Source organism: Liolophura sinensis, chromosome 10 (genome assembly GCF_032854445.1).
Source record: "Liolophura sinensis isolate JHLJ2023 chromosome 10, CUHK_Ljap_v2, whole genome shotgun sequence".
NCBI lineage: Eukaryota > Metazoa > Mollusca > Polyplacophora > Chitonida > Chitonidae > Liolophura > Liolophura sinensis.
Window position 1 is genome coordinate 9178452 of NC_088304.1, and position 288358 is coordinate 9466809.

The following is a 288358-nucleotide window of genomic DNA, read 5'->3' on the forward strand; positions in this document are numbered from 1 at the left end:
TGCGCAATCCAACATCTCCAGACAAGTTATTCCACACTCTTATATCTGATAACGGTCCAGAGTTTGTGAACATTACCGACTTGGAATATATGTATAGATCCTTGGGCTTTGGCATCACACTAAACAGAGGCCTCCATGGTCGATGTGGTTAGCGTGCCAACGTGGCGCAATGAACCAGGAGCCCCTCGCCAATGCAGTCGCTGTGAGTTCAAGTTCAGCTGCCATGCGCTTCCACTTACCTGTGAATGGGTCTGGCACACGCTTCACTATCTGTCGTAGATTCTGTGCGGGATTTTTGTCAGCGGATGGTCGTGGATTTGCGCGCTGCTCTGCCTGGTTTCCTCCCACCATAATGCTTTCCGCCGTCGTAGTGAAAGTGAAATATTCTATGGCGTAAAACACCAATTAAATAAATAAAATCGTAAAACTGACTATTAATTGCACAAGCGGTTGCGAGGTCAGCTTTGATTTCCTGGAAATTTCCTCTTCCGAAATTTGGTCGAGAGACAGAAGGTTGACAAATGCCAAGAATTTCCAGTAAAAGTGTTTTTTCGCTGTATACAGTTGGCCGAATAGCAAGTAACCCCGAACAGCAGTGGTAAACAGGTAGACAGTATACACGGCGTAGGCTGTCTACACCAAGCAAATACACCACAAGGCGATGGTTCGGCCCACACCTATCCGACACGAAACACAGACACCAACCACAGACACCAACCACAGACACCAACACGATACCGACAGGGCTGCCATGCTTATTTGATTGGTGTTTTACGCCGTACTCAAGAATATTTCACTTATACGACGGCGGGGGCTGCCATGCTATAAAACGGCTTACCGCAGCCTTCTGTGAACTACACGACGTAACTACTCAGCGCACGCACCTATGAAATAGCCCTGTAATTTAACGCACTACTATTTACAACATAGTTGTAATATTGAGAAAATGAATCACACTGAATATATATACCATTGCCATTTATCCCAGCGAATGTATTGCTTAATTTAAAGTAAACAAAAAATAATTATACAATACTCTCACATCGAGTAAAGCGCAATGTCACTCCCGACACTTAACGCGACATGAATTCAACCCGGCATAGAACCACATTCAAGCGATGAAGCAGCTAGTGTAATAATAATAATAATACCAATTGAGCTGACCAGCCACACACAGCCAACTGCAGCCACACACAGCCACGCACGGCCAAACCCAGTCATGTACAGCCACGCACAGCCACGCACAAATATTACCATATGATCAGCCACACACAGCCACGCGCAGCCACACACAGCCACGCACAGCCAAACACAGTCATGTACAGCCACGCACAGCCACGCACAAATATTACCATATGATCAGCCACACACAGCCACGCGCAGTCAAACACAGTCATGTACAGCCACGCACAGCCACGCACAAATATTACCATATGATCAGCCACACACAGCCACGCGCAGCCAAACACAGTCATGTACAGCCACGCACAGCTACGCACAAATATTACCATACGAACAAACAGTAGCTTCGTTTACGGTACCCGACCTGATGCATTGACAAGAATCCATGCATACAATGTACTTTAAGTCTCACAGTTGACTGCTATAAAATAGTAATTTATTTTATCATACTTACAACATAACTTAGCTCACCACATTACACATTCTCTACAACCCTATTTAATGTGTGTGGTTACAAAATAAACTGGTTATAGGCCTACGTGTACCAGCATTTACATTTGTAAGGGTCTAGTTAACTTTTCTCTGAACCAAACAAATACGTTCACATATTCACATAAAATATGACACTTAATGGCATATTTAATAATAAGATCTAACATACTTCATCACAGAAGTAAACATTACACATGTACACAGAAAATGTGTACAATGATCCTTATCAGGCACAAACTATAGAAATCTCTCATTGCAAGACCTCAGGGTAGCGATGGTATGTAGGCTATTGCAGTGGGCTAATTGACGAATGACGAATGTATCTTATAATTAACAAAATATTAGTACTAGTGTAAATAAACTTCTTGACTGGCGCATGACAATAATAACACAGCTGTGTGATTTACTCTGTCGTTAGATTTGGCCTCGGCGTTGTTCAAGATTTGTGTACAAATTTTGCTAGTGGTGGCAGTGATGTGCATGTGCTGTAAGGAGTGGGCCTATGCTCTCTACTGCAGGGGCCTAGGAAGCAAAGTCGCCAAGGCCCCGGATGCTCTTGGACCCAATATAGCCGAACGCGCGTCTGGACGTGTTTTAAGAGATAAAATAAATCCATCCTCAAGGTTGAGATGAAGATGTCCTATGCTGCACATTTTGGCAGAAATTTACTTTTCGGATCGCTCTCATACTTTACATATAGGCCCTATATACTTACTTCCCGTTGAAAAAAATACCGATGCGCGCTATGTGAGTTGTGAAATATTTACTCTAACAGCGCATGCTAATAAACTGAGCAATGTTTATCATGTATTTACCAGAGTAATCAGGCATGTAGGCAGCGAGATGGAAGCGGGGTGGGGTCGTACATAGGCAAGCGGAACGATTATGCCACTCTAGGCGATCGAGGGTCCAGACATCCGGAGACATGTTATAAAATGCCTTTTTGATCAATTAACGTAAATACAAACAGGTGGAGCCTTTAACTTGAAAATATTGAAAATTTGTGTGCTAACATGGAGATCACCAGAACAGGGAGCTAGAAGCATCCACAAAATAGCAAAAGGAAGCATTATCATAAAAAAGTAGTTAAACTGGATATTTATATTCTTACGTTTTTTTCTGATAGAAAACATGTAGGCATGGCTTCATAAAACATTAGCATCGTTCTTAAGTATTATAGCCTTGCTCAAAATGTGCCATAAAATAGGAGAAATACCGCAGTGAGTTTTGCTGGATGCTGGAGGGTAAGAGGCCTTCCTGAGGAATTAATAGACGTGAGTTTTCACCCTCTTTGAATGCTGAGTAACGTTGCCCAAGTTTGCAAATTATAAAATTTAGATACCATGAGAACATGAACGCTGTTCCCGGAAGTTAAAACATCTGACTAATAAAATTACAGTGGGTTAATCTCCTCGAACAAATTAAAAGAAATGTTTTAATGTGATTGTATGTTAAATGTGATGACAAGACAGCATTTTGAGTAGTTCTAAACCAGTGGCTTGAGCCTATTACTTCCCATACAGGCAACCTTTTTTTTTTCAAACATATACGGTAACTTCTACATGCGTTTGTCAGTGGTACATGTTCGTGTATGCATGTAGACATGAAGCATGGTTTGGGTCTACATGATGAATTTAACAAACAAGAAAGTAGGGATTTTCTGCAGAACACGGTGTATTACATTTAAAAGCGGAATTATTTTCCTTTCGGAGACAAGCATTGTGGTCATAGACCAATTTTATTGCCATATCTACAGTAGGAAATAACAGAGTCATGATTGGCAACAGATACGAACAAACATTTTGGAAAGTCTACTGGCGAATTCAAATGGTAATCTAACGGTCATATCCCCGGAGTTTTAAAGCTATACAAACTATGAGATAAAACTTTCTATTATGATTTAAATACTTGCATCTTCACTTGTTTTCGTTGAAAGCCTGCTCGTTATTTTGAAGGGTTAGCATTTTACATACATCCCACGTGGGTTTCGTGAGATTGCTTTTACGTCTAATCGGTGCATATTGTATCGATTTATTTACAAATCGGGGTGCAATCTTCTCTTCCTATTGTTGGATTTTTGCGAGGTAAGCTACATTCTTTTCAAAAAGTCTAACCATGTACTGGTGTATGATGAATAGTATAGGAATTTAGTAAAATGAAAATTGCATGCTGTTGTTGTTGTAATGTGACTGACCGATGTTGTGTCACTATCTAACTGTCGATATGTCTGGCGTAGAAATATGTTGTTGATTTCAGTAATTTGGCGTTTTCTTGATAAATAATTCTGGTGGTTTAAAAGTCTGTCTAATGAGTTTATTATCTCATGTGTTTGATGTAACTGAAAAACGTGATAGGGACAAGTACAGTTTAGCTGCCCCGGCTTGGAAAATTTTGCACTTCTGGTGAGTCATTTCAAAGGATATATGAGAAAGTTCTATGAAAGGAAGAGTAAAGTTTTATGAAAAAAGATGTGCCAAAATTTTTTTTTTTTTTCATTTATTAGATCCTTCTGTTTTATTCATATTTTCCGTCAATGGTGGGGAAATAAAGACGTCGTTGATAAACCTACACACATTATATACTACTGTGCATGTTAAGAAATAAATACCAAGCCTTTTATGTATCATTCAGAAATGCTCTCCGTGTTCTCCATTAAAGTACCACTTCTTTGGTATGTGTGAAAACTAGGTTGCTACCTTTGGTTGTCGCTGAAACCATTCTGAAGGTGGGTGACAAAACCCACTCAAATGCTGGTGAAAATATGCTTTGAAGGAAATTTTCCACAAACCTAAAAGTATGTGACATACAAGAATCAGATTCAGAATACTATGCAGTGCACTCATCTAATGTGTATGTTTTTCTGTTTTTTTTTTTGTTTTTTTTTCTAGATCGAAACTTGAAAGATGTCACGGTTTTTCAAGGGATCCGATTCTGAATCGGAAAGCTCTGAGAGCGAACCAGAGAATATTGTACAGCAACGTCCAACAGCTGTTAGCAAGTGAGTTGCTGTTGTTCATCATAGCATAGAAATGAATCGTAGTAAGAAATCGCTATGATATCACATTACCACCAGAAGGTTATTTTCACATGATTGTGTATAAAACTGTAATTGTTTATACTTTTCTTAGGCTTTGATCTTTTTAGATAGCATTTATTGAAGACAGTAACATTTTTGTAACATCAGATAATGTGGAGAACACATTATAATTTCAATGAAAAACAGCACTTAATTTAATTTCCTTAATCATTCCAATCTTGGAGACCCTTTCCACATTTAATTTTACATAAAGTATGTTGTTTGGTTTTTGACCTTTTGAAAAAAATGTTTTCTTGCATATTTTTCTGCCACATCTAAAAACTGTAAAAATTACCTTTATAGAGACTTTGAACAACGTGTGCTTTTGGAAACATTTTATCTGTAGGATATTTAACTTTTATGCACAAACAGTATGCACTTAAGTCCTGGAATGCTTCATTCTTAATGCTGTTTGTCTTGGACCTGTTTGTTTCAGAGCCTTTCAGTTTAGCGATGATGAAGAGGAAACAAAGAGGATCGTTAGAAGTGCCAAGGACAAAAGGTGGGTGGATTATATTTCAGGCTGTGGGGTGCTTGTGTGTAGAACTGTCAAGATTATGAAATTTGACCGAAACAAGGAAACAAAACCATGTGACAAGAGAAGGTTTGAATCCTGTGTGGCAAAAGAATGGTTGAAACCTGTGTGGCAAGAGAAAGTTTGAAACCTGTGTGGCAAAAGAATGTTTGAAACCTGTGTGTCAAAAGAAACTTGCAAACCACTGTAGCAAAAGAAAGTTTGAAACCTGTGTGGCAAAAGAAACGTGCAGACCACTATGGCAAAAGAAAGTTTGAAACCTGTGTGGCAAAAGAAACTTGCAAACTACTGTGGCAAAAGAAAGTTTGAAACCTGTGTGGCAAAAGAAAGTTGCAAACCACTGTGGCAAAAGAAAGTTTGAAACCTGTGTGAGGCATCATGTTGGATCTCCATGGTGCAGTGCTGTGGCTTCTCGGGTACCTCTCCATATTCTTCCACACAGGTCAAAGCTCTCTTTGACCAAATAGTTAGCATGTTAAGACTCAGCAAGCTCATCATTGCTTCCACTCCAGTTGTTTGCGAGAAGGTCGGTGAGCAACCTGCGAATGGTTGCGCGTTCCCCCTGTTTTCGCTGCCCCATTTCCTCTGAACGCAATGCTAGCTGCCATTACAGGTGAAATATTCTTTAGTATGGTGTAGAACACTATTTAGATACAATAAATAAATCATTCAGGCCAGCCATAAAATTTTGTTGGGAATAGCCCTGATCCTGTCAGAATAAAGAAAGCCGATTTCTGGCTAATGAAAATGATAGGTAGTTTAAAGAAATTAATATTAAGGGGAAAATTACCTCCAGAAACAACGTTGGAGTAAGACCCTTTTTGGGAGGGTTGGGTGGGTATCACCAAGAAAATATACAAGTTTTAATGACGGCCGTATAAACCTGAGCACCATTATAAAACATTCTTGAGCACCAGTACCATACTGCTTTTAAGCACTAATTAATCATTGGGTGAATACTTGGGCTTTGTCTTGACTTTACCAGATAGCAGCTTTTGAAAAACAATTTCAAAGTAAGTGTTTCTGGGTTAATTAATCAGGACTCTTCCTACCCTCCCGTGTTCTGACAAGATAGGGTCTAGTATTGGGTACGTTTATTACTCAGCTTGTCGCTGTTTCATTGGATAAGATATTCTCTAGACAGAGTCGCTGAATTTAGAAGTTGGAAGAGCACAATCACTTGAGAATTGTTCTGTCAGAAGCATTACTGTGCTATGATACCATGTGCTGCTAATAAGTCTGGCTTACGCAATGAGGGAATCCCTTCTAAGTTTGACACGTGAAGGATGTGTAGGCCTGTGTGAACACGACGAGCAGGACAACCATAACAACCTCACGAAATGTAATTCATACATTCAGACCTAAGTCCTCAGGTTTGCTTCTTCAGATAGGAAATAACTTCAAAAATGAGAGATTTCCAGTATCCCGTTGGCCAATACAGCCATGTTATCCATACCTTCATGCACTTCAAACAATCTGCGTGTTTGGTTAAATGGAAATTCAATTCTACGTACGTACTTCGTTTTTGCATGACAGACTTGTGTTCGATTTAAGGAAAAGTGCTTGGTCACAAGTGTATTATAACAACGATACTGATACATATTTATCTTGTGATCTAACTTATCTAACCATCCCGGTGATGTATGGCCATGACTGTGACGGATTCCCCAAAGCATTGATCCATAAATGGCTGACCTATTTGTGGAAAAGAGGCTGTGATTTAAAAAGAGATTTGCCAATAAGAAAGCTAGCTTTGTAGCAGGGGCAGTGATGTGTACTTGACCCTACATGTCAATCGGGTCAAGCGTCTGGACTGTTGCCTGGTCATAACTGGATTCCCCCGGTCTCTGCTCGGTTTTCTCCCACCAAAATGCTGACCGCCGCTGTCCTGAGCACGCATAAAACACAAGTCAAATAAATAATAAATCATAACTGGAATATTGCATTCTAATTATCTCCACAAATTTGGGGTCTTTTGTTTATTTTTACTCTCTTTTTTGCAAGAAAGTGTTAGATTGAGAGGGCTGATATGCTATCACATAGTATTACATGTTTCCTGAAAACATCAAAGGCAATACCTGGTGTTTTTTAGTAAGTATGGATGATGATGCCTTATTGTGTTTGCTGATGTTGGGTTGTGGCTTCAATTATCAGGTATGAAGAGCTGAGAGAGACCATCAAACTTCTTAAGAATCACAAAAAGATCAAAGACATGTCTAAGGTGTTAACAGGTAAGTTAATGTGGATGTCATGCTCAACATACTTACCAAGTAGCCCATATATGAAGGAAAAAGAAAGGTAAAGAAAAATAAGAGGAGCTGGTTGCACTCTAGTGGTTATTGTCACTTGCCTTTCAGTGGTGTAAAAATGTATATTTCAAATTTTTAACATAAATATGGTGAAAATATCAAATTAAGGAGCATATTTGCTAATATGGTGTTCAATTTTTTTTTTTTTTTAATTTTTTTCTTCAGGACTTAGGTGTATTTGAAAATATTTTTGTATGGTGGATATGTATGACCAATAAAAACATTATTATGCAAAGATGACATATTCCAAAAGATGACCCCAATTACCCACCATACAAATTTTTTTGGGAAATATCTTCTTCTTGTTAATTTAAAGACAAATTCACAAACTATTGAAGAAGCTCATATTTACTACTAACTTTTCACACTCTGAGCTTACATAATTTTCATGTTTTGTCTAGCATTAATCATTGCTTACATGTATGTGTCGTGTAACTGCATTCATTCGTTCAATCATTCTTATGTGTTAAATAAATTCTGTTGAGCAATAGACTTTGATGTATCACATGTACAATGTCTTACAGATTTTGAACAGCTTGGGAAGGCTTATGAGAAGGCACGTAAAGTTTGTGGAGAAGGAAGGCGTCCCAAGGTTTTACATCAGATGTTTGGTAGAACTTGATGACTTTGTCAGTGAGGTAAGATTTTTACCTGTTCAGTTAAACCCACTTGTTATTTGTAAGCAGAACAGCCGAAGGCCATTTGTTACTTGTAAGCAGAACAGCTGCAGACCATTTGTTACTTGTAAGCAGAAGAGCTGCAGACCATTTGTTACTTGTAAGCAGAACAGCTGCAGGCCATCTGTTACTTGTAAGCAGAACAGCTGCAAGCCATCTGTTACTTGTAAGCAGAACAGCTGCAGACCATTTGTTACTTGTAAGCAGAACAACTGCAGGCCATTTGTTACTTGTAAGCGGAACAGCTGAAGGCCATTTGTTACTTGTAAGCAGAACAGTCGCAGGCCATTTGTTACTTGTAAGCAGAACAGCCACAGGCCATCTGTTACTTGTAAACGGAACAGCCGCAGACTATTTGTTACTTGTAAGCAGAACAGCCACAGGCCATTTGTTACTTTTAAGCGGAACAGCCGCAGGCCATTTGTGACTTGTAAGCAGAACAGTCGCAGGCCATCTGTTACTTGTAAGCAGAACAGCCACAGGCCATCTGTTACTTGTAAGCTGAACAGCCACAGGCCATCTGTTACTTGTAAGCGGAACAGCTGCAGACCATTTCTTACTTGTAAGCGGAACAGCTGCAGACCATTTGTTACTTGTAAGCGGAACAGCCGCAGGCCATTTGTTACTTGTAAGCTGAACAGCTGCAGGCCATCTGTTGCTTGTAAGCATTACAGCTGCAGACCATTTAATCTCTCTGGGTTCGACTGCAGCTTTATGTAGCTGTTTGTCATGTACAGCTGCCTGGCCAGGTGAAGATTAAATTGTCTTCATATGAGTTCTTAAAAAATATATGATAAAGAATCATTAGAAAATATGTCATACAAAAATACATTGAGACGCAAATCTAATCCAAGATCTTTATTTCGTCATTTTGTTATGAGAATATAGTTAGATGCCCATAGATTCGTTTTGCAGGAATCCACCCGAATCTGGTTAAAATCTGTTGCCCAAAGAACTGTTGTTCCAAGTGAAGGATTCAGTGCTTGTAAAAGTAAACAGATGTTGTGACTTTTATGTTCATAATTTTACATGGTGTGAAATTCCTACATCCACTTGTTATGTCTCCATGATATGGCTGAAATATGCTGTAAAGCATGGTTCATTCACACCCACTTGTCTGAAGGGGGTACAGTAGTTGAGGTGACATTTGACATTTATTCATTTTCCAAAAAAAAATTCTGACTACTTTTTGTGAATCTGCTTTAAATTCCCAAAGTTATTGTTATAGAAGAGTCATGATGTCATTGGATTCTCCGTTAAAGGAATAGCCCTGAGTGTAAAAATCTACATGAAGATGCTATGATACATCACTAATTTCAAGTTACAAACCTCCCAGTCTTTAAATTCTTCTGTCCATCAATTGTTTTCAGTGTTGGGAGGATCGTGAAGGACGTAAAAATATGAGCAAGAGCAACGCTAAAGGGCTGACAACTCTGCGACAGAAACTGCGAAAGTATGTCCGCGACTTTGAGACGGAAATGACCGAATATAAAGAGGTAGGAGGAGATTTTGAATCTAACCATTAGAATCTCATTCTTTCAGCAGCATTTGTAAAAAACTGACGGATTTTAGTCATTATCTACATATCTTAACAGACCACTTTTTTCTGCAGAAGCAGACACTGTTTATGCTGGCCCCAGTAGTGGATTGGCGCCTGATTACTGTTGGTTTTTATTGTAGAATCCTGATGAAGGCGATGAAGAGGCTGAAGATGAGGAAGGTGATGAAGGTATTCATCAGTTTAGCATTTACACCAATCATTTTGTAACTGTACTTTCATTGCCTAGTTTTCTATCTGACTTGTGTGGCTTCCTCTCCGGCCGTAAGTGGGAAGGTCTGTCAGCAACCTGTGGATGGTCGCATACGAAAGATCAACTTTCAGTACTATTTTTGCACAGTTTTAATTTTATTTTGGAAACAAAACTACATTGGTAGGATTGACCAGTTTCACAACTTCACAAAAGTACAGTTGTATCAGTCAACACAGAATAATGCCTTTAGAATCTGCCTTGAACACCTTGCAAATATGTGAAAAGATTGAAGAATCACAGTATTCTTCTGTGTTTTCTCTCTTCAAGGGGCCTTGGGGGCAATAAGTGTCTCCTAATAATACAATGAGCTTTATCTACGTATCACATGTTGAACATGTTTTTCTCCACCCTACCACCATCCGCTAAAGAAAAAATCTTCACAGTGACTTTGATCACCAATCAAATATATCAGATGTCTTCCAGCAAATGTTTTCATATGTGAGGGCCCATAGTTTGACAGTGTCGGCATTGTAGGCCAGTAGGATGGGGTAGTCAGATCCATTATTCATATCTACATTCATCATGCTCTTCCATAGAGAGAGAGAGAGAGGAGTGAGAGTGAGAGTGAGAGTGAGAGTGAGAGTGAGAGTGTGAGAGTGTGAGTGAGTGAGTGAGTGAGTGTACTTGGTGAGGTATAGTGTCTTGGTGAGCTATAGTGTCTTGGTGAGCTTTTCATCCGACCGTATGAAACAATCTTTAAGTAGGGTGTAAAATCAGTTTCAAATTACAGGGCCACAATGGCCATGTGGTGAGAGCATCTACCTTGTAAGCAGGAGACCCAGGTTCAGTGCCTACTCTGGTCATGTAAGAGGTTTTAGAATCACCAGTTTTTGGTACATGTGCCCAGTCTGTTCTCGCTCAGTACCATGGACAGGCTTGGTAAGAACCAGGACCCAGTTTCGTGAAACACAGAAACACACATTCGATCACCGAATAACGTCAAACTAAAACAGATGCATAAATCTCGCTGACAGTTGATCTTTCATTTGTATAAAGGTTATCAAATTAGGGTCAGTGAAATATTCTTGAGTATAGCGTAAACACCAGTCAAATAAATACATGAACTAAGTTTTTCTAGTAGACTAGTATATTGTCCTGCCTTAATTTCAGAACTTCAAAACACCTTTCTAAGATGAAAATAGAACTCTCAGTATAAGGCAAAATGTTTGCATTGTACGTCTAGTCATGGGCGAAAGTTTAAGTCATGTACCCGTGTGGCATGTGTCATATTTTCTTCAGCATCCAGATCTTGGTCTTCCTCAAGTCCAGTCATGTCAGAAAATCTAAACCCTGTCCTCACCCTGTTTTTCAGATGTGTCTGAGTCTGATGATGAGGAGGATGATGAGGAGAAAGACTTCCTGAAGAAAGATGACCAGTTAAGAAGTAAATTTCTCAAGGATGATGTAAGTCCTCTCGGCATGCCAAAATTGTAAGGGCTCATTTTTTGGTCGGGAGTCAAAAAATATTCAAAAATATTCCTGTAAATCATTTACAGGCGACTTTCTGGATTTCTGTAAAGAAACAGAACAAAGAAGAAATATTATTTAAAGTAAGTAATATTTCTACATGTCTGAAGAATCAAGTTTTTATCTTTGACACAATTTGCATTTTTGGGATCTCCTATTCGACTTGAGAAAAGGGATTGAAGAGCTACTTTTGTAAAATACAGGAATCTGTGATTGAAATTCACATGGATTCATGTGAGATGAACTAAGTAGTTTTTATAATTGGTACTGTAATTACGTTGCAATCCATCCACCATTTTCAGTTTACTGCAGTTTTAATCTGAAAACTTAACTTGACCGTAAAACAAGTTTGAATCTGTCTTGAATTTTAGAGAGATTGGAAAAAGTAAATCCATACATGTATGTATATACCAGGAAAATGTTTTATTTTAAGTTTATTCTGAACTACCTCAGACTGCCAATAATGAACTAACTCTTTCTGAATAAGCCAGGAGGAGTAAAGCCTTGAATTCTCCCCTGATGTGTTGTACTCTTGACAAATAAAATGTTTTTTTCTTTCGAAACAGGACATGTCATCTGATGATGATGATGATGGAATGGCATCATGGACAAGTGGTGATGAAGATGACAGTTCATCTTCAGATGACGAGGCTTACGACCCATCTAATCTGGCAGCCATGTTCTTGAAGAAGTAAGTAGTTATATTATTTGTGGATTCTTAAGCAGGTGACGACATTTTCTGCGAGCGGCCAATTGTCTTGTCCAACATTTGTTGAAAACCACTTTTCTTCTTTCATTATGCTCTACATATCTACATCACATGCTAAAAGTAGGTGGCACTCCAGTTTCAACCATGAAACAGACTGTCATTGTATAAGTGACAAAAATTAGATTAATAATCAAATAGATAAATAAAATCTTGTCATGTTTTCATTGGAATCGGTTCAAAACATGAATAATGCAGGAGTGATAATATATCCATTGTTAAGAATCGGAATTAGAACTGAATGGAAGAAATGATGTTGCTCACAGCTCATCTTATGTTGAGCTTCTTCCCGGGCCAACCTTTGTTAAAGAAATCCCATGGCCATACATGTACATAGAGATCCAAAGATCACATGTGTACTCTGTGGGCGAGGGGTTTTGCACGCCAGTACGACGCAATGACCCGAAAGCCTCCCACCAGTAGTGTTGCTGAGAGTTGAAGTCCAGCTCTTGCTGGCTTCTGCTCCTGCCGTACTTTGGAAAGTCTGCCAGTAATCTGCAGATGGTCCTCCAACCATAATGCTGGTAATTGTGTAAGTGAAGTATCCTCGAGTACGGCGTAAAACTCCAATGAAACAAATATATATAAAATGTATTTACCCAAAAAACATTCACACTTATAAAGGTTAATGTCTTGGAGGCAAATAAAAGTCATAAAGTATTTCTTTTGGTGACGAAACATATAATTTTCCACTAGGACTTCATCTTCAAAACAAACTCAAAACACCTTCTAAGATCAGATAGAACTCTCAGAATCTTGAAAATTAAGTAAAGGTAGTCATGAACGAAATTTTAGTTCATGTTCCAAAATATTAAATGTGATATCAACAATGTAGGTCAAAATAATCTCATAAAGTACATATATGTAATATTATGTAAGAAATCATATATTTATGAATGTTTTTTTTATCTTGCGGGTGTATTTAAATATCTTTCGGTGTATCTTTCGGTGTGTGTCTTTCTTTATTCCGAAAGGCGACATCCCGAGCAATTTTGCACATGAAACAATAATTTGTTTTAATGCTATCTATGACATAGTTAGATTACTACTGGTTGCCGTAGTGAATTGTTGTAGTGCTATTTTTATCTCTCATTTTCTAAGAAGTCTCTACCTTTTCGTTGATATGCTTTTGCAAAAAAGCAGATGTATCATATAGCATAGCTTTCATTATCATTGTGGGCAGGGGATGACCCTAGAAAAATAGCCAGCTATCTGACAGAGAATTAAATGATGCACATGTAAAATAGGAGCATAGGAGTAGGTAGTGTAATTCTTCAACCTAATCACATGTTTGCAAGGTGTTATTTCAGGCATATTCTTATGGCAGTGTTCTGTGTAAACTGATCGAATTGTACTTTTTGTTAAGCCTTGAAACTTACCAATCCAACCAATGTAGTTTTATCACCAAAAACATTTGAAAAATGTGCATAAATTGCACTGCAAATTGCTCTGTCATATGCGAAAAGGTTGAGGAATTAGGGTAGATATATGCTCCATTTTACAGAAATGGCAGGCTGCAGGTAGCTGGTAACCATTTTTTATTTAATGAACCCTCTGTAAAAGTGAGCTTTTTTTTGTTCCTTTTTTACTATTTTCTACAATTATTCACAACAGAACTGATGCTGGGAAAGGTGATGACAAGAAGAAAGAGAAGCGTAAGAAGGAGTCATCCCGTAAGAGACGTGACGAGGATTCAGAAGACGATGGTGAAGGAGCATGGGAAAAGGTCAAAGGTGGAGTCCCTCAGGTGAGGTCACAAAGTCAAAGATGGAGTACAACAGGTGAGGTCACAAAGTCAAAGGGTGAGTCCCACAGGTGAGGTCACAAAGTCAAAGGGTGAGTCCCACAGGTGAGGTCACAAAGTCAAAGAGTGAGTCCCAAAGGTGAGGTCACAAAGTCAAAGGTGGAGTACAACAGGTCTTGTCCAAAAATCAAAGGGTGAGTCCCACAGGTGAGGTCACAAAGTCAAAGGTGGAGTCCCACAGGTTAGGTCACAAAGTCAAGGTGGTGTACCACAGGTGAGGCCACAAAGTCAAAGGTGGAGTCCCACAGGTGAGGTCACAAAGTCAAAGGTGGAGTACAACAGGTGAGGTCACAAAGTCAAAGGGTGAGTCCCACAGGTGAGGTCACAAAGTCAAAGGGTGAGTCCCACAGGTGAGGTCACAAAGTCAAAGAGTGAGTCCCACAGGTTAGGTCACAAAGTCAAAGGTGGAGTCCCACAGGTGAGGTCACCAAGCCATCAAAGGTGGAGTCCCACAGGTGAGGTCACCAAGTCAAAGGGTGAGTCCCACAGGTGAGGTCACCAAGTCAAAGGTGGAGTCCCACAGGTGAGGTCACCAAGTCAAAGGTGGAGTCCCACAGGTGAGGTCACAAAGTCAGCAGTGTTCCTGTACACGGTCCTGATATAGGAACAGAAATCTGAAGTTTTCCAGCACAACGGGTTTGAATTTCATGATACCAAAATTTGTGAACCTCTCAAAATGAGTTCAAATTTGCCTTAAATAGGACTTTCGACTTAGGCTTTGTATCTTCTTGTTCCATAACTGGCTCAAAAGGTTCAAGGACAAGATGCTCAAGTTAAAACGGTAGAATGTCAAACATTTATACTTACTTAGGTGCTTTGTTATAGATAAAAAGTGTTGAAAGTAAATTTCCGCTTACGCGTCTTAACCTGGAACCTCCTGTCTAGCATCTCTACCTTTTAGCTCCATATGTACATACATACACAAAATTTGGGAGGGGGGGGGGGCTGCGTCTCAGTTCGATAGCGTGACCCAGGAGTCACCAATACGGTTGCTGTGAGTTCAAGTCCAGCTCATGCTGGCTTCCTCTCCAGCCGTATGCGGGAAGGCCTTCTAGCAACCTGCGGATGGTCATGGGTTTTCCCCGGACTCTGCCAGGTTTCCTCCCACCATAATGTTGGCTGCCGTCGTATAAGTGAAATATTCTTGAATGCGGCGTAAAACACCAATCAAATAAATAAACAAAATTTTTAAAAAATTACAAAGAAAAGGACAACAGCCTCATAGAGCAATAAAAAATAGATCTAAATATTGCAGGAGATTACATTTCTAGCTCCGAAGCTGGAAGCATTAATTGTAGAGTGCAGCTTGTCAAGTCTGAATTGGTGAAATCACAGTAATTAGAAAATGGTAACACCAAAGAGCTAACATAGTTATTTCGTTGCCAACAGGAAAAGCCCAAAATGTTTGGCAAAGATGTGGAAATTAACCATGAAGCTGTTGACAAAAAACTCCACGAGATTGTGTCTGCTCGAGGGAAGAAGGGGACGGATCGCATTGATCAGATCGACTTGCTGAAGGAGTTGAGAACGGTAGCTGAGGCCAACAATCTCGGACCTGCCATTAGCGTCAAGATTGTCTTCAACACTCTGGCAGCCATCTTTGATTACAATCCTAACATTGCCACTTGTATGAAACCAGAAATGTGGGAAAGGTAGGCTTTCATTTTTTAGCACTATTCGGGCATAATCTACCTCTGCCCCAGGGGCTGATATTTGGTAAAGTTCTTTCCTCAATTTGCAGCCACAAGTCTCCCAATTGGAGACAGATTTTCCAAAATATGCACTTTTCAGATCTCCACACCTCTCTTTTATTGTTTGAACAGTGGATTTAAATGTATAATATGAGATAGCTTTTGCGTGTTTGCTTAACTTAAATATGCATTCACGACTTTTTATTCAAGGTACATGTATGCAACGGAGGTTAAGCACCAGTTAACTGTGCACAGTGCACAGTACTGAAAAATCACAGCTCACTGTACACTTTTATTCCCAAAATATATGAGGGCTTTCATCAAAATGTCCCCAGTGGGCCTTTCCCAAAATGAGCGGATTATACCCTGTCTAAATCAGTTTTGACTGGGGGTGTTGTAACCATGTGCTTAAGGGCGTAAGTAATTTCTGTCCTCAAATATCTTGAGAACTTATGGTGTAGATTTTGATGAACTTGTTTATATCTAGTCCAGTGGGATGTTTATGAGAATTGTTGAACAATATTTGATCGATCTTTGTCCTATACACATGTACTTATGGCCAGAATTGATATTTGTCTTGATAACATATATGCATGCTTCCAAGACTAGTGAGCCAAATTCATTTTTGTTTTGATGTTGAATGTGTTTTTAGCGAAGTTACATGTAGGTTGAAAATATGAAACTTCCCACCTGGATTTTCCAGGGACAGCATCTTATGTGATATTAATTGGCACAGTATTGTAGATTGGTTGTACTAAATTTTTTGCACATGTATATGTTGTTACGGTATTGAAAACGGCAACAGAAAACAGACTCAGTGACCCAATATTACAATGTAAACAATGCTTTATATATAAAATGAGACGTACAGTTTTACAGACAGTTCAACAACAACAACAACAACATACACATCAGTATTACCGGTCTTTACAAGTTTCCAGTTCACCTTTGCATCCCAAGGAATGTATTCCAGGAAATCCAACATAAAGACCATGGGATAAACACACAATTCACACAAGTCACAAATTGTCCTAGACAGGTACTTCGCCAGGTTAGCGAACACGAACACAGTACACAGGTTACACAGAACTGGAACAGTCAAGCCTTTGAATGACGTCACACCCGCAGAGCACAACACAGGGTAAATACAGGCATGGAGGTATAATCCACTTCAGATCAGTCACAGCTCCCGCAGAAGCTCACAAACGAGCCGTTCAGAGACGTAGAGTAATGTCACCTTGTGGCAGAACGAACGTCCTTTGCAAAACTGAAAAACTTCAGTTTAGAGTCCTTGACGACCTTGTCGGTCAGGTGAGGTCAGCGTGTTAAACAAATTACACAGTCCACACTGTATAATCATAATAAAGATCCGAACACCAATAAACGTGACTTCCGCAGAAATTCACATAAACCAGACATCAGTACTACTGTGGTACACAAACGGTGCCGGCATAAAAAACTGTCCTCCCAAATGAAACTGGCATCACCAGCTCATATAAATATAATGGACTCGATACGAGAGCGTCTCACACTCTCCTGGCTCCCAGTGGATGCAGCAAAAATACCTCCCCTCTGCACAGAAAACACGGCTTATATACGTGCCAGGTGGATTCAACTATTCTTAGACACAGAATTAACAGCCAATGAACATCCAGTTAAATAAACAGAGCATTGAACAAGGTGCTTTCGGCCAGGTCCGCACTGTACATATATAACAGGGCCTGTTATGCTTATAACATATAACACAAAGGTCCGCAGACTAACAGTACATGAAGACGTTAAATAGTCATACATAACACCCCCACCCTTCAGGGAAAGAAAGTTTTGCATAAAACTTTCTTTAACATATTCATAATCACGAATAATAATAACGTTTACCACAGTCTATAAAAACAAAGCTGCAGAAAACCAACTAGACACGTGACAAACAATCAGCAATCACATTATCTTTCCCTTTTATGTGTCTAATCTCTAGATTAAATTCTTGCAAAAGCAAACTCCACCGTAACAATCTTCGGTTTTTACCTTTTAGTTTGTGCAAAAAGGTTAAGGGATTGTGATCTGTATACACAACAATGGGGTAACTTGACGAAGTCACATAAACTTCAAAATGCTGTAATGCTAGAATCAAGGACAGACACTCCTTTTCTATTGTCGAATAATTTCTCTGGCACTTGTCAAATTTGCGAGAGAAAAAACATACAGGGTGATCAACGTGATCTGTTTCATTTTCTTGTAACAAAACTGCCCCAGCAGATATATCACTAGCATCAACAGCTAGCTTAAATGGTAAACTAAAATCAGGTGCTACAAGTATGGGGCCGCTGCTTAGCATGGCCTTTAATCTATCAAAAGATCTCTGACACTCAATGGACCACAAGAATTTAGCACCTTTCTTTAACAGCTGAGTTAATGGCTCACTAACAAATGAAAAGTTCCTACAGAACTTACGATAATAACCTGCCATGCCCAAAAAACGCTTTAACTCTCTCTTACAACTTGGCACTGGAAAACAAGAGATAGCAACTCCACTAGGATGTACAACATTGAGATCAGTGCTATCTCTGTCTACATATGGCTTTAACATGTTAATGTGACAAAGTTGTCTAGATTTGCGCCGATCAGGAGTGAAAATAATATAATTAAGATCACTTAGCCTCTTGTCTACTACATAAGGTCCAAAATAACGAGCCTCAAGTGGCTTACCACTAACTGGAAGTAAGGCCAATACTTTCTGACCAACTTCAAATCTGCGTCTTACTGTCTCTTTGTCATACTTAGTTTTCATACTCTTCTGAGAAGCTGTAAGATTCTCTCTGGCTAACTCACATACTCTGTTGAGCTTAGTACGAAATCTTGACACATACTATAATAGGTTAACATTGTCACTACCACCAGACACAAACTTTTCCTTGAACAACTGTAGTGGACCACGCACAGTATAGCCAAACACTAGCTCAAATGGACTAAATCTAAGTGACTCTTGTACAGACTCTCTTACAGCAAACATTAACAAAGGTACACCCTCGTCCCAATCTTTCCCTGTCTCAAAGCAGTAAGTTCTTATCATACTTTTCAGTGTCTGATGGAATCTCTCTAGTGCTCCTTGACTTTGTGGGTGATAAGCTGAGGACTTATACTGGCTAATACCTAGCTCATGCATAACTTGTTGGAACACACCAGACATGAAATTTGAACCCTGGTCTGACTGTACTGACTTAGGCAGACCAAACATGGTGAAGAACTTAACTAAAGCCTTAATTACAGTCTTGGCAGTAATATTCCTTAGTGGAATTGCCTCAGGGAAACGAGTTGAAGTACACATTATGGTTAACATATACTGATTTCCAGACTTTGTCTTAGGTAGCGGACCAACACAATCTATTAAGATTCTACTGAATGGCTCACCAATTGCAGGAATAGGCCTCAAGGCTGCCTTGGGGATTGTCTGGTTAGGTTTCCCCACTAACTGACATGCATGACAAGACCCTGCAAAATTCAGTAACATCTTTCCTTATTCCTGGCCAATAAAAATGACCTGAGAATCTTATGATAGGTCTTATTAACACCTAAATGACCTGCTAACGGCGTTTCATGCGCTATTGGTCAGTATGTCTTTACGATAAGACTTGGGCACAACTACCTGATGCTTAATTGCCCATTCATCCTCCAACAAAACATCGGGAGGCCTCCACTGCCGCATCAATATGCCAGACTTGACATAGTAGTAGCATGGGTCAGGTAAAGATTCACCATCTTTAGCTGCATCATTAAACAAGCAAGAAATACTTGGATCACTGTGTTGTTCAGCAATCAACTCAGTCCTACAAAATGGCTGGTCACCACTAACAAAATTAGTATCTACTTCATGCTGGCTGTCTAATTTGGAAGAATCTCCATCCAACATGTTGTTGAGAAAAGTCTCACTCAAATCAACAGTACTACCCTGGTCTGTACTGACTTTTCTAGACATAGCTCTTGTAACAACACAGGACGGATATAAACCGCTATCTCGCTTTCAACTGGCTCTGTGACTGAATTCAGAGAAGGCTTATCAACCATTAAGGGATCAACAGTAACTTTATCATGTGCCAAGTCATTTCCCAACAACAAATGAATACCCTCAAAAGGTAATGAAGGCTTAATGCCTACCCTGACAGGTCCAGATATCAAATCTGATGACAAATAAATATCATGAAGGGGAACACTGACAAAGTCACTAGACTCTACACCTCTAATAAGGGCACGAACCCCAGAGTATGACTCTTCAGAAAAGGGCAGAGTATTCATCAACAACAGAGACTGAGATGCCCCAGTATCCCTTAATATCTTTATAGGGGTAGCACAAGACATGTCGCTTCTAAGCGACACTGAACCAGAATTGATAAACGGAGCGAAGCTATCCATAGAGCATTTGGGAATCTTATCCAATCCCGTATCAGCTAACTCAGATCTGCTTTTAACTGCTGATGTAACTTCCGGCAATGTTTTGTGCATTGCAACACAAAGACCTGTGGGCTTAGACTCATTCTGAGCTTCCCGTATCCTTTTCAACTTGTAACATTCACTCATCACGTGACCTACCCGCTTGCAAAAATTACAAGTGACCCTATTTCGAGGACTACCATTCCAATCTGAACTACGTGAACCATGAGCTGTAGAACCATTGGAGCCTGGTGTAGAACTCTTCTGTGTAGAGCTACCTCTACCTGTTGCATGTGACTGGGTATTTCTACGTGTAAACGAATTAAATGGCTTACCCGTGTATGTAGCCTTATGTGTCAAAGAATAATTATCAGCTAAACTGGCTGCCTCTTCAAGTGTACTCGCCTTCTGCTCATCAACGAACACCTTTACATCACTATGAATACAACGCTTGAACTCTTCTACCAGCACAAGCTGACGCAAACTTTCAAAATCCTTGCCTATTTTCTTGGCTATACACCAGCAATCAAACAACTGCTCCTTAGCTCGACCAAACTCAACGTATGTCTGATCTCTACCTTTTTCACAGTTACGAAATTTCTGGCAGTAAGCTTCAGGCACCAGTTCATAACCCTTCAAAATTACCTCTTTCACATAGTCATAATTGGAAGCATTCTCTACACTTAACTGAGTGTAAATTTCACTGGCCTTTCCAATTAGCACACTCTGTAATAACATAGTCCAGAACTCCTTAGGCCACTTCAAGCTATTTGCAATTTTCTCAAAATGCAGAAAATATTTATCCACCTCTTTTTCCTGAAAGGATGGAACTAACCGAATGTATTTGGTCACATCAACTCCTGAATCCTGTCTACCGGAAGGACCCGGTTTCTCATCTCTCTCTAACTCTAACTTTTTCATTTGGAATTCCAATTCTCTTTCCCTCTCTCTTTCTTGCATTTCTCTCTCCTCTCTCTGCACTTCCCTCTCTCTTTCCTCTCTCTGCACTTCCCTCTCTCTTTCCTCTCTCTGCACTTCCCTCTCCCTTTCTTTTTCCTCTCTCTGCATTTTCAACTTTTCTAACTCTATCTCATGTTCCCTCTCTTTTTCTTGCCTCCCTCTCTCATGTTCCCTCTCTTTCTCTTGCCTCTCTCTCTCATGTTCCCTCTCTTTCTCTCTTTCCTCTTTCTCCAATCTCAACTTTAACTCAAACTGCTTAAACTTAAGCTCGGCATCAGACTGACCCTCGAACTCATAATCAGATAATGCAGAACTATCAAACTTCCCTATCTCCACTAAATGTTTCAACAAAGTATGCTGCATATCTCTTTTCCTCCATGAAGACTTTATGGACAAACCCAAAAATGTCCCTAACTTAACCAAGTCTTCCTTCTTTAAACTCTCAAAAACATCCTGATCGGGCGCATTAACAAACTGTTTAGGATCAAAATCTCCCATTGTAAATATTTAGCCACTGAATCATTCACCGTTAAAATTAAGCAATCGCTTCTCACATGTGTTTAACTTCAAGTATCCGGTGCAAAACAAAAGGGAAACAATCAGTTCCCGGACAAGCCCCCAATTTCTGTTACGGTATTGAAAACGGCAACAGAAAACAGACTCAGTGACCCAATATTACAATGTAAACAATGCTTTATATATAAAATGAGACGTACAGTTTTACAGACAGTTCAACAACAACAACAACAACATACACATCAGTATTACCGGTCTTTACAAGTTTCCAGTTCACCTTTGCATCCCAAGGAATGTATTCCAGGAAATCCAACATAAAGACCATGGGATAAACACACAATTCACACAAGTCACAAATTGTCCTAGACAGGTACTTCGCCAGGTTAGCGAACACGAACACAGTACACAGGTTACACAGAACTGGAACAGTCAAGCCTTTGAATGACGTCACACCCGCAGAGCACAACACAGGGTAAATACAGGCATGGAGGTATAATCCACTTCAGATCAGTCACAGCTCCCGCAGAAGCTCACAAACGAGCCGTTCAGAGACGTAGAGTAATGTCACCTTGTGGCAGAACGAACGTCCTTTGCAAAACTGAAAAACTTCAGTTTAGAGTCCTTGACGACTTTGTCGGTCAGGTGAGGTCAGCGTGTTAAACAAATTACACAGTCCACACTGTATAATCATAATAAAGATCCGAACACCAATAAACGTGACTTCCGCAGAAATTCACATAAACCAGACATCAGTACTACTGTGGTACACAAACGGTGTCGGCATAAAAAACTGTCCTCCCAAATGAAACTGGCATCACCAGCTCATATAAATATAATGGACTCGATACGAGAGCGTCTCACACTCTCCTGGCTCCCAGTGGATGCAGCAAAAATACCTCCCCTCTGCACAGAAAACACGGCTTATATACGTGCCAGGTGGATTCAACTATTCTTAGACACAGAATTAACAGCCAATGAACATCCAGTTAAATAAACAGAGCATTGAACAAGGTGCTTTCGGCCAGGTCCGCACTGTACATATATAACAGGGCCTGTTATGCTTATAACATATAACACAAAGGTCCGCAGACTAACAGTACATGAAGACGTTAAATAGTCATACATAACAATGTCAGTTGATAGAATTTTATGAATGTTGAGCGTGAGAATGCATTTTTTGTGTTTTGTGCGGATATATTGTATATTTAGGTAAAGAAATTGACGTTTGTGATTATTCCACTTTCACAAGATCTTCGTAAATTCAGTTTTTGAAATCTACACTGTTATGTGCTACAGACTTGTTTATAACAAAAGTTATGAGAAAATGATCATGAAGTTTTGTGAAAGTTCAGCCATGGTACGATATGTAATTTGTGATGAGATTGTTTGTGTACAGTATCACCAACTCACGAAAGCAAATCAGATGTGTGTAGACCCAATGGCGCTACCACACTATAGGAAATCTATAGCCAGCTCTTCATATCTTAGTATAAAAGTTTTGATCGTTTGTGTTCCAGCTGTTTAGATTACACAGATCAGCTGATGACAATGCTGAGAGAGAATCCAGACATTGTGACTGGCACCAACATCGTGGATGAGAGCGAAAGTCTTGTGGTGAGTAAAATCTCCACTCCTCGAGGATTACTTGTACAGGCATGAGAATTGTCCGTCTTCTTGTTTTTAATTTTTTTGGCTGAAAAGATCATCACTGAGATTCATGCAAATCCAAGACGAAAATTTGGGGAGGGAGGGGTTTGCTCAGTTTGGCAAGAATGGCCATCAAGTAATAATTGATATGACATACGTGTATTTACTCGTGTTTTACTCATTTTAATCGGCCTCCTTCACTTTAATCGGTCTCCGTGTCGAAAATCCTGTAGAGCCATAAACAAATAATGTTGTTGCCGCTATCGGCAGCTCCTTGTTCTCCTAATGACAGATGCAAGACTGCGCGATGCACAAGTGTGTACTCTTGTGATCCACATAGTAAAGGATGCAGGCCACTCCAAGATAGGACTTAAAATGCATCATTGGCAAACACCAATGTTTCAACCTTCATCCCGATTATGTGCAGTCTTCATCCAGATTATGTGCGGGCCAACAGCTGTGTGTTGAGAGGTTATGCAGTACAGCTCAGGCTAAAAGTCAGTTGTTTACCGCTCGTATCGCGCTACCAGATCCTGATTAACGCTCTACTGATGCATGGCAAACCCTCTACTGAGCTTTGTCAGAGACCTGCTGAGGTGCGCAGGATAATCGTCAGAAGGTGTCAATATAGAGCTGTACTGTATACGTGTACATTTATCCTAATAGGGAATTAAATCCTTTCTCGGAGTGGTCTGCATACTTTACCTTGTAAAGTTAATCAGTGGATCTAATGAATTCTTGTGACCCACGTGTACATGCCTATGTAAACAAAAGCATTTCATTTTTCGGCAGTTGTAAAATGACTCACGGGAGTTTCCGGTTACCATGTTTCCGGTGATAATTAAATGTAATTCTGTACTGAACAGGTGGTTGATGTTTTTGGATTTTGTTTTTGTGAAAAGTATTGTTTCTCTAACTAAGACGTGCTGGTGGTGTGGAATTACACCATTTTACTATTTTACCACAACACAATGTTCCCTTGGTGGAGGGAAGTTTTACACAGTTGTCCCCCTTTAGTGGGTTAACTTTTATTGATATGCTAGATATCGATATTTGGAAAACAGTATCATACATGTAATGATGAGACTGATCTAGGGGGTGCCATTTTTACATTGTTTTGGTATAATTTTAAACCAGTTTGAAATATTTCTAGCATCACAAACAGCTCACATTTTCTCACATTCTTCTTCAGTAAAACAGACGCCCTCTAACACCCACCCCACCCCTACCAACCCCACGAGACCCTCTCTCACGCACACACAAACCTAACTAGCTCAGGTCAGGAGCAAGCACCAACCTTATTCAGACCTTTTTTTCTTGGCAGTCATTACCATGATTGCTTGGTTCTGTTAGAACATGTAGAACTCTGAAACACCGAGAGTGAGTGTACTCTCTCAAGACTGAAGTCGACTATTATAGCCAAAGGAAAAAGCAATTGTGCTTCAGTCTTTCAATCTTTATAGCTACAACAATGCTATAATGTTAAAGTATCTCACTTTTCCATTTGCCAGAATTAGAAACGATAAAGAAATTCCCTACCAACATTTTCATATGCCCTCGCCATTAGGGAGAGCGTATTACATGTATGTTATAGTGATTTTGTCTGTATGATTTATTTATTTATTTTATTAGTGTTTTACTCTGTACTCAAGTGTATTTCACTTATACCATGGCGGCCAGCATTATGGTGGGAGGAAACCGGTCAGGGCCCGGAGAAACCCACAACCATTCGCAGGTTGCTGTTGTCCGTATTTGTGCCCGGGCTATATCTCAAGTCGTTTTCCATGGAGAGTTCTACTTTTTGGTGGATACATAGACACACAGATGATAATGTGTCGCGACTCGCATTTTCTCAGGAACAGCGAATATGTGCAGCTAAGTCATGAACGATATTTTAGGTCATTTTTAGTGTACGCCCAAAAAATAGATTTTTCTGGATGTCCTGGGCCCACTTTAGTAAAGCGACATTTTTTTATCATGCGATATTTTTTACATTACTATTACCATAATATTGTCTTATTTGTGCAATTATTATACGTGTACATCTTTATGAAACTGGGCCCTGATCTATATAAGTTTACAATATCGGTATTTCAGGAGAGTCCATACCGTGTGCGAGGATGTATCCTCACTGTGATTGAGAGGATGGATGAAGAGTTCATAAAGATGTTACAGGCCTGTGATGCCCACAGCACAGAGTATGTCGAGAGGTAAGACATTCTACACAAAGATGTTACAGGCATGTGATGCCCACAGCACATAGTATGTGGAGAGGTAAGGCATTCTACACAAAGATGTTACAGGCCTGTGATGCCCACAGCACAGAGTATGTGGAGAGGTAAGGCATTCTACACAAAGATGTTACAGGCCTGTGATGCCCACAGGACGGAGTATGTAGAGAGATAAGGCACATGTAGCATTCTACACGAAGATGTTACAGGCCTGTGATGCCCACAGCACAGAGTATGTGGAGAGGTAAGGCATTCTACACAAAGATGTTGCAGGCCTGTGATGCCCACAGCACAGAGTATGTGGAGAGGTAAGGCATTCTACACAAAGATGTTACAGGTCTGTGATGCCCACAGGACGGAGTATGTGGAGAGATAAGGCACAAGTAGCATTCTACACGAAGATGTTACAGGCCTGTGATGCCCACAGCACAGAGTATGTCGAGAGGTAAGGTATCATACACAGAGATGTTGCAGGCCTGTAATGTGCCCACAGCACGGAGTATTTCTTTTATTTATTTATTTGATTGGTGTTTTAAGAATATTTCACTTATACGACGGTGGCCAGTATTGTGGTGAGAGGAAACCGGGCAGAGCCCGGGGGAAACCCACAATCATCCGCAGGTTGCTGGCAGACCTTCCCACGTATGACTGGGGAGGAAGCCAGCATGAGCTGGACTTGAACTCACAGCGACTGCATTGGTGAGAGATTCCTGGGTCATTACGCTGCACTAGAACGCTAACCAACTGAGCCACGGAGGCCCCCTGAGTATGTGGACAAGTAAGGCATTCTACACAAAGATGTTGCAGGAATGTGATGCCCTCAGTACGGAGTATGTCGAGAAGTAAGGCATTCTACACAAAGATGTTGCAGGCATGTGATGCCCACAGCACGGAGTATGTGGAGAGATAAGGCACAGGTAGCATTCTACACAAAGATGCTGTAGGCCTGTGATGCCCACAGTACAGAGTATGTGGAGAGATAAGGCACAAGTAACATCCTACACAAAGATGTTGCAGGCCTGTGATGCCTGCAGAGCCTGCGGAAAACCCACACCATTTGCAGGTTGCTCGCAGACCTTCCCACTTTTTTGGAAATGACATAAAAACAAGCTTTTTCTTAAAATGCAAGTCAGTCAGTCAGTGTTTATTTCCACAGACTTAAGGATGAACAGAAGGTGTGCACACTGATTAAAACCCTACAGACATACCTGGAGAATCGAACCACTGTCACCACAGAGGAACTATGTCGAGTTTACCTGCGAAGACTTGAGCACACCTACTACAAGGTTAGTGAACAACCCTCTGGTATGATTTATTCAAGTCGGCTTTATGCTGGGAAAGTCTGCCAGCAGCTTGTTGATGGCCATGGGCTACCCCAAGGCTGGTTGCTGCCCACCATAATGTTGGGCGTCGTTACAAAAGTCAAATATTCTTAATTACAGCATAAAACACCAATCAAACAAATAAATTCAGCTACCATTTTCATATCTTTTTACCAGATCTTTTTGTGATCATGGGAGTATGCTTTGGTCATGTACTTTCAGACTGAATTTCTGAAGTTTTCTTGAAATGCAATTATGTTCCAAATCCAAATTTTAGTGACCCTTCAGTACAGTGTGGTGTTTTATTTCGATTTTAATTATCGATAGTGACTGTTTCATATAAAAAACGTTCATTAATTTAAAGGCAAAGAACACACTAGCATGAAGTACATCAGATGAAAGACCATTCAATATGGTCCCGGAAAATAGTTTGATTTATATTTTTAGATCTTAGTAAATTGTATTTAAAACTTTGGATTCTACTATGGCCTTTTCTGACCATGTTGGGACCAGTTCAGGTTTTTGCCACTTGACACACGTAGATTGCAATATTTCATCATTCAAAGCGTATCTTCATGTAGAGCTATGAATGCATTCAACAAATGGATCTTGATACGAACTGTTTCAATCCAAAAATATTGCTGTGACGTGACTGATACCATCACTGGGTCCCAACAGGCCACCATAAAATCCTATGTTTTAAGTGCATTTTAGTCAGGTAGAAAAATTCTACAGAAAGTATTTTCCTGTACACTTTTTAATGTTCTTTCATCTGATAAATACTTCATTCTAGTGTTTTCTTTGGAAATTTTAAACTGTAAGTCAGGAAATCACTCAGAAAAAAAAAACAAATAGCTTCATCTTATTCAAAATACTTTTTTTCACTTTTAACTTGATACATGAGAAAAACAATTACTCCATTAAACCATTCTCAGATGAAGAAACTTTCTTTCACTTTCAGTTTGATCACGAGGCCTTCCAGCTGTCTCAAACTGGACAAAAAGTGAGTTTTGAGGGAGATTTTTTTTTCTTTTTTTGTGTTACCCTAATTCCTCAGTCTTTTCGCATTTGCAAGATCAGCTTTCAGTGCAATTTATGCGCTTTTTATTTGATTTTGGAGACAAAACTACACTGTTTGGATTGGCCAGTTTTTCACAAAAAAGTATAATTTTGTCAATCTACATAGAGTAATGCCTTTAGAATATGCTTGAATAAACACCTTGCAAGTTAAGCATGGGAAAAGATTGAAGAATTACAGTAATTTTCTGTGTTCACTCTACAAGGGGCTTTGGGGCAATAAATGTCTCTTAAAAATACAATGAGCTTTATCTGTATGTCACATGTTGAAAATTTTTTTTTCTCCACTCTACCATCATCCACTAAAGAAAAATTCTTCAGTATGATTTGAATCACTAATCAAATAAATCAAATGTCTTCCAAGTCAATATTTTCATATGTGAGGGCCCATAATTTGACCGTGTCTGTATTGTAGACCAATAAGGTGGGGTAGTAGTCATAACCCTTGTTTTTGATTTGGGGGGGGGGTGAATACGCTTGCCTGGTTACAAAATTTTGTGACAAATTTCAATGTCACTAAATTGTTTGGTGTATAAGCCAAAAAACATCATGAATGCCTGTTGTGAGATTTAATTGCCAAACGAAGATGAGCAGAGGTAAAAAAACATCATGTAAAGGAATAAAAACAATCTTTCATTCAGTGATTAAATGTTTGTTTTGAATCGATTATCTGTAATCCCCATTTTTATACTAAATCTGAAGACTTGCTAGTTTTTTCCAGACATTTGTGGAATACTTTTTGAAGATACTACACGTTTGCCTTGCATAACTCAAATTGATACCTTGCGGTAAATATCAGAATCATACCTGTTCTATTTATAGGGTTAAAATGATTCTGAACTGATTATACATTTTATGACATTTATTACTGGTTTGGAAGTGTAACATTTTATGACATTTATTACTGGTTTGGAAGTGTAACATTTTATGACATTTATTACTGGTTTGGAAGTGTAACATTTTATGACATTTATTACTGGTTTGGAAGTGTAACATTTACACTCACGAGGCTGATGTTTTATGAAATGTGATTATTTTGGGCTATTCTAAAATAATAGCAAAATTGTGTTTGGATTTGACCTGATTAATTTTATGCGAAACATATGGAAAAAAAGTGAAAAATGCACACAATACGTCCATATGCACATCCATTCACTGAATCAAAGACCCATGTATAAACCAGGTTTCTGACCCTGGAGAAAGCTTATGTTTGATTTTGATTTTGTCTTAATCTCCATCGTAGCCCACTGGAGAAACCTCGCTGGACCTCGTGGACAAGTTGTGCAAGTACATCTACGCTAAAGACGGGACGGATCGGCTGAGAACGCGCGCGATCTTGTGTCACATCTACCATCATGCTCTGCATGACCGCTGGTTCCAGGCCAGGGACCTCATGCTCATGTCACACCTTCAGGACAATATACAGCACTCCGACATCCCGCTCCAGGTAATGGTGCTTTAGGTTTATTGATTTATTCAGATATTTGTTTGATTGGGGTTTTACACCATAAAGGAATATTTCACTTGTACGGTAGCGGACAGCATTATAGCGAGAAGAAACCGGACAGACCCCAGGCGAAACCCAGGGCCATTCGCAGGCTGTTAGCAGATCATTACGCGTACAACCAAAGAGGATACCAGCAGGAGCTGGAATGGTGGACGGGAAATGGGATAACAAAGTTGATGGATTGATTGATGTTGCTCAAGAATTCTTCACTTACGACAATGATCATGGGTATGAGTTTAGGGAAACAGATTGCCCGGAAGAAACCTCTGGATTTTAGGCCGCAGTGGAAACTGCAAGAGCGCGATTTGAACACGCGACCTTATTGACGAAGGGCCTGGTAGTTGCAGAGACCCAGCTCGTGATTTACATGAAGAAGAGGGACCCCTAACTAAGTTGACCAAGGAGACTATTTCCTGTGTAAAGGTGGAGAAAATATAAAAATGACATAAAGTTCAGATGAAAGAATTCGAAAAGTTATTCCTAAATGTGGTGTTCAATATTTTCTCCAAGTTTTCCTTAAGGAGAAAAAGACACTTGAAAATAATGTTTGTATGGTGGGTATTTGGGACCACCTTTTGATATTTATAGTCTTTGTTTAATAATGTCATAAATGAGGATGTAACACAAGTTTTTGCGCTAGAATTTGTTCTTTTCAGCTAACAAACAAATTAAACCTCAATTTGGATCATATTTATATTTTTAATATATTCATAAATATTATCACAGTTTAGGTTAAGTGGATATGTTTCGATATAAACAACAAATTTACATTCAAATAAATTTATTAGACAAGTATCACATCCTTATTTAGAACATTATTGTGCAACAACGATAAATAACAAAAGTTGGCCACAAACACCCATCATACAAAAATATTTTCAAATACCCTTTTCTCTTGAAAAAAAAAAAAATCCAAAAAAATATTAAAAATCATATTTGCAAATAAGGTTTGATGCTCTTTCATCTGATTTTGGCATCATTTTTATTTTTTTTTCTCCTTTATATAAGTCGATGCTAAGCTGTGTAAAACCAGACCATTCTCTGCAGTTATGGTGAAGTTGTTGTCAACTTCATCTTCGCTTTACAAGCTCTATTACACAAACTAAACAAAAAGAGTACACCGTTTGGATCAACGTCTTTGAGGTGAATCATGTTGCTCATTTTTCCTGAGTGTTTTTACCAAAGACTTGAACAAAAATTCATGATCATCTGTAGTGAGATATCTAACGTAGTCGTTGTTGAACCATTATCGACCCTCATACATGTTTGCTTAGTGATTTGGGAGCCATTTATCATGAATCTGTAGTGCATTGTAATGATCCAGGAGCCTATCACCAATAGCGTCGCTGTGAGTTCAAGTCCAGCTCATGCTGGCTTCCTTGCTGGCGGTTCGTGGTCAGGCCTCCAGCAACCTGCGAATGGTTATGGGTTTCCCCCTGGCTCTGCCCAGTTTCCTCCCACTATAATGTTGGCCGCCGTTTTTTTAAGTGAAATATTCTTGAGTACGGCGTAAAACACTAGTCAGATAAATAAATAAATCATGAGTCTGATGCGGCAGTTTTTTCAGTTGATGAAGCATCATGACACATAATGCTAAGTAAAAAAAAAAAAAAAAGTTCTTACCCAAAATTATTTGTTGTTGGTGACCAGATCTTGTACAACCGTACGATGGTTCAGCTGGGATTGTGTGCCTTCCGTCAGGGGACTATTAGGGATGCGCACAACTGCCTGGTAGACATCCAGAGTGGTGGGCGGGCCAAGGAATTGCTGGCTCAGGTATTTTAAATTTTATCAATTGTAAATCCTATCCATTAAAAAGTTTTATTAGGTTTACATTTTTTTAAATTTAAATTTATGTGTGATTTTAAACTTTTAAATTTTAATTTTACTGTAAACATTAAGCAACAAATGACTCAAATCTCACCAAACTGTCCAGTGCAAATATTTTCTTTTTAAAGTTTTTTCTCCAAAAAAAAAAAAGAGGTCATCTACAGCTCATAGGTCATACTGAAAACCAATGTACCAATTTACTGTTTATAAGTTGTCATTTTTCAAGTTTTCACAGAATATGGGAAGTTGCAAGATGTAAGATAAACTGTCTTGAGTTTGAGACAAAAATGTACATCACCCCATTTTGTGTTCATTTATGGTGAGCCAGAAATGAAATAAAATTGAAAATATGCGTTTCATTTTGCCCTCATCTTAATGTTTTTAGGACTTTTCTGTGTTTCAAGGCTTTCTGATCATGTAAATATGTCTTCAGCAGGAAAAATTGCTGGAACAGTCCACATTTCCCACAAATTAGATGATTTTTCTGTTGTTTTTTTTCTAATTTCATACTCTCATGTGACGACCTATGAAAAAGAAAATGATTCTGCCTGAAAACAACAATTATAATTGGTGCGGCCTTACTTAAAAAAAATAAGGACCACTCTCTGTGATCACCGTTAGTTTATGTTCTAGGGGTTACTGCAACAAAAACATTAATTAGCCTTGCTTTAAAGAAAAAGAAAAGAAAAACAGATCAGGAAACTCTTCCACAACTTCTGTGATCGCCATTGGTGTCTCTTGTAGGGGTTACTGCTACAAAGACAGCAGGACCGCACCCAGGAGCAGGAGAAGATTGAGAAACGTCGTCAAATGCCGTATCACATGCACATCAACCTGGAGCTGTTAGAGTGTGTGTACCTGGTGTCTGCCATGCTGATGGAGATCCCCTACATGGCAGGTGGGTGCAGTAGGGATCGCCCTATATGGAAGTGAAGGAATCTTAATTTCTGATCCCAGGGAGTGGGTTAAGGCCATACTAAAACATTCTCCTTAAAGAGCATGGGCCACTCTCTACATTCGGTTAACATCACTGCCACCACTAGCAAAATTTGTACAGAAATTGGGGGTCACAGAGCGTAGACAGTCTTATCTGTCTTAATCTTTGTTTCTGTTATTTATTTGATTGGTGTTTTACGCAGTATTCAAGAGTATTTCATTTATACGACTGCGGCCAGCAGTTTGGTGGAAGGAAACCAGACAGAGCCAGGGAAAAACCGTCCGTGGGTCGCTGGCAGGAAGCCAGCATGAGCTGGACTTGTGGTCATTGCACCACGCCGGAACGCCAACCATGGAGGACCCCCCACCCCACCCCCATCATGCATTGTCTGTATCTAAAGTATACACAGCATGATTCTAACCAACACCTGAAGCGATTTTATTGATGACTGCAGAGTAAGTTGTTCATACAAAGACACAAGTGGTGAGGCTAATCCTATACAAGCCTATTTGCCATATGAGGCTGAATTTTGAAGCCAGGAAACTCACTGGAATCATCAATGTCTGTCTCTGTTTCAGCGCATGAGTTTGACGCCCGTCGGCGTATGATCAGTAAGAACTTCCACCATGTGATGCGCATGAGTGAGCGCCAGACTCTTACCGGCCCCCCAGAGAACATGAGGGAGCATGTGGTCGCAGCGTCCAAGGCCATGAAGACTGGCAACTGGAAACAGTGCAAAAATTTCATCATCAATGAGAAAATGAATGGAAAGGTATGGAGAATTGAAGTTCCTTAGCCCCCCTCAAAACTTAGATTATACATGCATGTGTACAACTGGAGTTTAGCCATGATCATCATAGGTTAGGTACATGTAGTATTAAATATCCCCGCGAGGTATTTAGGGAAAATGCCATATACATGAACAGTTGAAATACATATGAAACCCTGACTAAGGTAAATTAACAATTCACCAGGTGGCATGTGTGTCAATGATCGCTCTGTTGTCTCGTGTGCCAGCAGTCGCTCTGTTGTCTCGTGTGCCAACGATCGCTCTGTTGTCTCGTGGGCCAGCGATCGCTCTGTTGTCTCGTGTGCCAACAATCGCTCTTTTGTCTTGTGTGCCAACGATGGCTCTTTTCCTTGTGTGCCAGCGATTGCTCTTTTCCTTGTGTGCCGGCGATTGCTCTGTTGTCTCGTGCCAACAATCGCCCTGTTGTCTTGTGTGCCAAATATGGATTTACTCTCTATGGAGTGTTACTCGCAGGTCTTTCATGTTAATATCAGGGATGAGAAATTTCAGCTGTGTGTCAACCCTGACACTGTGTATTACTTTGTTTTCAGGTGTGGAATGTGTTTGTCAGCCCTGACGCTGTGTATTACTTTGTTCTCAGGTCTGGGATCTGTTTGTCAACCCTCACAGTGTGCCTTACTTTGTTGTCAGGTCTGGGATCTATTTGTCTGTGCCTTACTTTGTTGTCAGGTCTGGGATCTGTTTGTCAACTCTCACACTGTGTTTTGCTTTGTTGTCAGGTCTGGGATCTCTTTGTCAACCCTGACACTGTGTATTACTTTGTTGTCAGGTCTGGGATCTCTTTTGTCAATTGTCACACTGTGTTTTGCTTTGTTGTCAGGTCTGGGATCTCTTTGTCAACCCTCACACTGTGCCTTACTTTGTTGTCAGGCCTGGGATCTGTTTGTCAACTCTCACACTGTGCCTTACTTTGTTGTCAGGTCTGGGATCTCTTTGTCAACTCTCACACTGTGTTTTGCTTTGTTGTCAGGTCTGGGATCTGTTTGTCAACCCTGATACCGTACGTAACATGATCACATCAAAGATCCAGGAGGAAAGTTTGAGAACGTACCTGTTCACCTACAGCTCCGTCTACGACTCCCTCTCTCTCAACACCCTCGCTGACATGTTCGAGCTTGACTGGGCTGTCGTTCACTCCATCATCAGCAAAATGATCATCAACGAGGAACTTATGGTAGGTCAAAGGTCATCACAATATTGAGCAGGAAAAGATGTTTGATACTACATTGAACTGCTCATTCTGCAACTGTGTTGAACTGTTCAGCGTTCTGCTGTGTTGGACTTTTCAGCCTTCAGCTGTGTTGAGCTGTTCAGCCTCCAACTGTGCTGAACTGTTCAGCCTCCAGTTATGTTGGACTGTTCAACCTTTAACTGTGCTGAACTGTTCAGCCTTAAACTGTAATGGACTGTTCCATCACATTCCGCTGTGATGGACTGTTCAGCCTTCAGCTGTGATGGACTGTTCAGCCTTCAGCTGTGATGGACTGTTCAACCTCCAGCTGTGATGAACTGTTCAACCTCCAGCTATGATGGACTGTTCAGCCTTCAGCTGTGATGGACTGTTCAGCCTTCAGCTGTGATGGACTGTTCAACCTCCAGCTGTGGTGAACTGTTCAACCTCCAGCTGTGATGGACTGTTCAGCCTTCAGCTGTGATGGACTGTTCAACCTCCAGCTGTGATGAACTGTTCAACCTCCAGCTGTGATGAACTGTTCAACCCCCCAGCTGTGATGAACTGTTCAACCTCCGGCTGTGATGAACTGTTCAACCTCCAGCTGTGCTGAACTGTTCAGCTTGCATATGTTCAATAAATTTTGTGAAGCTTTTTACGCGCTCATTTTTTTTCAAGAACTATCTTACATAACTGATAATTCCCTGCTTATATGTAGGTGTAGAAATTTTAATGTCTGGAACAGCCTTTGTGCAATGGAGGTGGGGAGACACTTTTCATGTGTGTTTTGAAATGTTTCACTCTGGCCTGTCGTGCTTAAATTATAGACACATGGAAATAAACCGATTGAAAATAAACAATTTACTGCATTACCAGATTCCTTAAAATCAGCCAATTTCTGTAGATATACTTCATGAGTGTGTTGTCCACAAATTGTTTTACCATCGTCTTATGGTTGGATTGCGTTTTTGTTTTGTAGGCCTCTCTGGACGAGCCGACTGAGACCGTGGTGTTACACCGCACAGAACCCAGTCGTCTGCAGTCCCTGGCCCTCCAGCTCTCGGACAAGGTTGGCTCACTGGTGGATAACAATGAGAAGATCATGGAGATGAAGCAGGGCAATTTCTACCCATTCCAGAAAGGTGATTACTTCATACTCTCACGTTTCCCTTTCTTAAAAAATGACTTATGGTGAGTGGTAAATAGAAGAATTACACATTAAATAACCAAGGCTGAACCAAGACATGAAGTTTATTCTTTTTTTGTAGGAATTATGCTTTTGTTTTGTTTGACATTACTTTTGTAGAAAAATGCTCGTAGCTCAAAAGTGCTAGAAATTGTATTTTACCCTCTTTTTTTTTTATCCCATAGTGTCTCATCACTGAGAATAATTATCAGAGAACTGAAGTTACAGGATTTATGTGGTTGCCGGTGGGGGGGTGCAGTTTTGGGGGGAAATTCCTCTTTTTTTCTTATTCTAAAAATATTTTTCAGAAAAATTTTCACTATCATTTCAGAATTTCTAAAAAATGAGAAAGTGTTGAAGTGTTTGATGTAGTTCCTCCTTTCTATCTCAGCAACTTTTAACTTGTAGTTATTGATGTTAACGGGATAGTAAGGGTGCTTGTTGTATGTGAAAGCGAAGTATGTTTATAAAGTCCATGAAATTTGTTGTTGTGGTGGAATGTTACCACCTTCAGACAGTGTTCCTTCTGGTTTAATCTTTCTAAATTAGAAAAGTTGAGTATCATGGCACTATTGCTTACTTTGTATACGGCTTCAGCAGTACTTGGTACATCACTAATTTCTTTGTTGGTGCTTGTCACTACAGCTAATTAGGCATATGTCTTCAGCAGTACTTGGTACATCACTAATTTCTTTGTTGGTGCTTGGCACCACAGCTAATTAGGCATATGTCTTCAGCAGTACTTGGTACGTCACTAATTTCTTTGTTGGTGCTTGGCACTACAGCTAATTAAGCATATGTCTTCAGCAGTTCTTGGTACATCACTATTTATTTGTTGGTGCTTGGCACTACCACTAATTGAACGTGCTTCTTCAATAGTGCTTGGCACGATAACACCTTCACCTAACCCTGACACACCTGATGTCAATCGGGCGACTAGCACTACTGGTGTGGAAGGTACAGTATGAGGGGTATTGGTGTTGGAGACCAGGGTTAAGCCTTTTCTGCCCCCACCCAGTGTATCCCCCCCACCCCCACCCCCTCTTTCATATTGCCTTTCTTCCCCAAATACTCTTTGGTAAAAGCCTTACCTTTGAAAACATTGGGTTAACATATCCTTACCCCCATATCATTACCTCTTTATGTCAGATTTTCCATACATACACATGTATTGGACTGTTGTGGAGCCCAGACCATGAGATATACATGTATCTATGTACATGTAGCTGATGTCGTACATATTTTGCTACTGTCACCAGAGAAGAACAGGATAGAATTTGTTTATAGTAGATATGATTTCCTGCACTGATAAATTGAGACCAGCAAAATTTCTGCCTTGAGTAAGGCTTGAACAACAGATGTCTGGCTACATTTTGTGTGTCAAAATCTAGGAAATCCTATCTGTTGTATATCATGATGGTAATGGCTATCTGTGGAGATATCATCACACACGTTTGGTCAATGTCATGATGGGGATGGTTGTCTTTGTAGGTGATATCACATGTTTGGTCATTATGTCTTGATGATAATGGTTGTCTGTGTAGGTGATTTCGCACATTTTTGGTCAGTACATCATGCTGGTAATGGCTGTTTGTGGAGGTGATATCACACATGTTCGGTCATTATGTCATGATGGGGATGGTTATCTAGAGGTGATATCACACACATTTGGTCATTATGTCATGATGGTAATGGTTATCTGTGTAGGTGATATCACACATGTTTGGTCAGTACATCATGCTGGTAATGGCTGTTTGTGGAGGTGATATCACACATGTTTGGTCATTATGTCATGATGGGGATGGTTGTTGATGGAGTTGATATCACACGTTTGGTCATTATGTCATGATGGTAATGGTTGTCTGTGTAGGTGATATCGCCCATGTTTGGTCAGTACATCGTGCTGGTAATGGCTGTTTGTGGAGGTGATATCAATGTGTTTGGTCATCAGATCATGATGGTGGTGGTTGTCTGTGGAGATGATATCACAGGTTTGGTCTGTATATTGTGATGGTAATGAATGTCTGTGGAGCTGATATCACACGTTTGATCTGTATGTTGTGATGGTAATGGTTGTCTGTAGAGGTAATCTCATACATGTTTGGTCAGTAAATCATGTTGGTGATGGTTGTCTGTGGAGGTGATATCACACGTTTGGTCAGTATATCATGCTGGTAATGGCTGTTTATGGAGGTGTAGCACATGTTTAATAGATATATGATGATGGTAATGGTTGTCTGTGCAGGTGATATCACACGTGTTTGGTCAGTATATGGTGATGGTAATAGCTATCTGTGGAGGTGATATCACACGTTTGGTCAGTACATCATGCTGGTAATGGCTGTTTGTGGAGGTGATATCACGCATGTTTGGTCAGCACATCATGATGGTGATGGTTGTCTGTGGAGGTGATATCACACGTTTGGTCAGTATATCGTGATGGTAATGGTTCTTGAGGTGATATCGGACATGTTTTGTCAGTATATCGTGATGGTAATGATTGTCTGTGGAAGTGATATCATGTATATTGATGTAGATATATTTCTACACCCTGTACACCCCAGTTGTTTACTAATATTAGCTAATCCTGTTATTTGCTCATATTTTATATTTGAAATTTTAGCCAAACTCAGCAGCCATGGTAGTTCTGCAAAGACAAAGAATAACAGCAGCAGTTTTTTTTTCAGATGAGAATACAATGGCATTTAATCAGTGCTGTATTATTTAAAGTGGATTTAAAGGAGCGTACCAAATGTGACGTTTACTGCTAGTGATCGGTAGTGTGGAAATATTTTTCGTTTTTCAAACGTTTTTTATTTTGAATAAAAAAAACTTTGATGTACTGCATTCACTTGAGGAGAAACTTGAAGTCATAACGATGTTGTTACAATGCCTAACTCCACAGTGTAACCATCAGACAACACGGACGATGTTAACGTTGATACTGGATCAAATCCTACAGAGGCACAGTATGTCTCTTCCACTATCGTTAAGAACAGCAGGACACGTGGTTTGTAACACTGGACTCATTTTATTATCACCTGGTAGTAAACTGTTGTTTGTCTTTGTGTTCTACAGGTGGTCAGTCAGACTACAGAAACAAAAACCAAGATAATGACTACAGGAACCAACGTAACCAGAGGAATGACTACAGGCATGACAGGCATGACAGGCATGACCGTGGACAAGGCAACTGGAGTAAGTCTTGATGAAATACAGCTATTCTAGTCATAATGCCGTAATGTGACAGAAATGCTGTTTATGTAATGGTAATGCTGCTCACATGACCTTAATGTTGCTCACAAGATGTTGATGCAGCTGTTATGACTTTAATGCTGCTGACATGATGTTAATGTTGCTCATACGGCATTAATGTAGCTTGTATGATGGTAATGCTACTCATGACATTAATGTTGCTCATATGACATTATTTTGCTTGTATGATGATAATGCTACTCATGACATTAATTTTCCTCACTAGATGTTGATGCAACTCTTATGACATTAATGCTGCTGACATGACATTAGTGGTGCTCACATGACATTAATGTTCATTGTATGATGGTAATGCTACTCACATGACATTAATGTTGCTCACAAAATGTTAATGCACCTCTTATGACATTAATGCTGCTGACATGACAATGTTGCTCACATGACATTAATGTTGCTTGTATGATGCTAATACTACTCACACGACCTTAATGTTGCTCACAAGATGTTAATGCACCTCTTATGATATTGATGCTGCTGACAAGACGTTAATGTTTTTCATGTGACATTAATGTTGCTTTCATGATGGTGATGCTACTCATGTGATGTTAATGCTGATTGTATGATGTAAATGTTGATAAGATGATGATAAAGCTGCTAACATGACATAAATATTGCTGAGAAGATGTTAATGCTGTTTACTTGATTTAGTGCTGCTCCTGTATTACCATGATGTAACACAAATGGTTCTCCTGTAGAGTAAATGCCACCACATACCAGACAGAAATACTGCTCATGGAGTGTTCACATGATGTGGTATTGCTCAAATACCACCCAGGTGGTGTGAACTCCAGACAGAAATACTGCTCATGGAGTGTTCACATGATGTGGTATTGCTCAAATACCACCCAGGTGGTGTGAACTCCAGACAGAAATACTGCTCATGGAGAGTTCACATGATGTGGTATTGCTCAAATACCACCCAAGTGGAGTGAACGCCAGACAGAAGTGCTGCTCATTGTGGTGTTCACATGACATGGTATTGCTCAAATATCACCCAAGTGGTGTGAACGCCAGACAGAAATACTGCTCATGGGGCATTTGTGGCTCGGTGTGGCAGAAGTACTGCACATGCGGTATTAATGCAATATTCATTCTGTGGTACTCACAAGTACATGTACTGTTCTTGTCAGAGGTTAACAGTTAAGTGCTGTGCATGTGGTGCCAGTCTACTTGAGGCAGACCCTAAATATTATGTTTAAGATCAAAAAACTATATTTCTAATATCCAACTTACAGACATCAGATAAAAAACATGTGAAGTTTTCCAGTATATGTTCTTTTAAATGTTATTTGTATCCAGTAATTAATTTTTTTTTTTTGGTAGTTCCAATTCAACCCAAATTATGAATGCACATCAGGTACTTGAATTGTGCTGAGTGGATTTATGTGACCTGGCACCCAGAAAGTTCTTTGCATGCATGTAAATATAAGTGATCAATGATATATTTCAGCAATCACTGGCAGAGGCACCCAGATTAAGAAGATGTGTGTTGTATTCTCTGTTTTCATTGCACTCTCAGTTGTTTAAATGATGCAATGATACCTTTATTCTTTCTTTGCAGATCGGAGAAATCAAAGGGACAGAAACAGAGACAGGAATTACTAGTGATAAGAGGCATTTCTTATGAAATCTCAAACTGTTAAAATAGAGAATTTCCTAGGTTTTTGCTGTAAAGTTTGGCCTGATGTGACGGCATCAAAAGTACATGTATGCCAGGTTAAGGTAAACAAGTTTTTATATGTACATGTATGTTTCGAAAAATGATTCATGCCTAAAAGTGAAAGAAATTGTACTGAATTATTGTTGAGAATAAATAAATTCACAAATTTGGTTAACTCCATAGTGGAAAAGTCTTTTCCTTATGTTGAAGGAAGGTTGAAATGAAAGTGAAATAGTCAAATAGGCCTTAAGTTGAAACGAAATAGGCTTGAAAATAGGCTTACTGTTATGCTCTGCATTCAAAATGTCGCACCTGTGCAAAATTGCATCTCAAGATTTGGGACATAACTAACAATTTTCATTCACACACAAGAATGAAGCTTAATTATACCCTCACGTAAAAATCATGGTGAATTTAATATGCTTGAAAGATAAAATCTGTTTCAATATTTATTAATGTATGGAGTCTTAGTTCTGTCATCTTCTTGAATAAAACCAAAAGTTTTCTCCATTGTAAACAGCACGACTTTTTGCCTTTATTTGTTCTTTGTGTTTGTGTCTGTGTGTGATTCAGGGATCAGAATTATACTTTTGTATCTTTTGAATCACCATTATGGTGTGCATGTTTGTTCGTCGCGCGTCGGGAAGTTTGTCATTAAGGCAGACACCAATTTTAATTTGTGTCGACATTGAAAAATCCAGTTGAAAATCCACTTTTTGTTTTTGTCTGACCAAGATGTTTTCATTTTTTCTCCGTTTTTCAAGGTTTTATGATAAAGTAAGCATATCGTCAAGAGGAAAAATTACTAGGACAGTCCACATTTCCCATAAAATAGATGATTTGTCAGTTTTACTTTGATACCCTCCGACGACATCGGAAAATATTCTTTCTGCCCGTAAAACAAAAATACAAAATGGTGTGGCCTAACTTGTGAAAGATAAGTGTTTTACCCCCAGTATCCTGTTTCCCCTCACCTGTGCATCCAATCGCCAAATTCTAGAGCATGGCAATAAACATCAATCATATAAATAATAAAAATAAATAAATAAATCAGAGATGCTATTGCCGAGTCTCGATCACGCCAAGACTCCTAGATAGGCACGTGAATTAAATGTGCAGTGTTCACAAAAATGGGAATCCCCCAGTGAAATTGTCTTGAGTACTGAAAAGGTCAATGAAATGGATTGTGCATTTATTAACAGAATCTAAACATGGGGTAAAGATTCAGTTAGTTTGTGAGCTCATGTCAGGTTAATCAACTTGTATTTACGATAAAATTTCCTCCTTAGCGTTAAACTGGACCTATTGTAAATTTAATACGCTTAACCAACTTTCCGTCTCTTGGTTTGAGATGCCTATCTTGCAGGTAATGGTCACGCTGGGTGTCTGTTTTAACACAGTATCGGAGAGGAAACTTTCTATAGATTGATGTGATCCCATAGCTGTCGCGCGTCATGAACAGTGCTCCTATAGTACATACCACATGTGAGACAATAAGTGCCCTTTACTTTCCTGATGCCGGTGGATGACTTCGGGTACTTCGATGTCCGCCACCTGCAGACCTGTAAAACTGATGCCGTCGTATAAGTCAAAAGTTCGCTGAACATCAATCAAACAATGTAGACCAGGGCTGAGTGTAGATGTTACCGAGCGGCCAAAAGCCCTTCCTTGACTAAAACGAGATGCACATAAAGCATATGGTGTCATGTAAAGCAGCTTTGTCTGGTTTGTTTATTGTTATGATCCAGATAATTAATTAATTTATTAATTATATGCGGTTGTGACGATCATAAACACTGCCCGTACTGTTGTACCATTGAAAAACAAAGCTTACCATTTCACGCCAGGATCGATTCCATAATCAATCAGAAATACACGTTCGACCATGTAAACGAGCCATATGCATAAACGGAGTGGTGTAATAACGCATTATAGTGCGACGTAATTTGGCGGTCGCCATGGTAACCACGCGCCTGGTGCTGGAAGTGTCATAATGTCGTCTGCTGAAAACGTGCCCGTTTCGTGGAGGAGGAGGATAAAAAGATAAACCAAGCCTCGACTACATCAGTTGTAATCGTCTTACAAATTAGATATATATTTATACGTCACGCATTTCGGTGTAACATGTAATTAATATTACGTATAGAGTATAAGGACTATATTACTTGAGAAAAAAAAATTAACGTTTTTTTACAATCTTAAAATCTGCATGTAGTAATTTTTGCGTGTTTACACATGTATATTATTAGCCTCCAATCATTAGCATACGTAGCATTTCAATAATGCGGTCGCTGTGAGTTCAAGTCCAGCTCATGCTGGCTTCCTCTCCCGCCGTACGTGGGAAACTCTGTCAGCAACCTGCCGATGGTCGTGGGTTTCCCCCGGGAAACCTGTCTGTGCTTGACAGAATTCTGCTCAAATAATTTACTATTACACTAAAAGTAGGCCTATACGCGTTAGTAAGAATATTACTAAACTTCGTCAATCCACACCTAGATTTTCACTTCAGGTCTACATCTGAGCAACATAAATACTATTTATAAAAGAATTAAATCAAAATTATACTACGCTGGAGATCACGGGGTTACATTTATTAACTGATGTAGGCTTATAGGGGATATATATACAGACGATATTTGGACAGACTTCATTCGCGCAAAATGAAAAGAATTTAAAGCTAGTGTTTACCGGAATTTTCAGATAATGTTTTCCGCTGGTATATCCCGATTTCAAGCATTCCATTTCACTCATGGGTTTGACGGCCATTTAACATTTTCAGAGAGAGTTGTCAGGGGCCAGTTCCACAAAGACATTTCTGACTTAGGTCAGAATTTAAAACGTTGTCACAGCGCTTAGTATTTGGTTCTAGAAGTTGAAATTTTCACACATTCGTTTTAAGGCAACATTGATGGGGTGGTCAAAATTTTTATTTATGAGGCTTGAAAATAAGTTATAAAATCATGCTTCAAATTTTGAATTATTTTTCAAAACTGGCTTTGTGGAATCGGCAAGTATAACATGTTACAAATTTTCTCGCAAAGGTGAATGATATGTGCATGTGTTGCATCGTTATAGACCACTTATTCGGGAACCACAAGCGGAAGAAACGCACCTGAGTGTGGCTGTGGACTACACACTGTTTTATTCCATCAGCTTCAAGCAGATTTGTAAGCTCTAAATTCCTCAATGTATCAGCCACAATCACGTTCGTTGTGTTATCTTCACATACAGAGGCAGTCCATATCTGCCTGATTCAGTATAGCTACACTCTGCTCTGTGGTCTGGTAACCTGAGTCTGTCAGTACAAGTACATGTAGGTCAATGCCTGGACTTAGCCATTCTGTTCTTGATTTTAATTAATTATTTATTTATTTAATGGGGGCATCTGTGGCCTAGTGGTTAGCGTGCTAGTGCGGCACAATGGACTAAGAGCTTCTCATCTATGCTAGGGCAGCTCATACTGGCTCCCTCGCTAGTCGCACATAGGAAGGTCTGCAAGGAAGCTGCTGAAGGGCATGCGTTTCCCCCGGGCAGAACCCCGCCTTAATGCTGACAGGTGTCATATAAGTGAGTAATATATTAAAATATTCTTGAGTACTGTTTAAAACTCCAAACAAATAAATAAATTATTTAACTATTTGTTGTTAACATCATATTCAGGTGGTCTTCAAGTTTCCACGAATTAGAGCGGGAAAATCTATATATGTACAAATTCCCTGCAAACGTGTACATGCATGAATTTAATACTAGAAAGGAAGTCTGCATCGGCCAAAGGCAAAGATGTTGAGAAGCCCATGCTCTGAGACCAGACATGACCTGTACATGTGTACCCCATCGTTAACGGAATCACGGGATTCTTAACTACTTTGTGACAAACTCATCTCGCTTTTTTTTTGGCACCAAATGCCGATATGCGATCTCCGTTCACCTCTGAAATCAATTGTCACATATTTCACGGTGTCCCCTTTACTAAGTCAAAAAATCACCCTTACCATCCTCACACTCCCACGTAATAACACACTCATCCCTGGGTTCAGCTGTGTCACAGCCCACAATCGAACGTAAGAACAGACAAACAGACAGTCAAGGTGTTGTGTTACCAAAATAATGCTGAAAAAGGCGTTGAATTCCATTATAAAACAAACAAAAGATACATGGGACGGAAAATCATCTTGTAACGGCTCTGTCTTAAGAAGAAAACAAATTGTACAACAGCACAAAGTGTGGACGAAATCCATCGTACAACAGTACAAAGTGTAAAGGAGGTCTTTTGTACAACAGCACAAAGTGTAAAGGTCTATTGTACAACAGCACAAAGTGTGAAGGAGGTCTATTGTACAACAGCACAAGTGTGTACGAAACCTACCGTACAACAGCACAAAGTGTAAAGGAGGTCTATTGTACAACAGCACAAAGTGTAAAGGTCTATTGTACAACAGCACAAAGTGTAAAGGTCTATTGTACAACAGCACAAGTGTGAAGGAGGTCTATTGTACAACAGCAGAAAGTGTGTACGAAACCTACCGTACAACAGCACAAAGTGTGAAGGAGGTCTATTGTACAACAGCACAAAGTGTGTACGAAACCTACCGTACAACAGCACAAAGTGTGAAGGAGGTCTATTGTACAACAGCACAAAGTGTGATGGAAACCCATCGTACAACAGCACAAAGTGTGGAGGAAGACCATCGTACTACAGCAGAAAATGTGGAAGAAGCCCATCATAAACATATTAATGGGAAAATGTACTGTCTAATTAATAAATGTGTCAATGTCTTTCAGCTAATATTTTATTTTCACTGACAGACGCCAAATCCGTACCCCCCGGTTGGTTTCTTTGCTTTAAGACTTATTTCCTTTTTATCAGAGACAAGACAATCAACCGCTAGATGTAAATAACCTAAAGGCCTAACTTGGGGATATTCTTCCACTCTGAACAAACCTGGGTACAAGTCAGAATGGCCGAGGGATGAAAAGTGATAACATATAGACCACCAGTCCGACAATGACAAAAGTTTTTGTCGCCTAGGAAAATTATTTATTTATTTATTTATTTGTTCGCACGTTCTCAAGAGAGTCAACAATTATATACACGCGAGAGCACGGACTGAATTCACTAGATCAATGTTGCAAGTCTGCAGCGGAACACAATGTCCTGTTTCCTTTTTTCATCGAGAAATCTAGGACTACATGGTTTCAAAAAGGGGTAAAAGTTAACTACGCTGTATCTCTTATCTAAAAAAATAAACATGTTTAACTTTTATGCGATTTGAAAAAGGTCAAATCGGAGAATGTGCGAAAAAAGAGAGAAAGAGGGAGAGGGGGAGAGGGGGGGGGAAGAGAAGGAGATTTTTCCTGAGTCTTTCAATCCATGTTCAAGTTAATATATGTTTTTTAAATTCTTGAGGGATATTTTTTCGCTATCGTGTCCTTGGATGACGTCATGGATAGACAAATACGATGCAATTTAATTGAGACGGTCCTGGGGATGACAATGTATCACCATGTAAAAGGCATGTTAAAGTACAGACGCATGTTTTACAGATTAACCCTGCCGACTTCCGCCATGCTGAGATGACACAAGAACCCCGACCCACAGTAGTTCATTAAGTACCTCATACGCACGTGTAAATGCCGTCAACGTTTTAATGCGCCAGCGTCCGACTGGTCTATCCGGGTACTGTTTGGGACGTGCCTCCCGCCGCGAAGACGACGTTGGTTGGGTGAAATGATCGACGAACGACCGTCCTTTATCACTTCGTCAGCTAACTCCGGTGAAGGTTCTATTCTTCAGCTTACCTCTCCAGATCTCATTCTTCAGCCATGGCGTCGGCGGCACAAAATATTCTCTGGAGTTTAAGCAAGCCTTTGCAGCTCTGCTGGCAATGTGGGTCCCAGCTCAGGATTGCTACCAAAGGACTGAACTTCCCAAAAGTTCTGCCAAAACTTGGACTGGATGGTTTATTTTCACGGGCCATTAGCTCCGAACCACAACCACCTCCGCTAAAACCGCTGCCAATGCCGACTGCACCGTTCCGAACGGGACGCCAAAAGCTTGTAATTCTGGGAACGGGTTGGAGTAGCTACAGTCTGCTCCGTAATGTGGACAAATCGCTGTACGACGTGTACGTGGTCAGTCCGCGGAACCATTTCCTATTCACACCACTTCTGGCCAGTACCACGGTCGGAACGCTTGAATTCAGGTAAGGTTTTGGCCAGAAAACGTTTCTTATTTCCATATCTCTAGAAACTCATCTGTTAGATTTGCGGAATAATGTTTTCTTCAGAGTGATACTCGGAAACATCATGTTATTGTAACAAACTGTTATGTTATACATTGACAGGCTTCTTGTGGTATTCCAACAGAACATTTTTTTTGATGTAACTGTTTTTTTTTCACAACATAATATTTATTTATTCATTTGATTGGTGTTTTACGCCGTACTCAAGAATATTTCACTTATACGACTGTGGTCAGAATTATGGGGAGAGGAAACTGGTCAGAGCCTGGCGGAAACCCACGACCATCCGCACGTTGCTGGAAGACCTTCTCACGGCCGTAGAGAAAGCCAGCATGAGCTAGGCTTGCACTCACAGCGACCGCATTGTCCTGGGTCATTACGCTGCGCTAACGCGCTAACCAACTGAGCCACCGAGGCCCCACACAAGATAAGACATGTAGTATGTTGCTGTATCATGATGTATTCTAGCATCACTCAGTAAGCATAGTATTAAAGTTAAATTAAACAAATTATTGTTTTCCGGAACATAAAAAGTTGCTCTTGTATAGATACATCTGAAATTGCTGGGGAATATAAAACGTTTCGTAATGCAAGATTCCCCTCTTTGCAAGATTTGTTCCTTTTACACTAAACAAAAAATACAGATGTGTGGCAGATTAGTCTAACTGTGATCAATGCATGATTCCTGGGTCATAACATCGTACCTCTTTAGTCTTGCTCCACCTTTAAATGAGATGTTCCACACGTTCTTGACAGTAGAATCTCGCAAATCGTTATGGGTATAGATAGATTGATGTTTTGACCAGATTACCTCGAAATAGAATAACCACTTTGTAAATCAGAAATCCATCGCGCGTATTCCATTCGATGTAGGCTACTATTTTGCGTTGGAATCGAAGTGCAAGTCCAGCCCTCGCTGTCCTCCTCTCCGGCCGTACGTCGGAAGATCTGCCAGCAACCTGCGGATGGTCATGGGTTTCCCCCGGGCTCTGTCCGGTTCACGAGTGAAATATTCTTGAGTACCTCTTAAAACATCAATCAAATAAATAAATAAAATTATATAAATATAAGTAAGACTAGTAGAACTCCGCATTACGCTGGTGAACTAGAGACATGCACATGTTAACTCGGGTCAAGCAGGGTAGCAAGAAAAGGACTTCAAGCAAAAAAAAAAAAAAAAAAGAACAAACGATTAACCTGGAAATATGCAGATGATACAAAAATCACACTCTACCGATAACACAAAGCAATTGACATTAGCAAAGCTGTTTTCCAGAGTAATTATAGTTCAAAAATACAGGGCAACTCTTCATGCAAAAACATACTGGAAAATTAGATCCTATAATTAAAGCACACAGTTCAGAATTCACCTTTTTGGGGGCATTTTCATTTACTCAATTCTAGCGATGTTCAACATAATACAGCCTATAGCGCAGTATCAGTATCATGCACTTTCACTTTCACAATGACTTGAATCATTTAATTTAAACCTAAGGAGATAAGAATTTAATGGGATATGGCAGTTACGATTTATGGTAACACGTATCTGACACACTTACATTCTCTTTTTGTGTTATACGTAAGAATATATTCCTGTTTTATTATTTTGTTTTAATTGGTTTGAATAGATTATGTTGTGGACACCAATTTAAAATTCTATGCGATCATCTTTTCCATTGTTCCCAGATCTGAAATCGTTTTAAGTAAACCGCTTGTTTTTCATGTAATATTTAAAATTGAATGCGATCGTCTATTTCGTTTGTCTCAGATCTATCGTGGAGCCGATACGTAACATGGGCTTCCGACGGGCCGATCACTTCCATCTCTCCAAGGCGATATCCTTGGATCTAAAAGACAAAAGCCTTGAGTGTGAGAGCGTTCTTCGTCCGGGGCACAAGTACAAAATGGGCTACGATAAGCTTGTGATAGGAGTCGGCGCCCTAAGTAACACCTTCAACGTTCCAGGCGTCAAGGAACACGCCTTCTTTCTCAAGGTGAGTCAAGGCCCAGAACACGCAATTTGTCGCAAAGTCATTCAAGGCCAAGCGTATGGCCTTTTTCTTTCAGTATAATTCAAAATTAAAAGAACACAGTCTTAAGATTAAATTGGGCGTGTTAACCCACGCCTGATATAGCATTTTCTTTTCGAAGTCAGTTAAAGGCCAAATATCGCATCGTTATAACCGCGGTGATTTCATGTCATACAACAGCTCTTTACCGGTAAAGGTCAGATCCATAGAAGAAGTGCTTTATCCCAAGTTTAAAATGGCATTGGTTTTCCCTTAAACACTGGTCAATCTAGAAACAGTTGAAATTTTGTATACTAGTGCATCGACTGATCTAATTCTACAAAACAATGATACGGTAACAAAGCAATGATATAAATTCATTCATAGTTTAGACAAAATAGATTTTTCTTCCTCTTCAATATCCTTTATGTTCGAAAACATGCATGGGTCATTACGAAAGAACTGATCAATTTCTTTCAAAAGGCTATACCGGAGAATGGGACCATCCCAAGCCGTCAGCTTTCCATTGTGTTTTAAGAACATTAGATTATCCCGTTATTATGGCAACTCTAGTTATCCAATCTGCTCATGTCTTACAGGAAGTGAGTCATGCAAGGAAAATCCGAAACAGAATTTTGGGGAACTTGGAACTGGCTATACAGCCTGGTATATCCGACGACGAATCAGATCGCTTGTTACATACGGTGATAGTGGGAGGAGGACCCGCAGGGGTGGAGTTTGGGGCGGAACTTTATGACTTCGTTGAACAGGTACGACATTTCCAATTGGTCAAATGCAACGGAAAGGTACCGAGAGGTTAAAGTGCCCCGATAGCCCAGTTGGTAGAGCGTTCGCTTCCGGAGCGGAAGATCCAGGGTCCAGAGTCACACCTAAGACCTTAAAAGAGGAAAAAAGCAACTTCGTCCTCATACTGAAAAAATACTGAAAAAATTCTTAAATACGACGTGAACCCACAAGCACTGACTCACTCACTATTTTTTACAACTCCTTACAGAGCGTGCGTCGTCCCCTACCTTTCGCTTTACATCACTGCCACCAATAGCAAATTTTGTACAGAAATCCTGAACAACGCCGAGGTCACTGGGGTCACGGTGATGAGACAATGATGTCAGAAAACACAAACAATCCGTCTCAACCTTTGTCTCTAACAATCCTGTATACACATGCATTCTCTTTATCTAGAGTATGCACGACATAATTCTAACCAACAAGTAGAACAAGTTTACTGATGAATTCTGATTAAATCTAAAGCGAAAGGTAGAGCGCCATGTATGCGCTATAAGAAGTATGTCTTTTTAATAGCTAAGACATATGGAGTTTTGGTTCAATCCCGGCTTTGGACACGGAATTTCTAGACTGCCTAGTTCTCATTATTCACAGTGCCTTGGTGACACTGAGCGGTCGATGACGTTTGAGTGGCAATGCACATGCGCAGTGTAACGTTAATCCGCTGAAGGCCACTTATGTCCACCAATATGGTGTGGATATATCTGTACCACACACGTGGAGAAGTTCGTAAATAAGTTGTCAAAGGTCGCCTCTGCCCATGAAACTGAAAGCTATCCTGTAAGTGGGGAATTCTTGAGTATGGCGTTTAACAACAGTGAATCAATACTAATGGTCAAAAGCCAGCCTGAATCCTTTAATAGTAAAAACTATTCATCTGTCATACGGGAAAAGGGCAAATTGTGATAAAAAAATATGTTGAAGTCACTGTGGTATGACTTCTCCACTTGCACATGTTTTATTGATCTGAAGCCATGAGTCGTATAGGATTTCGTTGAAACAAGAAACGTTTTTCTACTTCTTAGCGGTTTGGACGAGGCTGGACCGAGTGGTTGGCCAATTCAGTATATCAGTGCAGAGATATTACTGTAAACACTGGGCGAGATGCTGAAATTTCCCCGTGTTTTAGGCCGCAGCATATTTCCATGGCTTTAAGTGAGAAAATATAGCTGTTGCTTTGGTGGGAAAATGTCTCAGTTGCTATCGGAAATAGAATAGGATTCGTTATACTCGGAAACATTAATAGATGCTCCCATCGCTGTATACAGAAAAATTTTGTATTGAACATTGTCAGTTACAAAATCCAGTAGATCCACTGACAAGTTTTACGTAATACGCAAGTAGTGTAACTCTGAAAAACGAAAGCGTCATTTTGACTCAGTATTTTGAGCATTTCATTAGGCCATCATCATCTCTTAAACGAAAGCTTCACTTTGACTCAGTATTTGAGCATTTTATTAGGTCATCATCATCTCTTAAACGAAAGCTTCATTTTGACTCAGTATTTGAGCATTTTATTAGGCCATCATCATCTCTTAATCGAAAGCTTCATTTTGACTCAGTATTTGAGCATTTTATTAGGCCATCATCATCTCTTAATCGAAAGCTTCACTTTGACTCAGTATTTGAGCATTTTATTAAGTCATCATCATCTCTTAATCGAAAGCTTCATTTTGACTCAGTATTTGAGCATTTTGTTAGGCCATCATCATCTCTTAATCGAAAGCTTCATTTTGACTCAGTATTTGAGCATTTCATTAGGCCATCATCATCTCTTAATCAAAAGCTTCATTTTGACTCAGTATTTGAGCATTTTATTAGGCCATCATCATCTCTTAAACGAAAGCTTCACTTTGACTCAGTATTTGAGCATTTTATTAGGTCATCATCATCTCTTAATCGAAAGCTTCATTTTGACTCAGTATTTGAGCATTTTATTTGGCCATCATCATCTCTTAAACGAAAGCTTCATTTTGACTCAGTATTTGAGCATTTTATTAGGCCATCCTCAGGTTTTTCAGAGTTAAACTAGTTGTGTATTGTCAGTTATATTGGGCGAAATGTCTACAGACGTTAGAGATATTCTCCATCTTCGTTGCTTTAGGTTGGAAAGGTTTTGTGTGATTATAGGCGAAAAATGCTTTTTATCGCTTTTATTAGGAATTGAAATCACATTGTATGTTTCCTCATTTCGAATTCTTCTCCGCCTTGCTTTATAACAGGATTGTTCACGACTTTACAAACAGAAGGATGTCCGAGTCACTTTGATTGAGTCCAATCAGATTTTAAGCTCGTTCGACGTTCGCCTGAGGAATTACGCTGAGAAAAAGATAAAACAACGTGAAAGGTTCGATCTGCTTCAGTCACGTGTTACAGGTAAGTCATATTTTTGCTTGCGCAGCAATCATTAATTGTTTAATTAATTGACACTGGACGAAGAATACGTATGTATATGTATGTTTGTGGTTTTACGTCGCACTTGGTTTTACGTTTCACTCATATGATGGCGAGGAGTCATTAAATATGTGAACATATATAACGTGTCTTGTTTTCTCAGGTGAGTCCATGCCGCCAAAGTCCTGCCGTCACTGAAATGGTCATGCAGAAGACACCAGACATGACACGCCACCCAGTCATATTATCCTGAGTATTATTCTCTAGTGTAGTAAATAAATCAATAAATATCAGTAAATAAATAAATGGGGATCATACCCTGGTTACTGACTGGACATTCTATCTCCCTGCCCTCAGAGGTGAAAGGCCGACGGAGTCACGCTAGCGGACGGGAGCTTCCTGCCCTGTGGCCTTGTGGTTTGGAGCACTGGACTCGCCCCCAGACAGTTCATCAAGTCAATGACTACCCCCAAAAACCAAGTAGGACAGGTAAGCTAAAGGATAGAATGTAATATTTCATCCCATTATTATAGGCCTATATGAAACTGAATGCAATCAAATATCAGATTACAGCACCGGTGGGTAAGTGGTTGAACATCTGCCATAAATCCAAAACAAGAAAGCTTACTCTAAATTATCGTTTTCATGACCTACACTGATTTGCAATGGACTCATCGAAGGATGTTCAATTAAATACATAAGGCGTCAGCCCCACTGTTATAATATATAAATCCAGAGCTGCTTCACTAATACATATTTTCAGATGACACGCCCATCTGAAAACATAACTTTATCCTCTTAGCGTAAAGAAGCGAGGGGAGGACATATACTTACAGTTTTTAGAATCACTGGAAAGCCTTGCTTCGGGAATCAACCATACGCATAAACCGATTGTAACAACATCCTGTTTACTTTTTGGCAGACGAAGTCAACCAAGGTGCTTCATGTATGAATTATTCGATGTTTTCTGTTCTAGATTTTGACGGACAGTTGTCTGAGACTGATAGGAGATGATAGCGGAAGTGTCTATGCGTTCGGCGACTGCGCAGACATAAAGGAATACACTTTACCTTGTACTGCGCAGGTAAGCAATATCGTGATTGCATAACAGATTCACAACAGACGTGAGTGCGGGTGCACTCAAGGCCTGCAATCAGACGGTTTGAAAAGACTTGTTTTGTCAGTGCAACTCACTATACGTATTTATTTATCGCTTTCATCGGTCTTTAACGCCGTAATCCAGAATATGTCATTTACATGATGGCAGTCAGATTTATGTTTTACCACCTCCATTCACCAAGATCCTGATAAACCTCCCAACTTAAAGCCACAGCCGAACCATGTTACATTTCATAGCACTTGTCAGTCTTTGTTTTGTTTTTTTTTGTCCCCGTTTCCTCCTCTCAAGTCCATCTCATGCTGGCTTCCTCTGCGTCTGTAAGTGAGAAGGTCTGCTAGCAACCTGCAAAAAGGTCGCTCAGCCTGGTTTTTATTTATCGACGCATTTTTCGCATCTTCGATGACGGGTACATTTATTTCTAAAAAGGGTCTTCACTAATATTGAACAACAGCTAATTCGATGGCGGACAGTTTTGTGGGCGGAGGATATGCACGCGTAAACACGTGAAACGTGGTTGAAAGCAAGTAAGACTCCACAAAACGGCCTGGAGATCTTCGCTGACCACTTATTTTCACCAAGGTCACGAAGGGTAGGCATGATGGAATCCTCAAATTACATTCCCAAAGGTTAGAATTCAATCCGCACCTCGTCTGTCGTGTCGACTGAAATACAAGCGCCTTAAGATAAAAGATAACAATACATCAATACACCCTCTCCTCCCCCCCCCCCCCCAAAAAAAAAAAACAACACTTGAACGCTGATATAATGTACTAGTATCGTTATAAAGTTGAAATTGTGGATCAGAAAAAAATATTGCTGACATTTTTGTTTGTACAGGTCGCGGAGAGACAGGGCCGGTACCTGGCTAAGGTGTTGAACGAGAATGATCCCCAATCCGCGTTACCGTTTGAGTTTGAGAGTGCCGGAGCCCTGGCGTATATAGGGAGGAATGACGGGCTGTCTGACCTTCCGACATCAAACTGAGGGGTATGGAAACAAACGCCCTAATCATTACACAAAGGCATGATGGGGAACATTGGGCACCTAAAGCAATCTCCAGTGATGTTCTCTTTTGGTCTATGTTGAAAGGGGTTTATTCGTTGATTGTTAAGAATCCCTTGTCGCTTTAGAAACTGGTCTGCTGTTCAGTGCAAATGTTCCTGTTCCCGTATTTCATTTATCGCTTGTCTTTGTTACCCATTTCAATGTTACTGGTCACAAATTAATCTATTTCTGACTTGCATCCCTCAGGTTTCCCGTCATGGATCATCTGGCGATCAGCCTACCTGACCCGACTGGGCAGCTGGAGACTACGTATGCAGGTGCCAATGGACTGGCTTAAGAGTTTCATGTATGGTAGAGACACGTCCAAATTCGAATAGTTACACCACCTGGAGACGGAGTTATTACCTACGCTGAAAAATATGGCGATTTTCGGCGTCCATCCCGTGCCAAGAGTATGAATAACAAACCTTTCATTTTCTGAGAGGTCATGTTTCCGGGACAGGATATGAAAAGACAAAGTGCATGGCCAAATTTGGAGTTTCGCAATCTTGGCAAACTGCCAAGTCTGGCCTTCTCATGTCGAAGGCGATGCACACCTCATCCAAGGGAACTAAATGCAACAAGACAGACCATTTTTTGAGAAGTGAGCAAAATTCGACAAGACTGTGATCAAGAAGATGACTGAAATGCAGAATGATTACGAGTGATTAAGTCTGCTGCGTTTTTACCACTATAATATTGGATTTTTTGGTGTCACTTTTTGTAATGTTAGATATTGACTATAAAGCAAAGAACACTGCATGGCGTAATGATGGTTGTGTGCAATTCCAAAGTACGATAATGAAGAAAGTGAAAGTTATATTCATAGTTAGTAAAGCGGCATTAGCGTATTCTAATTCAACAGCACCGGCCATACATGGAAAGGTCTGCCGCAACCTGCGGATGGTCGTGGGTTTTCCAGGGCTCTACCCGGTTTCCTCCCACTATAATGCTGGCCGCCGTCGCATAAGTGAAATACTCTTGAATACTGCGTAAAACACCATTGAAATAAATTAATAAATAAATTAATAAATAAATTCAACAGGCCGTTTAAACACATCATAATTCACCAGCAGCAATTCAGATAAAAACAATCAATTGACTCTTGCTATAAGTTAGTCGTTATTTGCTCCTTTTCATTACCGTAAGCCCCTGCAAAAGTGGAACTGATATCCAAACAACTACAACTATGTCATAGTGTCAGTGTGAAAAAGCACGGATCGATACTGAGGTTTTTCTCTTTGTCTTTTAAAGGTCGCATTCAGGGATACTCTTACATATGTACCTATAATTTCTTTTAGCAGGTTTTCTTTAGGATGCCTCACTCTTTTAAGTAAACGTGAAACTCTCTGCAATAAGTCAAAGTTACCTTGCAGATACATAAGGCATAAGTATTGCTTCATATTGTGATGCTCCGTGGTTTGTACTATATTTGGGAACATTTTTCTGCATTGAAGTAAGATGCACTTTACACTTCCTATGTCTAAATCAAAATATTTATATGTATAGACTTCGAAAATACATGAACCGTAATAATCGCAATAATCGCTCCGAAAATATCAGTAGACGATCAGGTATGAGCATGTAATTAATGTTATAGCATCATTTTATGTATGTTCGAAACATTTATTTACAGATTTGCACGCAAAATTTTCCTCCATGCCTTTAGTAAGCTTACTTGTAAATAACGAGATCGTCTTCCTCAACTACTTTTGTTTTCCATTACGTCCTTAGGATGGATTCGTTTTTTTTTTTTGTTTTGTTTTTTTTTTTTTTTTGGTTTTTTTTTTTTTTTTTTTTTTTGTTCTACTTAATTTTGGGAAAAAAATGTTTATTCATGTTTCTGATTAATATTTTATTATATTGTTCCCAACATAATCTCTGCAACCTAACTCTATGGCACTTGATTAACTGATTCCATGCCCTGTCCTTTGGCTAGACCATGTGTAGATATCCATGGTGTCAACGGAAGTTTGTGGTATTAAGGTTGTCATTAAGGTTATTGATTGCCATGTTCTGATATTCCATACCATGCTTCTTACAGCGCATGCGTCGCTCTCTATCTTTCGCTTTACTTCACTGCCACCACTAGACAAGCTTGACCTTTGGAATCTGTGAGACAAACGTAGGCTTGTTTAGGCTACGTCATCATCACGTGTGCCCTCTCACGGAACTATTTAATCAGCATCCATCAATAAAATTTTTTCAGGTTTTGGTTAGAATCTGGATGTGTATACTCTAGATAAAGAGAATAATGCGTGTGTATAGAGTATTAATTTTAGAGACAAAGTTTGAGACAGATTGTGTTTTCACACATCACTTCTTGCCTCATCACCGTGACCCCAGTGACCTCGGCGCTCTTCAAGCTTTGTGTACCCAATTTACTAGTGGTGGCAGTGATGTAAAGCGGAAGAGAGCGACGCATGCGTTTTAAGGAGCATGATTCCAAACAGGTGAGTTTATGCTCTATGGAACTCGTGTTTATTAACACAGAGAAATGTGTAAGAGTTTGACTCCAGGAGAAAAGGTTCTAGATGGAACCTGAAGTACCGGTGTGTTCAAAATGCAGTCAACGTTTTCGAAATTTAATTGGGTGTCTTTATTATTGAGGAAAAGCGATTTGCATGTGCATGTACATATGAAGAGGAGCGGATGAGATGGTCCAAGATGTGGTTCGTATTTTGTTCGAGTAGGCCTATCTGATACTTTGATGGGGTGGCCGAATGTCAAGAGGCAAGTTTCGATGTTTAAACCAATAAAACTGAAGAGCTATTTAGTAACAGTGTCCAAAACAGTTGTATACAAGTATGTAGGCCCTTTATGTGAAAGTATACACACGTGTGACGCACACGATCAGTTTTCACTGGAAATCCGTGATTCAGGCTTTCACCGCATGATACAGTCTTTTTTTGTAGAATTTAAATGTGACTTAAATATGATCGGGATTGACCATTTACATGCCCTCAGGGAAGGAATAATTTGGCACACCCAATGATACATGTATAGGCCTACGACATATTTTTTGTATATGTAAAATTGACACGTTTGTAAAGGTACATGTAGGCCTACATTTTTCTGTAGGCCTACATAACGGCTATACTAGTATTTGAAACCTGATTTATTTCAAAGAATACACAAAACCATGCAGTTTGTGTTTGCTGAAATACACTTTATTAATTAGGATGTGTAGGCCTAAATGTAGTTTCCCTGGCTATAGTCTTCACGAATCCACGCACATTATAGGGCATGGGTCTCCAGAAATTTCGCACTTTCGCTGATCTGGAGATAGGCCTACGATGTATACCGATCTACAGGTGTACAGGCCAACAGCGTGGACAAGAAAAGAATGTAAGCTGGTGTTGCATGTATGTAAGATTTCTGTACATTTACAAGTGTCAAAAATATTTTGAATAAATAATTTTCAGCGTAACCAAATGGGTGTTTGTGGGTTCTTTAAAATACACATCCAATAGATACATTTTCATTTCAGACCTCTACGTCAGTTTAAGGGAATTCATATCTCCCTATATTTCTGTCACAATGCCTTTTCATTTTTTGGAAAAAACACAAATCCGTCCGACCAGTGATGTTTTTCTTTTTTTTATATCAAATCCAGCTTTCGCATGTTCGGCTGTGGCTTTACCTGGGCACATTTCGGGGGCCGATTCCGCAAAGCCATTTCTTACCTAAGTGAAAATTTAAACCTGGTTACAGCGTTTATTTATTGGTACCGTACTGGAAGTTTACGTTTTGACATAATTGACAAGATATAACATTAGGCTGTCAAAATTCTATATTGCAGTATGGTCCAAAATATAACCTATAAAATCGTAAATTCAAAAATTTTGTTTTGAGTCAGAAATGACTTTTTGGAATCGGCCTCAGGTAAGTTGTGAGATGCCTTGGTTTCCACTGGACTCACCTTTAACCTGACTGGCGTCATACTAAATGCTCTCATGCACTGTGAGCATATAGACCCTGTACCATGGGTAAGGCTATGATGATGAAATACGTGGCTTACTTGACGTAAGGCTGATAAATTTTACATCAAGGGGTGATTCTTTCCATATAAGTTTAACAGTTAAACTTTCTAATTTTTTTTTTTTTCATTTTCTTGGGGGGGAGGGGAGTGGGATTTTTTTGTTTCTTTTTTTTTTCTCCATCACCAACCTTACCCCAACCACATCAAGTCAGATGCTAGGATTGCCTCCCTTGGAGAGATCTTCAGTTCTATATGGTGAAATGTGGTCGATTTTTAACTGGGAATAAACAACCGGGGTATGCGAAAAGCGTCCGAGTATACAACAGGGCGTGCTATGGAGGTATCTTTCTGTTGACAAAAGAAATAAATCCCTCTGATATTCACCTGAATTAAATGAATCGTAGGGGTGTTTGAATTATGATACATCAACAGCCCTGCATGTCATCAGCTGCAACACGAGTCAATTGTTACCAGGTATATAGGCATACCTGTACCGGATATTTCAGCCAGTGGAGTCGGCAGGAAAACTTTTACTTTGTTCTTATCCTGCTTCAACTCCTTGCTAAAGCACGGTATTACATCAGTGCGATGAACTGCAATGTTGTAAATTTATGAATGTTGTATGGTACTTCTCACCACTTAGTATAGAACGTCAGACCAAGTTCTAGTAGCTATTGCAGAATTGCCGGAAAATTGGAACTGGAAACCAGGCCTGTTCCCTCAGGGGAGAAATATACCCGTTGGACTTTTTTTTTCCAGCTGGAGAAATTGGACATCTTTTGAAGAAATAATCATGAAGGTGAAACAAAAGCAGACAAAATATGGTTCTGTTTAGAACTGAAATAGGTTTTGCAATATAACTCTTTTGTTTAGGACTGTCAGAACTGTCAGCAGTTGAGAGATTCAAAGTTATAGTGCCTAACCATGGCAGCATTGTCCAGAAGGATTTTGCCAGCTTGTACTAGGACACATTTGTCACCATGGATTGGCAAACAGGTGCCCCCTAACGTGACAATGTTCACAGGATCAGCAATCCAGCAGAGGCACAAAGAAGAGGAGACAGGCAGACAAAAGCTTGTCATTCTCGGAACGGGATGGGGCAGTTACAGTGTGCTGAAAAGTATCAGCAAGAAACTTTACGATGTCATCGTTATTAGTCCGAGAAATCACTTTCTGTTCACACCATTGTTGGCCAGTACGACGGTAGGAACATTAGAATTTAGGTAAGTATACATCTTTGTATAAACCCACGGTGTTCGAAGTACTAGGACCTGACAGCATGTATGAGAAAGCACACTGCATGAAACCACATGAATATGTTTTTTTTTTAATTTTAAGTTTTCATTTTTTAAGGACATATCCAAAAAGTCCTGGATCTAACACTGAAAGTTGACAATAGTTGACAACTAGTGGATTTAAAGTGCAGTGAAATGTGTATGTGTATGTACTTAGTGGAAACTTTAGAATTCAAAAGTAATGTAGAAGTATATTTTCAGTTACACCATGTTTGCACAGTGTTAGGCTATAACAGTGTCTGTGAGAAAGCACATTCCAAAATATAAAATGAATATGTTTGTAATATGGGATAAATTGTTGACTTGAAATGCATTGATTCAGAAATCTGTTTCCATTGATCGTTTTTTCATTTACTCACCCTAACCCTGAAATAACCCAAGAGCCTCTCCCCAATGCGGTTACTATAAGTTCAGCTCATGCTGGCTTCCTCTCCAGCCGTACATGGGAAGGTCTTCCACCAGTGTGCAGATGGTCGTGGATTTCCCCTGGATTCTGCTGGGTATTCTCCCCCCATAATGCTGGCTGCCGTCGTATGACGAAAATATTCTTGAGTACGGCGTAAAAGAACAACCAAATTAATAAATGAGCACCCTAGCCCTTGGCACAATATAACTGTATATTATCCGTCGTGCATGACACATGTATGTACATAGTCATACCTTATGTAATATATAATCTGACTTTGACACACCAGTTGTTAACAGACTAAAAACCTTTTTTGACAACATGCAATTATTAATATACCTGTTGTCATGAAGTCTAATTGAACTCTACAGGTAACAAGTATGTTGTGTTTAGCCAAACCCATGTGCTGTTTTTGTGATTGGTACACTTTGTTTATTAAACAATAATTCAACAGACCACTATAGCCATTTGTAAGTTGAATAGCAATGTTGTAGGGTTTGGAATTTGTGATAGACTTGTTTTTCTCCACATGTAGATCTTCCACTATATAAAACAAACATCAGGTATTGATTTTTTTTTTTTTTTTTTTTTTTGATTGGTGTTTTACGCCGTACTCAAGAATATTTCACTTATACGACGACGGCCAGCATTATGGTGGGTGGAAACCGGGCAGAGCCCGGGGGAAACCCACGACCATCCACAGGTTGCTGGCAGACCTTCTCACGTACGGCCGCCAGCATGAGCTGGACTTGAACTCACAGCGACTGCATTGGTGAGAGACTCCTGGGTCATTACGCTGTGCTAGCGCTTTAACCGACTGAGCCATGGAGGCCCCGCATCAGGTATTGAGCACCAATCAAATATAGTGTACTGAAATTGTTACAGGTCAATCATAGAGCCTATCCGTAACACAGGGTTTCGTCAAACAGATCATTTTCACCTGAGTCGAGCCACATCGGTTGACCTCAGCTCCAAAACTCTGAATTGTGAGAGCCTGCTTAAGCCAGGCCATACTTACACAGTGCCCTACGATAAACTTGTCATTGGGGTCGGAGCTCTCAGCAATACCTTCAACGTCGCGGGGGTAGAGCGGCATGCATTCTTCCTCAAGGTTTGTTCAACAAGCTATTTCTATTAAAATCTGTTTGTTTGTGTGTATATTTGATTGGGTGTGAAATGCTGTTATGTTACAGTGTGCTGGAAAATATCAACAATAAAATTTATGGTGTCTTTGTTATTTGGCTTAGAATAATTCACTTATAATGCATGTATGACATTATGGTCATGGCAGTTGCCTTTATGGGTGGAGGAAACCAAACAGAGCTTGGAGGAAACTAGCCTCCTTTGCCAGGTAAGTAGAAAAATTTGATCAGGGACCTGTCACCTGCGGGGATTGATATGCTCAAATTAGTACAATTGTACGGTCATTCTTAATTGTAAATATGCTACCACACATTTACAGCAGTCAAGAATATGTCACTTATGCCATGACAGTTTGCTTTATGGAGGGAAGAGGAAACCAAGCAGAATCTAGAGGAAACCACCTCCATTTGCACCTGAAAAATCCTCCAAACACAAAGCTGTGGTCTGATTAGCAGGACTGGTCAAAGGCCTATTACCTGCAGGGATCATGGCAGCACTTTGGCTAACTAAACCACCAAGGGCCACTTTTCAGACATTTGAATTTTATTTTTATAGCTTCAATACAAAATATTAGTGTATGTAGGTGTGGGCCTATGTGACCAAGGGTTTATAGCGTAGTGCAGCACAGTGGGCCAGGAGCCTCTTACAATGCGGTGGAGTTCAACTCCAGCTGACTTCCACTCTGATCATACGTGGGAAGGTCTGCCAGCAACCTGTGGATGGTGTCCCACTGTAATGCTGTTCGTGGTCGTATATAAAGTGAAGTATTTTGAGTACGTCATAAAACTCCAATCAAATAAATAATTGAATACTGGAGGTAAGTGAGTGGTTCACAGTGAGTAATGTGAAAAGATGGGGGTTTTTTTTGTCTGTGTTTAACACATTTTCTTAATTGTAAATATGCTAAGATAGATGAGGTCCTGATTCGTAAAGGCTTTGAATCCTTGACGGCTTCCTCCGGAGTCAGGAGATATTTTTGGGGGTTTTTTTGACGGGGTGGAGGGGTACCTCGAACAGGATGATGATTTACTCATGGCACTCAGTTATCACTGGTATACCTGTCGTCTATAGGTGAAAAATTCTTGAGTACTTCACTTAAGGTTAGTGAAATATATAAATATTAACAAAGTAAATAATTTTGACTAAATGTGCCAGAATTTAACTACCGGTGCACATTTTGATCATGGCTTGGTTTAATCAGCAAATTATTACTAAATGTGTGTTACAGCAAGCATTGTGTTTGTTTTTTTCAAGGAAGTAGGGGATGCAAGAAAAATTCGAAATCAGTTGCTTAGCAACCTTGAGCTGGCTCTCCAACCAGGAATCCCAGAGGCAGAGTCAGAGCGCCTGCTGCATACAGTCATCGTGGGAGGGGGCCCCACAGGGGTGGAATTTGGAGCTGAACTCTATGACTTCCTGGAACAGGTGTGAAAAAGAGGTCATCCTAGAAATATTTTTTTTTAGAAAAAGTATTGAAGATCTGGTCATACCTGTAGAGATAAATATTTTTCTTTGGTTTTCAGCTTGTAATTATAATAAATATATGATATTTTCCCCCATATCAACAGTTTCTCATGTTGGAATAGTTTGAGAAAAAGCATTCTGTCAGCACTCACATATTTTATACTTCAGAACGCAATTCATTTCAGTGACCCAGGATTTTTTGTTCATGTGAAAATCAAGATTAGCAAAAATGTTAAGGAAAAAGAGTACAGGGTATTTAAGACATCTAATTGATTTATTTTCTTTATTTATGTATTTTATTGTTGATTGCCACCATTTTCAAGAATTTTTCACTTTTATGCCGATGGTTAGTTTGTGATCGATGTAGGGAACTATGGTGCCAGGGGTAAACCACCAACCACTGGCAAACTACTCACAAACTTTCTTACATGGGGCATTTTGGTGGAAGACCGGCCGTGTGAACAAATGGATTACTGTGCCACACAAGCATCATTAGCATGTATTGTCATCAATGACCTTGGACTGACAGTGCCTTGTCAGTCCAAGGTCAGGACTGAACCTGCACCTTTTGTGCCCTAACAGTTTAAAGGCAGTCATCATAACCACTCCGTCTCTATCGGCTCTCCTACACGTGTGAAAAATCATTGTGCCATTTCTGCTGTAGGATTGTTCCAGGCTGTACAAACAAGAACAAAACGACGTAAGAGTAACACTGGTAGAGTCTAATCAGATACTGGCGTCTTTTGATGACAGACTAAGGAGTTATGCCGAGAAGAAAATTCAGCAGAGGAACAGGTTTAAGCTTCTGCAGAATTCTGTCAAGGGTAGGTGGATGTATGTCAGCCTTTTGACTCATAATTAAATCGTTTATGGGGAAGAAGGCAGAATTGTTTGCACTTGCCCTGTGGAAGTATGTTATTCCGGTACCAAAATGTGTTGAATAATAACGCAAGGCTGTCAGTGACTCCATTATTTTCATGATATAATAAGACCATCATAAATACACTTATCTCGCATCAGACAAAATATTATTATAATATTTATATAACATTAATATTATAATATTGCTTTTCATTGGACAACAACGGTCGCGTGAGGTACAGACATGTTGTCGAATCCTGCAGACGATGTCAAATGTGTCTGCTGGGTAGGTTACAGTGTCTCCTTTTGTTGGTTTCCAACAATGGTCACAATGCTGAAGATAATCAGTGATACTCAGTGATAGGATACACAAATATATGGCGTCAATAATCCTCATGTTGGGCTCGGCTGAAATGAGGAGTGTTGACGCCATATATTTGCTTATCCTATCACTGAGCAACCATGTAACTAATAGGATGTCTATCAGCCTGTCATCTCATAAGTCAGAATGAGTTCACCAGTCCATAACCAAACACCTGTGTCTGTTTGTAAATCTTCACTGTCAGTGACATGTATCAGAGGATCAACCTGTCTCTCAATCATTGTGTCAAACCTACAGCTTCGATGGACTAACGGTTAGAGTGTTTGCCTCAAAGTTGGCAGACCCCCAGGATCAAACCTGGGTCAGGCCATATTGAAGACTTGGTACTTGCCGCTGCCTCGCTTTGTGTTCAGTACTGAGAGGTTAGAGCAAGGAAACATGACTGGTTGATAAGGATTCCCCCTGCCACAAGAAGACACGATATATGTACACACACCTGATGATGTCAAAATCTGTTAAGTACAACTGTTATTTCACTGCGATCGCAGAGAGTTCAAGGTCTGGGAAGGCCTGTCAGCATCTTGTGGAGGGTCATGGGTTCCCTATTCCCTCCCATTATAATGTTAGCCGCCATCATATAAGTGAAATATTCTTGACTACGGCATAAACCTCCAATCAAATAAATATATAAACCAATCAAATAGTAATTGAAACACCAAGTCCGTCAGACTATCAGTATCTCCAATACCAGTCAGTTCTTTTGTGAATCAAACTATCAGTGGCAGCCAGTCCATCAAACCATTAGTGTGTCAGTGAAACAACTAGCTATAGGGTCTATGAGAGACAAGTTCATGGGAGTTCTGACTAGGGGTGCTTGCACATCTACCGAAAGTGCAGGTTAAAATTCTGGTGGTACACGGCCCTCACGCATGAGGGTTGGGCGAATGGAGCGTTTTCTAACCCCAACATCTGGTATACGCGCAAGCGCCACCATACGCAGCTCCTGCGAATTCGTGTCTCTCACAGGCCCTATACGAGTGAATTCATCAATCCATATATTGCAGTTGGCCGCATTCTGGGCAATCTGTTGATCTTAGAGACGTATTTTCAGTGAGGTTTGTCTGAAGGTAGAATCATATCCTACAAGAAAAATATTGGTATCAGCACCAATATAATAGTTTGTGACATTTATTTGCTGCTAAAAGTTTTTAGAAATTTTGCGTAAGTGTGTATCCTGTGGTGTTGAGTACAAGGGATGTATTAACAAACACGCGTGTGTCCAGTGCATCAAAACGTTTGATCAATTGTTTTCTATTTGTTTTTAGAGGTGAGAGAAGATGGTGTACAGTTAATGGATGGAAGGTTCCTGCCATGCGGACTTGTGGTATGGAGCACCGGACTTGCCCCACGGCCCTTCACCCAGGGGCTGAACACGCCCAAGAATCAAAGAGGACAGGTAAGTACGAACTTTGTTTTTCACTGGAGAATAGCAGACACACTGTTCCATGACTCAGACTGTCTTACCAAAGAATCCCCAAAGGTTCTTAACTTGAAATGTTTTGGTTGCATCCAGCAAGCTATTGTTGCTTTGAGGAGATTCAATACCCATCCATTTGTACCACATCACACGCTGTGCTACCTGCCATATCCTGGTTTTGTCCTCAGATTCCATCCACTTGTACTTCCATTCACTACGCACAAATGTATGTTATTTTCATCCCATGGCCATAAATAATTATATCATTGACTTAAAAAATCCATCCACTTGCACCACTGCCATCCACTATGTATGATTTACCTCATGCTGGTTGTCTCCACCCTTGCCATCCACTTGCTACACCACCCACCACCCTATTTACCCCATGCTGGTTGTCTCCACCCTTGCCATTCACTTGCTACACCACCCACTACCCCATTTACCCCATGCTAGTTGTCTCCACCCTTGCCATTCACTATGTATAATTTACCTCATGCTGGTTGTCTCCACCCTTGCCATTCACTTGATACACCGCCCACCACCCCATTTACCTCATGCTTTTCATCTCCACCCTTGCCATTCACTTGCTACTCCACCCACCACCCCATTTACCCCATGCTAGTTGTCTCCACCCTTGCCATTCACTGCTACACCATCCACCCCCACCCCCCATTTACCTCATGCTGGTTTTCTCCACCCTTGCCATTCACTTGATACACCGCCCACCACCCCATTTACCCCATGCTGGTTGTCTCCACCCTTGCCATTCACTTGCTACACCACCCACTACCCCATTTACCCCATGCTAGTTGTCTCCACCCTTGCCATTCACTGTGTATGATTTACCTCATGCTGGTTGTCTCCACCCTTGCCATTCACTTGCTACTCCACCCACCACCCCATTTACCTCATGCTTTTCATCTCCACCCTTGCCATTCACTTGCTACTCCACCCACCACCCCATTTACCCCATGCTAGTTGTCTCCACCCTTGCCATTCACTGCTACATCTTCCACCCCCCCCCCACACACCCCCCCATTTACCTCATGCTGGTTGTCTCCACCCTTGCCATCCTCTTGCTACACCACCCACAACCCCATTTACCTCATGCTGGTTGTCTCCACCCTTGCCATTCACTGCTACACCATCCACCCCCCGACCACCCATTTACCTCACGCTGTTTGTCTCCACCCTTGCCATTCACTTGATACACCGCCCACCACCCCATTTACCTCATGCTTTTCATCTCCACCCTTACCATTCACTTGCTACACCCCCCCCCCCCCCATTTACCCCATGCTAGTTGTCTCCACCCTTGCCATTCACTGCTACACCATCCACCCCCACCCCCCATTGACCTCATGCTGGTTGTCTCCACCCTTGCCATCCACTTGCTACACTACCCCATTTACCCCATGCTAGTTGTCTCCACCCTTGCCATTCACTGCTACACTATCCACCCCCCCAGCCCCCATTTACCTCATGCTGGTTGTCTCCACCCTTGCCATCCACTTGATACACCACCCACCACCCCATTTACCTCATGCTAGTTGTCTCCACCCTTGCCATCCACTTGCTACACCACCCACAACCCCATTTACCCCATGCTGGTTGTCTCCACCCTTGCCATCCACTTGCTACACCACCCACCACCCCATTTACCTCATGCTGGTTGTCTCCACCTTTGCCATCCACTTGCTGCACCGCCCACCACCCCATTTACCCCATATTGATTTTCTCCACCTTTGCCATCCACTTGCAACACCCACCCATTTTCCCATTTATCACATGCTGGTTTTCTCCACCCTTGCCATCCACATGCTGGTTTTCCTCCACCCTTCCCATCCATTTGCTCTGCCACCACCCTTCAGCCCACTTTTTATCAAATGATGATTTCCTACCCTCGCCACTATGGTCTTACTTACACTAGTTGTACATGTAGGAAAGTTTGTCAGTAACTTGCCAAACATGAGTGGTTTATCTTGGCCAGCAATCTGTGAATGGCTTCCACTGGACTATGCTCGGTTTCCTCCTTCCATGATGCTGACTGCCATTGTATGAGCGAAATATTTTTGAGTTTTTTTTAAAACATCAATAAAATAAAAAAATCAATTAAATAAATATAAATAAAAGTAGTAGAACTCAGCGTTATGCTGGAGGACTAGAGATATGTACAAGTTAACTCAGATCAAGCAGGGTAGCAAAACATCAACAAGAAAAGGATTAAAAGGATTTCAAACAAAAAAAAAAGGACAAATGGGTAATTTAGAAATATGCAGATGATACAAAATCAACATCACACTCTGCCGATAACACAAAGCCATCATGTATTCAAGTGAAAAACTATGGTGTACTGTGTAAAACGAGAAAAATAGTAAATGAACATGATAGTTTTTACTAGTATGAACCAAATACTCAGAAGTGAAGTGTAATGTTCAAGTATTTTGAAATAAATTAGCCATTGTTAAAACCAGAAAATGCTTCGTAGATCTACATTGCATATATTCAAGCTAAAATTGTTCAATTTGAAAGTTTCCTAAATCATTGCCTAATTGAAAGACTCTGAGAATTTGTTTTCTCTTGCAGATTTTGACAGATGGATATCTACGTCTGCTGGGGATGACTCCTGGAGCGTGTTTGCCCTCGGGACTGCGCGGACATTGAGAAAATGCCATTACCTTGTACGGCTCAGGTAAGCCCATAATCCAACCTTATTTCGGGGGAGCGAGCCAAAGCTGACTAATTGAACGGTAAGTCTAGCTACTGGTGGATCAGCTGTAGCTTTAAATCAGGAGGTTTTTCCTGGCAACTTACTTAAAGAAATCAGAGTAGTCAGTCAGCCACATAGTCACAAATGTATTGATTATGACATTACATAAGATTGTTTTCATGCATTCGTATAAATGTTTGATGTTTTAGACCAGTTTTTGCAACTTGAACAATGAAACTTTTATAAAATGTTAAGTAATTTTCTTACGTTAAAGTGATTTGCCCTTAATATTCTGGTAAGGAAAATAACAGATGTTTTTTTATTTCTTGACCTTGAAGGTTGCAGAGCGACAAGGTCGTTATTTAGCCAGTGTTTTGAACAGCACAGATCCAGCATCTGTGTCTCCCTTTAAATTCAAAAGTATGGCATGCTGGCTTATATAGGCAGATATGAGGGACTGACAGACATGCAGGATTTTAAACTGCAAGGTAAGAATTTCGTTTTATGCTATGTACATGTATATATAGGCTTCAAAAACCATTTTTTCCGATTTTAGGCATGCACATTTAGCACCTATGACCAATTTTCAGAATACCGGTTATAACAAAGTATGCATATATATGTTTGATGCAGTGAACTGCAATGGTTTCTATTTCAGAACCATATTTCTTTTCATCTGCACGTGTTTTCTTAGTTAGATACTTGAGTGAAGGAAAAAAAGTGTTTGGATAAGTTTAGTAGCTATACAAGTCCAGTTTCACCGTCTGCACAGTGTTCATCAAAAATTGTGTGTTATCTTGCAGGTTTCTCCTTAAGTGAATGGCATGAGTGAAAAGATAAGATGTCAAAAATTTGACTGATCGAGGGACCTAAAGATTGATAGAGCTGTTTGTTATAAGCTAAAGTACTCAGAAAGCTCATATTAAGCTATTCCACCATGTTGCAGGATTCCCCTCATGGTTGTTGTGGCGTTCAGCATATCTCACACGGCTCGGGAGTTGGAGGCTACGAATGCAGGTGCCTATTGACTGGCTGAAGACATTGCTGTATGGCAGGGACATCTCTAGATTTGAGTAGCACTTAAGGGCTGGTTATGGACATTGCTGTATGGCAGTGATATCTCTAGATTTGAGAAGCGCCCATAGACTGGCTAAGGCATTGCTATATGACAGGAATATCTGTAGATTTGAGTAGCATATGTAGATTGGTTATAGACACGACTGCATGTTGATATATGGCACGTATGGCAGGGATGTCTCAAGATTTGAATAGCACTTTTAGACTGGCTGAAGACATTGCTATATACAGGGATATCTCTTGATTTGAGTAGGGCCTATAAACCGGCTATAGACACTACTACATTGATATCTCTAGATTTAAATAGCATATTTAGACTGGCTATGAAGACATTGCTATGTAGCAGGGATATCCCGAAACTTGAATGAAACCTATAGACTGGTTACTTACATTGCTCTTTGGCACGGAATTATCTACATTTGTGTATAGACTGGCTAAAGACAATGCTATATGTCAAGGATATCTCTAGATTTGAGTGCATATATAGACTGGCTGAAGACATTACTATATTGCAAGGATATCTCTAGATATGGCAGAAGACTACATAATCTCTAGATTTTAGAAACACCTACACACTAGATAAAGACAATCCTATATCTTGGCTTTGATAAGCAGGTGTGGTCAGGGTAAAGACATCGCTACATAGCAAGTATATGTCTAGGTTTAAGTAGCACCTGTAAACTACACCGTAGCTGGTTACAGATATTGCTAAATGACAGAGATCTTGAGTAACAGGTTTAGATTGGTTAAAGTCACCCATTTATGACTGGGGTAAGACACTGCTAAAGACTGGATGAAGATTTTTGAGTAGCAGCTAGAAAGACATTAATGGATACTATCAAGCGATTTGAACAGCGCATACCCTACTGTATTGCTGGAGCGCCTCCAGACTTCTGTCAGGAAGGTGTTTAAACTTGATTGGAAATGGTTCAATTGCACGAATAGCTCCAGATACATACTCCTTACATTCTTGGACAGCTATCTATAGAATTGAGTGGCACCCATTGTGCGGGTAAAGACACTGCATTATGGTTGGGGTATTTCTCCAGATTTGAATAACACTTACAGGGCGGTTAAGACACCATTTTATTGATGGGATAGCTCCAGATTTGAGTGGCATCTTCATATATATACATGTGCCCTAGATGACCCAAAATATCCACCACGAAAGTGCTGATTTAGAGGCAGCTAAATGTCACAAAGTAGTATTTTTAGTGTTGAAATGAATATCATCCCATGTTCCAAGCAAACCTCAAAACACCTTTCTAAAATCAATAGAACTATCAGAATCAGGAAAAAGTGGGCAAGTTAGTCCTGGACGAAATTTATGGTCATTTAGGGTATATGTACTGGTTAAAGACACTTCTCTATTGTAGGGATATCTCCAGATTTTAATAGTGCCCAGTAAAGACATCGTTATAGGATGGGGATATCTAGGTTAATAGCACACGTAAGCTGATTAAAGACACCACTATATGTGCTGGTTAAAGACACTTCTCTATTGTAGGGATATCTCCAGATTTTAATAGTGCCCAGTAAAGACATCGTTATAGGATGGGGATATCTAGGTTAATAGCACACATAAACTGATTAAAGACACCACTATATGTACTGGTTAAAGACACTTTTTTTATTGTAGGGATATCTCCAGATTTTAATAGTGCCCAGTAAAGACATCGTTATAGGATGGGGATATCTAGGTTAATAGCACACGTAAGCTGATTAAAGACACCACTATATGTGCCTGGTTAAAGACACTTCTCTATTGTAGGGATATCTCCAGATTTTAATAGTGCCCAGTAAAGACATCGTTATAGGATGGGGATATCTAGGTTAATAGCACACGTAAACTGATTAAAGACACCGCTGTATGTACTGGTTAAAGACACTTCTTTATTGTAGGGATATCTCCAGATTTTAATAGTGCCCAGTAAAGACATCGTTATAGGATGGAATATCTAGGTTAATAGCACACGTAAACTGAATAAAGACACCGCTGTATTGCATAGCTCCACATTCTGATCATTGCCGTATCGCTTGAGAAAGGCATCACATACTGTCTGAAGCTGGTGAGTTTCTGTGGCTTGTTGTCTAGACCAGTAGTGATACCAGAACTCAGCATCATGCAGGGCAAACAGGTCGGATGCCCTGTCATCCATCAGCTTGTGGAATCTGACAAAGATGCGAAGTCTTTTGAGCCCTAGTTCTGCGTCCTTATTGTCGTGACCACTGAATGGGTTCGGGACATGACTGGCCAGAAATTCCATGCCGACGAAGGTTTTGTTTTCTTTACATTCGCATGTTGCCAGTGAACACAATTGGTAATCCTTCCACTTCAACAGGAACAAGAGTTGCCATGACAAGGCCGAGTTCTCCACCAACTAGGACCGGGGTTAGGGTCTTAAGTAAAATTGCGACCGGGATGGTCACCTTCATTTATCTTCATTCCATGTCTAACATAGATAGGAAAACTCTCCAAGGCGTTATTACACATAACAACATGGAAGTGACCAGACTCTGCAGGGATATCTCAGATATACACTGGTTAAAATCTTATGGATATCTCTAGATCTGAGTAGTATGAGTGCTATGGTTAAATACACTGCTGTATTGCAGGGATATCTCAGATATACACTGGTTAAAATCTTATGGATATCTCTAGATCTGAGTAGCATGAGTGCTATGGTTAAATACACTGCTGTATTGCAGGGATATCTCAGATATACACTGGTTAAAATCGTATGGATATCTCTAGATCTGAGTAGCATGAGTGCTATGGTTAAATACACTGCTGTATGGCTGGGATGCTTGTGGGTAACAGGATGTTGGACACATTGCTGTTTGGCAGTGCTTGAAGACTTTAAAAAAAATACATCTGTATAGCAGTGGCATATCGATATTTGAGTTGTCTTTCGAGTAACTTGAAACTAGACATTTTTAGATAGGATAGGTACGCCATTAGACAATGTATACAAATAACCCATGGACCAAATTTGTCATTTTTTATAACAACCGTTATGTTGTAGCTGCTTTCTGCTGTCTGTTGTATGACATTTTGCAGGAGTATGTCATTTGACAACAAGGGAATAGATAAATAGATCTATTTTTATAGTGACATAAATGACCTAAATTTTCGCCCACAAAAGTGCATTTTTGGAGGCAAATAAATGTCACAAAATATTATTTTTGGTGCTGAAACTGACAATTTTCAAGTAGAATATTATCCCATGGTCCAAGCAAACCTCAAAACACTGCTTCTCAGAAGAACTCTGGGAATCAGGAAAAATGGGCAAGTTAGCCTTGGATCATTTAGAGTGGGGTTTTTTTTTCTTTACATAGGAGCCAGAGTATTTTAAGCCTGTGTATTTTAGGTTGATAAAATGGGAGTTAGTGATAACAATTTAAGGTTAGCTCTTACTTCTGTGTGTATTAATATTGTTACTCTTGAAAGTGACAGTAGTTACACGTACATACAGCTGTTTAGTGTTAGGATAATTTATTAAAATGTTTATCATCCAGTACCCTATTTTTACATCTGCTCAATGAAGTGCATACCTGTAGTCCAAATGCTCAACACTAACTGATGTATAGAATCAAGCACCCTTTACCATTATTGCTGCTCTAGTCATCTTCGTATTGGCTCTGAATAAATATTTAAATCAAGGGAGCTTCATTTTTGCAATCTGATACATCCCTGCTTGACAGTCGCGTGGCAGTCAATATCATCACTATCTGACTTGTCTGTCCTTCGCTTGAATAAACCTTTATCCTCAGTGAAAATAAGTTTGTCTTCCCTCAACAAAGCAAGAAACTTTTTTTTAACCGGGCAAAAGGATTTTTGAAACCTAGAAGCACATTCATCTAGCATATGTTGAGAAATGTTTCTGATAGAATAATATATTGAACTCTCCCTAGCACTTAACAATGTGGAATTCATGACATCTGAAGGGAGAACGTTAACCGCCAATGAAGCAATAGGAGATGAGTAACAGTACCGGTAGCCGATCCCTTATATACCTAAATGAACTAAAATTTCGCCCACAAAAGTGCATTTTCAGAGGGAAATGTGATAAAATATTATTTTAGGTGCTGAAACTTACATTTAACCAGTAGGATATTAACATACCATCCAATCTAACCTTAAAACACTGTCCTATAATCAATAGAACTCTCAAAAACCGGGAAAATGAGCAGGTTTGTCATGGTCGAAATATTAGGTCATTTACAGTAGTTGGAACAGGGGAGGTAACAGGTACTCAACTGCGCACGGCACTTTGGCATTTTCCCACAGTATGTGATTCGGTGGTTTACAGGTAAGATAGACCACTTGTGATAATTAACATATTACCTCAGGATTCTACAATGTGTGAGTGATATGATATTTACCTCTATTTTGTTGGAATTTAGATAATATATTAATAAAGAACTTTTTGTTGCAGTGTTTAAATTCAGATGTTTCTATTTATATTTAGAATATTACTTAACATCTGAACTGTGTGAATTTCATTTAGATGCGGGTATGGAAAGGCTTCACTAAACTAGTGAGAAGTAATGCGACAAGAATCATTTAGATTTATATTGAAGTAATGATCCTTGAACACTTGTCTCGATTTCCTGAACTCACTTGCCAAAGGTTGGTGGTTTATCGAAGACACTCCAGTTTCCTTCACCCATAAAACGCACCATCATCGTAAGTGTGAAAAGTTGTGAATATGGCATTGAACAGAAAATAAATAATTAAATAAATAAATAAAATGTTATTATACAAATATGTAATGTTGAAAACCATCTATGAAGCAAGTATCGATGGATGTCGGACAGATGTAGACTAGATGGATATTATAAATGTTGTGAGGGGGATGAGTTGAAGTGTCTCAACCTACATGGGCCTGTATTGTACAGTAGATTACAAATTTAAAACAAAAAAACATGAACATGTATGTCTGAAAACTGCCAAATTAGTTTACATGTACTGCATACGAATGAGATGAAAAATAAACTTGACTTGGCTCTAAATCAAGATTTTCAGTGGTTTGGGTTTTTTTTTTTTTTTTTTTTTTTCGAATTCAGTGGGAAGTAGCGGTATGACATCACTTGAAGGACCTATAGTCAAATAATTTGGAAGTTCATTTATCTGATTCGGCGCTAAGAGGTTATTTCTTTCACGATTTAGTCGAACATATACATTCTGATCTATCAAATCCGCCATACTTTTTAGGGGCCTCCTTGACCTGGGGGTTAGCGTCCTAGCGCCGAATAATGGCCGCTCACCAGTGGGGTCGTTGTGAGTTCAAGTCCAGCTAGTGTTGACATCCTTTCCGGTCGTATGTGAGAAGGTTTGTCAGCTACCTGTGGATGGTCGTCAGTTTCCCCATTGTTTCCTCCCGTTGGTTGCCGTTGTATAAGTGGAATATTCTCAAATACCGCGTAAAATACCAATAAAAATAAAATAACAAATAAACTAAATCTAGCTTAGTATGATATCAGCATTATTCTAAACACCTCTAAAGCCATATGTACAAGTAAAACTGAATCTAGTTTAGTGTGATATCAGCATTATTTTAAACACCTCTGAAGCCATACGTACAAGTAAAACTGAATCCAGTTTAGTGTGATATCAGCATTATTTTAAACACCTCTGAAGCCATACGTACAAGTAAAACTGAATCCAGTTTAGTAAGACACCAGCATTATTTTGTAACACTTCTGAAACCGTACGTACAAGCTGGGGCCTACATGTTCGCTGCAAAGCAGTACTTTGTACGTGGTATACACATGCGCGGTATAGTTTATGAGTGCCAAGAAATATAAAATTACTTACTAATGTAAGAAGTTTTTATCATGCGAGACTATGCTTTTTATCTTATAATTTCCAGTCTCAGAACAGGATTAATTTCCTTACAGTTCCGGTCAATGAAATATGACTGAAACAGTTCAATGAACATCAGAAAAATCATCAGAGTGTTGGCCTAGATAACAAGCTGTTTTACATGTGGATAACAGGGTTACAGTACGAAAGTGTTCACATAACCTACCCGTGCTTAAATTTGCAGCACCGTGCCGCAAGCTGGGGTGATTTTGGAGACTCCGGTGAATTCCATCTGCACGAACCGTGTGAAATAGATAAATACAATGCTCTACTCCACTGAGATATCATAGCTCTGCTCGAGAACATTGGTGAATTCGGACGTTAATATACTTCTTCTCGTTAATATACAAGAACAAATCACTGTTTTTGTTTTTGAGATCTTTTAATCATGCCAATATCGGCGTTTTCTTGGAAAGACGTATTTCTATACACTGGGATTCCATCCTGGGCGAAACTTTTTTGTCAGATCAGAAAGTCAGATAAATTATGTATTCTATTGACTTGATTTGAAATGAAAATCACAATATCTTAAGTAGAAAAGTATTTTGAATCTGTGCAGAAAACTTCATAACTAATTGTAGTTTAATTCATTATCGTCTTTTATGGAGTGAATTCGGATACAGAATCCTGCCCTTTCACATTGTCACGCAAGAATAAGAAACGGAATGGGAATGTTGCATGAAAAGAAATGTTTAAATTTGCACTCGCAGCAGTTACAGAAAAATGCATGGGCTTTCGGAAATTAATAACAGCCAACAATGTGAAGTTGTCAACACTGGGAAATTAGTAACAGAAACAATGTGAAATCGTCAGCACTAAATGTAAGGGCACTTCGCACGGTGAAAAATACTGTTGCCAAACGGCAATTCCCAACAATACGGCGAGTGCCGGTTTGACGTGCGCTATACTAGTTTATAGTGTGTCGTATGTATCCAGGTATCTCTTAAATCACTCACGGCCACTGCCAAAATTGTCTCTCGTCAGTGACACGTATAACACTACAAACCATTCACATCGATATGCTGGAAGTCCACGTCATTGTGAGGAAAATGCAAATGAGAATATTTTTTTTCTAATTCATGATGCTAAACTAAAGCTTTTTTATATATAGAGTTCATTGCGTTGCGTGATGTCATAATTAGGCCCGACGAAAAGGCAACATAGATTTCACAAAGATACGATCCCAAGGATCTACAGAGAGACAATGTAGTGGATCCTTAAACCATCGTGTAACTCTATAGCCCATTATTGTTCAAAAATGTCCCAAGGCTTAATACCAGATTTAACTTTAATCCAAGTCTTCAGATTTGTACATGTATTTGGCCTCAAAAATAATTCTATAAAGTAATTCTATATCTAAAGTATATTAGATATAAACTAAATCTGGGGGCCTCCGTGGCTCAGTTGGTTAGCGCGCTAGCGCAGCGTTATGACCCAGGAGTCTCTCACCAATGCGGTCGCTGTGAGTTCAAGTTCAGCTCATGCTGGCATCCTCTCCGGCCGTACGTGGGAAGGTTTGACAGCAACCTGCGGATGGCCGTGGGTTTCCCCCCGGGCTCTGCCCGGTTTCCACCCACCATAATGCTGGCCGCCGTAGTATACGTGAAATATTCTTGAGTACGGCGTAAAACACCAATCAAATAAATAAATAAATAAACTAAATCTGCTGTTCTTCATCTGGTCTCTGTGCAACTGTATTGGTTGCTGGGTTTTGATAAAATCGTAAATATATGTTATGACTTAATACCAGTATTAGCTAATACACTTTTGAACAAACGGTTCCAGATTAATAACAGGCTGAAGCTAGTGCAACATTATTTGAGTCTTCATAGAAGTCTGCGCAAACGCTGTCGACCGTTTATTATCAATATTAAATATAAAACACTAAAGTAGATAGTGAAACCAGAGCTGCGACGACAGCGTGACTTTTGGGAAATGGTCACACCGTAACCTGTGCAATTCAGTTTCTTGTCAATTTTTCATACATAGAAAAAGTGATGGAATTGATCGGCTTTCTCAGTAAATAACCGAGTGCTTACTTGCCGCGAAATACACTGTAGCATCTATTCTGAATCATACTAAATATCCCAGTATAAAGGTCCAACTGCCTATGCAATATACCAAATGCCCAAGTATAAATGTCCAGTTGTCTATGCAATTATACCAATGTCCCAGTATAAAGGTCAAATTGTCTATGCAATATACCAAATGTGCCAGTATAAAGATCCAATTGTGTATGCAATCTACCAAATGTTCCCAGTATAAAGGTCCAATTGTCTATGCAATATACCAAATGTGCCAGTATAAAGGTCCAATTGTGTATGCAATATACCAAATGTTTCCAAAACAAAGGTCTAATTCTCTGTGCAATATACATGTACCATATGTCTCAGTATAAATGTCCAGTTCTCTATGCAATATACCATATGTCTCAGTATAAATGTCCAATTGCCTATGCAATGCACCAAATGCCCCTGTCCAATTGCGTATGCAATATAAGAAATGTCCCAGTATCAACAAAATAAAAGATCACAGCAAAGATGGCTAACGTTGGTCTGCACGTAACCGATGAAATCCGGCCTGTTTTCAATTTACATCAGTTAGGGTATTAATGAATACCGGTATGTCAATAAATAAATAAATAAATAAATAAATAATCCTAGCCGTTCATGTGAATCCTTCAATAGTGTGACACCTTGCACAGCGCCTAGCACCATGAATTATACCAAATGTCTCCCTTAAATTTTGCCATTTTCTCAGTACTCCGCCTTTCAACCATGCGTGTACAAGGGCGTGGCTTGGTTCATGTGACCATTTTAGAACTACCATATACTGTCGTCGCTGCTCTGGTTTTACTCTCTATGCTGTAAGCCTTTTCTGTTAGTAAGCAGGCCATGGCGGTGATGTGTCTGTTTTTCATGAGAACCTTGCAGCGATTTCCACAAATGGATGGAGTCACTTCGTGAATGGAGTCACTTCGTGAATGTCAGACCCACTATTAAAAGGGACGCAAACCAGGATAAACAGGAGTTTCACCTGAACATAAAAAGCATTTCCTCACCATGAGATCCTAGATTGAGACGTGCATGTATATATATATATATATATATATATATAATATATATATATATATATATATATAATATATATATATATAATATATATATATAATATATATATATATATATATATACAATGTTATATAATTATAATACAGATAATAAATATGATATAAAATGATCGTTACTAAATAAATAACGTTCCCTTCATATAATGGCTAGCGTTTGATTCACTTTGTGCCGAAGGACTGATTTCTTGTACTTAACACTTTTTAGGTATCATCCGTTTGAAATCATATTGCGTGAGTTCTGTTCGCGTAAGAATGCCCGTGAGACCTTGATATCATAATATTATGGAGTCTGAAGTCAACTATTTATTCCTACAATTTTGGTTGATGAAATGAAGTGAAATTGGACATCACCATAAAGACCAGAACGACGTTACCAATATATTTTAACACTCTAGACGTTGCACAACAATCATTTTTGACGATAGGTCGCGGTCCTGCTTCACACTAACCCCAGCTTACGGATAAAAACTATGCTGCCTACCCATTCCGCAGTCATGACAGTATGACACACAGGTATATTACACTGAACGTATGTCCATGTATATAAATTTGGATTTTTACGTCGTACTCATCAACTTTTCACGGTCGCTGTGAGTTCAAGTCCAGCTTATGCTGGCTTCCTCTCCGGCCGTACGTGGGAAGGTCCGCAGCAACCTGCGGATGGTCGTGGGTTTCCCCAGGGCTCTGCCCGGTTTCTTCCCACCATAATGCTGACCGCCGTCGTATAAGTGAAATATAATGCTGACCGCCGTCGTATAAGTGAAATATTCTTGAGTACGGCGTTGGTACTTGGTGAGAGGCTCCTGGGTCATTACGCTGCGCTAGCGAGATAACCGACTGAGCCAGAATCATGAAAAAATGTATGTCGATGACAGCAGACATGACACCCCACCCAGTCACATTATACTGCCACCGGGCCGACCAGTCCTGTTTCCTAGCTATATAACCGAGCGACAAGCGAGTCAGCTACAAGTACCATTCTTTAAGGTCTTAAGTATCACCCGTTCCAAGTCTCTCGACTGCGAAACGGACGCTCTTTCTACTATGAGGTGTATTACACTGAAGCTAGACTCAGCTGGGTGATATTTAACTTACAGATGAAGTATAAAATCATATCATCCCCTTATCGTAATTCATCGTAATTTATGGTTTCTGTCCCAGGCATTCCAAAATGCGGTAGTGAAAACGATATGAGGCTATTTGTATTTGTAATATTCCACAGGAAACAAAATAGCATTAGACCCAAAACTGGGTTTAACTGTTTAAACTGTTTTATCTGTTTAACTGAGAGCTATAACCAATGTACCTTGGTAACTTGGTTCAGGTACTTCCTTTGTTTAGGGCGTGACGGTGAGTTTTGATAAATATTTACTCCACTGCCAACTAGAAATTGTCCGGAAGCCAACGGAGACTCGCCGAGTACCGCCGGGCACTCTCCACAGGCCACTGGAAGCTCTCCAGACAACTCCGAACACACTTCAGATACTTCTGAACTCTCTTCAGAGATCATCGGAAGTGACACACATCGCTTTCTCAAAGAGACGTCCGAGGGCCTACAATTCAAACAAGCTCAGATGTTTTAAAGAAATCTCTAATTAATGATTCAAAATCATGCAGTATGGGGCCAACATGGCCTCGGAGTGAGCGTGATAGCGTAGCACAATGACTCTCGTTCTGTCAAGTCTTTCCTTTAACGAAGAAAGCATATAATATGCATATAAATCGCCATATCACTTTCGAGATCTGTAAGAGGTTTATCTCAAACGTAACTATAATCTATGTACAGGTAAGCATATAATTTAGAATAGCGGCTGAAGCATTGTATTTCTGAAAAGCAAATTTTTTATTTATTTATTTTTTTTTAGAATTTTGGGTTTCACCTTAGAAAGATTTAAAGTTGGATAAAATACAGTGGCCTTTTCTGACCATATTTAAGTATTATAACGTTACAGCACTTTCTTCATCTATTATTTGTGTGCCGCACGGAACGTTGGCGTTTAACGTCGTGCTTAACAATTTTTCAGTCATACGACGAAGAAGGAATCCTTAGAGTTCATGTAATGTTCCTCCTTGTTGCAGGACGGATTTCCACCTCTCTTTTATCTAGTGCTGCTTCACTGAGACGCCTTACCGAAGGCAAGTAAGCTGCCCCGCCCGAGCCATTATACCGATACGGGTCAACCAGTCATTGGACCTTCCCCTTCATGCGGAACACCAAGTGAGGAAGTTACAACTTCCTCTTCTAACGGAACGTTTTGAAAAACATATCTAATCTGTGAAATAATCTTTCAAGATAATTCAAATAACTTTTATAATATTCGCTTTAAATAATGTGAAACATTTGTGGACAACATAATCTTAAAAACACACCACAGATAGTAATCGCTTTTGAGCAATTTCTTGGTAAGAAAAGTTATACATAAGGTTTACATAAAACTTGTATATTACATACCGGTATTCTATTATTGTATTTCTGGACGCAGTTCTTGGTTGCGATAGCTTTAAGTCACCCATTATTTTTTAGTTAAAGTCTCTATACCTTACTTTCCGATCGCCTAAATCGGACAACTCCCAGAATTCCAGTTCATCTTCCCACTGTTCTAAGCAAAAGTTTGCATTCATCTGGAGCCTTCCACATCGGTAGAAATCTAAGACGGCGGGAAAAAACCTCGGATCTCTGTCAAAGAAATACCCGGAAGAATTGGTTGATTCACAGTCTAAACCTTGCTGGCCGATTTTGCCAAGACGCCCACGGCTACATTGGTATAACAGCTCCCGCTTGCAACGGAACTTTACTCCACCGACGTTGAGAGTAATGATACTACTTCCTGTTGAAGTTCTTGCGCCGCCTCTTAAATCGTCAAACTTGGTGGCTTTCCCGTCAGTAACTCTTTGGACAGGCGACGCCGTTTGGACTTGCGACGCCATTTGTTTTGCTTGTAAAGCCACTGACGTTGAACACATTACAACTTTTCAAAGTTTTAACTTCAACAAGCACCTGATACTCAACTGTATCAACCTAAGCAGGCCTACATCCACATGTACCCCACACTGACAAGAAAACATCCACCGGTGGACGATGTGTGCGTTTATAGGCCTATTCGCTGTGCAGTGTGTTTCACGCGCGCCATACATCGCATTCACAACCAATGCGATCAGTTACGATACATTTATTACACATATTTCCAATATGTAATCTATGTAATCCATCGCTATAGGCAAAGTGGCCAAATATAAAAACCTGCATATAGGCTATAAACGTATGCGATGACATGCGGACGTCCAAATTTATGCGTCTAGGAAATATGTGACCTTTTGAAAACAAATGAAGTAGTCATCTCCCAAGCTGTCAATGCCCATGGTGCCTTGCAAATTGCTTTGTTTCGAATGTAGGCCCTTGGACTGCTGGTTCAGCGAAGCAGCAATATGTTAAGGTTAAATGTCCAGCGTTTCAGAAGATTTCCCTCGTGTAGAACGTCGCTCTCTGGAAATTCCCTGAAACTCGTTCTCGCATGCCCTAAACTGGAACATATACATGTATTGTCATTTATATACATGTATAGTCAATTAACCGGACTAACACAAGCAGCATTCACATGCATCATGATCCTGAACGAATTCCAACCGTTCTTTCCGGTATAGCCTGGATTTGAAGGTCATTTTCTGGGCGCAATCATATGGCCTTGTGGTTTAAGGTGCTTACATTTCAGTTACTTTAGGGCTTCGAAGCACGGGTTCAGAGCTAGCCTATCTAGATCGACCGAGTGCTATCTTAAAGTTGTGACCACCATCTAGATCCCCTAGGTGAGAGTATATTTCAGGAAAGGGAAATTGTAAATTCCCACCGTGTTTAATGTTCGCGCATGTTGTTTAGGTTATAAATTAATAACTGGTCGACGAAAGCTCGCGTGAACGTCAATTTGCTTAGTGTACCGTTCGTTATAAACCGCCCGCTTTTTCAAAACTGGTTTAAGACTTAATCCCAAATTTAACTTTAAGGCATGTCTTCAATTTTGTACTTAGCCTAAAAAAAATGTAACATTATGTTAAATATGAACAAAAACTGCTGCTGTTGTAGTTTGACTGCATTGGCTGCATTTACTGTTGAGGTAAAAATTTAAATATAAAATAGGACTTAATACCAGTATTATAGAAAGTAATAAACTTTCGGTCAGCTGGGCCCTGGTCTTCCACTAATACGGTGTGCATATATGCATATCTGTACACCAGGTGTGGTTAGGATTTATTTTGCCAAAAGGGCGAGGTTTTCCCCTCAAAGCTCTAAATTTCCTCCAACCGTACACCTGCTCCATCATTTAAATTTTAAGATCCTTTGGTATGCATGGTGTTAAATGATCAAACAATGCAAGGGCAATTTCCGCTAGGATCAAGCATTCTGGAAGCTTCGAGAAAGCAATGTACGTCCGATATATATCTGATCAGTCAGAATAATGTTTGTGTCAATATCCATAACATAAAAAGGATTTATTTGATTGGAGATTTACGTTGTACTCAAGAATATTTCACCTATACGACGGCGGTCAGCATTATGGTGTTAGAATGGCAAGGGCCGTAATAAAAAAGGAAACGAAAATTCGAAAATAGAAGAAACGAAGATTTTGGTCCGTTGGCCACTTTCACAGAACTTCGTAAATCAGTTTTTGTAGCTTTATCTTGTACATGACGTCGCCTTAGGGAACTATAACCTAGACCAGGTCTTTTACCAAAAGTTACGAATTTACAAGACAACGAAATTTTGTGAATGTGAGCCCTGGTCTTGCAAAACTATAATTGAGGTTCAAACAAATGTCTGGTGAAATAACGCCTTCTCTCTATGTTCATCATGGCAGTCATTTAATGCGTGGGGGTAAGAAAACCAACATATGGCAAGCTACAGACGGACTTTTTCCTGTTATCCAGAAGCTTAATCCATGTGGCGACTTCAATACATGTAATAAACAGAAAAAGACTATGAAGAGAAAGGGGTTATTATGAAACTATTCTCAGTTTATTCATGGACACCAGCAGACAAAGAAAACGAGATCACTAGCATTCCGTCGACACATAAAACAGCCGAGATGTGGCAGAGTATGAACAGTACAAGATACAAAAAACAGGCTTGCAACACAAGTCGCTGCACGGACGCAGATTTACGCAGCCTTCAGGCTTACCTCCCTTAGATACTTATCTCTAACCCTTTTTCGCTTTTTCTATCAAATGTGGTGCAAATCAACAGCTGCGGAACCACTGCTTCCACTCGATTTTGTCATTTGTCTATACGACTTAGGTTCATGGATTACGTGTGATTAACACATTTGCATACATGTTACCAAGCTCTGGTTTTGTTCCATTTTTTTTTTTGGTCACTTTCTAATCGATTCATTCGTTGGCCGTGATTAAGATGGGTAATATTGACAGTTGAAACGTGAACATGTTACAGAGTCCCAGCTGGACAATCTATGCTGCACATAACTGGTAGAATTTTGAACTAAGTACTTCCAATTATTGCCACCTAGCCTGTCACATCCTTCTCAGCTGGGTGCCCTATTCCTAAGTCCACTTTCCCTCCTCAAGCTTCTTTTATCATCTGTTTAACTAAATAACTTACCGTACCTTTAGGAAACTCCATGTACAAGCAAAATAAGGGGGGGGGGGGGGGGAATTAGGCTGGAAATACAACCTCTCACATACTCCACAACAATGTTCTACACATACACAATTACTGTTTGTCTCATCATTCCTCAGAAAGTCATAAAAAAGTTGGAGAAACAAGCAATATTACATAATGTACACGCAAATCAATCTGACATAAACACGGCTTTCAATGTGCTCAAGTACAGTTTGTAAATATTTCAATATATATAGATACATACCACAAGACATTAGAACAAAACAAGGCATCTTAAAGAGTCCTCGTACAAGGGGAGGAAAAGGAGTACATGTACTGTATGTGTGTATATATATATATATATATATATATACAATGGGGCTGAAATATTCAGTTCACTGTACTGTACAGCCAGGCAAATGGAGATTGTGACAAATGAGTCTCCAATGCTAATTAAATGACATCACTGTGGGCTCACCATTTGATATTTACCTTGTACAGTAGCATTTGAATACACAGAAATTAGAGTCATTGTGAAATGTATGGGATATCGACCAATGCCAATCACACCCGACAATGGTGCCTTTACTCCTCCAAATTGAAACTCACAAATACAGGATAGCGGAAAATCCTTACTGTTGGTATTTAAGTCTTGAGTGCTTTTGTTAAAAGCCAATACTGACATAGCACCAAACAGCTTTTGAAATTCATGCAGAGTGACCCAGACAAGCAAATCTCAAATCAAATTCATGATACTTGCATTTCTCAAATTAAATGAACCATGCTTCATCTGCAAATGTACATGGCATATATCAAACATCTTTAAGCCCATCTCTATTGAATGTCCAGAACTCCATCAGTGATGCATCTGATGTTGGCTGGACTTTGGGGCTGATGCAGCCTATGCAGTAGCCCATGTTTCTATCAACTAGGTCTGGTGCACATGTGACGGTGCTAGATCATGTATTTACAAAAGGTGTGCTGTACAGAAATGATAAAATTGTCACCATGTGCAGTCTTGTCAGCCCCTGTAACCCCACCCTATCACCCCTACCCAACATAAACTCATTTTCACAATTCCCCAGCGCTTAAGATTTGTGATCAATGGGACCTTCCATGGATGTTCTACGGAATAAAAAGTTTAGAATTGGGAGTAAAGATTTTCCTATAATGTACAATCTAATGTGGCAGTCCACAGTGGCAATGGTCATGTTGTGACTAACTCTTCCAGTAGCCACACAAGTCCTGCCCAATTAGGCAAGGGAGACCACTATGTTGAGACTGTCCAATGTTAATTATAAATCCATTACTGCAGGACATGGTTATTTCCCTTTGCTCTTTGCTGCTCCTCTCGGTGGGGTCACTGGTCTCCCGGAATTAAAGCCTCCATAAGGGAATTTCTTTTTGTCTGCTGGTTTCAAAATCTGTATTATAAATAAAAACACAAATAAAATGTAAAAACAAGTATAAATTCTGAAATCAGGTCTTCACATAAAACATTCACATTTCGTAGTCAAGAAAAACAATATTAATCAAATCATGAAATAAGAGAACTGCCCCTCTGCTGCTGAAAAGCATGATACCTCTCCCTTATGCACATATGCACAGTTGTCCAGTCAGTAGTGCTTTAAGACAGTATGGACAATAAAAGCAGACTGACAACAGGATGTAAAGATGGTCAGTTTTGCACAATTACATTATGAAATTAGTGTCTTTTGAGCCAAAACATTTTATTGGAGTTTAATGCCAATTTTCTTTGTTATCCACCCACTTTTTAAAAATTGTTCTTGAAGAAACTAACCTGAAATGAGCACATCAGAGTATCATCCACGCTCATCATAGCCCCTGCATTGTCAAACTCCCCACAGTAATTTGGGGCTGAAAATAATGTCACCAACTGTCTCTTGGCAAAGAACTCATACCCATCTTCCACAACCTGAAAAGAAAAAACAAATGGCACTGTCAAGAAAGATGAAACAGAGTATTAATACGTTACATATCCGAACCCATTCCAAATCTTGAGGTATCTGCCCACTGCAAATATTCAGACCGGTGATCCGGATTTGATTGTTGCTTTAAATCATACTACCTCATTTTTACTCCTGCAACAAGTCGTGGCATAAACCACCAACCTTTGGCACGTTACTGACAAACATTCACACCAGGTGGTGTATAGATATGCGCTGGTGTTATGTACAATTTGTATCAATATCATAAACCTGGGCAGTGAGAGGCAGTTTCTCCCTTTCTACTTGTCCTGTTTTCAAGGTTTCTTAAAATATGAAGTTGTTTAATATGACTTCCCGATTAGAATTTTACCATCACAGAGGAGAATATTTCCTGTATGGCGAAAGTCATATTTAAACTACTGCTTTTTGGTCAAGGGCTGTTTCAGCTGACGAGAGTGATGTTTTAGTGAACAAACAATGTGTAATGAAGACTGAAGCAAACAAATCAAGAGTTATGTCAGTACAACCACAAATCACACCAATATTTCCCTCCTCCCCCCCTCCCCCCCCCCACCCCCGGAACAACAAATATTAATGAAATGTCCTTAAGTAATAAGCTGCAGCTGCATTTATCCTCACTCTACCCTTAACCAGCTTAAACAGGTTAACCTCACTGCCCCGTTAAGATTAAGCCTGAACTACTACATGCACAAGTATGATTATTAACAACCTCAAGTACTTAAACCTGTCATGGACTCAGCATTTCTCACCTTGCCACTGCCGTAACCACAACATGAACTTGTCTTTTCCTACAGGTGCTCTAGTCTAGTTGTTAATCACTAATCCTGCCAGCCTGGTGCACATGACCTCTGTGCCTCAAAAAGGCCATGAATAACAGGCTTGTTGAATGTAACCTTCCAGAGCTGATCCCTTTGGCAGACCTAATAGTCTGCCAAACATTTTTAAGTCAATGTCATAAAACAGGACTGTTTGTGCCGAAACTTACATTTTCCCCATTATCAGCTTACCTTTCAATCATACCTGAAAGCACCATTGTAAGATTCAGGCAAAATAAGTTGGTGAAGGACAGGCTTTTGTTCCGTTCACACAAACATTCCAGAATCCACTGTGTTTACACAGAAGCTGACAAGATTTCCTTTGCAATACAAAAGTCATCTGGACTCATCACCAAGTCCAGTTGAACACAATTTTTTAGCAACACGGGCCTGATCCAATATAATCCTTACCTGATGAGCTCTACATATAAGATCGAGGTCGTGCTTGTGTAGGAATTTGGCGACAATTTCCGCCCCAAATGTGAAGGAGACTCCCCTGTCGTTTTCCCCCCAGCCCATGGTCTCTTTGTCTGGATCAGACCACAGAAGATCACATAGCAAGCCTTGGTCAGGCACATCAGTCGGCCTCATGATTCGGCGAATCTGCTCCATGGACTGCAGATCAGGACTCAAACCTACTCAACAATAAATTCACACCAGTACTATTTTTTCCACATGAAATACACATGATCTTCAACAACTGATCAGGTTTATCAACGGTCTAATTCCTTGTGATATGGTGCTGAGCATCAGTTTGTGCTGGGATTCTTTGTTAACAATACAATGGGGGGGAAGGGGGGGGGGGGTAGAGTTTATTCAGTTACAGTTTTAATTTGTCTAATTTAGATGGGATAAATTAATATCCTTACAAAACTTCCTTTTACACAATTACTTTTGCACTACGGCTTTGTCAACGAAAGGTGCTATTGAGTGCAATAGAGCTCTCAACCTGTCCTGGTTCAACTTATGTAAGTTACTTTGATAAAATTTGAACAGCAGTTTACTTGAACTGAAACCCTGTCAGACAATCAGGCACATTACAGAGAGGTGATATTTCAAAGAGCATCACACTCTGCCTGCCGAAACTTGTGCAGAACAAATGTTTCAACAGTGAGTCGCATAATGTCGAAGATAAGAAACATCCAAACTTACCTCCATGACAACAGAAAATCTTTTCATCGATAATAGCTGCTATAGGCAAGCAGTTAAAACAGTCTGTGAAAGTTTTCCATAATTTAATGTTGTATCGTCGTTTACCTGCAAACATGCATAGTGAAGGTTATTAAAGTTCAAAGGATTCCCCATCAAGTAAAAGAAACCCAAAATTTAATAGAAATTAATGTTTTTAGGTCCCGTATTGACTAGAATATATATGTCTACAGTCCGTCACTTTTAAGGTGCTCAACTGTGCATGTGCTTCTGCCCGCACACAAACTTCTCTTAGTACGCTCGATTTTCTACACTCTTAAGATGCAACACAGTTAAAAATGTCCCATGGGCATTTCCTAGAAAACTCTAGATTACTGGCTGTTTTGCATCCTGCAATGTTTTCTGGGGGACATCGTCTAGTTCGTCATAAGGTAACCAAAACTCATAGAAATTGACCATTTGAAAATCGAAGACCAGGTCACTAATGCAGTGTGAACTTGCCATATATACGTTCACATTATCCTGTCGAGTTTGTGGCCTTTCAGAATTTCTTTAAATGTTTTCTTCCTTTCAAATTTATCAGGTTTGGTAATATTTCATGAACAGGAGGTACAGCGAATTGTTATATTCAAGTAATGTTTTTAACAGAAACGGGGAAATGTTTTTTCATTAAAAATTAATGAATCTGATGACATGAAATGAGGTGTTTTATGTTGGTGACCTAGTCAGATTTACCCCCCCTTTCCAGCCTCATTCCGATAGAATCCAGCAATGGCGAGTCTGATTGGCTAATATATGTACAGTTAAGCAATGAGATTTATTGTGTTTTGGCTGAGGCTCTATGGAAACAACATGCGTAGTGTGCAAGCTCACCAAAACCGGGCAATTCATACAAAAATGATACAGAATAGACGTAAGTGAGCGGGAATATCAGGCTTGTCTCTTCAGATTGCTACCTTTGGAGATGGAACTTGGGTGACGTCATTGGGTATCGTCTTGAAAATGACATTAGGGAGAGGGAGTTGGTCACAGATGTATATTTTTGTTACCACTATTTGTTGGAGATTAAGTTTCAAGGTCAGCTTTCAAGATTTGATTTCGATTGGATTAATGGTTGTGTTCGAATAAATGTTCTCAAAAGTACGAGTTATTCTTTTATTACTTTAATAAATAGCAATTAATTTTTGTTTTAAAAGTATTTAAGTCACCTGAGCAGCATTAACTATAAAAATGACAGTATGTCACGTCAAGAATATTCTGCGGGTGTAAATTGCACTTCTTGGCAAATTTAGGGGTCTGTGTTAGAGCACCCCTTTGAATTTTCAAAAATGACGCAGTGTCTGAAACACCCATCTACCAGCCCCAAAATTATCAACATTTGACATTTGAAGCGACTATTGCACAAAAACAAATGACCCAATCAGAAAAGAAATTGTTAAATATGCAAAACATATGGTTAGAACTGGCCTTCAAAGGTGATCTAAGGTTACACAAAATGAAATGGCACACAAAATTCTGAAAAATGTAATAATACTTGCAACAACTGCTATATGGGAGCTAAACAACCAATCACAATCAAGAAACTTGTTTCATATTCAACACTAAAGAACAGATTAAGGTTACATAAAATGAGCTTGCACACAAAATTTATCTTCAAATCTGATATTTGAAGCAGTCACTGCATGGAAACTAATGGCCAATCTGAATAATGGAAATCACTAAATATCTAAAACTGTTTCTTAAACTTCACCAGATTCTCCAATTATGCAAAACCAAACTACTTACAAACTATTATTAAACCCAGATAATAATTAGAGATGTTTTTTGCACTGAATCAACGCTTACTGAGTATAGAGGAATATATTAATTATGCAAAGTTTACGTACCGATATGCTACATAGGATAATCAAGAAAGCAAAACTTTTGATGTACACAAAATTTTCTGGAAACGCTCCAAATAGCTGTGTGAACAAACTCCAATCTGTAGAACTCTTTCCAACAGGAGCAACTTTGTTTCATTCATTTCAGTATTATTAACTTGAATCCAGAACACCCAGAATTCAAAGTTGAAGTTCATGAACTTTATATTCAAGACTTTATGAACTTTATAATCAAGGCCTCATAAGAGTCCCGATGAAGTGGAAAGTCTTTGGTAATACTTACATTCATCATAAAATCCATATATTCTGTTGATACTGGCACACTCATGGTTTCCTCTTAACAAGAAGAAGTTCTCTGGATATTTGATCTTGTAGGCCAACAACAGACAGATGGTTTCTAAAGACTGCTTCCCCCTGTCGACGTAATCTCCCAGGAATAAGTAATTGCTTTCTGGAGGGAATCCTCCATATTCAAATAACCTCAACAAGTCATAATACTGTCCATGTATATCTCCTGCAAACAGATAACATATCTTAGTCATTCCTAAAAACACTTACAGAACTTGTAGTTCAGAAAACTTTCACAAAACGCTGCACATCAATTCTCTCATAACTTTTCTCACAAATGACGTCGCCTTATGACCTTGACTAAGTCTTTTACAAGAAATGACTTACAAAGTTTTGTGAAAGTGGCCCTAGTTATTTCCATTTTATGTAATTAATGTGCAAAGCCATACTCCTGATGGTTTTACTTGAAACAGCACACAGTTTTATAGGTGAGGGAATGGTTGTGCCCTCAGCTATCTTTAGGCCCATGGCAAGTAAACAAAACAATAAAGTAAATAATTTTGACTAAATTGAAATATGAGGAAAACATGAGAACTGGAAACGAGACCCCCTGATTTCAAATTCTGGATAAATCTACGCCTACCTCTAACAAATTTTCACACTCAAGGTGTATACCATACTGACTATTGTGTTGTTCATTTAAATTTAACAAATCATATATGTCACAATGCATTTGCATTCTTATCTCTTATTTACCGCAAATCTTGAGTGGAGCTTCCAGTTCCAAGAGAATAGGCTGACTCAGGAAAATCTCCCTTGACTTTAAACACAAACCACGGATTTCATTTTCTGACAACTGGACATTTTTCCCTGGTCGAGATCCTCGCACTGCAATGAAAGAACAATTCATTTCATCTCTGCTTCCTTTAACAATACATGTATGCAATGCATCATGCTAATAGCAAATGTGTATAAAACAATTGAATATTCTGGTAGAATGGTTTAAAGCCATAAAAGACTTTTGTATATTTGGATGATAATGAAACGTACTTTAAATAATACTGTCATATTTGAAAGGCTGACAAACACTTTTTGATTAATTAGGCTACTTCCTGCTGTACCACAATAGTAACTAATTTGCAAAATTGGTGATTTTTTGTTAAATTTTCACAAGCCGGTGGGAGCTTTAAATATTCCGGTTAAAATAACTTTGTAAAAGTTAACCATTGCTAGTAAATTTGACAGAAAGACAAATTATAAAAGAAAAAAGTGTACAAGTAAAATTAGGTACATAAGTAAAATTTATTCCTACCTATTTTGTTTTAACATTACTACACCATGGCAACTCATAACTGATGGCATTTGGTGAAAATATAATGCTTATGATTATGAACTAGCGTCTTCTGATCAAGCTATGGATTACCAGGCTAGTGTTTTTAGCAATTTTAGCAATAAAAATACACCGACAATTTTTTTTCTCCCTGGAGTCAATCCAGTACATCTCACTGGTTTCAATCATATCATTCCACATGTTTATCTTTTTCCGGACAATGCCGAATGTGGCCGAATCAAATTGAAAATGGCTGTCGACAAAGTTTGGCTTGCCATTGATGTGATGGGTATATTTGTGTTAATTGTGATGTTATTGGTTTTTATTATTCATGAATAACTAGGTGATATGAAGTTAAAATTACTGAAGGATTATAGGAAACATTTTTTAAGCGTACAGCTCTGACATGTTCAGGACAGCACACCTGGATGGACCGAGTTCCAGGTAAGTAAATGAAAGAGTACAGATATGTGTATTTCTGAAAGCTAAGCTGGGAAGAATGAAACAGATCTCAGATCTATAATGAAATAAGGATTAAACACTAAACTATGGTGGTCATTCATCATTTACGAAAATGGTAAGTAACTGACAAATTTTAACCAAATCGTGGTTCATTCAGGCCTGATTTGGAAAATATAAGGTTTGATATTGAATAAAATGAATAAATTGGGATAATATCCCAATCAATGTTACTCTATAATTAAATATTTATGCAGAAACAATGAAATCAAACAGATCCTTCTTGCAATTCACTTGATCAGAATATTTGTACCTGTTTTCTTGTCGCATGCTCTTATCTGCAATACTAGAGTACCAATGTAGCTGCCATCGAGGCATTAACTCTACAAACTGTAATCAATTTCTTTGCTCTTTGACCACTTTGTAACAAGTTATTTTGTACTTTAGTCATGTTTTACCACACTGGAATAAACTAAATATACTTTTGTCAAAGTACTTTGTACAATCACAATACAGAGAAACTTTTAAGCTTCTAATTGGTCAATTTGCCTTAGACAAGCTACAGCATTCACCACATTCCTTTCAATGGTTTAGCAGCTAACAACAACATTTGGCCAAAACTTCTCATAACATCTTTTTGAGACCATTAAATAATACACACTTGCAAACCTAAGGCAAGTATTTTTCCTCATCTCAACCATGATCCCCAGTTAGGCCTCGAGCTCTGCATACTGTGCAAGGTGTGACATCTCTTTCGGCCTGCAGCGGCAAAGCTTTCGCGAAAACTGGTATAGGTTGGCTGAAGTATCTTGTTGATTTAACAAACATTGCCCGTTATGCTCTTCATTGCAGAAGATAAAGAGCAACAACTCTAATGCTAGAATGCAGTAATGAACTGCAATACAGGGCATGCCACAGACTTTACCAACAGAATGTTGCAGATCAGTTTCATTGTGCAAAATGTTGGACATTATAGACAGCAATACTGAGGCTTTGCATGTGTTACAGTAGCTATATACAAGCAGCATTCGCATTTTGGGAGACACGCCACAATTAGCACCCATTCGCAGAGAGTGGCCTTTAACATTTCTGCTTTTCATGGGCAATTAAACGGCAAGCTTTCAAAGTAACACTTTTTACACGGTGTTTTCAGTTTCTCCATTGTTTTTACTATTACGTTACGGCGAATGGGGATTCCAATGCAGAATTTCAATGAAACATTAAGCGTAGTTGTCACTAGGTTAAAACATAGGCTGTTGAGTGACAATTAGCACCCAACTCCCTTGTAATGCGAGATCCGCGACATTTGTGTTTAAACAAATGACGGCCTTCTGAATGCGAAAGTGACTTATACAGCGACGCAAGTACCAGGTGACATGGAACGAAGTTACGCAACCCTACCAACAATGCCATAACTCGAAACGTTGAGACAAATCATTTATGCCTAGACTTCAGGTTCCTTTTTTAATACTGAGGAGGATTCATTTTCACACATTGTAAATTGACCTTGGCATATAGCCAAAGATAAGGTGACACTCTGAAATTGAGTCACTATGAACATCTTTCTTCCACCAGTTGACCTTTATCCTATTTGTCATATCAAAATATACGACAGTAAACAAATCTAATCATAAATATCCAGAACTCGTTTCATAATACATTCACAACTTCATTGGACTATACAAGAACATATTGTTGTGGCATGCAATAGCCTAAGCATGTAAGAAAAGAATGTTTAACGATCGAATTATTTGTAGAAAAAAAATTATGCAAACAGATCTATATTTTCAACAAATCTAAGCCGAGGCATAATAGGCGTAACATTTCCTTGATTAAAGCTATCCCATCAACGCAGTTATACAGGAGGATGACAAAGTCAAAAGGCAGCCATCAGCTCTTTTGCTTGTTGATCGAAGACAAGAAAAACGCCGCTACAATAGATCTCCAAGGGGGTACCTGCAAACAACAAGCGAGCCGCTTGTGCGGCACAAATACTTCTTCGAACTTACCTTCTAAAAGTCGCGCTATTATACTGTCTATATTTAATTTATCTGCATCTGCCATTACAATGACTTTCACTGAATCGAGCTGTGCGTGTTTCCAGTCCTTAACTCCTATAGCTGCAGAGATGATCGTTGATTTAAACACAGAGTACCCCAACCAAATCTAACCCTCAGTAAAATGGCGGCCGTTACGAAGGTGGAGGATGTTGGGAAAAAGTAGTGACGCATCAACATGCTAAGGAGTGATTAGGCTCTGGGCTACGAGAAAATGACAGCACTACTTTCTCTATGTTGAAGTCCAAATATTTCGAGCAAGGGAATGAGCTAACGTTTGCAACAAGAGAATTGATGCGTCTTTCACTGTATGAGTGACAAAAATTTATTAAATTCTGCATTGTCTTTTCTCTGTAGATAAAATGCTCTGGAGACCGCGCCGTGCATCATGGGAAGCCAGGTTGTTGTAAAATGGCGGCACGGGGAAACTTAGGAGTGCGAACTCGTTAGAAAAACAAATGTAGTGAATTTCTGCAAAAATGTGGACACTGCACCAGCCTTGCTTTCTTGCGAATAGTCATCTTTGTCGATAGCATCACACCAAAATACATTATGTGACTTGAGATGACTGTGAAACGAAAAGGTAAGTGGCCGTTGTTATGTTTCCAAGGAAGCATCGTGTGCGACGCGGCATGCGCCCGCTAGGCTTTGATCTTGTCGCTAGATACAACCTGAAATTCGATATTATTGTTCTGTTGTTTTCTAGGGCTGCAAAGAAAGGCATTTCTTAATTAGTACTATAATTTATTTTGGTTATTATTATTATTATTATCGGTTTTATTTATTTTTGTTTCAGTAGATAGCATCCACTTATGGGTTTTCGTGGCAATAACTCTTTAAGTAGGCTACAAGAGCAGAAGCGAGGCCTTTCATAGTGAAAATTACAGCTGAACATACTACAGTCTACAGCTTAAGCAAACTTCTTACTGAATTCTAATTCATATTGATTCACACGATTCAATCGATCTGGTGTTCAAAATTTTTTTTGCATTGCCATGAGTGCTGTACCCCGAAAATGCGTGTTGGAACGATAATTAGTTCGTTGTTAGTCCATCTAGATTTTGCTATTTTAAAATTCTGACATTCATCATAACACTGATTTCATGAACGCCTCTCAAGCAGATCGTCACACATCTGCGCACTCCAGCTTGATGGAGCCGATCTCCATGAGGTCTGCGCTTACAGCACCCAAACTTACCTGCGCAAAAAATGCACATTCTTTTTTATGCCTTTTTGGATTGACTTAAGAAGGTTGAAGCTGTTCTTGCAGACGGCAATCAAAATATAATAGTTTTCTAGAAGATTTCAATACCAAACCTCAGTTGCATTTCAAACCCAGAAGTATAGGTCACGTGACACTTCAAAATGGCTGTCGATGCCAAGGCACATGGTACCGCCGAAGTTCTAGCAGTCAGTGTGACCACCACACTGCGAGTTAATTAGTTTCAATTAAGTAATGAGTGCAATGCGACTGAAGAAAACAATGAAAATTAATTAGTGAGTGAGTGAATGAGTGCTTGGGGTTGGACGTAGTACTTAAAAATTAATTATGAACCATAAAAATAATAAAACAAACAAAACAAAGCATTAAGTGCAAATATAGTATTTGTTTTATTGAATTTGGGGGAAATTTATGACCAAGCCCGACATGCATGTGTGTCACTAGGGAGTGGACCAAATCCTCTATGCAGTATACTGCAGGTCTGAGACAGAGGCAAATATAATTATGCAGATCTGGATGGTCCTGTATATGACACACGTGTATGGAAGGCTTGGCGTGCAATTAACCTACTTAACTAAGGGGTATACTTTACATATATAAACGAAAACCTTAAGCAGGAGAAATAACATGAAGAAAGTATACAGACAGAAATATATATCTACAGGTATATGGGGTGGGAGAGAGGGTTAACAAATTTGATGAAATAAGACATGGCTGCTTGGAAGGTAAACTAATGAAATGCGGAAATGGCACGAAAAACTAACCCTTAAGTATTGTCGGAGGAGGATGCTCATTACTTGGAAGAGCATAAGAACAAAGGGCCATAAAAAGGGATGCTGGGAGCTGGATGAACCAACTAAATTAAACCCCCATATAAAGAAAGTGGTATACACGAGTGTAACAAAAAAAACAAAAACATGCCGGTATATAAATACCATGAAAAAAGGTGAACTAACCGAAGTCAACTCCAGACTTTAAGTGGATACTGCCATCTAAACTATGCATACAACGTCTGAACACAACAACAGAAACTGACTGCAAGCCAGCACCTAGTGTTCAGTTATATCTTTTTATGCAGTAAAAATAAAATATAGATGAGGATAGTAAATTAAGAGGATACTAAGTATTAGAGATTCCACCATAAAATTACATATAAATAATCAGAGGAAGTTTTTTAGATTGCCATAAGTGGGAAGGAGGTGGGAGTCCATCTAGATGGGCTAGTTCGTTTTGTGATTGTTTGTCATATAGAGTGACAGAATCATTCAGTGGTTAGCCCAACAAGACTTGCTGTATTGTTAGGTTATTGTGAAGAGTTGTGTACATTATGGGGTGGTTTTGTACTAGTCCATGTTATGTTGAAAATCCGTATTGGATGAGGCGTCAAGTCCAATGCAGATTTCCACCAGAACACTGCAGAGTACAATACCACTCCATATAATGTAAAAAAACACTTCACAATGACCTATTTATTATATAGCTGAACCTGTCTGAGGACATCTCACAAAAATAACGATCGAAGATACATGTAGGGGTCTAGGCCCACAGATTCAGCAGGCCTGGAGGAAGATCTCCCTGTTCTCAATGGACAATGTACTCTGTATCCTGCTCTTGTATATTCCTAAGTTGCTTTTGATCTTTGCTCTAGTATTTTGCAGAATTTGGAAATCAGCAAATAATGACATTTATTCTCACATCCACATTTCCTTGTCAATGTTTACAGAAACGCGGAGGGCAAACAATAAGCACAGCAGTGCCCCCGCCCAATGCTTTTAGCATATAAAGTTACCTCCCTTTGCTACCGTACAATATGAAAAAAATACGGCTCTCTGGGATCCAATGTTGTTTCAAGAACAGGATGGTCACATGGTACAATCTGACTGATTTCACTGGACCACCTTTATAGCTATATAATAATAACTTGGTATGTACACTACAGCCCATCTCTATGTCGTATCTATAACCCAGCAGAAAAGTTTCACAAAACTTTATAACTTGAGTCAACCTGTGGAAGGGTTTCCCACCAGTCATAATAATTTGTAAAATAAATATGTAACTCAAGTCCATCCTAATGCTTGGCATGACACTGATTTCATAAGTCATCCACATCTACAAAATGTAAACATGCACCAGTAAATCCTCTTTTAATGACAATCCAGCCGTGGGTGAGGGTTGTAGCATGCTAACGCTGCATAATGACCCAGGAGCCTCTCAGGAGTTCAAGTCAAGCTCATGCTGGCTTCCTCACCAGCCGTATGTGGGAAGTTCTGTCAGTACTAAATTATATACATGTAACTGTATATTCGAGAACATGCACATCCGGGCACTTCATCCACATTAGGCAGTGGTGAGCAGACAATGAGATGAAAGATAACATGCAAAGGTGAAGGAACAACTTTGATGATATTTTGAAAACTACGGCTAATAATAACTGGAAATTATAATAACTATTTTGCCTGTCAAAAAAAAAAAAAAAAGACAGGCAAAACATAACCCTATATCACTGGTGACTATTAAACCACATCTGAGCAAATTAGCATACTAAAACATAAAACATGCACTTTATCTTGAGAGCCAATGTCTGAACCTTCTGTTATGTAAGTCAGTATTTTGCATGTTCCTGAGTGACTTGACAATAACATGAACATACCCAGCAAGCTGCAGAAGTCCCATTCCAGACATGCCTGACTTGCACACAGCGACAGACAAGAGGAAAGTACTGAATTCTCCATAGTGTGTGGCGTTCTCAGTGATGGATCAGTTTCAGATAATGTAGGCTATAGCAAACTTGCAGAAGGCCAAGTACATGTAGAAGCAGGGCTTCGGGCACGTGTGCATCACATGTATCAAAGGCTGTATAACTACATGTATATAATTCTTATTGATAATAGACTGTTAAGGCTTTAATTGTGATCATTTTGTAGTATGTACACTTTTCAGAATGCCTTACTGAGTTTCTTTCATATTGTGTTTCAGACTTTCAAAAGGCAGCAGCCTTCATTCATGAATTCCTGTTGAAGTTGAACGAAGAAGCAGAATGTGCGGAACTAAGAGATACTTTGAATCTTGTTTTGCTTCACATGCAGAAGTATTACAGGACTTTGCAAATTCGGACACATGAGAAAAGCTACGAAAAGACTCTTTCACTGACCACAAGAGGTCTTAGTCCTCTGACACCTTTCGTTGATGCGCCAGATAAGTTTCAGTGGCGATGGATCAACTTGGACAGTACACGCATGACATCATCCATGACTGTCGACGACAGCATCAATTTCGTGACACTCCCTGCAATGATACAGGCCACAAAACAGGGTGACATTAAGTATATGTTACAGCTAATACAAGCAGGTAAGAATACCATCATTGTGCATCACTGTAGCTTTAAGATGTGTGCAAGTGTATGTACCTGTTTTTGTGGGGTATTCTCTAAGCAGATATTCACACCATACCTGGGCCAGATTTTGAAGAAAAAATTATGTAGGTTTCTAATCCCAGCCTTGCTGCCATGTATGAAGAATTTATTCTTATAATATAAATTAGAGTGATGAGTTTGTGAATGAAAGACATTTGTAAAACCAAATTTTTTATTGGTGAACATCATATGTTTGTTTACTGCATGTAAAGGCTCTAAGTATTACATACTTTTTTAAGCATACTTTTACGAAGCTTTGAGATTTTATGCATCTGATTTTAAAACTGTTGTAGATCCACAGTCCGTTGATTGCAGAGACGGGATTGGACGAACACCGTTGATGTATGCGGTGCACTTCAGTCAGCTAGATGCTCTTAAAATCCTTCTTCAGAATGAAGCTGATCCCAATGCATCATCTCATGGTAAGTCATATACACGTATAACATAAATTTAGATTGTTAGTTTTATTGTCAGCCCTATTTCAGTGCATGTAACAAGCCTGCAAACGAGAAGCTTTAAATTCGAACTTGTCAGGTATGTTACATGTCAATGAACATGTAAATAATGTAGTTATGTTCAAAAACACTAGTTGGATTGAATGGGTTTCAAGTTTATCAGCTACCCTTCAAAGAGTTATTTTGCGTGCCTGATGTAAGGTGTTTCATCTGAGTTAATACCAAATAGTCCGCGAATCATTCAGTAGGTTTGTCATGTATCTGGTGAAGGTTGGTGGTTTACATATAAACCTGATCTGTGTCACATAAGTGAAAAGCTTTGGGCTTGGCCTTGAAAACCAGTCAGTTTATCATTCAGAACAGCCAGAAGTAAAAGGCAACATGAAGGTTACTCTGCTTGGTGCATGACTGAAATTGTACTATTTAATGAAGTAGAACGCCCTAAAAATTCACCTGAAAACATGTAACTTAAGCGTTTGGTGTTTATGTTATGTTTTGTTATTGTCTGCGCAGTTGATTATTTCCATCCATTCTTGCAAATTTGTGGTTTGAGTGGTGATGGGAAAAGACCATGCAACCTTTTCCTTTTAGACAAATTTGAACGTTGTTGTGACGTCAACCCTTTGTCTAACCGATCATAAGAATGTTATATATGAAGGGTCCATTTGTTTCTGATCAGTGTGAAATTCATTTTCTGACAGTTGTGTTCTTCACCTTCATTTCAAGTACACCAAATGTTGCCCCTGTGAGAAAAGGCATCATCAATTCACTCAGACACAAATGTGAACATCAAGGTGAATCGGTGGGTCTAATTTGTGGCATGCTGATTACAGACATGGATATCTCGAGGCCTGGTTGTGTCAGTGTGACAGAGATTGTATAATCCACTATCAGACTTCCCTAGATTATATGTAAGCTTCAATCAATTCAGATTCACTTTCCTGCTTAACTAATCACAGACCGAGTCACTGTCCATAATCTAATAGAGTACGACCAACTGGCACCCACTGGCTAAAATCTCTAACACTGTTTTTAGTAAAATTTCATGTAACATTGTCACGAAAGATCAACCGTGGTACGTATTATATTCCACTATGCAAATAATGCGGATCAGCCGGCACGAAAGAGTATTCATTGACACTAAATGTGATGTAACTTTTTTTTTATTACTTGTTTGAAATCACATTGCGCGATTCTTGAAAAAGAATCGATAGTTTTTATGTTACTACGAACACGATTAAGTAGAAGACATAACTGGCAACAGTTTATTCTTGAAAAAGAATCCATGCGGCACTCTGAGCCATGTCGATTCTTTTCAAGAATTAACTGGTGTTCATTGTTTCTCCACTACAGAACATCATCCTACCTTCCAGACAAATCTCAAAACACTTTGCATTCTAAAACAAATAGACACCTCAGAATGAGATGACATAAGTGTAAACTTTAGTAAGAGATGGGTGGCTGGCCGTACTTGCCAATTTTGATGTCTAATCATACATGCAATCAGTTGCTGATACGTTTGTGTGTTGTGGACAATGGTTTCAGGACACAACAGCTTCACATATGACAAGGGAGTTCAGTTGAAACTGCTGTGAGCACGTATCCAGGGACAGTTCAGTTGGTTCTTTGTGGAGTCAGGTGGCTGGAAGCAAGGACTTAGTTTTGTCCCCCACAACAATAAAATAGACATGCATTGTGGGATCATTAATGGGACAAACTGGCATAGCCGATTAATTATACTGCACAATTACACATGGTGGAACCAACCTTCGAAAGGTTGATTCTTTTGTGCCAAATGTCCTTGCCCGTAGTGGTAGGCTAAATTGGGGATATGTAAATCACTGCCTAGCAGTTCTTCACCACATGTTACATGACCTCACAGTTTATTAGTTCTAAGTATTCATAATGTCAACCTAATCATGCACTTGTTTGGGCTTTTGGCTCATTTTGGGCATTCGTGATTGGTAAAGACTATGGCCAGAATGTTGTGTGCCATAAGGATATGCAGTATGTGTACTGTGTAACAGTATACATGTACATATATTTAATCACGGCTAGAAACTCTTATATACCTTGACATGCAGGTAGTTGTCTAAGTTGTTCGTCTTTTGGTGCTATTATCCTGAGTGTAAAGAATTTATGTGTATCGTATCACATATGTGGTGAACCTGAGGAGTACAGTGTGCGTACATATATAAAACAATACATGCAGAAATGACCTAATAGGATCTGTGAACAGCTGCCAGGGAGAGAATGCATTATTAATGTACCTGTAATCTAGCGTCACACACCTGGGCCTGGTGGGTCAATTCCTGGTAACACAGGTAACATGAGCTGCAGCCTTTCTGTGCATCTCAGCTGTCCGTCTTATCTAACCATGAGTGAGGGATCATAGACGTTTATAGGTTGAACGTGTAGGGTTTGGAAAGGGATGGTGGCAGTATTCTTACACGTTCACACATACGTAGAGCACCTCCAAACTCGTGACCCTGCAGTATCACATTCATTAAACGAGAGTTCGACCCGGCTGGAAACAAACAAAATTTTTGAGCTCATGTTAAATAAATTTGATACTACTGGGTCATGAGTTTGAAGATTCTGTTTATCTTCTTTATGGAAAATCGAGAAAGGTATGAAATTATGCCTCAAATCAGTGAGAATTTTTTTACTGTCTTTCTCTGCTTGCACAAGTGCGTGTGGGATTGCAGACGAATTTAAGAATGTGACATCTGTCAGAATGACTTAACTCTCACAAGCTTGGATAGCATTTCTTAAGAGAAGCCTCCGAGAAGTTGCGGGAAAAGCAGTCAGGAGTGTAGCACGTGCATGTGTGTGAGCATGCAGTTGAAATTTTATGCGCCTACTCATACTGACATTTCCAAGGCATGTATGACTACAGTTTACATTTCTTCGGACGACTGTGAGAACTGGATTACCCTGACACAACGGCATTTAGTGGATGGATATTCATCGTTTTTATTGTTTTTGTGGTTATGAATGTTGAGGGCTCCACCAGAGATCGGCCCCAGATGATTGGTGCACGTGACCTGATTTCCATCTTCGACATGCTGTGTTCAGTAGTTGAACTGGTACAGGCAAAATTTTAATCAATGTTATTTGTGGTTAATGGGGCGGCTGAGGAAAACGAATGAGTGTGGGAGGAACTGACAATAGAACTAAGAATATTGGCTTTCCAAAATTAGTATAGTAGACACATTAGTATAGTTTGTAGACAATTTCCTGTACGTTGTATGTGTACGAGTACTGTACCTGCAGTGGCCGCATGTGGTGCCGTTGGTGTTGTTGCTGGTACGATTGTACATAATCGGCATGGTGAAAGTTCAGCTATACAATCAGATATACTCTTTGCTTGTACATATTTTTTGTTGTTATTTTGTATATTCCCTTGTTTTCCATTGTCTATGGACACAATATTTAGTATATTCCCTTCTCCCTCATTGCCTATGGACACAATGTTTAATATATTCCCTACTTCGCCATTGTCTATGGACACAATATTTAGTATATTCCCTTGTTTGCCATTGTCTATGGACACAATATTTAGTATATTCCCTTGTTTGCCATTGTCTATGGACACAATATTTAGTATATTCCCTACTTCGCCATTATCTATGGACACAATATTTAGTATATTCTCTTCTTCACCATTGTCTATGGACACAATATTTAGTATATTCCCTTCTTCACCATTGTCTATGGACACAATATTTAGTATATTCCCTACTTCGCCATTGTCTATGGACACAATATTTAGTATATTCCCTTCTCCCTCATTGTCTATGGACACAATATTTAATATATTCCCTTCTTCACCATTGTCTATGGACACAATATTTAGTATATTCCCTTGTTTGCCATTGTCTATGGACACAATATTTAGTATATTCCCTTGTTTGCCATTGTCTATGGACACAATATTTAGTATATTCCCTTCTTCACCATTGTCTATGGACACAATATTTAGTATATTCCCTTCTCTGCCATTGTCTATGGACACAATATTTAGTATATTCCCTTCTCTGCCATTGTCTATGGACACAATATTTAGTATATTCCCTTCTCCCTCATTGTCTATGGACACAATATGTAATATATTCCCTTCTTCGCCATTGTCTATGGACACAATATTTAATGTATTCCCTTCTTTGCCATTGTCTATGGGCACAAAATCTCTGACTTCCAGTTGTTCCGCCATGATATTGTCCCAGAAATGCAGATGACAAAATCACGCAGTAAAAAAAAATAGTCTAGTCTGCGTGTGGCTTTTGATTGGCTGATTTCTATGAATGAACTTCTGTGAGCCAGTAAAGTACATGTGGCTACAAGTGACATTGTTGACAAAAGGTGGGATACGATATTTATCGCACCCCCTTTATCCCATGTTCTGGGTCACATTTATGTAGCTACATGTTTGTACTGTGTATATGGTGGGGAGACCGTGAGGATGTGATCCTGGTGGAAACTTTTAGGAAGGGAAGCAGAGAGAAATTGAATTTGAATAGTGTGGAAGTCAATTCCATGAGCAGTGGAAGCACTCCAGAAGTGGTCTGGCAATAAGTATCAAATTAGGCAAAGGTGTCCTTGGGCTATTTGTTATGTTGGCAAGAAGTTTGGGTCTTTAATTAACCTTCTAATACAGTTTCAATACAACTCTAGGAGTATATCTTCTATCCCTGCCATGCTAACTTTGGTAATTTTAATGAAAGATTTCATTAGGAGTCTGAAACATTTCATATTTCTCCAATCCTTACTGGCTGACCCTTTGCTGCGACTCACCCACACAAGGCTGTTTAATAAGCAGAAATGAGGAGGTCTCGCTTCAGGTGTGGTCCTAAGCCACTGGAAGACTGGAAGGTTTGCAGCAAACCTCATGTGTGAGAGTGACGATTGTTTATGGCAGCTAAAGGTTAGGAAGTTGCAAAGTTGATGTGAGCTATCAACAATGTAGTCACACATCTATTTTTATTGAACATTCCAGGTAATACTATTACTGTAGATCTTTGATCAAATGATTTCACATACTTACTGTAGGCCTCTCAAAAAGACATATAGGAAAGAAGGATTACAGAATGCCACCCCTCAGTAACTCCCAGTACATGTGCAGCCAAAATTTTATAACTCTGTTCAGTGCTTGAAAATTTGGCAATTTTTTTTTTTTTCGCTCCATGAAATATTGAAGCGGCGGTTTAGCCAGATCTGTGTACACCGTGGTCAAATCTCAACTGTCCATCAGGTAGCACTCCACTGATACTGTTTGGGAATATTGTCTTCTGGAGCACTTTTGAATAAACATGTGATACTAGCCATAACGAGCATCTAGTTGAACTGTTTGATTTTATTCTGGTGTAGAGTCCGGTCAGAGAACTCAGGCTGATAACTCTTTTAATTTACAAGGGTGAATTATTTTAACTATGATGTTATTTGTTGAAAAAATCTTCCTCTGATAAACAATGTCATTTTTATGTGTTAGCTGCTTTGCTGAAAGGTTTTAATGATAGCCTTTCTGCTGGTTCATGTAACATACACTCACTAAAAACATTTTTGTATATTGAACTTGTAAGTGAAAACTGGAAAGTACTTTTAATGTTGACGTTAGGAATCTGGATGTGTGTGTGGTGAAAAGTATGCGCTGGCCAAGTTGTTGCCTATGTGGCGTTCAAGCATTCTACTGATTATTTCATTCTTAAGTACGGTGTACGACACCAATCGAATAAATAAGTAAATACTATTTATACGTACGTCACTTTGATGTTATGTGGCTCGATGGCTGTAAGGGTACAGGTACATATGGTCACAAAGACCATAGCTTTGCAATTCGTGTGATAATACTAATATTGATATAGTTACGGAATGTGCTAGGCATATGCATGTAACTGGTGGTTATTTTGTTATTAATTCCAACACATTGCAAGTTTTTTTTGGCAAAATGCCAATTCACTAAGGACATCTGAAGGCTTGTTATACATGTACTCTAGGCTTACATGTAGGTAGAGTCATGTATACACAGAGCGTTGTTCAAGCTTTATATATACCATCCCAACTACTACATGTAACAATAATTTTATTACCACAACTTTACATATTGGTCTTTCAGGAAGTAATACTATTTCCCTAAGGAAAATGAAAAGTGTTATCAGCCAGCATGTGTTAAATTCCTTCCTTGAAATTATATTTGTATGTACGCTTATCAAAGGATGTACATGGCTACACTCAATGCTGAGCTTCGTTTTCTCGGTTTTCAAAACTTTATAGAATTTTTTACATATTTTTCTGTGATAACTGTGTTTCATTTCTTCTATGTATATATTGTGGCAGTCTTTATGTTCACTTTAAATGTTGTGCGATTGTGAATATAATTAAAATTTAGAAACCAGTCAATATAATAACATTGCATGTTTCTCCCTCCAGTGGGGAAGTTAAGCAGCTGAGGAAAGGTTTTTCTGTGTTCATATACACCTACATGTACCTGTCTGACATTTTACAATAATTCTTTAATTCAATTTGATGTTTGTTATTACTGCACATACATGTAGGTACATTATCTGTTAAGGGGCCTGCGAGGCCAAGCGGTCAGCACCCCAGTGTGGCGCAGTGACCCAGGAGCCTCCCACCAATGCAGGTACTGTGAGTTAAAGTCCAGCTCATGCTGTGTTCCTCTCTGGCCGTAAGTGGGTAGTTTCCTCCCACAATAATGCTCGTAACCGTCATATGAGTGAAATATTCTTCAGTAAAACTGCAATCAATCAAACAAACATTTTCTCTTGTTTTTCAGTTTGTTGATTTTCTCCATGCTGTCCTTGACATCCAGAATACATTTTAGAATCAAATTCGCGTAAATGAGTAAATGAAATGAACAAACAAACATAATACTGCTTCTGTATTCCTAAAAGGTCCTGTCAGTTGACATTGGTCAGTTTTGTTCTGTTCATTGTTATGACTTTGTGATCTATTTTAGGAAGCTACATGTAATACATGGCTGTGCATGCTTTGTGGGTGTAATTGGCATGTGCATGTAACAAGCTTGAAAGACTGGAGCTGCAAGATCAGGTCATTAAGTATTTGGATTGTTGTGGCAAACATTATCTTTGTAACCCTATCTTTTCTCACAGGTTGGTTGGTAGGGAATTCTTTTATTATTGTTATTACTCAGGCTGTTAGAAACATTTGTATTTTCAAGAACTTAAAAATTAATAACAACAACAATAAAAATACTTCTACCAAAATCCCAATAAAAACTTCAGAGTAAGTCCCAATTTTGAAATCAGGTTATGTCTGATAAACATGTGTTTTATGATGGCCTTGTTATAGGGTTAAATCTACATTGACATATACATATACATGTGTCTCACAGTCCAGCTGTTATAAGTTATGACTATCTAGATGTATTTGTATTAGAATGACACAGAGGCTTAAAGAAGTAAATTTATGATACCTGAGTTACCTGTACGTGTAATTAGAGAGTAGATCTGGTAATTGATAGTTTAGTGGACAATGAGATATGTGTATTTCTATAATGATATCATGAATTGCATTGCTAATGAATTGCGAGCATGATTGTGACCCATGTTTCAGGTAAGTCACAAACTGTTCAGGTGTGTTCAGTTGTCATTTGCGTATTTGAGGCGTGAATACATATATTGTAGTAAGTTAAGAGCAAGTGTGCATTTAAAATGGAAATACTGATCAAGTCATCGTGAACAGTATATGTATATACCAGATTAAATGTCGACTTAATTAACATTGTTGATTTAATTAGCTGATAAGAGATTCCCCCCAACCTTTTAGCAAGTTACCAATGAACTTTCCCAAGTGTATCCTACAGATATGCACACCATATCCATGGAAGTCATGGTCTTAAACGAACATTGGGCCGTAAGTGAGAAGGTCCCTCAGCAACCTGCGGATGGTCGTGGCTTTCTCCTGGGCTCTGCCCCTTTCCTCCTACCATAGCGCTGTCTGCCGTCATATATTTAAGTGAAATATTCTTGAGTATGGCATAAAACACAAATGAGATAAATAAATCAATGAATGTTACGCTGTGCAAATGTGCACTCAATGTCTTATTGGCTGCAGCTCTAAATTCTGCAATTTAGTGTTCATATGTTGGAATATCATGCACAACGCAGTAATTAATTATTTATTAATTTCACAAAATACTGATTAATTTAACAGTGATGAGAATAACCAGATTTTATAAATTGTTCATGAAACAACCTGTACTTGTGCATATCCATGTATCTTTATGATTACAAGATAAACAAGTTGAGTACAGCTATAAGCTCACTATTGTAAGCATGTTTTTGTACATGAGGTTATACCAGTGCAGCTTATTAAGTTAAGATATGGTGTCTGTAAAGATTGAAAGACCAGGCTATAGATGCATACTATAGCTTACATGCATTATCATGTTGCCATGCATGTATGGGTGTAAACTCCATTACACTGTAGATCCAAGTCAAAATGTTTAGAACCTGTTTATGTATTGAGGGGTGAAGCATGTCACTTTAATAGCCATCTGAGAATATACCTGTGGGTCGCATAACGATTTTACACACCTTTCCAGCACTGGTGTTATTGACTGACTGCAGTCTAAATAGCAACCTACCTTTAAGCACTGATCTCCCCCCACAATAGATAAGGGCTGAGAAGGTGTTTTCTGTTGACACTGTAAAGTGGGGTCATGTTGACAGTGCTGTGGTGCAGTGAACTACAAACTTCATGCTGTGTAAGGTTTATCAGAGCTCGTTTATACATGGGTCATGTTCATGTACACACTCCATGCTGAACTTTCTAAGGTTGTCATGTAGAGAGTTCATAATAAATTATTAATTTGAGAAAAAAATTAACAAGTGTGTACAAGAAGCAGGAAGGAGGACAGACAAAAAACTCCCCAAAAACAAGAAGAAACAGTTTTAAGGAATAGCATTATCTTCTTGTTTTTTTTTTTTTCACCTGTTGATTGTTTGAGCAAAAACTAAGGAAAACATCAAAAGAAAGCAAACACTTTGTACACATTTGATTGTAGTTATACACACTGAAATAAATGTTGGAATATTTTCTTTATGATTGTTATCGAAGTATTCCAGCTTGTCTACAACCTACATGTAGATCTTCATGAATTTAAATAAAGTTCAAATTTGATTGATCTAAATACATGGGGTCCAACAAATGAAGCAGTTGACAGGCTATGTCAGATTCATTTACCATGTGGGATGTCTATGCGCCAGGCATAGGTATCCACTGCTTGTGTAAAACGAGTCCACGGAGTACATGTACCATCAGGATGATACATCAGGCACGTGTTGCCACTGCTTTATAAGACAGGTCGTGGGAATGTCTGCCAGCAACCAACCGATGGTCGTGGGTTTCCCCCGGGCTCTGCCCGGTTTCCTTCCAGCATAATGCTCGCCGCTGTCGTCTATGTGAAATATTCTTGAGTACGTCGTAAAACACCAATCAAATAAATAAACATAGACTGGCTCATTGAGTTTGAAGCTGCACATATGTCATTTGGCAATTAAGATGATTGTCGTTTTTTCACCAAGTCTGAACATTCTCCGGTGTAAAATGAAAATATACATGCATATCAGTATAATTCATAAAAATAATATTGTTAAAGATGTATGCATAATGCATACCACCAAATCTTTTGAAGTTAGAAAAGAGCACCTCTGTTTGAGGTGACAACAATTCTTTGTGACTCAGTGACAAAGAAAACATCGAAATGAAGTATTTTTTTTTTGTAGAATGAAAGACATGGTCCAGGAAAATAGTTTGATTTACTTATCTTTTTGGTAAATATTTTCAACCAACATGTTTTAAAAGCGTTTCAATAGTTATAGTAGTAATAATAGTTGTAAAATTTCTAAAAATTAAAAAAATAAATCGAACTGTTATCCTGGATATTTGTCTTAATGGTATTTCTTCTGGCATATACATGTTCCTCATTATAGAGTCTTCTTTACGTTTGCTTGAGTTAATGTCAAATGAGCCATTAATGATTTGAGTAATGTTGAAACAACAAGCTTGCGTGTAAAGAAATAAGCGAATCAGGATTTATCACTACATATGAATCAAGACATTCCAAGATGAAAATGAAGGGGCATAAGAATAGTCATGCACTTATTGTGCAATTCTTGATGTGTAGCATGCTTTTCGTCTTACTGTGCGTTTCCTTAGAGGGATTGAAATATATCTACAAAAACTAAGAATTTAGTTTTTTGCCCTTGCAAACACAAATACATGTAGAATCAAAGTATTTTTGTGCTATTTTAACTATTGCTAAGACTGAGTTTTAGGCTTATAGTCATGTTGGAGTGCTTTTTTTACTTCAACTGTGATTTATTGTTGTGACAGCAGATGTCTTCAAATTATAGCTCTAATAGGGTGTGTAAATAGGTCCTGGTAGATGTGTGTGTGTGTATATATATATATATATATATATAGATAGATAGATATATATATATAGATATATATATATATATATCCTTTGTGTCAACAGCAAATAATGTATACGTATTAGTGTGCTTTTTTCACTTTTCCTAGGACATCACATTCCCAGAAGATATATCTTCCACGTAAATCTACCATTTTTAGCTCATAAGTGCTATGGTTGCTTTTTATTATTTTCTTCTGTGATGTATTTTAAGGCGACCATCAACAAATCCCTCCTAAATGCGCACACAATATTATTTATAGACATAACATATGGATGTGTTGTTTTGCAGATGGCTCGACGGCTTTGCACCAGGCTTGTCATGACTCCAGCTACATGGCCCTTCACATCCTCCTGGAGTTTGGGGGAGACCTCTCTATCCCAGATACCCAGGGGAGGGCAGCTATCCACTGGGCGGTCACCACACCCTCCCTCGACTGTCTCAAGGTTATATACTAACAGTTATATACTAACAGAGATACAAATTGGGCCTTCTTCAACCTTTTCAACCACCATTGAAACCAATATTTTGAAACATTCCGAGAGAACTATGGGACGTAGAGAAATAATTAACACAGTTTTATGAAGCTCGCATCTTTTGTCACAAAAGAAAAAAAAATATTTAAGTGTCATTTTCATTATATCTGTATGCATCAATTTCACTGAAAATACTGCTTTGGAGGTTGGAAATGTTGAAGATTTACAGTAGCTAAAATCTTAAATTGCCAGTGCTTATATAGTGAGAAGAAAAGAAAGAACGAACTCTGGCTGTGGTTGGTATATTGTTCTGAAGTAAAGGATCTGTGTACATATCCTTAACTTCATAGAACAAAACAGTTTAATTGTAGTAGTGTGTTTTGTTTTAGTTCTAAGACATTTGATAAATACCCATCAGGGTTTTACTTTTATTGGAAATCTGGGAATCCAATTCTCATCTTGACTCCCATAACTGTATATCAGGCATGAGGATTTGACGGAAACGATCGTTCTATTTCTGTGTTGGTTCCTAGGTTAAATATTCACGGAACTAAAAATCGGCTTCCTACAAAATAGGGTTTGGCTACTCACTCAGTACTGCTTAGTAAACATTGAAAAGAGTTAATTGCCTGAAGACTTTAGTTGTAAACCTTCAGATTGTGGCTAGGGTGTCACTAGGCACTTGTACTTTGTTGCCAAGAGTGGTCTCACGAAAAATGGACCTTTTTCTATCTCTCTGTGTACATCCAGCCTGCAATGGTATCTGCCACACTATCTGGCATGATGAACAGGAAGTAGCACAGCCAATGAATTGCACATAGGACAGAAGCCAATCAAGGTCCTTGGCCAAATGAGTCATATGAAATTCAGATTCTGAGATTCACATTATTACAAGGCTGTTGTGGAAGTTGTATTTAACACATGCTGAATTGTACTCTTCGGGTAGAGGAGATGGCTCAATCTGACAAAGTTTAGAGTACCCAGTTCTCTTCCTTTTTTCTATAGCTTGCGGTCAGATACCTCAATCATTCAGTGACAGTTCATACGTTTTAAATAAACAGGTTGAGGGACTGTGGTAATTTTTACTTTACAAAGTAAATGAAAATTAGATCTGCAAGAAACACTGAACACCAAAATATACTTGATGAAATGCCATTAATACTAAAATGTTTACTGTATGCAGGTAAACCGGTTCTCACTGCAGAAGATGTTGGGAACAGAGAAAAGGTTTCTCACCGTTTCCTAGTTCAAAAGTACACGGAACCGAAAAAGAGTTTTCCAGCAATTCTGAAATCCTCATTGCCTGCAAAATGACCAAGTGTTCTCAAATTCCTAATTCCTCTTTTAAAAGCAGCTCTTAAAATAAGGCAATTGTCTTCTTATATTTTGTTATTGTTTTGTCCTTGTAATATTTCTAATTGTGTTTAGGGGTCAGGATGTTGTATGATTTCTAGCCCACATTAGATATACATTTATACGTGTAGTGGTGAAAATAGCTCCATAGCTAGCCTTGTGTCACAATTAAAACACCTTTATTCATCCACATAACAAAACTACCTTTTTGAGTAGTTATAAGTTTATTGTTTTATTAGTGCATTTTTTATGGATATAACGTAATTCTTCTGTTTTGAGGGACATCTGGTCTCCTCTTTTTAGACAACGCATGTGTCTTCAACAAGAATACACAGCTTTTCTTTTTCCATGTGGTTAGTCCATGTAATGAAGAATATACTGTTATCTTTACTTTTCTGAAAAAAAAAAAAAGAAAATGATGTAAGAGAAATCAGGTTTTTTGCTTTCAGTACCACTAATATCTGTCCTAAAAATTACAAGAGTCATAGTGGATGATATTTTCCTGTTGTCATGCAGGGATATTTCTCCCATGTTAACTCCTAGTCATGTATGTGTGCGATCGTAATACTGAGCCTGAGGGATGATTAAGCCAAAGCGACTCAAGCATTGTAAGATACACACATAACACAGGTATTGAGTATGACTGTACAACACGGGTGTAGGAGCTACCTACACATACATGCATGTACCACACTGCAGGGTGATCCTGCTCATAGGCTCTGTGTCATCACATGCTATGGAGCTCACTTCCTGTTTTGATGGTATCTAGAGGCCTACGGTCACTGCATGCATGTAATTTTGATTAAGCCTATTGTCATTTGAGTCCTGTTTAATTCATGATCCTATGACATGTATGTAAGGCATATCCCTGCTGTGCACTATATGAGTGTTAGAACCTCAGTCACTTTGTGGTTATTCTGAATTTATATCACCTTATTATTTGTGGGAATAATAAAGGCCATAACATTGCAAATAACACAAATATAAGCAAGGCATGCACTCGGACAGCATCAGAATTTTGCAAGCCACCATTTTCAGATCATATTTCCCTATTGACCTGCCCTTTTGTTTCTGATAGGTTGGAAATATATCACACAAAGAGCTTTTTAAGGATTGCCAAATTTGTGTTGACATATATCACATGCTGTAAAGGATTTCAGAGTTGCTGCTAATATGTGTTGTTTTGATAAACTAGTTCCTCCACTTATTATCTTCAGACTGCATTATAAAGTGAAAAATTCCTCAGTGCAACATTAAACACATGTAAAATGAATAAATGTACTCTGTACACGTACCTTTCAAATTAGATCAGTCTTAGGGATATAAGTAAAACTTTCCCACATGTATGCATTTCTGCAAGAAGGCCTGTGCTATGGCACATTAGATATAAGCCTTGTTGTTATATTTGAGTAATTATGTCATTGCCCTGCATCTATACTTGCAAACATGTAGATGCATGTAGATGATAAGGTGTGCAATTGAACAATTAACACAAAAGTCCTGGCGCAGTGAAATAATTTCATAGTTTTTTTTGAAGAATGTAAAAGTGCAAGTTACTGTAATTACTGAATTTACAAACACAGGCATGTATTTGTCATATGCTGTTAGACTCTCAGTTTCATTCCTCTGGCTGTGACAGTACGGCATCAGAATTGTTCAAAATTCATCTTCCATTTCTACTTTTTTATAAGTGTACCAAAGGACGACATGCGTTAAATTCAGTGTTTTCATCAGAACTTTTTTGCTGTTGCAGTTGTTGTTGAAGTACCATGCTGATGTAAAGGTTAAAGACAAAGATGGGCTAACCCCAAGCATGTGGGCATGTCGCCTTGACCACATCAAACACTTCGAGCTGCTGAGCGCGGCGGATGATACCGAGCCGACCGAAGGCGAGGAGATTGAGCGGGATGGTAATGGTCGCACCTGGATGCACTGGGCAATCCGACGGACAGAGCCACTAGAGTGTCTTCAGGTCAGTGAGTCAGGAGTGTAATCTAGTGGGGAGTAGGGATGATAATCATAACATTGAGGTATTACAGGAGGAAGAATGTTGTATGGTTTTGTTCAGGTACATGTTACATGACTCAGCAAGTCATTGTGAATTCTTCAGTCTTCATTTGATTGTTACATTATATGTCTTCTTCGCATGTACGTTAAGGTTGGTGCCTTTTAAAACTAAGGACATTTTATATGACAGACAGAGTATACTGTTACAAATCAATGCAAAATACACAGATTTTTTAATACCTTTTAGAGATGCCTGAATTACAGCATATATTGAAAAAGCCCAAATTGGGGAGAAAATTACCTCATAAATATAACTGAAATGTTTCAGAAAATTTCCTGCATTGCAAGTTACTGACTGTACAAAGATTTATATGTAATTATGACACTATGATTTGAAATATAAGGCATTAGTTTCAGGCTTCTTAATAATAAATGAAAATATCCTCCTGAAAACCCCTCTAAATGAGTGCCCAAATTGGAAAGCTGTATTGGACAGCAAGTAACTTATTCCATTGGAGTCTTAAAGACAGACTCCAGGAATTATTTTTATGAATAGGGGAGCCAGACTGTAGTGCATTATAGATTAATGTAAATATATAATATATATAAATGAAATATTCTTAGTACAGCGTAAAACACCAGTCAGATAAATAGGTGTAATATGTTCCTTGCTAATGGCTTCATCAGTGGATACTGGGCTGCTGCTGTGTTAACCCCAGTGATTTGACAGATACATTTACGTAATGAAGTGGGGTGTATATAAATATAGAAATACAACAACAATCAGTGGAACTGTTACCACATGACTATATTCTTGCACCACCATTATGCTGGCCACTGTCATATAAGTGAAATATTCTTGAGTATGATGTAAAGCATCAGTCAAATAAAGTAATATAATCCTGCAGATCATACACAAACAGTTACATAACATAACTCTGAAGGAATATTATATGTATATTATATGTATAACCGTAACTGTCTGTTCCTCGTCACCAGACATTGCTGACGGCAGAGACAGCCAAGATGAAGGATGATGACGGCAAAACCGTACTCTTGCTGGCTGCTGAACAAGGTGAGTGGGATAAAGGGGAATAACTCCTGTCCCCTGGATAGGAGTGATTTTTCAAAACTAGAAATATCTGGTTCCAAAGTTTTTATTTGTCTCTTTGAATATGAGTATGTTGTTAAACAGCTTTTAATATTGTCTATGGTAAGTTATGACTGAGATAGAAGATAAACGTATGTAGATCTTCATGGGCCAAGTCTGCAGATGGTCGTGGGTTTCCTCCCACCATAATGCTGGCCGTGGTCGTATGAGTGAAATATTCTTGAGTACGGCATACAACACCAATCAAATAAATAAATAAATCATGGGCCAAGTGATCTTTCATAGATATGTCTGGGGGCCGAAAGCTCTTGATCGTTTCGACTGGATGTTCATGTCTAGCTACCCTTGAGTTGACTCTCACTTTGTACTTCAGCTACTCAAGAATGTTTGATTTAAGATGGGCACTTCTTTCTGTAATTGTGTTATTTGAACATAATTCTGGTGTGGTTGTATTGTGTCACTATACCAGTTAACAACAAATTCCTTATCAGTCTTAATTTGTTGTTAAAATTAAGTTCAAGGTGAACTGCCAAGGATCACCTGGTAATTTCTAGCTGATTTTTTAACAGAAATGAACCAGTCAGATGTATCCTGACGTCAAAATGGCCCCGGTTCATTAATCTGACCATCAATGCATCACAAAACCTGTTACATTTTTGTAAACATGAATGATCAGCACAATCAGTGATGTTCTAATAGCAAAGAGATTGGGATTAGTGATGGACATTTTGCAAACAATTGTATATTGAATAATTGTAATCATTTAGATTAAAGATGTTTAATGAATTATTTTGATCAAGAAAAACTTCCACAATCCTATACTAGAGAAGCCTGAGGGTAGCAATTTTTGCATTTGCAGTTCACCTTTATAAAGACATCACTGACGTGAGCCAAATACTTGTGTGCTGTCCTGTGATGAACAAACAGAAAATATGGAAAAAAAAACCCCCCAAAACCCCTCCAAACAGAATGGCACTGTAATGAAAATGACAGATATATTGTCTCGCAGACAGCCAAAAATTTGAAACATTACGTGTTTATCATCTGTGCTGTGTTTTTCCCCAGGATTTCATTGAAGATGTTTGTAATCTTTATAATGCATGTGCCACTTGTTAATGGTTTTGTATTATAAAGAATAACGACTACAGTCCAGGGTTATATAGAGGTGTTGTTGTTGTAGGCTCTCTGGCCGCCTGTCGCATCATCCTGGAGATTGCAGACTTGGAGCGTATCTATGATCGTGATGACCAAGAGAGGACGCCCCTACACCTGGCGACCATTGGTGGCCACGGCGACGTTCTTAACTTGCTCCTTGAACATGGAGGTGCGATGTTAACATTTTATAACAGGCCATCCGTAATAGAGTGCTAGGAATGCCTGCATTGAGATGGTGACCCTAATCTCAATCCAGCCACGAAATGACATCGTCCTGCATTTTATTGGTCAGGCCCACAAATGCACATGCCACTTATCTAATGAATTGGATGCTCTTTTTCAGTTTATTTTTCTTTAATCTCTTTCATTTTGCAACATGCTCAACCAAAGATTTTTCTGGCGATGTTGAAGTTGAAACTGGAGAACTGTATTTCACCTTGTGCAGCAGTTTTCAAGTGACACATTTTGTTTGATTCTGATTGTTGCATCCTAGCTCTTTATAGGGCCACACAAGATTTTTGTGAAGTTCTCATCAGAAAACTGAGGCCTCCATGGCTCATTTGGTTAGCGCGCTAGCGCAGTGTAATGACTCAGGATCCTCTCACCAATGCAGTCGTTGTGAGTTCAAGACCAGCTCATGCTGGCTTCCTCTCCAGCTGTACGTGAGGTCTGCCAGCAACTTGCAGATGGTTGTGGGTTTCCCCTGGGCTCTGCCCGGTTTCCACCCACCATAATGCTGGCCGCCCTTGTATAAGTGAAATATTCTTGAGTACGGCGTAAAACACCAATCAAATAAATAAATAAATAATTATCAGAAAAACAAAAGTGTTGGCATCAAAGTATCTTTTTGAGGCCTTCATGTATTTTTTAAAGTGCATTTTTACATACATGTACGTGTGCCAAACTTTAAGAGAAATAAAAAAGTAAAGTATTTTGTGCAGTAATTTAAGGATGTAAAGACACTGCCATATGTATATGCTTTGCTCTTGCCTTCCAGCTGAGCTAGGCGTTGTGGATAAGTACAACGCGACAGCATGGGATTACGCGAAAAACCGTCAGTTACACTACTGTCAGCTGATCCTGCTCTCCCATCAGCGGCAAAGGCTGGAGAGTAACCCCACCACGCCCAATGGGTACCATCTCCTTGACAACCAGCAGTTCATGAACGAAGATGACAACGACAACTACATGAATGTAGGTCACGTCTGGCAGTTTTCCTTGTACATGTATAATGCTGCTCATAGGGTTAAATACTGCTTTTTTTTTTTAGTTTAGGTGCCCTTTGAGTCATGTGAGTTGGGATGTTGATTATTGAGAAATTTGTAGAACTATCTCTACACAAAACACAGAAGCGTTCTTATCCTTTACCTTAAAGGATACATCAAAACATACTATAAAATGAAGAGTAGGGCTTTTTTTCACATATTTTCCATCAATCGCTGGGAATTATTTGGAAATGATGTTATCGATGATTATACTGGGAGTGCGGCACCCAGCCTGGGGCCTCCCTCCAACAAAGTTTGTTTTGACAGCAATCATTGTTGACGTCACCATAGTAATCTACTTAATTATCCGGACTGATCTCTGGGGCCTTAGGAAAACTAGATTAAAGCCATTTGTACACCCAAAAAACAAAGCCGAGAATCTTTTTTGCACTTATACATGTTAGGCCACATCCTGAACGCCATATTAAGAAATGAAAACCAAGCATTTCATGAGTTGCAGTAACCATTTTTATTAAATTCTCTTACTTATAGACATTTTCAGCATTCCAAACAGATCCATGTATTTCTTCATTCATAAGTCACCACAACCACAGTCAAGAAAATGTTGGTTGTAGGATTCAGATTATCATTTCGTTTCTAAATGTCACTGTACTATTCACTGACTGAGATGATTGTTAAAATTTATTTATTTGAATTTAATTTTACGCCGCACTTAAGAAGATTCGTCGAGAACATTTCGCACTCGTACATTTTACAATACGTACATAAGTTAGAAGGTCAGGCCGACTCAGTCGGCAAGCGAGGCAACTTGTCATTGAAGGACCTCTGCAATTGTTTCCCCAGTCTTCATACGGATATAAATAAAGTTTATTAGATCTTCACTTCATTCACATTAAGTCTAAAAATTTGGTGCCCCGATGGGCAGCATGCTCTCATTTTCTAGTAGCCCAAAGAAAAAATTGTTTCAGGACATTGGGCTAGTGATACTGCGAGCCCTGCATGCTTCTCTCTGTGCTACATTGACATTTCGTTTCGCTCTAGGCATACAAAAACAAGGCAGAGTTCAAGCCAATCACCCCTCCACACCCACCTAAACGGCCACGTACTGCTGCACGGACACCCCTGTCACGGAGAGCCAGCAGCCTTAATATGCCAATGACCCCTGACCCAGACAGAGGTGGAGAACGAGATGTGGCCAGTGCTGGTAATGAGAGGAAGAAAGGACGAATAGAGGTTTGTGTTCATAGTTTTGTGGTGATGTCTTAACTGCTCTGAGCCAATCGTCAGTACAATCTTTGGTCACTGTAGGTTAAACAAATCGAATTTAACTCAGGAGAGATAGGCATTAGAAAAGATTTTAGCATAAAAAATGAAAAACATAGCTTTTAGTGAAGAAATTCTTTCTGAAAAATCAGCAAACTTCAGCATTTCACCCATTTAGCCCCCTGTTATTTATCACCTCCTGCTCCTTGTGAGGAACCGGAGTGCTTGAAACTATGAATGCAAGAGTGTTAATATGACATTTCAAGTAGTGATGTTCGCTTGTAATAACTGGCACTCAATATGGTGTGTGGCATCAGTTAGAAGACATTAAAATTGCAAAAGCTTTGTCGTGTCTTAATGCTTATTAGGGTTAATATCTTAACGTATTTTCAGCTTATCTGCATTAAACGTTAAAGGCAAAGAACACACAAGCATGAAGTACATATCAGATGAAAGACAATAAATTTTTATTGACTGGGAAAATAGTTTGATTTGTTTTTTTTTAGAAAATTTTTCGACCTAGTAAGATCCATTTAAAACTTTGGATTCTGCTGTGACCTTTGCTGACCGTATTGGGACCAGTGATATCACTTCATATTCTTTGCCACTTGACATACATAGATTGCTATATTTCATCATTCAAAACTCATTTTCATTTAGAGGTATGAATGGATTTAACAAATGGACCTTAAAACTAACCATTTGATGCCCAAAAATATTGCTGTGGCATCACTGATACCCACGTGGTCCCAACAGACTGCCATGGAATCCTATGTTTTATAGGCATTATAGTTGGTTAGAAAAATTTGAACAAAATAAATCATGCTATTTGTCAGTGTCTGTGTTTAATGATCTTTCATGTAATATATTACTTATTTATTTTTTATTTTAGTGCTTTCTTTTAGGCAATAAAACTTAAGATTTACCTATACTTGTGACAGATTTGTTTAGAATGTAAAGAACAAAATCAGACTAAAACTCAGAAGTTATCAGCACCCAGAAAATGTGGCTAAAAGCTGTGATCACCTGATGCAAATTGCCGGCTTGACTCATAGAATGTGCTGTTCTAACTAACATGGAACAATCTCTATTTTTATATGTTTGTAATTTTCAACTAAAATCTATGGACATTTCACATATTTTGATTTTGTTGAATTCTACAAGTTTGTACAACTAATCAGGCCATGTGAACTGAATATAACGCAGAGTTTATAACTTATTTTTGATATTTTTACGAATAAGTTCAAATGTTTCTGTATTGTAATGATTTATTGTCTTCCCCCAGGTAACTGTCCAGCCAAGAAGGCACATTGGCCGACAGTTTGTAGCCAGTGGAAGACAAGAGACGTCCATGTCAGTGGATGAGGATATGCATCAAGGTAGGCCAAGTGTCACACAGGTGTCTGTCCCTGACAAAATAAGCTGATGAGACAAATGGTTCTTGCTGAGCATCTTTGGTCGATAATTCAAATTCATTTCAGATACATGTATATATAACATGTTTTGACCAGTGACACCCAGGAGCAAAGGAGTTGTAAGCAGTCAGTGTGTACATCTTAACTTCAGGTCACATGAGCATACAACATCAATTTTAAAACAACAGATATCGTAAATGGCATAAAATTTTACCCACAAAATGCATTTTTAGATGCAAATAAATGTCACAAAATATTATGTTCGGTGCTGAAACTTACAATTTTTCAGTAAAGTATCTATCCCATCTTCTAAGCAAACTTCAAAACACCTTTCTAAAATCAGCAGAACTCTCAGAATACGGAAAAAGATGGGCAAGTTAGTCATGGACAGAAGGATGTGTCCAGTTATTTAGGATAACTGAAGATGTGAGAGATTTCAATGAATGGCCAGGTTAAAGCTAACATGTGACTGCATCTGCCTACCTGCAGGGTTCATTATCGTTGAGGTTAACATTGAGAAGACGTCTGTCACAACTGTAATAGTCATTTGTGGAATAAGCTAAAAATTCGTGCGATGTTCAACACCGGTTAAATAAATCTTGTTTGGCAAGTTATTTAGTTTTCATAAAATAATGCCATCAGAAAAGCTTGAATAAACAACTTGTGAAAGGGCTAAAAAAAATTGTTGTTACTTTTTGACGTTGGTATGTCATTTGAATTACGTTATAACTCCCCCACCATAACCCACCCACCCACCTACTGTTTGACCATAGGTATGTATGGTGGCGAGGAGGAGGTAGAAGAGGTGATGGGTGGGGGAATGGATGTGTCCGATATCGACGATGACAACGACAATGACAACGACCCTCCCCGGCCGATGCTTCAGCGTCGCCGAGCAGGTGCTGTCAACCGGTCTGTACCCCAGCCCCAGCCCCCATTTGTGCCCACACCTCCAGGGCTAAGGAACAGCCTGTCAGGGTCAACATCCTACACAGGGCCCTTGGTAAGTGATTATAATTGTAACAATGATCTTACTAAAGATGTGCTACTTCAGTCCCAAGGGAAACCAGGGAGAAATATTAAAATGATAAAGAAGATAACACTAGTTGACTCTTATAACTGGAGTTCAGTAAAGGAAAAATCGGCAGAAGTTTCCATAAAATTTTCCTGATCAGCAGGTAGAGGGTTAAAATTTCACACCCATGGTTTACGTCCCCCATATTCCCTTCTCAGCATGCAGATAATGATTTTGTCCCTACAATATTTGTCCAATAGACAGCCCTTCTTGCACTCAAATAAGGCTCAGATGTTGAAAATCATGCAAGCAATGTTGACAGCAGATAGCGCTGATGTGGTGACATGACGTCCCCATGGCGTGCCACGAAATGCAGCGTCACAAAGAAAAATGACGTCCGCTGAACTCGTCATGCTTATTCCTGCGCAGTAATTCAGCAGCTCAGGGTTTCAGTTATTTAAACCCCCGATGTGATTTGTATACCTTATGTGGGAGTGGCCTACAGCTCTGACAATAGTATGTCAACATCTTAAGCTGTGTAATCAGTCAATGGTAATTGAGAATCACAGATCATGTTGGGACAATATTTCTTAAATAAGTGATGTGCATGGCTACCTTGAGGATGTATCTGAATTCAGCTGAATATGTCTGGTTGGGTTATCTTCTTCTTGTTATCATTGCAGCAGCCACAGTATAACTTAGGAGCCGCTCAGGATTTTAGTCAGCAGAATGGGGGAGGAGAAATCATGCATGAGTCTCCGCCCCACCCTCTCATCCCTACCCCACCACAACGGCCTGGACTGACTCCCCTTTCCCGACCCCCGCTGGGAAGATTTGGTGCCTCTCACAGCAGCCCATCCCTCATGACAGCCCCAGCGCCCCCAGGGGTTGCCCCTCACCCACCTGCCCCTGGAATAAGGACGGACTCGCCCACGCGGCCAGGGTCTGGATCCAGCCTCACAGAGAAGGATCGCCCTGGGTCTGGAGGTCGCCCTGGGTCTGGCGGACAGTCCCCGTCCGAGCCTCATAGCCGGCTGTCCCCACCTCCACCCAAACCGCAACAACCACCAGGTAAGCTAATGCACCATGACTGCACAGTCTGTAAAAGCAATTTACATGTACATACAACAAGCGTTAAATAATAGACAGAAAAGCATTAATGCCCAAAATATTCTTCAACAAACTCAGCTACAGAAGTAGTGGGTGTTTTGACATATTAGAGGAATACTGTTATCTGAACAGGTTGTGTTTTAATTCACACAGCTCTTACTTGTAGCATCAAGGTCGCAGAAATCACATCTAAACTTATACTTTAGGGGTCAAGTTTGTCGAGTATTTATTCTTTAAAAATACATTTTTTGATCATTTCTATTGTACACATGTATAATTATGTATTGTATTATAAAAACCTATTTATTTTGGACATTATTTAATACCAGAACAGTATTTACAAAAAATACAGAGGAAAGAATCAAAATCTCCAAATACAAGAGGAAATATGTTCATCTTATTATAATAGCCTTGCCGTGCGTGGGATGGTCTGGCAGCAACTTACGGATGATCGTGGGTGTCCTCCCACCATAATGCTGGCTGCTATGGTATAAGTGAAATATTCTTGAGTACGGCGTGAAACACCAATCAAATAAATAAATAAATAAAATCTTATAATAATGATTGTTACTTGATTTAGATGTCCACAAAAATGTGTTGCTATGTCTAGTATTCTGTTGTGTTATCACCTTAGTCTGAGAGAACCATCTTAGCACTTGTGGCTTGTTGGTCATGTTGTAGGCATCCTGGAGGGGAAAAAGATCCCACCCCCAATGTTGACCCCTCTCCGTAATGCCCCTAAACCTCCGCCCCTCGATGGCAGAACAGCGCGCAAGAAGAAGAAGAAGAAGCGCCGAGAGGTTGTGAGCTCTGGGGCATCTCTGGAAGGATTACCACCACCCCCTCCCCCCTCAGGCTACGGTCTGCAGTTTAACCCTCCACCTACTGTCCCTGCTGCAAGGGCAAGGAACCCGTCAGCTCCCCCACCCCCACCTCAGCCCTCCAAGCTGACACCCCAGAGGCATGAGCAGAGGTAAGGTATACAAGCACATGTAGGTGTACATGTAAAGGATCCTCTGGTATGAAATTCATGTAAGCTGACATCAATCTTTAGACCAAAATTTGCATGTCTTGGGTTTCCCTCGGGCTCTCCTTGGTTTCCTCCCACCATAATGCTGGCCGTCGTCGTATAAGTGAAATATTCTTGAGTAAAACACCAATCGAATAAATAAATGTGTAAAATGTAGGTTTGAGTCGGTAAGATATTCATTCAATCCCAATTGTTTCCAGTTACTCTGATGACCCCAGCCAACATGATGAGGAGGCTCCACCTATGGTCAGTGGCCACGCCTACCCTATACGTAATGTCCCGCCTCGTGAGAGGTCAGCCCGCCCGCGTGATCTCCGACCTCAGCCACCTAGGGAAACTGAAGAAAGCATGGAGGTACCGGAGCATTCAGAGCCCTATAATAACAACAATATGATACTAGAGGAAGATGAGGAAGGGGTGGGACCTCTTATCCCACCTCCCCAGGCATTCCGAGGCCAATCAGGCCACACCCACCCACTCTCACAGTCAGTCCCTCAGGTAGGCTTCTTGTAACATTTTGGCATTGAGATGTTTTGTTGAAATTGCATAGCAGGGTTACAAAAGTAGGATGATATTGTTTATTGTAAATAGGACCATGGCGGATAGTGATCAGGTGCACTGATTATTGAAAGTGCTATTCTGTTATAAAAACAAGTAGGTTAGTGTGCTAGCACAGCACAATGAGGTAGGAGGATCTAACCAATGCAGTCGCTGAAAGTTCAAGTCCAACTTGTGTTGACTTAAACTCTGGTCGTACGTGGGAAGGTCTGCTTGCAACCTGTGGATGGTTGTGGGTTTCCCCTGGATTCTGCCTGGGTCTCTCCTACCATAATGCTGGTTGTCATCATTTAAGTGAAACATTGTTTTTAGTAAACACCAATTAAACACTTTCAATCAAGAGGTAACACCTATTGGCTTGTTTACATTTAGCCATGACCTGTACAGGCCTTACTCGGATCTACATGATGATGACCATATAAAGTCATCGTGACTTTGATGTGTTTAATTTAATTTCACTGGTCTTTACAAAGCCGTCCATATATTTAGCATACACTGATTCCAGTCATATGGGGTGTATACATCTCAATATCTCAAAGCCAAAATTCTTTTAATTGTAACCAAGCTGTGTAAACTTTTTGTGGGGAGGGGGGCTGCAAATGTAAGGATACACTATTAAAGTCAGTGGGACTTGGTTGTCAGCTGTTCATGTTTCAAATGCAGAACATACATTGCCAGAGGTTCAAGCATTATACATGGCAGATGGCACTTTGAGCTGTTTTGACATTTTTTAAACTTTCTTTCAACATTTTCTAAGCTTGAATCCACTATTATTCCTCCTTAAGCACAGGCGGAACGGTGTGCCTACTTAAGCTAGGAGAGGTGCTGCAGTTGGAACAGTGCCATCAGACCATTGGCTTATCACAAGGCTGCCCAATTAGTTATATGTGAAGCAATTAGGCTGTGTTTGTGTTTATGTCTGATTGATGCCTGTGATGGTTCAGTTCTGACTCATGTTCAGAATCTGGAATTATGGTCTCTAGACAAGACTAACACAACTCTTGATACATTTTTTTTTTTTAATCTGATCAGTTGTGTTGTAAGAGCTTCTAGAATTAGAAATAAAAATTGTTTCAGACTTGTTATACTGTAGATGACACCTGTATGTAGCCTAACAAACTATGTGTTATCAGTTACGGTGTTTTGTTATGACAAATCTACACATGTGTTTTAAGGTTGAGCTAATGGAAATACTAGCATCTGTATCGTACTAGAATACTGATGATGGGGATATAGATATATTAACGTATTAACCTACATGTGGGAGATTTGTTACGAATTTGGTGCTGTAACCCTGTAACCATCTGATACACCTCACCTTTCCTTTCCTTAGATTAAAGTCAATTCTGTCTAATAACTGCAGTAAGTACATCGTTTGTTTTGTCACAGCATGTTTTTGTCGGCTTGCTTGTAGGTAGCTAGATTTACCAGTCATTAGACCAGATTTCTCCGATATTCATTAGCTAGAAATTATCCCTGTTTAGAAACACCTCTCCAAGCCAGAGGTAAAACTCCCTCTTTCATATAACATGTATAATGGATATCTGACTCACTTGTGCATATTAAGTACTCTCTAAAGCGAGAAATTTATAAGACATCTACACCACATCCTCACTGAGAGCATACTTTGCTCTAAAATGTGTCAGATTACCATTATGCTAAGAACTTGTCCCAAATACTCACCATACAAAACCTATTTTCAAATTTCCATTTCTCTATAAAAAAATCTTTACAATTCACTTTTCATAGTCTAAGAAGTTCTTTTTGCATAATGTTTATGTTTTCTGCTGTTAACACCAGAAGGCAAAGATTGTGTATGTATGTGTAGAGGTAAACCTTACCTTGTAAGATGTAGGTCAACAGTCAGACATCTAACAGTTAAGATAAGTTATCTTCTCTGGCTTTAACATAAATGCCATACGGTACCGTATGTAACATTTGCATTTATTTATTTTTTAATCAGTGTGCCATCTACAGACTTGAACGCTGCTGTTGTTTGTTACATCGTTGTTTGTATTGTACATTAGTTGAGATGCTACTGTAGTTTTGTTTGTTCGGTTTGTTGTTAGCTGTTCTTGGAATTGCATGCCGCTTAGTATAAAGGTATTCCATGTAAACCCGGTGATGAGAACTGTGTGTTTTGACATGGTTTCCTCCCACCATGATGCTGGCAGCGATCGTATAAGTGTAGTATTCTTGAGTAAGGCGTAGAACACCAATCAAATAAATAAATATAAACTGTATAATCTTGTTGAATTCATGGGTGCAATATGAAGTGAAATAGCGGGCATAGAATACACGCATGACACTCTGCTTTAGAATCGCCAGGTTAGGAGACATCTGTCGTCTTAAGTGTGCATCAGATAATCAAGGGCCCACAACTTGTAGGATTTACAATGATTGACAATAACTTTGAGTATTTGATTGGCTGACAGCAGTCTCCTGACACTTTGGCAGTGCGTGCTTGTGGAAGCCAGCATAAACACCTAGAAAATGTGATACGCCTTGTAAATGTGCAGGTTCACTGACAATACATGTGGATTTGGGGTATGATCCAGATATGTTATGAACAGTTGTTGAGAATCTGTACCAAACCTGGAAATAATTTTAAAGTTGCTGCATGACATAATTGCAGAATAGCACAGCTGGTAGAGTGTCTGCTGCAGGAGGTGGTTAATCCTGGACCAAGCCTGGGTCAGGTCACACCTAAGACCTTAAAAGAGGAAGGTGTAGCTTCCTTGCTTGTTGTGCAGCATTAAGGGAATAGTGCAACAACTGGTTGACCCGTATCGGTATAATGGCTTAGGTGGGGCAGCTTACTTGCCCTCTGTAAGTTGTCGTAGTGAAACAGCACTAGATAAAAGAGCTGTGAAAATCCGTCCTGCAACATAAGGAGGAACATTACATGCAATCTAAGGACGCTTTGTCGTGATAGGACTGAAAAATTGTTAATGATGAAGTTAAACCCCAAACACTCACCCACTGTTCTTGTCCGGCTGCTTCAAGCTATTTCCAGACTTATTCTTCCCTTAAATATGTCAAAAAATATTAATATGTAGTAATTCTTTTTTGCATGTTTGAAAGATGTTTTTTCAAGCATATTCTGAAGGCATTATTCTGTGTAGACATATAAAATGATATTTTGTCCAAGTCCTGAAATTGGCCAATATAACCAATGTACCTTTGTCTCCAAAATCAAACTAAGAATGTGCAGAAATTCCATTGAAAGTTTCTCGTGCATTTGGAATTAGGGTACATGTATTACCTGCAGTACAAAGTTGAATGCTATTTTTTTCTTCAACCATGGATGATGTAGTATTTATTCTTTTAAATGTTGTGGTCTGAAAGAAACAGAATTCCAAACTATCAGTCACATCTTGAAATATGTCCTAAAAATTCTGACATGTTCTGTCATCTAACTGGTTCTTGTATTATTGATGGTCACAGTCTCAGATTCTGCTGTGTTGGCTGCAGCATTATGTTTGTAAGTAAAGATGGTGCCTTACTCCAGTCAATCCAGTTCCAACACCTATAAACCAGAGTGACCCAGGAGCCTCTCACCAATGTGTTCACTGTGAGTTCATGTCCAGCTCATCCTGGCTTCTTCTCCAGCCATATGTTGGAAGGTCTGCAGCAACCTGCCATTGGCCTTGGGTTTCCAACCGGCTGTCCTCCCACCATAATGCTGGCCCTCGTCGTATAGGTGAAATATTCTTGAGTATGGCGTAAAACACCAATCAAATAAATTAAAATAAACCAGAGATGAAAGATTCTCAGTCATCACATTAAATGCTAAGATTCTGTCAATTCATCCTTTAACTCTTCAGGGCTAGGGGAAGTTATATAAAATTAAACATTTATTACTAGCATTAAGTTCACCAAAAGTTTGATACGTGTGTTTAAAAATGCACTTTCAGAAGCATGCTCACATTTGCCTCAAAGTGACACAGTTTTAAGCTTTTCTGATGAAGAAATTAATCAAACTTCACAAATCAGTGACACTATAAGGTGAATGAATCAAGCAAAATGTACCACTTCAAAGGTGAAACACAGTACTTAATGGTGAACGTGTACAAGAGTTAACTCTACTGTGACAGCCAGCACTGACTGTACATGTTGCTCTGTATTGTTACCATGGTATATGTAGTTATTTTTCAGTTATGCTAATACATGCCCCATGTAATGAACGTGATTGTAAGCATTTGACCATTTTGATTGTTTTTTTTCACAGGAAGGGAGATCATCTCGCCAGTCATTACCCAACGGAAAGCCTCCTTTGCCACGAGGACGCAGCGCAGCCAGCTCAGCCAGCCATGGGTCGTATCGCAGACCTAGGCCACGCCCACCAACCAGCAAATCGGGCAACTTCTGAACGTCAATTGTAAGTTTTTGATTGAGGGATGACCTTGAGGGATGGAGGAGCAACACTTCCAGAGGCACGCATGCTATTGTATTGGTTGACGAGATCAGGCACATGTACATGAATGAGGTTTCAGTGTAGAGCAAAAGTGTACAATAGGGGTTGGTGGCTGAGAAGTGTATGAGCTAATACAGGTACCAGCATCAATTCTGTTCGCACATGTGTAATGGACCGATTGAGAGCAAATTGACAGCTATAACCATGTTAACAAGATACAGCTGTAACCATGTTAACAAGATACAGCTGTAACCATGTTAACAAGGTACAGCTGTAACCATGTTAACAAGGTACAGCTGTAACCATGTTAACAAGATACAGCTGTAACCATGTTAACAAGATACAGCTGTAACCATGTTAACAAGATACAGCTGTAACCATGTTAACAAGGTACAGCTGTAACCATGTTAACAAGGTACAGCTGTAACCATGTTAACAAGGTACAGCTGTAACCATGTTGACAAGATACAGCTGTAACCATGTTAACAAGATACAGCTGTAACCATGTTAACAAGATACTTTTTGTTAGTCTTGCCTCAGAACTATTATTTCGGCACCAGTATTCGCCTCACTGCCATTCACTGGAATGAGTGCAAGGACTGTTGTGATAGCTTTGTTGTACTAGCAGTGTTGGGCACGACAAATCCCACTTCCTTGATAGGCTAATTTTAATTCTTCAACATTTTCACATGATGGCACGGTGTTTATTCCAGCATGTTTAGAAGGCATTATTCTGTGTAGACTGATAAAATTACACTTTTTGTGTAGCCCTGAAAGTGTCCTACCCAAACGAATGTAGTTTTGTTTCCAAAGTCAAATTATAAACATGTATAAAATGCACTGAAAGTTACTGTTTCCTAGGTGAAAAGGTTGAGGAATTAGGGTAACAGTAATCAATAGGCCTGGTCATTGATTAGTCAATTTGATCATCTTCAGATATCACTTACTACTTTTAAACCTGCCATCATGTTAACATGAGGTGCAGTTGAACCTTAATACATTTCTGAGCCACTAAGTCCTAACCCCTATTTCGCAAAACACGCTGAAGTTTAAGCAAGAGAAAAAAAATTAGCTTCTTCCAAATATGGTCTGGCAACCCAGTCTCTGAAGTCCGTGCATAGAAGAGACTAATCTTTTATATCTTTCTCAAACAAGATTAGTTTGTGAAATTGGGTGCTGTACATCATTACTCAAAGGAATGTTTAGAACAAAAATGTTGCAAGACATAGTTATTCACTGTGTACTATTAGTTACATGGTTACTCAGCGATAGGATATGGAAATATATGGTGTCAGTAACCCTCATATTGAATATGAAGGTTACCGACACCATATATTTCCGTATCCTATCACTGAGTATTAACCATGTAATGAATTTATCCTGCAAAGACCCATCAATTCAATGCAGAAGACTGATGCATAGGCGAATCGCTTCAGAATTCCCAACCCAACAAAGGGAGATAATCTACTCAGCATGTCAGCAGGATTCGAGAATATATCTATTCCCCACATGACCGTTGTTGTCCAGCGAAAAGCAGAGTATTTTGTCTGATGCGGGATAAATGTACATGTATGCCTAGATGTATGATATATGTTTTGGTACAACTTTTCAGTGCATGGTACATGTACTATTCTATCCAGGCTTTCCCACTGTGATATTTCATATTGACTGAAGTAAGTTCATATATATCATTGGCATCAACTTTCTCATATAATTATATTGTCGAAAACCCCCGTTAACATGTTAATAAATGTTTGTTACACTTGGTAAACCTCAATCAGAAATTAGCAGCAATTGGCAGTTGGGGCATTCCTGACATTTGTTCTCTCTGAGTTTAGACACACATCACATGACCTATATTAGGGTATGAGAAATGGAAGGGGTGAGAAGATAATCTGAGGTGAGATTTTTCCCATAGAATTCTGATAACCATTGTTTGTGAAGACCAAAGCATTTTAATCTGTTCAACATTTGTCAGTGTTATAGTCATCCTTATGGTTAATTGTGCCACAGTTTATATGTATGTACATGTATATTCAAGTATTAACAAGTGTGCTAACTATGGTATAGCATGTTTCAGCTTCTAAAATCTAAGGTGTTAATTTTTTTCTAAATCTGATGAAAACTGGTTCTCCTTGTTTCTCTTTGGAGAGCCAACTCATATTTGCATCCTGTTTTTTTTATAATCCTGAGAAAATATGTCATTGTGACATTCCGATTGCTGTACAATAAATACTAAAGAAACGGCAACAAGGGTGTCCTAGGGTTAAATATTACAGTAGTAAAGATATTTTGATGTGAATAGCTTTTGTTAGCATACATGTCAGAGACTTATAAATGTGGCTAATGAGTTAAGTACTTATTCAGTACTTAATGTAAGACTGTACCAAATATTTTGCGTCCTGATATATTCAGGAGATTTGCCATTTTTGAGGGGTTTGTGGTGATTATTCAGCAAAATGGACAGGATCAGATTGAGAAATTTTAGCCGTTGCAGCACTTCATAAATCGTGATGGTTTGTATGTCTACTGCCATGTTTACATGCTTGTTACAGTACAGCCGCATTTCACCCAAATATCCTACACCCATCATGGCTCCACGGTCGGTGTATGTTGATCAGCTCAAACACCATTGTACAGGTATGATGGCCATAAACTCCGATCAGGATTCGCGTGTCATGGGGCCATCATGGTACCATCGTGACAGGACGACTCAGGCATGATTTTACAACATTTCGCGATGCATGATTTTAAGACATCAACATCAACTGCTACATGTGTATGTTCTTGGTGTGAAAACTCTAGAACAATAAAACTATGTTCCCAATCTGTACAAGCATGCAAGTTTAAAATCTACAATGTGTTAAATGTATGCTCGGTGTATCTGTGCACAGTAGTCCGCAGTAGTAGGCTACAAACACCAGTGCCATAGACCCGAATATTGTGGGAAATTGTTGGCAGGAAAAAATGAAAGGATGGATTTGCAATAAATAAGCTTGTAACAAACACAGCCTAAACACTGGCAACTTTTGATCAGAAATAGGATGATACCTCTAGGAAGGCAGTAGGGAGTACATCAGGGTCCGCATAGGGTCCGGCCACAAGGAATATTTGGCTAGGATACATGTACTATGAGGTGCCCACCAGGGGTGTACGATCGCGTGAGGAAGGCAGTAGGGAGTACATCAGGGTCCGCATAGGGTCCGGCCACAAGGAATATTTGGCTAGGATACATGTACCATGAGGTGCCCACCAGGGATGTATGGTCGCGTGAGGAAGGCAGTAGGGAGTACATCAGGGTCCGCATAGGGTCCGGCCACAAGGAATATTTGGCTAGGATACATGTACCATGAGGTGCCCACCAGGGATGTATGGTCGCGTCAGGAAGGCAGTAGGGAGTACATCAGGGTCCGGCCATGGAGAATATTCGGCCAGGATACATGTACCATGATGTGCCCACCAGGGGCGTACGATTGCCTGAGGAAGGCAGTAGGGAGTACATCAGGGTCCGCATAGGGTCCGGCCATGGAGAATATTCGGCAAGGATACATGTACCATGATGTGCCCACCAGGGATGTATGGTCGCGTCAGGAAGGCAGTAGGGAGTACATCAGGGTCTGGCCATGGAGAATATTCGGCCGGGATACATGTACCATGATGTGCCCACCATGGGCGTACGATCGTGCGAGGAAGGCAGTAGGGAGTACATCAGGGTCTGGCCATGGAGAATATTCGGCAAGGATACATGTACCATGATGTGCCCACCAGGGATGTATGGTCGCGTCAGGAAGGCAGTAGGGAGTACATCAAGGTCCGCATAGGGTCCGGCCATGGAGAATATTCGGCAAGGATGCAGCTGTACTGTACTTGTATTATCAGCTTGTCATTCAACAACCTCTGATTCAAACTAAATCGTATCTTTTTACTGAAATGGAATTAGTCACAGTGTATAATTTTGTTGAATTTTTCAACTAAGTTACTCATTTGTCAGGGAGTTATATTGACTTTGAAGTGATATACTACTGGAAAAATGTTTGTTTCAGTACTAACGGTAATATTTTTTTACCTTTATTCGCATGTGAATGAAAGTCATGTTTTTTTTTTTATTATATATATATTAAATAGTTAATATATTTTCATGTAATCCAAGATCAGATCAATGGCTGTATCTCCTTCCACATCTTTTCTACACAGAATGGTAATTTTTTATTTAATTCACCTACATGTATTTTATTTGGGGGCATGAATTTAAATCCGTCCAACTATATATTTATTCTCATGCAACATTTTTATTTTCTTTTTTTTTTAATGATAAAGGCCTGTTATGCAGCATACATTTGTTTCACTATTTTTTACTTTTAAGACTGAATTTGCTGACAAATCCAGCCTAAAAGTATGCATATGTAATGTTATGCAAAGCTGTAAGTCTGGTGATAAAGTCACATGCAATTTTGTGATAGAATTTCAAGAAATATCTTTTATACTGCTTCTAGTTGCCTATTTTTTACTTCAGTTGACTGTTACATTTTACAATCCGTCCAGGAATGGCGCATTTTACACTGTCTGCCTCATTTACACTGTTGTGGAAGTGCATGCTGTAGTCAGTTAAACTGTGATAGATGAAAACTTGTTAGTGATATTTTCATGCCTGTTATTGAAATTTTTTTTTTTTTAAACTTCTATGATAGGAATTGTTATTGATGTTTTTTAATTTTTAATTTAAAATACATTATAAACTTTAGAATAATCTGTAATGATATGCAAACAGATATGTTATTGAAGGCAACAAACAGTTGTGTGAATCAGAGTTTAAATAGGTTGTTAGAAGAGCAAGTTTGAAATTCTAAATAGACACTGTTATATACTGATTAGTGGACTCTGGAGCCTCTTTCCCATGCGGTCACTGTGAGTCCAGCTCATGCTTGCTACAACTCAGGTTGTACGTGGGAAGGCCTGCAGCGATCTGCAGATGGGTGTGGGATTCCTTATCCCCCCGGGCTCTGCCCAGTTTCCCCCCACCATAATGCTGGCTACCGTTGTATAAGTGAAATATTGTTAGAGCCATTCACAAGAATCTTTCAGTATTCAACAACAGCCAGGTGGAGGAGAGAGGACTGAACCCAAGCCTTATGCCAGGCACCTGACAAAAAGCCTGAGGCCCGTCCACATAAAGCGATTTTCGGGCTTTAGCCTAAAATTATAACCAAAATAACTTCTGATAAATGCATCAAATCAATATAAAACCTGTTGGACATTCGATACTCTGGTATGTAGTACAATTTCAACCAAGATCAAAAATCATGCTCTAAATATTTCAGTTAGGTTTATGCCATATCCGTATTTTTGTGGCCATAGGCTCTGGTTTTACACATAGTTTGGGCAGGCATATTCAAGCAAGATGGGAAAATACATACACAAGTAGACAAAGTGAGCTCTCACAGTAAATGGAAATCTGTGCAGTTGACTATAGTCTGAACAGCGTACATGTAAAGCAAAGATTTATGTTCGTATATTAGAGTTGATTACATTTATTTATTAGAACCTTAGTTTTGTTGAAGTACATTTAGAATAATGTATGTATTTGTACTCATCAAAATAAACGTTATTTCTGAAAACCGAAACATGTGCTTTCTTCTTGTTTTCGTTTTGATTCCATCAGCCTAATGATCATTAGGGCAACATCAACCGAAGCATGGCAACCAGGTTGTCTGTATACATGGTGACGAAGTTTGTGACATCATTACCTAAATATGCTCATATAATTTACAGAGATGCTAGATGGTCATGAAACATATCAGAAACTGTTTTACTGTCACTATCGCAATTCAGAAATCAGGGGAATGCAGGTTTTGTGTTCAAATCCAGCAGTTTGAAGGCAATGCCTGTGGAAAAACTTGCCTCCAGCCATTGCCTAATTTGCATACGCAATTTTTCAATTCTCGTCCACAGGTCCTCAGCAATTTTGATCAAATCTCGTAATCCTGTGTAAGACATACATGTACTTACATAATCGGAAGCCTTAAAAACGTGAAAATCATAAAAAATATGATGATTGGAAAACAAGAACAAAAATAATTTAGTTCATATTCAGTATACAAATACTTTAATCTACCACAAACCTATTCATGACATATTACATGAATTTCTCACACACTATTCCCTCGTTCCTAAATAAATACATCTGAAGAAATTTTTAGGACACAATTTTCCTCAAAATTACATCAATATGCAACCCTCATAGAAGAGAGAATATGGAAATTGAATCCAATCCATTTTCAATTCCAATCTTCCTCAGGAGTGATATTGTCAGATTCTGTTGGCCATTCAGTAATAGCCTCATACCACACTTGACTTCTAATCTTTACCATTCAATACACAGAGATCCAAGCTGGGCTTTTACATTTCTGTCCCTATGTATGGAGGCAATAAGGCTCCTAAGTCCCTGCAAGAAACCAAAAACAAATCTTTTAAGCTGCACTACAACAGAAGTAAGGAAGGTACATGTAAAACATTCACTGAACACTATATTCCAGAATTTCACAGTTGCAATATGATCTGTCTTCTGGCTGGGTCTGAGTTTTTTTTTTTGGGGGGGGGGGGGGTCAGAACACCAAAGTACCCAGAGGAAGCCAGAGTGCCTGGCAAAGAACATCAATTTTTGGCACAATACTGACAAACTTTCCCAAGAGTGATGTACATATATGCATACCCAATGCTTCTTGTGGAACACAAGTGGTCTTCAAAGAACCATTTAAGCCTATTGCAAATGGTCTAACTGCTGCTCAAGCAATGAGAGTGGGTAATTTACAAATTCACTTCCCAGGCTGACCTCACTGCTAAGATAAACCCATGTTGCTGACTGAGTCACATCCCGCTCAGATAGGTAAATAACATGAGTGACAACATGGCATGCTTTCAGGATGGAGCTCAACCACAAAGTCATACATACATAGAAATCGGGTTAGCATGGCTCCCAAGGACTGGACAAAAGCACATGTAAAGCAACATCACTGGAACTATCTAATCAACCAACCAAAATTTAAACTTAGCATAGAAAACAACTGGAGTCGTGGCCCGAATTCTGATGTCATACCAATCTAAACATAGTAGATATAGTAAAATTGGTAATCTGGTTACCATGGCAACCATATCAATGGAGAAATGTAAGGTGTGACACATCGTCACTATGTATCCACCAACAATTCAAACTCCACAGGTAAAACAAAAGGCATTCCTCCATCATGTGGGTAGAATACCCAAGAGCTTGGAAGGTTTTCTGAAAAGTACAGTTGTTACAATCTGGCACGGTCTAAAAATACCTCTCCATACTCGACCCAGTGAAGCTGAAAATTGCAGTTATTGAATTCTGTATGGAGATGACTAAAATGTGAGGAGTAAAAAATTGTGGCCGAAAATCTTTGTCCTTGGCAGCCAAAAATAACACTACAATCACCCCCTGCCCTCCCCCCCCACCCCCCTCCCACCACTGAAACTACTGTACTGACCTCAAATTTTGTTTACGTCTAACTTATTCTTTTTGCCTAACTGTGAGAGCTTTATTTATTTTAGAAAGGAGTTTCCACGTTTGTTTTGGAAGTAGGATAAAATTCAACTGTAAAAATAACAGTTTCACCACCAAAAAATAATATTTTCTGAAGATTTTTTTCTTTTTTGCCAACAACAATGCATTTTTTTAAGCTGAAATTGTACACGAAACCCATTATTCTCCTCACCATGTATAAGTTATCCCATCTTCTCAGCACCACGCACCCGTTTCCATCAACTAAAGACTAGGTAGTGGTTACTCGTAGCACTTATGACATCACTTTGAGCCTCCAGTCTTCCTAGACAGGTAATCAGACCTGCCTTCTGTAGCTTACAGTACTGACGGCTCTTCTGCAGCTCATCCAGTAGATGGAGCATGTGACAGCCCTTCTCTGAGTCTACAATATAACACTGCAGCTGAGAACTTTTTCCACATTTTTTTTTTCGTTTGTTTATTAAGGACTTAAAAATTTAAATTGCTGTTTTACCTGCAGAAGAAATCATTTTTCAATGTCAGAGGAGGGAAGAAAAAACAAACTTCAAACTCTCTGAATTTGTGGAAAATTTGGACTATCCCAGCTGTTTGTCCTGTTTAAGACATATTTATATCATCAGAAAGCCTTCAGCTGAAAAAACAGCAAATTCACAAAACCGTTCAAGATGGGACAAATTGAAAAGCAAACAAAAAAAATATAGTTTCAGTTTATTTTCATTCTGTTTATGGACTTTTTAGTGCCAGTTTGCCCATAGAACACAAACATAAAATTGTTAACTTTCATACACTTATTAATTCTTCAAACAATTTTTGTCAGTTTTTATGTGTTAACATTTATGCCCTCAATATACACCAAATTCCTGTTTATTAGTAGATAGAGTGGAATTATCAATATGGTTACTATGGCCACCGCGCAAAGCCTGACACACTGTCATCTACAGAAACATGAAAAATTAAAACCATACATGCAAAACAACTGGATTTTGTTTATTTTATTTATATATATATATATATGGATACATGTGGAAAAAAAAAACAAAAAAAACTTGAGTATGGCATAGCGGTTCAACAATGCTGTTTTCAAATAGTAAATGTATCATACTGACTTACACTTTTCCTTGGAGCATTCTGTTCTCAAGATACTGAGGATAATGGTGTCCAACGGGCAGGCTTGGAACAAGGTCTGAAACAGAGTAAAATGTATCCAGACAGGTATAGGCAGTTTGCACGGTGCTGTGGGCTACTTTCTGTGGCTGTCATGTGCAGGTTTGTCAAGGTGCGTGTTGTGTATTTACCCTTTGGGAGGGATGGGAGCTCATCGAAATTTACAACCACATTAAGAATTCCTGAGTCTGGAACACCTGATCCGAAGATTTAGTTTTTTCAAGTTGGGCAGCAAAAAATCCCGCAACAAATTTCTCTCGTCTGCAGGCAAATCTGGATCTTGTGCGATCATTGTTGTTACGTCAACCAATCTTCGTCTATGTGAATACATACAAAATGGAAAATGGAACAAAACTTTTTGGTGGTCACATGGTCTTGAATGTATCTTGTGACCATCTTTTGCCACTGGAATCTTCAAAAATGGACAACAAATGTTGCTCGTGTGCAGGTAACCAATATTCCTGGTCATCTGACACCGGGATCTGAAAATCCAATTTCTGAAAACAAAAGTTGTCTGTGTGTGCTAGATTCAACGCTGGGGAAAACTGAGGATCTGAGTGTTTCTGAACTTAAGAAGTTCCTCAAGAAATGAGCAAACAAAAGTAAAGAGCTCATGGACAACTTTAGGCAGAGACATTAAACACTAACGCTCCTGAGTAGCTCCCAAACCACCATCTGTCTCTAAAGGCTGAGAACTTTAGAGGATGAATTCTGTTGGAGATTCTCTCACTTACCAATAATCGAGAGGTTAAGATATTCGTCAATGACATACGAGTACGACTTGTGCGCATGAGCCAGGCGGATTTGTGTCGTTGCGATGGAAAACTTTTAAACCACTCAAATTATATGAGTTGCACCCACCAAATAAATTAAACTAATGCTATCTTTTCATGACGTCACTGATGATATATACAAAGAACAATGCACAGTATGACGCTGTTCACATGTTTTCAGGATATAGTCAGCTTAAAACCTGTGACATGTAGGGCCTATCCACATGCATAAAATACATGCAGTCGACAAATTATGTTTTCTCGGCTTAATTTCTAAATTTGGCCAATAAAACTTGATACTTATTCCAAACCAACGCTTCAGAAATAGGTCCTTTTCCTTTTTATTTCACATCCAAACAGATTAAACCTCCAAATACAGACTCGAAAATGTAGTACAAGTAAGAACCGCTTCGCTTGTAAAAAAAAAGAGCACATGGCTCCACCTAGACTCACCAAGCGAAACATCATTCACAGATGACGATGACTTCAGTCGTTACTCATCGTTACTGGTCGGTCACCAGTATCTTAACCTCTCCAAAATCTTTCAGCCTTGGCCCGGTTTTGAGCTCGTTCTGGAAATAATTTACGTACACTAGTGCCCTAGATTTCTATACAATTGTAATCCTTGAATGAGCCTCAGTGATGTCGAGTCATGTAAATGACCTCAAGTTTAGTTCCAAAAAGTACACCTTTATGAGCAAATATTTAAATGTCATAAAATACAACTTTTGGTTGTGAAACTTTGCAGGTTGTATCATCACACCTTTAAAACAAACCTCAAAACACCTTTATGGCATCAATAGAACTCTCAGGATCTGGTAAAAATTGGACAAATTTAGTGATGGACCAAACTGTAAATTATCTACAGTCTGTGTACCTCGTAGAGTCCAGGTTGACCAGATTTCTGACACAGATCTCCTTCCTGTTCCAAAAATGACAAGGCATGTTTAACCACCGAGACTGGTTGACCGTTATCTTCCCCGATGGCCTGCAACAGAAGAAAAGATGCACAAAACCAGTAATGTTTTGTTTATGATTTGATCGGTGAGTTAATGCATTCTGTTAAAGATAATTCCACTTGTGGTCAACATTACACATATTAGTGGAGAAAGGATATTAAATTAAAGCGTACAACCATGCCTTGTCATGCACTTGACAGGGTTGCTAATAAAAAGATGCAGTGTATACAAAAAATCAGTTATTTGATTTGTACGAGTCAAGGTACAAATGTTTCAAACGTGAAACGTTGATGCACATTACAAAGCATTACCTTAATAAGAAAGGAGACAGCCATTTTTATAGTAAATTCCACAAAGATCAATTTGAATATCGCACTTCAACAGTTGTACCTGTAGGACTTCTCACCCATGTACACAGGGCCATTCTAGGCTTCAATATCTAACGCCTTCTTCACACCATGACTATATGCTACACTACAGCCAATTCATAATGGTTATGACCGGCCCAGATAGCACAGTTGGTAGAGCGCCAACTATGGGAGGCGGTAGATCCAGGGTCAATCCTGGGTAGAGTCACACCTAAGACTTTAAAAGAAGAAGTTGTAACTTCCTCGCTTGGCATTCCGCATGAAGGAGATAGTGCAGTGACTGGTTGACCCGTATCAGTATAATGGCTTGGGCGGGGCGGCTTACTTGCCTTCAGTAAGTTGTCTCAGTGAAGCAGCACTAGATAAAAAGAGCGGTGGAAATCCATCACATGCACTCTAAGGATTCCTTCATCGTCATATGACTGAAAAATTGTTAAGTACGACGTAAAACCCCAAGCACTCACTCATAATGGTTCTGACAAGTTCTCGCTAACTAGTCAGATGCAACTAGTCTATCAAATGCCAGTTTCCGAGTTACATCACTGTGACAACAGGCTGACATCCCAGTGCAAGATGACGTCACTGCTTTAGGGCATTACAGGGCTTCATGCTATCTTTGAACATTGCAGTAAGTAAAACAACTGGAAGAATATCCTTATTTTCACGAAACTTGACACCCCAACCCACCAGAGATTAATAATTCAGAGGATAAATCTGATCCCATTCAAAACAGTTTTGTATACACCACTCCATTCAGTAAGACGAATCGGAAGCTGGAGACCACGTGGCGTGGGTGAAGAAAACGGTCCTCCCAATGTCATTACATAGGAAAATGCCTATTTTTGAACTGCTGTCAGCAATATTGTATTGGTTGGATCTGTCTAATTTTCAGCCATGCAGATAGTTTGAGTATTTCTGCAGAACTTTCGTGATATTATTGTGTACAATTAGGTCTTGCTTGTCACAAGCAAAGTGGCAAAAGGTGACCTTTCCCCCGGTGCTTTAATACTTGGCGACCATTTCGTTTTAGACACGAAAGGGTTTTCTCGTGACCTCCAACTTTCTACCTATCTTACGGAATAGTAAAATGGAAAAACTGACTCCACCTTGCTGTAGAGCAAGGCCAAGGGACATCACTCTGTTGTCACACATACACTAAAGGAGTATAGCTGTCAGACAGCACATGTATGTATCAAGCCTAAAAATAATTTTAACTTGGTGCTTGACGTAATGGCAGATCTTCCAGCCATTCACATTGTTAAAAAAACTTACAAGATTATTTACATGGCAGTTTTGTTCTGTAACAAACAGTTGGCTTCGGTCAAAACACTATTTGCTGCAGGGCAGGGTCCTTGTCTAGTTGCAGGCTTATTTCCACGATTGTGTATACATCTGACTTCAAACAGATAACAGGGCTGCACTGAATTACCTTGACGTTCACTCTCCTGTTTAACAAGTGTGTTTTTAGGAGAAAGCTGTGGTTAGATTGGGCCTCAGAAACTGGATAATGGCAAGTTTTGGAGTTAGCTAGACCTGGGATAGAGTACATCACAGGCTAGACCTAGGTTTAAGGCAGATTTTAATTTAATTAATTTTAATTAATTTTAATTCATAACAATGAACGTTATGCGTATTTTTAATCCATTCGGAGTTAAATGAAAAATTCTGGTCCTAACTGAACAGATCATTGGCGAACTCCGTCAAATATATACATTCTACTTAACCTGAGAAACATGGACTTCATTCAAGATTTCTTAATAATCCCTATCGTGTAACAAAGGGGGGTAATTCAGAGCAGTCCTACTGCAAAACTGCTCCACACCTATACCTTTAATTAACCTACCTGGTCTGACACTATCTCGGCAACACTCCGCCTAAACTCCTCATTTGCCAGCAGATTCCTGGCGCAGACATTGACTATGTTCTTTTTCTGCAAGAAATCTTTAACCAGTGGTTTCAGCTGTTTGGCTTTAGTTGTCTGAGAATGAAAAGCAGATTAAAAAAAGATAAAGCAGGTGAAATTGAACAGCTTGCTGGGTCCTAGTAATATTTTCTGGCTCAAATATACTTCATCAAATCTGTGAATCAAATGCTCAGTTTAGTGTACTGAAAACACACTGAAAAGCTTTTCGTTCATGGCATTTTTGACTTTGAATTTGAGCTCTCACTTCTAATCAATTTTGCCAACTGTTGGAATGTCGGTATTATCTTGCTAAGGAGCACGTTTCAGTGTTAGTATAAAAGGTGCTTCAGTTCCTGGCTGTTTCAACTGAAGTCTATATTTCCTTTTCAATCCCCTGAACAAAAACACTGGCAGCTGCAACATATTTGTTATTAATTGCTATATTACCGAAACGTTCACTTGTTTTATTGGTGTGCAGCAAAATATTTCAGTTGTGCTACAGAATTCAGAACTGGAGAAAACAGCAGTCCCCCAGGTAAAAGACGGCCCATCGTTAGGGCTCTAACAACTCCAAGTCATCCTTGAACCTCAAAAATGTTTAAAAGGCAGATTCATGGGAAGGTCTGCCAACAACCTGCAGATGGTCGTGGGTTTCCTCCCACGATAATGCTGGCTGCCGTCGTATAAGTGAAATATTCTTCCGCACAGCGTAAAACACCAATGAAATAAATGAAAGGCATATTTCTCAGGATGTCAATTAGATGTGGAAATTTTCTTTGCGAGCACTTATTCATGATCTTCCAAGGAGAATTATTTATTTATTTATTTGACTGATATATTCCACCGTACTCAAAAATACAAGGAGAAATACAGTATGCAGAGTATTCTAAGTACAAGAAATGTACTGCATATGATAGCTATTTAAATGCTAAATGTCACTCAATTTAACATTGAGTCCATCAAATTTTTATTTATGAATTTAGGTATCAACATAGCTTTCAACTTTACAATGGTTATATTACAACAGTGTGTTCTTACAGCTGGCCTCATCGACTTCCCACACGTTTAGTGCTGCCTCACTGGAATGCCATGCTGAACACACCAGCATGAAGTCCTCCTTCAACAGTGAGGAGGTTTATTATATACATATACGCATAACAGAGGTGAACTGATGAAGTTACATGACTGATCAGCATGCGGCCAAGCTGACCCCCCCAATCACCGAGCTGATATCCCATCTCTCAGCCACCATAGTTGAGCTTACAGCATATGCTATGTCAATAACAATAATAGTATAACTGAAATACCATTACCTCGCTGATGACACCTGTCTGAGCTTCCGTCTCTTTCAGTTTAAGTTCCTGGGCAACTTTATAAGGCAGTCTAAAAGGTTTGTCATAATGGTTCTTGTAAAGGGCAGGTAACTCCAGCATTCTTAACACCTCATACATGGAGTTCTCTACCTTTTCTGAGCAAACAATTAAGGCTTTTGTATGTATCCATGAATAACTATAAATCTTATACTCATTTTTTTTCCTTTTTTCACACTTGAAAGAAAGTTCTTGTACTCATTTAACTTCATTTAGGAAATACATGTAAGCAGCTGGGGAAGAGTTGGGATGGATGCAGAATGTTGGAGAAATGTATCATTTATTGCAAACTGATTGTAACTGTTTACAATCCAGCTCATGGATTCCTCTCTGGTTGTACGTGGGAAGTTCAGCCAGCTATCTGCGGATAGTCGTGGGTGACCTTCCACCATAATGCTGGCTGCTATTGTATAAGTGAAATATTCTTGAGCGCGACGTAAAACACCAATAAGTAAGGAATGAGGGTGCAGTGGCTTGTGACTAGAGGGATGAAAAAGCCATAAGCTTGGGGTCAATGACATGACATGATTTCCTAGGAGCTATACATTATCAGGTACTTCTAAGGTGCAATGGTTTCTCCTGTACCTCTGCAATGTTAGGCACAAAGAAGTAGTGGAAATCTTCATGAATTCATAATTTCCCCTAATGTTAAAACCATCAATAAACCATATGTGGGCATGTATTCATAAAATTTGAAAACAAAGGATACTATGGTAAAAGCTCACTATTTCCTTCATATTTCTAAATATCTGCAGCTTCCCCTTAATGTGGACTAAGTCTCCAAGGCTGTAGCCCACAGTTCTCTCCCTTGATGAACTCTTCAGTTCTTCAACTTTTCCAGCCAGCTGAGGGTCAATACTGAACAAACTGTCAGGGTCTAAAAAATTTTGAAATAAATCTGATTTAACAAATCCTGCTAAATATTAAACTCATTGAGCTATACTGTTTATTTTATGCACATTTTGCGCACTTCTTCATAGCACAGAAAGGATCAGCTACATAAGGGCTCTGAAGACTGTTAATTCTGTAAGACGGATCAGAAGCTACAGACCACATGATCTCCTTAGTAAGAAACAGCGTGGGTGAAGAATACGGCCCTCCCAACATATTTGCATAGGAAAATGCCTATTTTTTAATCACTGTAAGGGATCTTGTATCCGTTGGGATTTGTACAACTTTCAGCTTTCCAGACAGCCTGAGTATTTTGTGATGTTATTTGTACAACTAGACATACTGTGTTCAGTGTGACGTCATCATGGTGGGTTGGGAAAAGAACGTTTGATGTCACTAAAATGTCATGGTCCTGCTGACAGTCATTTGACAGGTTTCCATTGCAGCAATGTGTCAGACATTATGATTACCATTTCCAGTACCCGTACTTAGAAACTTTGAGTGAGTGAGTGCTTGGTGTTTAATGTCGTCCTTAACAAATTTTTAGTCACATGGCAACAAAAGGGTCATTAGAGTGCGTGTAATGTGCCTCCTTATTGCAGGGCAGATTTCCACTGCTCTTTTATCTAGTGCTGCTTCACTGAGACGCCTGAGCCGAAGGCAAGTAAGACAGCATGCCAGAGCCATTATACTGATATGGGTCAGCTAGTCGTTGCACTATCCCCTTAATGCTGAACACCAAGCGAGGAAGTTACAACTTCCTCTTTTAATTTATTTATTTATTTGATTGGTGTTTTACGCCGTACTCAAGAATATTTCACTCATGCAACGGTGGCCAGCATTATGGTGGATGGAAACCGGGCAGAGCCTGGGGAAAACCCACGACCACCAGCAGGTTGCTGGAAGACCTTCCCATGTACGGCCACAGAGGAAACCAGCACGAGCTGGGCTTGAACTCACAGCGACCGCATTGGTGACAGACTTCTGGGTCATTATGCTGCGCTAATGCGCCAAGCAACTGAGCCCCTTTCCTCTTTTAAGGTATTAAGTGTGAGTTGAACCAGAAGTGACCATGGATCTACCTATCTATCGGGGCCAGTCTAGAAACTTTGATTTCTTCATAATGATATATTTGCGATGAATTCATCAGAGCATTTGACAGTGCACTCTACAATGAAATTTTGACTTTCATGATTCTGATTTTTAACAATTTTTAATAACTGCTATTGCAACATCAAGAAAGTAAATAGGTATCTTTTTTAAACTTTATGTGAAATACTTTATCGTTGCATACACTAGGTCTAATGTTCACCATCCTGTATCTGAGGTACATGCAGGCCGTGGAGATTTCCACTGCCAATGTTTGCTTTGCTTTAATATCTAAGCGGGGCCTCCGTGGCTCAGTTGGTCAGCGCACTAGTGCAGCATAATGACCCAGGAGCCTCCCATTAATGCGGTCACTGTGAGTTCAAGTCCAGTTCATGCTGGCTTCCTCTCTGGCCGTAAGTGGGAAAGTCTGCCAGCAACCTGCGGATGGTCGTGGGTTTCGCCTGGGCTCTGCCTGGTTTCCTCCCACCATAATGCTGGCCGCCTTCGTATAAGTGAAATATTCTTGAGTACGGCGTAAAACACCAATCAAATAAATAAATAAATAAAATTAATATCTAAGCTAGAGGACTGATTAAGTAGGGATGGTGAATATTGGTATGCTAAATTAATGTGGCACAAGATTGATTCATTCTGTTTAATGCCATACTCAACAATTTTTCATTTATATGATTGCAGTCAGTCTTCCAGGTAAAGTGCCTGACATAAACCACCATCTTTTGGCAAGTTACTGATGAACTTACTGATGAAGTTACTAGATATGCATGCCACAATGGTGAAAGGTGCGAGGACTTGAACCCACATTTCATGTGTTCTTGCAATTGAATGCCCTTTCACCTTCACCTTACAACAAATTCAGCAGGGCTTAAATCCAGAGGTAGGTTTTATAAATGTCAAGTTTGTGTCTCGACACAGCTGTCAATTAATTAATACCTGGTATATCCCCAAACTTGGTTTTCCAACAAGCTACAGGAATCACACCAGTTCCGTCATCAACTGCAAAACATGTCTCGCATGAAAAATAAAAAGCAAAGAACAGATATAAAAATGAATGAATTCCACTTCTGTACACATATTCCTTACAGTGCATGTGCCGCTCTCGGTGCTCTCTTTACACCACTGTCACCACTAGACAAGCTTGACCTTTGGAACCTGTGCGATGCATGTAGGCTTGTGTAAGCTTAGCCTCACCACTTGTGTCCTCGCACGGAACTATTTACTCAACATTCAACATAAACAATGTTCCCGTTTTGGTTAGAATAAAGCTGTGGTACGTTGGATAAAGAGAACTACTTCAGATCACAAAGAAAATGGCATCAGTCTGTGCAGTAATTCAGCTGCGCAGGGGTTAAATTAGATATACCCCTTGTGGGCGGAGTCTGCAGCTATGACAAATGTACAGGATGTAAACATTTTAACCCTTCTGATCAGACAAAGGTAATAGAGAATCACAGGTGATGTAGGGATAAAGTCAGTATTATTAGAGACAAAGGTTGCAAACAAAGTTTTTCTGACTTCTGGTCTCAACAGTATGACTCCAGTGACCTTGCTGCTGTTCCAGACTTCTGTAATTTTCCTACTGAAGGCAGTGATGTAAAGTGAACGTAGAGAGCAGTGCATGCGCTGTAAGGAGTATGTTCTGTACACTCTGTTTATTTATTTATTTATTTGATTGGTGTTTTACGCCGTACTCAAGAATATTTCACTTATACAATGGCGGCCAGCATTATGGTGGGTGGAAACCAGGAATAGCCCGGGGGAAACCCACGACCATCCGCAGGTTGCTGACAAACCTTCCCACTTACGGCCACAGAGGAAGCCAGCATGAACTGGACTTGAACTCACAGCGACCGCATAGGCGGGAGACTCCTGGGTCATTACGCTGCGCTAGTGCGCTAACCAACTGAGCCACAGAGGCTCCCTGTACACTCTGTTCATTCTAAATGTGCCTCCCAACAAGAAACAATCACTTTGAATATAAAACAAGGAAGCTGAATTCTTAAAAATTTATGATGGAAACAAAATATACGAACAGCTAAAGTTAGGCTTACAAACTTGACATAATTAGACGAATTAAAGTTTGTGACTTTTTGTGAGAAAGACTACAACAAAAGCCAGCATCTGGGCTATAATTAAACTTACCTGCATACAAGAAACATTTTCGATCGTTCTTCAATTCTAACCACAACACCAAGCACATCTACTTTGTAAACAGGGTGATTGTTGTAGGCAAAGGCACCTATAACAGAGAAATCAAACACAAATATCACAATGTGGCATAACAAAATTACATGGTGATGTCAGGGTTACATGGTGATGTCAGGGTTACATGGTGATGTCAGAGTTACATGGTGATGCCAAAGTTACATGGTGATGTCAGGGTTACATGGTGATGTCAGAGTTATATGGTGATGTCAGAGTTACATGGTGATGCCAGGGTTACATGGTGATGTCAGGGTTACATGGTGATATCAGGGTTACATGGTGATGTCAGAGTTACATGGTGATGTCAGAGTTACATACATGTATGTTCAGTTCTCAACCATGCACATTTCTCTCATCATATTCTGACCTACACAAATGATGAAAATGTGATATTTATTATTATTGTGTCATTTTTGTTTAAAATTAAGAACTTTAAAATGTTAAAGAAAGGCATTTGTGACGGTGAAACCTTTAGGACGCATCTGTACCTGTAGCTTCCTTTGGCATTTGAATGACTAATCAGAATTTCCACATCATCATGTTACCTAGCTCTGTAGGGCTGTGATTACGATAATATCACAGCCCTTTCTTGTTCCATAAGCTTACCTTGAACACCTTTGTACTTTCCTTGCTGGCTTCAGTATACTACTGCTGGCCACCAAATGATTTGTCTGTCCGTACTCACAGACGACTCAGCTATGAATTCCAGGTAGGTGTTCCCATGTGTCATCACCAGTAAATCCACACAAGCATGAAACTAGCGGAAACTGGATTAATCCCGACTCAAATCGCCATGTTTGATTGCATACTCCTCACAGTGAGGGGAATCATGTGCACAATTATCACTGCCACTACTGCTAGACAAGATTGACTTCTTCACACATGTGGGCTAATTGTTTAGGATCAATCTCACCAGTAATGACACAAGACTGAAGCAGCGATTTCAGCAGACATGACATACCACAGTCCCACAACAACCAGAGCAACCATGTGTGACAACATCCAGGGAAAACCAACAGATTGTGAGGGCTCATCTGCGTGATCAAAAACTTCCAGAATCCAGAACAGCAGCTACCATCGTAGGTCGACGAGGATTCTTTGGACATTTTGTGTGTTCCACTTTCTCTACATTAAAACTGTGTACTTTCCAATGACACTTGTCATTACCAATGTATAACAATGACAAGTGTGAATGCAATACACAAACACGTTTTAAATCTGGTGCATTTTTAATTCGTTTCAGAACATGGAAAGATTAGACATTCTTGGAAGACTAAGATATCAGATTGAATTAACTCACCAGGAAACATTTGATACCCTTGCATGAGTATGCTAACAGCTGTGTATTTATTTACCTGAGAACATGAGTTACTCTTGCAAGACTAAGATATCAGATACATATTAACTCACCTGGAAACATTGGATACTCTTGCATGAGTAAGATATCAGATATACTTTTAACCTGCAAACACTGGATCCTCCTGTATTTACTTACCTAGAAACATCAGAAATGCTTCCATGAGTAAGATATCAGCTATGTATTTAGTCACCTGGAAATGTTGGATACTCTAATCTTGAATGAGTAAGATATCAGGTATATCTTAACTCACCTGTAAACACTGGATTCTCTTGTATAACTAAGATATCAGATATATATTAACTCACCTGGAAACATTGGATACTCTTCCATGAGTAAGATATCAGCTATGTACAATTTGTTACAAGTCTGGAAGAGATAGTCCAGCCCCCACTGATCCTGAGGGTAGAATCTAAGTCCCTCCCCAGGGGTTGTCACTGTGGCCATATCAGACCATGTCACTGTACATGTTAGCTCTGGGGGTGATTGTCATGCTCAGTTGATAGACATTCCCTACATTCATTCCCTACTTAATTGCATTTCCTTCCCATCATAGGCAGTCATTCTGAAAAATGAAAAATTTATTCATCTATATTTATTTTAGCATCCCTACTTTCATTGTACAGATTTACATTGTTCAACCTTACCAGTACAATCACCATAAACAATACTGTAACTAATTATTTTTGCTGTATTAAACTTTTATCAACTGACACTAACTTCAAAGAGTTGTATGTGCATGGCGTGGCCAAAAGATTTATTGCCTGTGCCACATCAGGGATTTGCTGTAGCATTAACATACAAGACCTTGTTCGTCCAGGCACTTCACAGTAGGAGTTAGCCGCAAGCAGGAGAGGTGAAAAGTAACAAGGGAAGATATAGGAAAATGAACAACTATGGATGATATTCTGACAACTGTGACTGATAATAACTGGGAACAGAGCAATCTGAACTGGTTCTAAATTACAAACATCAACATTTTGGACATGATGAGCTGAGTTTTGCATTAACTCCTATGTTATTTAAATAATGTTGTCACCACCGTATCTGCATGAGTACAAAAGGACTAAGCATGTTGGCCCAAGCACAACGGCAAATGGTCGGATGTCTGGGGACATTAGTCTGACATTAAGTTTTGCAACTCGTCAAATATGTCAGTCCAGTGCGTCACTTTAAGCATGTCCAAAGAATCTAACTGATCAGTGTTGTGCTTGCGATAAATACACTGATGAAAAGTTAAACAGCACAGGCACCACCAAACTTAAGGCTGTGGATAAGTCTGTGATGGGTAATTTTTGTCTCAAAGGCAGTGATAAACTGTCTGGTAATTACATCAGGTTTTAAAATAGAGCTCTGACTATATATGTACTGTCTACTGTGTCACGTTTGTTATCAGAGTACACTGACTGTTGGTTGAGCAATATTTGGATACGCCTTACGACATACAGTTACTGTTCTACGAGTACATGTACCTGTTTCTTTCAAAATGAAAGTCAATAAGAATTATCTCCAGAAATTGTACATGCAGATGCTGGTATTGTTTACCGGTACCTATTATAGAAGAGGGTATGGCATCTGTTCATTGAAAATTCTACTCTATGACCTAAGAGTGAGAATCTGTCAACGACTACCAGTCTACAGCGACCTCAGCTTCACACCTCCCCTTGGAGGTTTATAGTTGCCAAGGATCTCAGCTGTGGTCGTTAAATATGGGGTTAGGCATAGATCACAGCAGTGGCCGGCGGTCTCCGCATATCAATGTATATAAGCCACCCTCTCTGGCTAGGTTTATAGCTATTGTTAAATATGCGGGTTATCGATGGGCCAGTTCTCGACAATAGGAAATTAATCCTACAGTCTTACTTCATGATGTCATGTCGTAGCTCGTTTAATTGCAAACTACGGACAACAGGTGAAACAGAATGCAATCCTACTAACCTTCAAGAAACCATCACGCCACTAACAATGTGCGTCTAACACATTACAGGGTTTGATCTTTCCGCTCTTCTCGGGTCTGTAACTTATTCACCTCTTTTTCCTGAAGAGTTCTCCATGTTATTTATTTATCTGTTCATTTGATTGGTGTTTTACGCCGTACTCTAGAACATTTCAGCTATACGACGCCTAAATATACATATATGTAGGCATATGTAGCCTATGTCAAAAAGTTTACATACACATGTAACTAAAATAAATTTTTAGTTACACATATATGTAGAGAACAATCTTTGATACCGGTATGTAGAAAGAATTGTATAAAATGTACATGTAGGTTTAGGTCTACACGCATACTTAGAGAATAAATATTTAAAAACATGCCTTCCATGTACCGATGTGAAGATCTGCCGCGCCTTGTGGATTTTTATTTTTCGAGAATTAACTCCTGTCAGTTGTTTCTCCTACTTAAACGTTTTTGTAGTAACGGCACAACTATCGATTCTTTTCAATCGTTTGCATTTCAAGCAAATAGTAAAAATACGTTACATTACAATTACCGTCAATGAATGTCTTTTCGTGCCGGCTGAGCCGCAATATTTGTATAGTTGAAATAATACGTAGCATGGTTAATCTTTCGTGACTGTGTTAGGCTCTACATGAAGTTTTAGCGCAACAGCGTCAGAGCTTTTAGCCAACGGGAGCTCAGCCTGTTGTACTCTGTGTAGGTTACTACTTGAGCATACACTGGGCGTGGACGATCACGTGGTCCATGATTAGTTACATAAAAGTCTGATAGTAGATTACACAATTTCTGTCACACTGACTTATCAAGGCCTCGAGATATCCAAAATGTTCGTAATTAATCAGAATGCCACAAAATAAGACTCAGTTCACCTTAGTACGAACTCTGTTTTGCTGTTCATATTTGTACGGAAGAGAATTGATGACGAGACTCTGCCTTTTGTCACACTGGTAGCATTTGGCGTATTTGAAATTAAGGCCAAGAACGATTTCTGTCAGAAAATAAATGTCACATTGATAAGAAACGAATGGACCCGAATATATAACATTCTTATATGTTAGACAAGGGATTGACGTCAGAACAAACGTTTAAAGTCGTCTAAAAGAAGAAGGACAGCTCAGTGGGATAATGACATGTCTTAAAGTCGTGGGTTCGAATCCCGCTCTACCCTACATCAATCGAAGGCGCATTCAGGTGGTACAAGTTGTCATTCATTATTATACATGCAGCTACTTTAGCACTCATTTGGAATTATTTTTATCTGGCTTTTTGTTCACTAGCTAATCTTAAATGAGTATCCCTTTTACTGCCATGGAATTCTTAGGCTCCGTCTCTAGAAAACTCGTCTGCCTTCATGTGCCTTAAGACATTTTCTGGATCTCTTCTTCGTTTCCGCATCTGCTATAGGCCTTGTTGTCAAGTTTGAACACTTCGACTACCAGACTCGATGGTAGATAACACATGACAGGCGGAGTGACACGAGACTAAATCGACGGTGGAAGTAGAAGGACGAAGAGCATATGTGACACTTGACACAGTTCGTTTTTTAGAGAAGGAAGAGGGTTCAGACGGTGCATCTACCAGTGCGTTTGCACAGGTGTAAAATATCAATTAAAGCAGTTAGGTCTTATGAGGGATTATCATTTTTAGAGAAGGAAGAGGGTTCAGACGGTGCATCTACCAGTGCGTTTGCACAGGTGTAAAATATCAATTAAAGCAGTTAGGTCTTATGAGGGATTATCAAGCAAACGACAATCAAATCCATCAATCGGCTGGTTTACTGAAGGAAGTACCTATTGATCAATCAATCAATCAGTCCCTAAAAAAATTTTCCACGGAGAACGTACAGGGGTGGAGATATTGTATTTAAAAAATAAAAAACATGTAAAGTAAACCCAGGCCATCGACAATTAACAGGGAGATAACTGTCCAACTGGCCAGCATGAACAATGTATTAAAGGTTAATATTCTGAATGCTGAGTTGCCGTCACATTCAGTAAGCAATCACATGGAAACAAAACAGGGGTGTGTGCCTCATAGAAATTATCTCCTGTTGGACCATTAGGGCCTAAGTGGACTATGCCTCGACGAAGTCCGAGTCATACGCCCCTCGCAGCATTATAGGCCTACATGTATAGCAGACCGTTGATTTTTGTTGCACGTGCACCTTAGCATGTGACTGAAATCGATCTGCTTTAGGTGTTCAAATGACATGTTCTACATGTAGCAAAACTAACGTTTGGTTTTGTGGACCAGAATTCAAAGATTCGAACAGACAGTAATTTCTGCCCTGTACAATGGCGTCGTTGATATGTATGGTGTCCGTGTTATCTCTGTATCTAATTGTCCCGTTCTGTAGCGGTGTACCAGGAAATGTACGAGTTCGCGACATCACTGATGATCTCAACCAGTTGATGAGTCTGGCGGGAGGGGATTACGACAATTTGGCTCAATATAACAGCGATATCGCCCGGGGATTGCCGCCTAAAGATAGGCACATGCACCTACACGCAAAGTTTTACGAGACGAAAATTCCAGCGCTAGGAGACAACAGTTTTTTCTACGTCCAGGAGCACGAGAACGGGGATCCTACTCAGGTTTACAGCCAGAGTATCAATAGGTGAGTGAATGAGTGAGCGGGTGAGTGACTGAGTGAGTGGGTGATTTCGCGAAACCTGACGAAGTGAGTGATCAAAATGTATGAGGTCTTAGTGGGTGGGCGTGCAAAGTGATGACAGCGGGCGAGCATGGAATGGCTCCGTGAGAGGGAGAGCGCATGATGACTACAAGTAAGTGGGCAAACAATCTGAGTGATGATTGACCGAGTGAGTTAGCAAGTAATTGGGTGAGTATGTGAGCCGTTGAGGACTTTATTTAGTTCATTGTACTCCGTAGCGATGAGGCAGTGGGTAATAGCTCCATTTTAGCCCCTGTGACGATTCCGTGCCAACGGACAAGATATTTTTTCATTTATATAGATACATAGCTTTCTTTTGTAAAGAATATCCGCATGAATTATTGACATGAAAGTGTTTCCATCCTATATAAGGCCCTTAATACCCTGGCTTTGCATACCCTCAATCATAGCAAAATTCTGCTGAAGCCATGGCGCAAGGGGACCGTGTAAGTTACTATTGTTTAACTATTTACATGGACAGTTAGCTTTAAACCTTGACGGAGCTAAATTGACAAGAAGACGAATTTCACCGGTTACCTGTGACCTTTTGGCAACTATCATACTGCTGGCGCTGCTCTACCTCTCTTTGTATTTTACATTAATCATTCTACATGTAAATAAACTCAGTGCCGACATTTTGATGTACTGTGGTGTACAGAGATGAAGATATCAACGGAAACAATATTTAAATGGCGTTACAGTTTTTTTTTTATCTTAATCTGTGATCAAATCTTGGTAAAGGCGAGCCATTCCCGCCTTCACACCAACCAAGTATTATCGAAGGGAATTATTCCTGAAAACAGATTAAAAAAGACTAATGTTGAGAAATACTGGGCTAGTGTGAATTAATCCATCTGATCTCAAGCAAATATAAACCAATTAACATGTTTGAGCTTTATTTTGATCTTCTAATTTCAGCTTTTATATTAATATCACAACATGGGTTATACGCATGCGCATCTACAAATTTGTCGATCCCGCCACGGCTAAAAAGTACATCAACGCCTTTGATCATCCCGTAATTTTCGACCAACTTCAACCGAGCGATCTCAAGTTTAATGATGATTGCGGTGTCACGTGGACGAGACTTGGGCCAGAGTTATTCGTGGGGAAAATGACGATGGGCGCATGCGTATTGCCGTACAAGGATACAAATGTAATGTTGCAGCTATTTCTCCGACGTAGTAAATAGAGCTTCAGTAAAATTTTTAATTCGTAACAGCATAATAGAGTTATAATTAACGACATTCGATCAAATATTTTCATTCTTTACACGGGTTGACAGATTTTTACCGTTTCATTTGGAAATTAATTTGTTCCTGTAAGCATAGGCCTATATTTTCGTGACACATGTAAAACACAGTCATCTTTGGAATGGATCATATTTTCGAAATATCCGATCGAATTCTCACCAATGGGGTCATGCACAGGCTCGAATCCTGCTCTGCTTGTTCGGTTTCAATTTTAAACCCAGTACGACAAAATGAATGAAACAACAAAATAAACCAATGAATCACAGTATCCTTTTTCAATCACATGTTCTGAATTTTTCTTCCAGATCATCATTTATGACGAGAACTTCCTGTCTAAATCTTACCTGACTGTCCACGAGCAGTGGTTTGTGAAATCCAACGGTACCGAGATTCTCGGCAAACTCTCGCCTTACAACGAGACACGGCAAATCATGGAACCGCCATTTTCTCGTCTGGCTGTCAAGGGAGTCAAACTGTGAACAAATATGGTCTTTGGAAACCAGATTTTTGAAAGTACATGTAGGCCTATATATATATACGGGTTGACAGATTTTATATATATATATATATATATATATATATATATATATATATATATATATATATATATATATATATATATATATATATACTTCACTGGAATGTACGTTGTGAGAATGTATACAACGTCGGAATATACCTTCGGCTCTTGGTTTTCCACTGAAATCACAACTCATATGTCGATTAACAATTATGTCGTTGACTTATTTTTCTGTGTTACGGTTAGAAAATAGAATATACTTTTTTATATATCTGCGAACAGACTGCGTTCTTTTTGTTTTATTGTTTGGAACAGAATTTCTGAACAACAAACTTTAACCCCGTACTGTCGTGAGATCATATGGTTATACGAGATGTGCTAGATCTACTTTGTTATGGCCGTATGTTGTACCAAATATCATTAAACATGTTCAAACTTGGTAGTGTCACGAACTGGTATTAAAGTAGAGTGGATTACAGTCACTGTCAAAACATGATGGACTCCGCACATTATCCTATATGTCACCTGTTTTCTGAATAAATGTGACGTTGCCTGGAACACAAGGTTATGGAGTCTTACATTACAAATTAGAAAAAAGTAGTCTAATTTCCTTTTCCCAGCAATATTGTGGACTTCTTTCCAACATATCGACGGTTAGAGCTTGTGATGTTACGTGCGGCTAAAAAAGGCAATTTTGGTGGTGGCCATGGTTGAATTTACAGTTAGCTGAATATATGAGATAAATTACAAGAAAGAGACTAAAGGTTACAGATTATAGATCCAAACTTAAATTAACATACTAAATTAATTTGGAATCTTAGATGAAAGTCACTCTTACGTCCACACCTTGATACACACAAGAGATGCGTGTTCAAAGCCAGCCTTGGACATTGAAATGGTAAATTATCCGCTTTGGCTGTCCAAAAAGGGGTGGACAACGTTCAAATGGCCCTATGTGCTGTCTAACGTTTGTTGAAGACCGCTTGTCTTACACCATTATGATGTACATATCTGTATATCACATGTGGTGGGAAAGTTTGTCGGTGGCTTGCCATAGGTCGGTGGTTTTCCTCCATCCATAAAACTTTACCGCAATCGAAAAACGCGAAAAATTAGTATGTCGTACAATCAAGTAAATAAACAAATATGGATTGAAATTTAATTTCTTAGGAAACTCCTAAACCTGTAGCTTCCCAATCAGACATTTTAACCACTCCACCAGCGCAGGGCCAACGTTGCTTACTAAGTGTATATCTTAAACAGTAAAGAAATACTTCTCCAAAAAATTCTGGATATTTAGAGCACATGTGTTAACAGTAAATTATATCTGTTCCAATCCCACCTTATTCAACTGAACAAGCGACAGTTTAAACTGATACAGGAAGTCCACATTTCTATGAAACTGGATAGTATACAAATGAACATGCTCAGAATTAAATTTGGTGTATTGACACGGAGTATACAGAGGAGAAACCTGACGAAAAAAGGGAAAGTCTTGCTGTAGTAAGCTGAACATCAAATATATAACAATGGGTGTAGTCTTATGGAGAGAAAAAAAACATCACCCAATTATGAGACTCGTGTTAGGACAACAACATCACCAAAGATCAAATATGTCAAGTTTCAACTTCAGTGCACGTATGCTCATGCACATCAATTATGAAACAGCTTTCGGTTTATCTCATTTCGTCGCACGTTTTGTACTTTGGTCTTGGTGCAATACTAACGAATCTGAGTCAAAGTAATGGATTGGGCTTTTGTTTAATCATAATCAGTTAATTTATAAATTGCCAGGAACTGTTGAAGTTACTTTCATTATAATAACCTGGAATTTACCAACAAGCTTTTCTTAATGAACAAAATCAAAAGGTAGCGGTATATCTTATCTCCTTGCAGTGGGCCATTTATTTTTATGGACCAAATAAAGTAAGCAGGAAAATGGTTTTTTTTCAATCTTCATTGGGAACTATAAACAAAGTCAGAATAGATATAAAGTATATATACTTCATATGATGTGAAAGATGGAAATAAAAAGCTGTATTTTTTTAGAGATATCGTGTCTCCGTAGAGTGTACAATTTTCTTTACTTTTTTTTTTAAACAGGGGACATATAAACATTGAAAACAAATAATGACGATGTAGCATGTTACCTTGCGGTTTGCCATTTCTTGGACAAGAATTATAAAGCAAAAAAGCTATAGTATGCGAAATGTCACGCTCGAACTTCACTGCTACTAGGAATAAAGTATGACTCGGGACTGCAATTAAAAGACAAAGGTGTCGTCCGTTGATAAAACTAAAGGTGAAAGGAGATAAACCTGTAAGGTGAACCAAGCCGGATGAGCTGAGGTTTTGTGGGCAGATACGACGTGACTGTGGAGAGAACCGTGCGGATCAGAAAGATGATGGGAGGGCGGGCAGGGCTGAGGGACGGTTGGACTGTGCGTAATTGTCTCCCTTAAGCAAATACGATCGTTTAGTCGCTTCGTTTTTAATGGCTGAAAGTTCCCGAATTTCGAACCAATCGGAGAAATTCCTTATTTCGCCCAGGTGAGAACGTTCATCAAAGCACACCTGAGTCTTTGTAGATTAGTGCACTGTCCTTAACAACAATACATGCAGGTCGAGGAAAAGCAACTAGCTAATTTCAAAAGAGCTAAATTGGATTCCGAATGCACAAAACCTAAGATGTGTTGGATCGAAAGGTGGGGCAAGGGGGCGAGGCGAGTGGAAATGTGCATGGTATTTTTTCTCTGCACTGAATTGCTTGTGCACTCTCGCCTTGAAAGATATTTCCTTTCCTTTCCTATTCGATTTAAAAGTAACATAGTTTATTCATTTAACGATCATTTTTGTAACTGAGATATTCATCGTCATCATTGTATTCAGAATAAAGCCCATCATTATTAAAGAAAACATCGAACAGTTTTTCTCTCATTTCAGCCGTGATGAACGTCACACGTGGGAAGGTTCGTCCGTGACTTGCCCGACGTGTGTGGTTTACCGACAGCCATTTGACTGCAAGCGGAAAAGCCTTCAATATAGCGTTAAACAACAATCGAGTAAATGTTGATGGCCGAAATGTTGTGAAATAGAGCACATATAGCCCAGATATACTCTAACACGTCACAATATAATTAAAGACGTACAGTATAGAGAGTAATACCAAAAGAGCGACGAAAGTGTGATACCTGGCAAATGGTCACACGTAACCGGGGAAATACGACTTCTTGTCAACTTACCTGAGTCAGAGTTTTATTCTTACTGTTCATGTAAATACACAAGTTGTAGCAAATTACCCCCCCCCCTCCCGCCCGCAGCACCTTGACTCAAGCAGAATTAGGTAAAAAAAATGCAGAGATTTATTAGACGTTATTGGAGTAGAATAAGACATAGCTAGTGTATTTATGTATACCTGGCCAGTGAGATAAATTGGAGTTGATCTGAGTAAGAAATGAATCTAATTTGAATGTATGACTGTGACATGCGCCGTGCAGAAGAGCAAAATGTGCTGTTGGGCGTGATCCTCTGACAGGGTTTTCACATATCTACTGTTGTATTCTCTTGCCCACGTGCACGTTCAACGGTGTCCCAAAGTACAAAGACCAACACCCAGACCACCTAGTTTCCCCTGTATCTATTCTGATACACAAACCCTTTATGTGAGAAGAAAAGACTTTGTCGGGGACTAATTTTCTCACTGTTGTGTAATTAGTTACTCCTGCTTGCGCACAGAGAGAAAATGAAAAACACTTTTATGGGCCAATAGCATTTTTTTTGCTTCACTCTCACATTTCACCAGCTAGTGTTTTATGGATCTACTCTTAGAAAAAGAAACCCACATCCAATCGTCTTTCAAGGTGCTACCTCTGTGCCAACTAGATACATTTCTCTTAGTCACTGGCCAAAGAGGAATATTTACCTAAGCAATTCTTTCGAATCTGGAGTTTGTGAAGTAATCTGTTTTCAAAAGGAATTAGATGGGGTCATATCGGACCACGTCTACCGGCCGAAAGCCCCACCTCACTTCAATTCATCTCAGTTTCACGCCCACTAGGGCAAAACCATGTTGATTCGTCGGCTGGGACAAAATGTCTCTTATATAAAGCCTTGCATCTATTCAAACCGCCTTATTCCCACGGACAGGGACTCTTCAAACCGTTATTCTAGACTGTCATAAATCTGTATTCATGATGGTCCAGGAATTAAGAATGATGACACTGGTTGCAATAGGTAAGTTTAAATCTATTTCAGTTTATTCCTTAGATGAAATTTGAAAACTTATAGCAAAGCCTCATTGGAGTTCGCAAGTCTGATGACCATCTTCTTTTATTTAATCCATTTTATTTTCATCGATAGATTAGATCTGACACAATGTAAGAGACCACAGCGCAGAGAAGAAAAGCAGAGCAGAGATAACCGTATGATACTTGTCTAAATGATTTGTTAGGAGACGATAGAAATACTCAGTATGTCATCACATTTGTTACAAACTGTAATATTAATTATTTTTTCGAAGAAATTAAGTAAAACGGATGAGATGGAAAGGATATTATTTAGGAGAAGTAATACATTTAATTGTTTATTTATTCATTTGATTGTTTTTAATGCTGGATTAAAAGGTTTGTCAGCAACCTGCGGATGATCATTGGTTCCCCCAGGGTCTGTCCGGTTGTCTATTGAAGTGCAATATTAAAAATAATTAAAGTACCAATCAAATAAATAAATTAATTAATCAATCTTTGGCAATTAAGGCACCACTACGTTCGGTCTTTATCATACTGTACATGCTGACCAGGCTGGAAACCTGCCATTTATAGTTCACACAAAGTTGTCGCCAGAAATTGAAACGCAAACAGTGCCAAAGATTTAGCCTTATACCATAACCAAACGATGTTTTTTTGTGCGTTCTGACTTATTTATGGCCTTAACTGTTTGGCACCAGTAATTGTCAGTCCTGTCCAAAACCATCAAAACATGTCGATTCCCGTCATGAAGAAGTGCCACGACAACGTTCACCATTCCAAATGTCATGTAGAGTTTTCAATTGCTCAGGAAAGCAGCGTCCCCTAAAGCCCTAAATTGAGATGTTCAAAACTTCAATCGGTGTCTTTCATTTGAACTCAAGGTTTCCCAGAAAAATTCTCCATGACTGCTGGAGCGCAGCATTTGTTCCTCAAATCAAATAGTTCTTTTAAGGATGTCTTTCTTTCTCTCTCGTGTGTCTATTTTTTTTCACAGGTGTGGTTGTCATCGCAACGCTGTCACAATCTGCGTCTCTCACAGCCCCGCTCTCTGTAGAATGGTGTTTTACGCGGGGTGACGGGTACTACCAGAATCCATACGACTGTTACAGCTTTGTCCGGTGTGCAGGGGGGATTAAGTACGAGTTCGACTGTCCGGCAGGGACACGGTGGAATTTCGCCAACAACACATGTGATCACATCTACCAAACACCGTGCAACACGACCAACAACGTGCGAACAACTGGTAGGTCGACGCCTTTACATTATGACAGCTAGCCTGAATATTATTTCATAGTTTCGGCAATATGATTTCCTGAAAAGGAAAGAATGCTTGTAACAAGATAACAGTACTATCATACTACGACGAGGAAAATATATATTTATTTATATTTTTATTATATTCATAAATATTTTCATAATTCGGATTAAGTGCATCTGTTGGGTATAAACAACAACTTTACATTCAAATAAAGTTATTAGACATGCATCCCATCATTGTTTACAGCATTATTATGCAACAACGACAAATACCCCAAAAAATGGTCCTAAAAACCCCCATACAAAAATATGTTCAAATGCCTTTTTCTCCTGAAAAAAAGTTGAAAAAAATATTAAAGAACGTATTTCTGATATTCTTTCATCTGATTTTGACATGATTTTATGTTTTCTTCGCCTTTAATGATTGCGTCTGAAAATGAATAGTTAAAGGGATTACTTTCGACGCTTAAAATACAGACACTTAATTATAATACATAAATGCGTCATTATTGTATCAGCTTCTACTTAAATGACTCAATAAATCAGTGTTTGGATATAGTAAAAGATTACTACGTCAGTTTCTAACTGCTTCCATAACATAAATAACAACTTAAATTATTTGTTTTTTAGATGCTGATTTGAATCGATGAATTACTGTATCAGTGAATTATTATATTAACATATATCTACTTTAATGCTTCCTTTCTCCGTTGCCACAGAATAGGCCTATATTTAAAGACTGTTCTATACACTTTGATTACTCCAGTTAGTCCGTGAATTACTGTGAGAATATATTAAAATATCGTTGCATAAGTTTCTCATTGCATTAATAATTACATAAAAGACGGTGACATAAATCTTTGTAGTCATTTAATATATGGCTTCAGCACAATTAAATATTGCGTGATCAGTTTCTCATTGTTTTAATGACGTCGTACTTACATAATTTAAATTCGAGTCTGTTGTGTAAATTCGAGTCAGTATTTGCCATTTCCATTTTCTTGTTGTTATAGGAGAAATTATTGTCAAGTCAGCGTTGTATCTATGTAATTGTAATTTTACACCACTAACACTTAGTATTCCTGGGTGAAAACAAAGTTTTAAACTGCACTTTGAATACAGTGACCTACAAAATCAAGATGGTCTCTTTTTTTCTTCCTATACGTCTTCTCCTCATCCAAGACTTCAGTGCTGTATTAATGACTTTAGCATATGTTAAATATTACTGTATAACCTGCTTCAATGTCTTCTGTTGCTTTAGCCGCTCCGACAGGTTCCGCTCCGTACTGCCCCCAGGATGTTGCTGATGGTTACCAGAGAGACCCAGCAGATTGTAACCTCTTCTACCGGTGTCTCAACGGGGTGCCCTATAGACTCAGGTGTCCGGCCGGCCAGTACTACATCTCATACGGCAACACGTGTGGGAGCTTCGAGGACCTTAGTTCTAATGACCAGAGCTACTGTTCGGCATTGCCACAAAGTAAGTCTGGAATAAAGCCATTATCCTTATGCAAACGATTCCCGTTGTGGACACTCAAAGAATAGACCCGCACCGAATTAGCTCCCCTTAGGTCACTCTCCCGTTTAAAAAGTGCCTTTTCAGAAGTAAGCTGTGGTTAGGTGGGACTTCAGGAAATGGCTAATGGCAAGTTTCAGAGTTAAAGTGACATAAGCCAGTTGAAGATCTAGCTTTAAGGCTTATATTCATTTTGTATACTTATCTGGAAAGCCTAGGATAATCTCTCTATATTCTAACTGAATACATTAAAAATGTTCGGTTCAAAGTCTATGGACATTTCTGCAACTCCCAAAGGTTGATTTTATTTTTTTTTTTAAATTCTGTTGTCTGGAAAATATTTGTTAGCCCACATAATGCATGCTTTACTAGACGAGGTCCTACTGCTCGTAGTTTCAAGCCTCGAAAACTAATCTCGCGTTACGTCTCTTGTCAGTTCACCTCAGTTAGGGCTTTATTCTAACTGTTTATGTAAAGGCTTAAATGAAGTTCTGGAATCTTCTTATATAGCCACTGCTTCTCCTAGCCCTGTCGTACCTGTGTGCCCCTCTGGAGTGCCAGATGGAAACCAGAGAGATCCCACAAACTGTGGCCGGTACTACAGCTGTAAGAGCGGAGTTCTCTCCATTGAGTTCTGTGATGTCAACACGTACTTTAGTACCGTTTGGGGGACCTGTGTGCCGTTGAACACCCTGACCCAAGCCGAGAGGGATTATTGCTCGGGTGTTCTTACCACATTAACGCCAAGTAAGTATAACCGATGTAAACAAACAATGGGAAAAGTAATGTGCATTGCTCATTATAACTGGCTGACCGCAGTGCTAACATGCTGGCTGCATTACCTATAGTCGTCACGATATCGGCTGAACTATTGCCAATTTGTCGTTCAAACTCAGTCATCCATTCATTTGCCAAAGAATTTGTCGTGCTTCCTCGATGACTAGGACGTCAGTATGAACCGACGTTTAAACAGACTCTAGCTCCCATCTTCATAATGCCCAATGTTCTGTTCCTCTTAGCTGCAGGCGAACCCTTGAAAGTTTTCAGTGTACTAATGCTGTTTGGATCCAATTATACATGTAAATGATAGATCATATATCTAGGTCATCCGGTGAAATTTCTCAGCACATATCTTCGGTCACATGATCATACTTGCCCCGTTTATAAATGGTTCTAACTGCGTAATGATGGGGGCTCAAGTCTGCCTTGCATACTCAAGACGGACTCTCTGATTGGAATCCGGAATTGTTTCTACTGGAAAATGATGTATTTTGATTGTCCACAACAATGCCTATTTAACTGCAGTGAACATCTACCATGTCGCCATGGCTGTGGACCGACACAAGTGAATTTATTTATTTAATTTGGTTTATATTTAACACTGAACTCATGGGTTTGCAAACTGTACCTTGTCAGTCAAGTTTATCCTTTTGAAATTCAGTGTTACATTAAAGTGAATAAGTGTAATACATAGACAAACATTTCAGTTTTCGGGAACGCTGCTATTATTCCACTGACAATGAACTTAAATTAACACCATCACATAACACAGTGTCCAACAAATATTTGGTCTTGGGTTTTCTCAGGGAACTGCCAGGTTTTCTCCCAACATAATGCCGTCGTCGTAAAATGGAATACTCTTGAGTGGAGATTGAAACAACAATCAAATAAATAAATAAATCAAACGAATATCCACAACCGGCAGATTGTGGCATAAAGCTGTTGTTGTAGCTACGCCACCATCGAGTCCAGTCTGTCCTAGTCAGGTACAGAACGGCACCCAGAGGGACCCCAGCAACTGCGGCCGCTACTTCCGGTGTATACGAGGTGTCTAGACCCCAGAGGTCTGCGCCCAGGATTTGTTCTATAACCCCGCCTGGGGTGTGCGTACCCCACTTAACTATCTGAGTCAGACGGAAAAGGATTTCTGCGAGAGTCTGACCACACCTTCAACAATTGCACCAAGTACAGGAATAGTTTCGCGTTTGTAATTTATTTGTTTATGAATCGGTAATTTATTTATATGATTGACGCTCAAAGCCATATTCAAGAACGTTTCACTTATACGATAGTGTTCAGTTTTATGGGCGGAGGAAATAGATCTCTAGCATACAAATGCCCAACGTAAACCACCCACCTTTGGCAGGTTACTGACGAACTTTTCCACATGTGACGTTCGGACAAGTGGTCTTCAACGGACGTTAAAGTGTGCAAACTTTGTCCGCCACCAACGAGCTCAAAGCCTTAAGGGAGGGGGTATCTATAAATTCCCTGTGCCAGGCCGAGGTTGAAAGCTATTATTTTGAAGCAATTGAAAGGAAAAGCGTCTCTAACCATTAGACATTGGCCAGCTCCCTGAATGTAATTAAGGCATGTTTGTGCAAATATTATGCATTATTGTAGCAATAAATACTTATATCTGCTCATTTATATCTGTTACTGGCGATCATGGTTATTTTAGGGGCTTTACTGAATATTTAAAGTTGATAAAAAAAGATTTCACCTCGCCTTGTTGTTGTTGTTGTAGCTACGCCACCATCGGCTCCACCCTGTCCTGCTCAGGTACAGAACGGTACCCAGAGGGATGCCAGCAACTGCGGTCGCTACTTCCGGTGTGTGGGCGGCACCCAGACCCAGGAGTTTTGCCCCCAGGATCTGGTCTATAGCCCCGCCTGGGGTGCGTGTACTCCATTCAACTCTCTCAGTCAGGCGGAGAAGGACTTCTGCGCGGGTCTTACCACGGTCCCACCACCAAGTACGTTCAGTAACGTTGACATTAGCCCAGGTCATCAGTTAGTTTTAGTTTTCATTAATTCTGCGCTAGTGCGCGTTTTATATTCCTACTTTATATTCTGAGGGACGGAGAGCTTCGGAGCGACAGCTGTGGACATTGAGTGGATTCAGTCCAATCTAAAACGAGGCAACATAGAGGCTTTCAGTGGATGGTAGGGGAGATATTAGCAATACATGAAAGCCGCGGTGAAAACCTATGCCTTTAAAGGCGGTGAAAGACTTGACTTCAATGAAAACATGATTTTATATTTAAGGCTAGGCTCTGTCTGAGTATAGCAGCTGAGTTACCTGCCCAATTTTTGTTAACTTTTCACTTTGTAAACTTATTAATCTTTTATTAATCTTTTTTAATCACCTCATTGCATTTTCAGCCACGCCCACACCTCCTCCAACCCAACCAGTGCCCGTTTGTCCACCCGAAGTGGTTGACGGAAATCAACGAGATACCACGAACTGCGGTCGTTATTACCGATGCAGGAGTGGAGCCATCTCCTTTGAGTCCTGTGCGCAGGACCTTTATTTCAGCCCTTCCTGGGGATCTTGCGTTCCTTTTGACACCCTGTCCCAGACGGAAAAGGACTTCTGTGCCACGATCCCAACAAGAAGTAAGTACATGTAATTACTTGAATATTCGTGAGGGTATTTCACCAATATGGCGTGCATATCTGGAACTTTTGGGGGTTTACCAAAAAAAAATATCTAAAAAGAATTAACCCGCTGAGGAATTGGAATTATGGGTAGTGTAGAAAATTTTGGAATTTTTCTACACTTGACAGACAAGATGTTGGTAGATCCACAAGAACTAGGAACAGAGTATTCCAAGTGTTTAGTACAAGTGGAGCTCACTTTCAACTGCAAATTCTAACAATGCAGCATAGACAGAAACCGATTCCAGCAGTCATTCTCTGAAACTGTCCGTCTACTTGCACTTTTTGATTGCTGTAAATAACAAACAAATTATTCTCTGAACGTCTGTCTATATATATATATATATATATATATATATATATATATATATATATATATAGACAGACGTCCGTTACTTAGAAGTATGGGACTTCCCTCTAGGTAGTCTCCAAGGCACTTTACACATTTCTTCGCTCTCTAACACATAATGTGACGTATTTGCGCAGCCATGTATTTTTCTTTCTCTCTGCTCCGCTACTGACGTTTGAGAATCGGCTGATGCATGATGGGTTCCAAACGCAGTTGTTTGGAAAAAAATTACAACGGAAATTTTAGTAAAAGGACAACAATGTCTTTGATAGCCATTTACATTTAGATTCCCCGTGATTCCATTCACAATTTCCACCCAAGAGGTTGGCATATTTGTCCACCAGGTGGCGCGAGCTTCCACAGATGACGTAACATGTGCACTGTGCCGTGGAGACCAGCTATAGGGAAGTTGTATACTTGTAGGTAATGGACTTCTGATACAGATGAACAAAAACTCACCTAGCTATACTGTGATGATGGCCAGAATGTATACCCATAACGTGGCACTTGCTATCTGCACTGTAATAATATTACACTATGGGTAGCAAATGCGAACCATTTTGTAGTAATCGCTACATGGGGTTTTATTAGTCTACAAGGGATCTCAGTGACCGAGGCGTGGTGCAGTGACCCAGGAGCCTTCCACCAATGCGGTCGCTGTGAGTTCAAGTCCAGCTCATGCTGGCTTCCTCTCCGGCTTTACGTGGGAGCAGTTGTTACCAGCAGCCTGCGGATGGTCGTGGGTTCCATCGGGCTCTGCCTGGTTTGCTCCCACCATAATGCCGGCTGCCGTGATGCGAGTGAAATATTTTTGAGCACGGCGTAAGACACATTCATATAAATAAACAAATAAATGAATAAATAAATAAGTTACTCTACAAACATCTGCATGGCTTTTCTTCTTTTACATTTAAATAATTCTGTGATCTGTTAGCTGCCGGTGATAGGGGCTTTTAGGTTGCTGCTGTTTGGCACTGACCTTAGCAGTTAGAATAAAACCTAGCTGTGGTAAAAGTACAAGAGGCCGGGTTTCACCAATTACTTATGGCCATTTGCCAACAACAACACCGTTGTCGTTTCTCTAATTTTAATCTCCATGCTGTAGACTTTTTTATTTACAAACCTTCCTTATTTCAGTTCCTGAATGCCCCAAGGATCTGACCGATGGGTTTCAGAGGGACCCTCAGGATTGTCACCGATATTACCGCTGTTTGAGCGGCACTAGATACTCTCTGCAGTGCCCCGCTGGTCTATACTTTACAACAAAGTCCACCACCCAGCCCTGTGACCAATTCGAAGAGATGAGCGCCAGCGATCAAGGTTTCTGCGCTGCCCTGGAGGCTGACGGTAAGTCTAAGGATGTAGTTAAAAGAAAACACCAGGCCAAATGTGTATATGCACAGATAAAGTGTCCCGTCTTAAGTTTAAAAAGCATAACCTTTTGTTTTTGTGATGCTGCATAACTGAGGTATAGAAATTAAGTAAAATCGCACACACTGAGAAAATGAAAATGTTCTCAGATTTGATCAATCACACGCGAGAACGCAGGTTTCCGCATGTCACTGGAACACTGATTTGCCTTTTACGCACATGTGCGTGGGGTACGAGTGACATAGCATTGTGTTTCCGCTTGCTTTAATATGGCGTATCCTATGGGCTCGTAAGAGTCCCAGATTAAAAATTGATTGAGTTACTAAGCACATCCGGAAAAAACGTTGTGATTGTTTATGCCTGTTTCCACCCCACTCTTCCTGAATATGGTTAAAAACAGATGGTAACTGTTATATCACGCTTTGAGGTCAACTCATGAAAGATAACTCTTAATGTTCTTCTTCCCTCTGCATGTGTTTCGGTTTCGTCGGCCTCAATTACATGGAGTTACGCAAGCGTTTCAGATGTTCCACGGAACGGCTGAAGTTTGGAATCCGGTATAGGACAGCCTGGATTGAACTTATTGATCATGATGTCATAAATTACGGTCACTTTATAAGAGACATTACTCATAATATTTTTCTTCCTTTTACGCATGCCCAGCTGGTCCTTCTGACGTCTATTGCCCTCCGGATGTCGTGGGCTTTCAGAGAAATGGTAACAACTGCTCCCAGTACATCTGGTGTGTGAACGGCGCGGCGTTCCTCAGGCGGTGTGACTCGGGTCTAGTGTACGTCACATCTCTACAGCGCTGCAGCATTTTTAACGACCTCTCCACCACAGATAAAGCTTACTGCTCTGGCGTGGAGGTCACGACACCTGCGCGTAAGTTCGCATAACATGTACTTCAGCATCCCTGGTATACCCTTTGTAATAGCTTTCTGTGCGATGCATCAATTTTTTTTTCTTTCATTACTTTTTATGCTATAAAATACAATTCAACCAGCTAGAGCAAACCATCGCACTGTGGAAACAAAACCGTTTAAACGCATAACCACAACACATAGCAATATTCCGAAAGATTATACTTGGGGAATACGAACGAGTTAAACCTCACATATTGGGACTTAACCCCATTAGCATTGTTTTCTTGGTACTTATAATATCACATGTGATGACTGAACTGCATTCCGAGTAATTCCATACCAATGACCTCTCCTAAAATGCAGTAGTGTATTGCGCCCCTAATTCTTCTTAAGACATGGTGGATAAATGAATGATTATGGCTTAACGCCACATCGGCGCCATTTCAACCATATCGTGGCGGCATGGTGCAAGGGGTTGTTTAAGTTGCTACCATTTTAATATTTATGTGTTGACCCTCTAACATAGGGAAATTCACAAGAGAAGGTGAATACCAGTTACGTGTGACAATTTGCCATCTGCTGCATTGTCATCACTTTCATATATAAGCAGATGTGTTTTGACTAAGGCTTGAATTACGAAACAAACAAACAAACCATAAACAACCATTTTATGTTTTAGCTGCTGTCCCTTGTCCCCCTAGCGTATTGTTCGCCCAGGTTGAGCACCCATCAGATTGCGGCAAGTACTACCAGTGCCAAAACGGTGTTGCCCGGGAAGTTCAGTGTGGTCCTGGCAACTACTACAGCCCACAGACCTTCCGATGTGACCCTCCAGAACTGCTGTTCCAACCCCGATATGAGCAGTGTTTGGCCAATCCAAGTAAGTGACCCCTCAGTGACCCAAAATTAGAAGTGCTATCAGTACGGGTTTTGTCAGGAGGAAACCATGAAATCATGACAAACTCGCTAAATAGAAAGATTTGTATAATCTCAGACGCAACCATTCACCAACCTCATGAGTTTGTTGTATAAGTTTAGGCTTGACCAATTAGGTCATTGGTGGCAATTGGCCGTTGACCAATGCCGTTGTTTCGTCAGTTTAAGTCCCTATTGGCAATGGCCAATGCTTTGTCAGTTCATAAACACAAATGCTGCACATCAACCAGTGGAGCTGTTTATCATTCAGGCCACTATAACCATCGACCAATGAGGTTGTTGTGTCGGTTTAACCCACTAGCCATTGGTCAATAGGATTGTCTATCAGTCAAGGCCACCATGGGCCTTCGCCAATGTGGTTGTTTGGTCAGTTTAACCTACTACCCATTGATCAATAGGGTTGTCTGTCAGTCAAGGCCACTATGGGCCTTGGCCAATGAGGTTGTTTAAACAGTTTAACCCATTAGCCATTGATCAATAGGGTTGTCTGTCAGTCAAGGCCACTATGGGTCCTGGCCAATGAGGTTGTTTCGTCAGTTTAAGTCACTAGTTGTTGATCAGTGAGGTTGTCTCTTAGGTAATGTCACTGTAGCCTTAGTCAAATGAAGTTGTTTCGTTAGTTTAAGTCATTAACCCTAGGTCAATGAAGTTGTTTCGTCAGTTTAAAACAATTGCCCTAGGTCAATGAAGTTGTTTCTTTATTTTAAGCCAGTAACCCTAGGTCAGTGAAGTTGTTTCGTCAGTTTAAGCCACTAGCCATGGTGAATGAGGTTACCTGTTCAAATCCAAACCCTCTACTTGTCCTCCACCGTCCATAAATATCATTTAAGTTAAAGATTATTTAAGTCCTCTGTCATTTAAGACGAAGGTTAATAAAGGCAACGTCAAACAACAATGACATGAAAATAATCATTCAGATATATGTCAGAATACAAATCTCAGCCACTACTTGTAATACAACCAGGCGACACGGGCTTAATATATGCAGTGGTAGACAAACTGACTTTGTTGGGTACAGCGTCAACGTCGAAGTCGAATCCGTAAGATTCTTTTGGAAAACAAACTCTTTTTTTTTTTTTTGCTAATTTCATGTTTTATCAACCCAAATGCTGCACATCACAAGCCGAAATCTGGGTAGTCGCCAAAGTTCCTGATGTGTCGCCAGTGTGACCCCATCTGCGCATGCGTAATGAATCGCACACTAAACTGCTATTTTTATGAATTTATTAATTATATTATCCTCCCATTTTTGCAGCCACATCCTCTCCTTCCGCCAGCATCGTTTGTGGCGGCAACAACGAAGGTCGTCTCATGGATTTCTTCGATAAAAACTGTCGACGTTACTTTGACTGTAAATTAAATCAGGTTACCTCCCATGAGGACGCTCTCGAGTGTGCAGTTGGCACGTACTTCAACGTTTTGAAGTCCGAATGTACATCGTTTGAAAATCTGCCACCAACATTTCGGGACTACTGTTTACGAGTTTAAAACATGGAGGCAAAAACATCTATGACTTAATACATAGAACATTACAAAAAACACACTGGAATAGGTTATAAGAAATACAACGGAGATCCATGCAGAAATGTTCCATTATATGTTCAATAAAGAAATTAAATTTAATGCTATATTTTTTTCAAAACACGCACGCTTCCTTTTCTATGTCATGTACAACGAGCGATATTAATAAATTTGCAAGTTCGCATTTATTCCTTGGTATTTAATTTTGTATTTTTTGTTTGTTTGTTTTAACTAGAAAATTTTCTACCTCGTCTTTTTGCCAAACACTATTGACAATTGAGAGTTGATATTAGCTACATTTCACAACGACTGGACTGGGGCCGTTATCTGTGCTAGCTCAATTTCCTCTTTGAAAGCAGGTACGAGTAACAATGACAAGACTACGAGCATAAAGGAGTGAAACACCAGTCAGAAGCGCTTAAAGAGCGATACCTCCGCCAAGTCAGCATAGTGGTCGAATTACCTCCCTTTGCCTGGACCTGCGCGCCATCAAATAGCCATACCCAAAGTGTCCATCTGAAATTACAGACAAACAAAAAAGTGCTAAAGTGTTACCTTCTTTGTAGACAAATTTTAGTCAGTTTTTCTTCTGTATAGTACATTAAGCTGATAGCCCTACATCAAAGTTTGAGAGGACAGGTATTCTCAGGAGTTATCCTCCAACACACGATGCTGGCGATAGAGAATGTGGCGATGCTGCAAGACTGAGTTGAGTTTACTGAATGGTAAAGAAGCTTTAAAACCAAGCCAGATTTATTTTCGCATTTATTCTCGCGTTGTTTCTTCTCTGGAATGACCAATGACCTCAAGTGTTTCACGGGAGCAAAAGCGGTCTGTAATAGGGGATATTTCTGTAATATACTTCTATATAATACTAGATTTTTTCTAGATTCTGTTTTGCTAGATTCCATCAGTACTGAAATAGAACGAAAGGAGGCTTTATTTTACCAGCACATAATCTATTCCCTTAAATATTCTACTAAGCGAAGAAGTATTCAAGTTTTTATCACGATCGAACATTTTGTTTGAACCCTGAATACATTAACATCTTACAGCTTGTGAAGTGCAACATTTGTAAAGGTTTCCTGGACCATATAGACCACTCTTTTGAGAGCATTAAAACTCGCCTATTATTTACGTTATTAAAGAAGCCTTTATTTATGATGGAAATTTTGACAATAACACGCATGACGACTCTTTTTGAGCTTCGTAGAACAGGAAATAACAACAGCATCCGTGGACTGCGTAAAGGTACGAGTCTAGAATACAAGAATAGAATTCAGAATTTTACAAAGACTATCAAAACTCGAAACTTATCTCACAAGTTCAATCTTATTTAGAAAATAACGGTGTTTTCGTATCCCTGATTTGACACACGCTGGCTATCAACACTGCCTACACGAGCTCTGAAATGTGTATCTTGAAATGGCTTTGAATCGCGATATTGCAAAATAAATGAAATATAAAAGACTATACAGAGTAAAACTGGAGCAGCAACGACAGTGTGAACGCTGGGAAATGGTGACATGTAACCGGTGAAATTCGGTCTCTGTATAGTCAGTTTACCCTAAGTTAGAAAATGCTTTCTTGCCTAGGTGAGTTAAAGGAAAAGACATTATCTCTCATGTATTGGGCAATTTTACCGTAATACTTAGTGGTGTTCCAATTTTGAAGTCACTATTTGTTTTTGACAGAAAAAACATATGTTTATATGTTAAAAATGTCTGTACTTCCGGCATGATCTTCTAAAACATGAAAGCAGTAAATCCATCTCGTTGTTACAAAACAGGACAATCTTTATCATCGGAAATTCAGCGAAATTAACACAAAATTACATATCACCCACTAATGTTCATATCTCTGTTCCGTTGTGACTCTGTGAAATACATTTAGAAGTTTAACGCCCTACTGAAGAAATTTTCACTTATACGACGCCCTGTCCAAGCAAAACCGCTGCCCTTCGTCAGGATTAAAAGCCTCAAGCGGAATCCAGAGATCTGGATTCACACCATGCAGCGACATCATCTGTCTAGGGCCGATAAGGTGTGACGTTACACAAGACTTATGTCAACCGAGTCAGCGGTTTTTTGACTGTTGAATCTAGTCTGCTGAACAGCCCCTTGACTGTTGAATCTAGGCGTCGAAACATACAGACAGACCAGTCAAAATGGACGTTTTAGGTCAATAATCGCAAGGCAATTCCGAAAACAATGTTCAACACAATCCACCAAACAAAGCGAGAAAGCCTATACAGAACGAAATTAGAATAGAATGATGAAGTCACATCCGAATCGTGCACTATGCTAGTTTACACGTCGTGGATGCTCAAAATATGTATCTCAGTTTCTAATTGATTGCAACTGTCCATATATCCAAAGCGGCGATCTAATTTAACACGATCAGCTCCTTCATAAAGACATTGGGCCTACTGTAATGATTGTTGGCAAAATGATCTTCAATATAATTGGAAAGTTTGATATTATAACTCACTCTAACCCGTGTCTCCGTCAAATAAATATTGGTTGAATGAATTTACGAATGCAAGGCTGTAATATAATTGCAATGGAAATATTCCAAATCTTCCAAAGTATTCCTTGTGTACTTGGAAAATAACATAGAAACTGTCTTGTCGCAGCAGACACATCCGAGCTGAAAACTTCATAAACCTGGACGAGAAAGTGATGGGAGAAAAAGCACTTCCGCACATCTTTATAATTGCGTATCAGAATATAATGGTAACTGGCTATTACTCTACTTCCACTTTGTCTTCCTCCACAAAACCAGGATTTTCCTGGTAGACTATGAGACCCCTTAGTTTATTCTATATGATAAGCAAACAGCACTTGTCGTAATTCAGGACCAGATACCTCTTTTCAGTGCTATTAACATTACCGCATTTATGTTACCTAATATTGTTTAAGCCACGGTTGTAGGGAATTTGGATGTTGACATTTTTTAAGCATTTTTATGAACAGTTAGAATAAAACCCGAACTCAGGTAAACCGACACGACGCCGGTTACCGGTTACGTGTGATCATTTTCCCAGTACCACATTATCGTCACTGCTCTGGTTATACTATTCATGCTTAAGTCTTAGCACTAACTGAAGGCTGGCAAAGAAAACTTGTAATATGTATGTGATACCAGAACGAAGTCGTCTGAAATAGGACAGTGAAAACAGCCTTTAATAAAAAGTGGGACGAATTTTCCCAAGAAACCAGAAAAATCCGGAAGGTTCTTTATTCCTTGTGATCTGTTTTAATAACATGAACTACAGTCTCCGGCTGCAGTCAGTGGCACGCTAATAAGTCAGTCCGTTAAGCACGGTAGCGGCGTTTTGGGGTATGAACGATACAAGTTATCTCCCTTGTTGCGATAAATTTTTCCAGGTGGTCCATTCGACGCGCTGTGCCCTCCATCCATCGAAAGAGCCCCTACCGTCGATCCAACAAACTGCAGACAGTATATCCTGTGTGCGTATGGTACAGGGTCTCCGATTGGCTGTCCGGATAACCAGTTCTTCAACATCTTGACCAATAAGTGTGGAGATTTCAGCAGCCTTCTGTTGAGCGAACAGGAGAGATGCTCAGCTCTGAGAGTACAACCGGTGACGTCACCTCTACACAGAGTATGTCTGCAAGACTAATCTTTAGAAATCACATTGATCACTTTATTTTTCCAGACGGGCGGCAGAAATTGTGTTTACAGCCTGTATCAATAATTCGACACTTTCAGGTACTTTGAGTGGCAATTTAACCACCGTGGCGGAGAATTTGTAGATTCCACTGCTCTCCCGCTTTTGGAGCCTTTGTTCAATGAGCAGTCGATGACGTTCGTGTGACATGTGTGCTCTATCATACGTTAGTTGAAGACCACTTGTCTTCCACCAGTATGGTGTGCATATATGTGTACACGTGGGAAGTTCATGGGAAGTTGTATATGTAAATAGCCAAATGTCCGTGGTTCACCCAAAGGGCACTCCGATTTGCTACACCCGTCAAACTGGCCCCCATCCTATAAGTGAAAAACTTTTGAAGAAGGCATTAAGCAAGAATCAAATAAATGAATAAATATCTGGATGTTTGGCACGATGGTATTTTAGCAAACTGCGGTGGTTTTCTCTGGCTCTGTCCGGTTTCCTCCGGCTCCGATTGGTTTCCTCGTTTTCTGTTTGATTTTGCCACCTTCTGCGTGTTTTTTTTTATTCTTAGTTTTTCTTGTTCTGACAGTTTTTGTCCATGTATGCCTGTTTTCAGGGTTTACTCGGGTGCGACCCAATTTCCTCGCACTTTGCTTGATTTCCTCGGGTTTGGTGAATTTACCGCGGGTTCTCTTCGATTTTTATCATGTATCTACTGGTTTTATCATGTATCAGATTCGATTCATGTAGCTACCACATCGTACGATCGACGTGGATTTCTCTTTCATAAATGTTATATCCCGTTATATTCTACAAAGCAAATCATCGCAGCACATGGTGTCATTGAAATTCACACGGTCAAAAAGGGAGCTTCAGAATCTCGAGTCTCCAATACAGTCAGTGGCCTTGCTGAGCCACGAGGCTTTCTATCCGTTCGATTCTTTTCGTGATGTTTTTACCGAGATGACCGGAAGATGACAGAACCGGAAACGCAATGTTTCATGGGTAAGTAAATCGTTCTGTTTTCAATTTAAATAGCTCAATGGTAACATTAGATTTATAAATTTACAAGTTCTAATTATCTTCTGCTTGTCTATTATTTATGTGTTTTAGCAGCAACACACGCTGTTTAAGACAGCGACATTCATTATGATCATAAAATTAAATCTAAAAGTTATGTCGTTGTTAATTTAACTAACATCACACTCTTTTTTTAACTATTTTAACTATGATCATGAAATTAACTTTACAAGACTTATTGTTCAACTTTATGGTCAATTATTGATGTATTTTAACCAAATCACACAGTATTGGTTACACCATAGTAACATACTTGTATTGGCCAACGTGTACATACCTCACAGATATTGGCGTTAAACCCCAAGCACTCACTCACTCACAGATACTGGCACAGTGCCTTGTTTACTCTTGGGCGGAGTCGTCGAGGGGAATTTGAAGCATCTCAATTACATATACAAGGGTGTTACCGACTTCCAAAACTATCGTCATAAGTTCATAATTTGAGAAGCTTCATTTAAAAATGTCGTTCCCGCATATAAACAGATTTCAGTGATAAAGAAGGAACATGAACCCTCATGTTTACAAGTTCTTTAACGTGGAAAAAATCATTTTATTTTGTTTTAATCAGATCTAAACATTATCTGCCTCATTCTAATTTGGTATCATTAAACGCATGGATCTACCTCATAAAAAACGATATATTCAAATCACAGTTCAGGCGGTGAAACAATATGTGAGGTCAAAATCATTTTATTTTTGTTTTAATCAGATCTAAACATTATCTGCCTCATTCTATTTTGGTATCATTAAACGCATGGATCTACCTCATAAAAAACGATATATTCAAATCACAGTTCAGGCGGTGAAACAATATGTGAGGTGAAATTCTCTATGACCGTTTTCATTAACAAAATTACCATCGCAATCTCTTAAAATTATGGATATACAATTGTAATGGAAGATAATTACCATGAAGGAGAAGTAGTCAGCAGTTTTCATACAGACATATGTTTTCATACAGACATATGTAATAAGCGATGCGTCAATAAAATATTAAAAAGATCCACATAAATATCATGCTGTGAAATGAGCAACAGTATACAGATATCTCAGGTATATGAACTCTTTAATTGTAGCTGTTCATATAGGCACAGCTATAACCTTATCTACTCTGTCAATTTTTTTTAGAGTGTAGCATATCCTCATATCGTTACACGGTATTACACGGTATTGTGGCGAATTCCTTCACATCCGTGCCTAATTTCCACTACTCCAAAAAATGACCATTGTCTTTGACCATTGTAAAATATTCATATATATATATATATATATATATATATATATATATATATATATATATATATATATATATATATATATATATATATATATATATATATAGCCAGTATATATACATATATATAGCCAGTGTATGTATATATATAGCCAGTAAAGACAAGAGCAAAACCATGGAAACATTAAGAGTGCGGTGAAATATAGGCCCAAACAAGAGTTATACATTATACTAAATAAAGGCCTGCGACAGTATACAGTGTGATGTATGGGTAAATGGCTACTGCAGTCGTGCCTTCATTTGATGTCACAAAGGTAGACCGGTCATTCATGCAACTTTCCATTCATTATTCTCCCAGTGCGACACGTTTGCAGAATGAAATGAGCACAGGTATAGACAGTTAGCGGAACCACGTGACTGTCTTCACACGAATAGCGGAAACTACTCATTCGCTTTTACTGTTTTGTTTGAGCGTGTAGGCCTTTATCAGATATCCGGTATTTGGGTGTACTATTCTGTAAGTGATATGCTACCTTAGACACAGGGCTCAGGTTGCTCTGAATTACGTCACACTGATTGTTCACATATATCTGTGACGTCACTTGAACTTAAGTCATGTCTCGTGCCAAGATAAATTTGGGTTTTAATAAATACATGAGTCAGCTTCCTTCAGGATCAAAGTCCTTATGACAGACGCAATAGCATATTTATCGTAATTGTGAGGGAGTGGGATTGAGGGTGTTGATGGTGGATGTATTCAGCCCTTTGTCCATTATCCCAATAAACAGTCACGAATCAGTATTTCGGATTTTTTCACCTCTGTTCAAGTTTGGTTCATTTTTGATGAAATTATGACGTATTTGTCTTGTTTTGAATGTTGCTAGTTTCCCGGTCTTGTTTTGATCAGTTACGATAAATTCCGACTTTTTTAACATTACCCCAATTCTCACGGCTTTAACCGGAAGGGGACATGTGCCTGCCTCTAGAATGCTTGCTGTATTTTTCAAAGGTCGTTTTATCCGTATCGGTTCTCCAGAATATGTTACTTTTTTGACGGTGGCCAGATAGATGTATGGGTGAGAAAAGCCATGTACCTGACAAGCCTACTGACATAAGCCCCAGTGGGCTCAACGAGAGCTGGATTTGATCCAACGACCTCGTCGCCTTTACCTGACTGCTCACTCAGCCTACCCACTAATAAAAGGATGAAGTAATAAGAGAAGTTAACACCAATGTTTTGAAGTTAGATGTAATGGTTGACCAAATACCTAATCAACACAAGGTCATGACCCTTCTAGCTTAAATCTGTGTTTAGACCATCACAAAAATATTCTTCATTGGCAGACCCGTTTGACCATACACACAGCACGCCAAGCCGTATATTTAGCTGGCTATGTAACTGGCCTTTGGAGGTCAGGTAAATATAGGATCGACCCTGAATAAACAAGACGCTGGCAAACATAGCCTCTAATTAAAGTACAGGTACTCCTCATGTTTGATTCCATCGGTAAAACATGAGGATATTCAGCATATTGTACAAGTCTCGCCAATTAATCATTGTGACTGAACAGGTATACAATGAAAGAACAGTTATCCACAGTAAGCAATCGGCCCACGCCATCTGGCGGCATGTGCACTCTGTTCGGACTGGCCACCTAACAGCGCAGCCAATCAAAGGCAATTTATTACCGTGTAAATTTCAGCTTTGTTCCACCAGGCTTTAGTCCGCGATAGATATAGGCGTATTTAATAGTTCATATTTGACTCAAGAGATAAAAATATATATTCCTGAAAATAATATATCGGGCCTTTTAGCAATTGTAACGGTAAAGTGCTTAATCCGGTTCTTGGTTCAAGTCCATTTCATGCTTATTTTCATTCCGGCTGTATGTGGGAAGATCTTCTAGCAACCTTCGGATGGCGGTGGGTTTCCTCCCACCACAATGATGGTCGCCGTCCTATAAGTGAAATATTCCATAGTACACGGCGTACAACACTAATCAAATAAATAAATCAATAAATAGTCTGGCTCATGAAAAACTGTGGAAAATTATACTGTGATATTTTAAATTATGCGCGTATCCTATTAAATATACCTGATACTTATCACTGACGATCTGAATAACAAAATTTATTACCAATGTAATTTAATTAATGAAACAAAATTAAGCCGTACATAAATATGTGTGATATGTACACTTCACTTTGCAATAATGTATTATAATATATATGGAGATGTTGTATTGTAATTAATAAGAAGTCACGTGGCTTTCTAAGTTGAAAATCCCCATCCATGGTCGCCATGTAAATGGCGTATTAGTAAAATAATAAACGCGATATTATACAAACTGTGAAGTATCATTTGAAATAATCTGTAACCAAAATACAGGACGTTCTAACTGTTACGTGTTTATTTTACACGTATCTCATACAAGGGCTGTTAATGTTAGTTTTAGAAAAAACATGGCGAGTAGGGTAGGGCAGTTTAGATAGAGACGCCTCAAGCTTCACAAATTATCACACTGTGGTCGCTCCTTTAGTTTTAACCTATTTTATTTCAATGTTTTGCTTTGTATTTAAACAGTTATTTACACGCTTCAGCCACGCCCCTAAGTAAAGTTAAGAGCCCTGGTATTATGAGATTTATTTTCACAGTCATCGACCCAGACAGATCACGCACTGGGCGGGTCAAACATCGACGAGCTCACACACAATGTACCGAAAAATGAAACAGTCACATTTATGTGTAACAGCGCTTTACATTTTGTCTGTACTGAGTCATGATGGTTACGGGCTATGGTGTGGTCCCAGTTGTAACCACTCACTTCGTAACTTCATCATCATCATGTACTTACGTCTGAGCACAACATCGTCAGGTTGGCGTGGAATGGATGCACCGCTACTAATACGACTGTGTCTCTTTCTGAAATATTGTTTGGTTTGAAAAGATTGTCTCAAGACATAGACGATACGAAGACCCAAAAGTGATTAACAGTTTACTAATTTGTAGACTTATCGAGGAGAACAGCTAACATACAGAGGCGCACTTGTATATAAGGGCCACTTAAATGATGTCTAGACCGGTCCAAATAGCACAGTTGCTAGAGCGTCCGCTTTGAGAGCGGTAGACCTGCCTGGATGGCACAGATGGTAGAGCGTCCGTTTCGGAACGGTAGATCCAGGATCAATCCTGGGTCGAGTCACACCTAAGACTTTAAAAGAGGAAGTTGTGACTTCTTTGCTTTGCGTTCAGCATGAAGGGGATAGTGCAACGACTGGTTGAGTATAATGGGTCAAGCGGGGCGCCTTACTTGCCTTCGGTAAGCCATCTCAGTGAAGCAGTACTAAATAAAAGAGCGGTGGGAATCCGTCCTGCAACAAGACATTACATGTCATCCTAAGGACTCCTTCGTAGTCATATGACTGAAAAATTGTTAAGTACGACGTTACACCCCAAACACTCACTCACTTGAATGACGACTATAACTCTGTCAGTTGATTAATAAATCAGTTAGAAATCTTATCCGATTTTATCAGCCATGAATTCAATTAAACAATCAACCAAAAAAGTTTGCAGCGTTAATAATATTTCAGTTACACTCCAAAAGTTCTTTCAAGAAAATCTTGTTTTAGTCAGACTAGAATACATTCTGTTATTATAATATAATAATATACTTATCATAGTGTCCTGTTAGGCTAATAGAATCTTTAAGTTGAATAAATAGAATATGTATGTTATGTTTAACGGAATAATCTGCTGTAGTAGCAGAATACATTCTAGCATCACTCGGACAACAAACTTTCTGTTGATTTTCACAGATTATTGTTTTTGAAGGTAGATTTAGCTTTTTACCGCAACATGAAGATCCATTGTCTAACTGCACTTCATATATCTCCTCCTTCGCGTTAGCTGATTAATCAATCAACCAATCAGTCAGTCGGTCATTCAGTCAGTCAGTCAGTCACACAGTCAGTCAGTCAGCTAGGCAGTCAGTCAATCAATCAATCAGCCCGTGAATCAATCAGTCAGTCAGTCAATCAATCAATCAGTCAGACAGCCAGTCAATCAATCCGCCAATCAGTCAATCAATTAATCCATCAGTCAGTCTGTCAATCAATCGATCTATCAATCAGTCCGCCAATCAATCAATCAGTCATTTCGTCAATTAATCAATTAGTCAGTCCGTCAATTAGTCAGCCAGTCAGTCAGTCAATCAATCCGTCAATTAATCAATCAACCGATTAATCAATCAATCAGTCTGTCAATCAATCAATCCGTCAAACAATCGGTCAATCAACCCGTCAATTAATCAAACAATCAATCGGTCCATCAATCAATCAATTAATCAGGCGGTCAGTCAGTCAGTCAACCAACCGTCCGACTTACCAATCAATCAATCAGTCAATAAGAAGACTATACAATAAATCAACTATAGTAGCACTTATTAGCCATAGCAACACTTATTCGGTAAATATTGATGCAAATTCATCACCATCAGTGTCTTCTCACCCCCCCCCCCCCCCCCCACCATACACACGTACATCTGTTACAAACCCAACATTTTTTGGTATCTGATATTCGTGTTAAACCTTGTGTAACATGTTCGTGAATCATAATTATAAATTTAAACTTTCATTATGTATTACATGCCTAAAAAAGTTGCTCACGAATGCGAGAAGAGTATGTACTAGAGCTGAATGTCCAGCACGAATGGGAGAAGAGTATGTACTAGAGCTGAATGTCCAGCACGAATGGGAGAAGAGTATGTACTAGAGCTGAATGTTCAGCGAGAGCAAAACGTATAGGCCCGGCGTAATCCCAGAAGATCAGACATTTTGATGATCGTAATAAATTAGGCGGGGTCTTCGGAAACAATGCATCGGCGGCATCGTGTTAATCGCTATGTGGTCATGCAGAACACGTGATGTATGACCACTTTTCCTGCTTGTTTCAGTAACGTAACATTATACTACTAAATGTTCCTGCTAACAACATTCCACCTACAGCCTCATGCTCCCTCTTAGCACCGTTATTGCAGTAAATATTAAGCACAATACTCAGGCGATATAGTAACATTTTGCTACTGACGTTCGTAATTTCTTTGGAGGCATTTTAAGTGGATAGCGCACATGGAGTAGAACCGTGGGTCATCATGCGCTTGCGCTGAACATTGAATGTCAAAACACCAAGATCTATATGGAGCCTGAGACATCCTCTTAACCTAGAGCTAAGGATTGCTTAATGGGTGTATGATGTCTTGAATAAAACAGCTTTCACCTAATCATTATTAAAGGCTTTGCAATGAAATGAGTGTTGAGATCTATGTTTACATTCAACCCTGATATTATGATCAATATGTTTTAGAGCAAATATGCATTTTATTACATGTAGTTCCTAAACATGTTAACAATGGCACATAGGCCTTTCCTGGAAACAAAATAAACTTGATTTTTTCCCCAGATGATATGTGTATTTTAAGATAGAAATGACAGAAAGATGATTTATGTGAATCACAGTGGCTGTTGTGTGGCAACTGCTCCGGTATAATATGAAGAAATGGCCGCTAGACACGCAGTTTTATCTCGATGAGTTAATTTTATTCTGATTTCTCAGGAATAACTGTATATTGTACAATTGTATAGCTTTAAATCGCATACCTGAACACCAGCCATTGGGCGGGTTCTGTTTATATGTATATATGGGTAAACATGACAAAATTAACAACGTTGTTCACATGCAAACGGTGGAAAAGCGCAACACATGTATGTGTATTCACCGAAAAATTAAACATTGTAGCCAAGAATATTTAGACGATGTTTTTACACGAGTTTTTTGTGTGGAAGTTATTGTTGCCAACTAGATGGAGGATAGTATGACTCTACTTTCAAACTAACCAACAGGTAATATATTCCTGTCGTTTTAGGTCGTATTTTAACTTTTAGTTTCATTGAAGTTGATCCATTGGTTGGACAAGGTCGGCTGTCAGAAGCGTATGTCTCTTATACTCCACGTTCAGAAGAACGCCAGTCTGTTTACTGTAACAAACAAGGCCGCGGTTGTTTTAGCGTCTGGCCGCTGTCCTAAATCTTACCGACCGTTAATTTTCAGGAAACACAATTGCAATTAATCTGACTCCTCTTGCAGGTGACATTTGAGTATGGTGTGTTTTTCCTCTTGTAGTCATTGTAAAAGGCCGTAACTGCGACCTTGTGCATTATCTTTCCAAGTCTATTTTCACCTGCAGATGACGTCAATGGTCAGAGTTTTAAATCACCCGTAATGACGTCGCTAAATAACACCACCTCCTCTCTTGCATCTAGGTATTGCCTGTTGACCGAATTCCTTATCAATCCGTGTCTAAAGGAATATAATGCAGAGATCTTATAAGAGGCACAGTTTTTCGACAGACATGTAGCTGTGTGCTCTTAATAGCTACCAGAGATTGACATTTGTTATACATGATCACTCACTGTTCTGGCAAGCCTTCAACTGGTACACTCAAACGAAAACCTGTTAATTTCAGCAGAAAACCTGTTGTCTGAGTCATGCTAGAATGTATCAAGATATCAGTGTTACGAAATAAATTAAGTATTCCAAAATAGTATTAACAGAAGTATTACAAAATAGTATCTGGTAATGTGTAAGTGGATTTAAGTACACCCAGCCATCAGATATTTTACCTGCATGACTCATTATAAAGATCAAGTAGTTGTTCTTCATGCTGAATTGTCTGTGTGCAATAGATCTATGTAAATCCTAGTTCTTGTTTATTTGCTGTTTATCCAATCGAATTCTCGCTTTAGTAATGATTCTTTCTAATTTCCCTGTTTCTAGTTGTAAGATTTCTCTCTCTGTATAGCCATGTAATGCTGAAAGGACAATATTTTACCATTGCCCGGCTCCAAGATTAAGCCCACCACTCTTCCCGGTGCCACACGATTTACACGATTAGGTACAGTATTTTAAAATGATTAGCAAATAAATATAATAATCACGAAAGAAACAAGCGACGTATGACAAATTCAACGTTTTTAATTCGGTCCCTTGGGAGTGCTTAGTGACGTGAACTAGACCTGGGCAGATCAAGATTTGCTGGTCATTTCCTATCGGGGAGCTACATCGGGGACCTGCATAGTAATCTCTCTGTTCATGGGGGCGGGACGTACTTCTACTCTCCACAGGTGTGTTTTGTAACAAATTAAGAAACAAGAGAAATGCTAAATGAATAATTTTATATAGCTCTGCTGACAATGGCTGGATGGAATTATTACAGCTTATAGTCATGCTCAGCATAGAGACCGTGAAAGCTACTAGTAGGATAGGATAATACAGGGCATAATGAAGGTGCATATCATCCATTCATAAACCGCACGAATATGCCCTGTATGCTAAGGATATGTCCTGTACATATTGCAGATACATTTCGTACATGTTGCAGGCATTATTCTTATCTTACAAATTTGCTACGGATGTTTTCTGTGTATGTTATACAGATATCATTAGTGGTGGTTAGCGTGGTGGCGCAGCGCAATGGCTTATATAGGGGCCTCTTACCAATACAACTGCTTGCTTCCTCTCCGGCTGTGCGTGGAAAGGTCTGTCAACAACCTGCGGATGGTCGTGGGTTTCCTCCCACGATAATCCTGGCCGTCGTCGTATAGTTGAAATATTTTTTTAGTAAGGCGTATCAAATAAATAACATCAATCAAATAAATAAAGAAAGAAAAGTTATCCTTAATATCTGTTACGGATATCTTCCGCTTATTGCGAATATCTCCCGTTTGTCATGGATATCTTCCGTTTAGTACGAATATGTTTCGAACGCATATTACCGATATGCTGCGGCATTGTCCGTACATTTTACATCTGTTATGAATAGATAAAATAAAGTAATAGAACATAATCGAATTTCTAAAATAACATTTTACTTTTTTCCTGGAGAAGCGCATGATATGAAACATTTCTGCTGTAGATAAATATCCCAGCCTTCTATAATAATGCAGCCTGTTTGTAGATAGGACAACGGTCGCTCATATTAAATAGAAAAGTAAGCTTTATGTGAGGTTTCCAGCTGATGTAAGATATATAAAGCTTGTTCTCTATATCAGAGAGATTATATCCCGGCTGATGTAAGATATATAAAGCTTGTTCTCTATATCAGAGAGATTATATCCCGGCTGATGTAAGATATATAGAGCTTGTTCTCCATATCAGAGAGATTATGTTCCAGCTGATGTAAGACACTTAAAGCTTGTTCTCTATATCAGAGAGGTTATGTTCCAGCTGATATAAGATATATAAGCTTTTACTCTATATCAGAGAGAAAGTGTTCCAGCTGATGTGAGATAGGAAAGGTTTGTTCTCTGTATCAGAGAGATTATGTTCCAACTCATGTAAAATATATATAGATTGTTCCATATATCAGAGAGATTATGTTCATCCTGATGTAAGATATATAAAGATTGTTCTCTATATCAGAGATATTATGTTCCAGCTGATGTGAGATATATGAAGTTTACTCTCTGTATCAGAGAGATTATGTTCCAACTGATGTGAGATATATAAAGATTGTTCTCTATATCAGAGAGATTATGTTCCAGCTGATGTGAGATATGTGAAGTTTACTCTCTATATCAGAGAGATTATGTTTCAGCTGATGTGAGATATATAAGGATTGTTCACTATATCAGAGAGATTATGTTCCAGCTGATGTGAGATATGTGAAGTTTACTCTATATCAAAGAGATTATGTTCCAGCTGATGTGAGATATGTGAAGTTTACTCTCTGTATCAGAGATTATGTTCCAGCTGATGTAAGACATATAAAGATTGTTCTCTATATCAGAGAGATTATGTTCCAGCTGATGTGAGATATGTGAAGTTTACTCTCTGTATCAGAGAGATTATGTTCCAGCTGATGTGAGATATATAAAGATTGTTCTCTATATCAGAGAGATTATGTTCCAGCTGATGTGAGATATATGAAGTTTACTCTCTGTATCAGAGAGATTATGTTCCAGCTGATGTGAGATATATAAAGATTGTTCTCTATATCAGAGATATTATGTTCCAGCTGATGTGAGATATGTGAAGTTTACTCTCTATATCAGAGAGATTATGTTCCAGCTGATGTGAGATATATAAAGATTGTTCTCTATATCAGAGAGATTATGTTCCAGCTGATGTGAGATATATGAAGTTTACTCTGTATCAGAGATTATGTTCCAGCTGATGTGAGATATGTGAAGTTTACTCTCTATATCAGAGAGATTATGTTCCAGCTGATGTGAGATATATGAAGTTTACTCTCTGTATCAGAGATTATGTTCCAGCTGATGTGAGATATGTGAAGTTTACTCTCTATATCAGAGAGATTATGTTCCAGCTGATGTGAGATATGTGAAGTTTACTCTCTGTATCAGAGATTATGTTCCAGCTGATGTGAGATATGTGAAGTTTACTCTCTATATCAGAGAGATTATGTTCCAGCTGATGTGAGATATGTGAAGTTTACTCTCTGTATCAGAGATTATGTTCCAGCTGATGTAAGACATATAAAGATTGTTCTCTATATCAGAGAGATTATGTTCCAGGTGATGTGAGATATATGAAGTTTACTCTCTGTATCAGAGAGATTATGTTCCAGGTGATGTAAGACATATAAAGATTGTTCTCTATATCAGAGAGATTATGTTCCAGGTGATGTGAGATATATGAAGTTTACTCTCTGTATCAGAGAGATTATGTTCCAGGTGATGTAAGACATATAAAGATTGTTCTCTATATCAGAGAGATTATGTTCCAGCGGATGTGAGATATATAAAGATTGTTCTCTATATCAGAGAGATTATGTTCCAGCTGATGTGAGATATATAAAGATTGTTCTCTATATCAGAGAGATTATGTTCCAGCTGATGTGAGATATATAAAGATTGTTCTCTATATCAGAGAGATTATGTTCCAGCTGATGTGAGATATATAAAGATTGTTCTCTATATCAGAGAGACTATGTTCCAGCTGATGTGAGATATATAAAGATTGTTCTCCAAGACTATGCTCCCTACATGAGGGAAATTTTATGTTTTAGCTAGTGTGAGACATGAGGTTTTCATACAGAGATGTGAAAAAAAATGTATATTGTTTACAGGCAATTGCACGTTTGACAATTATTTAACGGCACCTACATTTTCTTCCTGTTTTTTTTTTCACAAAATATGGAATGTTATGCACATTGTTATTACGCAAATGAACTGGAATTTTAGTCGTAAAACTCAGAAAAAGCCAGTTCCATCAGTGCGCTTTAAAGCAGCTTTTTATCTCAGCTGCGCACACCATTGTAATAAGTTGTAATATCTCCTTTTTCAGTTAGCGTATGATATAAAATTGTCATATCTGAGGTTAAACTTTTAACGTATTGAAAGTATGTACGTGTAGTATATATTTATTTAATTATTAAAGCTGTGATAAAGAACATTGCACAAATTAAAACGGCAATCCAGGGTTGGGCCACACCTAAGACCTTAAAGGGAGAAGTTGTAACTTCCTCACTTGGTGTTCAGCATAAAGGGGATAGTACAACGACTGGTTGACCCGTATCAGTATAATGGCTCGGGCGGGGCGCCTTACTTGCCTTCGGTAAGGCGTCTCAGTGAAGCAGCACTAGGTAAAAGAGCGGTGGAAATCCGTCCTGCAACAAGGAGGCACATCACATGCACTCTAAGGATTCCTTCGTCGTCATATAACTGAAATTAAAACGGGGATAAGTTTTATGGGTTGATAAAAGAGGGCTTCCTGGAATAAAACATCGGCCTTGGCCAGATGCCGGACAACCTCCCAACTAAAAGCCTAATCAAGAATTAAGATCAACATTCAGGTGAAAGGACTAGAAGTAATAGATCTAGCCATTTTATGAGGTCATTTGTTCATCTATACGTTCCTATTAACTAAAGGGTAGGGTTTATTACTTTAACTGTTTTACTCTCTTAAAAAATGAAAAATTATATATGACTTCTAACAATGTTCAATCGAACATTCTGAAGTCTTTAAAAAATGCTGTAGAGGAAATATTGTAATCTAACACGATCTGATGTGAACACTTTAGGTGTTTTGTTCAGCATTATAAACTTAAAAATAAAGAAACACAAAACGCGCTTTAAAATGTTGACATTCACGCTTTGAACACTTAGACAAAGTTGACATTTTAATACTTGCGCTGTAAAAGAGTAATATATACAAACTGTATTCAAGCCAAGGCAGGCATGAAACAAAACACTTCCTGCCTCTGAACTGTCCAAAAATCGAATCAAAAATAAAGCAAATTGCATTCAACTGGATCTTGTATATGACGCATGTGCACTGCTCAGCTGAGTTTTTTTAAATCTTTTTTTTCATTTCGTGCCGTTTTACCTTACTTACAGTATACACCAGGTGTGTCACTTGTCTCCATTTAACCGCTAAAAGCCTGTTATGTTTTGTCATCAACGAGTAACTACCGGTATGGCCGAGGAGAAACAAACAAGGCCCTTCATTCTCTGCCAACGCCTGTTTACTATTAGTTTACAAAGCGCGCCCAATGTGCGGCATGCGGCGTGCACCAGAACGGGGGTGGATTCGGCGATATAGCATTGCTCATCTCATGACAACTTCACAGACAAGCTCTAGTTTTCAACGGAGCACCAATATCACGACGGATTACACACACTACGACGACCTGCCTCATGTCAAGGCTGTTGGAACTTTCGTTTTTGAACCATGGCGCGGCTAGTCTTACTCTCGTCAGTCCTGGTGTCTTGTAAGTTTTGTTTTTAAACTTTTCATCCTCTTTGATTTTAATTTAGGTGTTTTTGAAATTGAATTCTCACTTTAATTAGCCTCAGTAGCGATTGTTGAAAGCTTGTCACCGCACATAATGTCACTTTTAGTTTATATATATTTTTAAATTGTTATTTTTAGGAACATTTTGCCGGGAAATTAGTGATGTTCAATAATGCCCTTTTCATGGTTCTCTCCTGATTTTAAGGCGCATGATATTTGTTGAATGAGCGAATAGTACATGTTTCTGACATTTAAATGTTTGTGAAAATTACAGAACAAGTTTCACCTCAGTTTTTAAATTCCTGGTTAAAGTATTATCAAGCAAAACTGGGACCTTGGAAGTCCGAGCGACAAATCCATTGAAAAATTGTACGAATATTCCAAGATCATCAGATGTAATAAGTTATCAAATTCAGCTGATGCATTCATGCCTTTGTCAGTTGTCGCGCATCCGTTTGATATGTTTCATTATATTCTTCACAAATTCAATATTTGTGAAGAATAAACCAGTATTCTGAGCAAAACGTTTTCTAATTTCTTAAACCAATGTTTTGTCATCAACGTTTATTCCGTTTTCAACGTTTGTTTCATTCTCTCAACGTTTTTTCCATTCTCAACGTTTATTCTTCTCTCAACGATTTTTCCGTTTTCAACGTGTATACTGTGCTAAACGTAAACACATCGTTTACACAAAGGCGCAGTTTTGACCTTTTCTGGTTGTTTTTAAATGCGTACAAACATCGGCAGTCTGCTCAAAGTTTAGTGATTAGGTGTAAGTTGTACTTTCTGTCTATGTCGCTTTGTCTTCATAGGAAGGCGATTGGCAAAGTGAAGTGTTAGACCTGAATGCAACGGTGATGTAACACGTTACCACAGGCATTTAAACATGTCCGTCGCACGAGCCGCTGTTGGCATTTCTACAAAATGTGTAAATCGCAACGCGGTCATGGTGGTCAGAAGTAAAATGTCAAGTTTACAAGCAGAGGAAGTGAGCGCTGTCTGTAAATTTAAGAATTTCCTGTGGATGGTTGTGAGGTGTTCTCTACACAACGATGTATAAAACTCATCAATGGGTAGGCTAGTGTTAAATTCTAAAGGGAAACATGAATGATGTTAGGAAGGAATATACTGCTGAATGTGACTGAATGGTTGACAAGTATATATATTTAAATGAACAAATTGATTGTTGATTGAATAACAGGTGTTGTAATATACGGAAAACAAATCAGTCTCGACATCAAAGATAGCTATTAAAGCCTGCTGTAGGCCTGTTCACTGCGAAGTAAGTGAATGAATTGACTAAAAAATACTTTAAGTAACAACAACAGTCCTCAAACGTAAGCTACCTGTTATTAAAGATACTCTACGAAAAAATAATTTGTATTGTAGTTAGTCTTTAACCCGCTTTTATACGGGGCGAATTGTTACACCATTAATCGAATGATGCGAACTTTCACAAAACTTAGATCATAGTTCACCCGTTACGAATTTGTTAACTTCTCCGGATGTAACTTCCACAAGGTAATTAATTCTTGTAAATGTGATCGTCTTCTAACGATACACCGGAACATATATCTCCTTTTGGGGACCTTCGTGGCCGAGAGGGCTAGCACGCCACGCGACGCAATGGCCTAGGGGCCTCTCAACAATGCGGTCGCTGTGAGTTGAAATCCAGCTCATGCTGGCTTCCTCTCCGGAGAAGGTGATCGTCGGTTTCCTCCGGGCTCGTATAAGTGAAATATTCTTAAGAACGGCTTAAACCACTAATCAAATAAATAAATTAAAAAAATATCTCTTTTTCTAGAGAGACACTTTAAGTATACAGTACTAAGTAAACCGTATATTTGAATAAAAACTGCCTTGTGTATCACGCTGCGGTTTACATGAAGGGTATTATTGCAAAATCAAATGAATAAGCAAGATGTAAAATCCCAAGCATACACATGATGTAAAGCCCCAAGCATACACACTCTATTGCACATTTGTAAAAACTAACGTTGGCCTTAATCAGGGAGAACAACAGTCTCGTTGTTTATATAAAAAAAGGCTGGCTATTATACATTGGTCATTTTTGGAAACGCGTGCCTATTTCTGTTTTCTCGGCTTTACTCGCTGCTACACTCTCGGTAATTGCGTGCATGAAGGCCACAATTAGATACTGTACCGGTAACAACACTGCGCCCGTACTTATTTTGTTCTGATTACCCACCCCCGCTTGAAAGTATTACCGTTCAGGATGTAGTGGTAACTCTTTTGTCACGTAAGAACAGGTGTAACACAGGAGATGCTTTTTGAGTCTTCTTCTTAACATGAACTGGAGGAGCCCACTATTGTGTATAGCAGTTGTCATCTGCGTAACAGCACTCCCGTAGAGCGACCCAAGAACATGTTCACATCGGTGGGTGGTTCATATATAGTCCAAAGAAATTATTCCAAGAGCTCCAGAATAAACTTAAGATATAGTTGCTGACACTTACGACAAAAATGATTCCATAAAGACCATAACTTTATGAATAAGCCCCTGTACATCGATGAAAAACATTGAAATCGAACCTAATCACGCACGCCATTATTGTCAAAATAATTGTCAAAAAAATTTCACGTCATCACAACGTGAAACTTTGTGAATATTTTTTCTTCTGGTTAAGAATACTGAAAAATCTTCTCTGTGCCCTAAGCACTCATTCATTTTGTCAAGCACTAATGGATATCAGTTGTGATGCCATGACGTCGTAAAATCATCTTCCGGTTCATGACTGTCATGAGTACCATCTCCTTTAAAGAAAGTCGTTTTTTTCTTTGTGCCTCATATACCTGAGCATAATGTTTTCAATAATGCTTTTCCATCTTGCCGCCTGGAACTTTCCGTTAAATATAAAAGTAAGTATAAACAGTTGCAAAGCTTTTTCGTGGGATGTAAGAAGAGAGGAAATAAATAATTCTTTACTAAATTTCACAGACCTGTTTAAGGAGAGGTCAAACTCAGAGGTTGTTATATATTCACAGTCATTTTTAACAGAAAAGTTAATGTACCTGGCAAACTTTGATATATATATATATAAATATTAATATAACTAGTTTATTTTAGCCCAAATTTCGTCACTCAAATGGGTAAATTACAAAGCGTCTTATGTTCCTTTTTCAGTGACATTTTTCGAAGTGGACACACAATTACTCCCATATAACGTCTGCGCAGGAAAAGCACCGGGATTTTATCCTCACCCAGAAAGTTGCAAAAAATTTATACGATGCGTTGGAGTTTACGGTTGGCAGTTTGAGTGTGGCCCAGGAACCCTGTGGGATCAGAGCATTCTCACTTGTAACTTCTCCCACATGGTTCAATGTAACTTACCAGACATTGATACCACAATACAGCAATTATCCACGACTATTACTACCAGAGGCCCACCGCCACTGCAGCCAGAAATCCCACTCCCTACTTCAACGACAACAACGGACCCTATGACAAAAATATCACAAACGCCACCGACAACAGAAAAATCACCAGAAGGAACTTTACCAAAAACGGACGTGTTCAAACAAATATCAAGTAAGCAACCATCTGGTATTACAGATATCATATTGAATGCTTCAAAAACGACCGTGGAAAGCACAACTGTATCTAATAATATCACAACTATCTCTCCAACTTTAACGGATAACATAACTACAGAAGAGTTTACTGATATAACGGGTACAACAGAATTTACATCTGTGAAAACGTCGGCAAGTTCTAGCGAAAGCGAAAGGACGACAGATTCTTTGTCAAGTACACATTCTTCTGTTTCACCAAGCACCGCAGGTACGGTTCTTATAAGCGAGGCCTTTACCAGGAGTGATTTACCAACGACCACATTCGCATCAGAAGAAACAACGCACTCTGCAGGCACTCCTGAATCTACTATTTCAAGTGATGTTACAACGCCTGTGGTTGTCGACACCTCAAGCTCGCGGGACGAAACTGTAGGTTTTACAACTGATACATCATTCACTGTAGCTAATACAACTGCCTTAACAGACAGTACTTCAGGGAAGACGTTTGGAGAAGAAAACACCACATCATCTACAGTTTCCCGTGGTGTTACAGATAGTGGTCAAAACCAAACAATGCAAACGGATTTATTTAGCACAACCGCGCCACAGGACAGGACTACATCTGGCACGACACAGCCAGGGCAAACAGAGAGCTCTGCTACGGATGGTGATACTTCCGGAGTTTTGTCTACCATGACATCGCCTGCAGACGTTAGCTTTGAAAGCAGCACCATATCAGTGACCGAATCCATTGCAAAAGAGTCAAGTGAGGAATCACAAGGAACCACTATTTCTGACGACACATCGACGCCTGTGTTCCAAGATACGTTCTCAACATTGCCATCAACAGACATACCATCAAGTGTAACCGGCGAAAATATCTCTCCAACCGTACCAGATGACATGACTACAGAAGAGTTTATTGATGTAACGGGTAGAACAGAATTTACATCTGTGAAAACGTCGGCAAGTCCTAGCGAAAGGACGACGGAATTTGGTGTTTCTCCAACAGATTTCTTGTCAAGTACAGATACTTCTGTTTCACCAAGCACCGCGACTACGGTTGTTATCAGTGAGACCTTTACCAGTAGTGATTTACCAATGGCCACATTTGCGTCAGAAGAAACGACGCGCTCTGCAGGCACTCCTGAATCTACTATTTCTAGTGATGTTACAACGTCTGTGGTTGTCGACACCTCAAGCTCGCGTGACGAAACTATAGGCTTTACTACAGATACATCATTCACTGTAGCTAATACAACTGCCTTAACAGACAGTACTTCAGGGAAGACGTTTGGAGAAGAAAACACCACATCATCTACAGTTTCCCGTGGTGTTACAGACAGCGGCCAAAACCAAACAATGCAAACGGATTTATTTAGCACAACCGCGCCACATGACAGGACTACATCTGGCACGACACAGCTAAGGGAAACAGAGAGCTCTGCTACGGATGGTGATACCTCTGGAGTTTTGTCTACCATGACATCGCCTGCAGACGTTAGCTTTGAAAGCAGCACCATATCAGTGACCGAATCCACTGCAAGACAGTCAACTGAGGAATCACAAGGAACCACTATTTCTGACGACACATTGACACGTATGTTCCAAGATACGTTCTCAACTTTGCCATCAACAGACATACCATCAAGTGTAACCGGCGAAACTATCTCTCCAACTTTACCGGATGACATGACTACAGAAGAGTTTACTGATGTAACGGGTACAACAGAATTTACATCTGTGAAAACGTCGGCAATTTCTAGGGAAAGCGAAAGGACGACGGAATTTGGTGTTTCTCCAACAGATTTCTTGTCAAGTACAGACTCTCCTGTTTCACGAAGCACCGAGAGCACGGTTGTTATAAGTGAGACCTTTACCAGTAGTGATTTACCAACGGCCACATTTGCGTCAGAAGAAACGACGCGTTCTGCAGACACTCCTGAATCTACTATTTCAAGTGATGTTACAACGCCTGTGGTTGTCGACACCTCAAGCTCGCGGGACGAAACTATAGGCTTTACTACAGCTACATCATTCACTGTAGCTAATACAACTGCCTTAACAGACAGTACTTCAGGGATGACGTTTGGAGAAGAAAACACCACATCATCTACAGTTTCCCGTGGTGTTACAGATAGCGGCCAAAACCAAACAATGCAAACGGATTTATTTAGCACAACCGCGCAACAGGACAGGACTACATCTGGCACGACACACCCAAGGCAAACAGAGAGCTCTGTTACGGATGGTGATACTTCCGGAGTTTCGTCTACCATGACATCGCCTGCAGACGTTAGCTTTGAAAGCAGCACCATATCAGTGACCGAATCCACTGCAAGACAGTCAACTGAGGAATCACAAGGAAGCACTATTTCTGACGACACATCGACGCCTGTGTTCCAAGATACGTTCTCAACTTTGCCATCAACAGACATACCATCAAGTGTAACCGGCGAAACTATCTCTCCAACTTTACCGGATGACATGACTACAGAAGAGTTTACTGATGTAACGGGTACAACAGAATTTACATCTGTGAAAACGTCGGCAATTTCTACCGAAAGCGAAAGGACGACGGAATTTGGTGTGTCTCCAACAGATTTCTTGTCAAGTACAGATTCTTCTGTTTTACCAAGCACCGCGAGTACGGTTGTTATCAGTGAGACCTTTACCAGTAGTGATTTACCAACGGCCACATTTGCGTCAGAAGAAACGACACGTTCTGCAGGCACTCCTGAATCTACTATTTCAAGTGATGTTACAACGCCTGTGGCTGTCGACACCTCAAGCTCGCGGGACGAAACTATAGGCTTTACTACAGATACATCTTTTACTGTAGCTAATACAACTGCCTTAACAGACAGTACTTCAGGGATGACGTTTGGAGAAGAAAACACCACATCATCTACAGTTTCCCGTAGTGCTGCAGATAGTGGTCAAAACCAAACAATGCAAACGGATTTATTTAGCACAACCGCGCCACAGGACAGGACTACATCTGGCACGACACAGCTAAGGGAAACAAAGAGCTCTGTTACGGATGGTGATACTTCCGGAGTTTCGTCTACCATGACATCGCCTGCAGACGTTAGCTTTGAAAGCAGCACCATATCAGTGACCGAATCCACTGGAAGACAGTCAACTGAGGAATCACAAGGAGGCACTATTTCTGACGACACATCGACGCGTATGTTCCAAGATACGTTCTCAACTTTGCCATCAACAGACATACCATCAAGTGTAACCGGCGAAACTATCTCTCCAACTTTACCGGATGACATGACTACAGAAGAGTTTACTGATGTAACGGGTACAACAGCATTTACATCTGTGAAAACGTCGGCAATTTCTAGCGAAAGCGAAAGGACGACGGATTTTGGTGTGTCTCCAACAGATTTCTTGTCAAGTACAGATTCTTCTGTTTCACCAAGCACCGCGGATACGGTTGTTATAAGTGAGACCTTTACCAGTAGTGATTTACCAACGGCCACATTTGCGTCAGAAGAAACGACGCGCTCTGCAGGCACTCCTGAATCTACTATTTCTAGTGATGTTACAACGCCTGTGGTTGTCGACACCTCAAGCTCGCGGGACGAAACTATAGGCTTTACTACAGATACATCATTCACTGTAGCTAATACAACTGCCTTAACAGACAGTACTTCAGGGATGACGTTTGGAGAAGAAAACACCACATCATCTACAGTTTCCCGTGGTGTTACAGACAGCGGCCAAAACCAAACAATGCAAACAGATTTATTTAGCACAACCGCGCCACAGGACAGGACTACATCTGGCACGACACAGCTAAGGGAAACAAAGAGCTCTGCTACGGATGGTGATACTTCTGGAGTTTCGGTAACCTTTGAAAGCAGCACCATATCAGTGACCAAATCCACTGCAAGACAATCAACTGAGGAATCACAAGGAACCACTATTTCTGACGACATATCGACGCCTGTGTTCCAAGATACGTTGTCAACTTTGCTATCAACAGACATACCATCAAGTGTAACCGGCGAAACTATCTCTCCAACTTTACCGGATGACATGACTACAGAAGAGTTTACTGATGTAACGGGTACAACAGAATTTACATCTGTGAAAATGTCGGCAATTTCTAGCGAAAGCAGAAGGATGGCGGAATTTGATGTTTCTTTAACAGATTTCTTGTCAAGTACAGATTCTTCTGTTTCACCAAGCACCTCGAGTACGGTTGTTATCAGTGAGACCTTTACCAGTAGTGATTTACCAACGGCCACATTTGCGTCAGAAGAAACGACGCGTTCTGCAGGCACTCGTGAATCTACTATTTCAAGTGATGTTACAACGCCTGTGGTTGTCGACACCTCAAGCTCGCGTGACGAAACTACATTCTTTACTACAGATACATCATTCACTGTAGCTAATACAACTGCCTTAACAGACAGTACTTCGGGGATGACGTTTGGAGAAGAAAACACCACATCATCTACAGTTTCCCGTGGTGTTACAGATAACGGCCAAAACCAAACAATGCAAACGGATTTATTTAGCACAACCGCGCCACAGGACAGGACTACATCTGGCACGACACAGCTAAGGGAAACAAAGAGCTCTTCTACGGATGGTGATACTTCCGGAGTTTCGTCTACCATGACAACGCCTGCAGACGTTAGCTTTGAAACCAGCACCATATCAGTGACCGAATCCACTGTAAGACAGTCAACTGAGGAATCACAAGGAAGCACTATTTCTGACGACATATCGACGCCTGTGTTCCAAGATACGTTCTCAACTTTGCCATCAACAGACATACCATCAAGTGTAACCGGCGAAACTATCTCTCCAACTTTACCGGATGACATGACTACAGAAGAGTTTACTGATGTAACGGGTACAACAGAATTTACATCTGTGAAAACGTCGGCAATTTCTGGCGAAAGCAGAAGGACGACGGAACTTGATGTTTCTCTAACAGATTTCTTGTCAAGTACAGATTCTTCTGTTTCACCAAGCACCGCGAGTACGGTTGTTATCAGTGAGACCTTTACCAGTAGTGATTTACCAACGGCCACATTTGCGTCAGAAGAAACGACGCGCTCTGCAGGCACTCCTGAATCTACTATTTCTAGTGATGTTACAACGCCTGTGGTTGTCGACACCTCAAGCTCGCGTGACGAAACTATAGGCTTTAGTACAGATACATCATTCACTGTAGCTAATACAACTGCCTTAACAGACAGTACTTCAGGGATGACGTTTGGAGAAGAAAACACCACATCATCTACAGTTTCCCGTGGTGTTACAGATAGCGGCCAAAACCAAACAATGCAAACGGATTTATTTAGCACAACCGCGCCACAGGACAGGACTACATCTGGCACGACACAGCTAAGGGAAACAAAGAGCTCTTCTACGGATGGTGATACTTCCGGAGTTCCGTCTACCATGACAACGCCTGCAGACGTTAGCTTTGAAACCAGCACCATATCAGTGACCGAATCCACTGGAAGACAGTCAACTGAGGAATCACAAGGAAGCACTATTTCTGACGACATATCGACGCCTGTGTTCCAAGATACGTTCTCAACTTTGCCATCAACAGACATACCATCAAGTGTAACCGGCGAAACTATCTCTCCAACTTTACCGGATGACATGACTACAGAAGAGTTTACTGATGTAACGGGTACAACAGAATTTACATCTGTGAAAACGTCGGCAAGTTCTAGCGAAAGCGAAAGGACGACGGATTTTGGTGTTTCTCCAACAGATTTCTTGTCAAGTACAGATTCTTCTGTTTCACCAAGCACCGCAAGTACGGTTGTTATCAGTGAGACCTTTACCAGTAGTGATTTACCAACGGCCACATTTGCGTCAGAAGAAACGACGCTTTCTGCAGGCACTCCTGAATCTACTATTTCAAGTGATGTTACAACGCCTGTGGTTGTCGACACCTCAAGGTCGCGGGACGAAACTATAGGCTTTACTACAGATACATCATTCACTGTAGCTAATAGAACTGCCTTAACAGACAGTACTTCAGGGATGACGTTTGGAGAAGAAAACACCACATCATCTACAGTTTCCCGTGGTGTTACAGATAGCGGCCAAAACCAAACACTGCAAACGGATTTATTTAGCACAACCGCGCAACAGGACAGGACTACATCTGGCACGATACAGCGAAGGGAAACAAAGAGCTCTGCTACGGATGGTGATACTTCCGGAGTTTCGTCTACCATGACATCGCCTGCAGACGTTAGCTTTGAAAGCAGCACCATATCAGTGACCGAATCCACTGCAAGACAGTCAACTGAGGAATCACAAGGAAGCACTATTTCTGACATATGGACGCCTGTGTTCCAAAATATGTTCTCAACTTTGCCATCAACAGACATACCATCAAGTGTAACCGGCGAAACTATCTCTCCAACTTTACCGGATGACATGACTACAGAAGAGTTTACTGATGTAACGGGTACAACAGAATTTACATCTGTGAAAACGTCGGCAAGTTCTAGCGAAAGCAGAAGGACGACGGAACTTGATGTTTCTCTAACAGATTTCTTGTCAAGTACAGATTCTTCTGTTTCACCAAGCACCGCAAGTACGATTGTTATAAGTGAGACCTTTACCAGTAGTGATTTACCAACGGCCACATTTGCGTCAGAAGAAACGACGCGCTCTGCAGGCACTCCTGAATCTACTATTTCTAGTGATGTTACAACGCCTGTGGTTGTCGACACCTCAAGCTCGCGGGACGAAACTATAGGCTTTACTACAGATACATCATTCACTGTAGCTAATACAACTGCCTTAACAGACAGTACTTTAGGGATGACGTTTGGAGAAGAAAACACCACATCATCTACAGTTTCCCGTGGTGTTACAGACCGCGGCCAAAACCAAACAATGCAAACGGATTTATTTAGCACAACCGCGAAACAGGACAGGACTACATCTGGCACGACCCAGCCAAGGGAAACAAAGAGCTCTGCTACGGATGGTGATACTTCCGAAGTGTCGTCTACAATGACATCGCTTGCAGACGTTAGCTTTGAAAGCAGCACCATATCAGTGACCGAATCCACTGCAAGACAGTCAACTGAGGAATCACAAGGAAGCACTATTTCTGACGACATATCGACGCCTGTGTTCCAAGATACGTTCTCAACTTTGCCATCAACAGACGTACCATCAAGTGTAACCGGCGAAACTATCTCTCCAACTTTACCGGATGACATGACTACAGAAGAGTTTACTGATGTAACGGGTACAACAGAATTTTCATCTGTGAAAACGTCGTCAATTTCTAGCGAAAGCAGAAGGACGACGGAACTTGATGTTTCTCCAACAGATTTCTTGTCAAGTACAGATTCTTCTGTTTCACTAAGCACCGCGAGTACGGTTGTTATCAGTGAGACCTTTACCAGTAGTGATTTACCAACGGCCACATTTGCGTCAGAAGAAACGACGCGTTCTGCAGGCACTCCTGAATCTACTATTTCAAGTGATGTTACAACGCCTGTGGTTGTCGACACCTCAAGCTCGCGGGACGAAACTATAGGCTTTACTACAGATACATCATTCACTGTAGCTAATACAACTGCCTTAACAGACAGTACTTCAGGGATGACGTTTGGAGAAGAAAACACCACATCATCTACAGTTTCCCGTGGTGTTACAGATAGCGGCCAAAACCAAACAATGCAAACGGATTTATTTAGCACAACCGCGCAACAGGACAGGACTACATCTGGCACGACACACCCAAGGCAAACAGAGAGCTCTGTTACGGATGGTGATACTTCCGGAGTTTCGTCTACCATGACATCGCCTGCAGACGTTAGCTTTGAAAGCAGCACCATATCAGTGACCGAATCCACTGGAAGACAGTCAACTGAGGAATCACAAGGAGGCACTATTTCTGACGACACATCGACGCGTATGTTCCAAGATACGTTCTCAACTTTGCCATCAACAGACATACCATCAAGTGTAACCGGCGAAACTATCTCTCCAACTTTACCGGATGACATGACTACAGAAGAGTTTACTGATGTAACGGGTACAACAGAATTTACATCTGTGAAAACGTCGGCAATTTCTAGCGAAAGCGAAAGGACGACGGATTTTGGTGTGTCTCCAACAGATTTCTTGTCAAGTACAGATTCTTCTGTTTCACCAAGCACCGCGGATACGGTTGTTATAAGTGAGACCTTTACCAGTAGTGATTTACCAACGGCCACATTTGCGTCAGAAGAAACGACGCGCTCTGCAGGCACTCCTGAATCTACTATTTCTAGTGATGTTACAACGCCTGTGGTTGTCGACACCTCAAGCTCGCGGGACGAAACTATAGGCTTTACTACAGATACATCATTCACTGTAGCTAATACAACTGCCTTAACAGACAGTACTTCAGGGATGACGTTTGGAGAAGAAAACACCACATCATCTACAGTTTCCCGTGGTGTTACAGACAGCGGCCAAAACCAAACAATGCAAACGGATTTATTTAGCACAACCGCGCCACAGGACAGGACTACATCTGGCACGACACAGCTAAGGGAAACAAAGAGCTCTGCTACGGATGGTGATACTTCTGGAGTTTCGTTAACCTTTGAAAGCAGCACCATATCAGTGACCAAATCCACTGCAAGACAATCAACTGAGGAATCACAAGAAACCACTATTTCTGACGACATATCGACGCCTGTGTTCCAAGATACGTTGTCAGCTTTGCTATCAACAGACATACCATCAAGTGTAACCGGCGAAACTATCTCTCCAACTTTACCGGATGACATGACTACAGAAGAGTTTACTGATGTAACGGGTACAACAGAATTTACATCTGTGAAAACGTCGGCAATTTCTAGCGAAAGCAGAAGGATGACGGAATTTGATGTTTCTTTAACAGATTTCTTGTCAAGTACAGATTCTTCTGTTTCACCAAGCACCTCGAGTACGGTTGTTATCAGTGAGACCTTTACCAGTAGTGATTTACCAACGGCCACATTTGCGTCAGAAGAAACGACGCGTTCTGCAGGCACTCGTGAATCTACTATTTCAAGTGATGTTACAACGCCTGTGGTTGTCGACACCTCAAGCTCGCGTGACGAAACTATAGGCTTTACTACAGATACATCATTCACTGTAGCGAATACAACTGCCTTAACAGACAGTACTTCAGGGATGACGTTTGGAGAAGAAAACACCACATCATCTACAGTTTCCCGTGGTGTTACAGATAGCGGCCAAAACCAAACAATGCAAACGGATTTATTTAGCACAACCGCGCAACAGGACAGGACTACATCTGGCACGACACAGCTAAGGGAAACAAAGAGCTCTTCTACGGATGGTGATACTTCCGGAGTTTCGTCTACCATGACATCGCCTGCAGACGTTAGCTTTGAAAGCAGCACCATATCAGTGACCGAATCCACTGCAAGACAGTCAACTGAGGAATCACAAGGAAGCACTATTTCTGACGACATATCGACGCCTGTGTTCCAAGATACGTTCTCAACTTTGCCATCAACAGACATACCATCAAGTGTAACCGGCGAAACTATCTCTCCAACTTTACCGGATGACATGACTACAGAAGAGTTTACTGATGTAACGGGTACAACAGAATTTACATCTGTGAAAACGTCGGCAAGTTCTAGCAAAAGCAAAAAGACGACGGAATTTGATGTTTCTCCAACAGATTTCTTGTCAAGTACAGATTCTTTTGTTTCACCAAGCACCTCGAGTACGGTTGTTATCAGTGAATCCTTTACCAGTAGTGATTTACCAACGGCCACATTTGCGTCAGAAGAAACGACGCGTTCTGCAGGCACTCCTGAATCTACTATTTCTAGTGATGTTACAACGCCTGTGGTTGTCGACACCTCAAGCTCGCGGGACGAAACTATAGGCTTTACTACAGATACATCATTCACTGTAGCTAATACAACTGCCTTAACAGACAGTACTTCAGGGATGACGTTTGGAGAAGAAAACACCACATCATCTACAGTTTCCCGTGGTGTTACAGATAGCGGCCAAAACCAAACAATGCAAACGGATTTATTTAGCACAACCGCGCCACAGGACAGGACTACATCTGGCACGACACAGCTAAGGGAAACAAAGAGCTCTGCTACGGATGGTGATACTTCCGGAGTTTCGTCTACAATGACATCACCTGCAGACGTTAGCTTTGAAAGCAGCACCATATCAGTGACCGAATCCACTGCAAGACAGTCAACTGAGGAATCACAAGGAAGCACTATTTCTGACGACATATCGACGCCTGTGTTCCAAGATACGTTCTCAACTTTGCCATCAACAGACATACCATCAAGTGTAACCGGCGAAACTATCTCTCCAACTTTACCGGATGACATGACTACAGAAGAGTTTACTGATGTAACGGGTACAACAGAATTTGCATCTGTGAAAACGTCGGCAAGTTCTAGCGAAAGCGAAAGGACGACGGATTTTGGGGTTTCTCCAACAGATTTCTTGTCAAGTACAGATTCTTCTGTTTCACCAAGCACCGCAAGTACGATTGTTATCAGTGAGACCTTTACCAGTAGTGATTTACCAACGGCCACATTTGCGTCAGAAGAAACGGCGCGCTCTGCAGGCACTCCTGAATCTACTATTTCTAGTGATGTTACAACGCCTGTGGTTGTCGACACCTCAAGCTCGCGGGACGAAACTATAGGCTTTACTACAGATACATCATTTACTGTAGCTAATACAACTGCCTTAACAGACAGTACTTCAGGGATGACGTTTGGAGAAGAAAACACCACATCATCTACAGTTTCCCGTGGTGTTACAGATAGCGGCCAAAACCAAACAATGCAAACGGATTTATTTAGCACAACCGCGCCACAGGACAGGACTACATCTGGCACGACACAGCTAAGGGAAACAAAGAACTCTGTTACGGATGGTGATACTTCTGGAGTTTTGTCTACAATGACATCGCCTGCAGACGTTAGCTTTGAAAGCAGCACCATATCAGTGACCGAATCCACTGCAAGACAGTCAACTGAGGAATCACAAGGAAGCACTATTTCTGACATATCGACGCCTGTGTTCCAAAATACGTTCTCAACTTTGCCATCAACAGACATACCATCAAGTGTAACCGGCGAAACTATCTCTCCAACTTTACCGGATGACATGACTACAGAAGAGTTTACTGATGTAACGGGTACAACAGAATTTACATCTGTGAAAACGTCGGCAAGTTCTAGCGAAAGCGAAAGGACGACGGATTTTGGTGTTTCTCCAACAGATTTCTTGTCAAGTACAGATTCTTCTGTTTCACCAAGCACCGCAAGTACGATTGTTATAAGTGAGACCTTTACCAGTAGTGATTTACCAACGGCCACATTTGCGTCAGAAGAAACGACGCGCTCTGCAGGCACTCCTGAATCTACTATTTCTAGTGATGTTACAACGCCTGTGGTTGTCGACACCTCAAGCTCGCGGGACGAAACTATAGGCTTTACTACAGATACATCATTCACTGTAGCTAATACAACTGCCTTAACAGACAGCACTTCAGGGATGACGTTTGGAGAAGAAAACACCACATCATCTACAGTTTCCCGTGGTGTTACAAATAGCGGCCAAAACCAAACACTGCAAACGGATTTATTTAGCACAACCGCGCCACAGGACAGGACTACATCTGGCACGACACAGCTATGGGAAACAAAGAGCTCAGCTGCGGATGGTGATACATCCGGAGTTTCGTCTACCATGACATCGCCTGCAGACGTTAGCTTTGAAAGCAGCACCATATCAGTGACCGAATCCACTGCAAGACAGTCAACTGAGGAATCACAAGGAAGCACTATTTCTGACGACATATCGACGCCTGTGTTCCAAGATACGTTCTCAACTTTGCCATCAACAGACATACCATCAAGTGTAACCGGCGAAACTATCTCTCCAACTTTACCGGATGACATGACTACAGAAGAGTTTACTGATGTAACAGGTACAACAGAATTTACATCTGTGAAAACGTCGGCAATTTCTAGCGAAAGCAGAAGGACGACGGAACTTGATGTTTCTCTAACAGATTTCTTGTCAAGTACAGATTCTTCTGTTTCACCAAGCACCGCAAGTACGGTTGTTATCAGTGAGACCTTTACCACTAGTGATTTACCAACGGCCACATTTGCGTCAGAAGAAACGACGCGTTCTGCAGGCACTCCTGAATCTACTATTTCTACAGATGTTACAACGCCTGTGGTTGTCGACACCTCAAGCTCACGTGACGAAACTATAGGCTTTACTACAGATACATCATTCACTGTAGCTAATACAACTGCCTTAACAGACAGTACTTCAGGGATGACGTTTGGAGAAGAAAACACCACATCATCTACAGTTTCCCGTGGTGTTACAGACAGCGGCCAAAACCAAACAATGCAAACGGATTTATTTAGCACAACCGCGCAACAGGACAGGACTACATCTGGCACGACCCAGCCAAGGGAAACAAAGAGCTCTGCTACGGATGGTGATACTTCCGGAGTGTCGTCTACAATGACATCGCTTGCAGGCGTTAGCTTTGAAAGCAGCACCATATCAGTGACCGAATCCACTGCAAGACAGTCAACTGAGGAATCACAAGGAAGCACTATTTCTGACGACATATCGACGCCTGTGTTCCAAGATACGTTCTCAACTTTGCCATCAACAGACATACCATCAAGTGTAACCGGCGAAACTATCTCTCCAACTTTACCGGATGACATGACTACAGAAGAGTTTACTGATGTAACGGGTACAACAGAATTTACATCTGTGAAAACGTCGGCAAGTTCTAGCGAAAGCAAAAAGACGACGGAATTTGATGTTTCTCCAACAGATTTCTTGTCAAGTACAGATTCTTTTGTTTCACCAAGCACCGCGAGTACGGTTGTTATCAGTGAATCCTTTACCAGTAGTGATTTACCAACGGCCACATTTGCGTCAGAAGAAACGACGCGTTCTGCAGGCACTCCTGAATCTACTATTTCTAGTGATGTTACAACGCCTGTGGTTGTCGACACCTCAAGCTCGCGGGACGAAACTATAGGCTTTACTACAGATACATCATTTACTGTAGCTAATACAACTGCCTTAACAGACAGTACTTCAGGGATGACGTTTGGAGAAGAAAACACCACATCATCTACAGTTTCCCGTGGTGTTACAGATAGCGGCCAAAACCAAACAATGCAAACGGATTTATTTAGCACAACCGCGCCACAGGACAGGACTACATCTGGCACGACACAGCTAAGGGAAACAAAGAGCTCTGTTACGGATGGTGATACTTCCGGAGTTTTGTCTACCATGACATCGCCTGCAGACGTTAGCTTTGAAAGCAGCACCATATCAGTGACCGAATCCACTGCAAGACAGTCAACTGAGGAATCACAAGGAAGCACTATTTCTGACATATCGACGCCTGTGTTCCAAAATACGTTCTCAACTTTGCCATCAACAGACATACCATCAAGTGTAACCGGCGAAACTATCTCTCCAACTTTACCGGATGACATGACTACAGAAGAGTTTACTGATGTAACGGGTACAACAGAATTTACATCTGTGAAAACGTCGGCAAGTTCTAGCGAAAGCGAAAGGACGACGGATTTTGGTGTTTCTCCAACAGATTTCTTGTCAAGTACAGATTCTTCTGTTTCACCAAGCACCGCAAGTACGATTGTTATAAGTGAGACCTTTACCAGTAGTGATTTACCAACGGCCACATTTGCGTCAGAAGAAACGACGCGCTCTGCAGGCACTCCTGAATCTACTATTTCTAGTGATGTTACAACGCCTGTGGTTGTCGACACCTCAAGCTCGCGGGACGAAACTATAGGCTTTACTACAGATACATCATTCACTGTAGCTAATACAACTGCCTTAACAGACAGCACTTCAGGGATGACGTTTGGAGAAGAAAACGCCACATCATCTACAGTTTCCCGTGGTGTTACAAATAGCGGCCAAAACCAAACACTGCAAACGGATTTATTTAGCACAACCGCGCCACAGGACAGGACTACATCTGGCACGACACAGCTAAGGGAAACAGAGAGCTCAGCTGCGGATGGTGATACATCCGGAGTTTCGTCTACCATGACATCGCCTGCAGACGTTAGCTTTGAAAGCAGCACCATATCAGTGACCGAATCCACTGCAAGACAGTCAACTGAGGAATCACAAGGAAGCACTATTTCTGACGACATATCGACGCCTGTGTTCCAAGATACGTTCTCAACTTTGCCATCAACAGACATACCATCAAGTGTAACCGGCGAAACTATCTCTCCAACTTTACCGGATGACATGACTACAGAAGAGTTTACTGATGTAACAGGTACAACAGAATTTACATCTGTGAAAACGTCGGCAATTTCTAGCGAAAGCAGAAGGACGACGGAATCTGATGTTTCTCTAACAGATTTCTTGTCAAGTACAGATTCTTCTGTTTCACCAAGCACCGCGAGTACGGTTGTTATCAGTGAGACCTTTACCAGTAGTGATTTACCAACGGCCACATTTGCGTCAGAAGAAACGACGCGTTCTGCAGGCACTCCTGAATCTACTATTTCAAGTGATGTTACAACGCCTGTGGTTGTCGACACCTCAAGCTCGCGGGACGAAACTATAGGCTTTACTACAGATACATCATTCACTGTAGCTAATACAACTGCCTTAACAGACAGTACTTCAGGGATGACGTTTGGAGAAGAAAACACCACATCATCTACAGTTTCCCGTGGTGTTACAGATAGCGGCCAAAACCAAACAATGCAAACGGATTTATTTAGCACAACCGCGCAACAGGACAGGACTACATCTGGCACAACACAGCTAAGGGAAACAAAGAGCTCTGCTACGGATGGTGATACTTCCGGAGTTTCGTCTACCATGACATCGCCTGCAGACGTTAGCTTTGAAAGCAGCACCATATCAGTGACCGAATCCACTGCAAGACAGTCAACTGAGGAATCACAAGGAAGCACTATTTCTGACGACATATCGACGCCTGTGTTCCAAGATACGTTCTCAACTTTGCCATCAACAGACATACCATCAAGTGTAACCGGCGAAACTATCTCTCCAACTTTACCGGATGACATGAGTACAGAAGAGTTTACTGATGTAACAGGTACAAAAGAATTTACATCTGTGAAAACGTCGGCAATTTCTAGCGAAAGCGAAAGGACGACAGATTTTGGTGTTTCTCCAACAGATTTCTTGTCAAGTACAGATTCTTTTGTTTCACCAAGCACCGCAAGTACGATTGTTATAAGTGAGACCTTTACCAGTAGTGATTTACCAACGGCCACATTTGCGTTAGAAGAAACGACGCGTTCTGCAGGCACTCCTGAATCTACTATTTCTGGTGATGTAACAACGCCTGTGGTTGTCGACACCTCAAGCTCGCGGGACGAAACTATAGGCTTTACTACAGATACATCATTCACTGTAGCTAATACAACTGCCTTAACAGACAGTACTTCAGGGATGACGTTTGGAGAAGAAAACACCACATCATCTACAGTTTCCCCTGGTGTTACAGATAGCGGCCAAAACCAAACAATGCAAACGGATTTATTTAGCACAACCGCGCCACAGGACAGGACTACATCTGGCACGACACAGCTAAGGGAAACAAAGAGCTCTTCTACGGATGGTGATACTTCCGGAGTTTCGTCTACCATGACAACGCCTGCAGACGTTAGCTTTGAAACCAGCACCATATCAGTGACCGAATCCACTGTAAGACAGTCAACTGAGGAATCACAAGGAAGCACTATTTCTGACAACATATCGACGCCTGTGTTCCAAAATACGTTATCAACTTTGCCATCAACAGACATACCATCAAGTGTAACCGGCGAAACTATCTCTCCAACTTTACCGGATGACATGACTACAGAAGAGTTTACTGATGTAACGGGTACAACAGAATTTACATCTGTGAAAACGTCGGCAAGTTCTAGCGAAAGCGAAAGGACGACGGATTTTGGTGTTTCTCCAACAGATTTCTTGTCAAGTACAGATTCTTCTGTTTCACCAAGCACCGCAAGTACGATTGTTATAAGTGAGACCTTTACCAGTAGTGATTTACCAATGGCCACATTTGCGTCAGAAGAAACGACGCGCTCTGCAGGCACTCCTAAATCTACTGTTTCTAGTGATGTTACAACGCCTGTGGTTGTCGACACCTCAAGCTCGCGGGACGAAACTATAGGCTTTACTACAGATACATCATTCACTGTAGCTAATACAACTGCCTTAACAGACAGTACTTCAGGGATGACGTTTGGAGAAGAAAACACCACATCATCTACAGTTTCCCGTGGTGTTACAGATAGCAGCCAAAACCAAACACTGCAAACGGATTTATTTAGCACAACCGCGCAACAGGACAGGACTACATCTGGCACGACACAGCCAAGGGAAACAAAGAGCTCTGCTACGGATGGTGATACTTCCGGAGTGTCGTCTACAATGACATCGCTTGCAGACGTTAGCTTTGAAAGCAGCACCATATCAGTGACCGAATCCACTGCAAGACAGTCAACTGAGGAATCACAAGGAAGCACTATTTCTGACGACATATCGACGCCTGTGTTCCAAGATACGTTCTCAACTTTGCCATCAACAGACATACCATCAAGTGTAACCGGCGAAACTATCTCTCCAACTTTACCGGATGACATGACTACAGAAGAGTTTACTGATGTAACGGGTACAACAGAATTTTCATCTGTGAAAACGTCGTCAATTTCTAGCGAAAGCAGAAGGACGACGGAACTTGATGTTTCTCCAACAGATTTCTTGTCAAGTACAGATTCTTCTGTTTCACTAAGCACCGCGAGTACGGTTGTTATCAGTGAGACCTTTACCAGTAGTGATTTACCAACGGCCACATTTGCGTCAGAAGAAACGACGCGTTCTGCAGGCACTCCTGAATCTACTATTTCAAGTGATGTTACAACGCCTGTGGTTGTCGACACCTCAAGCTCGCGGGACGAAACTATAGGCTTTACTACAGATACATCATTCACTGTAGCTAATACAACTGCCTTAACAGACAGTACTTCAGGGATGACGTTTGGAGAAGAAAACACCACATCATCTACAGTTTCCCGTGGTGTTACAGATAGCAGCCAAAACCAAACACTGCAAACGGATTTATTTAGCACAACCGCGCAACAGGACAGGACTACATCTGGCACGACCCAGCCAAGGGAAACAAAGAGCTCTGCTACGGATGGTGATACTTCCGGAGTGTCGTCTACAATGACATCGCTTGCAGGCGTTAGCTTTGAAAGCAGCACCATATCAGTGACCGAATCCACTGCAAGACAGTCAACTGAGGAATCACAAGGAAGCACTATTTCTGACGACATATCGACGCCTGTGTTCGAAGATACGTTCTCAACTTTGCCATCAACAGACATACCATCAAGTGTAACCGGCGAAACTATCTCTCCAACTTTACCGGATGACATGACTACAGAAGAGTTTACTGATGTAACGGGTACAACAGAATTTACATCTGTGAAAACGTCGGCAAGTTCTAGCGAAAGCAAAAAGACGACGGAATTTGATGTTTCTCCAACAGATTTCTTGTCAAGTACAGATTCTTTTGTTTCACCAAGCACCGCGAGTACGGTTGTTATCAGTGAATCCTTTACCAGTAGTGATTTACCAACGGCCACATTTGCGTCAGAAGAAACGACGCGTTCTGCAGGCACTCCTGAATCTACTATTTCTAGTGATGTTACAACGCCTGTGGTTGTCGACACCTCAAGCTCGCGGGACGAAACTATAGGCTTTACTACAGATACATCATTTACTGTAGCTAATACAACTGCCTTAACAGACAGTACTTCAGGGATGACGTTTGGAGAAGAAAACACCACATCATCTACAGTTTCCCGTGGTGTTACAGATAGCGGCCAAAACCAAACAATGCAAACGGATTTATTTAGCACAACCGCGCCACAGGACAGGACTACATCTGGCACGACACAGCTAAGGGAAACAAAGAGCTCTGCTACGGATGGTGATACTTCCGGAGTTTCGTCTACCATGACATCGCCTGCAGACGTTAGCTTTGAAAGCAGCACCATATCAGTGACCGAATCCACTGCAAGACAGTCAACTGAGGAATCACAAGGAAGCACTATTTCTGACATATCGACGCGTATATTCCAAAATACGTTCTCAACTTTGCCATCAACAGACATACCATCAAGTGTAACCGGCGAAACTATCTCTCCAACTTTACCGGATGACATGACTACAGAAGAGTTTACTGATGTAACGGGTACAACAGAATTTACATCTGTGAAAACGTCGGCAAGTTCTAGCGAAAGCGAAAGGACGACGGAATTTGATGTTTCTCTAACAGATTTCTTGTCAAGTACAGATTCTTCTGTTTCACCAAGCACCGCGAGTACGGTTGTTATCAGTGAGACCTTTACCAGTAGTGATTTACCAACGGCCACATTTGCGTCAGAAGAAACGACACGTTCTGCAGGCACTCCTGAATCTACTATTTCAAGTGATGTTACAACGCCTGTGGTTGTCGACACCTCAAGCTCGCGGGACGAAACTATAGGCTTTACTACAGATACATCATTCACTGTAGCTAATACAACTGCCTTAACAGACAGTACTTCAGGGATGACGTTTGGAGAAGAAAACACCACATCATCTACAGTTTCCCCTGGTGTTACAGATAGCGGCCAAAACCAAACAATGCAAACGGATTTATTTAGCACAACCGCGCCACAGGACAGGACTACATCTGGCACGACACAGCTAAGGGAAACAAAGAGCTCTTCTACGGATGGTGATACTTCCGGAGTTTCGTCTACCATGACAACGCCTGCAGACGTTAGCTTTGAAACCAGCACCATATCAGTGACCGAATCCACTGTAAGACAGTCAACTGAGGAATCACAAGGAAGCACTATTTCTGACAACATATCGACGCCTGTGTTCCAAAATACGTTCTCAACTTTGCCATCAACAGACATACCATCAAGTGTAACCGGCGAAACTATCTCTCCAACTTTACCGGATGACATGACTACAGAAGAGTTTACTGATGTAACGGGTACAACAGAATTTACATCTGTGAAAACGTCGGCAAGTTCTAGCGAAAGCGAAAGGACGACGGATTTTGGTGTTTCTCCAACAGATTTCTTGTCAAGTACAGATTCTTCTGTTTCACCAAGCACCGCAAGTACGATTGTTATAAGTGAGACCTTTACCAGTAGTGATTTACCAATGGCCACATTTGCGTCAGAAGAAACGACGCGCTCTGCAGGCACTCCTAAATCTACTGTTTCTAGTGATGTTACAACGCCTGTGGTTGTCGACACCTCAAGCTCGCGGGACGAAACTATAGGCTTTACTACAGATACATCATTCACTGTAGCTAATACAACTGCCTTAACAGACAGTACTTCAGGGATGACGTTTGGAGAAGAAAACACCACATCATCTACAGTTTCCCGTGGTGTTACAGATAGCAGCCAAAACCAAACACTGCAAACGGATTTATTTAGCACAACCGCGCAACAGGACAGGACTACATCTGGCACGACACAGCCAAGGGAAACAGAGAGCTCTTCTACGGATGGTGATACTTCCGGAGTTTCGTCTACAATGACATCGCCTGCAGACGTTAGCTTTGAAAGCAGCACCATATCAGTGACCGAGTCCACTGCAAGACAGTCAACTGAGGAATCACAAGGAACCACTATTTCTGACGACACATCGACGCGTATGTTCCAAAATACGTTCTCAACATTGCCATCAACAGACATACCATCAAGTGTAACCGGCGAAACTATCTCTCCAACTTTACCGGATGACATGACTACAGAAGAGTTTACTGATGTAACGGGTACAACAGAATTTACATCTGTGAAAACGTCGGCAATTTCTAGCGAAAGCAGAAGGACGACGGAATTTGATGTTTCTCTAACAGATTTCTTGTCAAGTACAGATTCTTCTGTTTCACCAAGCACCTCGAGTACGGTTGTTATCAGTGAGACATTTACCAGTAGTGATTTACCAACGACCACATTTGCGTCAGAAGAAACGACACGTTCTGCAGGCACTCCTGAATCTACTATTTCTAGTGATGTTACAACGCCTGTGGTTGTCGACACCTCAAGTTCGCGGGACGAAACTATAGGCTTTACTACAGATACATCATTCACTGTAGCTAATACAACTGCCTTAACAGACAGTACTTCAGGGATGACGTTTGGAGAAGAAAACACCACATCATCTACAGTTTCCCGTGGTGTTACAGACAGCGGCCAAAACCAAACACTGCAAACAGATTTATTTAGCACAACCGCGCAACAGGACAGGACTACATCTGGCACGACCCAGCCAAGGGAAACAAAGAGCTCTGCTACGGATGGTGATACTTCCGGAGTGTCGTCTACAATGACATCGCTTGCAGACGTTAGCTTTGAAAGCAGCACCATATCAGTGACCGAATCCACTGCAAGAGGGTCAACTGAGGAATCACAAGGAAGCACTATTTCTGACGACATATCGACGCCTGTGTTCCAAGATACGTTCTCAACTTTGCCATCAACAGACATACCATCAAGTGTAACCGGCGAAACTATCTCTCCAACTTTACCGGATGACATGACTACAGAAGAGTTTACTGATGTAACGGGTACAACAGAATTTTCATCTGTGAAAACGTCGGCAAGTTCTAGCGAAAGCAAAAAGACGACGGAATTTGATGTTTCTCCAACAGATTTCTTGTCAAGTACAGATTCTTTTGTTTCACCAAGCACCGCGAGTACGGTTGTTATCAGTGAATCCTTTACCAGTAGTGATTTACCAATGGCCACATTTGCGTCAGAAGAAACGACGCGCTCTGCAGGCACTCCTAAATCTACTGTTTCTAGTGATGTTACAACGCCTGTGGTTGTCGACACCTCAAGCTCGCGGGACGAAACTATAGGCTTTACTACAGATACATCATTCACTGTAGCTAATACAACTGCCTTAACAGACAGTACTTCAGGGATGACGTTTGGAGAAGAAAACACCACATCATCTACAGTTTCCCGTGGTGTTACAGATACCAGCCAAAACCAAACACTGCAAACGGATTTATTTAGCACAACCGCGCCACAGGACAGGACTACATCTGGCACGACACAGCCAAGGGAAACAGAGAGCTCTTCTACGGATGGTGATACTTCCGGAGTTTCGTCTACAATGACATCGCCTGCAGACGTTAGCTTTGAAAGCAGCACCATATCAGTGACCGAGTCCACTGCAAGACAGTCAACTGAGGAATCACAAGGAACCACTATTTCTGACGACACATCGACGCGTATGTTCCAAAATACGTTCTCAACATTGCCATCAACAGACATACCATCAAGTGTAACCGGCGAAACTATCTCTCCAACTTTACCGGATGACATGACTACAGAAGAGTTTACTGATGTAACGGGTACAACAGAATTTACATCTGTGAAAACGTCGCCAATTTCTAGCGAAAGCAGAAGGACGACGGAACTTGATGTTTCTCTAACAGATTTCTTGTCAAGTACAGATTCTTCTGTTTCACCAAGCACCTCGAGTACGGTTGTTATAAGTGAGACCTTTACCAGTAGTGATTTACCAATGGCCACATTTGCGTCAGAAGAAACGACGCGTTCTGCAGGCACTCCTGAATCTACTATTTCAAGTGATGTTACAACGCCTGTGGTTGTCGACACCTCAAGCTCGCGGGACGAAACTATAGGCTTTACTACAGATACATCATTCACTGTAGCTAATACAACTGCCTTAACAGACAGTACTTCAGGGATGACGTTTGGAGAAGAAAACACCACATCATCTACAGTTTCCCGTGGTGTTACAGATAGCAGCCAAAACCAAACACTGCAAACGGATTTATTTAGCACAACCGCGCAACAGGACAGGACTACATCTGGCACGACACAGCCAAGGGAAACAGAGAGCTCTTCTACGGATGGTGATACTTCCGGAGTTTCGTCTACAATGACATCGCCTGCAGACGTTAGCTTTGAAAGCAGCACCATATCAGTGACCGAGTCCACTGCAAGACAGTCAACTGAGGAATCACAAGGAACCACTATTTCTGACGACACATCGACGCGTATGTTCCAAAATACGTTCTCAACATTGCCATCAACAGACATACCATCAAGTGTAACCGGCGAAACTATCTCTCCAACTTTACCGGATGACATGACTACAGAAGAGTTTACTGATGTAACGGGTACAACAGAATTTACATCTGTGAAAACGTCGGCAATTTCTAGCGAAAGCAGAAGGACGACGGAACTTGATGTTTCTCTAACAGATTTCTTGTCAAGTACAGATTCTTCTGTTTCACCAAGCACCTCGAGTACGGTTGTTATCAGTGAGACATTTACCAGTAGTGATTTACCAACGACCACATTTGCGTCAGAAGAAACGACACGTTCTGCAGGCACTCCTGAATCTACTATTTCTAGTGATGTTACAACGCCTGTGGTTGTCGACACCTCAAGTTCGCGGGACGAAACTATAGGCTTTACTACAGATACATCATTCACTGTAGCTAATACAACTGCCTTAACAGACAGTACTTCAGGGATGACGTTTGGAGAAGAAAACACCACATCATCTACAGTTTCCCGTGGTGTTACAGACAGCGGCCAAAACCAAACACTGCAAACAGATTTATTTAGCACAACCGCGCAACAGGACAGGACTACATCTGGCACGACCCAGCCAAGGGAAACAAAGAGCTCTGCTACGGATGGTGATACTTCCGGAGTGTCGTCTACAATGACATCGCTTGCAGACGTTAGCTTTGAAAGCAGCACCATATCAGTGACCGAATCCACTGCAAGAGGGTCAACTGAGGAATCACAAGGAAGCACTATTTCTGACGACATATCGACGCCTGTGTTCCAAGATACGTTCTCAACTTTGCCATTAACAGACATACCATCAAGTGTAACCGGCGAAACTATCTCTCCAACTTTACCGGATGACATGACTACAGAAGAGTTTACTGATGTAACGGGTACAACAGAATTTTCATCTGTGAAAACGTCGGCAAGTTCTAGCGAAAGCAAAAAGACGACGGAATTTGATGTTTCTCCAACAGATTTCTTGTCAAGTACAGATTCTTTTGTTTCACCAAGCACCGCGAGTACGGTTGTTATCAGTGAATCCTTTACCAGTAGTGATTTACCAATGGCCACATTTGCGTCAGAAGAAACGACGCGCTCTGCAGGCACTCCTAAATCTACTGTTTCTAGTGGTGTTACAACGCCTGTGGTTGTCGACACCTCAAGCTCGCGGGACGAAACTATAGGCTTTACTACAGATACATCATTCACTGTAGCTAATACAACTGCCTTAACAGACAGTACTTCAGGGATGACGTTTGGAGAAGAAAACACCACATCATCTACAGTTTCCCGTGGTGTTACAGATACCAGCCAAAACCAAACACTGCAAACGGATTTATTTAGCACAACCGCGCAACAGGACAGGACTACATCTGGCACGACACAGCCAAGGGAAACAGAGAGCTCTTCTACGGATGTTGATACTTCCGGAGTTTCGTCTACAATGACATCGCCTGCAGACGTTAGCTTTGAAAGCAGCACCATATCAGTGACCGAGTCCACTGCAAGACAGTCAACTGAGGAATCACAAGGAAGCACTATTTCTGACGACACATCGACGCGTATGTTCCAAAATACGTTCTCAACATTGCCATCAACAGACATACCATCAAGTGTAACCGGCGAAACTATCTCTCCAACTTTACCGGATGACATGACTACAGAAGAGTTTACTGATGTAACGGGTACAACAGAATTTACATCTGTGAAAACGTCGGCAATTTCTAGCGAAAGCAGAAGGACGACGGAACTTGATGTTTCTCTAACAGATTTCTTGTCAAGTACAGATTCTTCTGTTTCACCAAGCACCTCGAGTACGGTTGTTATCAGTGAGACATTTACCAGTAGTGATTTACCAACGGCCACATTTGCGTCAGAAGAAACGACACGTTCTGCAGGCACTCCTGATTCTACTATTTCTAGTCATGTTACAACGCCTGTGGTTGTCGACACCTCAAGGTCGCGGGACGAAACTATAGGCTTTACTACAGATACATCATTCACTGTAGCTAATACAACTGCCTTAACAGACAGTACTTCAGGGATGACGTTTGGAGAAGAAAACACCACATCATCTACAGTTTCCCGTGGTGTTACAGACAGCGGCCAAAACCAAACACTGCAAACAGATTTATTTAGCACAACCGCGCAACAGGACAGGACTACATCTGGCACGACCCAGCCAAGGGAAACAAAGAGCTCTGCTACGGATGGTGATACTTCCGGAGTGTCGTCTACAATGACATCGCTTGCAGACGTTAGCTTTGAAAGCAGCACCATATCAGTGACCGAATCCACTGCAAGAGGGTCAACTGAGGAATCACAAGGAAGCACTATTTCTGACGACATATCGACGCCTGTGTTCCAAGATACGTTCTCAACTTTGCCATCAACAGACATACCATCAAGTGTAACCGGCGAAACTATCTCTCCAACTTTACCGGATGACATGACTACAGAAGAGTTTACTGATGTAACGGGTACAACAGAATTTTCATCTGTGAAAACGTCGGCAAGTTCTAGCGAAAGCAAAAAGACGACGGAATTTGATGTTTCTCCAACAGATTTCTTGTCAAGTACAGATTCTTTTGTTTCACCAAGCACCGCGAGTACGGTTGTTATCAGTGAATCCTTTACCAGTAGTGATTTACCAATGGCCACATTTGCGTCAGAAGAAACGACGCGCTCTGCAGGCACTCCTAAATCTACTGTTTCTAGTGATGTTACAACGCCTGTGGTTGTCGACACCTCAAGCTCGCGGGACGAAACTATAGGCTTTACTACAGATACATCATTCACTGTAGCTAATACAACTGCCTTAACAGACAGTACTTCAGGGATGACGTTTGGAGAAGAAAACACCACATCATCTACAGTTTCCCGTGGTGTTACAGATACCAGCCAAAACCAAACACTGCAAACGGATTTATTTAGCACAACCGCGCCACAGGACAGGACTACATCTGGCACGACACAGCCAAGGGAAACAGAGAGCTCTTCTACGGATGGTGATACTTCCGGAGTTTCGTCTACAATGACATCGCCTGCAGACGTTAGCTTTGAAAGCAGCACCATATCAGTGACCGAGTCCACTGCAAGACAGTCAACTGAGGAATCACAAGGAACCACTATTTCTGACGACACATCGACGCGTATGTTCCAAAATACGTTCTCAACATTGCCATCAACAGACATACCATCAAGTGTAACCGGCGAAACTATCTCTCCAACTTTACCGGATGACATGACTACAGAAGAGTTTACTGATGTAACGGGTACAACAGAATTTACATCTGTGAAAACGTCGCCAATTTCTAGCGAAAGCAGAAGGACGACGGAACTTGATGTTTCTCTAACAGATTTCTTGTCAAGTACAGATTCTTCTGTTTCACCAAGCACCTCGAGTACGGTTGTTATAAGTGAGACCTTTACCAGTAGTGATTTACCAATGGCCACATTTGCGTCAGAAGAAACGACGCGTTCTGCAGGCACTCCTGAATCTACTATTTCAAGTGATGTTACAACGCCTGTGGTTGTCGACACCTCAAGCTCGCGGGACGAAACTATAGGCTTTACTACAGATACATCATTCACTGTAGCTAATACAACTGCCTTAACAGACAGTACTTCAGGGATGACGTTTGGAGAAGAAAACACCACATCATCTACAGTTTCCCGTGGTGTTACAGATAGCAGCCAAAACCAAACACTGCAAACGGATTTATTTAGCACAACCGCGCAACAGGACAGGACTACATCTGGCACGACACAGCCAAGGGAAACAGAGAGCTCTTCTACGGATGGTGATACTTCCGGAGTTTCGTCTACAATGACATCGCCTGCAGACGTTAGCTTTGAAAGCAGCACCATATCAGTGACCGAGTCCACTGCAAGACAGTCAACTGAGGAATCACAAGGAACCACTATTTCTGACGACACATCGACGCGTATGTTCCAAAATACGTTCTCAACATTGCCATCAACAGACATACCATCAAGTGTAACCGGCGAAACTATCTCTCCAACTTTACCGGATGACATGACTACAGAAGAGTTTACTGATGTAACGGGTACAACAGAATTTACATCTGTGAAAACGTCGGCAATTTCTAGCGAAAGCAGAAGGACGACGGAACTTGATGTTTCTCTAACAGATTTCTTGTCAAGTACAGATTCTTCTGTTTCACCAAGCACCTCGAGTACGGTTGTTATCAGTGAGACATTTACCAGTAGTGATTTACCAACGACCACATTTGCGTCAGAAGAAACGACACGTTCTGCAGGCACTCCTGAATCTACTATTTCTAGTGATGTTACAACGCCTGTGGTTGTCGACACCTCAAGTTCGCGGGACGAAACTATAGGCTTTACTACAGATACATCATTCACTGTAGCTAATACAACTGCCTTAACAGACAGTACTTCAGGGATGACGTTTGGAGAAGAAAACACCACATCATCTACAGTTTCCCGTGGTGTTACAGACAGCGGCCAAAACCAAACACTGCAAACAGATTTATTTAGCACAACCGCGCAACAGGACAGGACTACATCTGGCACGACCCAGCCAAGGGAAACAAAGAGCTCTGCTACGGATGGTGATACTTCCGGAGTGTCGTCTACAATGACATCGCTTGCAGACGTTAGCTTTGAAAGCAGCACCATATCAGTGACCGAATCCACTGCAAGAGGGTCAACTGAGGAATCACAAGGAAGCACTATTTCTGACGACATATCGACGCCTGTGTTCCAAGATACGTTCTCAACTTTGCCATTAACAGACATACCATCAAGTGTAACCGGCGAAACTATCTCTCCAACTTTACCGGATGACATGACTACAGAAGAGTTTACTGATGTAACGGGTACAACAGAATTTTCATCTGTGAAAACGTCGGCAAGTTCTAGCGAAAGCAAAAAGACGACGGAATTTGATGTTTCTCCAACAGATTTCTTGTCAAGTACAGATTCTTTTGTTTCACCAAGCACCGCGAGTACGGTTGTTATCAGTGAATCCTTTACCAGTAGTGATTTACCAATGGCCACATTTGCGTCAGAAGAAACGACGCGCTCTGCAGGCACTCCTAAATCTACTGTTTCTAGTGGTGTTACAACGCCTGTGGTTGTCGACACCTCAAGCTCGCGGGACGAAACTATAGGCTTTACTACAGATACATCATTCACTGTAGCTAATACAACTGCCTTAACAGACAGTACTTCAGGGATGACGTTTGGAGAAGAAAACACCACATCATCTACAGTTTCCCGTGGTGTTACAGATACCAGCCAAAACCAAACACTGCAAACGGATTTATTTAGCACAACCGCGCAACAGGACAGGACTACATCTGGCACGACACAGCCAAGGGAAACAGAGAGCTCTTCTACGGATGTTGATACTTCCGGAGTTTCGTCTACAATGACATCGCCTGCAGACGTTAGCTTTGAAAGCAGCACCATATCAGTGACCGAGTCCACTGCAAGACAGTCAACTGAGGAATCACAAGGAAGCACTATTTCTGACGACACATCGACGCGTATGTTCCAAAATACGTTCTCAACATTGCCATCAACAGACATACCATCAAGTGTAACCGGCGAAACTATCTCTCCAACTTTACCGGATGACATGACTACAGAAGAGTTTACTGATGTAACGGGTACAACAGAATTTACATCTGTGAAAACGTCGGCAATTTCTAGCGAAAGCAGAAGGACGACGGAACTTGATGTTTCTCTAACAGATTTCTTGTCAAGTACAGATTCTTCTGTTTCACCAAGCACCTCGAGTACGGTTGTTATCAGTGAGACATTTACCAGTAGTGATTTACCAACGGCCACATTTGCGTCAGAAGAAACGACACGTTCTGCAGGCACTCCTGATTCTACTATTTCTAGTCATGTTACAACGCCTGTGGTTGTCGACACCTCAAGGTCGCGGGACGAAACTATAGGCTTTACTACAGATACATCATTCACTGTAGCTAATACAACTGCCTTAACAGACAGTACTTCAGGGATGACGTTTGGAGAAGAAAACACCACATCATCTACAGTTTCCCGTGGTGTTACAGACAGCGGCCAAAACCAAACAATGCAAACAGATTTATTTAGCACAACCGCGCAACAGGACAGGACTACATCTGGCACGACCCAGCCAAGGGAAACAAAGAGCTCTGCTACGGATGGTGATACATCCGGAGTTTCGTCTACCATGACATCGCCTGCAGACGTTAGCTTTGAAAGCAGCACCATATCAGTGACCGAATCCACTGCAAGACAGTCAACTGAGGAATCACAAGGAAGCACTATTTCTGACGACATATCGACGCCTGTGTTCCAAGATACGTTCTCAACTTTGCCATCAACAGACATACCATCAAGTGTAACCGGCGAAACTATCTCTCCAACTTTACCGGATGACATGACTACAGAAGAGTTTACTGATGTAACAGGTACAACAGAATTTACATCTGTGAAAACGTCGGCAATTTCTAGCGAAAGCAGAAGGACGACGGAATTTGATGTTTCTCTAACAGATTTCTTGTCAAGTACAGATTCTTCTGTTTCACCAAGCACCGCGAGTACGGTTGTTATCAGTGAGACCTTTACCAGTAGTGATTTACCAACGGCCACATTTGCGTCAGAAGAAACGACGCGCTCTGCAGGCACTTCTGAATCTACTATTTCTAGTCATGTTACAACGCCTGTGGTTGTCGACACCTCAAGCTCGCGGGACGAAACTATAGGCTTTACTACAGATACATCATTTACTGTAGCTAATACAACTGCCTTAACAGACAGTACTTCAGGGATGACGTTTGGAGAAGAAAACACCACATCATCTACAGTTTCCCGTGGTGTTAGAGGTAGCGACCAAAACCAAACAATGCAAACGGATTTATTTAGCACAACCGCGCAACAGGACAGGACTACATCTGGCACGACACAGCTAAGGGAAACAGAGAGCTCTTCTACGGATGGTGATACTTCCGGAGTTTTGTCTACAATGACATCGCCTGCAGACGTTAGCTTTAAAAGCAGCACCATATCAGTGACCGAATCCACTGCAAGACAGTCAACTGAGGAATCACAAGGAAGCACTATTTCTGACGACATATCGACGCGTATGTTCCAAGATACGTTCTCAACTTTGCCATCAACAGACATACCATCAAGTGTAACCGGCGAAACTATCTCTCCAACTTTACCGGATGACATGACTACAGAAGAGTTTACTGATGTAACGGGTACAACAGAATTTACATTTGTGAAAACGTCGGCAAGTTCTAGCGAAAGCAAAAAGACGACGGACTTTGATGTTTCTCCAACAGATTTCTTGTCAAGTACAGATGTTTCTGTTTCACCAAGCACCGCGAGTACGGTTGTTATCAGTGAGACCTTTACCAGTAGTGATTTACCAACGGCCACATTTGCGTCAGAAGAAACGACGCGTTCTGCAGGCACTCCTGAATCTACTATTTCAAGTGATGTTACAACGCCTGTGGTTGTCGACACCTCAAGCTCGCGGGACGAAACTATAGGCTTTACTACAGATACATCATTCACTGTAGCTAATACAACTGCCTTAACAGACAGTACTTCAGGGATGACGTTTGGAGAAGAAAACACCACATCATCTACAGTTTTCCGTGGTGTTACAGATAACGGCCAAAACCAAACAGTGCAAACGGATTTATTTAGCACAACCGCGCCACAGGACAGGACTACATCTGGCACGACACAGCCAAGGGAAACAAAGAGCTCTGCTACGGATGGTGATACTTCCGGAGTTTTGTCTACAATGACATCGCCTGCAGACGTTAGCTTTGAAAGCAGCACCATATCAGTGACCGAATCCACTGCAAGACAGTCAACTGAGGAATCACAAGGAAGCACTATTTCTGACAACATATCGACGCCTGTGTTCCAATATACGTTCTCAACTTTGCCATCAACAGACATACCATCAAGTGTAACCGGCGAAACTATCTCTCCAACTTTACCCTATGACATGACTACAGAAGAGTTTACTGATGTAACGGGTACAACAGAATTTACATCTGTGAAAACGTCGGCAAGTTCTAGCGAAAGCGAAAGGACGACGGATTTTGGTGTTTCTCCAACAGATCTCTTGTCAAGTACAGATTCTTTTGTTTCACCAAGCACCGCAAGTACGATTGTTATAAGTGAGACCTTTACCAGTAGTGATTTACCAACGGCCACATTTGTGTCAGAAGAAACGACGCGCTCTGCAGGCACTCCTGAATCTACTATTTCTAGTGATGTTACAACGCCTGTGGTTGTCGACACCTCAAGCTCGCGGGACGAAACTATAGGCTTTACTACAGATACATCATTCACTGTAGCTAATACAACTGCCTTAACAGACAGCGCTTCAGGGATGACGTTTGGAGAAGAAAACACCACATCATCTACAGTTTCCCGTGGTGTTACAGATAACGGCCAAAACCAAACACTGCAAACGGATTTATTTAGCACAACCGCGCAACAGGACAGGACTACATCTGGCACGACACAGCTAAGGGAAACAGAGAGCTCAGCTGCGGATGGTGATACTTCCGGAGTTTTGTCTACCATGACATCGCCTGCAGACGTTAGCTTTGAAAGCAGCACCATATCAGTGACCGAATCCACTGCAAGACAGTCAACCGAGGAATCACAAGGAAGCACTATTTCTGACGACACATCGACGCGTATGTTCCAAAATACGTTCTCAACTTTGCCATCAACAGACATACCATCAAGTGTAACCGGCGAAACTATCTCTCCAACTTTACCGGATGACATGACTACAGAAGAGTTTACTGATGTAACGGGTACAACAGAATTTACATCTGTGAAAACGTCGGCAAGTTCTAGCGAAAGCAAAAAGACGACGGAATTTGATGTTTCTCCAACAGATTTCTTGTCAAGTACAGATTCTTCTGTTTCACTAAGCACCGCGAGTACGGTTGTTATCAGTGAGACCTTTACCAGTAGTGATTTACCAACGGCCACATTTGCGTCAGAAGAAACGACGCGTTCTGCAGGCACTCCTGAATCTACTATTTCAAGTGATGTTACAACGCCTGTGGTTGTCGACACCTCAAGTTCACGTGACGAAACTATAGGCTTTACTACAGATACATCATTTACTGTAGCTAATACAACTGCCTTAACAGACAGTACTTCAGGGATGACGTTTGGAGAAGAAAACACATCATCCATTGTTACAGTTTTTAAATCCAGCCCAAAACTGTCAACTATGGAATCACAAAGGCCCACTGTGTCTGACGACACATCCAGGCCTCTGCTCCAGGATGGGTCTTCAACTTTAACATTAACAGACAGACCGACAAGGCTAACCAGAGAAACTATTTCTCCATCTTTTCCGGATGGCAAGTCTACAGAAGAGTTTACTGATGTAACGGGTACAACAGAATTTGGTGTCTCTGCAACAGATTCCGTGTCAAAGACCACATCACCTCCAGTATCCCATGTTATTGAAAATACCGTCGCAAACCAGACTTTGCAAACTAGGGTTTTTACCGAACAGAGTTTTACCAGTGTTTTGAATACATCGAGAAGTAGCACACCATTTACTCCACGACCTCTTTCAACTATAGATAGAACTGTCACTCTCCCCTCTGTACCGACAGCATTACCCACGATACCTTTACCTATGCCGTCAAAGATTACTGTTCGTCCGTCGTTTGGATCTACGACGTTTTTGCTAGATACTGCTGAGGTTACGACGACAAGTGATGGCGTGTCGGAAATCACAAGTAATGAAATAATCCATTCTCCAGTTGTTACCAGCACTATTAAGGACTCGATGGGTGTGTCGAAAACGTCTACTACTGAATCCCCAATTTCAGATGGGGCTTCTAAAGCGGCTGCATCGGGTGCCACTGACCTATCCTCCACAGTAACAGCTTTTACCGGCCCTGAAACTTTTTCGACTGAGAACAATGCACGAACCACCGTTTCCCCTTTAGTATTTTCATCTGAAACAAAAACAGGGAGTTTTTTCACCACTGATGGGTCCGGTTTGAGTAAATCCACTGGGACAGATTCGGTGCATAGCGAAAGGCCAGTCGTTTCCACTGTGCCATACACGAGACAAAACTACGTGAGTAGTACAGCTGGGGACAGCACTGCTATAGAATTTTCCTCACCTGTACGTATGACCAGGGACAACCAGGAGAACAACACAGGAAGCACAACCACACATGTGACCCCCGATTATTGGACACCGGACTATAAAACTACTTCAGGAGTTCCCATCAGTAGCGACGAAACTCGGACTGTTTCAACTGTATTTGGTGACATGACTTTTACCAAGACCACTTCGGGTTGGGTCCCTCTGATGACGTCAAAAACATCTGACGGAAAAATAACTTCCGACAGTACGACATTAGTGACACCCTTTACACGGAACAAAACTGTTACAGTGAGCACTGTCTTTGGGGATGTTAACGTCACAATAACAGATTCGCCTTTTAAGGAACATAGTAGTGTCACAGCGCAGCCAAATGGAACAGAGCAATCAATTGTCAAGGAACAACTTAGCACTATGGAATTGCCAAGTGTCACGGTCGGCACAGAACAAATGACCTTCACGGTGCAATCAACTGTCACGGATCATTCGCGTGTAACTGACGAGACAAGGATTTCGCAACAACCGCAAGTCACAGTAAACATTACAGAAACGTCCATTGTGACATATAGTGTAGAGCATAATGCCACAGACTTTAGCAGTGGTCCATCTACGTCAGATTCCTCTGAATCCGTATTAACGACACAACCTTCCAGTATTACAGAACAATCTAATTCCCATGCCAGCATTGCAGAGACTAACATGGAGGTGTCCACAACTGCTGTGCCTGGTATGGCCGATTTCGTGTCTTCCAGCTTAAAGGATACAACTTATCAGACTGAGCCCTCCTCAGGACTATCTGTGATAACTACAACGCCGGCGTTCATAATAAACGAGACGTTGGCGTATCCCGGTGCGTCTTCTTTCACGGACAGAACTTCATCTGTTGAAACTCCAAGTCAGAGTCTATTTGTCACTGAAACTAAGCCATCTGTAATGACTGGAGAGGCGTCCGTGACAAGAATCTACTTCCGTTCGACGCAATCAACGTCAGGTGAGATAGCAAGTCGAAAACTTGCCTTTGCGGGAACAGTGTGCAAATAAAGCAGCCTGTGCGAGATGGGTGGTTAGTTATAGTCATATCGAATTGCGACCTTCTTTGGTGTCTGGGATTTTACGTTGTTCCCAGATTTGATAAAAGGAGATTCATACATCGCCTTAAATCTAGCGCTCAGTGTAAGCGTGTTCGTCCAGGAGTCTCAAGGTTTAATATAAGTTTCTTAACGGAACTGCATTCTCATGATGTATTCGTAAGACCAGAGGCAACCATTCCTGTTGCATGTTCCGACTTACTTCCTGAAGGCCATATCACGAGAAGTTGATCGAATAGATATACAAGTATCTTTATTGAAACGGATTTACCTTGAGTATTACAGGTCAAACGCGTGAAACATTCTATACCCAGCGATAGTAAGCTGAAAACATATCCCTTTACTCCGACACCCTGTGCTGCAAGATTTATTAATCTAACCTTGATAGGATAAGATGAATAAAATCTCTGATAAAGTGTCTGAAAAATAGAATTAGAATTTATAGGGTATCTCGTAGTCACGTGTTAGCACTTAACGAATCACAGCACCGATACTATCCTGCCGCGAATCATGACTGGCAAACTGGGTCATTGTATATCTAGTATGGTCAGTAGGTTGAGGTCAGATTTTAACCCTCTACAATTTAAAACTGGGAGGGGCCTCCGTGGCTTAGTTGGTTAGCACGCTAGCGCAGCATAATGACCCAGGAACCTCTCATCAATGCCGTCGCTGTGAGTTCTAGTCCACCTCATGATGGCTTCCTCTTCGGCCTTACGTGGGAAGGTGTTGCAGCAACCAGCCGATGGTCGTGGGTATTCCCCGGGTTCTGCCCGGTTTCCTCTCACCATAATGCTGGCCGCCGTCGTATAAGTGAAATATTCTTTAGTACGGCGTAAAACACCAACCAAATAAATAAATAAATAAATAAAACTGGGAACTGGGAAGGAATCAGTACATGCTTCTTTTAATTGTCTTTCCTGAAAGCTTGTGTTAAAAACAAACTTGCTCGAAGCGTTACCTGCAAGTAACTACCACGGTAACTAGAAATGAAAAGCATTACGTCGCCATGACGACGAGACGGGTTCCTGAAACCTGTCCCAAGTCTGGACAACCGCCCTTCCTGACTACGCGCTGCCAGTAACCATTAAACACAATTTTGTCAGAATTTGTCTCTCCTTTTTCTCGAGAAGTTGTTTTTGTCACAGAAACAACTTCGAAACATTTTGATGTTTGATGAAATAATCATACAATCGCAAACTTTAAGAAGGAAGTAGACGTTTGGTGTGAAAGATTACTGTGCGGCTATTATTCCTATCCGATTCACACGAAACGACACCACAGATATGTATTACAGGCTATAAACTTACACAAATGTATTACGTACTCCTGTTGTCAGGCTCAGTGTCAAAAGCATGGTGGAATATGCTTGACCCCTGTGACTTTTCAAACTTTGGCTCGTTTTAAATTTTTTCCAAATTTTATTTTGGGATGACAAAACTTGACCAACAAAAGTCATGGAAAGTGTTGGAGAGTTTTCCGCAATCAAAGCAAAGGTTGAGTTTCTTAGTTTTGTGTAATTTGTGTTGTTTCCTTAGAATCATGATAATACATATTTTTAAAGATATGATACTTTTGCAGCTGTATCCAAAATTTATCTTAAAACTCTTTTTTGATGTTTTTTTCAAACTGAAAACATGGAGAAAACATGTGCTTGCATGCACCAAACGTTTTGATCACTCCCATTCTACGTTGACGTTTCAAAGTTTTTATCGGTTAGTCCGGATCATGTATCTTCTTTCAAACTCCAGAAAGTTTGGAAGGAAAATGATGGGCTTCCCTGAAATGCTAGTTTGTACTCGCTTCCCCATCAGTCCTTTGTTAGCCAAACCTAATCATTGCGACGAACTTTAAATAAAAGCGGTGAAAAAAGTTTCACTATAACTGTAATATTTCTTGATCACATTACAGTGACAACTGAGGCCCCTACTACTACCACCGGCTATTTGCCATGTCCTGAGGGGATCGTGTTTGGAAGAGCCGTCGACCCTGACGATTGCCACAAGTTCTACGAGTGCCGGTCAGGCATAGAGACCATCAGGTCGTGTGGAGAGCTGTATTTCAACGTCCTACTGGCAAATTGTGGAACTCTCGAAAACATCAGTCGATTTTTCCAGCCGTACTGTTTCAACTGATTTACAGATACGTGACTTCCTTTCACCTGACCTGTTGTCACATAATGCGGAATGACGTCCTCTTGATTTCCTGATACTATGCGTCATTTTGTGTGGCATTCAGGATTGATGAATCTGCAAAGGACATGGTTTGATAACAGAAATGCAACTTATTATTAACAATGTTTATAATTGCTACACATATCCAGATTGCTGTCTCTGTCATTTCATAATAGCCACCTTTGATATAATTTGTGATATTTACATTCTTAGTGTTGAACAAGTTTGTGCAAGTCCACTTTTGAGTTCTCACGAAAATGCGCGTTACTTATAAATACATGAGCACTGGAGTAATTTTTATTTTGTTCTTTTTTTTCTAAGTGGAATAGTTTACTAAGGAAGTAAATTGACATGTTTCATATCATCCATGTTTAATGTTTTTCTGTAATCTACATGTAGTTTACTCGAGAAATTTTTAAACTCTACTCTTTATCTTTGATGTTCTGTTTATAATAAAACTATTATATTTTGTAGGCGCAGTTTCTCTTTTGTTTTACTTTCTCGTTTTCTTCATGCATGGTTTTATTCAGCCTCACTGGTAAAACTTATGCATGGAGGGGGGTAATTTTCCAACCTGATCAAAGGGGACACGGAATGAATCCGTCTGTATACATCCACACATCTGTCCACGTATGTGACGCTTTGGTTTCCATATGCAATCTTCCAGCTGTTGTCCAATGTTGATAAAAGTTTCTTTGGTGGACTCTCCGATCGCGTTTAAAAATTCTGGGTTTAAAGAAAAATTCTGATCCCCCCCCCCCCCCAAAAAAAAGCTTTTGTTCGCAGGCTAATTGTGTAGAATCTCAAATTAGGGTAAAAAATCAGCCCCATTAGAGAATGCGTTTTAGAAGTATTTTCTTGATTCTGATTGGTTTGTGGTTTCAGTGTAATAACTGTAATGAAACCGTATTCTATTTTGATAAAATGTGTATACATGTGTGTCCAACTCTTACGCGAAAAGCGAAAAAAGATTTGGTTGAATATTTCAGTTGTAGGAGTCGAATTGGTGCCTTGACTAAAAATGCTTCACGGCTGTCCCTGGAATCGTTGAAGACCTATACTTTTTTCTAATCCCCATAGTGCCTTACTTCTATGAGTAAAGACTCTGATGTAAATAGAAGCCATTTTGCGCAACATTTCGAACATTCCTTTAAACTAATTATATGATCTATCGTACTGGATCTTCTTTTGTTCTGGCTCGCCTTCCTTTGTTCTGGCTCACCGGTATTCGTCAGTAAATATAGTGTGTGTAAATCCATTCTGTATGAATGTAATACAGCTAACCTGTAATACATGTCACATGGTGTGAATTAGGTGATGCTTATTTGTGCAACATATTCATTTCCAGGGTGTCCCTCGGGGTTGGCCAACCAACGGGGGGCGTTTTATGCTGTACCCAAGAATATTTCACCTGCAATATTTGGTTGAAGGGACATGTAGCAAGTCAGCGGCCATGTAGCGTACAAAGAACGCCAGTCTCACTGCATAGCTCGCCACGACCATCACGTTGTTCGAATCCAACTTTCGCTGTTCTGGCTATGCCTTCAGCTGGTGAGGTTTGTGGGGTGGTTTGCATTGGGCACTCCGGTTTATCATATCCATATACCGGACGTTCGTCAGTGAAATATGAAAAATTCTTGAGCATCGCGTTAAACAACAGTCAAATAAAGAAATAAATACTTGAGCTGTAAAGAACGCCTATTCTTCACCTTGAAACAGAATGAACATTTGTCTCCCCTTGCTGTAGACTCCGTCCACACCATAGGCTCTCGTCTCGCCGGGAACGCGCGGTCGCTATGAATGAATTCCGTGTGTAACCAGCTACTGGAATTTCTCTTCTATCCGTCAGCCCTTTGTACATACGCCGCGAGCAGTGCCCAAACACGGCAGGCGTGGAGCGATCGCAAAGTCAACAGCCTGAATTGACATAAGATTGCCTAAACCCACCCTGGCCAATTAACACTGTTTACCTGGCATTTAATCAGTTGTCTGAGGTTTTCATTTACACGGTAAAGGTAATTAAAAGGAGCATTTATGAAAAATTACAATGAACTTAAATAAATAGCGGAGAGCGCAGGGTTTGAATGAAACCTAGCCTATCAATATTGGAGGCGCGAGTTCGAATCTGAGACACAGCGATTTGTAGCTGGACAGCGTATGTTTCAGTTTCTTTGAAAGTGGATATATTGGCAAGAAAATAACTCTTTTTTGTTTTCTCCTCCTTTAAGTCATCACTAACTGTTAATCGAAATTCGACAGCTGTGCCTAATGCCATTTTTCATTATATATCACACAGACAACATAATTAATATACATTAATAATTATGAATGAAATTAAGTTTTTCCTCTTCCAAAAATGAAGAACATTTTTAATTTGGAAAAAAGTTACATACATGAGACCTGTTAAAGAAGTTTGCATAAGCTATAATACCCATATAATGCCATACTCTTAAAAACATGTGTGAGAATTTCAAATTGCTAACGACCAGTTCAGTCACACCGAAATGAACTCTGCTTGAAGTTTACGAAAGATTCAGCCTAAATGATTACTGATTTAACAATCCATTTTGTTTCAACGATTTTTCCTCCAGCCTCTGGGCACCATTTTTGTCATCCCACTGCAGCTATCAATAAAGAACTGTCAGCTACACTTCAACGCAGCTATATACGCTCAGTGCAGCTTTCACTAGACGTCGGTAAAGTTTGTATCTGAAGACAGTGAGAAATCAGGAGGAGATGAGTTCGATCCCGCAACCTGGACAATGGATATAGTCAGCTGCGATTTCAGGCGACCGACCCAACGTTAAACAGTGTCGATATCTGTGCCTATACATGCTGCGCGAAAACAATTTAATGCGACGGAAAGACTGCTCAGATTTCTATCTCTGGTAAACGTCAGTATCCACTAAAACTAAAGTCATATTCATTTATTTCTTTACTTATTTATTTACTTATGTATTTATATATTTATTTGATTGATGTTCAACGTCAAATTCAAAAATTTTCACTTATATGAATGAATGAATAAATATGGCTTAACGCCACTTTGACAATACTACAGAAATATCATGGTAATATCGTGAGATTAACTTATGTGATGCCGTGCAAAAAACTAGAATGCCCGCGGCGTAAACTTTTGGCAAGTTACTGGCGAACTTGCCCTTATGTAACGTACAAATATGCACATCAAATTATCCTAGGAACTAAAACGCATGTACCTATATACAGAATACATGAAACCTTCGGCTTTTTTTGTCAGTAAGTATTTCAGAATGTGTTTTAACATATAAATGTGCAAAAAAGTACAAAACAGCTTCTCACTTTTCTTATTAGGGCGTGAAAAAGGCTTCAAACTACAGTTTTCCTAAGGGGTCAGCGGTCAGTCCGGAAATTAGACAGCTTGCAGTCGTGACGTCATTGATGATGGGTGTCAAAACAACTGTGTAAAGAAGAAAACCCGAATGGGGTTGGGGGACGGGGAGTTCAGCTGGTCCCACGTTTCCAGTAAAAATCGTCAATTTTCGACCACTGAAAATATGCATGAAATACAGGGGTTATTAAGATGTACAAAAATCCCTCAAAACATTCATGCTTTTTTGCGTAACTTTTCATTTCCTTTAAAACCATAATCCTCGTCTCAAGTTCATTTTCATCCCTTAACCATTCGGCCAAGAACCGTTCCTGGGACTGATTTGTGTCAATTTGATTGCCGAGCCAGCGAGAGCTGGATTTGAACACGACACCTCGGTTTGCAAGGACCTTTCTTTTTTCAGGTGAACGAAGTACTGGATTTCTAGTAACGAGGATATACACTCTTTGTCCCAAAAAAAAAAGAAAAATAAAACACGCTGGCCAAAAAGTGTGAAATGTTATACTTACAATCAACCGCCAAACAGCATGTACTTCTCTCTGTGAGGTTAAAAAAGTTAATTTCTTAACGAGTTGATTAAACAAAGCGGACCCATAACATCACCTTAGGACAAAGCGGCCAGTCAGCAATACAGCAGCGTGTGGACAGTAGGAAGACATTCCGAATGTCACCGCAAAACGTGTGCGCACACCGCAGACGAAGGCCTCGGGGCTGGACTGTTCAGTTAGCGACAAGGTACGAGCGAGGACAGCTGGACCGAAGGGCATTCCACACCCCAGGTCATACGTGGTGAGATGGGGGAGGGGACCGGCAAGACACAAGTCACCGATGGCAGACACTGTTGTTGTATTACGCTCTTAAAACCTTCACCGTGCCTAAAGTCGGTTCAGGCTTAAGGTGGTATAAAAGTTTTCACAAACACGAACATTCCGCATTATGCTTCATATTTTCCAATGATTTTGGAAAGTAGATGTAGAGGTTAAGTATTCGAGCATTTATCTGACAACGTCAATTGCTAATAGGCGGTCATGGCGTCAGTCTACTCACTTTTGTTTATTGGTAAGTCAATTTCTTTATATTTTAAGGCATTATGGAGCTAAACTGTGAAAACCTTACAGGGGTATGTCATGAAGCAGAATACACAGTATTATTTGCGCAGAAATGGCGTTATAACTCCAATGGATGTGCAGGAAAATAGTTAAGAGACAAGAGGGAATGAAAAATACATGCGGAATTAGGTCTTCGATGTTTTTGCATCTAACGGCTGAAACTACATTCACGCTGTCGATTCTCAACGAGATGTAGAGACTGTCTGTTAAACTATTTCACCAAGAAGCCAAATTGTTCAGAAAATTATTCGTTAAATGACGCTGAAATTTCTGTTTCCAATAACCGTGGTTTACCTGCTGGAACGTTATTAACACAATGTCATGCAGTGTGTTACATATCTGAACACCTGTTACTGTATCATTCTATCTACATGAAACTCTGATTACATTCCGGAATTGATCGCTGAATTTATTAAATATTACGTTCATCGAAGAACTGATTCCGGAGTCCGTTACTTGCTACATTCCTGGAACTAATTACGTCCAAGACCGCCATAATACTTAATCAAGACGTTTGAAAAAGGCCACTCGTAGATGCCTTCGTTGAAAGTTTACTATATGCCATAACCAGGGCAACACTTTATTGGTAGATAGGGATGTTCAGGGTGTCTATACTGTCAACGCCTAGCCGACATCATGAGATGTGTAAGCATGAATGCATTGTCACCTCGATGTTAACCTCAGCCGATGTTTACCTTTACATTCCCAGCACGACTGAAGTACATCCAGATTTCATTTGAAATGAATACTAAGTATGAGTTTTAAATTTGACATTGAATTTTTTCTTCAAACATCACCTGTTTTTTCCTGGCTTAGAAAATACGATAAATGCTTATTTTTTTAAATATACGTTTTTTTTTTGTTTTATACGTGTTAGGTTTTATTTTGTGTGTGTATTTCTTTTCTTTTTTCTGGTTTTCTCCATTTTTTTTTAGTAGACACATTGGATATGATCGATGAAATTAAAACCAGTAATGACGGTTTTGGAGAGTATACAGCTACATCGTTTGCTTTCACTTTCATTTTCCAGGAGCGCATTTGCTATGTTTTGTCCGGGCCGGATTTCTTTGTCCTCAGTCAAATGGTTATTTTCCGGATCCGGACAATTGTCAGATCTATTACCGATGTGTTGACGGGGGATGGGACCGCCACTCGTGTGGGCCAGGCACAGTTTTCAACCCCACCCACAACACTTGTGATTACTCCAGTAGGGTGAAGGGATGTGGTCACGGCAGTAAAAACAACCCGACCTCTGCCGCCCCGGAACCCACGTACCGGCCGACCTCCCGTATCCCTCCCACGGAGAGGACCCCCGAGTACCCCACGACAAGTTATCAGACTGCAGTGCCTCCTACCCGCTACCCAACCACCCGCTACCCACCCACGCAGTTCCCACCCACCCGCAATCCGCCGACTCGCAATCCACCCACCGCCTATCCAACCACGAAGTATACCCAGAGCCGGTATCCAACAACGTCACGTTATACGCCACCCAGACGTAAGTCTGCCGTATTCTTATATAAAAATAAGCACTCAAAATATAAGTCCCTTGTTCTTTCACATGAAGCAAAATGCATGAAGGAATTTGACGGTGGAGTGGAATTTGGAGATTTTTCTTCTTACTATCTCTTGTGTAAAGTATTAAATATTTTCATATAGCTTTCAGCATCTACAATTTTTTTTCCTGCTACAGTCTAAGTTTCTACGTATTTACATATACTAGCTTTTCCAGAATGATTTTGTAGAGTTTGATGGAGAAAATGTAAAGCATGTAAAATGGCATTGCATAAAATACACAACAAATATTTCTTTGAGGAATATTTCTATACATCGACAATTTATTTATGGACACGATATTATTTTCGTCTTTTATTTGAGATGCACCTTATTTTAGTACTTCAAATTTAGTCTCAATTAAATTATTTATACATTTTAAAAAAGATAGTATTACTTCATTTACCGTTCTTTGCAATGTTTAAAGAAGAATCTTTCCTCTTACATTGACTAACGAATATTGCATTGACTAACGAATATTGCATTGACTAATAAATATCATGTTGTGCCACTGCTGATTCTGACCAAGTGTTTTATAACAGCCAAAGATTCATAACAATTTTGTCTTGAACATGTATTCCACTATTATCAGAGAGAGATTATAATAAGGCAAGTATTTTGCCTCAACCTTGTTTTTTTTCTTAAGTTTGAATACCAGAAAAGCCTATTATGTTTTTAATTTGGTTTACCAGTAAATAATGTTGCTTGCATTCTTAAAATAACACATAAGCCGTACACGGTTAATATGTGTATCACCACTTGTTAAACTTGTGTCACCTTGTGAAAGATGATGTATCATCTTGAACCTTCTTGGTATCATGGCTGATAAGTGGTTGAACTACATTCCTGTAGAGGCAATTCGGAGAAAAAAACATATATTATAAAAAAGGGAATAAAACCTGTAGACATTTCATCCATGCAAGGAATGAGACTTGTGAATGTTGCGGTTCTCACAGTCGTGAGTTTCTTAACATAAATAAGTCAGTGTTATGAATTTTACAGAGACTAACAATTGCAAGGGTAAATTGTTTCTGCCTGAAATATGCGATGCGATCAGGAAATATTTGCACGTTTCTTAATAATATGGATGACGCAAATGAAAACATACAAAAACACATATTCCATAACTGGGTTTTTCCTATGAAGTTGATACGGTTACGCCATGAGCAGACAGTTATCTGTGATTGGCAACAAAGTAACTATTATCGCGGGTATTTATGTCAAGATATGATGAGAAGCACGCAATAATGGCAACATGACTTATAACGAGGAAGGCCCTCTGTGATTTTATATTCTAAGATTCATTTTACGTGTACTATTAAAAATATATGGAGAGGTTTGACTTCTAGATAAATTAAGATTGATTTAAGCAAAAGCTGTGTAAATCAGCCATTTGACTGACATTGTTATGGGAGATTACAGGTTGTGCTTGTTTGTTTGCTACCAATGTATGTAGGGTCTTTAAGGGTAGCTGGTGACAGTTTAAAATTGTGACTTTCCAGTTAAAGTAGCCCAGTAATTGACTTTAAAATGACTTAAGTAGAGTAAGAAAGAACCGCTTGCAACTGTGTGGGAAATTGTCCCCTTGTGGAATGACGATGTGCTGTTGAAATTGTTATATAATAGATATAGCCAGCGGAATAGGCCAGAAAAAAAACACAAGCATTACTAACCGTAGTCTTATTGTGTTGCTTTACAAAAAACAATAAATGTTCCATTGTCTCTACCCGTCAGATCAATAAGAAATAAGTTTTTGAAATCAGTTTTGTTTTCCGAAACTTACTGCTCATTTGTGGGACATTTTGTGAAATGATAAACATATGCATTGTTCCACGATGTAATTTTGCGACATGCTGCCATAAATGGAACATCTGTGACAGGTCACATGACAGGTCGAATCGATCTGACAACGTGGACACTACACACTTATATTTGCCAGCGTTGAGCTTTCAAATCAAGTATATATAAACCTAACATACATTATCCATGTATATTTTCCGTATTTGGAAACTTATCTTACAGCTTACCAAATATATACTAATAAAATCCTTTTCCTTTAGCATATGTCAAGCTGAGTCAATAATAGGACTCGAGCTCCGGATCTCATATACCGGCTGGATTGTAAGCTGCACATAACCTGGTCATGCGTAGTTGAATATGACGAATGTTGAAAGTAATGAAATATTCTGGTGCATGAATGACTAGGAAATAGGAAATATGTTTGCGTGTTCCAGCACAAGACTGCGAAATTTACAACGCTCTAATGATAGGAATTTCCCCTTGAAAATGCTTTAAATTGGTGAAATATGCATTTGACGTTACTTTTGTCTTCTGATAATACAGTAAGTAGGAATCACAAAAATTGAACTTTTACAAGCGTCTCGTATGATTTTTTTTAGATTCAAGTAAGTTTTCCTTTTTGTCTGTTTGAAAGAAATTACAGCTCAGTAACGCACTTTCGGGGACAATTTACCTATTTTACCTATCTCTAAGACCCTTCTTATTTAACTACCATGCATCGTTGGTTTTAAAAAAAAAAGAGCAAAAAAAGAAACAAAGAATCCAACGCCTAATTCTTGTCCTCACCAGAGACCACGCCGAGAAGGGATTACGGGAAGTTTAACTGTAAGAGTGACGGATATTTTGGTCACCCAAAGTATTGTGATCACTTCTACCGGTGCGTGATGACCCGACCTATCCTCTTCCAGTGCGCCCCGGGCACGTACTTCGACGACATCATAGGCACCTGTAACTACAAAGAGCAGGTTACGGAGTGTGACGAGGATGGCATCAAACATGGCGGCCCGGGACCGACCTATCGGCCCAGCCGCAGGCCGAGACCGAGGCCGAGTGCAGAGCCCACGCATTGGCCGAGTCAAGAGACAACGGAATGGCGGAGTCAGGAACCAACGCAATGGACGAGCGCCATGCCGTCGTATAGCCCGGGTGAGTGTGCCGAGATTAAATAGGTGTTAAACAGTATGAAAACAGTCGTTCTCTTTCTATCCATTTTCTTTGTTGAAATAGCTGTAGAATGATAAATACGTGGACATTGTGAAAGAGCTACCACATGGAGAGTAAAAGTAGGGCAACGACGACGGTATGATACACGCAATTGCTGAAATCGGCCCCTAGGCAATTTACCTGAGAGTTTTATGTTCATGTGAATGCTTAAAGGAGAAGAAAACATAAAAATGATGCCAAAATCAGATGAAAGAGAGGTATTTATCCTTGTTGCATAATAATGTTCTAATTAAGGGTGTGATGCTTGTCTAATAAATTTATTTTTGCATATGCATTTGCTCTAAATTATGATATTATTTATGAACATATTAAAAATATAAATATGATCCAAACTGAGGTTTAATACATTTGTTAGCTTAAAAGAACAAATTCTTGTGCAAAAATATTTATTAAACCTGTGTTATATCCTCATTTATGACATTATTAAACAAAGACTATAGATACCAAAAGGTGGACCCAAATACCCACCATACAAAAATTATTTTCAAGTGTCTTTTTCTCTTTACGGAAAAATCGGGAAAAAATCTTGAATACCACATTTAGGAATAACTTTTCGCACTCTTTCATCTGAACTTCATGTCATTTTTATGTTTTCTCCACCTTTAGATAGTAGCAAATTACACACCCACTAGCACTATGGCCTAAGCAAAATTAGGTAAAAATAAGTATGCAGTGATGGTAATTTTAATATATTAGACGGCACTGGATTAGAATGCTGATTGCTATATATTAGATGCCATGCATCACAGTAAAAGCAGCCATGTAGCATGCAGAAAACGTGTACGTTAGCAAACAAGAGAACCAGCCTACTTTAGTGAGACACGACGGGGCATCAAGATGAAAACGTCTAGGTCTACCACAGAAATAACGTGCAGCATGAAAGAAAAAAGAGCGACTGAGCCAGACACATCTGTGATCGCTATAATTAAACAAGACAACAACAAGGGAATAGCTGTTAATAATTGCATGGTGGTGATGAATTTAAACCAATCAGGTTAACATTTAAGCTTGTTGATTTCTCGACATTCTTTAATAAGGACGACAATGAACTGTACTTGAAGTTTAGACAGCATTTAGCAATGGAGTCGTTATAGACAACATGTTAATAAACAGACATAATATTAGTGGTTTAATTGTCTACATACTTTGCTTAATTCAAAAAAAGGGCAAAAGAAAGCCAAATGGGGCAAATGCTTGTCTGTTCTCATTTTATTTGTTCGGTTGTTCAGAATTTTCACTTATATGACGGCGGCCAGCATTATAGTGGGAGGAAATCCACAACCCTCCGCAGTTTGCTGGCAAACCTTCCCACGCACGGCCGAAGAGGAAGCCAGCATGAGCTGGACTTGAACTCACAGTCAATTGGTAGGAGGCTCCTGGGTGATTGCACCGTGCTGGCGTGCTAACCCCTTCGGCCACGCAGGCTCCGTTAAGCTTTGGGGATTATATTTATTATAGTAATAAGACAAAAACGGAGAAAAATCTAAAATCTGACATTTCACTAATGTCAGACCATCTGACTTAAAACGATCAAAACGGCCTCCCCACGCGGAAATATAACAGTCATGTAAATCAAGAAAATTGTGGTTCCTCCACTAAACGTTATCTTTTCAAATTTACACAACCGAAAACACATTGAACTGCGTGTTGTCCGCTTGCAAAATGTCTTGTATTGCTCTTTTTTCCATTCTTTACAGCAGCATAGGTACGTTCTGTTTAATTCTTATCCACTGGTCTTCCCTTTTTATATGGCGCAATATCAGTTTATTCTGCGCATGTCATTCGCGTTCTTTGCTTAAAGCTCTATCGTTCGCTCTTTTGGCTGTTTTATCGCCAGTGTATTTTAACTCTTCGGGCATGTAATGAATATGTCTTCTTTCGCTTGATACAGATCTATTTCCGGTACCCACGGTGGTTTGTTTACTTGATTTGATTTTAACGTTTTCAGTCAGTACTCCATAGAAAAAGCTAAGGTAGACGTTATATAACTAAACCTAAAAAAAGGTGAAGAGTTTTAGGTTCATTTTCGTTGAAATATTTGTACGGAGGGAAGAAATCTACAATAAGTTGATAAGTTACGTAATAAAAGTGAATATATCCAAAACGATTATTGCATTAATTCACTCCGTACCAGGGAGCAGTTAACCCAGTGTCTAAACAATCTGTAGCCGTACATGTACGTGCATTTGTTATGAAACTGTCGTTTTTTGTTCTGTGAATCTGGAAATTATGTTTCTCATTTTCCATTATCTTTTCTTTTCCTTTATCTTATCTAAACAGACGAATCCTTCTCTTGTTGGTCTTCAAAAAGGAGCCATTTGTATTGATAGACCACATTGTAGTGAGACCTTCGGCTTATAGCTTCCGTCCTTAATAGTTATCATTATTTCACGTAAGTTAAAAGTGGTTACAGATTCGTCAGGGTGAATAAAGTTTAAAAAACCCGAAGCATAGTTCATGTGTAGACCAAGAGCCTGACAAACCTCTTGTCTTAAAGTCCAGTTCGAATCGGTTTGGTTTATGATTCAGTGCATGAATGAGATAGCGATTAACACGCCGTCATCTTACATCCTTTTGAAAATGTTCTTCTTCTTTATTGAAGTCAGCGAAACTGACACCCGATTTAATACCAGTTACTCAGTGTTTCACGGTCTGATCGAATCATTTGTTACTACATTTCAAGGGACGATTTAATTTTTAAGCAATATTTTATTGAAATCAATGAAACTGATCGATCATACCTTGTAGCTGTTGTCATTTATTTATTCATTTGTTTAATTGATATATTTCGCTGTATATTATTTAATTTCGGCGGCTAGCATTATGGTGGGAGGAAACCCGGTATATTGCTTTAACATATGTTTTGATGTACTTACTAGCAGTTTGATCGCGGAGCGACAGGAATACATAATCCGATTAAGCGCGGCTTCCCGTAAACAGCATCAGCTTCTTCGGTACCAAGATCATTCATCTCCCATTCTGTAATTATGACGTCACAACATGGCGGCAATAATGACGAAGTGGTTTAAAACCATTACTCATTCTTTCAATCTTTCGTTGTGTTGCACGCACCGTTTACAGGCCTGGCAGCGCGAGATGGCTGTAGATTTGGTGTGTAGCCAGAATGTTGCGTTCCCACTTTCCGCTTGCTCTGCGCTGACCACTTCGCACAGCTTGCAGAATATCCATCTAGCCCCTTTCCTAGCAACTACATCTACCTTTATGTATTGCTCTAATCTTGTAGTCACTGGTTGAATGTTGAATTTGTTTTCAGCCTTTTCAGACTACTTCACCACTACCACGGCTTTTCCGTCAACATCTGCAGGTGAGTGCTTGAGGATTTTCATGTACATTGTAAATGCTGTATGTCCACCGATGTTATAGATGTTGTATGTTCACCAACTTTATACATTGTTGGTGTTGTATGTCCGCAGGCCTTATACATTGTACATGTAAATGTCGTATGTTCACCAACTTTATAAATTGTTGGTGTTGTATGTCCGCAGACCTTATACATTGTACATGTAAATGTTGTATGTTCACCAACTTTATACATTGTTGGTGTTGTATGTCCACAGACTGTATACATTTTACATATTAGATGTACATTTATCAGTTTTATATACTGTAGATGATGTCTGTCCAGTGACCTCGTGCATTGTACACCCAAATGTTGTGTGTTCACCAGCTTTATATATCGTTCGTCTTTGTTGTTGACGTAATACTATCTTTATAGATGTGGTATGTTTACCAGCTTTATGTATTATAGATGTCGTATGTTTACCAGCTTTATGTATTATAGACGTCGTATGTTTACCAGCTTTATGTATTATAGACGTCGTATGTTTACCAACTTTATGTATTATAGATGTTGAATGTTTACCAGCTTTATGTATTATATATGTCGTATGTTTACCAGCTTTATGTATTATAGATGTGGTATGTTTACCAGCTTTATGCATTATAGACGTCGTATGTTTACCAGCTTTACGTATTATAGACGTCGTATGTTTACCAGCTTTATGTATTATAGATGTCGTATGTTTACCAGTTTTATGTCTTATATATGTCATATGTTAGCCAGTTTTTTGCATTATAGATGTTGAATGTTTACCAGCTTTATGCATTATATATGTTGTATGTTTACCAGCTTTGTGCTTTATACGTGTTGTATGCCATCCGAAGATATACATTTTAGATTGTGTAAATTTACTTCCTCCAAATAGTGTAAATATCGAACATCTGCCTTTTCCCCGTGAAAAATGTTCTTGGTTTACGAATTTCAGCTGAACATTTAACATGTTTCATTGGTATCCGCGTTAGGTTGAGTAAATGTCGATTACATACATTAAATGTGTTGTTTATGAAATTCATGCGTTTTATAGCAGTATTCTTTTGTGTCGATTTAACAAACTGTGCTTTACAGGCCGTCATAATAGCAGGTAAAAGATCGTAAATTAAATGCGTGTTAGATGATTTTATACTCTCCAGTTACTCTCATTTAAAAAGGATATAGACTCGCTGATGATTGGTTGGTATGAGAGATAGGCAAGCCCCGGCTAAGTTGAAGATTAGGGACCGGTATTGTACATTTATTCAAGCGTGACAAAAGCATTAAGCTTTAACCCAGGACATTCCATCTTTACTGTCAGCCTATGAGCGTCTTTTCTGTATCCATTCAATGCGCCCAGTGCCATGATTATCGGGAATATCCCTACGAGCAGGTTTGTTGCATATGTACATCTTCTGAAGATTCGTTTTTTTCTTGTGGATTTATTTCAGAAATTTTCATCTGTCCTAATCGATGTGGTTTTTACCCTCACCCGACCCGATGTGACCAGTTCGTGGTTTGCGTAGACTTTGAGGCCAAAGTTCACACGTGTCCACCAGAACTCTACTTCAACTGGCAAGCTAAGACATGCGACTACAAGGAAAACGTTCAGTGTTATCTGAGTAATTTTGAAAACATGTACAAGAAAAAATAAGACATTTATACATAGGGAAAAATTCAGGCTTCATTTAAATTGTCAGAACGGGTATAAAAAGGTTGCTAAATTCCATGTTTTGTTTTTAGTCAATAAAGAAACATTCTCCATTTTTTTGCTAATTTTTTCTTCACGTTCATTATTTTGTTATTTTCATATATTATATACGTCATGAATTAGTGCAGATCTTTATATAATTTCATATTAGAAGCCACTGTCGTCTTCCTCTACGCTCGTAATGAAATCGACAACATGCGGGATAATACTACGATATTACATTCTAGCAGACCTAATTTCAGACGGTGGATTAAACCCAGCTTCGGTTTTTAAGCAAATCCTTAATAACAAGAGTTATCAAATAAATGAGGCATTAACTTCTGCAGTTAACTTGGATGGCGGGATAGTAAACATCTCATCATGTTACAACGCTAATGTACAATGACTGACAATTGTTGGTTTCCCGTTGACCTCACAAGACGTTATTGTCCCAGAATTAATGACGGATGTGTAATTCGATTATCAATGAGCCATTCTGCTGACCTGTTATCCGACAAAGGCAAACCGGCCTTGATTGTCTTCCTGATCAGTCACGTGACTCATGCAGCCAATCAGATATACTTACTGCTTGACAAAGCTGAATAACAGGTGCATTTTACAAATCTTAAATTCAAAGAATAGAACTTTTATCCATTTTATCGCAAGAGAAAATATAAATGTACAAGCCTTTCTGATGCTAATATGGGGGACACAATCTTTGTTGGTAAGAAGCTTTTTAACGGCAATTTCTAAGAATCGTCTTTGAGCAACTGTTTGTTTCCCGGAATTCTAATCACTATATACGAATATTGACCTTGTTAAATAGGAGTCATTCTATTAATCTATGCGTCGGAAAAGACATTCGTATACCAGTCGTCAACAGACAATCGCAAGGCCAATTCCCAACACCGACGTATAACAAAAACCACAAATAACTAAGAAAGAGTATTAAGTACGAAAATAGGACGGAATGATGCAAAGTGAAGCAGTTAACAGTTTTTAACGATGTTGAAAAGACGCAAGGCATGTTCTAGGCGACTGAGTGAAATCAGTGTTCAAATCGTGTACCATGCAAGAATATCAGTTGCCTAAACTCTAAGTTTTCTATCCATCCGTGAACCGTATTTTAATAATTCAGGTTTTACAATCTTTGAAAGTGTTTTCCTGGTTAGCAGAAACCTTAGAGAAGTCATTGCCTTTCCGGAAAGACATATGACATATGCAAACTACAACGCCCTGAGTCTGTATTTCTTGTGTTGAGAGGTTTGGAGTCGTGCACTTTATCAAGTTTTCACGCCTCGTTCTCGGTTTTGAAAAAAGAATAAATGACTTTGCGTAACATGGCACGTGTTTATCACCAGTCAAATACACAATAAACATGTTGATCCTTTCATGTGTATGGTATACACAAACCATCAATTTTTTGAGGATGCAAGGCTTTCCACATTCCGGACCAAAAAATCTTTACAAAATGGCTAATTGATAGCACGTTTTATTAATGGTTCAACGTTTGTGATTGTACAGGTGTTGTAATAATGTGTTATTAGATTGATTTCAGAATGAATAAAAACGACTGATAATCAATGCTGAGTATAAAGAGATATCCTGTCTCCTATCGGTCCTGTGTGAGAAAGCACCATCACTGCTCAGCGCTATTTGCTCGTGCCATTTCTCAGCGATGATGGATGAGTTAGTATCCACCGTCCAAAGGCCTGTAGAAACACTTCTGACTTTTTCCATTGAAAACAATCATCGGTCTTCTCGCGATTTGTCGCGTCAGAAATCCATCTTACACCACCGACAGCCCAACGCTTAAGTGGAAAATATACGCATCCAGAATGTCTGCATTTGGCGTTTTTTTCTCGTAGTATTTTTTTCTAAAACATATTTACAAAAAAGTGGTACATGTATTTAATATCATCCTCGTAAATCTTTACATGCTTGTCCTTATTGAAAACAACTGTATGTTATCAAATCATGCAAATAACATGTTGAATATAAGCTGCATTAATGTTTACACCACATTTCCCCCCAATCGCAAACTTGACTCTGTAAACCGGAAGCGATCTTCATTATTAAAACTATAATCAACAAATGCCTCAGCTATAGAACATCTCGTGTTAAGTAGGTCTTTGACGTCTGTGGATATCAGTTCCTTTTTTGGCGACTAGGTCACCTGATTAATTGTTCGACAGCTTCAATCATTTGATTTTGATTTCCTAGTCATCACATGACCCGTGTTAGAGGCGTCTTCATGGTAGAGATGATCGCAGAATTACTTTATTTTTAATATTGACAACAAAAGTGTCTTTTGGGTAATCCTGATTAAGATGGATGAATGTCGCGAAAACGATCAAGGTTTATGCAATGACAAATTAATTAGGGTTTTTCTGTCACTGTAATAATTCTGGTACATTCCATAGGCGTTGTCCTCAATAGTTAGGGGAATCATTCAAAGGGATAGATCAACAGACTTAAAAAGTCACTGTTTGAGATCGGACTACGATCAAATCCTGCTCCCGTCTTTATTTTCAGGTGGCCTATTTTCAGAAAAACAAAGCTGTGATCAGGCGAACGACGCTGAACTTGAGAAATTTAAACATTAGCATGAACATACCTCCTATTAGTTTTGGAGGTTTCTTGACGCCTCCGCTAAACTCCATACACAAACTTTGACATTAATTAAGCGTAGAAATCCAAAGCAGTGCAGTAAGTGGCATAAGAATGAGGTACTAAATTCTAAATTAGAAAGGACGAACATATAGAGTTGTAAATGTGTACGACTGACCTTCTGTAAAAGCCGCTTACACTGCTAAATAATGCATCTCCTTCTCCTTCCACAACCTTCAGTCATCTTCATATTCCTCAGGAAACAAAAGGTCGGGAGAAACATAAACAGTCAGCAGTCACACGTGCCACTGGGAATCCGAGGTGATCTTTCGGACCAAATCATGACGTTTCTAATTACATTCCGTTTTGTCTTCTTTGGTATTAGTGCAATAAGACAATTTGTTTACCTCTGCAGTCTAGTCCCCGCTCGAATGATTTGAACTGAGGAGACGGCACAAGCCATTATTAGTAATGTGAAAACCAACAAGGTTTGGTAAATATTTGGACAGTTGCCAGACTATCAACTGACATAAGACATGTCAGCTTGCTGAATGGTATGCCAAGGGACAGATTTCCTATGCGTCCGTTGTGTGGAGAATGTCATAATTTATGTCTTCGGTTGGAATTACAATTTTTGACGTAGCCTTTGAAGAACACAAACACATAATGATAATGGTTTGTGTTTAGGTAATGACAAGAAAACAAACTGATTCCTTTGGGAGACAATGGATGACCCGAACATTTTAATGATGTCAGTGTAAACTTACCACTGAACTACTGCAAACACCTTTACACGACAAAATGATTCTCTTGTTTTCCCTAATTGTCATATGACTGACACAGTACGACGTAAAACCCCACGGACATATTTTTGTTTTCATTTCCCACAACGTCTGGTCACCTTTACATCCTTTTGTTTGGGGAGCCAGGTCTGCGGAAGCAGAAATGGTTACCGTATATATCTCACTTCCAATCAAACAAGGTCCCAGATAGATGTGACCACTGAGATTCGATCTTATACTCATGAATACGAACCAACATAAAAGTGAGCATTTCATGATCCATCAATGCGAGCCTCAGTGGCGGAGAAGGTTAGCACGCCCGAACAGCGAAATGACCCAGGATCCTCTAACCAATGCTGTCGTTGGGAGTTCAAGTCCAGGGCTAGGGACAGTATTTTCATCGTGTTGAATTATATCACCGCGTTGGATATACGAACAGTTGCAATCAAAGCGTAAATGAAATACACATTTTGTTATCAACAACTAATATTCCAGCATGGTACCCGATTTGAATACTGATTTCACTCAGTTGCCTAGAACATACCTTGCGCCTTTCCAACTTCAATGAAAACTGTTGATTACTTCTGTTTGCATGATTCTGTTTTATTTTCGTACTTTGCATACTTTCTTAGTTCTTTTGTCGTTTGTGGTATACGTCGTTTTGGGGAACTGGCCTTGCAAATACTGCCCTGGAACGTCGTTATTGGTCGACGGCTGGTGTACGAACGTCTGTTTCGACGCATAGATTCCCCAACCATAAAGCTCGTATAAATGAAATATTCTTGAGTGCGGGGTGAAACACCAATCAAATAAATAAACAAATAAATTAACCTCAAACCAACCACAAACAATCCTGATAACTTACTGGTCTAAAAGTCTCAATAAGCAAATATCCTAGACACAACGTACAGTATACATCGACTACATCGGCTAGCTAGTCATTCTATGCATCAGTGATTACGGAAGACAATCTCCATATTTCTCGTTGCATTACCGCCATAAAGAATAGTAATGCGCCCACGTAAAGTCTCAGCTCTTCACACGGTTACATGATAATGTAATTATGATAATTCTTATATCCCTTGTTTGGAACAAACACTGTTTACCCAAGAGTCTCTAAAGTAATCAATTCAATAATACTGGTGAGAATAGGTCTGCTCACCATCTGCGCCAAGTGCAAGAGACTTCAAGAGAACAGAAGACACTATTGATTATTGGTAATGCGAAAATTGATGAGATTATGACGATATTTGGATTGCTCTGCTGTGGGAGTCAACTAACTTATCACATTACGTTTAATTTTACAGTTTTCTTAGTAATATCTTATATCGGAATTATCAAGTTTCAATTCCCAGACTTTCTTAACTGTCTTCATGACAGTGATGTTGCAGTTTTTATACCCAGTTTGAACTGGAAAAACAACACAGTAGTGCTCAATGTTATTGACAAGTTACAAATATGAGAGCAAGACATTGCTACTGACAAGGTACAGAGCATTTGTATCATTTCAGACATATTTTGTATTAAAGTCTACCAAATATAGACACAAATGACGTCCCCAGAAGGTCAGGCTATTCTTAACGTCGTTCATCTGCCACAATAGAAGATGAGTACCATCAGAACGACATCGATTAAAGCATCACATTTATCTAGTTATACAAGTAAAAACTATTTGACCGAGCCAGGTCATCATTATTAAAGACTCTAAGACCCCCATTATCGGGCTGACGGTAAGCTACTATGATTGTTGATCGGGTATAACAAAAAGAGTGTAAAATCAGAAGTCCTTCTGACAGTAAACCACTGTGATGGATAATCAGTTTCTGTCAAATGTGTTTACATGAAATGTAAGAATTCATGAATGGTACTTTCATCGGGGAAAGGGGATCACTCTGGAACCTCCCCTATCATTTACAGTTTATAGCTTAATGCATTATCCATCAGTTTTTCTATCAATAATGTACCTCGGGAATTGATGGTAATTAAATGCATCACCTTAGCTTCCTGGGTAGTTTTAATATGCTCACATGTCAGTTTAGTTCGAATTAAGATATTTTACAAAGAATTGAAGAACACTTTATTGTGTGAAATGTGTGACGATACAATCCTACTGCACAATTCAGACCTAGAGCATAGACAGAAAAAACAGAGCGACGGTGTGATAGCTGGCAAATAATCACACGTAACCTGCGAAATACTTGTGTCTTTTCTATTTATATAAATTAGGGTTTTATTCTAACTATTGATATAAATGCATGCAAGATACAAATGCCGTGGATGTCTACAATGGACGGTGAAATGCTCCCAACATGTAAACAATAGATCTCCTAACACTCTGGCATCTTTTTAGATCCTTCCCTAAGGAACACGTACAGGGGGAGGCATAAATGGTCGACGTGCACAGGAAATAGCTGGAAGTCAAAGCTCAGTGTACATGACCTTTGCCATTTCCACACCCTTACACAAGTACCACCACACAAAAGTTCCTGTTCAGTTTACGCAAACTTTACAAGAAACTTCTGCGTTTATTTTTCTAATTTATAAATCATTTGACAGAAGAAGCGTGTGTAATTTCAATGTTTGAAATAAGAAGACGTAGTTATCAGCTCCCAATGGTATTATATCGCAATGTTCTTCTTCACATTTCTCCACCGAGAGTATCAGTTTTCCGGAATCTTCATTCGCGATGAAAAAAAAACACGGGAATAAAAGCGACGACAGGCAATAATTAGTAAATTGAAAACAAGAAAATTAGGTAAATATTTGGACAGTTGTATTTGTATCAACTGAAATCAGAAATGTCAATTTGTTGTCTAGTGTGTCAAAGGACAGAGAATAACCAACTCTGAGGCGAATGTCATGGTTTTTATCTTCAACTTGAAACACAATTTTTCACTTAGCTTTGTAGAAAACAAAAACATATTAACAAGGCAAAATAACTAATCACATCCTTCCACAGGGGGAGGGGGCATGTCTTAGCAAGCAGAAATTCTTGACGTACATATCTCAAATTGTTTACGTACATATCTCAAATTGTTTACGTACATATCTCAAATTGTTCACGTACATATCTCAGATCGTTACCCCGATTAAGGAAGGTTGCAGATGCTGATGACCACTGGCAGTAGATCATAATTGATATGGCGGTAATCCATTATAAAAGCGTTCATTTCATTATCGGATAACAGGGAGGAAATTTGGTAAAGCAAGGGATATTACCAGCGTTTATGATACATAAATATGTACATGTACATCACATGTGTTCTGCTAGCAATCCTTGTGCTAATAACACGCGCCCTAGGGAGAAAATATCCTAGACAGGAAGTATAATAAAATACTTTGTATCATACTTTCTTTGCACAGAGAAAACTAGATATAGCCTGATGTAGTACCGCCATTGAGAATGCTAATCCGCCCACATGAAATCTCTACTCTTTACAAATGATCCACACGGCTCCAAGGATAATTCCCAATCACATCTCTTTTTTGGAATAAACACTGTTTAATTAGGCGTATTTGCAACAATCAAAACAATCAGTTTGTTGATACTTTCGCCATCATAGCCACGTGCGAGAGACTTGAAGAGCACACCACACCAACGGTTACTGGTAACGCGAGAACTGACGAGACTAAGAATATATTTCAGTGCTCTGTTGAGGAAAATATGATTTCGTTCACATTACATCCACATTTTACAGTTATCCTGGTATCGGAAATACCAGTCTCAGCATAAGTATGTGATATAACTGACAGACTATTCACAAATTATTAACAACATAAATACTACTGGTTTATGTCTAGGTTGAGTTCTAATGTCTCGCTAACTGACAAGAAAAACAACGCAGCTACAAGGCATTTGCGTCCAGGTTATACTTAAACATAGGCACATCCTTCCAAGGTCAGGCCGGAGATAAAATATAGCAGACGCCAGTTGACACTTTCTTTCTATATCTAACAATAAACCAAGTCAAGAATCCTCTTCTTTCATGTCAGTACTGTAAGAGCATATATAGACAGAAATTGTGCACATCCTGAGAATATGTCAGTAAGAACATTGTTCCTCTATTAAAGGCACCCGTTGAGAATGGAGGGCAATGTTGTCACTGACAAAGAATACAGTTTTTTCTACGTCATTGGCGTACATTATAAATATAGCCAGAAATAACGTCATCACGACAGAAGGTCAAACCGTACGTGAAGTCGTCCTTGGTGTGTTACAATAAAACAGTGTACATTATCTAAGTAACGGCAAACCCATTACAGGCGCTGGTCTGGTACAAGAAAACTGTGTACCATGCGAATGAGTTCCCTCGATCCGCTTGAAGGCAAACCATTACAGTCGTTGGTCTGGTACAAGCAACGTGTGTACCATCAGAATGACTTCACTTGATACATTTAACGGTAAACCATAACAGGCATTGGTCTGATACAAGTAAAATTGTGTACCATTATAACGACTTCTCTGTGGCATCAGGAAACTTATGATATTTTATTGATTAGGAGTTAACGAGGATAACAGCAGTATTTACAGAGAATTGGGAGACGATTTGCAAGTTTGTTTGATGTTATCAGACGAATGCCTCTTTATCTCTACGTCGAATTCCAATTTGTCACAAAGTGACAAGAAAACCAACGCAACAACAAGCTATTGTCTCCAAATGTAAAAAAGACAAACCTCTTCACTTTAAACCGCAGCCGGAACAACGAGAGTATGGTCTCGAGAACGCGACCTTGCAGCTCAAGAGCCTGATGGTAGCAGCAAGCGACTGAAAAGTATGTCAGCAAGACAATATCATTGACAGGATGCAGTTTTTGCACCCATTACATATTCTCTAATATTTTATAAATTAATAGCAAGTGACACCTCGGAAACTTGATCTGTCTAAGGGTAATGTTATTGCCATTGATGGACTTGTAAAACAAAAGGCGTGTAACAACAAAACGACGTCGCTTAGTCCATCTAACCGTAAACTACTGCCATCGATTTTCTTGCATAGTCAAAGCTGGTAGCAAAATTACAAACCTTTGAAATAAAACTTTCAAAAGTTTGAGATGGGAAAAGAAACAGTAAAAAATAGAAAAAAAATCTACTACTATGATGCAAAATATGGAAGACGAAGTGTTAAGAAAGCACAAAGGTCTCAGTTTGATCAATTTGTGATTGGCGGAAACCGACATTTGTTCTAAACTTGGGAACAAAACCATCTGCGATGACTCAGGTGAATCAGCCTGTGAATTAGACGGCTGAATAATACTTTATTCTGTCGGTGAATGTCAAATGTGGTTAAGGGATTTTTAACTTTTAAATATTTCATTCAGAATTAGCTTAAACGAGTTATGGATAAATGTGTTAATAAATATATTTGAAGAAAGAATTTTAACACATTTTTAGAGCAATTTAACATCATGTTTTATGTCTGACGGCTTACTGAATAAAGAGCCATGTTCCAAGTACTGGTGTACAGGGCGAGGTGTTAAGTGACAGAGAGGTTTTTTTAACTAAAACATACTCAACGTTGAAATTTCGTGTTAATCTCTAAAGTTTCAGTGAATTGATCAGTTTGGTTTTTTAAAGTTAACTTGTACATAATCTGTGAATGTTTTTGAAGGAAATTACATATTTTCAGTATTTTTTCAATGGCAGAGTGAGGAGTTCATGACTGTTTCTTTATTTAATGGTCTCAGATGTTGTAGAAAAATACTAGCATGGTACACGATTTGGATACTGTTTTCATTTATTCTCATAGAAGATTCCTTGCCTTCTTTCCAGCTGAAAACGGTTGACTGCTTCTCTTTTCATGATTCCGTCTTGATGTTGTAATTTCTTATTTCTTTGGTGATTTGTGTTAAACATCGTTTTAGGGTTTGACGTTGCGATTATGTCTGTCTTCGGTGGCGGCTGGTATTCGAATATCTGTTTCGACGCATACATTCAGTAGAAAATGACAACCTTTCAAGACAGGAATGTTTTTTCACAATGGCCTTTGCTACCATTTTTAATCCATGATTCTCATGACAGAATCCGGACGTGTATGCTAGTTTCATATCGCCCAACTCTACCGTTGCTGACATCTTTTGGAAGCAGCAACAGAACGCTGGTTCTCGGTTGTACTAAAACAATATGACCAATACAGGCAGCTACATGTGCTGATGAAACGCATAATCATTGTATAGAGTTGCATTATATACTGGTCGATTAACACGCGCACGTAATACTATCACCAGTGTTGCAAAAAAAAATTCTTCAAAAATCCCATCAAAGCCATGCCTCTATAGAAAGTAATAGTTAGCTAATATTATTTACTTAGGTATTGACCGGTTACAAAGCAACCAAATGTCAGAGTTAACGCGTGATTTTACTCAAACACAAGCCGTGGCGGAATCTCTACAGGTGCATGTTTTATATAATCCCGTTAAGCGGAACTTATTGACAGCTGTTGGCAATACTCCTGACAATACAATCACAACAGACTGATGCTGGTTTCCACACGGATGCATTTAATGATGCCTTATAAATACTTAAATATGGGCGTTAAAACTATAACTGTACAGTTGAAGGATAAATCGTTCATCTATCGTCTGAAGACAGCCAGCTCTACAGCATATGATACTAAAGTTCTGTTCCCATAATCAAAAATTAATCACTATATCACCTCTAACCACCTGTTTTATCTTCTTACACCGTCATCAAACAGCCATCTTCGCTCAATGTCTAGACGATCACATGTATTTTTGGCCATAATGCTGTTTTTAGAATTTCCTATTTCAGTACGGAAATTGCACTTAATCAATTTTTCAGCGATAGATTCTGTGCTCCATACTCAGAAAGTACATCCCAAATAACGATGCAAGTGTTTAGACTGGTAGAGGATTTATACCTTGTTATGCATTGAATATGGTAGATTTTTTTCTATATTATATGCCAATTTGTTGTCAGTTTTTTTACAAAGCATATCACAGCGGCTTGACGATAGAGTCTAGGTGATAATAAAGTACACACACCTTACTTTAACAGTATGAATATAGTGTCACACTATATCAATAGAATTTGCTTACACATCTAAATTAAGAATATGGAAACTAGAATATTGTGCCTGCTACCAGATTTACTGTATGGTTCCAAAAAAAAAGATGAATGAATAAATGAATGCTTTGGGTCATTAGGTGTTTGTACATATACTGCATATTCTTGTGGAAGCGCGAATCCATGCCGCCAAGACACCAAATATAACACCTCACCCGGTCATATTATATCCATGCCGCCAAGACACCAAATATGACACCTCACCCGGTCATATTATATCCATGCCGCCAAGACACCAAATATGACACCTCACCCGGTCATATTTTACTGACCAAACCTGTTTTCCTTACTCTAGCCTCTCAGTGGAGAACGTCGAGTGAGGCAGTAAGTCTTTTGGTAAGACTCGAACCAGGTTTGATCACTGGTTACCCGACTTCGAGGTGAATACTCTAACCATTAGGTCACCGAAAGAGATGTTCTTAATCTTAATCGTACAAAAAATTCCGAACCAATTTTCAAGTCTATCTAACTATGCTTAGATCCACAGAATACATTTCATTTCTGAAAGAAATCTATAAGAACTTAAACTAATTAATTTTACGTGAAGATTGAGAACATACACAATTTCCATCATTATGTCTTGAAAGCAACAGTTTAGCACTCCTAAGAAACGTCACACCATAACGAGTAATACATGTAAACATCTGACCAGAATGTACACCATGTGGGACCAAGAGACTATATATCTATTTCGACCTCCAAAAGTTCTCCACTGGATTACACGGCGAAGACTTCGAACGAAATGGATTAAAAATTTGATTTCACCCCTTTTTACATATTTTGTGAAAAGTGGCTTCTGTAGGAATAGCTAATAGCTTAGAATGTCACTAAATCCCTTTTTTCTGCTATTAAATTGAATAGCTATAACCAGAGGAACCCTCTGTGTGTCGATTAAAGAGAATACCTCCTTCTTTTGGTCATTATCCATCGTTTTGTCACCTTCGCAACTTGGAGAGTAAGTTTTTACAAAATACGGTTTGTGATTCAGGTGGGATATTAAGAGATGAAATGAAACAGCTCTTGTAGAATTAACATTATTAGACAAAGTTATGAGTAAGGGGAAAGTTTGAACCAGAATGGATTCTGGTGTAATTCAATTGGCGAAGGGGTAAAAATCGATTGGAAAACTACAACTAAAAAAACTGTTATTTTTGGGGGTTAGTTAAGATTTACAAAACCACAATACGGGTAGACTTTGATTGACTGGTTCGCGCCCACCTAAGACCTTAAAAGAGGAAGTTGTAACTTCCTCGCTTGGCGTTCAGGATGAAGGGGATAGTGCAACGACTGGTTGACCCAGTTCACTCACTCACTCTGTCAATGAGTCAGTTGTTCTACAGTGTTCCACAGACACTGTTTTTATTAACAGTTACGTGTATCGTTCACCGTTAAGAGGTCACCACATTATAAAACCCATTACTGTGATCCCGAAATCAGGCGATGAAATCTTGCTCTCTTCGTCACTTTCAGATGATGTCAACAAAGCAAAGCTGAGATAAGACGAACGATGTAAAGACTGAGAAGTTAAAATAGCATGAACAAACCGCCAAGCGCAAACACGTCCACATAGTGGGATGCCCAAGTCATATCCTTAGCAAACTATAAAATTACAAGTAATTGATATAAATTGTAGTAGTAAAGCTGAAACTCATAATTAATGCCCGGTTTTCTCCCACCATATTGCTGACCGCCGTCGCACGAGTGAAATATTCTTGAATACAGCGTAATATACCAGTCAATACTAGAACATTAATTATGATTTTATTTTTTTATTTAATAAATAAAATCATAATTAATGTTCTAAAAAACATTTGTGCTACACAGGACGTATGATAAATAGTTTATATCACACATATGCTAGCCAGTCGTTCTATTCTGTGATCTGGGAAGACAAACTCCGTGCCTTGTTACCCCCCACTGACAATATTAATCCGCCCACGTGTAGTCTTGACTCTTCGCACGTGATCTATAGGACTCTAAGGTCGCTGACTGACTGACAGTCAACAGAGTGATCACGGAACAATGTGTATTAGGCGCGAGGTGACACTTTTTTCCTCTTTCAACAAAATAGGACCGGAATCTCCTTACCGTCAGAATAAATCGACAAATCTTGCTGTCTTATCTGAATTAAAGAATATGTCATTAAAAGCGTTGTACCTGCAGACTGCTGTTGTCACAGCGTCCAAACCCTTGAACATCTACACGAATACTGTCATTCCTAGAGAGTAGAGCTCAGTGTTGTTGACAGTTTTTTTTTTCTTATGAATATGACAGTAAGGCATTGCTATTGACAAGGTACATAGCTTTCGTATCATTTCAGACATATTCTGTAATAGTGCATATCCTAAATATAGCCACAAATGACGTCCCCAGAAGGTCTGGACCATTCGAGACTTCGTTCATGTACCACAATAACAGGTGTGTACCATCAGAATGATATCGGCTAAAGTATCACACTTGTCTAGTTATGCTAGGAGAAAGATCTGAATAAATCAGATCATAATCAAGACTGCGAGATGGCGGACGGTAGACTGCTGTAATCGTTGATCGGGTGACATCACAACATCGCTTCAACCGTCTGTCGGTAAACTAATTGGATCGTTAATCTGGTACTGTCAAACGTGTTTATATAAAATGTAATACTTCTTGAATGGCTTGACATCTGACCGTTTTGACTAGTTACTTGATACAACAGGATCATTTTAAGAAAAGGATTCGAACTCCAAACTCTTCTATTATTGACAGCTCGTAGCTTGATGAATTAACCATCTGTATCTGTTTATAATCATAAATGTTTCACGGGAATTCTTCGCAAATCAAACACATTACTTGACTTGTTGGATAGTTTTATCATGGCCTCCTGTGAATTTTGTTAGAAGATCGACATACCGAATAAAAGTATCGTTTATTGTCGGCATGTCTGACAGTACAATCATGCGATATACCGTGGGTGTTTGCAATGTAATTGGAAATGCCTCTAACACTTAGCAACGTCTAGACATCTACGTACAGTCAACGTACACCGTCGACTTCCACAGGTGATAGCTGGAAATGAAAGCAAAGAGAGTCTACAAGATCTAGTGCCAATTCCACATCGTTATACTCGTGCCAGCTGTAACAAAGAAATAAGTGTTCAGTTTACGCAAACTTTACAAGAAACTTTCCCTGTAACGTTTTAACCTATAGGTCATGTGATCTATTTCAACTCAGTTTAATCCAGTTTTTCAGATGAAGCGTGTGTCATGGATGCTTACTATAAGAAAACCCATCCATCATCTTTCTGTATTACTAGTCACATTGCCGCCATGCAGTGTATCACATTTCCTGCATGGGTTTTCAAATCTTCACGCTTAATGAGACAACAACGAGGACAATTCCGAGTTATATTCTATTTTTGGACGAAATCATCACGTTTGTAACGTTTACCCCTAACCTCACGAGAAAACTATCTCACTAACGTTCTAAAGGAGAAATCATAAGATTAATTATTTCCCGGGTCAATCTATTAACAATCTTCCTCTGTCAGCATTACCGACGGTGGGTTCTAGGCACATTATGCATGATAAAAAATATGAAACGTCTGAGTCACATTTCTCTTATGGAAAAATCGCTTTTAAAACTCCATTTTTGGGAACGATTTCTAGATCATCGATGTTGCTGAGGGGAGGTCAGTTTGTGAACCTATGTGTCATGAGCGAGAGCAGACGACACAAGCGGTTATTGATAACGTGAGATCCACTTAGACAAGATAAACATTTTTAGTGCAATTTTTTGGGTGTCTCATGATATCCTAGTAGATTAAATTGCGCTTAGTTTTCGACAGTCGAAGTGTCAATTTATTTAGACATTCCGTGCCGTATTACCGCCATTGCGAGAATTAATCCGCCCACGTGAAGTTTCGATTCTTCACATGTGATCCATTCGGCCCCAAGGAAAATTCCCAGTCACATCTCTCGTTTGGAATATATACTAAGCGTCTTAGCAACAATCAATTAGGAATTCAATACTACTGGTGGAAATAGGTCAGTTTGTTTATACTTTCACTATGCGCGCCAAGTGCCTGAGGTTTGAAGACGACACCGTCGATTATTTGTAATGCGAGAACTAAAGAGATTTGGGCTATACTTCGATTGCTCTGCTGGTGGTAACAAAAACTTTCGTTCACATTACATTCACATTTCACACTTTTCCTAGTGTTGAGTCACATCAAAAATATCATTCACAGGATGGGTGATGGAACTGACAGACTCTTCACAAATAGTATTTTTCAGAGGATTCGTGACATTTTCATGAGACAAATGCCAATGCCGTTATATATAAGTTGAACTATGTGACCAGAAAAACAACGCAGCGACTCTCAATAGTATCTAAGTAATAATATAACACGCAGCATCCAACAACACTGAGATTCCTGGAAAAAGTATAATAAACGACCGGTCACACTTACTGCCTTCAACAATAAGCCGGGACTACAATCTCCTTACTGTCAATTTATTCTAATCGAAAAACATTTTTGTCTAAGGATATGTCAGTAAGAGCATTGTTCCTCATTAAACTGTTGGGGTCACTGGATCGAAGCCCTTTAACTTCTGCTTAGATACTTTCATCCCTAAAGAATGGAGATCAGTGTTGATGGGAGGATTTCCCTTGTAAATATTTATTGACATATTTGAGTTCAACGCCAAGCTCAATCAGGTTACCACTTGTATGACGAAGGTCAGGGTTCTCGGTGGAGGAAAACAGCGATCGCCAGGTGAGTCTGAATGATGTGCGCCACAAATAATACAGGGACACGGATGAAACAGTGTGTGGAAAGTAAGAAGAGGTCACATGAGAACTACATACATGTAGCAAAAAAGATGGTCCACTCACATGCAATAAATAGACAGGTAAAGAAGGTAGATACAGGCAGCAAAAAGGTTTACGTTCATGCAATCAGTCAATCAATCATACAGGATTAAAACCCACAACAACATACATTTAAAAAAACTTGTTTACTTACATTTAAGTAAACATGATCACGATTTCTTACCGGCCTAAGGATAAATGCCTGGCCAGTGTTCCATCTGACGGTAAACCATCGATAATTTTGTATAGTCAAAGCTGGCAACAGTTCCTGGATGATATAAAACGACAGGACTGCTGATTTACTGGATCACTCATACTTTGATTGGCTGATTGATTGACTGATTGATAGACAGTTAACGAGGCTCACAGAAATATCTCGGAATAATCATCGGGGAATGGGATAATTCGTTTTTGATGTCAGTCTATTAACATTCTGAACACCATCGTGAAAAAATAGGCGAGGATCAGTTGGTTTAAAAATAAATGAATGATTCGCAGCTATAATTTGTCCTCTCAGAATAAGACTGGCAAGAACCAGTCGCGAAAAGTTATATATGACTTCACCGACACTTACACCAACATTTGCCATTTTGCAGAAGGGCAGACAAGGAGGAAATGTAGCGCGTGGTTTTTGCTTTTCTTGCCGTAAGTTCATGTTATGTATATTTTTTACGTAATCTTAGATTCAAACGTGTTTCCATGAAGTGATAAGTTTTAAAATTAAACTTGTCTCTAATCTACGTTTGTCTTTGAAGGCCATGTAAAGAAATGAAAGTACATGATATGCTTTTTCTTTATTTTCCGTGGTTTCCATGCTTCAGTAAAAAACGATAGCTTGCCAATTTTTTTTTCACAGTGGGACTTGTTGTGAGGTTTAATGCATGGTTCCCATGAGAGACGTACACAACATTTGTTGACATTTTTTGGATCAGAACAAAGAACGATGATTTCAGGTTGTACTAAAAATACAATCAGAACCGATATCTACTGTGCTGATACCTTGCATCATTAATGTACATTTTTTTATTTTATTTATTACATTGTAGCTTTATGCCGTTCTTAAGAGTATTTCATTTATGCGACGACGGTCAGCATTATGATGGGAATAAACCGGGCTCACAGGGACCACACTGCGCCGGCGTGCTAATACCCTCGGACACGGAGGATCAGTACATGGTTTGACATTTTTTTCCTTGGTCAAATACCATCTGCACATAACATCACCAGTGAAAGAAAAATAACATCAGTAGTAACTGAAAGCTAGTTATCCCAGTGGCGTTTTACTTACGAAAGGTTCGGTTGCATGTCTGCATGTGGGTGTTTTATATAATCCCGTTAGATAGTCCAAACCTAAATTGGTTGTGAGCGGATTTGTAAATGTACTTAAATTACGAGCACAAGAGGCTGATGCTGGTTTCCATAAGTACTTGATGAACCCGTTTGAATAAATATAGTGCTATTTCTCGTCTAATGATATCTTTACATAATATGCTGCTTGAATTCTCTCCCAATAATCAGAAATAGATCGCTATAATCCACTTCTAACCACCTGTTTTACCCCTTTACACCATCATTAAAATTCATATTCGCCCAGCGTCAAGACGGTCCGCGTATATTTTTAGCCAGACTGTTTATCATTTTTAGAAATCACCGTTACAAGACAGAAAGTGGGTTTAAGCAATTTTAAGCACTACTATCTGTGCTATGTGCATGTACTTAGAAAATAACGATGCAATTGTAACGTCGTACCTAACAATTTTTCAGCCATGTGCCTCCTTGTTGCAGGACGAATTTCTTCCGTCCTTTCATCTAGAGCTGCTTCACTAAGACGAGATACCGAAGGCAAGTAAGCGGCCCTACCCGAGCCATTAGACACATGCGGGTCATCCAGTCGTTGCACTATCCCCTTAATGATGAACGCCAAGCGAGGATGTCATAACTTCCTCTTTTATAGTCTTAGGTGTGACCCGATCCAGGATTTGGCCCTGGATCTACCGCTTCCCGTAGCAGATGTTCAAAAGTGGTGGAAGATTTAAACCTTTTATGAGTTTAAGTATTGATGTTTTATTTCTGTCTTGCCCCAATTTGTCGCCAGCTTACTAGAGAACATCACCGTGTCTTGGAAATATAGTGTTTAAGTGATGATAAAAACACACAGATCTTCCTTTAACAGTATGCTCATTCTGTCAGAACGCGTCAATAGAAACTGCTCACACATCTTAACTAAAGAAAGGTTTTAATTTCTGGCTCCCATGACGGTATCATTGCGGGTCGAAATTATATACGATCACCCCAACTTGTAACCCCCCTTCCGCTCAAAATGATCCAAACCGACACTCGTTCACATCTTTAATGACGAAAACAATTGTGATGTCATTACGTCACAGAAGTCACAGAAAGATGGTACATTTGTAACTACTGTGTGGAACATCCGGTTTACCAATTTGCAACAATGCTGGTTAAGATAGGTCATTTGCGTGTTGACCCGTTTGGAAAGGTCTATTATGATGTAGTATTATTCCGCCCTGTTACAGTATTACAAAGAAGTATTTCAACAGTTACACCTATCATTCACGGAGGTCAGCAGACGATAGGCCTACAAATTCGCTGTTCCGATCGTGAAACTATCGAGCTGCGATCAAATCTTGTCGTCATCATGTTCGTGGCTCAGCTGGTTAGCGCGCTAGAGCAGCGTGATGACCCAGCAGTCTCTCACCAATTACGTCGCTGTGAGTTCAAGTCCAGCCCATGCTGACTTCCTCTCCGGCCGTACGTCGGAAGGTCTTCCGGCAACCTGCGGATGGTCGTGGGTTTCCCCCGGGTTGTGCCCGGTTTCCACCCACCATAATCCTTGCCGCCGTCGTATAAGTGAAATATTCTCGAGTACGGCGTAAAACACCAATCAAGTAAATAAATAAATCATGTTCAGGTGACTTATTCTCTATAAAACATAGCAGGGACGAGGCCAAGGACATTTACTTTGAAAGAATTATAATTGCATGAACAAACACCCAATTCTGTTAATTTTAGGTTCTGTTTGCCTCTCATAATATACGTCATACACTAAAATATGACAAATCAGCAACATCCGAACAGTGGAATGAGTGGCATTACAAGGAGATACTAAATGCCAGATCTGAAAAGACAAACAGACACAACTGTGGATGTATACGACTGACCGTCTGTGAACACTCTTAACATCGCTAAATAATGCATCCCCAATTTCTCTCTTCTACAACGTACAGTCATCTTTATGGCGTTCCCCAAGGGGCAAAAGATCGCGGGAGACATACACAGTCGACAAATGCCAGGTGACAGCTGGGAATCAAAACTGAGCCGAGTAAACACGTCTACATGATCTGATGTCGAAGTCTACATCCTTATGCCAAGCACAAGTTGTTAGAAAGATTTTTTTGTGTGTTCAGAGAGCTATATGAAAAGAAACAAAAATAATGACACAGTTTTACGTAAAACCTTACACAGAATCGCCCCCTTCACTTATTTTAAAAGGGATTAAAACCTGTTCTTGAATATTTTATTGATATATCATTTGAATGGTGTTTTACACGGTACACAAGTATGTTTCAAGTCGTACTCAAGAATATTTCACTTGTACGATGGCGGCCAGCATTATGGCGGGTGGAAACCGGGCAGAGCCCGGGGGAAACCCATGACCATCCGCAGATTACTGACAGACCTTTCCACGTACGGCAGGAGAGGAAGCCAGCATGAGCTGGACTTGAACTCACAGCGGCCGTATTGGCGAAGGACCCCTAGGTCATTTCGCCGCGCTGGCGTGCTAACCGCCTCGGAACCAGTTCTTGAATAAGAAGTGTGTACGATATCAATGTTTGATGTAAGAAAACGCAGTTATCAGTTCTCAATGATATTAAAAATAGACTGTCCTGAAAGACGTTGTTGTATCAGCAACGTTCAGCGATGTTGTGTCCGCAATTTGGGCCACGTGCGACAGATTTCAACAGAGCAGACGACAAGCGGTTCTTTGTAACGTGAGAACCAGGTAAACATTTTGATTGTTACTTAGTTTTGCCTTCAGCTGGAATCACAATTTCTCGCTGCCAGACAAAAAATAACCAAAATCAGGGAAAGGCCTTCGCGTCTATTGTGATAATCTTCACTTTTGACAAACAATTAATAAACTGGACACTTGGATTTTGCTTTCGTAATATGTAAAGTTCATTTTCATACATTAATATATCAATACCATGTGTGAATCTGTTTAGACCGCAAAGTTTGGCAGTGTGAATATGTACTACTGGGATTCTGTAAACGCCTAAAGAATAATCGAACAATCTGCTTTTTGAACCCTGTTCTAGACGGCAGTAAAGTGTCAAGTATATGCAGGCGAACTGATGATTTCACCAACACTAATTTTACCCATTGTGATTGAAAATCGTTCGTAGGATTGTTTATGATGTATTTCGTCTCTACGCCCTGTTCACAGAACCACAGCGAATAAGGGAAAGTCAATTGTTCACAACGACACACGCTGTATTCTGTCGACATGGTCGGGATACGTCGGCCACACCAGGATGAGCTCATTATTGGCGTTTATTGACCAGTTTATCAGAGAAATGGGGTCAAATTGGCCTGATCGATTTGTGTAATTCATTAGCCAAGATTGGGTCCCGTGTGAGCTGACAGTGAATGTAACATTAAACTAAGAGATTCTTCGGGAAAGCTGCTGAAAAAAAAACGCGATCTCAAACATGAGCTCCGAGAGTTAGGCGTGATCCTTAGAGATCAGCGTGAACTTCCGAGATTTGCGTGCTTATCCGCGCTGGTCACGTGGTCTGGGTAGCTAATTGCCCCCTGATTATTCAGAGATTCCAAAAATCGCACTATAAGGGGGTTATTGACGGTTCTGTAGATATTGTGAAATTTTTAGATATTTTGTGAAAATAAAACCAACCTTAAGTCCATCGTGGAATCTATGCCGGTGAATGTTTTATATAATCCCTGTAACTAGTCAAAACCGGAAATTACTGACAACTGTTGGGATAATGCATACAAAAGAAATTGTTTTAACAATACTGCTCTTATGTTAGAAATCAAGAACAGCAACATACATTGATACTTTTGGGTTTCTCTGAACCTTGGTCATTTTCGTTGATTATTCTAACATCTCATCATTTGACGATATTTTAAAAAGTTCATACAGGTTGCATTACTTCTTTGTTGTCTGGTGTTTCTTCAGAAACACATTAAAAATATGCTCCAGTTAAAAATTGGTGGCCCAAAACGACAGGACTGTATTTTACAATCCAATCAGCCGCCAGCTCTGATGCATTGATCCCATGACGGAATCCCCACAGGTGTGAGTTTTATATAATCCCTAGAAGAGATCCAACTTGAAGCTTATTAACAGATTTTAGAACTATACCCGGAATGTAAGAATGTACAAGAAAAAACACGGATCGTTTCGGTGGGCTAATGATTAGAGCATCCACCGGGAGGTCTGGTATCAAACCCGGTTCGGTTCATATCATACACTTTACAACTTGTGGTTGTTGCTTCGTCGTTTGGTGCTCAGCACTGAGGGCTTACAGCAAGGAAACTGGGCTGTTTGGTCCGATGCCAGTATAATGTGACTAAATACGATCCAGGGTCTCCCGACTTCGAGCTGGACGCTTTAAACATTAGGCCAGCGAAGGGGTCTTTTCAAATACGAGATAAGTGAAGAACAGGGTGGTAATTTTTTATTTCTACTCCCACTAGAGTCTAGGCTATCCGCAGGTTGCAAACAGGCACGTGTAGTGGGGGTAAATGTCATTGTCACAGTCTGCTTGAGTGACCTCCATAAAAGTGGCCAACAAGTTAAGATCAAATATTTCTGTTGTCATCAAATATTTCTGTTGTCATCGTTTTCACGCCGTCTATTCCCAGTAAAACAAGGCTCAGATGAGTCGAACAACGTTTATTTTGAGAAATCAGAACTAAATGAAAAAACTGGCTGTTAGCTGTCTAGGTTATCCGTCATGCACTTTGTACATTATCCATTGCTATTTGGCATTTAATAACACGTAGAAATCTAAATGATGGAGCGAGTGGTATTATATCCAATTCTTCTTTGCTTACAATATCCACATCATTGGGAACTTGTTTACAAGTTCTGAAAGGATTGAAAGAACAATAGATAAATACTAATGACCTTCTGTAAACGTCTTTAACACCGTAAATAATCCCCTTGCTTTCTCTCCATTCTACAACGTCCAGATGTCTGTATCGTTGTAGGCAAACGTTCTCTGAATGTATAGTCAATCGTCACCCAACAGTGACAGGTTTGAAATAAAGGTAAGCAGAGCAAACACTTCTACATGACCTGATGTCCAAGTCCTGGTCAATTTAGGCAGCTTTAAAAGAAACTTTGCGTTTAACAATCTAACTAAAAAAGCATATGAGTTCTTTGAATCCAGCTTTTTGTGCAAGATAGTCGTGTGTAATGTGTAATGTGTCAGTTCTCAGTGGTATTAGAAGCTGAATGTTCTCAGTTACATTTACGTCATGGAGACTATTAACTTTCTCCAATCTTAATGTGCAACTTAAAGTAGCAACTACGGGGACAAACGTAATTTACATTTCGTCTAGTCACAAAATTTAATCATTTTTGAGTTAATTTAGATCGGTGGGAGTAGGTCAGTTTCCTTACCACCTTAGCCTTCGCCCACGTTGGATAATGTTAAAGGAAGCAGACGTACAGGAGACCATTGGTAATGTGAGAAACAACAAGGCACCGGTGAGGTAAATATTTTCGTTGCAGTTCTTTAAGGATGTTTGGAGTGTTAATCAACAGAAGATTCCAAACCCGTCGATTCCGAGACGAATATGACAGTTTTTGTCTTCAGCTGGAATCAGTTTTTCTCGCTAAGCGTTCAATATGTAATATACTAACAAGACTTAGCAGATTTTCTCTTGTTTTCCCTTCCCAAAAATGTCTAATCACATTTACATCCTTTCGCTTGGGAAGGGAGGGGAGGGCATGTTTGATGAATCAGAAAAGGACGACGTATGTATATATATGACCGCTGATTATACAAGGTTACACATACAGGCAACCGCCGAGATTTGATCATTATGGCACTGGAGGCCAACCATTATGAAAGTAAACATTTCATCATCGGTCAACCGAAAGCAAACATAGTAAATTACCGGTTATTACAAACTTATACATGTATATCACATACGTTCTACGGGTAAAATTTATCCTAATAACAAACGTTTAAAGAAGAAAAAGTCCTAAAGAGAATGTATAGTAAACGATTTGTATCATACTAGGGTTAGTTCTTTCACTGGTTTCCGAATATAATTCGATATTCTGTGTCGCATGACCGCCATTGAGAATATTAATCCACCCACGTGAAGTCTCGATTCTTCACACGTGATCCATACGGTTTCAAAGATAAGTGTCAGTCACATGCCTATTGGGTGATAAACACTCTTCACTCAGTCGTCTCTACAGCAGTCGATTAGTAATTCAGTAATGCTGGTTGAAATAGGTCAGCTTGTTTATGCCTTCACCATCTGTGCCACGTGTGAGAGACTTAAAGAGAGCAGACAACACCGTTGTTCATAAGTAACGCGAGACGTGACAAGGTTAAAATGATATTTCTATCGTTCTGCTGCGGTGCCAAATGATTTCGTTAAAATTTTATTCAGATTTTACAGTTTTCCTAATAAAGACTCACGTCAAAAATATCGATCTCCCCATGTGTATTTCATTGTGCAGCCAGACTATGTAGAGATTCCTTATGAGATAAATACCACTGTTTTGACATCATATTGGCATCAAATTTTGTCGTTTACTGACAAGAAAAACAACGCAGCGACAAAGGCAATCGTGTCTAAGTGATACTATAACACAATCAGCATCCTGGAACAATCAGCATCGGGACAAAACCTACAAACGCCAGCTGACACTTTCTTTCTTCTAACAATAAACCAACACAAGAATCTCTTCTTGTCCATCAACAGTCAATACTGTCAGAAAAAAATGACACAAATCGTGTTTATTGAAAGTAAACAATATGTCAGTTTTAGCATTGTTCCCTATTGGCTGTTTGGCTAATTGGGTACGAACATAATGGCACATTAGGCTGGTCGTGGGCTTTCACCGGGCTTTGCTCGGTTCCCTTTCACCATAACGCTGGCCGCTGTCACATAAGTGTCACATTTAGCAACAAATGACGTCACAAGAAGAATAAGCCACACCTAACGTCATTCATGGTAAAAGTATCATATATGTCTAATCAAGCTGGTTTTAAAGGAAAGGTAAAGTCAACCCGAATAAATGAAACTGTAATCGGTGATCATTTAATGACGTTAATGACGTTTTTTTTTTTTTTTTTTTTTTTTTTTTTTGATTGGTGTTTTACGCCGTACTCAAGAATATTTCACTTATACGACGGCGGCCAGCATTATGGTGGGTGGAAACCGGGCAGAGCCCGGGGGAAACCCACGACCATCCGCAGGTTGCTGGCAAACCTTCCCACGTACGGCCGGAGAGGAAGGCAGCATGAGCTGGTCTTGAACTCACAGCAACCGCATTGGTGAGAGGCTTCTGGGTCATTACGCTGCGCTAGCGCGCTAACCGACTGAGCTGACGTTAATGACGCTAAACCATTACAGTCGTTGGTGTAGCGCAATAAAATATGCTTACCACATAAAATGTGCTTGATGTCTTACGAACAAATACTTTCTGTTCTGCTCGCTGATGGATGCGTACAAGGACACGTACAAGGACGGGGTGTAAAGTGCCGAGAAGGTGATTTATTGATTTAATATTTTCAAGCTACGATGTTAGAGACCGTAAAGTGTCAAGTACATGCAGCTGGGTTTATGCATTTTCTGTCAGTTCAACATGACAACAGCATGGTAGAGAAAATCAATGGTGAGATTAACCAAGAGACTATGTTCTTTCGATAACAATGTATACGCCTCTATTCACGTCACCAATGCTGTCCTCTGCCATGATGTCTAGGCCACACCAGGGGGAGCGTTTATTGAGCACCAGGCATAAAGAGCTCAGATAACATGGGTCAAGTCAGTCTGACCGATTTGTGTCATACAGTCACTCAGATTGTGTCCAGGGTGAAATGACTACATGTTCACGTCAGACTGAGAAATTCTTCCGGCGCTACAGTAAAAAAAAACAATCGGTTAAATTTAACAGAATGTCAGTTGCCTGAGTGATGTTAGGATATACTCTGTTATATAACACAATATTGGGTTATAATCTACATAGTATCCTGTTAATCTAATAGAATGGTTATGTTGAATTAATAGAATACGTGTCTTATATGATGATACATGTGGGTTTATCGCAACCTAGCTCAGTTTTCTTTTATGATTCCCATCTTTAATAAGTGGCATAATCTAATGACTGAGTAATTTTGTAAACGTTGCCTTTTCACAGCCTCAAGTGTTCACAAAAAGAACATCAAAACTATGCTTCAGTAGAAATGATAGCTCGTAACGATCTGCCGCCAGGTTTAATATCTGGTTCCCTTAGCGAAACCGCCACAAGTACATGTTTTATATAAACACCCGAAATGGTCAAAAGCCCGATCGTACTCAAGTACGATCACAGCAATAGCCAGCTACTGGATAAAGATTGCATAATTCTTATAGGGAGTTTAATTCACAACCTTGATTTATTTCTTGATCAAAAATGATGTGCGCCTAACATTACCAGAGTTGTGGGAAAAGCAACGAAAGCATATTTAACCAGAAATTCATAGCTATAGCTATGAAAGCGGTGCTTAACGTGGGTAATGATCGTTAACAACCTCACCCGTTGCCACCCCCAAGCACAAGTCTATGGCGGATTTCGTACAAGTTCACATTTTATATAATCCCGCTAACTACCCCTAGCCGATACACTACCCTATTAGCACTTCTGTTTCTCGAGAAATTACAAATGCAAATCTCTGTATTTTTTGATGTAAAATCTTTTTTGGCTATCAGCGTGGACCATTTGGGTTGAAAGGTGCATGTTTGGTATCAGAGTGAGGGAAATTTTCTAAACTTTGGGTGAGTATGAGTTTTAAAAGATGAAAAGTTTAAAATTCTGGGCATGAGGACATAAGAACACAGATGATGATGAGATTGCAAGTGACGCCCCCGTGGCTCCCAGTTGCTGGGACAGAAAGGTCCAGATTTGATGGTCAACCAATGTCAAGATTATTATGGCTCCTCTCTTACAGGCTCTCTTACTGACCCATTGAATGTTGGGGACTTAGTTACTGCACCAAACGTTAATATTGTCGCTCATGGAAAATTAATAGGGTTCTGAGGCCAACACATTGGTACTCTAACAATAACTATACAGCTGCTTATTGTTTTTCTATCATCTAGATGGCCCTGCATAATATATTGCTCTAATTCAAAAATAAAACGCTCTTCACACCATTATTAAAAAGGCGCATTTGTCCGTTGTCTAGACCAAGTGATTGAGGTGGTCATGTTCAGCAGTCGCCTTTACAATACAGAGAGTAGCTTCAATCAATTCTCCAGCAGCAGAATCTGTGCTGCGCTCAGAACAGTTACTCCAAATAACGGCATAAGCGATTGACAACGGATGTCCACGTTCGTGTGACTTGAATCACACATTGAAGCCGTCATACAAAACGGATGAATCATTCGAATTCACCCTTTTTGAAGATTTTATGAAGAGAAACCATGGCCGCTGTGGGAATGGCTATAGTTTAGAACCTAACCGTGTTGCTATTACCTAACTCGATATATTCATAGGGATTGTCTGTAGATCAAAGAGAAATTGCCTTCGTAAAGGGTCCTGGAAAAAAATAAACCAGGCTGTTCCCAATACACAACTGCCTTATCTGTCCACTCAAAATTGAAAACTTAATATCAAAGTTATAAAGATGACACAGTATTTGCGAGCTTTAGTAAAATTTTAACTTAATAGAATATGTGTTTCAAACACACCTGATGGAGATAGTGCTACAGTTATATTCATCCCACCAAACCTCGCATTGGAGTACATTTTTCCGCGCAGTGGCGACTCGCGTCCAAAAGTAAATGTAGGCTACCATTGTTCCCTCTCGCTGAATGAGTATTCCATTACTAGTTTACGTCATCGCAAAGTCCGGAATTAAATGAACAGCCCACACAACTTTAGCCCAAACAGTAGTTTACCCTGCTCGATTGTGCAAAGATTACATTTTGGAAATCGTCTCGCCTCATTGCAGAAATAACGTGGCCTCTTTTGAAGATTGACTTAGGCATTAATAAATTATTTCCTATATCATGCGTCTGCCCAGCAACCTGCAGATGGGCGCGGGTATCCCCGGGCTCTACCCGCTTATCCTCTCACCATATATGTTGGTCTCCGTCGTATTAGTGAAATATTCTTGAGTACGGCGTAACACAGCAATCAAATAAAATCATATATCATAAGTTTGGTAACAATTGCCGCCTCAATCCGCACGTAGCGCTCTTTAAGACGACAGTGTGATAATTTGCTAATGGTCGCACGTAACGGGTGAAATCCGGCTACTTGTCAATTTTCCTCGGTTTTATTCTTACTGGTTATGTCTGACAGACAGACAGAGGCCTTTCTACAATGTACAGGCGTATCAATGCCATTGTACACCTAACGGTAATACAGGACATAGCCGAAATTGACGATAGAACTGGAGTCAATAATTCAAAATGAAATTTATGGTACATACAAATCTTGGGGATAAAATCGCTTAGAAATGATCATCAAAAAGGTATGGACATTCATTTTGTTTCGCTAGATACACTCATTAAATCAAAAATCATTTCATATGAGAAATTCCCCTGATGACTTAGATGCGACATTCATATCAATATGTCACACAAAAGAGAAATTGTGTTTTTCCTCATACACCCACGTCTGGACGATGTTTGTTTTGGTATAAAAAGATTAGCAGGCAGCAACCAGACAGAATGATTACATCAGACCGATTGTTTGAAGTTGTACATGTCATTTAGCGAAACGAAGTAGGCTTCCCAGAACATATAACGGAATTATATACAATTGACAATATTCATGAGTTTTATTATTGTTCACAGCGTATACATTTCTACATAACCCAATTCCACATTCTTGTATTAAGAATATGTATCAGCATTTATAGATTATCTATTGTTCGGTTTATACAAACTTTACAAACAACTTCTCCTTTAACGTTCTAACGTTCTAGGTTTCTATTTCAAACCTGTTAAATATGGTTCTTCAAACAGAATAATACTAATGTATAATACTAATGCTTGATATAAACGCTTTCATCAGTTCTCCTTGATGTTATAAAGCAGGCTGTTATGACTTTATTTATGTTTGTGGGCGTAGGTCAGTTTGTTCACGTCCTCAATTTGAACTAGGTGCGGAAGATGTGAAAAGAGCAGACGACACAGGTGGTTACTGGCAGCGTGTGTACCAACGGGATGACGTAAATATTTTGATTGAGCTGAACGTTTTGTGTCTTGTGATAAAGATTAAATTTCATACAATTTTAGACAGTCGCCTTAGTATTGACTGACATCGGAAATGTCATTTTCCTGTCTAGCGTGTCAATCAACAGAGGATTCCCAACTTTTCTGTTCTGAGGCGAATAGCTTTTTGACACTTATACCAAGGCGAAACGGATAGACAGTTACATTTATACCAAAGTGATTAGCACCGAATCTATGCGTCGAACATCTACATGCCAGCCGTCAACAAATATAGAAGTTTCACGCCAATAATCGCAAGGACAATTCGCCAAAACGACGTATTACACAAACCACCAAAGAACTAAGAAAGTATATAAAGTACGAAAAAAGGACGGAATCATACAAAGAGAAGCCGTCAAAAGTTTTCAGTAATGTTGGAAAGACGTAAGGTATGTTCTCGGAGTGAAAATCACAATTCAAATCGTGTACCGTCCTAGAATATCACTTGTCGATAACAAAATATGTATCTTAGTTGCACTTTGATTGCAACTGTTCATTTACCCAAAGTGGCGATCTAATTCAACATGATGAATATATATACACTCTGACCCTGTCTATATTCACTTACGAGAGAATTATACTCATTGTAAAGCTTAAGAAACTTTGAGTGATGGAATAACCTTTCCACACCAGTTTTTACAGTAATAACTTGTGATGTTGATTGAACACGTAGGGTCTAACAAATGCTACAAGGCGAGATATGTACACGCCGTATGCACGACCCTTCGGTATATTGCTGTCCAAGTAAGGATAATTTACAGTGTCAAAATTGAAACTATCCTTTTTGTCGTAAATCTGCAAGAGAGGAAACCGTTTTGGTTTGTGTACAAATACAGGTCCAGATGATATGGAGAAAATGTGGTTTCCTTTAAATCCAGCGAAGGTTTATAAATATCTTTCACAGACTTTGCTGTATAGGGATTGTTTATAGCCAGCAGATCATCAATATACCGTTTAGCGAATGACCTGGCGAGGATTACTTCTTAATAGTTTCTGCATATGGTCGTATTCATATGACAACAGGTATAGGTCGGCCAAAAGGGTGGCACGATTTGTATCCATGGGAACATCTATACACTGTTGATATTTTCCGGAATTTCGCATTAATGTTAGGAATGGGAATTTCCAGCAACTCACTGAACATGGAAACATCCCATGAATGGTAACCCGTGAATGTGTTGGGACTGAAGAACGCTTTGTTTGCCTCTGACGTTAATATAGCGTTAACCAGTTTTATTAAACACCAAAATAATTAGTGATGAAATTCTATCAATTTAATCCGTGTGAGGAATCGTGGTGTAGGGAGTGGAGAAATCCCAAACAGATATGTCTTTATACGGTATGTGTATCAGGGTGCCTAATTCTTCAGTGAGACCCGTTTAGAGTTTTCAAGTATAGAGTTGGCGCCTGAATTTTTCTTCCATTGCACAACAGTAATTGTTCCAAAATAACCGTAGTTCTTGTAGTGATTTCGTTATGAGAGTTGATACAAGTTTAGTTGTAGATCTTTTTGATCCCTCCATAAAGCGAGCTTTGTATGGGTATTTATGAATTTTGGAAATCCAGTAAAGTTGTGATATGTCGGTGTGACGAAATGGTACGGATATACACTTCCGTTTGAGGAAGGGTTGATGTTTTTTTAAATGGTTCCTCCAGGGTATAGGTCGTTATGAAATACGTTGATGTTGCGGATCTGGTGATACTAAGCTCCTTCAAAAGAACCTGATAGCAATAATTCTTGCAGATAAATATAATATTATTACGGGCCTTGTCCGCAAGAACAATAACGTGTTTTCTCTGAAGGTCATCAAGCACCTTTCGTACAGTAGGATCCTTCAGAACTTGTTTGGCGGTCTCGTGAGTATTAGTATTGGTATGGTGTATTGCATACACAACCTTTTCCTTAACAAGACAAGTGTCAAGGACTGAGGATTCTACATTGTCCCGTTTAGACCATTCATTTACAAAATGTTCAAGCGCTCATATTTATCGTTACGGCTCTCTATAATTCGGACACTTACAGTTGCACCAAGGTGATAAAGAATGACGTCTACACTTAAACCAGGTGAAAAGGATTGCCGACTTGACTTATACCAAGGTGAAAAGGACTGGCGCCTTCACTTATACCAAGGGAATAAAAATTGACACTTACACTTGTACCAAGGTGATTAGGATTGACACTTACACTTATGCCAAGTTGACAAAGATTGACACTAATACTTATAGCAAAGGAATAAAAATTGACACTTACACTTGTACCAAGGTGATAAAGACTGACACTTACCCAGGTGATAAGAATTGATGCTTACACCTATACCAAGGTAATAAGGATTGACAGTTACACTTAGGCGAAGTGAATGAGGACTGACAGTTACACTTCGGTGAAGTGGATAACCACTGACAGTTATAGTTAGGTGAAGTGGGTGAGGACGACTGGCCGTTACACTTAGGTGGAGTGCACAAGGAATGACACTTTCACTTACACCAAGGATGTAAGGATTAACACTTACTCGTATCCCTCAAGCATACACACATACATACACATACCTATACTTAGACTTGTTAGACGGCTGTCTGAATAATCTATGGAGGAAGCGAACTAAATCATAAGGAAAGGAACGCACGGTGTCAGGCAATTGTGGGCAGATTAAAAAAATTTAATCGAGAATTGTCGATATCGATAAAGAATTAATTAATAAAATATTTATCGATATCGAATATTTATTTATTGATATCGGTAATCGATTTACTAAAATGGATAATTCTGGATTACCTGTTAATTTTCTCCGACATGGTCAGGTACCGTAGAGTCCTCTTACCGTAGGTCCCTAATCGAACCAGGTGGAATCGAACACACCACCTGCCTGGGGCTGGACACGTAATGTTTACACAAACTACACTAAGCTGCTCGAACACCGAGTTTCTCTACTGAAATCAATTTGAAACAGTCGTTTGAAAGACATCAAAGGAAGTGTATTTTAAAAGAGTACTTTGGACGTTAGGCAAGAGCAGATAAGCAACGACCAGATAAGCTCTCTCTTAAGCCTGTTTACACAGCCACGCATAGAGTTTACTGATGATATGTTTTTTTCCGACTGACTTAGATCAACTAGAAACAGACGCCGTTGTAACTGGAGACTGTAATTGGACTGTAAGTCCTGAGGGTACATGACGATTTTTCTCATGATAACTATAGATTTCCTTTCCAGAACGTTAAACAGCCCCAAGCTGATTTACCGGAGACCTTCTGTGTTTTCCTCACTGTTCGGCTTCAGTGCCTTTCGATATCTTATATCTTAATTAACATGTCCAAGCGTGGTACATAGTGCCTGAAATCTGGTGTCCATTATCCCTCTGAGAATGACTTGCTTTACGGCTTTTACAACAAAAGCAACATGGTGTCAGGAGATGGTGATTTCATTACTGCATCTGACAGGTTAATATACAAAGTCCGATGTTTAAACAAAAAATGTCATTTATTTTTGTCCGCCCCCCTTGAATTTGGCATATTTTGCGTATATATGGAAGGAATATTGAACAGCTTTGTGGTTTTTTCTTCTTTTCTTGTTTTTGTTTTGTTTGATCGGCATCTGGCAATATTTCTTCATCCTGGAAGGCAGCTGACACTCTGATCTGGTAAATTGTTTTTTAGCTTACAGCCACTCGGAACATACTCGGTATAAAAACTAAGCTTTTTCAAATACGGGAAGTTTCCAAAGGTATAATTTTCATTCTTACGATAGAGTTAAGTGTTAGTGTTAAGAAAATGCCAGTCAATCTACCTTAGAAAGCAGCTAGTTTTTACAGAGCAATTCAAGTACCCTGGTCAAGAACCAGACGCCAGTAAAGCTTACCTTGGAAGGAAAACTACATCGTCAGTCCCACCCGAAATGATTCTCTAAGCAGAAGCTCAAAAGCCTTTTAATTTTAACATATCAGCTGTACCTTCAAGGTATGATTTATTTTATTTTCATTAAACAAGGTGTGGAAAATTCATGGCAACAATGTATAAAACTATGAATGAAAGGCTAACCTTTACTCAAGCGCCCATAAATTGACAAAATGTCACAAAATCAACAAAATTTGCAGCAGAGTATCAAATCTGTTGAGGGGCCTCCGTGGCTCAGTCGGTTAGCGCGCTAGCGCAGCGTAATGACCCAGAAGCCTCTCACCAATGCGGTCGCTGTGAGTTCAAGACCAGCTCATGCTGCCTTCCTCTCCGGCCGTACGTGGGAAGGTCTGTCAGCAACCTGCGGATGGTCGTGGGTTTCCGCCGGGCTCTGCCCGGTTTCCACCCACCATAATGCTGGCCGCCGTCGTATAAGTGAAATATTCTTGAGTACGGCGTAAAACACCAATCAAAAAAAAAAAAAAAAAAAATCAAATCTGTTGAAAAAGGCTTCCACAGTACTTTCCGTTATCATTCAACGATTCAGTCAGGGATAATGCGTTTATAGAAGGCTCACATGAAAGACAATAAATAAACCGACACGTATTAAATAGAAGAAGGATTTTCGACTAATTAAGCACAGTTCGTTTTAAAGTAAATGACAGTGGTCAGAGAGCAAAGGAAAATGTGACATTTCACCACAGGTGAAGGTCACAAATTTCTCCATGTGAGGCCGAGTCCACAGATGTCTTTTTTCATGTCAAACTTGAAAACTGAATGCATTACTTTTCAACTGAAAAAACTGAATATTCGATACGTTGATAGAAACACGTCATGTTTGTCATGTGTTGAGCTTTGTCGATCTTAAACGAAGTGTAATAATGCAGTAAAACATTTCGATACAGGAGATTTGTTAGAATTGGCCCCAATTCCAAACCATCTGAAGCCGGACTTCACGATATTAACGGTCAATGATTTCGTGGCAACCGCGTTGTGTAAATTGGATCATTTTCACATAACGTCACACCATAGGCCTCCTCATAGAGATAGATAAAACTTGTGACGCTTTACGACTATTGAGGGGGACAAAGTCCAGCACAAGAAACAAAAACGTTGCTATTTCTGTTCGTCTCCAGTCTTTTGGACTAATATAGTGCGCTTTCGTGACGACCATTCCAAAAAATTCGTCCAAGTTTTGGGTACATTAAATTTCAAATATCTCTTTTCATGCTGTCTGGGAGCTGTGAGTCAGACTGTGATATATTTATTTTGATTGATGTTTTACGCAGTACTTAAGAATATTTCATTTATGCAATGGCGGTCATCATTATGGTGGGAGGAAGCCGGGGAGAGCCCGGGGAGAGCCCGGGGAGAGCCCAGGGAGAGCCCAGGGAAACCCCGCGACCATGCGAAGGTTGCTGACAGACTTCCACACGTATGACGTACGATATGAAGCTAGCATGAGTTGGAAATCACAGCGACCGCTCTGGTTGTGTACAACTGACTGATATACCGGGGCTTATTTATGTGATGGGTCTGTGGCAAATCCCGCTGCCTCGAAAATGAAGGACTTGTGAATAGAGATATTTCTGGCTTCCATAAGAGACGATAATGAGCTGTTACTCTGGGGTTGAATCCCTTGCATTATTCAGCTCTATACGTCCGTGTTTGCGACTTATACAGCCTCCGCTTATTGACTCGAGTTTGACGGCTGCGTGATTACGTAATGGGTTTATCCGACTGGCGGTTTTGAGGAGAGGACGAATGGGGCTTTCGGGGAAACATCTGTCTCTTCTATTTAACCTCCGAAACTATCAAAATGTTTCAGAATTTGATTTAAGATTTGACCCTAGAGTATCAATCTGGTTTATGAGTGATGTTTGCTACATAGTGCGCTGAATTGCGTAATGTTCTGAACACTGGAGCATATGCCTTCAGACCCATACATTTAGTCAGAAATAGAGACATATTATCGTTAACATTATTAATTATTACCATGGGCCCAAGCATGGGTCCTGAGGGACACCTATTGTTTTCGCTCAGCTTTTTATTATTATTCCACCGATTTTGTTTGCCACCTACTGCCCAGACGTTTGGTCGATTAGTAAAAATTCCCCAAAACCTGAAGTTGTGCACCTCAGAGCCGTTTTTTATGTCACATGGTTTGGCACCCATATTGGATTTAATACCAAAACGTTTACAACATCTTCGTCTCCAGAACCTCTGAACGGATTTGATAGGAATGCAGATCGTCGGTAGTTACAATAAGAAAACTTCTTTCAATTGCGGTAATAAACTGTGGAATTCCGAATCTGCTTTTACTTTTTGTCTGTCTTTGTAACTTTTTGAGATAGAGTGAAAGAAACTCAATTATTTACATAATTTCAATAGGCTGTAAGTCGAGATCTAGGTAAGCTAGACATCTGAAACTTTCACCAAATTGTATCCCAAGACATGCCCTTTCCGTAACATGCCATCGGAGCTACTAATTAATAGTTTTATAGCTAGAAGCATTTAAATTACACCAGGGTTTTTTTTGTTTTTTTTTTTGTTTTTTTTTTTATTGCATCCAAGTCCCATTGTCTTAGAGTTAGGCGGCATATGGACAGATATATGATCTATTAACTTGCGCTGTACTATCCACAATTTACCAAGTCGATTGTGTGCATGTTGTATGTATGTAGAATGATAACTAAAACGACGAACGACGTGGACCCCGGCCGAAACTGCTTTGCAGTTCTAGTTATTATTAAATTTGTTCATTAATTACTTGCAGTATGTCTTGATTGAATTGTTTGTTAGCAATACAGGCATACTTTTCTTCATGACGCTTGAATTTGTGCTGACCCATTGTCACGTGGTGCACAACCAGCAAGCTCGTAGTGTATTTGATGGAAGTGTGCACATTTAACTTTCGTTGGCAATACAGACCACGTAACCTTGTGGATGTCGTATATAGCTACATGTTTGTTTGCAGCGAAGAGAAAGTAACAACGGTGTTGTTGTTGTTGTTGTAGTGGATGGTATTTTTTTTTTATCTTTGAATGTTTCTTTTTTAGAAATCTGAATGTGTCTCAGATTTTGACTGGAAATCAGCCATTTTTTCTTTTTTTTTTTTTTGGAGAATCATAAAGCGGGGCAACTCGATAAAACCATTGGAGCACAAAACTCACTTTTGAGGGTATTGTAATTGCTGACAACCACAAATTTTGTTGCGAATAAAAATCTCCTCTCCATAGATTTTGTCCACAGCTGTAACAATGAAATATAAACCCTGGGAATTGTGCTCACGAGTGTGAGACTCCTCTTCACACTGCATTCTTGAATATGTAAAAGTGTGTTTAAAAGAGACGTACACATGTTCTCAGCGCGTACTGGTCTGAACAACACTTTTCGATATCAAGTGGAGAAAAGCGGACAGAGGAAAGTACCGTACCCTTTTAGGCACCAGATAAACCGCTCACCATAAAGACTTGAGTTGAACCAGAGTCAGTACATTGTAATAGTATTCACACAAACGCGAGTAGACCACAGTACTGCGAGACTTCCAGATAAGCTAAGTGAATGAGTGATTTGGGCTTTACAAAGCCATGACAGTGTTACGGCACGTCCTGGCAACTATTTAAAACTGTATCTCAAGAAACTTTTTAAGATTATAATTTGGACAATAATTTTGCTCAAGAGACAGTTACAAAAACAAGTTATAAACTTGGACATGAATGGCACAGTGAATTATCCACATGCCTGATGAAGACAGGCGTCTCTTAGCATAACGACGATGAGTAAGTCACAGGCCAAACCAATCTTTAATTTCCAATCGCAGGTTGGGCAGAGGACGGCGGCTGGCATAGACTTGATGATGTATAAATTACATGATATCAAATCTACGGGGAGACGGAAGCTTCTCTGTCACATGGACAGACTCGGTGGAGAATTATAACATACTATTCTGTCATATTCAACATAATCATATCATATAATAAATAGAATATTTATTTTGTATTTTGTATTTTGAATTAAAAGAATATTAACAGAACAATCGGCTGCAATAACAGAATACATTCTCCACACAGCGGTAATGTACTTTCTGCGTGACCTATGATGTATTGCTTGTCCACGTCAGCTAATTCAACACACGATTTCGAACATGACATTTTGAATGGAGGGTTTGCTGACAGCTGGGATGTTTACGGACAGAAGATCAATCCTGACCATGCGGAGTTGACAGCCCATGACATATGTCAGCGACTCCAAACATTCTCTGTTGATCTATCCTTTATGAACGTAAATAAACCAATGGAAGGGAACTGAACATATGATGGAGAAGGAAAATGTTTTGTCAAAGCTTCCTGAATGGTTTTAGACAGACAGAAGTAATTCCCTATTTGAACGTATGTAATTTACATCTCATTGATAGGACACAAACCTAAGGAATAAAAAAACAGGGGTATTTAACCGTTTTTGTTAAGTTTACAATTTAGGACTATATCCTATTTCTTCCCGCTTAGATTTATTTGATTGGCGTTTTACGCCGTACTCAAGAATATTTCACTTATACGACGGCGGCCAGCATTATGGTGGGTGGAAACCGGGCACAACCCGGGGGAAACCCACGACCATCCGCAGGTTGCTGAAAACCTTCCCACTTATGGCTGGAGAGGAAGCCAGCATGAGCTGGACTTGAACTCACAGGGTGTTGACTTAGATAAAATAAAGAAAGACCCAATTCTTCCTGCACGAAATCATTGAACTCAGCCCCCATGATAGGTTAGGATTTCCTTGATAACTTTATAACTATAAATTTCATTTCCTGTCGGAACAGAATGAAATAACAGAGACTCGGTATTGTGCTTTCTATTTTTGCTTGGATCCGGTTCCCTTGGGTATCTTTTGTTGTAATTAATTTGTTCACACGTGACACCTAATGCCTGAAATGTGGAATTCATTGTGCCTCTGTAGATTACTTGTTTACGGATTTAACAAGAAGAATGGCGAAGTGTCGAAAGTCTAATTGGTAAGGGCCTTCTAATGGCAGCGAGCCAGCGCTTTACGCCCTACTCAAGATGTTTTCACTTATGCGACAGCGGCCAGCATTATGGTGGGGGAACAGAAGAACATTCACGGCTTGCTGCAGGAGTTGGCGACCACTTCGGCCATGGAGTGAGTGAGTGATTGCTTGGGGTTTAATGTCGTACTTCAAAATGTTTCAGTCATATGACGAGAAGGAATCCTTAGAATACATGTGATGTGCCTCCTTGTTGCAGGACGAATTTCCTTCGCTCTTTTATCTAGTGCTGCTTCACTGACACGCCTTACCGAAGGCAAGTAAGCCGCCCCGCCCGAGCCATTACACCGATGCTGGTCAACCAGTCGTTGCACTATCCCCTTCATGCTGAACGCCAAGCGAGGAAGTTACAACTTCCTTTTTCAATGTCTTAGGTGTGACACGACGCAGGATTGACCCAGGATTGACCTCCCGAAGCGGATGCTCTAACAACTATGCTATCGGGGCCGGTTCTCGGCCACGGAGAGCCCCTCAAAATGGGAATAACACTGCAATTTAGGTAGCACCTGGGTATAGGAGATAAACATAATACGGTGTCTACACTGATAGTTACGTTAGAGATTAGCACTCACTTCTTTACAGACGGCTATGGCAGGTGCTATTGTTGTATGTCTATTTGACATACATATTCGTGTTGGACATAAAATACTCTGGAATGTTACACAATAATGACGCTAACTGGGCATCAGACGTACACTCCCGCGCTGCGCGAGCTCGTGAATAATGGATATCATTAATAATCATACACTTTCAGAGACACACCTGTGATTTTTTATTTTCATACACCATTTCAGAACGACCATGTCAAGCCACAGGTCGGGCTTCAAACCATTGTTGACGTTGTCCATCTGTTGTACAAGCCAAAAACCAGTCTGATGATGTAAAATTTGGAACGTTTCCCAGTTCTGTTACCACGTTGCTTGGGCCTATAATGGAACATCAAATAACCCTTTAACAGGAATGGATCCAGTGTCACAAACCATAGGCATAAGGTATACAAATGAAAATGTTTGTCACTGCGACGTGTAACTAAGGTCATTCCTGCAAGTAATAAACCAACTCAAGTTATATAGATCAGAACTAATTTATTGCCCCTTTAAAATAATATGTACCTTGACTACAAACGAAGACATTTGCAACAAAATAGTAGAAACATCAAAGCTGTTTCATGAACAAGGAAGAAGTTTTTAGCAATTCACAATAAACATTCTGTGTTTAAATAGCTCATGTTTTGCCTGGCTTCTGTTGACAAATGAAACCCAGTTTTGGGAACTAAAAAAAAGTCAACTCGTTTTAGATTTTGTGGTAAAAGAATTGGTTTATGAAGATTGGAAAGTGAATAATTTTAAATGGACAATTCACTTACTCTCACGAAGGGTCGAAATAAATGCTTGTGAATTTACTCTGTACAAGGGAACCTTCGAGCACGTGGAACATGAAACCAATTTGTCAACTCAGCCCGATATTAATATCTAAGGATACGCTAATATCTAAGGATACATTGCGCTTCGGGGCCTTTTCCACGAGATAATAGCGGTTTAAAATAATAAAACTTTATCAAAACGTTTTTTTTATAACTCTGCAGGATTTATATACTTTTATATAAATTTCGATCGAAAACTATATTGTTTGACTGCTTTTTATAACGTCTGCTTTTCCAGCTGGTGATTCCACAGGGATTGATCGTCGGTACAGTTGATGATGCCCGTCAATCCTCACACAATATGGTAGTCAATAAAAAGCCTCTGGCTTCTTAGGTGTCTAAGGCGATTTGCTCCGAGGAAACTCTATCAGACCAAATGTGGACAATTCCGCACGGGAATAGTCTACCCACAACATTATCTTTTCCGATTTTCTTTCGTTTACACCACGGGAAGGTAAATATCGAGCAATGGAAGTTCCCATCGATTAAGCTTTTCAGACCATGGCCAGACAATATTGACGTTTGTAGTCACTAGGGGAAAGACACTTTGAAGATGACAAAGCCGGTCTGACAAAATCACTAAATCAGCGCAAGGTCGGCACGGACTAGATCGATGCAGGCCATTTTCAGTTCTTTACCAAGTTATCAGTTAATACTAAAGGCTGACACGATAAAAGATTGTCCACAGTGGGAAGCCTGATTGGTTCAACCATGTCCTCTTATGTAGCATCAGATGTTTTCATTTAGCGGTTTTAGTTCTGACTTAATTATTGATGCCTCGAATTACGTAATTGTAAATGTCATTGGCGTGAGTGTTGCTTTTAAATTCAATATACCGACCGCCTTTTGCGAGTAATTGGTGAACTCCCCTACGTTTCACATTTTACATTGGTGGACTTTTTCGACAACGTTTGTGTTTTATTGTTTGGATGCATTTCAATGATATAAAGAGCATACCACTAGGTAAACGGATCATTAGCCGAAAAAAATGTAGATATGCGCGTGTATCGCCATTTCTGTGCTTGAACTTCCACCATGCAGATCTTCCAAAAGAAGAAACTTCCAAAATTTTGTGGTCTATTCACTGTTTCTATTTGACTGTTTAATCAAATTTGTGATGTTTGGTGACAACATAGTCGTGCAACTGTTATTGGGAACTGAAATTTAAGTATTTTAACAGAACGTTTAGGAATATTTGCAATTTAAAATGGCAATTATGATACTGAAAAATCTCACATATTTTGGTTTAAGCGGATTGTTTGTTAGCCACGTACACGAATAGATTGTCATCGCTCGTTTGAAAATCTTTAAGAGAGTACAAAACTTTAGTGTAAGAGTTTAAGAATGTGGATTGGCACAAGTGAACACTTTGATTTCCTGGTTCTTACCTACTTCAAGATGGCCTTGTTTTTGGCAAATTATCTTAAGTTTGGGTAGAACGACGGATGCTGAGTGTTAAGGAACAGGTGCTCGATGAGAGGCGTGAGTGTGGAGTCAGGTGGGACGTTATTGTCTCTCAGAGAGATATGAGAACACCGCCTAAATGTCACAAATGTACCATTTGTCACCAGTATCCTCTCAAATGACAACCAGGCGATCTTTAGGCAAATTAACACGAGTTTATTGCACGATAGGTTCAGCCCAGATGAGCTCTGTGGGTCAGTCTGTCCCGGTATGAGTACTTGGCACGATACACAGGTGGTCAGACTTAAAGCTGAACGGAATCACGACGTTGATCGGACCTGATCTCATTTCATCATATATTGTTAAAACTAATATGATATTTAGGACCATAAAGATATCAAATCATTTACTGACATTTGACTGTTGCATTGCTTCCCTAAAATAGATTTCAAAGGGAGGGACAGGAAATGTGTGCCATAGACTTAATGCTGAGAGATATCAGACCCCTTGATGTCTTTAAAGAAGAAAGTGGAAATGTCCCGTATTTAGAAATTGAATACCTTTGCTGAGTGTGTTTACATATGGAACCTTAATGAACTCTTATAGTCCCGGCTTCCTAACGCTGTGAGGAAAATTTAATGGTGGTTTGTTTTGTCCGGGTATCAAAGGACTGTGACATTAGAAATGCTGACATTGATACAAATGCTCATTAAAGCAGAAATTTACACAAAATCAAAAAAGTTTGCAGCAAGGTATATTTCTATGGGAAAAGGCCGCCATGGCATTTTGTCCTAGAGTTTGTCAGAGGCAATGCGTTGTACAGAACATACAGATAATACCTGATATACAAAACTACATTCATTAAATAGATCGGGTGTTTTGCGGTAATTACGTAGAGTCCATTTTTATGGGGGTTTGTTAGTGAGGAGTCAAAAGTCAGAGGGCTAAGGAAGCCGTGGCATCTTACACCATGGGTGAAGATTACAGATCTCATGATGTGAAGCGGATTTCAGACGAAGTCTTTTTCGTAAGGTAGGTCAAATTTGGAAATGTAATTGCTTAATTTTCATCAAACATCGAAAACGTTCATTGCTTAATATTCCATGTTGCCATAAATTCACATTCGTAGACTTTAAATGAAATGTAATAATGTAGTGACAAATGTCCATTGCAAATAAAAAAAGTACAGACGTAATGTGTCACCATGGTAACTAGATGCACCTTATAAAGAAAATTTTGTAAAACTGGCCTCATATACGTCATGGAGATATATTGGCAACTCGATTTGTAGGCGATAAATTATCCAGTGCTGACTGTTATGAAAGTTGATATGGTTTTTAACAAGATGTTTTGACATATTTTAAGTATAACTGCATCCAATCGTTCCATAGATGGCAAGCCAATACATGTCATTCCAAACATATAACGTAAGACTTGATTTTTTTCTAGAATGACTTAAGGTTCGCGTTTGTAGGAACGTCTTCGTAAATCGATTTTGACTGCAACGGTTCATATTAAGTTTAACTCCTAGGCCCAGTTGTTCGAAAGCGCATGAGCTAATACTGGTATTAAGTCATATTTCATACTTAAGATAATGCAGTGATAAACTCAGCAGCCATTGTAGTTGTCCAAAGTCAAAGTATAACAGCAGCATATTTAGTTCATATTTCAAATACAGTTATGCAATTACCTTTTGGCTAAATAGCATGTTTTCGACTTGGTTTAAAATTAAATCTGGTATTAAGTTCTCAAATTAGAAATGTAAGAGAATCTTAGAATAGCCAAAGCTGCGATGATGGCCTGGTTTATGGCCAAATGACAATGACACACACAGTACACAGTTGGTGACCTACCATCACTTCACACCACTATTCCAGACAAGGTTTTAGTCTGACCGTTAATAACAAATATTAAATCGTGCCACTGATCACCCCAAAACAGCGCCATGGATGGAACGAAATTTACTTTAGAGTTAACACACACCGAAAGCCTGGACAAGACAAACAGTGTAGTAATTCACTGTCACACCTGTCCAATGCATGGATCACATCACAAGTAACCCAAACGCTATGTAGTTTTTTTTAGGTGGCTGACCTGACGTTGGTTCAGACAATGAGCAAGTACTTGAAACTTTTGAAAAGGAGACGCGTTCATCAAAAGCATAAAATGTGTCCACGATACCCTTGTCCGTGGGTATTTAACATATATGTGTCCGGCTTAGAGAAAATGAAAAACATCTGGATTTGCCCGGTTGTTACCATATAATCGTTTTCAGAACAAATCAGAACTGCCTTAGTGCGTGAAATCTGTCAGCCCTGACATCTGTAGCAATATTGATATGAACGTCGCATCAAGGAAATGTTTAATGTATCAAATTTTGGTGTAAAACTTACTTATGATCCAATAAATTCTGTTTTGCTCTCTCGATCATGTCAAAGAGTTCAAAGTTATTTTGAATTCCACATATATGCCAGGCTATGTACATAGATACATGTATTGCTTGTCAGGCTTTGGCCAGCTGTCTAGGCTCTTATCTCCTCCTCTTTCGGATATTTGACAAATGTACTTAGGGTAATTAATTTCATGGGTCTGTAGCAACTTATTCTGTATTGAAAATCATGACTTGTAAATTCTGAAGAGAATGTAGAATTTTACATAGAGAAGAAACTATAATATGCTGTAACTGTTGGACAAACTGCTATCTGTTACTTAGTAATCGAAGCCCTTAAATTATTTTGCTGTACGTTACATGACGGCATTAATTTTCGTTTCTTCTGCATTGTGTGATAAATAGCTAAATGCTATATATGCGGTGGCGTACTTTTACACGGAATTGCAACATCGCCTACTCTCATCACACCCTATGCAATGGACACAACTGCATGTTGTGTGTTGGTGTTTTAGTTGAAGTTTGATTAACTAAGGAATATCGCCAGTTTCTTGCCTTTTTCTCTATCTTTTTAAAGTGCTCAACTGGCTCAAATGCAATCGGTATAATACCACGTTAACACTATTTTCGAATCGGATTATATCACAGAATCCATTTCAGTTCTAACATTACACCATTTTTTGAAAATTGCTACCTTAGGTTTTAGCTCATGTAATAATAGTCTTTTTAAGATCTCCATTTCATTAAATTTTATTCACAGATTACCGTTATAATGATCCACCGGAAACTCCGCACTAGCCTCCACTAGTTAGCCTTGAGCAGTCTTCTCGAGCCGGAATAAAACGGGATTTAAAGAATGAGGAAATATAACAAAAAAATAACTGTAGAACTTCCCAGTTACCATGGCGACCTTTTCAAAAACTCAGTAGAAAGGATGAAAAGTTAGACAATGACCAAAGAACCGAATCTTAATTAGAGTGAGTGTAAGCAGAGCATTGATGTACTGTAATAGTAACTCCTGCAGTAGCTCTTTGATCATCAGAAATTCTGTAGAATTCCCTGCCTAATCCAGGAGCACCATGCACGTATTGAACTATGTAGCCTTTACTGTCCGCAGTGTATGGTACATCATCTAGCTGAGGCATGCCTGAACAGAGCATTGCATATCAAGGCAATGGCAAGGTTTTTAAAATAATAGCAGCTTCATGGTATTATGTGTAGGATGCGTGTATGGAAGGGGTAAGGGTTGGGATCAAAAGGGGTTGGTTGGGGTTAGTGATAACGAATAAACAGTGGTACTTTATTTGGGAGCATAGCAAAAAGTCAGAGATGCAGACAACTACACTCTCACACGCAATGGCGACTCGGGTCCTAGCTGGATTAACCATTGATTTACTCTACAGGAGTACTATAATAAGTATGTCGAAATTTGCCCACAAGTGGTCAACGTGAATGATAGGAACAGACTACTTAGATTTGGCTTGAATTACTTTAATGGGGAAAGGTTCTGAGACCACTTAGAGTTTTATAGCGAAGGCAAAACATATACATTTACCTTTTGGATACTCCGAAAATGCGCCTAATGGTTTAATGGTTAAGTAACCCAGGACAAAGGTTCTTATACAGGAAAAGTTTGTAATTCTCTCGGACATAGAATTTGAACACGGTATACTGAAAGGGTACATATAGATAACTGAAGAGCATTCTATCGTTCACATGGGTTATATATCCCGGTACATATATAGCTAGAACTCCAAGTCCAGCTCCTCCCAGGTTGATTTCCTCCCCGATCGTGCGTGGGAAGGTCTGTCAGCAACTTGTGGCTGGCCGTGGGTTTTTCCCCTAGCTCTGCCCGGTTTCTTCCCACCGTAATTCTGGCCGCCGTCGTATAAGTGAAATATACATTAGTGCGGCGTAAAACACCAATCAAATAAATAAATATACTTAGAACTTTGAAAGTGATTAATGTTAGGTCATCACGTAAATATAAGCGTCATGTCCGACATTCATGTACCATTCGTAGTGTGTAAAGGGCGTTCCAAGTCGATGATCGCAAGATCCATTTCCAAAACAACGTTTAACACTAGCTCCCAAAGACAAAAGTATGTAAGAAATTATACAAATAGGAAATAAAGCCGGCAACACACAAGAGAGAAGCGGTCATCAGTTTTCAATGAAGCCAGCTCAGTGGATATTCCAGGCATGAATTCTATATCAAAGTTCAAATTCGTAGTCCTTGAATGAATTCCAGGTCAATACCCGCAGTATTTTTAGTAAAATCCGTGTTTTGCCTGATTTGATAAGCTGTCAACAAGTTCCTGTTTAGACCACCTCAGTGTATTATATAGACCAATCACCTGAAGGGATTCTGTCTGTGTTCTTGAGTCAAACCATGCGTTAAAGCTGACAGCATGTCGTGTTGTAACATACTTTTAGGCTGAACACTGTTGTAATGGCTGGGTATCAGTTTCTACTTGTAAGTGTACAACACTGGTTAAGTTGGCACCTATTTTGAGTCTAAGAAATGATGCGGCACTATAGTAACCTTCTTCAATTGCCTGGAAAAATATCTAAATAAAACCTGCAAATCGGTAGGTTGCTGGTAAACCTTCCTACGTACGGCCGGAGAGGAAGATAGCTGGAATTGAACAGGGACCACATTGGTGGGAGGCTCTTAGATCATTGGGCCGCACTGTCTTCTCCATACGGCCATGGAGGACCCCTATGCCGAAAATAATTATCCTCGTAGGTTTTTAACATTCAAACCAAGGTTCAAAAGGCATGTTACCACAGCATCTAATTGTCCCAAGTGGAAGTGCCTCATTACCATCCACTCCGGTGTATTTTGACTATTGTCAGATAGAATAGTTTATTGACCGAGAAAAATCTAGTCTTTAACCCCCTAGAGAGGTAGAATGGGTATTGTCCAATATTCCTAAGCGTCAGAAATATCTGAAATATTACTGGGAACCTCGTTAACAAACAATCAATCAAAAGTTATGTGAAATATGAAGATGACCCATGTAATAAGTCGGCGACCAGCGGGATTATTTCTTTCAGGATCTGTAATATTTGCCCCATGCAGCGCATCGTACAAAGCCATATTCAGTGATGGCCGATGGGACGAAGCTGTGCAGCACTGATCTCTGTGTTCCGAGAAAAATGAAAAAGATGGGTTCCGCAAATTGATGCCAGACCTTACGACGTACAAGGAAGCGAGCATGAGTTGTGAGTGACCTCACAGCGACAGCATTGGTGAGGAAACACTTGGCAAAATCTTTGTTCGAAGTCTTGTGTTATAGTGTAGTCTGCTATGAATTTAGTTTCGGTGAATGTGGAAAAAAGAATGCTTAATATTTAACAAGAGAAACATTTATAAATATTAAACTTTTGTTATCCTATTACTCGCTGATTGTCCTGTCGACATAGGTAGCCCTCGACAATAAATAAATTTATTTATTTATTTATTTATTTGATTGGTGTTTTACGCTTCACTCAAGAACAGCTAGAATCATGGTTGGAGAAAACCGGGCAGAGCCCGGCGGATACCCACGACCATTCCAGGTTGCTGGAAGACCTTCCCACGTACGGTCGGAGAGTAAGCCTACATGAGCTGGACTTGAACTCACAGAGACCGCATTGGTCAGAGGTTCCTGGGACATTACGCCGTGCTGGCGCGCTAACCCCGTCAGCCACGGAGGCCCACAGTAATTAAAGAATTATTAAAGTGAGATTTGAGAATGTGAGAAAATGATGTAGAAATGGTAACATTTTGAATTTTTGAAAGTAGAGAAATATTTTCAATGTTACATTTCTTAAAGGCATGTAGAATCGATTCTGATTGCCTGAAGTGAGAGATAGGCAAGCCAAGACTATGCCTAGCATAGATTTAATAAAGCGTGATCAATGCTTCAGTGTTTATCACAGAAAACCCTATGTAAAATGTCAGCCAATCAGTGTCGATTTTGTATCCATTAAAGACATGAACAACACAGTTATCGAACAATAGCGCACTTACTGATCCCAACCGTTAATGGGAAACGACGTTCTTGTTGAAATTTCTTTACTTGTGATTTGACAGCAGTTTTGTCGATTTATCCTGACAGGATGGACATGTGCACAACAAAAAAGTTATTTTCATCTGGGTTTATCGTTTGACAAAGAGAGAAAGTGTCATCTCATATGTTATGGTTTACAATGGACTTAATCTACACAATGGAACTGTCAATATTGTTATTTTCCCTCGATGGATACGATCACCTTGTCCCTCTGCGATTAACCCTTTTCAGTCTGAGACAAACTGAAATTCAGCTAATGATAAAAACTAGCCTTAATGATGAATTCTTCGACTTTTCGAATTTAGTTGAATTTAAATTATCCTAATGAACTGCGGCTGACGTGTGGGCTGTTGAATCTCGGCACAGCATTACATTGCTGGACATCAGCTGAGAATCTAGACGGTGCAGTGGCACAACATTAAATGACCGAACATCAGCTGTTGATACAGACGGTGCAGTGGCACAACATTACATGACCGAACATAAGCTGTTAATCTAGTCGGGGCAGTGGCACAACATTATATTGCTGGACATCAGCTTTTGATCTAGACGGTGCAGTGGCACAGCATTACATTGCTGGACATCAGCTGTTGATCTATACGGGGCAGTGGCACAACATTACATGACTGAACATCAGCTGTTGATCTATACGGGGCAGTGGCACAACATTACATGACTGAACATCAGCTGTTGATCTATACGGGGCAGTGGCACAACATTACATGACTGAACATCAGCTGTTGATACAGAAGGTGCAGTGGCACAATATTACATGACCGAACATAAGCTGTTAATCTAGTCGGGGCAGTGGCACAACATTATATTGCTGGACATCAGCTTTTGATCTTCACGGGGCAGTGGCACAGCATTTCATGACTGGACATCAGCTGTTGATCTATACGGGGCAGTGGCGCAACAATTCATGACTAAACATCAGCTGTTGATCTAGTTATGGCAGTCGCACATTACATTGCTGGACATCAGCTGAGGATCTATACGGCCCAATCACACAACATTACATGGCCGGACATCAGCTGTTGATATAGACGGTGCAATGACACAACATTACACTGCTGGACATCAGCTGTCGACCTGTACGGGGCAGGGAACAACATTACATTGCTGGACATCAGCTGTTGATATAGACGGTGCAATGACACAACATTACATGGCCGGACATCAGCTGTTGATCTAGACGGTGCAATGGCTCAACATTACATGGCCGGACATCAGCTGTTGATATAGATGGGGCAGTGGCACAACATTACATCACTGAACATCAGCTGTCGACCCGTACGGGGCAGGGAACAACATTACATTGCTGGACATCAGCTGTTGATATAGACGGGCAACAGTACAACATTACAAGGATGGACATCAGCTGTTGATCTGGACGGAGCAATGGCTCAACATTACATGGCTGGACATCAGCCGTTTATATAGACGGTGCAGTGGCACAACATTACATAACTGAACATCACCTGTTGATCTATACGGGGCAGTGGCACAACAATTCATGAATAAACATGATCTGTTGATCTACTTATGGCAGTGGCACAACATTACATTGCTGGACATCAGCTGAGGATCTATACGGTCCAATCACACAACATTACATGGCTGGACATCAGCTGTTGATATAGACGGTGCAATGACACAACATTACATTGCTGGACATCAGCTGTTGATATAGACGGAGCAATGGCACAACATTACATTGCTGGACTTCAGCTGTTGATCTATACGGTGCAATCACACAACATTACATGGCCGGACATCAGCTGTTGATATGGACGGTGCAGGGGCACAGCATTTCATGACTGGACATCAGCTGTTGATCTGTACGGGCCAGTGGCACAACATTACATTGCTGGACATCAGCTGTTGATATTGACGGGGCAACAGTACAACATTACAAAACTGAACATCAGCTGTTGATCTATACGGGGCAGTGGCACAACATTACATGACTGGACATCAGCTGTTGATCTAATCGGGGTAGTGGCACAACATTACATTGCTGAACATCAGCTGAGGATCTATACGGTCCAATCACACAACATTACATAGCCGGATATCAGCCGTTGATATAGACGGTGCAATGACACAACATTACATTGCTGTACTTCAGCTGTTGATCTATACGATGCAATGACACAACATTACATGGCCGGACATCTGCTGTTCATATGGACGGTGCAGTGGCACAGTATTTCATTACTGGACATCAGCTGTTGATCTGTACGGGGCAGTGGCACAACATTACATGGCTGGACATCAGCTGTTGATATAAACGGTGCAATGACACAACATTAAATGGCCGGACATCAGTTATTGATATAGACGGGGCAGTGGCACAACATTACATGACTGTTGATATGGACGGGGCAGTGGCACAACATTACATTTCTGGACATCAGCTGTTGATATAGACGGTGCAATGACACAACATTACATGACCGAACATCAGCTGTTAATCTACACCGGGCAATGGCTCAACATTGCATGGCTGCACATCAACTGTTGATCTAGTCGGGGCAGTCGCACAACATTACATGGCTGGACATCAGCTATTAATCCAGTCGGGGCAGTGGTGCAACATTACATGGTTGGACATCAGCTGTTGATCTAGTCGGGGCAGTGGTACAACATTACATGGCTGGACATCAGCTGTTGATATAGACGGGCAGTGGCACAGTATTGCATGGCTGGACATCAGCCGCTGATCTAGTCGGGGCAGTGGCACAGCATTGCATGGC

General features: G+C 39.9%; 9 protein-coding genes across 11 annotated transcripts; 7 read left to right on the forward strand and 2 right to left on the reverse strand.

The window, feature by feature from the left end:
- Positions 1-3658: 3658 nt before the first annotated feature.
- LOC135476279 (eukaryotic translation initiation factor 3 subunit C-like) lies at positions 3659-40880 on the forward strand. The gene is given in 24 exon segments (XM_064756261.1): positions 3659-3758; positions 4563-4672; positions 5187-5252; positions 7440-7516; positions 8119-8162; positions 8164-8232; positions 9642-9767; positions 9952-10000; positions 11395-11486; positions 12116-12240; positions 13930-14062; positions 15509-15771; positions 23229-23325; positions 25456-25568; positions 26746-26875; positions 27873-27914; positions 29232-29435; positions 31146-31271; positions 32070-32223; positions 32841-33034; positions 34044-34247; positions 35224-35386; positions 38509-38628; positions 40268-40880. Coding segments are annotated over 23 exon segments (2730 nt in total). The 5' UTR covers positions 3659-3758; positions 4563-4577; the 3' UTR covers positions 40312-40880.
- Positions 40881-46189: 5309 nt separating this feature from the next.
- On the forward strand, positions 46190-54320 carry LOC135476856 (probable NADH dehydrogenase). The gene is given in 9 exon segments (XM_064757000.1): positions 46190-46569; positions 48377-48602; positions 49217-49387; positions 51647-51771; positions 52178-52307; positions 52795-52902; positions 53776-53908; positions 53911-53925; positions 54190-54320. Coding segments are annotated over 9 exon segments (1419 nt in total).
- Positions 54321-58560: 4240 nt separating this feature from the next.
- On the forward strand, positions 58561-70838 carry LOC135476704 (uncharacterized). The gene is given in 10 exon segments (XM_064756817.1): positions 58561-59187; positions 60551-60776; positions 62063-62233; positions 62937-63096; positions 64781-64911; positions 67519-67574; positions 67576-67624; positions 67981-68062; positions 68065-68130; positions 68589-70838. Coding segments are annotated over 10 exon segments (1371 nt in total). The 5' UTR covers positions 58561-58888; the 3' UTR covers positions 68720-70838.
- A 12847-nt stretch (positions 70839-83685) lies between these two features.
- Positions 83686-93395, reverse strand: LOC135477233 (serine/threonine-protein phosphatase alpha-2 isoform). The gene is made up of 7 exons (XM_064757404.1): positions 93227-93395; positions 90185-90316; positions 89424-89654; positions 87264-87368; positions 86523-86746; positions 85128-85262; positions 83686-84750 (listed from the first exon to the last, which is right to left on the reverse strand). Exons 1-7 carry the CDS (start codon positions 93279-93281, stop codon positions 84649-84651), a joined length of 984 nt encoding a protein of 327 aa, XP_064613474.1. The 5' UTR covers positions 93282-93395; the 3' UTR covers positions 83686-84648.
- Positions 93396-93701: 306 nt separating this feature from the next.
- On the forward strand, positions 93702-128175 carry LOC135476531 (neurogenic locus notch homolog protein 1-like). The gene is made up of 16 exons (XM_064756577.1): positions 93702-93857; positions 97473-97844; positions 98202-98330; positions 109112-109266; positions 112403-112621; positions 113656-113731; positions 114948-115091; positions 115920-116116; positions 117190-117381; positions 118697-118790; positions 119600-119829; positions 120525-120912; positions 121633-121924; positions 122182-122479; positions 126771-127221; positions 127472-128175. Exons 1-15 carry the CDS (start codon positions 93839-93841, stop codon positions 126909-126911), a joined length of 2946 nt encoding a protein of 981 aa, XP_064612647.1. The 5' UTR covers positions 93702-93838; the 3' UTR covers positions 126912-127221; positions 127472-128175.
- Positions 128176-132960: 4785 nt separating this feature from the next.
- LOC135476858 (CST complex subunit STN1-like) lies at positions 132961-149595 on the reverse strand. Its single transcript, XM_064757001.1, has 11 exons — positions 149426-149595; positions 146902-147158; positions 145174-145270; positions 143965-144140; positions 141743-141910; positions 140977-141131; positions 139604-139738; positions 137311-137421; positions 135607-135679; positions 134690-134899; positions 132961-133398 (listed from the first exon to the last, which is right to left on the reverse strand). The coding sequence occupies exons 2-10, from the start codon at positions 147038-147040 to the stop codon at positions 134736-134738; spliced, it is 1218 nt and encodes a 405-aa protein (XP_064613071.1). The 5' UTR covers positions 147041-147158; positions 149426-149595; the 3' UTR covers positions 132961-133398; positions 134690-134735.
- A 1196-nt stretch (positions 149596-150791) lies between these two features.
- Positions 150792-152969, forward strand: LOC135477248 (uncharacterized). The gene is made up of 3 exons (XM_064757429.1): positions 150792-151173; positions 152149-152386; positions 152789-152969. The coding sequence occupies exons 1-3, from the start codon at positions 150851-150853 to the stop codon at positions 152960-152962; spliced, it is 735 nt and encodes a 244-aa protein (XP_064613499.1). The 5' UTR covers positions 150792-150850; the 3' UTR covers positions 152963-152969.
- A 4189-nt stretch (positions 152970-157158) lies between these two features.
- On the forward strand, positions 157159-225950 carry LOC135477231 (uncharacterized). Of its 3 annotated transcripts, XM_064757401.1 has the most exons (11): positions 157159-157236; positions 158245-158493; positions 159769-159987; positions 160534-160770; positions 162551-162778; positions 163188-163421; positions 164950-165159; positions 165847-166068; positions 166729-166929; positions 171896-172134; positions 225209-225950. In XM_064757401.1, the coding sequence occupies exons 1-11, from the start codon at positions 157194-157196 to the stop codon at positions 225209-225211; spliced, it is 2085 nt and encodes a 694-aa protein (XP_064613471.1). In that variant the 5' UTR covers positions 157159-157193; the 3' UTR covers positions 225212-225950. The 3 variants fall into 3 exon arrangements, with proteins under 3 accessions (XP_064613471.1, XP_064613472.1, XP_064613473.1); XM_064757402.1 differs by lacking the exons at positions 171896-172134; positions 225209-225950 and adding an exon at positions 168241-168694; XM_064757403.1 differs by lacking the exons at positions 157159-157236; positions 158245-158493; positions 159769-159987; ... (5 more) ...; positions 166729-166929; positions 171896-172134 and adding an exon at positions 221384-223203.
- On the forward strand, positions 190383-221641 carry LOC135476317 (mucin-3B-like). Its single transcript, XM_064756310.1, has 3 exons — positions 190383-200754; positions 200935-221540; positions 221591-221641. Exons 1-3 carry the CDS (start codon positions 190383-190385, stop codon positions 221639-221641), a joined length of 31029 nt encoding a protein of 10342 aa, XP_064612380.1.
- Positions 225951-288358: the final 62408 nt, after the last annotated feature.

Coding starts and splice junctions, on each gene's coding strand:
- LOC135477233 (XM_064757404.1), bottom strand. CDS start 93,281: ATGGCAGATGCAGATAAATTAAATATAGACAGTATAATAGCGCGACTT. Junction 90,317..93,226: donor AATAGCGCGACTTTTAGAAG/GTAAGTTCGAAG, acceptor CTTTCATTGCAG/TGCGAGGATCTCGACCAGGG. Junction 86,747..87,263: donor GATTTTCTGTTGTCATGGAG/GTAAGTTTGGAT, acceptor ATTGTTGAGTAG/GTTTGAGTCCTGATCTGCAG.
- LOC135476531 (XM_064756577.1), top strand. Junction 118,791..119,599: donor GGATGAGGATATGCATCAAG/GTAGGCCAAGTG, acceptor GTTTGACCATAG/GTATGTATGGTGGCGAGGAG. Junction 119,830..120,524: donor CATCCTACACAGGGCCCTTG/GTAAGTGATTAT, acceptor TTATCATTGCAG/CAGCCACAGTATAACTTAGG.
- LOC135476858 (XM_064757001.1), bottom strand. CDS start 147,040: ATGGCCACAGTGACAACCCCTGGGGAGGGACTTAGATTCTACCCTCAG. Junction 144,141..145,173: donor AAAATGTTTCTTGTATGCAG/GTAAGTTTAATT, acceptor AGTGGTGTAAAG/AGAGCACCGAGAGCGGCACA. Junction 135,680..137,310: donor GTCAACCTGGACTCTACGAG/GTACACAGACTG, acceptor ACTCTGTTTCAG/ACCTTGTTCCAAGCCTGCCC.
- LOC135477248 (XM_064757429.1), top strand. CDS start 150,851: ATGGCGTCGTTGATATGTATGGTGTCCGTGTTATCTCTGTATCTAATT. Junction 151,174..152,148: donor TACAGCCAGAGTATCAATAG/GTGAGTGAATGA, acceptor TTCTAATTTCAG/CTTTTATATTAATATCACAA. Junction 152,387..152,788: donor TGCCGTACAAGGATACAAAT/GTAATGTTGCAG, acceptor TTTTTCTTCCAG/ATCATCATTTATGACGAGAA.
- LOC135477231 (XM_064757401.1), top strand. CDS start 157,194: ATGATGGTCCAGGAATTAAGAATGATGACACTGGTTGCAATAG. Junction 159,988..160,533: donor CTGTTCGGCATTGCCACAAA/GTAAGTCTGGAA, acceptor CTTCTTATATAG/CCACTGCTTCTCCTAGCCCT. Junction 166,069..166,728: donor GGAGGTCACGACACCTGCGC/GTAAGTTCGCAT, acceptor TTTATGTTTTAG/CTGCTGTCCCTTGTCCCCCT.
- LOC135476317 (XM_064756310.1), top strand. CDS start 190,383: ATGCAAACGGATTTATTTAGCACAACCGCGCCACAGGACAGGACTACA. Junction 200,755..200,934: donor AAAGAACTCTGTTACGGATG/GTGATACTTCTG, acceptor TGCCATCAACAG/ACATACCATCAAGTGTAACC. Junction 221,541..221,590: donor CAAAGACCACATCACCTCCA/GTATCCCATGTT, acceptor TTTGCAAACTAG/GGTTTTTACCGAACAGAGTT.